Genomic DNA, 288,358 nt, shown 5'->3' with positions numbered 1-288,358 from the left:
TCTCCATATCACTCGATTCCCCTGGAGTCCAGAAATCTATCCACCTCTGCCTTGAATATACTCAAAGACTCAGCATCCACAGCCCTCTGGGGCAGAGAATTCCAAAGATTCACAACCCTCAGTGAAGAAATTCCTCCTCATCTCAGCCTTAAATGGCCGACCCCTTATCCTGAGACTGTGCCCCTAGTTCTAGACACTCCAGCCAGGGGAAAAAACCTCTCAGCATCTACCCTGTCAATCCCCCTCAGAATCTTATATGTTTCAATGAGATCACCTCTCATTCTTCTAAACGCCCGGGAATATAGGCCCAATCTACTCAAGCTCTCCTCATAGGACAACCCGCTCATCCCAGGGGTCAATCAATAGATTTACCGCTATTGTATCTCATCGAGATTAAGGGGACAGAATAAACCTGGGACTCCACTTCGAAAGCCGCCCTAATGTAGTAATTGGAGGGAGCGGCCTTGGGGAGGGGAGGGTGTGTGTTGGGGATTGGCCTTAGATCTTCCAACCACTCAAGCTATTAGACCCCTACCACCAACCCACACCGCCCCCCACCTCGCCTTTGTCTGTACGAGCTTGCAATCAGTGGTAATCCCTCCAGCCCCCCAAAATAAAAATGACTGAGAAGAAAACATAAAAAGCGCGGGGAAGGAATGGTTACAACAGGACGGGATACAATATCGCTTCCTGGCCACAGCTCCGATGAAGAAAGACAGAAATAGTTTCACCGGAAAGTGTCCCAACGCACTAAGGGCACTACGCACAATTTCTCACACCAGCCGCCTTTCTCGGCCGCACACACACACACACACACACACACACTAGACACCACTAGAATGATGCTCTTTCACCTTGCTTTGAATGGCTAGCAAGGTGAAGTTGAACTTTTAAACAATTGGTTACTTATGTACATAAAATTCCACATCGCCTTCTCCACAAGCCTTGTTTCCCGTTGATTTTGTTTTATTGTGTTGGTGTCTGTTATGAATCTTGTGATCCAGGAAGAATGACTCATGAACTAACACTGGACGCCGCCAGCTGGCTGTCCAGTGTTCTTTCATGAGCCATTCTTCCTGGATCATAAGATTCATAACAGTGTCGTTGTGTATGCTTCCCTCCCCCCGCCCACCCCCACCCCCACCACCCGTCCTCGACTCGACGCTCAGGACAAGTCCCTGTCTTGCGCGCTGCCGTACATGTAAGCATCCTTCCCCTGTTCCTGGATGAACTCCTCCTTCTTGTCCCACTCGTTGGCCCACCCTCTGTTGGTGACGTTGGTCGGGTCGGTAGCCCCGTAGCTCCCGTAGCCCTGGACGGCGTCCTCCGCCTCATTGGCCAGCTCGTCCTCGTGGATGAAGCCGCACTTCTCGTCGCTCAGCTCCTCGGGCTCGGCCCAGGGCTGCTTCTCGCCGGAGGCGAAGATGCCGTAGAATATGACGCCCGCGTAGTGAACCAGGGCCGCGATTAGGAAGACGTATTGCCATTCTTCTCGCGACTTTGGGGGAAATGAGAAAAAGTACGTGACGTAAGAAAACCACTAGGCACTTGGTCAGAGTATTAAACAAGGCTTTAATCGACTGTTTCACAACATGGAAGTCTAGTTATCCTTCACTAGTTCCTGTTTACAAAATGTCCCTGAGCAAGCTGGGCCCATGCCCGAGTATTTATACTCTCCCTGGACAGCGCCACCAGCAGGCCGCCCAGTATATTTCATAAGTCATTTCTACATGAATGGCACGATTTATGTCAGTACGATAGCTGTTAGAGAAGCGTCAGAGATAATATGACTACTGTCCACAGAGGCGTAGGCCAAGATATTAACCCCTCAAGCGGCGGATGGGAGATGGTCGCCGGGGGGGTGAGGGGAGGTTAAAGAGATAAATACGGGGAATGTGACCCCAACATAATGCCCACCCGCCCGCTGCCTTTTTTTATGGTGGCAGATGTCGAGGCGTCTGAATGTCCCGCCGTTCAGAGGTGGGGTGTTCAATTAACCTTTTTAAATTGGGCACCCACAGTGCATTTCGCGGCCCGATTTAAAATAACATTATTTAAATTAAAATGCGCGGGTTCAGGTTCCCCTTCAAGTCACACACCACCCCGACTAGGGCATATAATCGGCCGTTCCTTCATCGTCGCTGGGTCAAAATCCTGGAACTCCCTCCCTAACAGCGCTGTGGGAGCACCTTCACCACACGGACTGCAGCGGTTCAAGAAGGCGGCTCACCACCACCTTCTCAAGGGGCGGCTAGGTTGATGGGCAATAAATCGGAACATAGGAACAGGAGGAGGACATTTAGCCCCTGGAGCCTGTTCTGCCAGCCAATGAGATCATGGCTGATCTGCGACCCAACTCCATTTATGCCCCATATCCCTCTATACCTTTGGTTAACAGAAAATTTATCAATCACAGATTTAAAATTAACAATTGATCCAGCATCAACTACCTCTTGCGGAAGAGAGTTCCAAACTTCAGCCACCCTTTGCGTGGAGAAATGTTTCCTAACTTCACTCCTGAAAGGCTTGGCTCTAACTTTTAGGCTATGACCCCTAGTCCTTGGCCAAATCTGGAGTTGGACAATCCCCTCCCTCCCTGAGTTGGCCAAACCAAACTCCGCCGCTGGAACATTACCCTAGTTGGCAGCTTTGCCCACTAGCGTTGGAACGCTGTGGGGGCAGCAGAAAACCTCTCAACTAATCCCTTTGATAAAGGGATTACAAAACATACAAAAAATCAAATCCTCAGCAAAAGTACTGAGCAGTTGAGAAAATATCAATAATTAATGTGTTTAAAATGATGAGGGGCCCAGATAGAGTGGATAGGAAGGACCTATTTCCCTCAGCAGAGAGGTCAATAACCAGGGGACTTAGATTTAAAGTAATTGGTAGATGGATTAGAGGGGAGTTGAGGAGACCCAGAGGGTGGTGGGGGTCTGGAACTCACTGCCCGAAAGGGTGGTAGAGGCAGAAACCCTCATCGCATTTAAAAAGTACTTGGATGTGCACTTGAAGTGCCGTAACCTACAGGGCCACGGACCAAGAGCTGGAAAGTGGGATTAGGCTGGATAGTTCTTTGTCGGCCGGCACGGACACGATGGGCCGGAATGGCCTTCTTCCGTGCTGTAAACTTCTACGACTCTATGAATTAACATGTCCTCGGGAGGATCTTCAAAGGCAATTTGTCATTGTGAAATTCCAATTTTCCACGCTTGTAGCGCATGGAGTTCCAAGGGAACATTGAGTTCCTCAACAAAGGTTCTAAACTATGGCATTTTATTTACGATTCCTCACCTTGTGCTTAGTCATGGCTCCCACAATTATAGGGCACACCATCCCGGATAAAGTCCCGACCCCATTGGATAGTCCCATCAGAATACTGGCGTAACGCGGGGCAATGTCCAGATGGTTGACATTGAAGCCTTTAGTGGAAAAAGAAACAGATAGAAGAGATGAGACGGGACGGATTAAATCGAGTCACGTCCCCATCTGTGCGGTGCTAAATTGTGAACAAATAACACATGCTAACATATGATAATATATGATAATACAATCGCACTTATGCTAATGGCTCGATACAGGCAAATTGGTTTCCTAAAACTACATGATGAAATTACAGGAAGCGGGGATCAAAACGCTAATCACCTGAGATTGCGAATCCACTGAAGCCTACAGCTAGGACGAGGAAGGAGATCGCCACACCTTTAGTGTGAGAGAAACCCACCACTAGCAGAAAGGTTGCTTCCATCCCAAAGCCTTTAGATAAAGAGGAAGAAAGCGTAACAGAGCAGAATGAGGGCATTACATCCAACAGCGAAGAATTAATACGACGGCAACTTGCATTTAGATAGCGCCTTCAGCACGGTCAAACAAAAAAATTTGACACCAAGCCGCAAAACGAGATATTAGGACAGGTGAGCCAAAAGCTTGGTCGAAGAGTTTTAAGGAGTTTTAGGTTTTTAGGAGCGTCTTAAAGGAGGAGATAAAGGCAGAGAGGTTTAGGGAGTGAATTCCACAGTTTAGGGCCCTATGAATCCATTCTCACAGTTACCATTACAAAGCAGTGGCTGTGCCCACCAGGAATCTATCTTACCGACAGAATCCAGAGGCCCCCCCACCATTAGTACCAACAGATTTTGAAGTATCTCTCTTAATCCATTGAAGTGGACAGTGTAAATGGATTTAAGACACAACTATATCAACTTCAAAAAAAAAGAAAGACTTGCATTTATATAGCGTCTTTCACGACCTCAGGTCATCCCAAAGCGCTTTACAGCCAATGAAGTACTTTTTGAAGTGTAGTCACTGTTGTAATGTAGAAAACGCAGCAGCCAATTTGAGCACAGCAAGCTCCCACAAACAGCAATGAGATAAATGACCATCTGTTTTTTTAGTGATGTTGATTGAGGGATAAATATTGGCCCCAGGACACCAGGGAGAACTCCCCATCTCTTGTTTGAAATAGTGCGGTGTGGTATTGTGGTAAACCACTTTTATCGTTCACTATCGTTACACTATGGTTATCACTGTTTATATCGTTACACTATGGTTATCACTGTTTACACTGTTGTATCACTACACAAGGTCACCTCTTGTCACGCTGTTATACCTGGGCTGACCACAGTTGACTCCGCCCATGACTCCGCCTGCTTGCCCAGGTATAAAGGTGGTCGACTGGCTGGTATTCCTCCTTGTTGGATCCGATCACCCACGAGGGTGGGCTCTGTTATTTAGCCAATAAAAACCTACAGTTACTATCTTAACTCGTCGCTTTTCATTGGATGAATTGATAGGTATATCAGATATATTACATCCACCTGAGAGAGCAGACGGCCTCAGTTTAAGCCTAAATTTTGTGGTCAAGTCTCATGGATTTGAACCCACAACCTTCTGCCTCAGAGGCAAGAGTGCTACTCACTGAGCCACAGGGAGAATGAACAGATTGGTGAATATGGGAGGAGGGAAGTGGATGGCCAGATCATCTGAATGCGATTAGAACATTAAAAAAAAATTAGTTCATGGGATGTGGGCGTCCCTGGCAAGGCCGGCATTTATTGCCCATCCCCTAATTGCCCCTTGAGAAGGTGGTGGTGAGCCTCCTTCTTGAACCGCTGCAGTCCGTGTGGTGAAGGTGCTCCCACGGCGCTGTTAGGGAGGGAGTTCCAGGATTTTGACCCAGCGATGATGAAGGATCGGCCGATATATTTCCAAGTCAGGATGGTGTGTGACTTGGAGGGGAACTTGGAGGTGGCGGTGTTCCCATGCGCCTGCTGCCCCTTGTCCTTCTAGGTGGAAGAGTTCGCAGGTTTGGGAGGTGCTGCCGAAGAAGCCTTGGCGAGTTGCTGCAGTGCATCTTGTAGATGGTACACACTGCAGCTACGGTGCGCCGGTGGTGGAGGGAGTGACTGTATAAGGTGGTGGATGGGATGCCAATCAAGCGGGCTGCTTTGTCCTGGATGGCGTCGAGCTTCTTGTGTGTTGTTGGAGCTGCACTCATCCAGGCAAGTGGAGAGTATTCCATCACACTCCTGACTTATGCCTTGTCGATAGTGGAAAGGCTTTGGGGAGTCAGGAGGTGAGACACTCGCCGCAGAATACCCAGCCTCTGACCTGCTCTTGTAGCCACAGTATTTATGTGGCTGGTCCAGTTAAGTTTCTGGTCAATGGTGACCCCCAGGATGTTGATGGTGGGGGATTAAACTTGTTGGGCCAAATGCTCTTTTCCTGTTCCTACTGCAGAGAGTCAGTAGTTTCAGGCTGCTGGGGGTGCCTGGGAGCAGGAGCCGCCCAGTTCTTTTGGCAAGAGTGACTGAAGGCCGGCTGCTAAGGGACAGGAGTCGCTCAGTTTGTTCATACCTGAGGGCAAGTTGACGAATAAGGGAAAGGGGCAAATCCGCACAAATTGGCAGCCATGGCGTAAGCTGACCCAGGAATTTAATTGAGACGTTGAGGCAAAGTAGTAGATGGAAATCAATGTATGAACAACAGCAACTTGCATTTATATAGCGCCTTTAACGTAGTAAAACGTCCCAAGGCGCTTCACAGGAGCGTTATCAAACAAAATGTAGATCAGTGAGCACAGGGGGTGATGGGCGGACGGCCCATGGTGCGAGTTAGGATACTCGCAGCAGTGTTTCGGATAAGCTCAAGTTTACAGATGGTGCGAGGTGGGAGTCCGGGCCTGGGGAGCTGGAATAGTCAAGTCTAGAGGTAGCAAAGGCCCGGGTGAGGACATAGCGGGCCGGATATTCCGATGCCTACAGGTGTGCACACGCTGTGTACACGCCCGTAGGGACATCGGAAATGCCGGTTTCAGGCATGCACAGCGTGCGCGCACTAAACGGCGGTATTTCCGATCTGTCCAGAAAGCTCTGGACAGATCGGACGCCTGCCCTGGAGAAGGGCCTCTGTGGGGGGAGAGTTCCGCTTTCTGCACAACCTCCGCCCGCTGAAAACCCTTAGAAATCTTACGCCTGGTAAAAGCAGGAGTAAGGCCTGCTTTTACCAGCATAAGAGTTGAAAAAAGTAACAAAAAAACATTTTTTTCCACTCATTTATCTTTTAAAAAAGGTAAGTTTATTTTTAGCCCCGTAAAAAACTTTATTTTTTTCAAAAAACTAAATTTTTGTTTAAAATATTTAATTTATTGTAATTTCAACTCATTTTAAAAATGTGATGTTTTAAAAAAAATGTATTTAATGTTTTACAGTGTTTTTGGGGTGATCTCCATTCATATATTTGACAGGTCTATCTGTCAAGTGTATGAAGGGAGATTCCCTCCTTCTATTGGCTCCCCATGGCCCACGTGATCCCAGGGACGCTTGTGAACCGCCTGCGCCTCTGGGATACGTGGGCCCTGCGCACTTCGAGTTTGGAGATGCCCAGGAGCGGAAGTATACACACCTCGGGATCCCTCGGGTAAGTGCGTAGATTTTTTTCCAGATCGGAAGCCTCCGCACACGGGAAGCCTCCGATCGGAAAATACGGGCCAGCATGTTGGCACATAAATGGGCACCATGCGTGACGAGGAATTGGTCTTATTCCCGTTACGGTTCAGGGCAGTAATGTCGGGAAGCTCACTGTCGGCCTGCCCTGCACAAACACACCTCCGCAGTTCATCATTTTCCTGACGTTGGTGGTGGACATGAGGTTCTTGGTTCTGAGGTGGTCCGCTAACTGTCCACCAATGGGCACGATGATCGTCATGACGAGATGGGGGAGAGCAGACAGCAGGCCTACCTGTGTTGAGAGGAAGTTGAACATGGAATTAACAATCTGAAATGCAGTTGGGCCCACGTCATAGAGCCATAGAGTCATAGGCCTAGAAATTGGGTTGGGGCGCCAAAGTGGCGCTAAAGTCGCCTGAGCGCAGGATTTAGCGCAGCGTTCGAGGCTTTAGCGATCGTCAGATATTCAGTTCCATTGCCCCTAGAGGGAGACGGGGCGAGGCTCGAGGCGCTCCGCGTCTCTCTTAGGGCGCTGAAACTGAATATCGCAGCGCAATGTGCCACAGCGCCACACGCTGCGGCACGGCACGCTGCGGTACTGCAGGCCTTCCTCCCATTGTTAAGGGGGAGGGGCCTGCAACAGCGCGATCCCTGATCGCGAGTGCCGGCAAACGAGCCCGGCACCAAGGAGACGTGCCGGGCTCTCGGGAAACAGCCGGCAATGCCGCGGGGGGGGGTGGTCAGGAGGCCGGGGACGGAGGTGCTGGCAGGCGGCCGCCGCACCTCCACCTTAACTTGCGCCGCTGCCGGCACAGTAAGGCCCTGTGAACCGGGCGCGGGTAGCGAGCGGCGCAACTGCGGCGTTCGCTAGCAAATATTGCGAACGGGGCGCGAATGGGGCGCTGCGCACACCGATGACGTCATCGGTGGCGGTGCAGCGCAAATGCCTAACGCCACCATTAGCGCCCCTGCTGAATATCGCGGGAGGCGCAGCCAGTGGCGCTACAGCCACTGACTGCCTCTTTAGGCGCTAACAGGTGGCGCTACTCACCCAATTTTTCCCCCATAGAGTTATACAGCACAGAAAGAGGCCCTTCAGCCCATCATGTCCGCGCTGGCCATCAAGCCCTGTCTATTCTAATCCCATTTTCCAGCACTTGGTCCGTAGCCTTGTATGCTATGGCGTTTCAAGTACTCATCTAAATGCTTCTTGAATGTTGTGAGGGTTCCTGCCTCCACCACCCTTTCAGGCAGTGAGTTCCAGATTCCAGCCACCCTCTGGGTGAAAAAGTTTTTCCTCAAATCCCCTCTAAACCTCCTGCCCCTTACCTTGAAACTATGCCCCCTGGTGATTGACCCCTCTACTAAGGGGAAAAGTTCCTTTCTATCTACCCTATCTATGCCCCTCATAATCTTGTACACCTCAATCACGTATTGTCAACTCTTTCTCCCCGGGTACTGGCAGCTCTCGAATTGACTTCCCAAACATGCTGGGGTGGAAATTACTCTTGATGTACGCCCCGCCCGATATTCAGCTCATTGCCTGCTTTGCGCTACCAACCAGGACGAATTTCTACCCAGCTGAGCTGACTCAGTGGCCTGGCGAGCTTCCATCACATGGAACGTACAGCACAGAAACAGGCCATTCGGCCCGACTGCTCCGTGCCGGTGTTTATGCTCCACACGAGCCTCCTCCCACCCCTCTTCATCTCACCCTATCTGCACATCCTCCTATTCCTTTCTCCCTCATGTGTTTATCTAGCTTCCCCTTTAAGGCACCTGTGCTGTTCGCCTCAACCACTCCAGGTGGTAACGAGTTGCACATTCTCACCCGTCTCTGAATAAAGAAGTTTCTCCTGAGTTCCTTATTGGATTTAAACGTAGAAGATAGGAGCAGGAGTAGGCCATTCGGCCCCTCGAGCCTGCTCCGCCATTCAATGAGATCATGGCTGATCATCCAAATTCAGTACCCTGTCCCTGCTTTCTCCCCATATCCCTTGATCCCTTTAGCCTTAAGAAATATATCGAACTCCTTCTTGAATATATTTAATGAATTGGCCTCTACTGCCTTCTGTGGTAGAGAATTCCACAGGTTCACCACTCTCTGGGTGAAGAAATTCCTCCTCATCTCTGTCCTAAATGGCTTACCCCTTATCCTTAGACTGTGACCCCTGGTTTGGGACACCCCCGCCATCGGGAACATCCTTCCTGCATCTAGTCTGTCTAGTCCTGTTAGAATGTTATAAGTTTCAATGAGATCCCCTCTCATTCTTCTAAACTCCAACGAGTATAAGCCCAATCAACCCAATCTCTCCTCATATGTCATTCCTGCCATCCCAGGTATCAGCCTGGTGAATCTTCGCTGCACTCCCTCCATGGCAAGAACATCCCTCCTCAGATAAGGCGACCAAAACTGCACACAATACTCAAGATGTGGTCTCACATCTATTTTTTTATTAGTGACATTTATTAGTGACTATCTTATATTTATAGCCCCCGAGTTCTGGTCTCTCCCCAAGTGGAAACATCTTCTCTACGCCCACCCTATCGAACCCTTTCATCATCTTAAAGACGATGGTCACCCCCTCAGTCTTCTCTTTTCTAGAGAAAAGAGCCCCAGGCTGGTCAGTCTCTCCTGATAGTTATAACCTCTCAGTTCTGGCGTCATCCCAGTAAACCTCTTTTTTTTTGGCACCTTCTCCAGTGCCTCTATGTCCTTTATGTAATAGGGAGACCAGAGCCGCGCTCGGTATTCTAAGATGGTCGAATCGGAAAGTGAGCGGTGGGGTGGGGGGAGGTGATGCAGGTCAGGCTCCGACGGTGCTATCGGGGGCCCGGCTGCAATTTTAACCCCAGGCCTACGCGGGGGAAAGCAGTGGCTGGTCTCCCACAACCGACGCAGGCTGAGATCAGGTGGTCTTCCAGCCCCTACGCTCCACCGCCTCAACCGGGAGAAAAATTTGCATTTCACAAAAAAGGGAGGGAGAAAACCAAACAAGAAAGATTAAAAATTGCAGAGGAAATATATATTTTTACAAATAAGCATTTGCTTTACATCGAAAGAACACATCCGGTACCTTGCTGATCTCGAACCCAAACACCTCCTCAAAGTAGGCCGGCTGGCTGATCAGTAGCAGGTAGAAAGTCCAACTGCGGCAGAAGTTGGCCACAACGATGGCGTAGACGGGCATCGAGGTGAAAAACTTGCGCCAGGGCGCCTTGAATTTCTGTCAGAGAGAACACAGCAAACCGGAGGATGAGATCAAGGCCACTCATCCCTGAATCCATTCCCCTCCCCAAGCCTGAAACAACAGAAAATGCTGGAAAACACTCAGCAGGCCAGGCAGCATCCGTGGAGAGAGAAACAGAGTTAACGTTTCAGGTCTGGGACCTCTCCGCCTCTCTCTCCCTCCTCCTTTGAGACGCTCCTTAAAACCCACCTCTCTGACCAAGCTTTTGCTCCTCTGTCCTAATATCTCCTTCTGTGGCTTGGAGTCAAATTTTGTTTTATAATCGCTCCTGTGAAGCGCCTTGGGACGTTTTACTACGTTAAAGGTGCTATATAAATGCAAGTTGATGTTGTTGTTGCAGCAAATTTATTCTCAAGTCTTTTTCTCACATATTTTCCTCACGTATTCAGTCAATTGTCACGATGTAATTGCAAGCTTTGGCCACTGCTTGGCACTGTGGAGCAAGTTTCCGAAGCCTCTCTCGCTCTCAACTCCATCGCAATCTTCTATATAATAAGAAATTTACACTCGTCAACTGCCCGTGGGCAATTTACAAGTTTAAAAAACGTTACTATTAGCAACAATTATTTATTTAGTTTGAGGTTTCCTCCACAGTGCGAACCATTCCCCCCCCCCCCCCCATCCCGAGCACGCAACCTGTTTTCAGCCAACTGCCTCTGTCTCTGCCCATCCACGAGGGGCGTGCTCAAGTTGCCCGTGGCGACCCTTTGACCTTTGGCTTCTGCCCCATACAAGAGGGTAAGAGAAAGCACACACTCACCACCAGAGGGTTCATAAGATTGCCGCCTTCTCCAATAGCCTCCTCTATGTAGGTCCTTTCTTCGTCGGAAATGGTAGGGTGTTTGGCTGGGCTCTCATAAGACACCAGCAGCCAGAATATGTACCACACCATGCCAAAGCTTCCTGTCAGAGACGAGGAATAAAACCTCTTAGATATCAGTAGATTTATTTTCTGATTTTCAACCCCCCTCCTCTCCCGCAGGTGCTGACTCGGGCTGGGATAGACAGGCAGCAAGCTGACTATCCTTCAGGCCTGTCGTTAGGTCATTCAACCATGATGGGGGGGGGGGCGAGGATCAAAGCCTCGCCCAATCCTATCCTCACCCAATGTCCACACATCATGAGTCTTTGGAATGACGTATGGGAATCTTAACTGAGTTTTCCCTCTCACCAGCCCTCTCTCCCCCCCATTCTATCATCACCCCCTTAGCCCAGGTGTGCTCAGTAATTTGAGTTATACAAATATCAATGGGAACATGGATTTAAATGTTATACACGGCTCTATTTAAATGGCCTGTGAAGACAAAATGCTTGGACACTCTATAGGCCCAAAGGCCTTACCAGAGGGTGTTCACTACTGCTATGAATGCGGCACAGCAAGAGAGCCCCAGGTGGGCAGAGGAAACGCTTCAAGGACACCCTCAAAGCCTCCTTGAAAAAATGCAACATCCCCACTGACACCTGGGAATCCCTGGCCCAAGACCGCACAAAGTGGAGGAGAGGCATCCGGGAAGGCGCCGAATACCTCGAGTCTCTTCGCCGGGAGCAAGCGGAAGCCAAGCGCAGGCAGCGCAAGGAGCGCACGTCAACCCAAGCACCCCACACCCACCCGCCCCTTCAACCACCGTCTGCCCCACCTGTGACAGAGACTGTAGGTCCCGCATTGGACTCATCAGCCACCTGAGAACTCATTTTTAATGTGGAAGCAAGTCATCCTCGATTCCGAGGGACTGCCTAAGAAGAAGAAAAATGCTGGGATAACTGTCTTTTCTATTTAAAGAGAGGGAAAAAGGAAGAGTAAATCAGGGGAACAGATTAGCAGCAGTTGGTCATCCTCTTCAGGCCATGTGATTGTCACAGCTTGGGTCCTTTAGCATGTTTAAGTTTTTCGACATGAGGTGATGCCTCAGATATTGGGCTTGCGACTGAAAATCTCACAGCGAGAACCTGTCCAGTGTTGACAAGTCTGTGTTTACCTGATGTGCCTGTACAGGAGCTGACACTGAGGCACACACGGGCCGTACGGCACCAAACTGGGAGTGAATCGTTCCCTTTTACGATTTGATTTCGGAGGTTGCTTCCCTGATTGAGAAGATTGGGAGTGCGGATGAGAATGTGACGGTGCCCTGGGTGCCTCGATGTGTTGCTAGCTGTCTCCGCCTTCCAGTGTGTGTCAGTGAGGTGTATGCACTGACTTGATGACCAGCTCTTCTGTCACCAGCACAGCCTACCTCAAAGGTCTTAAATATCAATTGTTGTGCTGGGTCTATAACCTACTATCACATGGTTATACATGAGCCGACACTGAGACACACACAGACACACCGTACAGTACCAGACAGGAGTGAATCGTTCTCTTTTACCCTGTGTGTACTGTACAGGTACAGGAGCCGACACTGAGACACACACGGGCCGTACAGTACCAGACAGGAGTGAATTGTTCCCTTTTACCCTGTGTGTACTGTACAGGTACAGGAGCCGACACTGAGACACACACGGACCGTACAGTACCAGACAGGAGTGAATTGTTCCCTTTTACCCTGTGTGTACTGTACAGGTACAGGAGCCGACACTGAGACACACACGGGCCGTACAGTACCAGACAGGAGTGAATTGTTCCCTTTTACCTGCTGTGTACTGTACATGTACAGGAGCCGACACTGAGACACTCACTGACACACTATACAGTACCAGACAGGAGTGAATCGTTCCCTTTTACCCTGTGTGCACTGTACATGTACAGGAGCCGACACTGAGACACTCACTGACACACCGTACAGTACCAGACAGGAGTGAATCATTCTCTTTTACCCTGTGTGTACTGTACATGTACAGGAGCCGACACTGAGACACTCACTGACACACTGTACAGTACCAGACAGGAGTGAATCGTTCCCTTTTACCCTGTGTGTACTGTACATGTACAGGAGCCGACACTGAGACACTCACTGACACACCGTACAGTACCAGACAGGAGTGAATCATTCTCTTTTACCCTGTGTGTACTGTACATGTACAGGAGCTGACACTGAGACACTCACTGACACACCGTACAGTACCAGACAGGAGTGAATCGTTCTCTTTTACCCTGTGTGTACTGTACAGGTACAGGAGCTGACACTGAGACACACACGGGCCGTACAGTACCAGACAGGAGTGAATTGTTCCCTTTTACCTGCTGTGTACTGTACATGTACAGGAGCCGACACTGAGACACTCACTGACACACCGTACAGTACCAGACAGGAGTGAATCATTCACTTTTACCCTCTGTGTACTGTAGTTCTGTAACCTTTGGACTGTAACACCAGTGTGTGCAATGGTTATACTCATCAAGCTAAACAGAAAGCTGCCCCCTCCCTCCCCCCCAGTACATACCGTAGACATAGAAGACTGAAGACCACCCTGAGTACTGGACGAGGACCCCTGCCAGAGGCATTGCCACCACTGCTCCTGCATAGGAACCTGCAAAGGAAAGGATGCACATCTGAGGTGGGACACTAGTGAGTAGTGGAACAGTAGGAACAGGAGGAGGCCGTTCAGCCCCTCGAGCCTTTACCGTCATTCAATTAGATCATGGCTGATCTATACCTCAACCCCTTTGCTCCATAGCCATTGACCGCATTACCCAACAAAAATCTATAGCTCTTGGTACAGGGTCGCCAACTCTGGTTGGACGTACTCTTGGAGGTTTCATCACATGACCTCCTGCCTCCAACCGCCCCGCCCCCGCGCTCCCGCCATTGGTCGCCCAACACGTCCATCCCCGCGGAGCCCCGCCTTGCCAGCCAATTGGAAAGCGAAAAGACTCTTCGTTAGTCTATCGGAGGAATCCCGACTGTCAGTCAAACAGCCTTTATTTTCCATTTCCAATATTTTTATAACTTAATAAACAGAAACGTTCAAAGAAATTGAAAAACAAAACCCCGCACCATTTTATTTCACGCCCCTACGGTTTTTGTCCCGAGCTGCTCGCGGCAGTGACCTGGCGCTCAATCTTCAATTCCTGGAGACTCCTGGCCAATTCGGGAGAGCTGGCGAGACCCTATCTCAGTATAGGAACGCAGTGAAGGGCTAAAACACAGAGCAGTGCGGGGGGCATTGTATGGTGCAAAGTGCCGTAGTTTGGCCATTGCGTTTCAATCCAGTCCAGATGAATGGGATGGGAATTCCTATACGCTGGCTGTTTTTGATTGAAGCTCCTCCTGTGCCCAGGTGCGCTGAGTCCAATTGCAGCACCGCAAGTGTTCCAACACCTGAGACTAACTCAGCACAACTCAGGAGATTGTACCTGAACTGGGCTGTACGGCTTAATTCCACACTGGGCAGTTTGTGCACCCACAAATACTGTGACTCCTGACATGTGCCTTGTAGATGGTGGAAAGGCTTTGTGGAATTAGGAGGCGAGACACTCGCTGCAGAATACCTAGCCTCTGACCTGCTCTTGTTGCCACAGTATTTGTGTGGCTGGTCCAGTTAAGTTTCTGGTTAATGGTGACCCCCAGGATGTTGATGGTGGGGGATTCGGCGATGGTGATGCCGTTAAATGTCAAGGGGCAATGGTTGGACTCTCGCTTGTTGGAGATAGTCATTGCCTGGCACTTGTGTGGCACCAATGTTACTTGCCACTTATCAGCCCAAACCTGACTGTCATCCAGATCTTGCTGCATTTGGGCATGGACTGCTTCATTATCTGAGGAGTTACGAATGGCACTGAACACTGTGCAGTCATCAGCGAACATCTCCACTTCTGACCTAACGATGGAGGGAAGGTCATTGATGAAGCAGCTGAAGATGGTTGGGCCTAGGACACTGCCCTGAGAAACTCCTGCAGCAATGTTCTGGGGCTGTGATGATTGACCTCCAACCACCACAACCGTCTTCCTTTGTGCTAGTTATGACTCCAGCCAGTGGGGAGTTTTCCCCTGATTCCCATTGACTAGCGTTTTACTAAGGCTCCTTGATGCCACACTTGGTCAAATGCTGCCTTGATGTCAAGGGCAGTCACTCTCACCTCACCTCTGGAATTAAGCTCCTTTGTCCATGTTTGGACCAAGGCTGTAACGAGGTCTGGAGCCGAGTGGTCCTGGCGGAACCCAAACTGGGCACCAGTGAGCAGGTTATTAGCGAGTAAGCGCAGCTTGATAGCACTGTCGACGACACCTTCCATCACTTTGCTGATGATTGAGAGTAGACTGATGGGGCGGTAATTGGCTGGATTGGATTTGTCCTGCTTTTTGTGGACAGGACATACCTGGGCAGTTTTCCACATTGTCGGGTAGATGCCAGTGTTGGAGCTGTACTGGAACAGCTTGGCTAGAGGCGTGGCTATTTCTGGAGCACAAGTCTTCAGCACTGCAGCCGGGATGTTGTCGGGGCCCACAGCCTTTGCTGTATCCAGTGCGCTCAGCCGTTTCCTGATATCACGTGGAGTGAATCGAATTGGCTGTAGACTGGCTTCTAACTCAGAGGCGAGAGTGTTACCCACTGGGCCACGGGGAGAACAAACGGACTGGTGAATATGGCGGGAGGTTAGCGGACTGCCAGGCCACCCAAAAAGGGGGTTAGGCTTGTTGGGCCAAATGGTTTTCTCCTATTCCTACAACAGAGAGCCAGTGGCTTAGGTTCTGTTGGCAAGAGAGAGTGAAGGCAGGCTAAGGGACAGGAGTCTCTCAGTTTGTACATATCTAGAGTTAAATTGATGAATAATGGAGAGAGCAGACGGGGCCTCGGCTTAACAGCTCTTGTGAAGGACGGCATCTCCGACAGTGAAGAGCTCCCTTAGTACCGGCACTGACCCTTGAGGGCGAAAACTGGGACAAAGAGGGAGTCTGGCCTCATCAGAGTATAAAAAATACGCTACTTATAAAGCACAGAGGAAAAAAATAGAGGCGGGAAGAGGATATAATATTTTGGAAAATTGCCCAGGCCACTGGGAAAATACAGGGCGAAGGAAAAATCGAATCACGATAGAAAGCGCGATGTCCTGGCAGTAGCGATGGGCTCCAAGGGTCAATGGTGAACAGGCCTTAATGGCGCCACAAAGAGAACGGAACGCCTGCCCTCTCCCACTATGGCCCATTCCCAAAACACTGGCCAGGCCTCTGCCCGGCCACCCTGTGAAAAGAACAGTCGTGATGGTAACAGAGATCAGCCCAAAGAGATGGATTACCACAGAAAGAGGTAGTCGCGAGCCGGCTTCGCTCTAAGGGAGGTGCCCATTTGCTCCAAATTCCATGGCATGCAGGATACGTCACTCCCTGCAGGCAAAATAAACACAGGAAAGTATCAGGTTCGACCGTTTGCCTTTACCGTTAGGGGCAATTAAAGTTAATTCACTGTTTAACAGGGGATACTGCCACAGAAAGTGCGGTGGGAGGTCAATTTTTTTAATTGATAATCGTCCAAAATATTCCCATTCTGATGAAGGGTCCCAGACCTGAAACGTTAACTTTGTTTCTCTCTCCACGGATGCTGCCTGGCCTGCTGAGTATTTCCAGCATTTTCTGTTGTTATTTCAGATTTCCAGCATCCGCAGTATTTTGCTATTATGTATACGTAATATGTGTGTGTGTGTCTGTGTGTGTCACTCATTTGCATTGGCATACGCACCATAGATGTTACAGCTACTCTCCTGGAGGCACTGGTTCATAGGCACATACTGAATCTTGCAGCACAGAAGGAGGCCATTCCACCCATCGTGCCTGTGCTGGCTCTGTGAAGGAGCTCTCCAATTAGTCCCACTCCCCTACTCTTTCCCCATAGCCCTGCTACTTTTTCCTTTTCAAGTATTTATCCAATTCTCTTTTGAAAGTTACTATTGAATCTGCTCCCACCGCCCTTTCAGGCAGTGAACTGCAGATCATAAGAACTTGCTGTGTAAAAAAATGTCTCCTCATCTCTCCCCGGCTCTCTTGCCAATTATCTTAAACCTGTGTCTTCTGGTTACCGACCCTCTTGCTAGTGGAAACAGCTTCTCCTTATCTACTCGATCAAAGTCCTTCATACTTTTGAACACCTCTATTAAATTTCCCTTTAACCTTCTCTGCTCCGAGGAGAACCATCCCAGCTTCTCTGGTCTCTCTGCATAACTGAAGTCCCTCATCCCTGGCGCCATTCTGGAAAATCTCCTCTGTGCCCTCTCCAAGGTCATTTGGATTAACCGTAGGCAGTAGGTCCTTGAAGGGCATGTAAATGCCACCAACAGGAACAGTCCCGAGATACACAGTGGAGGCTTGAAACAAGGATCCATAGTAATTATAGAAACATAGAAGATAGGAGCAGGAGTAGGCCATTCGGCCCCTCAAGCCTGCTCCGCCATTCAATGAGATCATGGCTGATCATCCAAATTCAGTACCCTGTCCCTGCTTTCTCCCCATATCCCTTGATCCCTTTAGCCTTAAGAAATATATCCAACTCCTTCTTGAATATTTTTAATGAATTGGCCTCAACTGCCTTCTGTGGTAGAGAATTCCACAGGTTCACCACTCTCTGGGTGAAGAAATTCCTCCTCATCTCTGTCCTAAATGGCTTACCCCTTATCCTTAGACTGTGACCTCTGGTTCTGGACTCCCCCGCCATCGGGAACATCCTTCCTGCATCTAGTCTGTCTAGTCCTGTTAGAATTTTATAAGTTTCAATGAGATCCCCTCTCATTCTTCTAAACTCCAGCGAGTATAAGCCCAATCGACCCAATCTCAATTAGCAACCTACGTTGCTGTTTGGGCCATCCAGGAAAGTCCCAACTTGTTGGCCAGAACTGCTGCAGTAACCGTGGTTCCGTTGTTACCAACCCATCTGACCAGCACCAAATGCCGGGTTTTTGGCACCTTTCTCTCTGCCTTGACATCCTTCCTAAAGAGTGGTGCCCAGGTGCCACCAACCCTCTGGCATCCTCACTCAAGTGGCCATCCCTCATGTTGGAGCCTAGACGGTGGATGTTAGCAGCCTGTAGAAGACATCACAGGCCTGATCCTGTCCTCGCAGGCAGGAATCAACCGAAAGAGATGACGTGGGGAAGGAACCCTGAGTGAGTTTTCCTCTCCTTAGCAATGGGGACATTGAAGGCAGTTGCCATGGAATCGGCCAACTCAACTCAGGATAGTGATGAAATGTAGGGCCAGCCTGATCTGGTTCGCTCAGTACCAAATTACATATAATTACTGTTACAAATCTCATCATTCATCAAGAAACTACTCGTGAAATAATGCTGGATGGCCAGCTGGTGGCGCCGTCCAAGGAGTATAAATACTCGGGCGTGGGCCCAGCTTGCCCAGGGACATTTTGTAAGACAAGGTACTAGTGAAGTACAACTAGACCTCCATGTTCTGAAACAAGCTAAAAAAAGGGAAGAGGTCCTACAAGTAGAATTTAGGGAGTTAGGAGCCAAGCTAAAAAGTAGGACCTCGAAGGTAGTAATCTCTGGATTACTACCAGTGCCACGTGCTAGTAAGAGTACAGAGAACAGGATAGTTAGGCTAAATACGTGGCTTGAGCAGTGGTGTAAGAGGGAGGGTTTTAAATTTTTGAGGCATTGGAACCAGTTTTGTGGTAGGTGTGACCTATACAAAAGGGACGGTCTACACCTGTGCAGAGATGGAACTGATGTTCTCGGGGTAATTTTTGATAAAGCAGTTCGGGAGCATTTAAACTAGTATGGCAGGGGGCTAGAAACCTATGTAGTGAAATAGAGGAAAGTGAAAGGCAGACAGAAATAAATGGTAAAAGGGTGAGGAACAAAAAACAAAGGGCCAAACTAATTCATAAAAAATGTGAGCATAAAAAAAGCCTGAGGGTTTTATACCTTAATGCGAGAAGCATCAGGAACAAGGTAGATGAATTAGCTGTGGAAATAGAGGTTAATAATTATGATCTAATTGGGATTACGGAAACATGGTTGCAGGGTGAGCAGGGCTGGGAGCTTAACATACAGGGGTATTCAGTATTTAGGAAGGATCGACAAAAAAGAAAGGGAGGAGGGGTAGCATTGCTAGTAAAAGAGGGGATAAATGCAATTGAAAAGAAGGATATTAACTCAGTTAATACAGAATCTATATGGGTGGAGCTAAGAAATAGCGAGGGGCGAAAAACATTAATAGGAGTGGTATATAGGCCTCCAAATAGTAAAATAGAGGTTAGGGAGGGCATCACGAGGGAAATTAGAGAAGCGTGCAATAAGAGCACAGCTGTCATCATAGGTGACTTTAACTTACATATAGATTGGACTAGCCTAATCAGTAAAAATAATGAGGAGGAGGAATTCCTTGAGTGTTTAAGGGATGGTTATCTGGATCAATATGTCGAGGAACCAACTCGGGAACAGGCTATATTGGACTGGGTACTGTGCAATGAGAAGGGACTAATCAGTAATCTTGTTGTACGGGGACCCTTGGGTCAGAGCGATCATAACATGATCGATTTCTCACTCGAAATGGAGAGCGAAGAAATTGACTCAGAGACTAAGGTCCTGAATTTAAACAAGGGGAATTATGATGCCATGAGACGGGAACTGAGTAGGTCTGATTGGACAACGTTCCTGGGAGGACTGGAGGTAGATAAACAATGGCAAACATTTAAAGATAGAATGACAAAATTGCAAAAATTGTTTATACCAATCTGGCATAAAAGGAAATCTAAAAAGGTGACTCAACCGTGGATAACAGGGGAAATTAGAGACAGCATAAAATCCAAAGATAGGGCGTATAAAATAGCCAAAAAAAGCGCCAGAGCGGAAGATTGGGAACAGTTTAAGATAGAGCAAAGGAGGGCAAAGGGCATGATCAAGAGGGGCAAAATAGCTTACGAAAACAAGCTGGCGGAAAATATAAAAACTAACTCCAAAAGCTTTTATAAATATATCAAAAGGAAAAGACTGGTGAAAACCAAAGTTGGTCCATTGCAGTCAGATACGGGGGAATATATAATGGGAAATAAGGAAATGGCAGATCAACTAAATGCATACTTTGGGTCAGTCTTTACGAAGGAAGACACAAAAAACCTCCCTGGGATATTGGGAAAAATAGGGACATTGGCAAAGGAGGAACTGACGCAAATCAATATCTCTAAGGATATGGTGTTAAGGAAGCTAAAGGGATTGAAGGTGGACAAATCCCCAGGGCCTGATAACATGCATCCTAGGGTACTGAAGGAGGTGGCCCTAGAGATAGCGGATGCACTAAGGATGATTTTTCAGAATTCATTAGACTCGGGAACAGTGCCGATGGATTGGAGGGTAGCTAACGTTACCCCACTATTCAAAAAGGGGGGTAGGGAAAAAGCAGGTAATTACAGACCTGTAAGCCTTACATCAGTTGTGGGCAAAATGCTGGAGTCCATCATTAAGGATGAAATAGCGGAGCACTTAGCAAATGGGGACAGGATAGGACAGAGTCAACATGGATTTACAAAGGGTAAATCGTGCTTGACTAATCTATTGGAATTTTTTGAGGGAGTAACTGGTAGAATAGATGGGGGAGAGCCAGTAGATGTGGTGTACCTGGACTTCCAAAAGGCCTTCGATAAGGTCCCACATAAAAGATTAGCATGGAAAATTGAGGCTCATGGGATAAAGGGGAAAGTTTTGGCGTGGATAGGGAACTGGCTGTCAGATAGAAAACAGAGAGTTGGAATAAACGGCTCATTTTCTGAATGGCAGGCAGTAACAAGTGGGGTACCACAGGGATCTGTCCTGGGCCCCCAGCTGTTCACAATTTACATTAATGACCTGGATCAGGGAGTCGGATGCAGCATTTCCAAATTTGCAGACGACACTAAACTAGGAGGTGGGGTGGGCTCAGAGGAAGAGACCAGGAAGCTCCAGAGCGATTTGGACAGACTGGGCGATTGGGCGGATAAATGGCAGATGCACTATAATGTGGACAAGTGCGAAGTTATCCACCTTGGGTGCAGGAACGGGAGGGCAAATTATTATTTAAATGGCAATAGATTGGGAGAGGGGGAAGTACAGAGAGACCTGGGTGTTCTTGTACACCAGTCACTGAAGGCGAGCATGCAGGTGCAACAGGCGGTCAAGAAGGCAAACGGTATGCTGGCCTTCATAGCAAAAGGGTTAGAATACAGGAACAGGGATACCTTGCTGCAGCTGTACAGGGCACTGGTGAGACCACACCTCGAGTACTGTGTACAGTTTTGGTCGCCTCATCTGAGGAAGGATGTTCTTGCCATGGAGGGGGTGCAGCGGCGATTCACCAGGCTGATACCAGGAATGGCGGGAATGACCTATGAGGAGAGACTATGTAGTTTAGGGATGTACACACTGGAGTTTAGAAGATTGAGAGGGGACCTCATAGAAGTGTATAAAATTCTGACAGGTCTAGACAGACTGGATGCAGAAGGAATGTTTCCCTTGGCGGGTGAGAACAGAACTAGAGGACATAATTTAAGGATAAGGGCTAAACCATTTAGGACAGAGATGAGGGGGAATTTCTTCACTCAGAGAGTGGTGAACCTGTGGAACTCATTGCCACAGAGGGCAGTGTACGCCAGCTCATTAAATATATTTAAGAGGGAATTAGATATATTTCTACGGGCAAAAGGGGTTAAGGGTTACGGAGAGAAGGCGGGGACGGGATACTGAATTAAAGGATCAGCCATGATCTCATCGAATGGCGGAGCAGGCACGAAGGGCCGAATGGCCTACTCCTGCTCCTATCTTCTATGTATCTATGTATCTATGTAAGTTGATTAAAGCCTTGCTTTATACTCAAACCAAGTGAGTAGTGAGTTTTATTACGTCAATTACATAGAATTTACAGCACAGTAACAGGCCTATGCTGGTGTTTATGCTCCTCACGAGCCTCCAACCACTCTACTTTCTTCATCTCGATCCATCAGCATAACCTTCTATTCCTTTTCCTCCCTCATGTGCTTATCTAGCTTCCCCTTAAATGCTTCTATGCTATTTGCCTCAACCACTTCCTTTGGTAGCGAGTTCCACATTCTCACCACTCTCTGGGTGAAGAAGTTTCTCCTGAATTCCTTATTGGATTTATTAGTGACCGTCTTATATTCAGGGCCCCTAGTTTTGAACATCCTCTACGTCTAGCCTGTCGAACGCCTTCATCATTTTAAAGATCCCTATTCTCAAACCTAGAGTAATCCTGCACCCAGGGTATTTGAGATTTTCGAGGATTTCAAAAGGAAGTTGGAGGCTAATTGGGAGAGTGGGGCTAATGGAGGGGAAAATTTCAGAGAAGTGATTGGCTTCTTCTCATCCTTGGCTTTTCCCGACGTCCTGTTGTCGACTCACCTCGACCAGGCCTTGTAGAATCCTGATGAATATAACACAACTAAAATGGGTTTTGGCTGCTGAGGGTATCAACATATTCAGCAAAGATGTGGCCACGATAGCCCAGCCAAATACTCTGTCAAAAAAAAGAAGAAAGTTGAATCAAATAATCTTTAAGAAGAGATTTGCCTTAGAGACGGAACAAACTCACACGTAGCGACCGAGAAAACCCGAAGTTGGCTTCCGCAGGCAACGCAAAGGAAACAATTACACTGAGAGTGCAGCGGGACACAAGCTTCCTCAGTCCTGCACTGGGAACATCAGCTGGGGTGGGACTTGAACCCACAACCTTCTGACATCAAGAGGCGGGAGCGCTGCCCACTGAGCCACGGCTGACATTCTGGCAGCTAGGCTGTCCCGGCATTAGCGAGTCTGGCAGGTTTACTGTGGCAGCTGCCGTCGGTTGGGCGAGACACTCCCCGGTACGAAGCAATTTGCGTTCCCATCGCTGTTCATGGGCGAGGTCGCTGTTATCTGCTACTCATTTAAAAAAATGTTTTAAATTCGTTTATGGGATCTGGGCGTCACTGGCAAGGCCATCATTTATTGCCCATCCCTAATTGCTCTTGAGAAGGTGGTGGTGAGCCGCCTTCTTGAACCGTTGCAGTCCGTGTGGTGAAGGTGCTCCCACAGTGCTGTTAGGGCGGGAGTTCCAGGATTTTGACCCAGCGACAATGAAGGATTGGCGATATACTTCTAAGTCAGGATGGTCTGATGAAAGGGTGGAACTGAAAGAAATCAGTATTTGTGGGGAAATGGTGTTAGGAAAATTGATGGGACTGAAGGCCGATAAATCCCCAGGGCCTGATAATCTACATCTTAGGGTACTTAAGGAAGTGGCCCTAGAGATAGTAGATGCATTGCTGGTCATCTTCCAGAACTCGATAGACTCTGGAACGGTACCCATGGATTGGAGGGTAGCTAATGTTACCTCACTATTCAAAAAAGGTGGTAGAGAAAAAGTGGGGAATTATAGACCGGTAAGCCTGACATCAGTAGTGGGGAAAATGCTAGAGTCCATTATAAAAGATGTAATAGCAGAGCACTTGGAAAACAGTGACAGGATCGGACAAAGTCAACATGGATTTACAAAAGGTAAATTGTGCTTGACTGATCTACTGGAATTTTTTGAGGATGTAACTGGTAAAATAGATAAGGGAGAACCAGTGGATGTGGTGTATTTGGACTTTCAGAAGGCTTTCGATAAGGTCCCGCATAAGAGATTAGCGTGCAAAATTAAGGCACATGGGATTGGGGGCAAGGTATTGACTTGGATAGAGAACTGGTTGGCGGATAGAAAGCAGAGAGTTGGAATAAACGGGTCGTTTTCCGAGTGCAGGCAGTGACTAGTGGGGTACCGCAAGGATCGGTCCTAGGACCCCAGCTGTTCACAATATATATTAATGATCTGGACGAGGGAATTGGATGTAATATCTCCAAATTTGCAGGCAACACAAAGCTGGGTGGGAGGGTATGCTGTGAGGAGGATGTCGTGAAACTCCAGTACGATTTGGACAGGTTGGGTGATTGGGCAGAAACATGGCAAATGCACTATAATGCGGATAAATGTGAGGTTATCCACTTTGGTGGCAAAAACAGGAAGGCAGATTATTATTTGAATGGCAATAGATTGGGAGAAGGGGAAGTGCAAAGAGACATGGGTGTTCTTGTGCACCAGTCGCTGAAGGTAAGCATGCACGTGCAGCAGACGGTTAAGAAGGCAAATGGTGTGCTGGCCTTTGTAGCGAGAGGGTTAGAGTACAGGAACAAGGATGTCTTGCTACAGCTGTACAGGGCCTTGGTGAGACCGCACCTTGAGTATTATGTGCAGTTTTGGTCGCCTTACCTGAGGAAGGGCGTTCTTGCCATGGAAGGAGTGCAGTGAAGATTCACCAGGCTGATACCTGGGATGGCAGGAATGACGTATGAGGATTGTGTCGATTGGGCTTATACTCACTGGAGTTTAGAAGATTGAGAGGGGATCTCATCGAAACCTATAAAATTCTGTCAGGCCTAGACAGACTAGATGCAGGAAGGATGTTTCCGATGGTCGGGGAGTCCAGAACCAGGGGTCATATTCTAAGGATAAGGGGTAAGCCATTTAGGACTGAAATGAGGAGGAATTTCTTCACCCAGAGAGTGGTGAACCTGCGGAATTCAAGAAGGAGTTGGATATATTTCTTAAGGCTAAAGGGATCAAGGGATATGGGGAGAAGGCAGGGACAGGGTACTGAATTTGGATGATCAGCCATGATCTCATTGAATGGTGGAGCAGGCTCGAGGGGCCGAATGGCCTACTCCTGCTCCTATCTTCTGTGTTTCTATGTTTCTATGGTCATAGAGTCATAGAGTTTTACAGCACAGAAAGAGGCCCTTCGGCTCATCGTGTCCGCGCCGGCCATCAAGCCCTGTCTATTCTAATCCCATTTTCCAGCACTTGGTCCGTAGCCTTGTATGCTATGGCGTTTCAAGTGCTCATCTAAATGCTTCTTGAATGTTGTGAGGGTTCCTGCCTCTGCCACCCTTTCAGGCAGTGAGTTCCAGATTCCAACCACCCTCTGGGTGAAAAAGGTTTTCCTCAAATCCCCTCTAAACCTCCTGCCCCTTACCTTGAAACTATGCCCCCTGGTTTTTGATCCCTCTACTAAGGGGAAAAGTTCCTTTCTATCTACCCTATCTATGCCCCCTCATAATTTTGTACACCTCAATCAGGTCCCCCCCTCAGCCTTCTCTGCTCCAAGGAAAACAACCCCAGCCTGTCCAGTCTCTCTTCATAACTGAAGTGCTCCAGCCCAGGTAACATCCTGATGAATCTCCTCTGCACCCTCTCCAATGCAATCACATCCTTCCTATAGTGTGGCAACCAGAACTGCACACAGTATTCCAGCTGTGGCCTAACTAGCGTTTTGTATAGCTCCATCATAACCTCCCTGCTCTTATATTCTATGCCTCGGCTAATGAAGGCAAGTATCCCATATGCCTTTTTAACCACCTTATCTACCTGTCCTGCTGCCTTCAGGGATCTATGTAGGTCCCTCTGATCCTCTGACCTTCCTAGGGTCCTACCATTCATTGTGTATTAGGTTTATCCCTACTACCCTTCTTGAATAATGGTGTGTGACTTGGAGGGGAACTTGGAGGTGGTGGTGTTCCCATGCGCCTGCTGCCCTTGTCCTTCTAGGTGGAAGAGGGCACGGGTTTGGGAGGTGCTGTCGAAGAAGCCTTGGCGAGTTGCTGCAGTGCATCTTGTAGATGGTACACACTGCAGCCACAGTGCGCCGGTGGTGGAGGGAGTGAATGTTTAAGGTGGTGGACGGGGTGCCAATCAAGCGGGCTGCTTTGTCCTGGATGGTGTCGAGCTTCTTGAGTGTTGTTGGAGCTGCACTCATCCAGGCAAGTGGGGAGTATTCCAACACACTCCTTACTTGTGCCTTGTAGATGGTGGAAAGGCTTTGGGGAGTCAGGAGGTGAGACACTCGCCGCAGAATACCCAGCCTCTGACCTGCTCTTGTTGCCACAGTTGCCTTATTATTAATAGATGAATGCAGTGAGAAACACCAAATTAGACAGCGACAGAGGCACTAGAGGAAGCAGCTCGGTGAGTGGGAGCGTGTTGAGCAGATGGGCTGGGGCGGGCGAGTTATCCTTTCTGTGTAAGTTAATGTCACAAATGTGTTAACCATTTCGTGATCCTTTCCGGATAGAAGCTGGAGGTTTTGAGGGAGCAAAGTAGAGAGGTATAGCTTCACTTTACAACTTGTGCTGTACCTGTCGTGGGAGTGTTTGATGGGACAGTGTAGAGGGAGCTTTACTCTGTATCTAACTCCGTGCTGTACCTGCCCTGGGAGTGTTTGATGGGGATAGTGTAGAGGGAGCTTTACTCTGTATCTAACTCCGTGCTGTACCTGCCCTGGGAGTGTTTGATGGGACAGTGTAGAGGGAGCTTTACTCTGTATCTAACCCGTGCTGTACCTGCCCTGGGAGTGTTTGATGGGGCAGTGTAGAGGGAGCTTTACTCTGTATCTAACCCGTGCTGTACCTGCCCCGGGAGTGTTTGATGTGCACAGTGTAGAGGGAGCTTTACTCTGTATCTAACCCGTGCTGTACCTGCCCTGGGAGTGTTTGATGTGGACAGTGTAGAGGGAGCTTTACTCTGTATCTAACCCGTGCTGTATCTGCCCTGGGAGTGTCTGATGGGACAGTGTAGAGGGAGCTTTACTCTGTATCTAACCCATGCTGTACCTGCCCTGGGAGTGTTTGATGGGACAGTGTAAAGGGAGCTTTACTCTGTATCTAACCAGAGCAATGAGATTGATTGGGGTTGGCAGGTATGGATTCTGAGGAGCAATTATGTAAATTGGGCATGTTCTCACTGGAAAGGGGAAGGCTGAGAGGTGATATAATTGCTGCTTTTAGCACTAGATAATGTCAACCATGACAAGTTATTTCTCCTTGTTCAAAACTGTAGAATCAGAGGACACAACCTGCGCTTGATGAGGGTTAGATTAAAAACTAATCTGCTGAAACAATTTTTCAGTGAGCGAGTGGCCAATCTGTGGAACAGGCTCCCTGGGGAGATGGTGGAAGCAGTTAGTATTGATTTAGTCAAACATAAATTGGATTTCTTTCAGAACACAACATTTTAAAATCCAGTGTTTGAGTAATTTGAGACGTGAAGTGTGGGGAGTGTAGCGAGCTCGGGAGGAACAGGTGACTTTGGACCTGTGGTTCCCCAGCTCTCCACCACTGGGGGTTTTCCTCACCTCTTGTCTGGGTCTGTTGTAGACTCACTGATAGAGATCGATCGCTGTGATTAGTCAACAACTCCATTATCATTGTATTGTGCAACTACCAGGATGGTAGAAGGCAAACTAGATGGACCTTGGCTTTTTTTCATCTAGCAATTCCTATGTACCTGCGCTGGGAGTGTTTGATGGGACAGTGTAGAGGGAGCTTTACTCTGTATCTAACCCGTGCTGTACCTGCCCTGGGAGTGTTTGATGGGGCAGTGTAGAGGGAGCTTTACTCTGTATCTAACCCGTGCTGTACCTGCCCTGGGAGTGTTTGATGGGACAGTGTAGAGGGAGCTTTACTCTGTATCTAACTCATGTTGTACCTGCCCTGGGAGTGTTTGATGGGACAGTGTAGAGGGAGTTTTACTCTGTATCTAACCCGTGCTGTACCTGCCCTGGGAGTGTTTGATGGGACAGCGTAGAGGGAGCTTTACTCTGTATCTAACCTGTGCTGTACTTGCCCTGGGAGTGTTTGATGGGACAGTGTAGAGGGAGCTTTACTCTGTATCTAACCTGTGCTGTACCTGCCCTGGGAGTGTTTGATGGGACAGTGTAGAGGGAGCTTTACTCTGTATCTAACCCGTGCTGTACCTGCCCTGGGAGTGTTTGATAGCGCAGTGAAAAGGAGCTTTTTCCGTATCTAATCTGTGCTATACCTGACCTAGGAGCGTTTGAGGGGGTTCACTGAACAGGAAGCTGTAATCTGTGTTGTAGTTGAGCTGGGAGCGCTCGATGAGACAGTGTGCATAGTTTGCGACAGAGAAAGAGAGGGTGAAGTCTAGAATGGACTATCAGATGACAAGCATTTCCTTGCCGATGCTGACCGAGTTAAGAGACTGTCCCCGGTCCCTTGGTACCTTGGTTGCTCTGGTTGACGGCAGTTTTGTGTTTAATAGCTGCAGACTGAAGCCCGCTTAAAGCTGTTAAAGTAACAGAAACAGCTCCTGATTCTGGATTTTAATGAGTTCCCAAGAGTCGGAGAATCAATCGTGAAACCCTCTCTGTAATCCTAGCTCGGCTGCAGGCATTGTAAGGAATACTGCTAATTACCCCTAGAAATAGTCCATCTGCGTCACAGACACCGTGTCACAGGCTCGGGGCAGATTGCAACTCTTCAGCTCTTAGTTCAGAACAAACACAAAAGCTGGGCTGTTTTCACGGGGCACTCGATTCTATTTTGATCTCTTCAGTTTTTCAGCTTATTGAGAGGAGAGAATGAAAGAGATAAGAACATAAGAAATAGGAGCAGGAGTCGGCCATACGGCCCCTCGAGCCTGCTCTGCCATTCAATAAGACCATGGCTGATCATCGACCTCAACTCCACTTTCCCGCCCAATCCCCATATCCCTCGATTCCCCGAGAGTCCAAAAATCTATCGATCTCTGTCGTGAATATACTCAACGACTGAGCATCCACAGCCCTCTGGGGTAGAGAATTCCAAAGATTCACCACCCTCTGAGTGAAGAAATTCCTCCTCATCTCAGTCCTAAATGGCCGACCCCTTATCCTGAGACTGTGACCCCTGGTTCTAGGCTCTCCAGCCAGGGGGAAACATCCTCTCAGCTTCAACCCTGTCAATCCCCTTTGAAGTCGTGGAAGAATTTGCGGGCTGATTAACAGAATGTGAGTGCTCCTACCTTGGTCATAACCATTTGTGCACCCACTGTTGGGGAGTGGCATGCTTAGTCCTGTACGGCGGGAGGGATTTTATGGGCTCCCACGCCCCATACGGTGAGGGGGGAGGCTCATCCACACCCACCGGATGCGAGTGTCCCAGGTTTGAACCCCGGCTCCGGACAGTCCCGGTGAATGTAGACTGGTTTTTGCATCTGTGTTGACATCCACTGCGTGTGGGCGTATTGTACGTGGCGTGAGAGCCCATTACACCCACCCACCATATAGGACTAACCCCGCCTACTTTATCGGCCGCTATAAAGGTAGTTATGGTCATGGGAGGAGCGTGCACGTCAGACGGTTAATCAGCCTGTCAGTCCTCGCACTTACTTCACACTGTTCTCCAAGGGAAGAGTGGGAAGATACGGGAACAACAACAGGCTAATAAAGGCCAAACATCTTTCCTTGGTCACAAAGGCCACACTGTATGGAGTCGTCAAGGGGACAGCGTCAAATAAGAAAAATAAGCTAGCATTTCCTCACCCTCAGAGACGTGTTTTGGACGAATGTTTTCAAAGAGAATTGTTAGAGAAATAAAAGGAAAACGAGGGGAATTGAATACAAAAGTAGGGAGGTTATGCTTCAGTTATACAGGGCATTGGTGAGGCCACATCTGGAGTACTGTGTACAGTATTGGTCTCCTTATTTAAGGAAGGATGTAAATGCGTTGGAAGCAGTTCAGGGAAGGTTTACTAGACTAATACCTGGAATGGGAGGGTTGTCTTATGAGGAAAGGTTGGACAGGCTAGGCTTGTATCCACTGGAGTTTAGAAGAGTAAGAGGTGACTTGATTGAAACATATAAGATCCTGAGGGATCTGGACAGGGTGGATGTGGAGAGGATGTTTCCTCTTGTGGGAGAATCTAGAACTAGGGGTCACTGTTTAAAAATAAGGGGTCGCTCATTTAAGAGAGAGATGAGGAGAAGTTTTTTCTCAGAGGGTCGTGAGTCTTTGGAACTCTCTTCCTCAGAGGGCGGTGGAAGCAGAGTCTTTGAATATTTTTAAGGCAGAGGTAGATAGATTCTTGGTGAGCAAGGGGGGTGAAAGGTTATCGGGGGGTAAGCAGGAATGTGGAGTAATCGGATCAGCCATGATCTTATTGAATGGCGGAGCAGGCTCGAGGGGCCGAGTGGCCTACTCCTGCTCCTAATTCATATGTTCGTAACTTGCATTTCTATAGCGCCTTTCACGGCCTCAGGACGTCCCAAAGTGCTTTACAGCCAATGAAGTACTTTTGAGGCGTAGTCATTGCTGTAATGTAGGAAACGTGGCAACCAATTTGCGCACAGCAAGCTCCCACAACCAACAATGATATGATGACCAGATAATCTGTTTTTAATGATGTTGGTTGAGGGATAAAATATTGGCCCCAGGACACCGGGAATAACTCCCTCTGCTCTTCGAAATAGTGCCAATTGGGATCTTTTATGTCCACCCGAGAGAGCAGACAGGGCCTTGGTTTAACGTCTCATCTGAAAGGCACCACCTCCGACGGTGCGGCACTCCCTCAGTACTGCATTGGGAGTGTCAGCCTAGGTTTATGTGCTCAAGTCTCTGGAGTGGGACTGTGAACCCATGACCTTCTGACCCAGAGGTGGAGGGTGCTACCCACTGTAGTGCTAATGTCTTGCTGGTGCAGTAGGGAGTTGGTGCTGTGTTGAGGACATATCTGACTGGCCCGGACGGGAGGGGGTGCTCGTTGCTGACATTGGGCGCCTGAAACGCAAAGTGTTGCTTTTTACCAGCCCTGGCACCGCTCACCTTTGATGAGCAGGCAATTCATAGCAAAGGAGAAAAGAAAGTTCGGGGGGAGAAAAAATTGAAATCATCAGATGGTGTAAAAGCCTGGCAGCTCGGCGCGCTCCATGCCTGGGCAAGGTGCCAATCCCTTGGCACCACGCTTCAAACACTGTTAATTAATCTTACCGTGAGCCACACTGCAGGGCATCACACCACCAGGAAAAGGAGCATTTAATCATTCGTTCAAAGCGCAATTCTATCTCTCTGAGGGAAACAGAGCTGAAAATTGTCTTGACATTCGGTGGTTTTGCTACCATAGATTTAATCTCTGAGGAAAGGACTTGCATTTTATTGCAAACCTATTTTTGTTGTCCATTTAGCTCTTCCACCTCCCCTCCCCTCTTGATGAGGGCAGGGACTCTTGCTGGGTTCCATGTGCCCTGACAGTTCTTGAGAACCTTGCCCCTTATTCGTGAGCAAGCAGCAAGTGCTGGCACACTATTCAACTGGCTGAGTCCAATCAGATGGTCACCAATATGCTCTTCCCAGGCAGTCATTGCATAGGAATCATTGACAGGAATCCTGGCTGATTTCTCCTCTCTAAAAAAATAGAAAGACTTGCATTTATATAGCGCCTTTCACAACCACCAGACATCCCAAAGCGCTTTAGAGCCAATGAAGTACTCTTTGAAGTGTAGCCACTGTCGCAATGTGGGAAATGCAGCAACCAATTTGCACGCAGCAAGCTCCCACAATCAGCAACGTGATAAATGACCAGATAATTGGTTTTTCTGATGTTGATTGAGGGATAAATATTGGCCTAGGACTCCCAGGCCTAGAAATTCAGTGGGCCTTGCGCCCACTTAGCACCTAAAGAGGTCTTCTGCGCCGGCGGGGTTGGTAGCGCGGAAATTGAGTGCAGCGTTAATGGCGGCGGTAGCCGGTAGCGCTGCGTCGGCACCGATGACGTCATCGGTGTGCGCAGCGCCCCAGTTCCGCCCCGATGCCAGCCCGATGCCCATATTCAGTTGCCGCCGCCTCTTCCACAGCGGCCGCAAACAACGTTCGTGAAACACAGCCTTCATGCAGCGTTAGTGGGGCGCAGAAAGGTGGAGGTGCGGCCGGCCGCTTTTTCGGCGGCCGCCTGCCCGCACCTCCCTCCCCGGCCTCCTACACCCCCCCCCCCGCGGCATTGGTGGCTGATTCCCGCGAGCCCGGCACTTCTCCGTGGTGCCGGGCTCATTTGCCGGCAGAATCCAGCGGCGATCTCACGGCTGCAGGCAGCTCCTCCTTAAGAGAAGGAGGAGGCCTGCAGTACCCCAGCCTGCCGCACCGCATCGGGTGGCGCAGCGGCAGCTGGAGCGCTGAAATTCACTTTCAGCGCCCCAAGCGGAGGCGGGCACACCCTGGAACAGCGCCCGGTTCCGACTTGGGGCGCTAAAAGTGAATTTCTGGCGGGCGCAACGGGCTCCGGGCGCTGCGCAAACTTTTGGGCGCAACTGAGCTGGCGGGGCCATACCTAATTTCTAGGCCCCAATCTGGCAACGCCTCAAATTTAAAATTCTCATTCTTGTTTTCAAATCCCTCCATGGCCTCGCCCCCCTTTCCTATGCCTGCAACCTCCTCCAGCCCTATATCCCTCCGAGATCTCTGCGCTCCTCCAATCTTGCGCATCTCCGACTTCCTTCGCCCCACCATTGGCGGCCGCGCTTTCAGCTGCCTGGGCCCCTAAGCTCTGGAATTCCCTCCTTAAGCCTCTCCGCCTCTCTCTCCTTCTTGACGACGCTCCTTGAAACCTACCTCTTTGGCTCGGTGTCAGTTTTGTTTTCCGATTGTGCTCTTGTGAATCGCCTTGGGATGTTAAAGGCGCTATATAAATGCAAGTTGTTGGCTGTTCTAGGTTTTGAAGACCCACAGAGAGAGGCGTGGAGAAAGAAGAAGGCTGATCTTCAACCTACCCTCCACCAACCCTCCTAGAGCCGATCATGAACCACCCACCTGAGAGAGGCCCGAACAACTGCCCGCTGGATAAGTTCTTACCTGTTGGCTGCAAATTTCTGTGCAATGTAGCCTCCCGGGATTTGTGTAACAATGTACCCCCAGAAGAATGATCCGTGAATCATTCCCACTGTCTCCGGGTCCCAGTTAAATCGAGCTTTCTAGGAAAAAAAACAGAAGAAAATGGATTATTTTTTTTTATACCCCTCCCCTCTTTTCAAAGGGGGCTCAGTGGGCAGCACCCTCACCTTTGAGGTAGCGAGGTCATGGGTTCAAGTCCCACTCGAGGGGACTTGAGCACATGGTCCAGGCTGACAGTCCCAGTGCGGTGCTGAGGGAGTGCCGCACTGCCGGAGGTGCCGTCTTTCGGATGAGACGTTAAACCAAGGCCCCGTCTCTACTCACAGGTGGATGTAAAAATCCCGCGGCCACTATTTCGAAGAAGAGCAGGGGGAGTTCTCCCCGGTGTCCTGGGGCCAATGTTTTATCCCTCAACCAACATCACTCAAAAACTGGTCGTCATCTCATTGCTGATTGTGGGAGCTTGCTGTGCGCAGATTGGCTGCTGCGTTTCCTACATTACAACAGTGACTACACTTCAAAAAGTACTTCATTGGCTGTACAGCGCTTTGGGATGTCCTGAGGTCATGCTAGAACATTTAAGTGGGTATCCGAGGAAACATAGAAACATAGAAGATAGGAGCAGGAGTAGGCCATTCGGCCCCTCGAGCCTGCTCCGCCATTCAATGCGATCATGGCTGATCATCCAAATTCAGTACCCTGTTCCCTGCTTTCTCCCCATATCCCTTTAGCCTTAAGAAATATATCCAACTCCTTCTTGAATATATTTAATGAATTGGCCTCTACTGCCTTCTGTGGTAGAGAATTCCACAGGTTCACCACTCTCTGGGTGAAGAAATTCCTCCTCATTTCTGTCCTAAATGGCTTACCCCTTATCCTTAGACTGTGACCCCTGGTTCTGGACTCCCCGCCATCGGGAACATCCTTCCTGCATCTATTCTGTCCAGTCCTGTCAGAATTTTATAAGTTTCAATGAGATCCCCTCTCATTCTTCTAAACTCCAGCGAGCAGAGGGGACTGGTTGGTTGAGTAGGTTAACACACTGACCACACACCAGTGGGGCCAGGATTAAAGTCCTAGGGGTTATCGATGCCTCCCAACCTCCAATGGTGGAAAGGCTTGGGACAGGAGTGCCGCTGTCTGTCCTCAAGACAGTTTTGGCACCGTGGACATCCTTGTGGCTGCTCCCGCTTTTCCCAGTGCTCCTGTTTAAAGCTTTGATTAAAATGGGACAGCTGAGAGACAGCACCCAGACTGACGGGATCAGTCTCTTGGAATCACACAGCACAGAAGGAGGCCATTCGGCCCATCATGCCTGTGCCGGCTCTTTGAAAGAGCCGCCCAATTAGTCCCGCTCCCCCCTGCTTTTTCCCCGCAGCCCTGCAAATTTTTCTCTTTTCAAGTATTTACCCAATTCCCCTTTAGAAAGTTACTCTTAAATCTTAAATTTTGGTCACCTTACCTGAGGAAGGACGTTCTTGTCATGGAGGGAGTGCAGTGAAGATTCACCAGGCTGATACCTGGGATGGCAGGAATGACGTACGAGGAGAGATTGTGTCAATTGGGCTTATACTCACTGGAGTTTAGAAGATTGAGAGGGGATTGATGTAAGAAAAAGGAGTCTCACATTAAGTAACTTTAAAGTAAGCTTTAAACAACTTATAATCACACTATATACAGGAGAGGTCTTCACCATGCCTCTGGTAGAAGCACCTTACAATACTGAGTAGTGCAGTATTTATACCAGTCCAACAGGAAGTGATGTATGACAGGAAGTGATGTATGTACAAAGTTCACAGTTCACAGGAAGTGACACATAACTTCCCGGAAGTTATTATTATCACATTCTTCCCTCCTGCAGGATTAGAAGGCTGTGGTCTTCCTTTTGTTCCGCAGCCGCCGAACGAGGAAGAGTCGCACCCGTTTGGGTTCCCGTCGTAGAGGGTCGCTGGTCCGCTTACATGCGGTTGGCCATTGGTCAGAGTCTGTGTGGCCTGGATTACCCTGTGAAGGGTCGGGGAGGTCATGGCTTCGCGTACGAGCCCCAATAGGTTCAAAGTCGGTCTGCCTCTGTTCAGAGGGAGGTGCAGAGCTGGTCTGTGGCGGATCAGTACTTTCGTGCGCGGTACTGGGAGGATCGCAACTTTGAGTACGTGGTTCTACCGGCACCAAGCTAGTTGGTGTCCGATCAGGATCCTGGAGAGGGGTACCCGATAGGTTCCAAGAGTTTCCTGGTGAAATACCATCACCCGATGTCCCACTAGGTCCTGGTGGGCAGGGAGCCAGATCCCGTAATGATACGGTAGATTCTCGGCCGTCGGGATATCGTATGTTTGCATAGGTGGGGTTGGCATCGGTTAGTTTGACCTCGTCTACGAGAGGGTCATTTTTAGACGTCCGAACGTATCTTCGGAGTAGAACAGGTCCAGGAGTAGTTAGCCATGACGGGAGTGATGTCCCATGAGATGAGCGATGCTGGAATCCAAAGAACCGCTCATGAGGTGTAGTATTTGTGGCTGTAGAAAGAAGGGACCGTATAGAGTGCAATGCATCCGGAAGCACTGCTTCCCATTGCTGGTCTGGTAGGCCCCGAGATCTTAAAGCAAGACGTACGGAATTCCAGATGATACCGTTATACCTCTCTACCTGCCCATTTCTGATGGGATGGTATGGTGTTGTTTTGCTTGTAGCAACTCCCCGTTCTGAGTGGTAGTCCTTGAGTTCCTTTGACATAAAGGATGGACCCCGATCTGAGTGAATATAAGCCGGCATGCCACAGAGAGAAAATACCTGCTCAAGGCAGCAGATTACTGTGGACGCCAGCATATTGGAGCAGGGGAAGGCAAACGGAAAACGTGAATATTCATCAATCATGGTGAGCAAATATGTGTTCCGAGTGGAAGAGGGCACTGGGCCCTTAAAATCGATGCTAAGTCGTTGCATCGGTTCGGTTGCGTGTATGAGCATACCATCTGAGGGGCGGAAGAACTGAGGTTTTAATTCCGCACAAAGCCGGCATTCTGAGCATATTTTCTTTACATCTCCAGTAGAAAAAGGGAGATTCCGTGATCGTACGAAATGTAGCATGCGCGTAACGCCAGGATGACACAATCCATTATGGACATCTATGAGATTAGAGGACGACATAGCGGAGCAGAATGCCCGTGTGAGGGTGTCCGGGGCCACATTCTCCTTGCCAGGTCGATAGTGAATGGTATAACCAAAAGAGGCCAGTTCCATCCTCCAAAGTTGTATTTTATTATTCTTAATTTTGGTTCGTTTTCGATTATCAAGCATGAAGGCGACTGATCGCTGGTCTGTGATTAATGTAAAGTGCTGGCGAGCTAGAAAATGGTTCCACTTCCGTACTGCCTCTATGATGGCTGTGGCTTCCTTCTCAACCGGAGGATAATGTAGCTCGGCACCTTGTAAGGTCCTGGACATAAATGCTACAGGATGACCTTCCTGATTTAGAGTAGCCGAGATCGCCACCTCCGAGGCATCACATTCAACTATGAAAGGGAGATTCTCATCGATGGAGTGAAGAGCCGCTTTCTCCAACTGTTGTTTGAGAAGGTTAAAGGCTGCAACAGCCGCTGTTCCCAATGGAAATGATCTAGCATGCAGCAAGGGTTGGATTTTGTCCGAAAAATGAGGAATCCATTTAGCGTAGTATGCAAACAGACCGAGAGCCCGACGTAAAGAAGCCGGATTCTTAGGTGATGGGAGTTCTTGGAGCGGGCGAAGTCTTTCTGGGTCTGGCTTAATGATACCATTGCCTACGCAGTAGCCGAGGATGTTGATGGTCGGTTGCGACTCAACAGATTTAGATTCATTCAGGGTTAAGTTACGGCGATGGAGGGCATCCCGAAATTTTTGGAGGTTGGCGTCGTGTTCCTGTTGATCATGACCTGCAATAGTAATGTTATCAAGATAGGGAAAAGTGTCCCTTAGGTTTTCCTGTTTAACCAGGCCATCCATTGCCCGTTGGAAGACAGCCACTCCATTAGTAACCCCGAATGGGAGGCGACGAAATTGGTACAGCCGTCCATTAGCCTCAAAGGCCGTGTACTGCTTATCTGAGACCTTCAAGGGTACCTGATGATAGGCACTTTTTAAATCGTAAGTTGAGAACACTTTGTATTCGGCCAGTTTATTAACCATATCATCAATGCGTGGCAATGGGTAGGCGTCCAAGTCAGTATATTGATTGATGGTTTGCAAATAATCAATGCATAGTCGTTGTTTGTGAGGTTTTAGAGGGTTCTTGACAATGACGACTTGAGCCCGCCAGGGCGACGAACATGGTTCAATGATATCCTCTGCTAGAAGTCGAGAGATTTCAGCCTCAATAAAAGATTGGTCTTCCTGATTAAAGCGCCGCGATTTCGTTATTATTGGTTTGCATCGAGGCGGAATACTGGCAAATAATGAGGGTTCATCAAGTGAAGCTGCTGACAATGCACAAAACGATAATTTAGATGGTATATTAGAAATAGTAAGTCCAGGTTTGGATCCGCTGAACTCAATGGTGAGTTTCTTATGCTGTTTTTGGAAATCCAGCCCTAAGAGGAGATCACTACATAAGTCCTTGAGCACCGAAAGTCGGGTGGAGGGATACAGGCGACCATTAAGTGTCATATCAACAACACAAAAGCCGGAGGTTCTGGTATTAAGTGATGACTGAGCCATCGCAATTGCCTGGTCTGATGGGAAGACATGTAGTTTCAATTTCGCAACAATCTGTTCTTTAATGAAACTATCAGTACTTCCTGAGTCAATTAAGGCATCTAAGGTATGCCCTTTAATTCAAACTTTTGTAGCTGCATGAAACAGGTTCTGTGGGCAAGCAGCTGTAATTGGTGTCGTTGCACAGAGAGTGGCTGAAACTCTCGGTGTGCTTCTTCGGGAGAGAGCTCGAGAGGAAGCCTGATAGGTCCTAGCTGGAGCATCTCAATAGGCCCTAATTGGGGCAGTTCGGTAGGCCTTAGCTGGATAGGCCCTCGTAGAGGCTTTTGATTGGCAAATTTTAGCAAAGTGTCCTTTTTTTTTGCAATAACTGCAGATTGCATTGCGAGCAGGGCAGAATTTCCTAGGGTGAAAAGAATCTCCACAAAAGAAGCATTCCTTCCTAGATTGCCAAGAGGCTGCTAAGGTGGGGTCATCCTCCTCTTCATCAGAATTAGATTCCTCCATGATAGGGTTCACCTGAGACCACTTGAATTGTCTGGTTGCAGTTACAGCAGCAGATCGAGATCTGGGCAGCTGATAGAGGTCTGCATTTTTCTTTGCCAAATCCAGAGAACAAGCTAGGTCAAAAGCTTTTTGTAGCTCAAGTGTTTTACTTTCTAGTAGACGCTGGCGTATAAAGGGAGAGGCAATCCCGCAGATGAAAGCATCACGAATCATTTCTTCGCGGTACAGCTCAGCTGAGGCTGCCTGAAAGTTACAATCTATGCTGAGCCTGCGGAGTTCTTGAAGGAATTCGTTAATCGATTCCCCTGGCCCTTGTCGGGCTGTGGCCAGTAGATGTCTAGCATAGACCTCATTTGGAGTCTTGGCATACAGTTTTTTAAGTGCCCGAATCACCTCATCGTAATTATCCCATTCATCAACATATTCAAACACTGTTGGGGTCACATAGTTGATAAGCATCCTCAGTTTAGTAGGAGCAGTCGCTTTACATTCATCAAGGAAATTCTCAAAAGTACGGTACCAATGCTTCCATACCCTGCCAGCTGCTGGTGTGTTTGGGTCCAAGTCCAGACGAGTAGGTTTAAGGAGGTTTTCCATGATGGGTGGTTCCCTGGATCCTTAACTCCGAGTTTGTCCGAAGGTCTAGTATTTGTGAGTGTAAATACTAAGTTGTTTAAATTGATGTAAGAAAAAGGAGTCTCACACATTAAGTAACTTTAAAGTAAGCTTTAAACAACGTATAATCACACTATATACAGGAGAGGTCTTCACCATGCCTCTGGTAGAAGCACCTTACAATACTGAGTAGTTCAGTATTTATACCAGTCCAACAGGAAGTGATGTATGACAGGAAGTGATGTATGTACAAAGTTCACAGTTCATAGTTTCACAGTTCACAGTTCACAGGAAGTGACACATAACTTCCCAGAAGTTATCATTATTATCACAGGGATCTCATCAAAACCTATAAAATTCTGTCAGGTCTGGACAGACTAGATGCAGGAAGGATGTTCCCGATGGCGGGGGAGTCCAGAACCAGGGGTCATAGTCTAAGGATAAGGGGTAAGCCATTTAGGACTGAAATGAGAAGGAATTTCTTCACCCAGAGAATGGTGAGCCTGTGGAATTCTCTGCCACAGAGGGCGGTGGAGGCCAGTTCATTAAATATATTCAAGAAAGAGTTGGATATATTTCTTGAGGCTAAAGGGATCAAGGGATATGGGGAGAAAGCAGGGACCGGGTACTGAATTTGGATGATCAGCCATGACCGCATTGAATGGCGGAGCAGGCTCGAGGGGCCGAATGGCCTACTCCTGCTCCTATCTTCTATGTTTCTATGTTTCTATCTGCTTCCACCGCCCTTTCAGGCAGTGCGTCGCAGATCACAACAACTCGCCGCGTAAAAAACAAATTGTCCTCATCGCCAATGTTCCCCATAGGTGTGTGGGCGTGTGGCCGCACATCAATCGGGAGGTCCCGCGCAGGCCGCTCACCCGCTGCCACCGACGGACGTTACCGCGCAACAAATTTAAAGGGACAGCGCACGAGAAAAAAACATTGCTCATCTCCCCTCTGGTTCTTTTGTCAATCACCTTAAATCTGTGTCCTCTGGTTACCGACCCCCGCTGCCAATAGAAACAGCTTCTTCTTGTTTACTCTAACAAAACCCTTCATAATTTTGAACACCTCTGTTAAAGCACCCCATAACCTTCCCTGCTCCAAGGAGAATAATCCCAGCTTCTCTAGTTTCCTGTTTCTCTCTTTAACTAATGCCCTGTGCACATCTCTCCTAAGGAAATACAGTTTCAATTTACAGTTTGCACTTTGCTTTTCTAACTTCCTTTTTAATTGCACTCCTGCACTTTCTATACTCCTCTAGAGTTTCTGCAGTATTGAGCCCTCGGTATCTGTCATAAGCCTCCCTTTTTTTCTTACCCTGACGGCCGTGCCTTCTGTTGCCTAGGCCCTAAGCTCTGGAATTCCCTTCCTAAACCTCTCCGCCTCTGTCTCCTCCTTTAAGACGTTCCTTAAAACCTACCTCTTTGACCAAGCTTTTGGTCACCTCTCCTAAATATCTCCTTATGTGGCTGGGTGTCAAATTTTTGTCTGTGAAGAGGCCTTGGGATGTTTTGACTAGGTTAAAGGCCGCTTCTTTAAATGCAAGTTTTTTTTGCTGTGGTCAGCTTCCTCCTACCTCCATGACCAGCTTGCCGTTTCTGTAGACCGTGTTGTTGTTGACCATGCTGACGATGGCCACCCCGAGGTTGCAGCGGATCCCGAACGAGATGCAGAAGCCCAAGCCGCTCATCATGGCGATGATGTAGCGCTTCGGCAGCCCGAAGCAGGTGCACTCCAAGATGGGCTTCCGTTTCTCTGGCACGCCGACCGCTCGGCCCTCCTCGGTCAGCTCGATGGTCTCTCCGACATTCTGCCGCTTCTCTAGGATCCTGTGCAGATCAGTAAAACAAAAACACGGGAATTCATAGAATCATAGAATCACAGCACAGAAGGAGGCCATTTCGGCCCGTCGTGTCCACGCCGGCCGACAAAGAGCGATCCACCCCAATCCCACTTTCCAGCTCTTGGTCCGTGGCCTTGTAGGTTACGGCACTTCAATTGCATATCAAAGTACTTTTTAAATGTGGTGAGGGTTTCTGCCTCTACCACCCTTTCAGGCAGTGAGTTCCAGACCCCCACCACCCTCTGGGTGAAAACATTTCCCCTCAAATCCCCTCTAATCCTTCTACCAATTACTTTAAGTCTCTGCCCCCTGGTTGTTGACCTCTCTGCTAAGGGAAATAGGTCCTTCCTATCCACTCTATCTAGGCCCCTCATAATTTTATACAGCTCAATAAGGACTCACCTGAGCCTCCTCTGTTCCAAAGAAAATAACCCCAGCCTATCCAATCTTTCCTCATAGCTAAAATTCTCCAGCCCAGGCAACATCCTCGTAAAACCACCATCTTAAACATTCACTCCCTCCACCACCAGCGCACCGTGTCTGCAGTGTGTACCATCTACAAGATGCACTGCAGCAACTCGCCAAGGCTTCTTCGGCAGCACCTCCCAAACCCGCGACCTCTTCCACCTAGAAGGACAAGGGCAGCAGGCGCATGGGAACACCACCACCTCCAAGTTCTCCTCCAAGTCACACACCATCCTGACTTAGAAATATATCACCGATCCTTCATCGTCGCTGGGTCAAAATCCTGGAACTCCCTCCCTAACAGCACTGTGGGAGCACCTTCACCACATGGACTGCAGCGGTTCAAGAAGGCGGCTCACCACCACCTTCTCAAGGGGCAATTAGGGATGGGCAATAAATGCTGGCCTTACCAGCGACGCCCACATCCCATAAACAAATAAAAAAAAATCTCCTCTGTACCCTCTCTAATGCAATCACATCTCAATGTTTTAGAAAGAAAGTGGGTGCAGGGACAGAGAGACCTGCAGTCAATGTTTTAGACAGGGATAGAGAGACCTGGGGGTTCACCTGCACAAGTCTTTGAAGATGGCAGGAGAAGTTGATAAAGTTGTTCAAATAAGAAGCATACGGAATCCTTAGCTTTATAAATAGAGGCAGAAAGTACAGAAGCAAGGAAGTTATGCTAAACCTTTATGAGTGGCTGGTTAGGCCTCAGCCACAGTGCTGTGTTTAATTCTGGGCCCCACACTTTAGGAAGGATGTCAAGGCCTTGGTGAGGGTGCAGAGAAGATTTACCAGAACGGTACCGGGGATGAGCGGCTTGAGTTATGCGGAGAGACTGGAGAAGCTGGGATGGTTCTCCTTAGAGCAGAGAAAGTTAAGGTGAGATTTAATAGAGGTGTTCAAAATTATGAAGGGTTTTGATAGAGTAGATAGGAAGAAACTGTTTCCACTGGCAGGAGGGTCGGTAACCAGAGGACACAGATTGAAGGTCATTGGCAAAAGAGCCAGAGGGGAGATGAGGAGATTTTTTTTTTTTACACAGTGAGTTGTGATCTGGAATGCGCTGCCTGACAGGGCGGGGAATAGTAAAAGGGATTTGGATAAATACTTGAAGGAGAAAAACTTGCAGGGCTATGGGGAAAGAGCAGGGGGAGTGGGACTAATTGGAGAGCTCTACCAAAGAGCCGGCACAGGCACGATGGGCAAAGAATTCAGGGGGTGGGCGGGGGGGGGGGTGTGTGGTGGGGTAGGACAGAGGTTCGATGACCTGAACTGTTGCCCAGCTAACTCAGCACAGACCAGAGAATCAAACCGTCTGGTCTATATGGTTCAGTACCACACTAGGGAGTGATTTTTACATAGAATTACAATATTAATTGGGCTAGAAATTCGTTATAGCCAAGGAATGGGCGGTGCCATTAGAAAAGTTGGAGAATTAGCGCCATGCGCAATTACTTTAGACTGCACGCAAAATTCATGCTCACTGCTCAATAAAATGATTAGGCCTAGAAATTCAGTGGGCTGCGCCACCCGTTAGCACCTTAAGAGGGCGCTAAGTGGGTCGGTAGCCACTGGCCACGCCTCCCACTAAATTTAGCGGGACACTAATGGCGGCACTAGCCGTTAGCGCTGCGCTGCTACCGATGACGTCATCGGTGTGCGCAGCGCCCCGCTACCGCTCCGATCGCGATATTTAGTTGCGCCCCCTGCTTTAACGCCGGACGCTATTTGCGAACGGTTCAGGGGGCCTACCTGCGGCGGTAGAGGCGCTAATTAAAGGAGAGGTGCGGGGCGGCCATTTTTTTTGCTGGCTGCCTGCCAGCACCTCTCCGCGCTGCCGCCCCCGGCCTCCTGAGCAGCCCCCCCCCTTGGAGTGCCGACTACGTTCCAAGAGCCCAGCACTTCTCCTCGGTGCCGGGCTCTTTTGCCGGAACTCGCGATCCTCGATCGCGCTGTACAAGGCCCCTCCCCTTTAATAAGGGGAGGAAGGCCTGCAGTACCGCAGCGCGCCGTGCCGCAGCATGTGGCGCTGCGGCACGTTGCGCAGCGATCTTCAGCTGCAGCGCCCCAAGAGGGATGCGGGGCACCTCCAGTAGTGCCGCGCTTCCCTCTGGGGCGCGCAAAGTGAATTTCCGGCGGGCGGCTGCGACTACTTCTGGGGCGCTACTTTTGGCGCCCTGGCGAGGCTGGCGCCCCAAATGGGGCGCTACTGAATTTCTAGGCCTTAGAGTCCTAAATCAAATCTTAAAACCCAAGCTCATTGGCGTTACACTCAAAGGGTAGACCAATATCGGGTGCAGTGTAATCGCAAGTCATCATTGCCACAGGCTTTTTGCACTTCTTAAAGGGGAGGTTCATTGATGCTGGAGCACCTCATTCTCAGCATTGCTGGCTGTGCATCTGCCGCAGCAAGTAGAAGTAGAACAAGGAGAAGGAGCCGGAGGACTGAACCAGGTCTGCTCATGGCAGATCCATGACCCAGGGAGAGAGCCCGCAGATTTTCCGATGAAGCATTGGAGGCGTTGATTTTTGCTCTGGAAAGACGGAGGGCGGTGCTTTGCCCGGCAAGTGGCAGGAGGCCCTCGCCACAAGTCTTCCGCTCCATGTAGAAGGAGGTAGCGCAGCACGTCCCGGGCAGCACTGTGGTCCCCAGGTCACAGACACAGTGCAGGAAGAAATTTAACGACCTCACTCGGGTGGTCAGAGTGAGTGGTACCTCTTACCGGCGGCGCTATGGGGGGGGGGGCAGATTTGGCATGCGGCGCTGGATTCGCATCGCCCCGGCGATAATAGTCTAACGCCCCATTAGCGCCATCTACTGCCGTTAATGGGAAGCGCTAAGGGGACGAATTTTTCCCTCACAGAATTTACAGCACAGAAACTGTCCATTCGGCCCAACTGGTCCATGCTGGTGTTTATGCTCCACACGAGCCTCCTCCCACTCTACTTCATCTCACCCCATCAGCATATCCTTTCTCCCTCATGTGTTTATTGAGCCTCCCCTTAAATGCATCTATACAAGTTGCCTCAACCGCTCCCTGTGGTAGCGAGTTCCACATTCTCACCACTCTCTGGGTAAAGAAGTTTCTCCTGAATTCCCCATTGGATTTATTAGTGACTATCTTATATTTATGACCCCTAGTTCTGGTTCCCCCCACAAGTCGAAACTTATTCTCTATATCTAACCTATCGAACACTTTTATAATTTTAAGGACCTCTCCCGCTTCGTTCCCCACCCCACTCCCAGCCTTCCCTTTTCTAGAGGCCACTGGGGAGTGGGAATCAGTTTTCTTAACAAAAGTTTGCAATCTAGAACATTGGGCGCCAGGATTTGGCAAGAGGTGAAGACAAAATGAAGCACATTTTCAACGTGCCATTAATGTCGGGAGAACGACTCGTTTCAGCTGGATACCCTTCGCCCCTTACCTCAGCTCATCTGCTGCTGAAACCCTCATCCATGCCTTTGTTACCTCTAGACTTGACTATTCCAACACACTCCTGGCTGGCCTCCCACATTCCACCCTACGCAAACTTGAGGCCATCCAAAACTCGGCTGCCCGTGTCCTAACCCACACCAAGTCCCGTTTGCCCATCACCCCCTGTGCTCGCTGACCTACATTGGCTCCAGGTTAAGCAGCGCCTCGATTTCAAAATTCTCATCCTTGGTTTCAAATCCCTCCATGGCCTCGCCCCTCCCTAGCTCTGTAATCTCCTTCAGCCCCACAACCCCCCGAGATATCCGCGCTCCTCTAATTCTGCCCTCTTGAGCATCCCTGATTATAATCGCTCAACCATTGGTGGCCGTGCCTTCTGTTGCCTGGGCCCTAAGCTCTGGAATTCCCTGCCTAAACCTCTCCGCCTCGCTACCTCTCTCTCCTCCTTTAAGACGCTCCTTAAAACCTACCTCTTTGACCAAGCTTTTGGTCACCTGTCCTAATTTATCCTTATGTGGCTTGGTGTCAAATTTTCTGTCTTACAATACTCCTGTGAGGCGCCTTGGGATGTTTTACTATGTTAAAGGCCCTATATAAATACAAGTTGTTGTTGTTGAAACAAGACTAATCTCCGGTAGGTTCTATTCATGGAAAGAATAATCAATCTTGATAAACGCAAGACTGCTTTGCAAAGACATGCCGGGCTTTAATCAGGATTAAGGATGGATCAAGGCTTCTGTGAAACTGCAGATAAAAATAGCTACCTGCTAAATACTTGTAGCACAGCCCATCTAACCGTTGCTTCAGCAACTCCGCCTAAATAAAACCAAGAGAATACACTAGAGCTTGATTTCCGGATGATCGGGCTGCCTCTCAGCACCATTTGGCAATGAATTGTTGACATTGTACGGGCCATAGAATCATAGAAGGGGTACAGCACCGAAGGAGGCCATTCGGCCCGTCAAGCCCGTGCCGGCTGCCTGCAGAATTCTGTGCAGTGAGGTGATCTCATTGAAACATACAAGATTCTGAGGGGGGATTGACAGGGTAGATGCTGAGATGCTGAGAGGTTGTTTCCCCCTGGCTGGAGAGTCTAGAACTAGAGGGCATAGTCTCAGGATAAGAGGGTCGGCCATTTAAGACTGCGATGAGGAGGAATTTCTTCACTCAGAGGGTTGTGAATCTTTGGAATTTTCTACCCCAAAGGGCTGTGAATGCTGAGTCTTTGGCCTAGAAATTGGGTTGGGGCGCCAAAGTGGCGCAAAAGTCGCCTGAGCGCAGGATTTAGCGCAGCGATCGGAGTGATACCGATCGCCAGAAATTCAGTTTCAGTGCCCCTCGAGGGACACAGGGCGAGGCTCGAGGCGCTCCACGTCCCTCTTAGGTCGCTGAAACTGATTATCGCAGCGCAACGTGCCGCAGCGCCACACGCTGTGGCACGGCACGCTGCGGTACTGCAGGCCTTCCTCCCACTGTTAAGGGGGAGGTGCCTGCAACAGCGCGATCCCCGATCGCGAGTGCCGGCAAATGAGCCCGGCACCGAGGAGAGGTGCCGGGCTCTCGGGAAATAGCCGGAAATGCCGCGGGGGGGGGGGGGGGGGGGTGGTTAGGAGGCCGGGGACGGAGGTGCTGGCAGGCGGCCGCCAAAAAAGCGGCCGCCCCGCACCTCCACCTTAACTTGCGCCGCTGCCGGCACAGTAAGGCCCCGTGAACCGGGCGCGGGTAGCGAGCGGCGCAACTGCGGCGTTCGCTACCAAATATCGCGAACGGGGCACGAATGGGGCGCTGCGCACACCGATGACGTCATCGGTGGTGGCGCAGCGCAAAAGCCTAACGCCACCATTAGCGCCCCTACTGAATATCACGGGAGACGCAGCCAGTGGCGCTACAGCCACTGACTGCCTCTTTAGGCGCTAACAGGTGGCGCTACTCACCCAATTTCTCCCGCTTTGAGTTTATTCAAGGCTGAGATCGATAGATTTTTGGGTTCTAGGGGAATCAAGGGATATGGAGATCGGCGGGAAAGTGGAGTTGTGGTCGAAGATCAGCCATGATCTTATTGAATGGCGGAGCAGGCTTGAGGGGCCGTATGGCCGACTCCTGCTCCTATTTCTTATGTTCTTATGTTCTTAAGAGCACTTCAGCTAGTCCCACTCCCCCGCCCTTTCCCCGTAGCCCTGCAATTTTTTTTCCTTCAGGTACTTATCCAATTCCCTTTTGAAAGCCGTGATTGAGTCTGCCTCCACCACCCTTTCAGGCAGTGCATTCCAGATCCTAACCACTCGCTGCGTAAAAAAGATTTCCCTCATGTCGCCTTTGGTTCTTCTGCCAATCACCTTCAATCTGTGTCCTCTGGTTCTCGACCCTTCCACCAATGGGAACAGTTTCTCTCTATCTACTCTGTCTAGACCCCTCATGATTTTGAACACCTCTGTCAAATCTCCTCTTAACCTTCTCTGCTCCAAGGAGAACAATCTCAGATTCTCTAGTCTATCCACGTAACTGAAGTCCCTCATTGCTGGAAGTGAATAGGAATGGGTTTGGTCCATTGGAATACTGTACAGTGGGAGTGAATGGGAATGGGTTTGGTCCATTTGAATGGTACAGTGGGAGTGAATGGGAATGGGTTTGGTCCATTGGAATTCAGTACAGTGGGAGTGAATGGGAATGGGTTTGGTCCATTGGAATACTGTACAGTGGGAGTGAATGGGAAGGGGTTTGGTCCATTGGAATACTGTACAGTGGGAGTGAATGGGAAGGGGTTTGGTCCATTGGAATGGTACAGTGGGAGTGAATGGGAAGGGGTTTGGTCCATTGGAATACAGTACAATGGGAGTGAATGGGAAGGGGTTTGGTCCATTGGAATACAGTACAATGGGAGTGAATGGGAAGGGGTTTGGTCCATTGGAATACAGTACAGTGGGAGTGAATGGGAAGGGGTTTGGTCCATTGGAATACTGTACAATGGGAGTGAATGGGAAGGGGTTTGGTCCATTGGAATACAGTACAATGGGAGTGAATGGGAAGGGGCTTGGTCCATTGGAATACAGTACAATGGGAGTGAATGGGAAGGGGTTTGGTCCATTGGAATATTGTACAGTGGGAATGAATGGGAAGGGGTTTGGCCCATTGGAATGTAGTAGATTCTGAGTCATTGGCAAGAGGTTTGCCAATTAGAATGCGATAAAATATGAGGAGCATCTCCTCAAAAACATATCCCACGTAAAGCATGCTGGGTGGACGTATCTTTGCAGTAGTGGAGTTACCTGCTTGGTACGAACAACACTGTAGTTGCCCTAGCATTCACTCTGCATTTGGCATTACTGCCACAATGTTTAAGGGGAGAATCTTACTAAACAAAGACAGGCAATTACTTGTCACATCAAACACCAATGTAACAAACATGTGCCCATGGGTTACAAGTCCAGCAGGTTTGAACGCCAGTTCTACACGGCAAATCCTCTAGCCATGTTAGTACTAGCCTTGTTTTTGTGTGACCGAAGTATCTGTTTCGGACAGCAATTGCCACAAGACAGCAGAGCTCAGCAGAAGGAGCATGAGACTCTGAGGGACAAGGGATTATCCTTTCCGAAGAAATCACCGGTGAAGAACCAACTATTTTTACCGTAGCAGAGATGCCTATACTTGGATATAGACGGAATTGCCCTCTGTGATTGTCACTGCATCACTTGAAGTTGTGAGCCTATCCTGGACTTCAATGCAACTGGCCTCTCCCAGGGTCATTTCACATATCCATTGTGCCCATGAGATTCAAAGAAACCATAGACGCACTTCATCACTCGATCAAATTACACAAACTAGGACTGTTTTCCCTGGAATTTAGAAGGTTACGCGGTAATTTGATCAAAATTTTCAAGATATTAAGCGGAACTGATGGGGCAGATAGAGAGAAACGATTTCTGCTGGCTGGGGAGTCTAGGATGAGGGGACATAGTCTAAAAATTCGAGCCAGGCCTTTCAGGACGTTCGAACAAGCAAAGGTTTTTTCTTTTTATTCATTGATGGGATGTGGGCGTCGCTGGCTGGCTAGGCCTGCATTTAGTGCCCATCCCTAATTGCCCTTGAGAAGATGGTGGTGAGCCGCCTTCTTGAACCGCTGCAGTCCATATGGTGTAGGTACACCCACAATGCTGTTAGGAAGGGAGTTCCAGGATTTTGGCCCAGTGACAGTGAAGGAACGGCGATACAGGTCCAAGTCAGGATGGTGTGTGGCTTGGAGGGGAACTTGTAGGTGGTGATGTTCCCATGCGTCTGCTGCCCTTGTCCTTCTAAGTGGTAGAGATCGCGGGTTTGGAAGGTGCTGTTGAAGGAGCTTTGGAGAGTTGCTGCAGTGCATCTTGCAGATGGTACACACTGCAGCCACAGTGCACCAGTGGTGGAGGGAGTGAATGTTGAAGGTGGTGGATGGAGTGCCAATCAAGCGAGCTGCTTTATCCTGAATGGTGTTGAGCTTCTTGAGTGTTGTTGGAGCTGCACTCATCCAGGCAAGTGGAGAGTATTCCATCACACTCCTGACTTGTGCCTTGTAGATGGTGGAAAGGCTTTGGGGAGTCAGGAGGTGAGACACTCGCCGCAGAATTCCCAGCCTCTGGCCTGCTCTTGTAGCCACAGTATTTATATGGTTGGTCCAGTTCAGTTTCTGATCAATGGTAACCCCCAGGATGGTAATGCCATTGAATGTCAAGGGGAGATGGTTAGAGTCTCGCTTGTTGGAGATGGTCATTGCCTGGCACTTGTGTGGTGCGAATGGTACTTGCCACTTGTCAGCCCAAGTCTGAATGTTGTCCAGGTCTTGCTGCATATGGACATGGACTGCGTCAGTATCTGACGAGTCTCGAATGGTGCTGAACAGTGTGCAATCATCAGCGAACATCCCCACTTCTGACCTTATGATGGGGGGAAGGTCATTGATGAAACAGCTGAAGATGGTTGGGCCTAGGACACTGCCCTGAGGAACTCCTGCAGTGATGTCATGTGATTGAGATGACCTTCAACAACCACAGCCAACTTCCTTTGTGCTAGGTATGATTCCAACCAATGGAGAGTTTTCCCCTTGATTCCCATTGACTTCAGTTTTGCTCGGGCTCCTTGATGCCACACTCGATCAAATGCTGCCTTGATGTCAAGGGCAGTCACTCTCACCTCACCTCTTGAGTTCAGCTCTTTTGTCCATGTTTGGACCAAGGCTGTAATGAGGTCAGGAGCTGAGTGGCCCTGGCGGAACCCAAACTGGGCGTCAGTTAGCAGGTTATGGCTGAGTAAGTGCCGCTTGATAGGGTGGTAGAAGTTTGGAACTCTCTTCCACAAATGGCAGCTGATGCTCGGTCAATTGTTAATTTTAAATGGGAGACAGATAGATTTTTGTTAACCAAAGGTATTAAGGGATATGGGGCTGAGGCGGGTACATGGAGTTAGGTCACAGATCAGCCATGATCTCATTGAATGGCGGAACAGGCTCAAGGGGCTAAGTGGCCTCCTCCTGTTCCTATGTTCTAATGATGGCTTCCAAATACTTAATTTCCTTAATGCTTCCATTCAGATTCTACGCCGTGGTTGGGCTCTGGATATAGTTGACTGCACACGTGCACTGCCCAGAATCTACTTCCAGAGGAAAGGTTTCCATGCACCAAATATACATAAATGTCAACTATCTTCTGAAGACCTTCGAGAGGGTGCAGAAAGGATTTACAAGAATGGTTCCAGGGATGAGGGACTTCAGTTATGTGGACAGGTTGGAGAAGCTGGGGTTGTTCTCCTTAAGAGCAGAGAAGGTTGAAAGGAGATTTGATAGAGGTGTTCAAAATCATGAGGGGGTCTAGACCGAGTAGAGAGAGAGAAACTGTTTCCATTGGTGGAAGGGTCGAGAGCCAGAGGACACAGATTTAAGGTGATTGGCAGAAGAACCAAAGGCGACATGAGGAAAATCTTTTTTACGCAGCGAGTGGATAGGCTCTGGAATGCACTGCCTGAAAGGGTGGTGGAGGCAGATTCAATCGTGGCTTTCAAAAGACAATTGGATGAGTAACTGAAGGGAAAAAATGTTGCAGGGCTCCGGGGAAAGGGCGGGGGAGTGGGACTAGCTGAAGAGCCCTTGCAGAGAGCCAGCACGGGCTGGACGGGCAGAATGGCCTCCTTCTGTGCTGTAATGATTCTATGATTCTATCTTGGCTGAACACGTGACTCATTCCTACACCTGCCCAGAATATTGAGGACAGATGACATGGATGGCTTCTGAGAGACCTTGGATATGACATTAAGATAAGGTTGATGAATCCCAGTACATTATCCAGAGCACAATACAATTTGGAACATAAAGCAATGACCAATCACAGAATCTTACAGCGCAGAAGGAGGCCATTCGGCCCATCGTTCCTGTGCCGGCTCTTTGAAAGAGCTCTCCAATTTAGTCCCACTCCCCCCCTGCTATATCTTAGGGTGTTGAAAGCACACTTCCGATGCCTGGAACATTTGTAGGTTGTCCTGCAGTCTGTTGCACAAGTGCTGAACAAATTATTCATGATGAGCTGCATTCTGTACGTATTAGCCACACAGTGCGGAATCAGCGCAAAGCTGCCAGAGAAAGGATTTAGAGAAAAGTCTGAGTCACGCAGGGTGCTGAGCTACAGCCTTCTGCTCAAATGCAGGCAATGCAATTTGCAGTAGTCTAGAAATAATAGCAGGTCTTAACCAGGGTCATCTGCCATGAGCGAGGATGCAAAAGTCAAGCCACAGACATAGGGACAGGGGAGGAGGCCATTCAGCCCCTCGAGCCTGTTCCGCCATTCAATGAGATCATGGCTGATCTGTATCTTAACTCCATCTACCCGCCTTGGTTCTGTATCCCTTAATACCCTTGCCTAGCAAAAGTCCATCAATCTTAGTTTTGAAAATTTCAATTGACCCCCAGACTCAACAGCTTTTTGGGGGAGAGAGTTCCAGATTTCCACTTTTTTAAAAATTTGTTCATAGGATGTGGGCGTCGCTGGCAAGGCCAGCATTTATTGCCCATCCCTAATTGCCCCTTGAGAAGGTGGTGGTGAGCCGCCTTCTTGAACCGCTGCAGTCCGTGTGGTGAAGGTGCTCCCACAGTGATGTTAGGGAGGGAGTGCCAGGATTTTGACCCAACGACGATGAAGGAACGGCAAATATTTTTCCAAGTCAGGATGGTGTGTGACTTGGAGGAGAACTTGGAGGTGGTGGTGTTCCCATGCGCCTGCTGCCCTTGTCCTTCTAGGTGGTAGAGGTCGCGGGCTTGGGAGGTGTGAAGAAAAGAGATAACATGGATGGCTTCTGATAGATTTTGGACATGACATTAAACTACGACTGATGAATTCAAAACATCATCCAGAGCAAATTTAAAATTAACAATTGATCTAGCAAATGTAACCCCACTATTTTAGAAAGGAGGGAGACAGAAAACGAGGAACTACAGACTGTGGTGTATGTAACCTGTACCACCTTAAGAGACTACCTTAAGAGATGGACTACTTTCTCTTGGCTACTGTATATTGTAGTACCGGTGGTGACCACACCGGTATATAAACTCTGTGTAGTAATTTGCTAAGCAGTTCAGCCCTGACCTTCGATTAGTAAAGACCTGTTTAAGTTATTCTTGTTGTCTGTGTCCAGTGATTTAGAATAAGCATATCTGGGACACTCAGACTCAACAGTGGCGACGAGTCCGATCTTACCCTGCAGCAGTTTTGCATCCAAGGCAGCTTCGTCCTCAGAACGGGCGTCGAGAAGAGGCATCGCCCTCATCATCCTGCTGAGCACCGCATCGCACGGGAGGCATCGAGAACCCGGGTTGAAATTACTGACCACGAAGTCCTCCATCAGCGACAGGCAGTGATCATCCTTCTACCACGGTGGTGGGTAAGCCGATCTAGCGACACGGGCAGAAAGTCGGCCGCGTTGTCAGTGGAGAAGGGGAGGGAAACCGGAGGAAAAATGGCGGAGAACTCGACCGCAGCCGGTGAAAAGGGCCGGGCTGCAATCGGGGCCGAGAGGCGCAGCGACAAGGGCAGCGTTAATGCCACGAGAACCGCGGAGATCTCGACCGCAGCTGGTGTAAAGGGCCGGCCTGCAATCGGGGCTGAGAGGCGCAGCAACAAGGGAAGCGTTAATGCCCACGAGAACCGCGGGGGAAAAAAAGCAGCGTCGGGGAAATTAAGAACCGCTGGGAGGCGAGAACTGCAACAACGCGGTAATCGCCATTGTAGCCAGCGGGGGAAGAAGACCAGCGCGGGAAGCCGCCATTGTAGTCGGCGGGGGAAGAAGACAAGCGCGGGAAAAGCCGCCAAGCGCGGGAAAAGCCACCAAGCGCGGGAAGCCGCCATTTTAGTAGGCGGGGGAAGAAGACAAGCGCGGGAAGCCGCCATTTTGGAAAAATAAAATATTTAAAGGATGCCTAAACACGGTAACATCACTGCTTTTGATAGCGATGTTGAAGATTGGGCCACGTATGTAGAACGCATGGAAGTTTATTGTACAGCAAATGAGGTACCAGATGATAAGAAAGCACTAACCTTATTAAACTCAATGGGTGCGAAGACGTACGGGTTATTGAGGCACCTTGTAACACCAGATAAACCGGCGGATCAGCCTTTCGCGAATATTGTTACTATCCTGCAAGAACATTTAAACCCCACGCCGCTGCTGATAGCGGAACGATTTAAATTTTACAGAAGAACGCAGCTGAAAGAGGAAAGCAACGCTGAATTCTTAATTGAACTGCGCAAGCTATCAAAGTACTGTCAGTTTGGTACAGGACTAGCAGATGCTCTGAGAGATAAATTCGTGTGTGGATTATTAAAGGAAGGAACACAAAAGCGACTGCTAGAGGAAAAGGACCTTACGCTTGATAAAGCTGTCACCATTGTAGCATCGCACGAGGCCGTGGCACCGCGGAAATGCAGCTAAGGTCATCGGAACTCAGCACCAATCAAATGGCATTGGGTGCAGTAAAGTGTTATCATTGCGGAAGGACAATGCACGATCAGAACCAGTGCTGGTTCAAAAATCAGGAATGCAGAAAATGTGGCAGGCTAGGTCACATAGCTAAAGTATGCCGATCAGGAAAGAAGACCAGCAACAAAAAGTCACCGCAGGAAAAGTGCAAAAAGGCACACAAGGTGACAGAGAACAGTTCAGATGAACAGAAGACGGATTCAGACTCCAGCAGTAAGGAACTGGGTTGTCTAAGAATACATAATGTGGGTAACACAGCAGACCACCAAACTATCTGGGTCACACTTCAGATAGCAGGAGTCCAAGTGAAGATGGAATTGGACACTGGATTGGCATTGACGGTCATGAATAAGCAAGATTACAAAAGGTTATTTCCACACATTCCCCTAAGGGATACGGAGATTGTATTGAAAACATACACGGGGCAAAGAGTATACCCCATCGGAAAGATAAAGGTAAAGGTGGTCCACAAGGGTAAAGAAAGCCGAGGAATGGACTTATATGTGCTACCTGAGGGAGGTCCACCACTACTGGGACGGGAATGGATCAGGAGAATAAATATGGACTGGCATTCCTTAAAAGCACTAACTGTAGATTCCGGTAAAAAGGACGATGTCAAACCTAAACGATTGTCCAGAATATTGGACGATGCTAAAGAGGTGTTCCAGCAGGGACTGGGAACACTGAAAGGAATTACGGCAAACATCAAGGTTGAAGAACATGCAAACCCGAAATTTTTCAAAGCTAGACCGGTACCTTATGCGATACGACCTGCTGTGGAAGCTGAGCTGGAGGGACTAGAACGTTCCGGAGTACTGTCAAAGGTGGACTGGAGTGAATGGGCTACGCCCATTGTTCCCGTCATGAAGCGTTCATCGAGTAACAAGCCGGGGGAACCGGGGAAGGTTCACATCTGTGGCGATTTCAAGATCACTGTTAATCCGGTGCTTCACATGGTGCAATATCCGCTTCCACGGATTGAGGATATCTTCGCTTCGTTGTCTGGCGGGAAACACTTCACCAAGATAGGCCTGGCGCAGGTGTACTTACAGATGGAAGTTGATGAAGCGTCACGTCAATATCTCACGATCAACACGCATAAGGGCTTATATCGGTATAATAGACTGGTTTTTGGAGTGGCGTCGGCTCCAGCGATTTGGCAAAGGGCCATGGAGCAGGTATTACAGGGAATTCCAGGCACACAATGCTACCTGGACGACATTCTGATTACAGGAGATGATGATGAGGAACACCTTACAAATTTGGAACAGGTGCTCACCAGATTGAAAGAATATGGACTTCGAGTTAATCGCCAGAAATGTGAGTTCTTTCAGAAGCAAATCTCGTACTGTGGTCACGTCATTGACCAGGAGGGGCTTCACAAGTCACCTGACAAGATCGAAGCTGTTGTGAAGGTTCCCGCTCCGGAAAATGTATCCCAGTTGAGGTCGTTCCTAGGGTTGATTAACTATTGCCATAAGTTTCTGCCAAATTTATCCACGGTGCTACACCCGCTGAACGCTCTTTTGCAGAAGGGAGTGCCATGGAAGTGGAGCGAGGACTGTAAGCGGGCCTTTCACAAAAGCAAGGCATTGATCACCTCTAAGGAAGTGTTGGCTCACTTTAACCCAACGCTGCCTATTCGTTTAGCTTGTGATGCTTCTCCATATGGTATTGGGGCAGTGCTCTCACATAAGTTGCCAAATGGCTTGGAAAGACCAGTCGCATTCGCATCCAGATCATTGACCTCCGCTGAGCGTAACTATGCTCAGATAGATAGGGAGGCTCTCAGCCTTGTGTGGGGAGTAAAAAAATGTAATCATTACCTGCAAGGGCAAAAGTTTACGCTGCTGACAGACCACCAGCCGTTGGTTTCCATTTTTAACCCTAAGAAGGGTGTTTCGGTGATGACAGCGCAGAGGCTCCAGAGATGGTCCCTTTTCCTAGGGGCACATCAATATCAGATCGAATTCAAAGGTACAAAGCAACATGGTAATGCTGATGGGCTGTCGCGCCTGCCACTACCTACAGCGGAAGAGGCACCGACAGTTGACCCTGTTGAGTTATTTCACTCGACCATCATCGAATGCTTACCAGTCACCAATGCGAGTATTGAGAGAGAAACCAGGAACGACCCGACACTGTCTCGGGTCTACAAATTGACAGTGAAGGGATGGCCAGCTCATGGTGAACCACTGTTACCGGCATTCTCAGCCAGACGAGAACAGCTGTCCGTCTGTCAAGGAACATTGATGTATGGAACAAGGGTGATTATTCCTCCTAAATTAAGGGAGAGAGTTCTAAAGGAACTGCATGAAGGTCATCTGGGGGGAGTCAAGATGAAAAGCCTTGCTAGGGCTTATGTGTGGTGGCCGGGTATCGACCAACAAATAGAGGATCTGACTAAAAGCTGCTCAGGGTGCCAAAAAGTTCAAAATGCACCTCCAATTGCACCGCTGCATCCATGGGAATGGCCTTCAACCCCATGGCAACGTGTACATATTGACTTCGCAGGTCCATTCATGGACTCCATGTTTTTAATTGCGGTAGACGCACATTCTAAATGGCCAGAAGTGATTAAGATGGCGACCACTACCTCGGAAAAGACGATCGCAGTTCTAAGAATGATATTCGCAAGAAATGGATTGCCAGAACAAATATGTTCAGACAACGGACCGCAGTTCGTGTCAGAAGAATTCCAGAAATTCATGAAGAAGAATGGGGTGAAACATTATACCTCTGCCCCATATCATCCGGCTACAAATGGGTTGGCCGAGAGATTTGTACAAACGTTCAAAAAGGCGATAAAGGCCATGAGCGAAGACCAGATTCCACTACAACACAAGGTGGACAATTTCCTAATGGCATATCGAAACGCCACTCATGCAGTGACAAATCAAAGCCCTGCCATGATGTTCTATAACAGGAGGTTGCGGTCCAGGTTGGACTTGTTAAAACCAAATGTGCGGAGGGAAGTCGAAAACAAACAGTTCCAGCATATAAATAACAAGACCACTCGGAGTTTCGAAATAGGACAACCAGTGTTAGCCCGGGACTATAAGAATGAGAAATGGCAATCTGGAACAATTCGTGCCAGACAAGGACCCCTGATGTACACGGTAGATATTGGTGAAAACATAATACGACGTCATGCTGACCAACTTGTAGAATCGAGAACAAGGGTCGAATCCATGACTACGACAGAGACACCAGTGGAAGAAGTTAGTGAACCTGAAGCATCTACCTCAGACGCCAATGTATCTGATGATGTCCAACCCATAAGAGATCAACTAGATGAGTCACCCCAGCAACGAGAATCAGAGACCCCTGAAAGGCGTTATCCAACTCGGATCAGGAGGCCTCCTCAGAGACTGAATCTTTGAACAGTTTTGCATGAAGTTGTATATATGTTATCCATGTTATGTTTAAATTGGGATGTACACTGTTAAGCTAAAAAGGGAGGAATTGTGGTGTATGTAACCTGTACCACCTTAAGAGACTACCTTAAGAGATGGACTACTTTCTCTTGGCTACTGTATATTGTAGTACCGGTGGTGACCACACCGGTATATAAACTCTGCGTAGTAATTTGCTAAGCAGTTCAGCCCTGACCTTCGATTAGTAAAGACCTGTTTAAGTTATTCTTGTTGTCTGTGTCCAGTGATTTAGAATAAGCATATCTGGGACACTCAGACTCAACACAGACCAGTTAGCCTGACATCAGCAGTAGGGAAAATACTGGAATCTATTATTAAGGACGCGGTAACAGGGCACTTAGAAAATAATAATAGGATTGGGCGGAGTCAACACAGATTTATGAAAGGGAAATCGTGTTGGATGAATCTGTTGGAGTTTTTTGAGTTTGTAACGAGCAGAATAGATAAGGGGGAACCAGTGGATGTGGTGTATTTGGATTTTCAGAAGGCATTCGATAAGGTGCCACACAAGAGGTTATTAAACAAAATTAGGGCTCATGGGATTGGGGGTAATATACTAGCATGGATTGAGGATTGGTTAATGAACAGAAAACAGGGAGTAGGAATAAACGGGTCATTTTCGGGTTGGCAAGCTGTAACTAGTGGGGTACCGCAAGGATCAGTGCTTGGGCCTCAGCTATTCACAATCTACATCAATGATTTGGATGAGGGGACCAAATGTAATATTTCCAAGTTTGCTGATGATACAAAGCTGGGTGGGAATGTAAGTTGTGAGGAGGATGCAAAGAGGCTTCAAGGGGATATAGACAGGCTAAGTGAGTGGGCAAGAACATGGTAAATGGAATATAATGTGGAGAAATGTGAAGTTATCCACTTTGGTAGGAAAAATAGAAAAGCAGAGTATTTTTTAAATGGTGAGAGATTGGGAAATGTTGGTGTTCAGAGGGATACTTGCCTTCATTAGCCGAGGCATAGAATATAAGAGCAAGGAGGTTATGATGGAGCTGTATAAAACACTGGTTAGGCCACAGCTGGGATACTGTGTGCAGTTCTGGTCGCCACACTACAGGAAGGATGTGAACGCTTTGGAGAGGGTGCAGAGGAGATTCACCAGGATGTTACCAGGGCTGGAGCGCTTCAGCTATGAAGAGAGACTGGGCAGATTGGGTTTGTTTTCCTTGGAGCAGAGGAGGCTGAGGGGGGACATGATTGAGGTGTACAAAATTATGAGGGGCATAGATAGGATGGATACTGAGGAGCTTTTTCCCTTAGTAGAAGGGTCAATAACTAGGGGGCATAGATTCAAGGTAAAGGGCGGGAGGTTTAGAGGGGATTTGAGAAAGAACTTTTTCACCCAGAGGGTGGTTGGAGTCTGGAACTCACTGCCTGAAAGGGTTGTGGAGGCAGGAACCCTCACAACATTTAAGAAGCATTTGGATGAGCACTTGAAATGCCATAGCATACAAGGCTACGGACCAAATGCTGGAATATGGGATTAGATTAGACAGGGCTTGATGGCCGGCGCGGACACGATGGGCCGAAGGGCCTCTATCCGTGCTGTATAACTCTATGACTCTATGACTCTATGACCTGGGTGTCCTTGTACACGAATCACTGAAAGTTAACACGCAGGTACAACAAGCAATTAGGAAAGCAAATGGTATGTTGGCCTTTATTACAAGAGGATTTAAGTATAAGAGTAATGGGGGGAGAAATTCAGTATCGCCCCATTTGGGGCACAATTGTCGGCCGGGCGCAAAGTTTAGCGCCTGGCGTTAATTATCGCCTCCGACTGCAAACTTGGCTTTTATCGCCCCTGGAGGTGATTGGAGCGCTAAATCAGGCGCTTCACACCTGTCTTAAGGCGCAAAGGCCGAGGAGCGAGGCGCTACCTCAGAGCGCTGGCGAAGCTCATGTGATGTCCGTCAGCAATGGGACACAGACACACTGGCGCCAGCCAGTTCTTAAAGGGGAGGGTCGATCTTGCTCTCCATCCACATCCTGCTCATTGCAGCCTTGAATCTCGGCCTGGAGAGACCTGTACATCAAATCTGCCGGAAAGAACAATGGAGAGGCCCAGGGAAAGAGCTCAGAGTGCAGCCCCCACAGTCTCTTCTAAATCGATACAAGGAAGGGCAAATCAAAATGAACCTGCAAAGTGCTGCTCAGTACCCAAAACTCCTTCACACAGCGTTGAATCTGTCCAGAAGTCTCTCTCTCTCAGAATGCGTGGTGCAAAAATGTCACCGACTAAAAAAGGCAGGAAGCGGCCGCCTTTAAATAGCGCTCCCCCAGTCCCTTCCCGACTGCAAAACGCTCCCCTCAACCTGTCGTTGTTAGCGGCAGGCAGTAAGGCAGGGGGGCGCCACTCAATATCCGGTCTGGTCCGGGGCACTAACGGCGCAGGAGATCGTGGCGGTAGTGTTTAGCGCCGCCGCAAAATGTCTAGTTAATTTCGTGAGCGGCGCAAACATCGCCGCGCCCGGGCGCTAGTTGCTTTGCGCCCCATTAGCGCCCTCTTAAGGTGCTAACGGGAGGCACAAACCAACTGAATTTTTCCCCCAAGGTGTCTTACTGCAATTATATAGGGCCCTGGTGAGACCACACCTGGAGTATTGTGGACAGTTTTGGTCTCCTTCCTTAAGGAAGGATTTACTTACCATAGAGGGAGTGCAACAAAGGATCACCAGACTGGTTCCTGGGATGGGGGGATTGTCCTATGAGGAGAGATTGAGTAGACTAGGCACATATTCTCTAGAGTTTAGAAGAATGAGAGGTGATATCATTGAACCATACAACATTCTTACAGGACTTGACAGGGTAGATGCAGGGAGGATGTTTCCCCTGGCTGGGGAGTCTAGAACCAGGGGTCACAGTCTCAGAATAAGGGGTCGGCCATTTAGTACTGAGATGAGGAGAAATTTCTTCACTCAGAGGGTGGTGAATCTTTGGAATTCTCTACCCCAGAGGGCTGCGGAGTCTCTGTCATTGAGTATATTCATAGATTTTTGAATATTAATATAATCAAGGGATATGGGGGTAGTGCAGGAAAGTGGAGTTGAGGTAACAGACCAGCCATGATCTTATTGAATGGCGGAGCAGGCTCAAAGGGCCAGATCATAGAATCATAGAAATTTACAACACGGAAGGAGGCCATTCGGCCCATCGTGTCTGTGCCGGCCAACAAAGAGCTATCCAGCCTAATCCCACTTCCCCGCTCTTGGTCCGTAGCCCTGTAGGTTACGGCACTTCAAGTGCACATCCAAGTACTTTTTATATGTGGTGAGGGTTTCTGCCTCTACCACCCTTCAGGCAGTGAGTTCCAGACCCCCACAACCCTCAAATCCCCTCTAAACCGCCTCCCAATTAATTTCAATCTATGCCCCCTGGTTATCGACCCCTCTGCTAAGGGAAATAGGTCCTTCCTATCCACTCTATCTAGGCCCCTCATAATTTTATACACCTCAATAAGGTCTCCCCTCAGCCTCCTCTGTTCCAAAGAAAACAGCCCCAGCCTATCCAATCTTTCCTCATAGCTAAAATTCTGCAGTTCAGGCAACATCCTCGTAAATCTCCTCTGTACCCTCTCTAGTGCAATCACATCTTTCCTGTAATGTGGTGACCAGAACTGCACGCAGTATTCTAGCTGAGGCCTAACTAGTGTTTTATACAGTTCAAGCATAACCTCCCTGCTCTTGTATTCTATGCCTCGGCTAATAAAGGCAAGCATTCCGTATGCCTTCTTAACCACCTTATCTACTTGGCCTGCTACCTTCAGGGATCTGTGGACATGCACTCCAAGGTCCCTTTGTTCCTCTACACTTCTCAGTGTCCTACCATTTAATGTGTATTCCCTTTCCTTGTTAGCCCTCCCCACACTTCTCCGGATTGAATTCCATTTGCCACTGTTCTGCCCACCTGACCAGTCCATTGATATCTTCCTGCAGTCTACGGCTTCCTTCTTCATAATCAACCACACAGCTGATTTTAGTATCATCTGCAAATTTCTTAATCATACTTCCTACATTCAAGTCCAAATCATTGATATATACCACAAAAAGCAAGGGACCCAGTACTGAGCCCTGCGGAACCCCACTGGAAACAGCCTTCCAGTCTCAAAAATACCCAGCAACCATTACCCTTTGCTTCCTGCCTCTGAGCCAATTTTGGATTCAACTTGCCACTTTGCCCTGGATCCCATGGGCTTTTACTTTCGTGACCAGTCTGCCATGTGGGACCTTATCAAAAGCCTTGCTAAAATCCATATACACTACATCAGACGCACTACCCTCATCGAGCCTCCTTGTTACTTCCTCAAAAAATTCAATCAAGTTAGTCAGACACGACCTTCCCTTAACAAATCCATGCGGACTGTCCTTGATTAATCTGTGTCTTTCTAAATGAAGAATTATCCTGTCTCTCAGAACTATTTCCAATAATTTTCCTACCATCGAGGTTAGGCTGACTGGCCTATAATTGCTTGGTCTATCCCTTTATCCCTATATAAACAAAGATACAATGTTAGCAGTCCTCCAGTCCTCCGACACCACACCTGTAGCCAGAGAGAATTGGAAAATGATGGTCAGGGCCTCTGCTATTTCCTCTTTTGCTTCTCTTGACATCCTGGGATAAACTTCATCCGGGCCTGGGGATTTATCCACTTTTAAAGCTGCTAAGCCCCTTAATACTTCCTCTCTCACTGTGTTTATTTCATCTAATATTTCACACTCCTCCTCTCTGATTGCAATGTCTGCAACGCCCCTCTTTTTTGTGAAAACAGACCAAAGTATTCATTAAGAACCATACCCACGTCTTCCGCCTCCACACACAGGTTACCTTTATGGTCCCGAATAGGCCCTACTCTTACTTTAGTTATCCTCTTGCTCTTAATATATTTACATAGAAACATAGAAGATAGGAGCAGGAGTAGGCCATTCGGCCCCTCGAGCCTGCTCCGCCATTCAATGAGATCATGGCTGATCATCCAAACTCAGTACCCTGTCCCTGCTTTCTCCCCATATCCCTTGATCCCTTTAGCCTTAAGAAATATACCTAACTCCTCCTTGAATATATTTAATGAATTGGCCCCCACTGCCTTCTGTGGTAGAGAATTCCACAGGTTCACCACTCTCTGGGTGAAGAAATTCCTCCTCACCTCTGTCCTAAATGGCTTACCCCTTATCCTTAGACTGTGACCCCTGGTTCTGGACTCCCCGACCATCGGGAACATCCTTCCTGCATCTAGTCTGTCTAGTCATGTTAGAATTTTATAAGTTTCAATGAGATCCCCTCTCATTCTTCTAAACGCCAGCGAGTATAAGCCCAATCGACCCACTCTCTCCTCATACGTCATTCCTGCCATCCCAGGTATCAGTCTGGTGAATCTTCGCTGCACTCCCTCCATGGCAAGAACATCCTTCCTCAGATAAGGCAACCAAAACTGCACACAATACTCAAGGTGTGGTCTCATCAAGGCCCTGTACAACTGCAGCAAGACATCCTTGTTCCTGTACTCGAATCCTCTCGCTACGAAGGCCAACATACCATTTGCCTTCTTAACCGCCTGCTGCACCTGCATGCTTACCTTCAGTGACTGGTGCACAAGGACACCCAGGTCTCGTTGCACTTCCCCTTCTCCCAATCTATTGCTGTTCAGAAAGTAATCTGCCTTCCTGTTTTTGCCACCAAACTGGATAGCCTCGCATTTATCCACATTATACTGCATCTGCCATACATCTGCCCAATCACCCAACCTGTCCAAATCATACTGGAGTTTCTCGACATCCTCCTCACAGCACACACGCCCACCCAGCTTTGTGTTGTCTGCAAACCTGGAGATATTACATCTAGTTCCCTCGTCTAGATCATTTATATATATTGTGAATAGCTGGGGTCCTAGCACCGATCTCTGTGGTACCCCACTAGTCACTGCCTGCCACTCGGAAAAAGAGACGTTTATTCCAACTCTTTGCTTCCTGTCTGCCAGCCAGTTCTCTATCCAAGTCAGTACTTTGCCCCCAATCCCATGTGCTTTAACTTTACACACTAATCTCTTATGCGGGACCTTATCGAAAGCCTTCTGAAAGTCCAAATACACTATATTCACTGGTTCTCCCTTATCTATTCTACCAGTTACATCCTCAAAAAATTCCAGTAGATTAGTCAAGCACGATTTACATTTTGTAAATCAATGTTGACTTTGTCCGATCCTGTCACTGTTATCCAAGTGCTCTGCTATTATATCTTTTATAATGGACTCTAGCATTTTGCCCACTACCGATGTCAGGCTTACTGGTCTATAATTCCTCGTTTTCTCTCTACGACCTTTTTTGAATAGTGGGGTAACATTAGCTACCCTCCAATCCATGGGAACTGTTCCAGAATCTATAGAGCCTACACTCCAATACAGAACAAGAATAGAGAGTCTACACTCCAATACAGAACAGGAATAGAGAGTCTACACTCCAATACAGAACAGGAATAGAGAGTCTACACTCCAATACAGAACAGGAATCACTCCAATACAGAACAGGAATAGAGAGTCTACACTCCAATACAGAACAGGAATAGAGGCCTAGAAATTCATTGACGCCACTTTTGGGGCGCTAAAGTGGGGCGTCCGCTAAAGTTTGCGGCCGCCGCCAAATCTATGCCACTTCTCCGATATCCATTAGCTTCGCCCTACTAGTTCGGGCGAGCGCTAAAACTGCTGCTGGACGCCTCTCTTTGGGCGCTAAGCCGGAGGTGGTGATCGATAGCGCCGAGGCCGGGCGCAGCGCAGGTGCGGCCATCTCGTGATTGACAGCAGACACCCTGGCGCCGGCCAGCTCTTAAGGGGGAAGGGTCGACTGTATCTGCTGCCACGCCCTGGATAGTGGAGCCCTCCAGCTAGGCCTGAACACTGCTGCTGGACCCAAATAGCGCCTGAAGACATGGAGAAGGCCCGTGAACGTGCGCAGCGCTTCTCAGAGCGTGATCTGAGTGTGCTGCTTGCTGCTGTGGAGAAGAGGCGCCATGTTTTGTACCCGGACAATGGCAAGAAGGCGACGGTCCGCGTCTACAGGAGAGCCTGGAGGCATGTCGCCAGCAAGCTGTCAGCCAACAGCGACGTCCCCAGGACCGGTGCCCAATGCTGCAAAAAGTTAAATGACCTCACACGCATTGTCAGGGTGAGTACCCTTTCCAGTGACCTCTTCATCCTTGCATGTGCACCTCACATTATGGGCAAAGGGACCTGAAAGCTCTAATGGCCAGCCTTCATCCAGCAGCTATGGGACAGGCATGAGCATCAATTGCACATTCTGCACTTAACACACTGGCCAAGCTATTCCACCATGGGAGGCATTGCACACCAGATCATGGCGACACACTGGCCAGGCTATTCCACCATGGGAGGCAGTGCACACCAGATCATGGCGACACACTGGCCAGGCTATTCCACCATGGGAGGCAGTGCACACCAGATCGTGGCGACACACTGGCCAGGCTATTCCACCATGGGAGGCAGTGCACACCAGATCATGGCGACACACTGGCCAGGCTATTCCACCATGGGAGGCAGTGCACACAAGATCATGGCGACACACTGGCCAGGCTATTCCACCATGGGAGGCAGTGCACACAAGATCACGGCGACACACTGTACTTAGAGGCCGTCCTTTCTCTTGCAGGCCAAGCTGGTGAATAATTGCAAGAGCCGGACTGCGACCGGGGGAGGCCGACCCCATATCCAGCCACTCACCGACCTGCAACATCGCGTGGAGCGCCTCATGGGTGGCCGGGTGATTGGGCCCGTTGCATGTGGAGATGCCGACCCTGTTCTGGGCAGCAATGGTAAGGACATCACCTTTTGCACCTCTCTCGTCCCACTTGCGCATCAGATCTACATCCTTTGCCACTGTCCAACCAATGCGCTAAATGCCACCACTCATGCATCCCGCACTGACGCCCTCTCCTCACTCTAAAGCTACTCTTGTGCCTTCCTGCTTTCAGATGGTCAAGAGGAGGTCCCTCAACTTGCCAGTGACAGACCCTCCGAGGAGGAGCAGGAGGAGGAGCAAGAGGAAGGCGGCCCATCAGGGGAACCCTCAGCCGCGGCCACCCAGGCCAATGTAGGGGACACGTCTTCCCTGGAGGGCAGCGTGGCGGAAGTGTCGAAGGGGAGGGGAGCTCCTGGGACCTGCGTGCTGCAGAAAGGCGGGAGGGGGGTGGAAGCTTGGCGGCCTTCTCCCCAGAGGGGGGATGCGTCGGAGGGGAGTCCAATTGCTGGGCCCAGCGGCCTCCAGCAACGCAGGAAGGGTCGGCCAGCTCGGCGGCCTTCTCCCCAGAGGGAGAGTCCGGCCTCCAGTCAGGAGATGCTGTTCGCCGAGGAGATGGAACGCCTCGAAGACTTGTCCGCGGACTCGGAGCGCCGGCACACGGAGCTCATGGCGGCAGTGGCACGGTTGCCTGAGTCCATCGATTCCCTCTCTCGGAGTGTGGCCGAGTTCGGGCCCTTAGAGGCAACCAGTCGGGTGGAATACCGGGCAGATCTGTCAGCGACTGGCCAGGTGATCAGTGGTGCCGTCCAGTCACTGGCTGCTCTGCTGCGGTCAGTGAACAGGTCAACACGGGCACTCACTGCTGCCACACTCGCTGTGTCAGCCAGGCATCGCCAGGGCACCCGGCGCGCTGCAGCAGCACAGCGGTCTGTCCCTCGGCAGATTGGTGCGCATGCTGCAGTGCTGGCCCGTGCGAGTGCCAGTGTCTCAGGCGACCAGCGAGCGCCTGCCATCCGCCAGCTTGCCGCCATTCCTCCAGCCGCCACTGCCACTCCCCCAGTGGAGCTGCCAGGAGCTGCTGCAGTGACTGATGCTGGCCAGCCACAGCTGCAGCAATCAACAGCCGCCCGCTCGACGGCCAGACCTCGACTAGGCCGACCCCCAAGGGCTTCTGCCGTCACGACATGTGCCCCTCAGGAGCCTGCCCCCAGCCTTGCAGCAGCCAATGGCCTTACTTTGAGGCGGAGCAGCAGGGCGGGCAGGGGCCACCCAAAGATGGCCAAGGCATCGCCCTAGCGGGCCAAATAGTCGAATGTGTGGCCATTTGTGTTTGTTTCTTGAGGCCGAGAATTGGATGTTTGTTTTTTGAAGGCCGATGATGTGATGTTTGTTTTTGACGAAGGCCGAGGATGACGGCCATTTTAGTTGCCCTATTTTGTTAATCCTCTCCAGGTTGTGGGAGCGAGTAATGTGTTTGAGTGTTTTTTGGGGGTTTCGTCTGTTTTTGGTTTTCATGTGGGAAGGGCCCAGAGTTTGTACAATAAAGCATTTTATTTATTCACATTGTCCATGTTTGATCTTTGAAGTGTTTGTTGCCTTAACCGGCTGAGGGCTTGCGGAGCGGCTGCAATCATGTTCTTTCATTGGCACAAGCCATTCCCTGACAGGGGGCCTAGAAGTGACGTTCAATAAGCCGCCGACGGGCGGCCCTTGGACCTTGTGCGTCCCTCCTGGGCTGGTACTCCTCGTCCTCGTCATCCTCATGCTCCTCCTGCTCCTCCTCCTGAGGTGGTGGACCAACGTGAGGTGGCAGTGCCTGAGTCCTGCGGATAGCCAGGTTGTACAGCATGCAGCAAACGACGACGAATTGGGAGACTCGATCCTGCGAATACTGGAGGGCTCCCCCGGAGCGATCGAGACAGCGGAACCGTTGCTTGAGCACGCCGATTGTTTGTTCTATGAGGTTCCTCGTCGCTTGATGGCTCTCGTTGTATGCCTCTTCAGCAGGGGTCGTGGGCGCGCGGAGCGGGGTCATGAGCCAGGTACACAAAGGATAGCCTTTGTCCCCGATAAGCCATCCTCTTGGGGGAGGCTGTGCCTGGAACATGTCAGCCACAGTTGTCTGTCGCAGGATAAAGGCATCGTGGCTGCTGCCTGGAAAGCGGGCATTGACAGCTAGGATGCGCTGCCTGTGGTCACACACCAGCTGTACATTGAGGGAATGGTAGCCCTTCCGGTTGCGGTACTCCTCGGCATGCTCAAGAGGTGCCCGCAAAGCCACATGCGTGCAGTCAATGGCGCCCTGCACCATGGGGAAGCCCGCTATTCTTGCAAACCCCACTGCACGCTGCTGCTGCTTGTCCAGGGTCATGGGGAAGGAGATGAATTGATGTCTCCTTGTGAAAAGGGCTTCGGTCACCTGGCGGATGCAGCAATGCACGGCGAACTGGGAGATGTTAGCGATGTCCCCAGTAGCGGATTGGAAGGAGCTGGAGGCATAGAAGTTGAGAGCCACCGTCACCTTCACTGCCACCGACAGAGACGTCCTGCGCATCAGCTGTGGCTGCAGATCTCTCTGAAGCAGCCGGCAGATGTCTGCAACCACCTCCCTTCGGAATCGCAGCCTCCTAACACACATCGCGGCAGACATGGTCAGATAGGAGGTCTGCTGGCGGTATACCCTGCGTGGGTAAGGCCTCAGTTGGCGATGCCTGTTGCCCCCTCTGCGTCTAGCCAGGGCTGCCACTCTCTCACGGCGTCTGTAAGCCCTTCTGGCATAAGGCTGAAATTCAGCGTTGCCACCCAATGCAGCCCCCATTATATGCTGGCAAACACTGAGCTCTGAATGAAGGCAAAGATAATTGGTAAGCTCTGGCCTGAGTGATGTGCCTCAATAATTCCGAGACTCGAAGTTAGCAGAACAAAACAAGGCTTTTATTAACTTAGAACGTAACACGTAAGCGAGAGAGATGTCTTCCTTCTGGAGGCTGAGGCCAGACTGAGCCAGCCTACAAACGGGGCCAGGTATGGGTGGAGCCCTACACACAGCACATTCCAGCACATTCCAGTATACAATACAGCACATTCCAGTACACAATACAATGAGGTCTGGGGGAAGGGAAATGGCACTGAAACCGATCTCAGTCACAGGCAGTGATGATGATGAATATTTCATCACATTCACCCCTTCTATAGATTTAGTCTGTTCGGGGGTTTGATAGTCCTCTGCGACCGATGTGGCTGTTGCGGTGCCGCGGGTGTCGGCTGGGTGTCCCCGGTAGCCTCCTGGGTCTCTGCCGGGGGTGCCGCCAGGGTTGTTGAAGGGGTAGTTGGTGGGGGTGCCGTTGGTCGGTGTTCTTCCGGGGGTGATGAAAGAGTAGTGGGTGGGTAAGAGTTGCTGTGATCGTCGTTGCCGCTATTGCCATGGTTGTTGTCGATGCCGGCTGGGGCGACGTCTTTTATGGACACAGTGTCCTCCCTTCCGTCGGCGTGCCGGACATATGCGTATTGGGGGTTGGCGTGGAGTAGGCGTACTGGCTCCACGAGAGGGTCCGTCTTGTGGCCCCTCACATGCCTTCGCACGAGTACTGGACCTGGGGTGGAGAGCCATGACGGCATGGATACGCCTGAGGTGGATTTCCGGGGAAAGACAAACATTCGTTCATGGGGCGTGGTATTAGTGGCCGTACACAATAGCGACCGTATCGAATGGAGCACATCCGAGAGGACTTCCTGCCAGCGGGAGATAGGGAGGCCCTTGGTCCTTAGAGCTAGAGTGACTGCTTTCCATACTGTCCCGTTCTCTCGCTCCACTTGGCCGTTACCCCGGGGGTTGTAGCTGGTGGTACGGCTCGTGGCGATCCCCCTGGACAGCATGTACTGGCGTAGCTCTTCACTCATGAAGGACGCCCCCCCTATCCGTATGGATGTAGCTCGGCATACCGAGCAGGCAGAACAGGCTGTTGAGGCATTTAATGACCGTGGCGCTGGTCATGTCTGGGCAGGGGAAGGCGAATGGGAACCGGGAGTATTCGTCCACAATGTTCAGGAAGTAAACATTGCGGTCGACGGACGGGAGGGGGCCCTTGAAATCTAAGCTGAGCCGCTCAAAGGGCCGTGTGGCTTTGATTAAGTGGGCTCTATCTGGGCGGTAGAACCGAGGCTTGCACTCAGCGCAAGTGCGGCAGTTCCTGGTCAGGGACCGAACTTCCTCAATCGAGTAGGGTAAGTTACGGGACTTTATGAAGTGGAACAGCCGCGTGACCCCTGGGTGGCAGAGGTCGTTGTGGAGGGTCTGTAGCCGATCCCCGGTGGCGCTGGCACACATCCCTCATGAGAGGGCGTCAGGGGATTCGTTAAGGGCCCCTGGCCGGTAAATGATGTCGTACTCGAAGGTGGAGAGCTCGATCCGCCACCTAAGAATCTTATCATTTTTAATCTTCCCCCTCTGTTTATTATTGAACATAAACGCTACCGACCGCTGGTCGGTAAGTAGGGTGAAGCGTTTGCCGGCTAGGTAGTGGCGCCAGTGGCGCACTGCCTCCACGATGGCTTGGGCCTCCTTTTCCACGGAGGAGTGTCTGATCTCGGGCCCTTGGAGGGTCCTCGAGAAGAAAGCTACGGGCCGCCCCGCCTGGTTGAGGGTGGCCGCCAAGGCGAAGTCAGACGCATCACTTTCCACTTGAAATGGAGTGTTCTCGTCCACTGCCTGTAGCGTGGCCCGCTCAATATCCTGCTTAATGCTTTTGAAGGCGGCGTGGGCCTCAGCAGAGAGCGGGAAAGAAGATGCTTTCAAGAGGGGGCGGGCTTTGTCGGAGTAGCTGGGGACCCATTGGGAATAATAAGAAAATAACCCCAGGCACCTTTTCAGGGCTTTGGGAGTGTTGGGCAGGGGCAGCTCCCGTAGGGGGCGCAATCAGTCGGGGTCTGGTCCGATTTCCCCATTCTCCACCACGCTGCCTAGTATGCAGAGGCGCGTGGTGTTGTAAACGCACTTGTCCTCGTTGTAGGTGAGGTTGAGTTTTTGTGCGGTTTCCAGGAACCTCTCGAGGTTCGAGTCGTGATCCTGCTGATTGTGGCCGCAGATGGTGACGTTGTCGAGGTAGGGGAAGGTTGCCTGCAAGTGGTGGTCGTCGACCATGCGGTCCATCTCCCTCTGGAAGACCGAGACCCCATTCGTCACCCCAAAGGGGACTCTGAGGAATTGGTAGAGGCGTCCGTTCGCCTCGAAGGCGGTGTACGGGCGGTCCTCTGGTCTGATAGGGAGCTGGTGGTACGCTGACTTGAGGTCAATGGTGGAGAACACCCGGTATTGGGCGATTTGGTTCACCATTTCTGATATGCGGGGTAGCGGGTAGGCGTCTAGTAGGGTGTACCTGTTGATCGTTTGACTATAGTCGATCACCATCCATTTCTTCTCGCTACCCCTTACCACTACCACTTGGGCGCGCCACGGGCTGTTGCTGCGTTCAATAATGCGCTCTTTCAGGAGCCTGTCTACCTCGGTCGCGATAAACCGCCTGTCCTCCCAGCTGTACCTCCTGCTTTTGGTCGCTATTGGCCGGCAGTTAGGGGTAAGGTTCGCGAATAGCGAAGGCGGCTTTACCTTCAGGGTAGCCAGACCGCACACTGTGAGGGGCGGCTGGGACCCACCGTACTTGAGCGTGATGCTTTGGTGGTTGCACTGGAAATCCAGGCCCAAGATCACGCTCGCACATAGGTTCTTCATGATTAATACTTTAAAATTATCATATACAGTTCCGTTAACGCACAATTGTACCGTGCAGTAACCCAGAATGGTCGATGTCTGGGTTTTGTCAGCCATAGAGATGGTACCCTGAGTAGGGACCACCTTTAGGGAGAGTTGTTGTGCCAGTTCTGGGTGGATAAAGCTCTCCGTGCTTCCACTGTCAATTAAGCATTTAACCCGGCACCCGTTTACCTCGATGTCCACCATTGATCTGGATAGCGGGTGCGGCCTGGTCTGGTCCACTGTGACCGATGCCACTGTAGGGCCCTGATCGATACAAGATGGCGTCCACGCTGTCTGCTCACAAGATGGCGGACCCCACGAGGTCGGGCAAGATGGCGTCCAAGATGGCCGCTCCCACGGCGCACACGCGGCGGTGGCGGGTTTTCCGGCGGTTGGTTTTCCGGCGGGGTTCCCTCTGCACACCTTCCCGAAGTGCCCCTTCTTACCGCACTTAAAGCAGGTGGTGCCTTTCGCCGGGCACAGATTTCTGGTGTGCTTTGGCTGCCCGCAGAAGTAGCAGTTGGGTCCCTGACACGTCGCGCCTGTCGTAGGGCTTCTGGGGGGAGAGCGGGGCCCAGCCGGTGTCGGGCTGTCGGGCGGGGAAGATGCCTTCCAAGATAGCGGCGCCCTCGGTGCACACGTGGCGGCGTGGATGGCGCGGGCTGAAGAGTAGGCGTCCGAGTTTCTCTGGGCCACATCCAGGGATCGCGCGGTGTCCGCAGCCTGTTTCAGGTCCAACCCCGTTTTTTCCAGCAGTCTTTGCCGGATGTAAGTGGAGCTGAGGCCTGTGATGAAGGCATCGCGAACAAGCTCGTCAGTGTACACTGCGGCTTTTACATCTCGGCACTTGCAGTCTTTGCCAAGCATTTTCAGGGTGCTTAGGAACTCCTCCACCGATTCCCCAGGTCGCTGTGCGCGGGTAGCGAGCAGGTGCCTAGCATACACCTCATTCGTAGGCTGCTGGTAATGCGCCTTTAAGATGTCGCAGGCGGCCAGGTATGTCTCGGCGTCTTGGATGAGGGGGTAAACCCGGTGGCTTACCCAATTCCGCAGAATTCCGAGTCTCATCCTCGCAGCGTCCGTAGCGTCTTTGACGGCCGCGGAATTGTCCAGGAAGAATTCCATACACTCAAACCAGTGTCCGAAGCGTGCTGATGCGTCCGGAGCATGTTGATCCAAATCCAAACGTTCGGGTTTCAGGAGTTGATCCATAGTGTTGAAAAATAGACTGAGCCAGCCTACAAACGGGGCCAGGTATGGGCGGAGCCCTGCACACAGCACATTCCAGTATACAATACAGCACATTCCAGTACACAATACAATGAGGTCTGGGGGAAGGGAAATGGCACTGAAACCGATCTCAGTCACAGGCAGTGATGATGATGAATATTTCATCACACTGAGCCAAAAATACCTGTCCAAGTGTTGGTCCAAACCAGTAAACTCTCCTCCTTGGTCTCTGTCCAAAAAACCATTGCACAAGAGTGAATGCTGCAAAATGGCTGGCCTTTATACTGCTGGGTAAGTGCCCTTTAATTTGCGCTCCCCGCGGCCCGGCTGGCCTGTGTACCGTTCCACTTCACAGTCGCTCGGGCCGCCCGGCGCACAATGGGCCGGCGCGAGTGAAGTTCCGGTTTGGGGCGCACAAAGGGCGTTGCACTATTAAATGACGTCATGATCTGCGCGTGCAGCAGGGCGCGCGCTAAGACTTTGCGCCGGCGCTAAATGTGTCCTGAAGTTGGGGAGAGGCGCAGATCGCGCTGCGCCCGGGCGATAAGCGCCTAGCGCTCGAGATCTACTCCTCCTAAGGCGCTAACGGCTGGCGCGCCCAACTGAATTTCTAGGCCAGATATTCTACACTCCAATACAGAACAGGAATAGAGAGTCTACACTTGAATACAAAGCAGGAAACATAGAAACATAGAAGATAGGAGCAGGAGTAGGCCATTCGGCCCCTCGAGTCTGCTCCGCCATTCAATGAGATCATGGCTGATCATCCAAATTCAGTACCCTGTTCCTGCCTTCTCCCATATCCCTTGATCCCTTTAGCCTTAAGAAATATATCCAACTCCTTCTTGAATATATTTAATGAACTGGCCTCTACTGCCTTCTGTGGTAGAGAATTCCACAGGTTCACCACTCTCTGGGTGAAGAAATTCCTCCTCATCTCAGTCCTAAATGGCTTACCCGTTATCCTTAGACTGTGACCCCTGGTTCTGGACCCCCGGCCATCGGAAACATCCTTCCTGCATCTAGTCTGTCCAGGGCTGACAGAATTTTATAGGTTTCGATGAGATCCCCTCTCAATCTTCTAAACTCCAGTGAGTATAAGCCCAATCGACACAATCTCTCCTCATACGTCATTCCTGCCATCCCAGGTATCAGCCTGGTGAATCTTCGCTGCACTCCTTCCATGGCAAGAACGTCCTTCCTCAGATAAGGCGACCAAAACTGCACACAATACTCAAGGTGCGGTCTCACCAAGGCCCTGTACAACTGCAGCAAGACATCCATTTTCCTGTACTCGAACCCTCTTGCTACGAAGGCCAACATACCATTTGCCTTCTTAACCGCCTGCTGCACCTGCATGCTTACCTTCAGCGACTGGTGCACAAGAACACCCATGTCTCTTTGCACTTCCCCTTCTCCCAATCTATTGCCATTCAAATAATAATCTGCCTTCCTGTTTTTGCCACCAAAGTGGATAACCTCACATTTATCCACATTATAGTGCATTTGCCATGTTTCTGCCCAATCACCCAACCTGTCCAAATCGTACTGGAGTTTCACGACATCCTCCTCACAGCATACCCTCCCACCCAGCTTTGTGTCGTCTGCAAATTTGGAGAGATTACATCCAATTCCCTCGTCCAGATCATTAATATATATTGTGAGCAGCTGGGGTCCTAGGTCCGATTCTTGCGGTACCCCACTAGTCACTGCCTGCCACTCGGAAAATGACCCATTTATTCCAACTCTTTGCTTTCTATCCACCAACCAGTTCTCTATCCAAGTCAATGCCTTGGCCCCAATCCCATGTGCCTTAATTTTGCAAGCTAATCTCTTATGCGGGACCTTATCGAAAGCCTTCTGAAAGTCCAAATACACCACATCCACTGGTTCTCCCTTATCTATTTTACCAGTTACACCCTCAAAAAATTCTAGTAGATTAGTCAAGCACGATTTACTTTTCGTAAATCCATGTTGACTTTGTCCGATCCTGTCACTGCTTTCCAAGTGCTCTGCTATTACATCTTTTATAATGGACTCTAGCATTTTCCCCACTACCGATGTCAAGCTTACTGGTCTATAATTCCCTGCTTTTTCTCTACCCTCTTTTTTGAATAGTGGGGTAACATTAGCTATCCTCCAATCCATGGGAACTGTTCCAGAGTCTATCGAGTTCTGGAAGATGACCAGCAATGCATCTACTATTTCTAGGGCCACTTCCTTAAGTACCCTAGGATGTAGATTATCAGGCCCTGGGGATTTATCGGCCTTCAGTCCCATCAATTTTCCTAACACCATTTCCTTACAAATACTGATTTCTTTCAGTTCCACCCTTTCATCAGATCCTATGTTCCCCGACACCTCTGGGAGGTTATTTGTATCCTCCTTTGTGAAGACAGAACCAAAATGTGTATTTAGTTGGTCTGCCATTTCTTTGTTCCCCATTATAAATTCCCCTGATTCTGACTGCAAGGGACCTACGCTTGACTTCACCAATCTTTTTCTCTTCACATATCTATAAAAGCTTTAACAGTCAGTTTTTATGTTCCCTAAAAGCTTACTCTCATATTCTATTTTCCCCTTCTTAATTAATCCCTTTTTCCTCCTTTGTGAATCCTAAACTGCTCCAAATCCTCAGGATTATTGCTTTTTCTGGCCAATTTATATGTCCTCTCTTGGATCTTATGCTATCCCTAATTTCCCTTGTTAGCCACGGTTGAGTCACCTTTTTGTTTTATTTTTACGCCAAACTGGGATGAACAAATTCTGTAGCTCATCCATTCGGTCTTTGAATGTTTGCCATTGCCTAGCCACCATCAACCCTTTGAGTGCCATTCCCCAATCAATCCTACCCAACTCGCTCCTCAGACCATCGTAGTTTCCTTTATTTAAATTGAGGACCCTAGTCTCTGAGTCAACTACTTCATTCTCCATCTTAATGAAGAATTCGATCATATTACGATCGCTCCGACCCAAGGGGCCTCGTACCACAAGATTGCTAATTAATCCTTTCTCGTTACATAATACCCAGTCTAAGATGGCCTGATCTCTGGTTGGTTCCTCGACATATTGGTCCAGGAAACCATCCCGTAAACACTCCAGGAATTCCTCCTCCACAATATTGTTACTAATTTGGTTGCCCCAATCTATATGTAGATTAAAGTCACCCATGATGACTGCCGTGCCCTTATTGCACGCTTCTTTAATTTCCCTTTTAATGCCATCCCCAACCTCTGCCTTACTGTTGGGAGGTCTATATACCACTCCCACTAATGTTTTTTTCCCCTTAGTATTTCTCAATTCTACCCATACAGATTCTACATCATCAGAGCTAATGTCCTTCATTACAACTGTATTAATCCCTTCTTTAACCAGTAATGCTACCCCACCTCCCTTTCCTTTTTGCCTATCTTTCCTGAATATCGAATACCCCTGGATGTTGAGTTCCCAGTCTTGCCCATCCTTGAGCCATGCTTCCGTAATCCCAACCAAATCATCTCCGTTTAGCTCTATTTGCGCAGCCAATTCGCCCACCTTATTACAAATGCTCCTCGCATTAAGACACAAAACCTTCAGGCTTGTTTTTTTAACACACTTAGACCTATTAGAATTATTATTTACTGTGGCCACGTTTGATTTAAACCGTTGATTTCTCTGACTGCCACTTTTGTTTTTCTCCTTTCCTCTGTCTCCCTGCTCAGGTTCCCAATCCCCTGCTATTTTAGTTTAAACCCCCCCTAACAGTGCTAGCAAACCTCCCGGCAAGGATATTTGTCCCATTCTGGTTCAGGTGCAACCCGTCCGACTTGTACAAGTCCCGCCTTCCCCAGAAGCAGGCCCATGGATCCAGGAAACGAAAGCCCTCCCTCCTGCACCAACTCTTTAGCCACGCATTCATCTGCTCTATCCTCCGATTCCTATACTCACTAGCACGTGGCACTGGAAGTAATCCAGTAATGCTACCCCACCTCCCTTTCCTTTTTGCCTATCTTTCCTGAATATCGAGAATAGAGAGTATACACTCCAATAAAGAATAAGAAGAGAGAGGGTACAGTCCAAATACAGAACAGAATAGAGTCTACACTCCAATAGAGAAAAGGAATAGAGTCTACAGCCGAATACAGAACTGGAATAGAGAGTCTACACTCCAATACAGAACAGGAATAGAGAGTCTACACCCCAATACAGAACACGAATAGAGAGTCTACACTCCAATACGGAACAGGAATAGAGAGTCTGCACTCCAATACAGAACAGGAATAGAGAGTCTACACTCCAATACAGAACAGGAATAGAGAGTCTACACTCCAATACAGAACAGGAATACAGAGTCTACACTCCAATACAGAACAAGAATAGAGTCTACACTCCAATACAGAACAGGAATAGAGAGTCTACACTCCAATAGAGAACAGGAATAGAGAGTCTACACTCCAATACAGAACAGGAATAGAGAGTCTACACTCCAATACAGAACAGGAATAGAGAGTCTACACTCCAATAGAGAACAGGAATAGAGAGTCTACACTCCAATAGAGAACAGGAATAGAGAGTCTACACTCCAATACAGAAGAGGAATAGAGAGTCTACACTCCAATACAGAACAGGAATAGAGAGTCTACACCCCAATACGGAACATGAATAGAGAGTCTACACTCCAATACAGAACAGGAATAGAGAGTCTACACTCCAATACAGAACAGCAATAGAGAGTCTACACTCCAATACAGAACAGGAATAGATTCTGCACTCCAATACAGAACAGGAATAGAGAGTCTACACTCCAATACAGAACAGGAATAGAGGCCTAGAAATTGGATTTTGGCTTAGCCAGGGCTTTAGCGCCGGAAATTAGTGCCGGCGCTAAGTCCCCTGCGCGCGCCAAAAATTCAGTGGCGCCGCGCCCAAACGGCTGCCGGCGCTACTGAAGGGTCTTAGCGCCTGGAAAAGGGCGCTAACTGCCGTTTCGCGCCGCAGTTCCGGCGCTGCGGCACCCGATGCAGTGCGGCAGGCTGAAGAAGTGCAGGCCTCCTCCTTCCGTTAAGGAGGAGCTGCCTGCACCCGGCCGCGGCCCGCGCAAATCTGCTTAAAAATGAGCCCAGCACCTCGGACAAGTGCCGGGCTTGCATCTGTTCCGGGGGGGGCGGGGAGAGAAGTCCGGGGAGGGAGCGGCGGGCAGGCGGCCGGTGGGAAAGCGTCCGGCCGCCGCGGGGCCTTTAATGCGCCGGCGCTAACTGCAGTAAGGCACCTCTGACAAAACGCTGGTTGCGGCTGCCACGGGCGAGGCGGCCGCAACTCAATTTCGGAGTTCGGGCGGGTTACCACGGCAACCGGGACGCTGCGCACACCGATGACGTCATCGGTGCCAGCGCAGCGCTACCGGAGCAACGCCGATTTAGGGCCCCAGGGAATTTCACTACTGGCCATAACTCCGGCGCAAGGCCCTCTAGCGCCTCATTAAGGCTACTGAATTTTCAGCCGAGAGAGTCTACACTTGAATACAAAGCAAGAAACATAGAAACATAGAAGATAGGAGCAGGAGTAGGCCATTCGGCCCCTCGAGCCTGCTCCGCCATTCAATGAGATCATGGCTGATCATCCAAATTCAGTACCCTGTCCCTGCTTTCTCCCCATATCCCTTGATCCCTTTAGCCTTAAGAAATATATCTAACACCTTCTTGAATATATTTAATGAATTGGCCTCTACTGCCCTCTGTGGTAGAGAATTCCACAGGTTCACCACTCTCTGGGTGAAGAAATTCCTCCTCATCTCAGTCCTAAATGGCTTACCCCTTATCCTTAGACTATGACCCCTGGTTCTGGACCCCCGGCCATCGGAAACATCCTTCCAGCATCTAGTCTGTCCAGGCCTGACAGAATTTTATAGGTTTCGATGAGATCCCCTCTCAATCTTCTAAACTCCAGTGAGTATAAGCCCAATCGACACAATCTCTCCTCATACGTCATTCCTGCCATCCCAGGTATCAGCCTGGTGAATCTTCGCTGCACTCCCTCCATGGCAAGAACGTCCTTCCTCAGATAAGGTGACCAAAACTGCACACAATACTCAAGGTGTGGTCTCACCAAGGCCCTGTACAACTGTAGCAAGACATCCATTTTCCTGTACTCGAACCCTCTTGCTACGAAGGCCAACATACCATTTGCCTTCTTAACCGCCTGCTGCACCTGCATGCTTACCTTCAGCGACTGGTGCACAAGACACCCAGGTCTCTTTGCAATTCCCCTTCTCCCAATCTATTGCCATTCAAATAATAATCTGCCTTCCTGTTTATGCCACCAAAGTGGATAACCTCACATTTATCCACATTATAGTGCATTTGCCATGTTTCTGCCCAATCACCCAACCTGTCCAAATTGTACTGGAGTTTCACGACATCCTCCTCACAGCATACCCTCCCACCCAGCTTTGTGTCGTCTGCAAATTTGGAGATATTACATCCAATTCCCTCGTCCAGATCATTAATATATATTGTGAACAGCTGGGGCCCTAGGACCGATTCTTGCGGTACCCCACTAGTCACTGCCTGCCACTCGGAAAATGACCCGTTTATTCCACTCTTTGCTTTCTGTCTGCCAACCAGTTCTCTATCCAAGTCAATGCCTTGGCCCCAATCCCATGTGCCTTAATTTTGCACGCTAATCTCTTATGCGGGACCTTATCGAAAGCCTTCTGAAAGTCCAAATACACCACATCCACTGGTTCTCCCTTATCTATTTTACCAGTTACATCCTCAAAAAATTCCAGTAGATTAGTCAAGCACAATTTACCTTTTGTAAATCCATGTTGACTTTGTCCGATCCTGTCACTGCTTTCCAAGTGCTCTGCTATTACATCTTTTATAATGGACTCTAGCATTTTCCCCACTACCGATGTCAGGCTTACTGGTCTATAATTCCCCGCTTTTTCTCGACCACCTTTTTTGAATAGTGGGGTAACATTAGCTATCCTCCAATCCATGGGAACTGTTCCAGAGTCTATCGAGTTCTGGAAGATGACCAGCAATGCATCTACTATTTCTAGGGCCACTTCCTTAAGTACCCTAGGATGTAGATTATCAGGCCCTGGGGATTTATCGGCCTTCAGTCCCATCAATTTTCCTAACACCATTTCCTTACAAATACTGATTTCTTTCAGTTCCACCCTTTCATCAGATCCTATGTTCCCCGACACCTCTGGGAGGTTATTTGTATCCTCCTTTGTGAAGACAGAACCAAAATGTGTATTTAGTTGGTCTGCCATTTCTTTGTTCCCCATTATAAATCCCCCTGATTCTGACTGCAAGGGACCTACGCTTGACTTCACCAATCTTTTTCTCTTCACATATCTATAAAAGCTTTAACAGTCAGTTTTTATGTTCCCTAAAAGCTTACTCTCATATTCTATTTTCCCCTTCTTAATTAATCCCTTTTTCCTCCTTTGTGAATCCTAAACTGCTCCAAATCCTCAGGATTATTGCTTTTTCTGGCCAATTTATATGTCCTCTCTTGGATCTTATGCTATCCCTAATTTCCCTTGTTAGCCACGGTTGAGTCACCTTTATTGTTTTATTTTTACGCCAAACTGGGATGAACAAATTCTGTAGCTCATCCATTCGGTCTTTGAATGTTTGCCATTGCCTAGCCACCATCAACCCTTTGAGTGCCATTCCCCAATCAATCCTACCCAACTCGCTCCTCAGACCATCGTAGTTTCCTTTATTTAAATTGAGGACCCTAGTCTCTGAGTCAACTACTTCATTCTCCATCTTAATGAAGAATTCGATCATATTATGATCGCTCCGACCCAAGGGGCCTCGTACAACAAGATTGCTAATTAATCCTTTCTCGTTACATAATACCCAGTCTAAGATGGCCTGATCTCTGGTTGGTTCCTCGACATATTGGTCCAGGAAACCATCCCGTAAACACTCCAGGAATTCCTCCTCCACAGTATTGTTACTAATTTGGTTGCCCCAATCTATATGTAGATTAAAGTCACCCATGATGACTGCCGTGCCCTTATTGCACGCTTCTTTAATTTCCCTTTTAATGCCATCCCCAACCTCTGCCTTACTGTTGGGAGGTCTATATACCACTCCCACTAATGCTTTTTTCCCCTTAGTATTTCCCAATTCTACCCATACAGATTCTACATCATCAGAGCTAATATCCTTCATTACAATTGTATTAATCCCTTCTTTAACCAGTAATGCTACCCCACCTCCCTTTCCTTTTTGCCTATCTTTCCTGAATATCGAATACCCTGGATGTTGAGTTCCCAGTCTTGGCCATCCTTGAGCCACGTTTCCGTAATCCCAACCAAATCATCTCCGTTTACCTCTATTTGCGCAGCCAATTCGCCCACCTTATTACAAATGCTCCTCGCATTAAGACACAAAGCCTTCAGGCTTGTTTTTTTAACACTCTTAGACCTATTAGAATTATTATTTACTGTGGCCACGTTTGATTTAAACCGTTGATTTCTCTGACTGCCACTTTTGTTTTTCTCCTTTCCTCTGTCTCCCTGCTCAGGTTCCAAATCCCCTGCCATTTTAGTTTAAACCCCCCCTAACAGTGCTAGCAAACCTCCCCGCAAGGATATTTGTCCCGTTCTGGTTCAGGTGCAACCCGTCCGACTTGTACAAGTCCCAACTTCCCCAGAAGCAGGCCCAGTGATCCAGGAAACTAAAGCCCTCCCTCCTGCACCAACTCATTAGCCACGCATTCATCTGCTCTATCCTCCTAATCCTATACTCACTAGCACGTGGCACCGGGAGTAATCAAGTAATGCTACCCCACCTCCCTTTCCTTTTTGCCTATCTTTCCTGAATATTGAGAATAGAGAGTATACACTCCAATAAAGAATAAGAAGAGAGAGGGTACAGTCCAAATACAGAACAGAATAGAGTCTACACTCCAATAGAGAAAAGGAATAGAGTCTACAGCCAAATACAGAACTGGAATAGAGAGACTACACCCCAATACAGAACAGGAATAGAGAGTCTACCCTCCAATACAGAACAGGAATAGAGAGTCTACACTCCATTACAGAACAGGAATAGAGAGTCTACACTCCAATACAGAACAGGAATAGAGAGTCTACACTCCAATACAGAACAGGAATAGAGAGTCTACACTCCAATACAGAACAGGAATAGAGAGTCTGCACTCCAATACAGAACAGGAATAGAGAGTCTACACTCCATTACAGAACAGGAATAGAGAGTCTACACTCCAATACAGAACAGGAATAGAGAGTCTACACTCCAATACAGAACAGGAATAGAGAGTCTACACTCCAATACAGAACAGGAATAGAGAGTCTACACTGCAATACAGAAGAGGAATAGAGAGTCGACACTCCAATACAGAACAGGAATAGAGAGTCTACACTCCAATACAGAACAGGAACAGAGAGTCTACACTGCAATACAGAACAGGAATAGAGGGGGAAAAATCAGTTGGTTGCGCCACCCGTTAGCGCCTTAAGAGGGCGCTAAGTGGGGCGCAAACCAACTAGCGCCTCGGCGCGGCAGTGCCCACGCCTCCCGCCAAATTCAGCGGGAGGTCAGTGGTGGCGCTGACTGTTAGCACTGCGCCGCTGACGATGACATCATCGGTGTGCGCAGCGCTCCGCTCACGCCCCGGCCGCGATCTTCGGGTGCGCCCCCTGATTTACCGCCGGACGCTATGTCCGACAGGTTCAGGGTGGTTTACCTGCGGCCGGGGCGGCGCAAATTAAAGGCGAGGTGCGGGGCGGCCATTTTTGTTGTTGGCCGCCTGCCTGTACCTGCCTGTGCTCCCGTCCCCGCCATCCGGAACCCCCCCCCCAACCCGCGGAGTGCCGGCTGCGCTCCAAGAGCCCGGCACTTCTCTTGGGTGCCAGGTTCTATTGCCTGCATTCCCGATCCCAGGGGGCCCAGCTGGGCCCCAGATCACGCTGCACAACGCCCCTCCCGTTTAAGAAGGGGAGGAAGGCCTGCAATACCGCAGCGCGATGTGCCGCAGCGTGTGGTGCTGCGGCACGTAGCACCACGATGTTCACTCACAGCGCCCCAAGAGGGAGGCGGAGCGCCTCCAGTAGCACTCCACTTCCATTTGGGGTGCAACCGGCCAATTTCCGGCGCATGGGCGCTAATTTTTAGCGCCCCAAACGGGGCTATACTGAATTTCTCCCCGAGAGTGTCTACACTCCAATCCAGAACAGCAATAGAGAGTCTACACTCCAATACAGAACAAGAATAGAGAGTCTACACTCCAATACAGAACAGGAATAGAGAGTCTACACTCCAATACAGAACAGGAATAGAGAGTCTACACTCCAATACAGAACAGGAATAGAGAGTCTACACTCCAATACAGAACAGGAATAGAGAGTCTACACTCCAATACAGAACAGGAATAGAGAGTCTACACTCCAATACAGAACAGGAATAGAGAGTCTACACTCCAATACAGAACAGGAATAGAGAGTCTACACTCCAATACAGAATAGGAATAGAGAGTCTACACTCCAATACAGAACAGGAATAGAGAGTCTACACTCCAATACAGAACAAGAATAGAGAGTCTACACTCCAATACAGTACAGGAATAGAGAGTCTACACTCCAATACAGAACAGGAATAGAGAGTCTGCACTCCAATGCAGAACAGGAATAGAGAGTCTACACTCCAATACAGAACAGGAATAGAGAGTCTACACTCCAATACAGAACAGGAATAGAGAGTCTACACTCCAATACAGAACAGGAATAGAGAGTCTACACTCCAATACAGAACAGGAATAGAGAGTCTACACTCCAATACGGAACAGGAATAGAGAGTCTACACTCCAATACAGAACAGGAATAGAGAGTCTACACTCCAATACAGAACAGGAATAGAGAGTCCACACTCCAATACAGAACAGGAATAGAGAGTCTACACTCCAATACAGAACAGGAATAGAGAGTCTACACTCCAATACAGAACGGGAATAGAGACTCTACACTCCAATACAGAACGGGAATAGAGAGTCTACACTCCAATACAGAACAGGAATAGAGAGTCTTCACTCCAATACAGAACAGGAATAGAGAGTCTGCACTGCAATACAGAACAGGAATAGAGAGTCTACACGCCAATACAGAACAGCAATAGAGAGTCTACACTCCAATACAGAACAGGAATAGAGAGTCTACACTCCAATACAGAACGGGAATAGAGACTCCACACTCCAATACAGAACGGGAATAGAGAGTCTACACTCCAATACAGAACAGGAATAGAGAGTCTACACTCCAATACAGAACAGGAATAGAGAGTCTACACTCCAATACAGAACAAGAATAGAGAGTCTACACCCCAATACAGAACAGGAATAGAGAGTCTACACTCCAATACAGAACAAGAATAGAGAGTCTACACCCCAATACAGAACAGGAATAGAGAGTCTACACTCCAATACAGAACAGGAATAGAGAGTCCACACTCCAATACAGAACAGGAATAGAGAGTCTACTCTCCAATACAGAACAAGAATAGAGAGTCTACACTCCAATACAGAACCGGAATAGAGAGTCTACACTCCAATACAGAACAGGAATAGAGAGTCTACACTCCAATACAGAACAGGAATAGAGAGTCTACACTCCAATACAGAACAGGAATAGAGAGTCTACACTCCAATACAGAACAGGAATAGAGAGTCTACACTCCAATACAGAACAGGAATAGAGAGTCCACACTCCAATACAGAACAGGAATAGAGAGTCTACACTCCAATACAGAACAGGAATAGAGAGTCTACACTCCAATACAGAACAGGAATAGAGAGTCTACACTCCAATACAGAACAGGAATAGAGAGTCTACACTCCAATACAGAACAGGAATAGAGAGTCTACACTCCAATACAGAACGGGAATAGAGAGTCTACACTCCAATACAGAACAGGAATAGAGAGTCTACACTCCAATACAGAACAGGAATAGAGAGTCTACACTCCAATACAGAACAAGAATAGAGAGTCTACACCCCAATACAGAACAGGAATAGAGAGTCTACACTCCAATACAGAACAAGAATAGAGAGTCTACACCCCAATACAGAACAGGAATAGAGAGTCTACACTCCAATACAGAACAGGAATAGAGAGTCTACACTCCAATACAGAACAGCAATAGAGAGTCTACACTCCAATACAGAACAGGAATAGAGAGTCTACACTCCAATACAGAACAGGAATAGAGAGTCTACACTCCAATACAGAACAGGAATAGAGAGTCTACACCCCAATACAGAACAGCAATAGAGAGTCTACACTCCAATACAGAACAGGAATAGAGAGTCTACTCTCCAATACAGAACAAGAATAGAGAGTCTACACTCCAATACAGAACAGGAATAGAGAGTCTACACTCCAATACAGAACAGGAATAGAGAGTCTACACTCCAATACAGAACAGGAATAGAGAGTCTACACTCCAATACAGAACAGGAATAGAGAGTCTACACTCCAATACAGAACAGGAATAGAGAGTCTACACTCCAATACAGAACAGGAATAGATTCTACACTCCAATACAGAACAGGAATAGAGAGTCCACACTCCAATACAGAACAGGAATAGAGAGTGTACACTCCAATACAGAACAGGAATAGATTCTACACTCCAATACAGAACAGGAATAGAGAGTCTACACTCCAACACAGAACAGGAATAGAGAGTCTACACTCCAATACAGAACAGGAATAGAGAGTCTACACTCCAATACAGAACAGGAATAGAGAGTCTACACTCCAATACAGAACAGGAATAGAGAGTCTACACTACAACACAGAACAGGAATAGAGAGTCTACACTCCAATACAGAACAGGAATAGAGAGTCTACACTCCAATACAGAACAGGAATAGAGAGTCTACACTCCAATACAGAACAAGAATAGAGAGTCTACACTCCAATACAGAACAGGAATAGAGAGTCTACACTCCAATACAGAACAGGAATAGAGAGTCTACACTCCAATACAGAACAAGAATAGAGAGTCTACACTCCAATACAGAACAGGAATAGAGAGTCTACACTCCAATACAGAACAGGAATAGAGAGTCTACACTCCAATACAGAACAGAAATAGAGAGTCTACATTCCAATACAGAACAGGAATAGAGAGTCTACACTCCAATACAGAACAGGAATAGAGAGTCTACACTCCAATACAGAGCAGGAATAGAGAGTCTACACTGCAATACAGAACAGGAATAGAGAGTCTACACTCCAATACAGAACAGGAATAGAGAGTCTACACTCCAATACAGAACAGGAATAGAGAGTCTACACTCCAATAGAGAACAGGAATAGAGAGTCTACACTCCAATACAGAACAGGGTTAGAGGGTCTACATTCCAATACAGAACAGGAATAGAGAGTCTACACTCCAATACAGAACAAGAATAGAGAGTCTACACTCCAATACAGAACAAGAATAGAGAGTCTACACTCCAATACAGAACAGGAATAGAGAGTCTACACTCCAATACAGAACAAGAATAGAGAGTCTATGCTCCAATACAGAACAGCAATAGAGAGTCTACAGTCCAACACAGAACAGGAATAGAGAGTGTACACTCCAATACAGAACGGGAATAGAGAGTCTACACTCCAATACAGAACAGGAGTAGAGAGTCTACTCTCCAATACAGAACAGGAATAGAGAGTCTACACTCCAATACAGAACAAGAATAGAGAGTCTACACTCCAATACAGAACAGGAATAGAGAGTCTACACTCCAATACAGAACAGGATTAGAGAGTCTACACTCCAATAGAGAACAGGAATAGAGAGTCTACACTCCAATACAGAACAGGAATAGAGAGTCTACACTCCAATACAGAACAGGAATAGAGAGTTTACACTCCAATACAGAACAGGAATAGAGAGTCTACACTCCAATACAGAACAGGAATAGAGAGTCTACACTCCAATACAGAACAGGAATAGAGAGTCTACATTCCAATACAGAACAGGAATAGAGAGTCTACACTCCAATACAGAACAGGAATAGAGAGTCTACACTCCAATACAGAACAGTAATAGAGAGTCTACACTCCAATAGAGAACAGAATAGAGAGTCTACACTCCAATACAGAACAGGAATAGAGAGTCTACACTCCAATACAGAACAGGAATAGAGAGTCTACACTCCAATACAGAACAGGAATAGATTCTACACTCCAATACAGAACAGGAATAGAGAGTCTACACTCCAATACAGAGCAGGAATAGAGAGTCTACACTCCAATACAGAGCAGGAATAGAGAGTCTACACTCCAATACAGAACAGGAATGGAGAGTCTACACTCCAATACAGAAGAGGAACAGAGAGCCTACACTCCAATACAGAACAAGAATAGAGAGTCTACACTCCAATACAGAACAGGAATAGAGAGTCTACACTCCAATACAGAACAGGAATAGAGAGTCTACACTCCAATACAGAATAGGAATAGAGAGTCTACACTCCAATACAGAACAGGAATAGAGAGTCTACACTCCAATACAGAACAGGAATAGAGAGTCTGCACTCCAATACAGAACAGGAATAGAGAGTCTACACTCCAATACAGAATAGGAATAGAGAGTCTACACTCCAATACAGAACAAGAATAGAGAGTCTACACTCCAATACAGAACAAGAATAGAGAGTCTACACTCCAATACAGAACAGGAATAGAGAGTCTACACTCCAATACAGAATAGGAATAGAGAGTCTACGCTCCAATAGAGAACAAGAATAGAGAGTCTACACTCCAATACAGAACAGGAATAGAGAGTCTACACTCCAATACAGAATAGGAATAGAGAGTCTACACTCCAATAGAGAACAAGAATAGAGAGTCTACACTCCAATACAGAACAGGAATAGAGAGTCTACACTCCAATACAGAACAGGAATAGAGAGTCTACACTCCAATACAGAATAGGAATAGAGAGTCTACACTCCAATAGAGAACAAGAATAGAGAGTCTACACTCCAATACAGAATAGGAACAGAGAGTCTACACTCCAATACAGAACAGGAATAAAGAGTCTACACTCCAATACAGAACAGGAATAGAGAGTCTACACTCCAATACAGAACAGGAATAGAGAGTCTACACTGCAATACAGAAGAGGAATAGAGAGTCTACACTCCAATACAGAACAGGAATAGAGAGTCTACACTCCAATACAGAACAGGAATAGAGAGTCTACACTCCAATACAGAACAGGAATAGAGAGTCTACACTGCAATACAGAAGAGGAATAGAGAGTCTACACCCCAATACAGAACAGGAATAGAGAGTCTACACTCCAATACATAACAGGAATAGAGAGTCTACACTGCAATGCAGAACAGGAATAGAGAGTCTACACTGCAATACAGAACAGGAATAGAGAGTCTACACTCCAATACAGAACAGGAATAGAGAGTCTACACTCCAATACATAACAGGAATAGAGAGTCTACACTGCAATACAGAACAGGAATAGAGAGTCTACACTGCAATACAGAACAGGAATAGAGAGTCTACACTCCATTACAGAACAGGAATAGAGAGTCTACACTCCAATACAGAACAGGAATAGAGAGTCTACACTCCAATACAGAACAGGAATAGAGAGTCTACACCCCAATACAGAACAAGAATTGAGAGTCTACACTCCAATACAGAACAGCAATAGAGAGTCTACACTCAATATAGAACAGGAATAGAGAGTCTACACTCCAATACAGAACAGGAATAGAGAGTCTACACTCCAATCCAGAACAGCAATAGAGAGTCTACACTCCAATACAGAACAAGAATAGAGAGTCTACACTCCAATACAGAACAAGAATAGAGAGTCTACACTCCAATACAGTACAGGAATAGAGAGTCTACACTCCAATACAGAACAGGAATAGAGAGCCTACACTCCAATACAGTACAGGAATAGAGAGTCTACACTCCAATACAGAACAGGAATAGAGAGTCTACACTCCAATACAGAACAGGATTAGAGAGTCTACACTCCAATAGAGAACAGGAATAGAGAGTCTACACTCCAATACAGAACAGGAATAGAGAGTCTACACTCCAATACAGAACAGGAATAGAGAGTTTAGACTCCAATACAGAACAGGAATAGAGAGTCTACACTCCAATACAGAACAGGAATAGAGAGTCTACACTCCAATACAGAACAGGAATAGAGAGTCTACATTCCAATACAGAACAGGAATAGAGAGTCTACACTCCAATACAGAACAGGAATAGAGAGTCTACACTCCAATACAGAACAGTAATAGAGAGTCTACACTCCAATAGAGAACAGAATATAGAGTCTACACTCCAATACAGAACAGGAATAGAGAGTCTACACTCCAATACAGAACAGGAATAGAGAGTCTACACTCCAATACAGAACAGGAATAGATTCTACACTCCAATACAGAACAGGAATAGAGAGTCTACACTCCAATACAGACCAGGAATAGAGAGTCTACACTCCAATACAGAGCAGGAATAGAGAGTCTACACTCCAATACAGAACAGGAATGGAGAGTCTACACTCCAATACAGAAGAGGAACAGAGAGCCTACACTCCAATACAGAACAAGAATAGTGAGTCTACACTCCAATACAGAACAGGAATAGAGAGTCTACACTCCAATACAGAACAGGAATAGAGAGTCTACACTCCAATACAGAATAGGAATAGAGCGTCTACACTCCAATACAGAACAGGAATAGAGAGTCTACACTCCAATACAGAACAGGAATAGAGAGTCTACACTCCAATACAGAACAGGAATAGAGAGTCTACACTCCAATACAGAATAGGAATAGAGAGTCTACACTCCAATACAGAACAAGAATAGAGAGTCTACACTCCAATACAGAACAAGAATAGAGAGTCTACACTCCAATACAGAACAGGAATAGAGAGTCTACACTCCAATACAGAACAGGAATAGAGAGTCTACACTCCAATACAGAATAGGAATAGAGAGTCTACGCTCCAATAGAGAACAAGAATAGAGAGTCTACACTCCAATACAGAACAGGAATAGAGAGTCTACACTCCAATACAGAATAGGAATAGAGAGTCTACACTCCAATAGAGAACAAGAATAGAGAGTCTACACTCCAATACAGAACAGGAATAGAGAGTCTACACTCCAATACAGAACAGGAATAGAGAGTCTACACTCCAATACAGAATAGGAATAGAGAGTCTACACTCCAATAGAGAACAAGAATAGAGAGTCTACACTCCAATACAGAATAGGAACAGAGAGTCTACACTCCAATACAGAACAGGAATAAAGAGCCTACACTCCAATACAGAACAGGAATAGAGAGTCTACACTCCAATACAGAACAGGAATAGAGAGTCTACACTGCAATACAGAAGAGGAATAGAGAGTCTACACTCCAATACAGAACAGGAATAGAGAGTCTACACTCCAATACAGAACAGGAATAGAGAGTCTACACTCCAATACAGAACAGGAATAGAGAGTCTACACTGCAATACAGAAGAGGAATAGAGAGTCTACACCCCAATACAGAACAGGAATAGAGAGTCTACACTCCAATACATAACAGGAATAGAGAGTCTACACTGCAATACAGAACAGGAATAGAGAGTCTACACTGCAATACAGAACAGGAATAGAGAGTCTACACTCCAATACAGAACAGGAATAGAGAGTCTACACTCCAATACATAACAGGAATAGAGAGTCTACACTGCAATACAGAACAGGAATAGAGAGTCTACACTGCAATACAGAACAGGAATAGAGAGTCTACACTCCATTACAGAACAGGAATAGAGAGTCTACACTCCAATACAGAACAGGAATAGAGAGTCTACACTCCAATACAGAACAGGAATAGAGAGTCTACACCCCAATACAGAACAAGAATAGAGAGTCTACACTCCAATACAGAACAGCAATAGAGAGTCTACACTCAATATAGAACAGGAATAGAGAGTCTACACTCCAATACAGAACAGGAATAGAGAGTCTACACTCCAATCCAGAACAGCAATAGAGAGTCTACACTCCAATACAGAACAAGAATAGAGAGTCGACACTCCAATATAGAACAAGAATAGAGAGTCTACACTCCAATACAGTACAGGAATAGAGAGTCTACACTCCAATACAGAACAGGAATAGAGAGCCTACACTCCAATACAGTACAGGAATAGAGAGTCTACACTCCAATACAGAACAGGAATAGAGAGTCTACACTCCAATACAGAACAGGAATAGAGAGTCTACACTCCAATACAGAACAAGAATAGAGAGTCTACACTCCAATACAGAACAAGAATAGAGAGTCTACACTCCAATACAGAACACGAATAGAGAGTCTACACTCCAATACAGAACAGGAATAGAGAGTCTACACTCCAATACAGAACAAGAATAGAGAGTCTACACTCCAATACAGAACAAGAATAGAGAGTCTACACTCCAATACAGAACAAGAATAGAGAGTCTACGCTCCAATACAGAGCAGCAATAGAGAGTCTACAGTCCAATACAGAACAGGAATAGAGAGTCTACACTCCAATACAGAACGGGAATAGAGACTCTACACTCCAATACAGAACGGGAATAGAGAGTCTACACTCCAATACAGAACAGGAATAGAGAATCTACACTCCAATACAGAACAGGAATAGAGAGTCTACACTCCAATACAGAACAGGAATAGAGAGTCTACTCTCCAATACAGAACAAGAATAGAGAGTCTACACTCCAATACAGAACAGGAATAGAGAGTCTACACTCCAATACAGAACAGGAATAGAGAGTCTACACTCCAATACGGAACAGGAATAGAGAGTCTACACTCCAATACAGAACAAGAATAGAGAGTCTACACTCCAATACAGAACAGGAATAGAGAGTCTACACTCCAATACAGAACAGGAATAGAGAGTCTACACTCCAATACAGAACAGTAATAGAGAGTCTACACTCCAATAGAGAACAGGAATAGCGAGTCTACACTCCAATACAGAACAGTAATAGAGAGTCTACACTCCAATAGAGAACAGGAATAGAGAGTCTACACTCCAATACAGAACAGGAATAGAGAGTCTACACTCCAATACAGAACAGTAATAGAGAGTCTACACTCCAATAGAGAACAGGAATAGAGAGTCTACACTCCAATGCAGAACAGGAATAGAGAGTCTACACTCCAATACAGAACAGTAATAGAGAGTCTACACTCCAATAGAGAACAGGAATAGAGAGTCTACACTCCAATGCAGAACAGGAATAGAGAGTCTACACTCCAATACAGAACAGGATTAGAGAGTCTACATTCCAATACAGAACAGGAATAGAGAGTTTACACTCCAATACAGAACAAATATAAGAAGTCACACAACACCAGGTTATAGTCCAACAGTTTTATTTGAAATCACAAGCTTTCGGAGTGCTGCTCCTTCATCAGGTGAAGTGGAGAGATGCATAAAGACACAGCTTATATAGTCAGAGAATAATGCCAGATGATTACAGGTAATCTTTCTAACTGCCATTTATCACACCTCGGTAGAGAGATAATCACAGCAATCAAAGGTGTCCAAACAGGTCAGTGAGGAAAACATTACATCAAAGAACAATGAGCTGGGGTCACAAGGGGTCAAATGTTGCAGATGCTGGGGTCTGTATGAAAAACAAAAAACAGACAAAAAAACATTTTTTTAGCTGGAAATCACAGCAGGTCCGGCCGCATCTGTGTAGAGAGAACAAGCCAATGACGACTCGAGTCTGGATGACTCTACGTCAGGTGGGGTTACATGTAGCGTGACATGAACCCAAGATCCCGGCTGAGGTCGTCCTCATGAGTGCGGAACTTGGCTATCAGTTTCTGCTCTACGATTTTGCGTTGTCGTGTGTCTCGAAGGCCGCCTTGGAGAATGCTTACCCGAAGATCGGAGGCTGAATGTCCTTGACTGCTGAAGTGTTCCCCGACTGGAAGGGAACACTCCTGCCTGGCGACTGTTGCGCGGTGTCCGTTCATCCATTGTCGCAGTGTCTGCATGGTCTCGCCGATGTACCATGCTCCGGGGCATCCTTTCCTGCAATGTATGAGGTAGACAATGTTGGCTGAGTCACATGAGTGTGTACCATGTACCTGGTGGGTGGTGTCCTCATGTGTGATGATGGTATCTGTGTTGATGATCTGGCATGTCTTGCAGAGGTTGCTGTGGCAGGGTTGTGTGGTGTCGTGGTCACTGTTCTCCTGAAAGCTGGGTAATTTGCTGCGAACGATGGTCTGTTTGAGGATAGGCGGCTGTTTGAAGGCGAGTAGTGGAGGCGTGGGGATGGCCTTAGCGAGGTGCTCGTCGTCATCGATGACATGTTGAAGGCTGCGAAGAGCATGGCGTAGTTTCTCTGCTCCGGGGAAGTACTGGATGACGAAGGGTACTCTGTTGGTTGTGTCCCATGTTTGTCTTCTGAGGAGGTCTATGCAATTTTCTGCTGTGGCTCGTCAGAACTGTCGATCGACGAGTCGAGCGTCATATCCCGTTCTTACGAGGGCGTCGTTCGGCGTCTGTAGGTGTCCATCGTGTTCCTCCTCGTCTGAGCAGATCCTGTGTATTCGCAGGGCTTGTCCATAGGGGATGGCTTCTTTAACGTGGTTAGGGTGGAAGCTGGAGAAGTGGAGCATCCTGAGGTTGTCCGTGGGCTTGCGGTAGAGTGAAGTGCTGAGGTGTCCGTCTTTGATGGAGATTCGTGTGTCCAAGAATGAAACCGATTCTGAGGAGTAGTCCATGGTGAGTTTGATGGTGGGATGGAACTTGTTGATGTTATCGTGTACAGACGCTGAAAGATGCCCTCGTAAGAACGGGATATGACGCTCGACTCGTCAATCGACAGTTCTGACGAGCCACAGCAAAAAATCGCATAGACCTCCTCAGAAGACAAACACGGGACACAACCAACAGAGTACCCTTCGTCGTCCAGTACTTCCCCGGAGCGGAGAAACTACGCCATGTTCTTTGCAGCCTTCAACATGTCATCGATGACAATGAACACCTCGCTAAGGACATCCCCACGCCTCCACTACTCACCTTCAAACAGCCGCCTAACCTCAAACAGACCATCGTTCGCAGCAAATTACCCAGCTTTCAGGAGAACAGCGACCACGACACCACGCAACCCTGCCACGGCAACCACTGCAAGACATGCCAGATCATCAACACAGATACCATCATCACACGTGAGGACACCACCCACCAGGTACATGGTACATACTCATGTGACTCGGCCAACGTTGTCTACCTCACACGTTGCAGGAAAGGACGGAGCATGGTACGTCGGCGAGACCATGCAGACACTGCGACAATGGATGAACGGACACCACGGAGCAATCGCCAGGCAGGAGTGTTCCCTTCCAGTCAGGGAACACTTCAGCAGTCAAGGACATTCAGCCTCCGATCTTCGGGTAAGCATTCTCCAAGGCGGCCTTCGAGACACACGACAACGCAAAATCGTAGAGCAGAACTGATAGCCAAGTTCCGCACTCATGAGGACGGCCTCAACCGGGATCTTGGGTTCATGTCACACTACATGTAACCCCATCTGACGTAGGGTCATCCAGACTCGAGTCGTCATTGGCTTGTTCTCTCTACACAGATGCGGCCGGACCTGCTGTGATTTCCAGCAAAAAAAATGTTTTTTTGTCTGTTTTTTGTTTTTCATACAGACCCCAGCATCTGCAACATTTGACCCCTTGTGACCCCACCTCATTGTTCTTTGATGTAATGTTTTCCTGACTGACCTGTTTGGACACCATTCACACCTTTGACTGCTGTGATTATCTCTCTGCCGAGGTGCGACAAATGGCAGTTAGAAAGATTACCTGTAAACATCTGACATTATTCTCTGACTATATAAGCTGTGTCTATAGGCATCTCTCCACTTCACCTGACGAAGGAGCAGCGCTCCGAAAGCTTGTGATTTCAAATAAAACTGTTGGACTATAACCTGGTTTTGTGTGACTTCTTACATTTGTCCACCCCAGTCCAACTCCGGCATCTCCACACCATCAATACAGAACAGGGATAGAGAGACTGCACTCCAATACAGAACAGGAATAGAGAGTCTACACTCCAATACAGAACAGGAATAGAGAGTCTACACTCCAATACAGAACAGGAATAGAGAGTCTACACTCCAATACAGAACAGTAATAGAGAGTCTACACTCCAATACAGAACAGGAATAGAGAGTCTACACTCCAATACAGAACAGGAATAGAGGGGGAAAAATTCAGTTGGTTTGCGCCTCCCGTTAGTGCCTTAAGAAGGCGCTAATGGGGTGCAAAGCAACTAGCGCCTAGGAGCGGCGATATCTGCGCCTCTCATGAAATTGACCAGACATTTTGCGGCGGCACTAAACAATACCGCCCCGATCGCCTGCGCACGCAGATCCTGACGTCATTTGAGCCTGCAACGCCCGTGTGGCGCCCCGGACCGGATATTGAGTGGCGCCCCCCTCCTTCCCGCCTGGCGCAAGCAACGACAGGTAGACTGGAACGTTTCCCAGTCGTTGTGGAGCTGGGGGGGTGCTATTTAAACGCGGCCTCTTCCTGGCTTTTTCCGAACTAGACATTTTTGCTCCACTCGTTCTGACAGAGAGAGAGATTCGGAGAGAGAGGAGAGACTTCTGCATAGAGTCAACTCTGTGTGAAGTAGTTTTGACTACTGAGCATCATTTTGCAGGTACTTTTGTTTTTGACCTTCATTGCTTTGATTGCCAAGAGACTATGGGGGCTGCACTGATTCGGGGCGTCGTCCTGCGCCTGCAGATTCGGAGGCCACAGAGACGCAGAGCTAGAGTGGCAATCATGGCCAGACGGAGGAGGGCCAACAGGCCTCGGTACAGGAGACCGTACCCTCCCAGGGTATTTTGCCAACAATTCTCCTACATTAATATGTCTGAGGAGCAGTGATTGCGAAGGCTGCGCTTCAGCAAGGAGGTGGTCACTGAGCCCTGCCACCTGCTGCAGCCAGATCTGCAGCCTCTACTGAGAACCAGGTCGTCTCTGTCGGTGGCAGTGAAGATCACAGTGGCTCTGAACTTTTATGCCACCGGCTCCTTTCAAGCAGCTACTGGGGACATCGCCAATATCTCCCAGTTCGCGGTCCATTGCTGCATCCGTCAGGTCACAAATGCCCTCTATAAAAGGAGACGACAGTACATCTCTTTCCCGATGACCCGGGCCAAACAGCATGAATGCGCATTGGGCTTTGTGAGGATAGCGGGTTTCCCCATGGTGAAGGGCACCATTGACTGCACGCATGTGGCATTGCGTGCACCGCATGAGAATGCAGAGGATTTCTGCAACCGAAAGGGGTTCCACTCCTTAAACGTCCAGTTATCCTGGCAGCAGCCATGATGCATTCATCCTGTGCCAGACTGCTGTGGCAGAACTTTTCCAGGCACCGCATTACTCAAGTGGTTGGCTCCTCGGCGACAAGGGTTATCCACTGTGCACCTGGCTGATGACACCGCTCTGTACCCCCAACACCCCTGCTGAGCTGCGGTACAACGAGAGCCATCTCGCCACCAGGAACATCGTTGAGCACACAATCGGCGTGCTCAAGCAATGGTTCTGCTGTCTGGGCCACTCAGGAGGAGCCCTGCAGTACTCACCTAAGCGAGTCTCCCTCTTCATAGTTGTGTGCTACATGCTGCACAACCTGGCAATCCTCAGGACCCAGCCAATGCCACCAGGCCTTGGAGCACCACCGGAGGAGGAGGAGGAAGAGGAGGAGGAAGAGGAGGAGGATGATCATCAGCAGCACCAAGGTGGCAGGGCGGCCCACAATGTTGAAACTGGAAGGGGCATCTGTCAACGGCTGATAGCAAGCCGCTTCTAGGCCCCTGCTGAGGAAATGGCTTCTGCCATTGAGAACAACATGAATGAAACCAACCCGCAACCCCTAAGCCAGCCAAGGCAGCAATGATTCCAAAGACCAAACATGTAAATTTTGAATACAAAAACTTATTTATTTTACAAACTCTGTGTGTGTCATTTCTTCATGACACACTAATAGAAAGAAACACAAAAAAACAGTCATTAACATAACTGGTTCTCACAACCTGGAGATAATGTCCAAAACACTAAACAAAAGTTTGAACACGAACCTTGGCCTTTAATAAAAAATTGACCAACATTTTGTCACACCTCCTACTTTTTGCCCTTCGAGGGTGATCTCCTTCCCTTGTGCACTTCCCCCCTTCCCACCCTACTGCTCCTCCGTAATGGGACCCCAGTGGCTGCAGCAAGGCTGCTGGAAGGCTGCTGATTGTCAGAACCTGAGACTGCAGATGACTTTGAAGGACGGCCTCGACCAGCTCTGGGCCTGGAGGGCCCGGCTGCAGACTGCACCAACTCTGCATGGGCGGCAGCAGTCTGGGCTACAGGCACTGGCAAGTGCAATGGGGAAGTGACAGTGGTGGCAGCAGGAATGCTGTCATCTTGAGAGAGGACAGCAACTCCCTGCTCGACCGACACACTGGCACTCCCACTGGGCAGCACTTCAGCATCCGGAGCAATCTGCTGGAACACAGATTGCTGGCCTGCTGCGGCGCGGTGAGAGCCCCGGGGAAATGTGTCCGAACCAGCGAGGATGGCAGCAGTCAGTGCTTGTGTAGCCTCAATCTGAGTCTGCATGAGAGCAGTCTGAGACGGGGTCATAGCAGCCAGTGACTGAATTGCAGCACTAAGCTTTAGCGTGGCATCCGCCTGTGCTACAGCGAAGTGCTCCACACTCCTTGCCAGTGATTCAATGCATTCGGGCACACTTCCCACTGCACCCATGAGCTCAGTGTGCATGTCCACCGCCTGGGTGTTCATTTCAGCGATGAGCCGCTCCTCCTCTGCGTCCAGTCCAGTAGGACTCGCTGGCCTAGTCTCCCTCCGGGGAGCAGGCCCCAGAGCTTCCCTACCCCCATCGCATTTCTGCAGCCCGCTGGGTCCTTGAGCTTCACCCTCATCAGACCCTTCACCCCTGCTCCCCTCCAGGGAATGCCCCAGTGTGGGCATGGGCTTCCTCGGGAGAGGGTGGCGCTGATGCTCCGGCTTCATCTTCCTCCTCGCCTGCAGCTTCACTCCCACTGGCAGCTTGAGGGCCCATCTCCTCAGCTGGTGAATCACCATCTGAAAGCAGGGAGGTACAAGAGTGGCTTTAGCATGAGGACAGGGGGGCAGTAAGGGAGGAATTAGTGCAGCAATTTAGTAAGTTGGATTGAAAGTGTCAAAGGCTGGTGTTGTGAGGAACAAGTGGAAGGAGAGAGGACAAAAAGGTGATGACCTTACCATTGCTGTCCAGAACGGGGTTGGCCTCTCCAGGGGTGACGGGACCGATCACCTGGCTTGCCACAATCCTGTGGCCGCGCGCCTCAAGATCGCTGAGGGGTTGCAGCGGAGGCCGCCCTCCACCCGTCCGTTGCTGCTGTCTCCTGTTATGAGATAGCTTGGCCTGCAAGAAAAAGGATGGCGTCTGAGTAAATATACAGCCATGGTCTTGCCTGATGTGCCTCCCATAATTGAATAGCCCTTACTGTATGCAGCCATGGTCTTGCCTGATGTGCCTGCCATAGGTGAATAGCCCTTACTGTATGCAAAGTGTGGAATGTGCGTGTGTGTTTCATGAGAGGGCCATAGGTATTGGATGAGTGTTGGGCATTGGGGTTTAAAGACCCTCTGGCCATAGAGTGAGGTTGAGATGGAGGGATGGAGAGGTATTGAAAAAAAGCCACTCACCCTGACGACCCGAGTGAGGTCATTGAACTTTTTTCGACATTGAGTATGGGTCCTGGGCAACAAGCTCCTGGAGGAGGTGCTCTGAGCCACCTCCCTCCATACTCTTCTGTACTTGCGCGGCAAAGGCCTCCTGCCACTCTCAGGGAAGAGTATAGATGTTCTGCGCTCCATCATGCCAACCAGAGCATCCAAGGCCCGCTCGCTGAAGTGCTGATCTCGTTCTCTCACCCTCTCGATAGTCCTTGGCTGGAAGATTTAGGCACAGGTCTCTCCAGGCCGAGATTCAATGCTCCAATGAGCAGGGTGTGGCTGGAGAGCAAGATCGACCCTCCCCTTTAAGAAATGTCCAGCGCCAGTGAGTCTGTGTTCCATCGCTAACTGACATCACCTGCGCTGCACCCGCGCTCTGAGTTAGCGCCTCGCTCCTCGGCCTTTGCGCCTTAAGACAGGTGTGTAGCACTTGATTTAGCGCTCCAATCACCGCCAGGGGCAATGAAAGCCAAGTTTGCAGTCGGAGGCGATAATTAGTGCCAGGCGCTAAACTTTCCGCACGGCCGATAATGGCGACCCAAACGGGGCGATACTGGATTTTTCCCCCAGACAGTCTACACTCCAATACAGAACAGAATAGAGAGTCTACACTCCAATACAGAACAGGAACAGAGAGTCTACACCCCAATACAGAACAAGAATAGAGAGTCTACATTCCAATACAGAACAGAATAGAGAGTCTACACTCCAATACAGAACAGGAATAGAGAGTCTACACTCCAATACAGAACAGAATAGAAAGTCTACACTCCAATACAGAACAGAATAGAGAGTCTACACTCCAATACAGAACAGAATAGAGAGTCTACACTCCAATACAGGACAGGAATAGAGAGTCTACACTCCAATACAGAACAGAATAGAGAGTCTACACTCCAATACAGAACAGGAATAGAGAGTCTACACTCCAATACAGAACAGAATAGAGAGTCTACACTCCAATACAGAACAGGAATAGAGAGTCTACACTCCAATACAGAACAGAATAGAGAGTCTACACTCCAATACAGAACAGGAATAGAGAGTCTACACTCCAATACAGAACAGGAATAGAGAGTCTACACCCCAATACAGAACAGCAATAGAGAGTCTACACTCCAATACAGAACAGGAATAGAGTGTCCACACTCCAATACAGGACAGGAATAGAGAGTCTACACTCCAATACAGAACAGGAATAGAGAGTCTACACTCCAATACAGAACAGGAAGAGAGAGTCTACACCCCAATACAGAACAGCAATAGTGAGTCTACACTCCAATACAGAACAGGAATAGAGAGTCTACACTCCAATACAGAACAGGAATAGAGAGTCTACACTCCAATACAGAACAGGAATAGAGAGTCTACACTCCAATACAGAACAGAATAGAGAGTCTACACTCCAATACAGGACAGGAATAGAGAGTCTACACTCCAATACAGAACAGGAATAGAGAGTCTACACTCCAGTACAGAACAGAATAGAGAGTCTACACTCCAATACAGAACAGGAATAGAGAGTCTACACTCCAATGCAGAACAGGAATAGAGAGTCTACACTCCAATATAGAACAGGAATAGAGAGTCTACACTCCAATACAGAACAGGAATAGAGAGTCTACACTCCAATACAGAACAGGAATAGAGAGTCTACACTCCAATACAGAACAGGAATAGAGAGTCTACACTCCAATACAGAACAGGAATAGAGAGTCTACACTCCAATACAGAACAGGAATAGAGAGTCTACACTCCAATACAGAACAGGAATAGAGAGTCTACACTCCAATACAGAACAGCAATAGAGAGTCTACACTCCAATACAGAACAGGAATAGAGAGTCTACACTCCAATACAGAAAAGGAATAGAGAGTCTACACTCCAATACAGAACAGCAATAGAGAGTCTACACTCCAATACAGAACAGGAATAGAGAGTCTACACTCCAATACAGAACAGGAATAGAGAGTTTACACTCCAATACAGAACAGGAATAGAGAGTCTACACTCCAATACAGAACAGGAATAGAGAGTCTACACTCCAATACAGAACAGGAATAGAGAGTCTACACTCCAATACAGAACAGGAATAGAGAGTCTACACTCCAATACAGAACAGGAATAGAAAGTCTACACTCCAATACAGAACAAGAATAGAGAGTCTACACTCCAATACAGAACAAGAATAGAGAGTCTACACTCCAATACAGAACAGGAATAGAGAGTCTACACTCCAATACAGAACAGGAATAGAGAGTCTACACTCCAATACAGAACAAGAATAGAGAGTCTACACTCCAATACAGAACAGGAATAGAGAGTCTACACTCCAATACAGAACAGGAATAGAGAGTCTACACTCCAATACAGAACAGGAATAGAGAGTCTACACTCCAATACAGAACAGGAATAGAGAGTCTACACTCCAATACATAACAGCAATAGAGAGTCTACACTCCAATACAGAACAGGAATAGAGAGTCTACACTCCAATACAGAACAGGAATAGAGAGTCTACACTCCAATACAGAACAGGAATAGAGAGTTTACACTCCAATACAGAACAGGAATAGAGAGTCTACACTCCAATACAGAACAGGAATAGAGAGTCTACACTCCAATACAGAACAGGAATAGAGAGTCTACACTCCAATACAGAACAGGAATAGAGAGTCTACACTCCAATACAGAACAGGAATCGAGAGTTTACACTCCAATACAGAACAGGAATAGAGAATCTACACTCCAATACAGAACAGGAATAGAGAGTCTACACTCCAATACAGAACAGGAATAGAGAATCTACACTCCAATACAGAACAGGAATAGAGAGTCTACACTCCAGTACTGTGGTAAACCACTGCTAACTCTGTACATGTTTCTGTGGTAAACCACTGTTAACTCTGTACAGGTCCGGGCATGTCTCCGCCCCTGGCTCCACCCCTAAGCCCGGGTATAAAGGTGACTCACCACCCTTCCCCCGGGAGCTCTTCGGATGGATCCACTAGCAGAGGCATGCTCCAGTTCTTAGTCAATAAAAGCCTACTTCGTATAAGTTCAACTCGTAGTCTTTGGTGTTGTTGATAGTGCATCAATTTTATTGACTAAATTTTCGACATGGCGCAAATCTTGAAGCCAGAACGTTTAGACCTGGATCCTCAAGCAGCAGATGCAGCCAATAACTTTGAACACTGGCTGAGCATTTCGAAGCCTTCCTGGAGGCCTCCAGCACTGCCGTCACTACAGATGACGCGAAATGGCTTGTCTTGAACTCACGGGTGAGCCACCGAGTCTACTCGATCATCCGAGATGCCACAACTTATGCGGCCGCCATCGCGACGCTAAAGGAACAATACGTGAGTCCTGTTAACAAGGTCTACGCCAGACACCTCTTGGCTACCCGAAAACAGCGCCCCGGGGAATCGGGCGCCGAATATTTACTGGCACTGAGAGTCCTCGGCCGGGCCTGTAATTGCAAAGCGGTGACGGCCAAGGAATGCACGGAAGACCTGATCCGAGACGCCTACGTAGCTGGCATCAGGTCCAACTATACTCGGCAGAGGCTGCTGGAACAGAGGGGGCTCGACTTGCAGAAGACAGTGGCCCTCGCTAACTCGTTAGATGTGGCCCTCCAGAACATGGACACCTACCCCCCTGACCGGATGGCCACGTGGATGTCACGGGAGCAGCCATCTTGGGACCCGGTAAGGCCACAAGCCGCCAGCAGCCCAACTACAGCTGCAATGACCAGAGGCCAGAAATGCTACTTCTGCGGCCAGGCCAAGCACCCCAGACAGCAATGCCCAGCAAAGGGCGCAACCTGCTCCAAATGCGGCAAGAAAGGCCACTACGCGAGAGTGTGCAGGGCGAAATCGACCCCCAATTCCAGCAGCGCCGTGTGTGAACTGTGCAGGCCGCCATTTTGGACCCCACCAACCACGTGTGAGCCGTGCGGGCCGCCATTTTGGGCACCACCAGCCGCAGGGGAGCCGCCATCTTGGACACCATTTCGGGACCAGGCCCCCGGCGCGGGCGAATACTACAGCGACCCACCGACCTCGACGATGGCCTCCATCACCCTGGACCAATCTAGGCCCCATCAACTAGCCAGGCCCATGATGAATGTAAAGGTAAATGGCCATGCCACAAATTGCCTTTTCAACTGCGGAAGCACGGAGAGCTTCATCCACCCCGACACGGTGCGACGCTACTCCCTATCGATTATGCCCACACGCCACCAGGTCTTTATGGCCTCAAAGTCCCATACGGCGGACGTTGGCGGCTACTGTGTAGCGGCTCTGACAGTGAACGGCGTGGAGTACAGAGATTTTAAATTCCTCGTCCTGCCACAGCTCTGCGCTCCCGTACTGCTAGGATTAGACTTCCAGTGCCATCTGGAGAGCGTCACGATGGCATATGGCGGGCCCCTGCCCCCACTTACAGTCTGCAGCCGGCAGAATTTAAACACGGCGCCGCGCAAAGTATGCAGCCTGTCCACCCTGAAGGTCAACCCCCCCCCGTTGTTCGCTAACCTCGCCAAAGACTGCAAGCCAATTGCTACTAAAAGCAGGCGGTACAGTGCCGGGGATAGGAGCTTTATTAAATCAGAAGTAGAAAGACTCCTGAGGGAAGGGATTATCGAGGGCAACACCAGCCCATGGCGAGCCCAAGTGGTGGTCGTGAAGACCAGCGAAAAACAGCGCCTGGTTATTGATTACAGCCAGACGATCAATCGATACACGCAATTAGACGCATACCCACTTCCCCGCATATCTGACATGGTCAACCAGATAGCACAATACCGGGTATTCTCGACGATTGATCTGAAGTCGGCATACCACCAGCTCCCCATCAGGCCTGAGGACCGCCAGTACATGGCCTTCGAGGCTGACGGTCGCCTCTACCACTTCCTCCGAGTCCCCTTCGGCGTCACCAACGGGGTCTCGGTCTTCCAAAGGGAGATGGACCGGATGGTTGACCAGAACGCGCTGCAGGCCACCTTCCCCTATCTAGACAACGTCACCATCTGCAGCCATGACCGGCATGACCACGACGCCAACCTAGAAAAATTCCTCCGTACGGCCCAACGGCTGAATCTGACATACAACAGAGAAAAATGTATGTTCCGCACCACGCGCCTCGCTATTCTTGGCTGCGTGGTGGAAAACGGAGTCATCGGCCCCGACCCCGACCGAATGTGCCCCCTCCTGGAACTACCCCTCCCCTACTGCCTAAAAGCCCTGAAGAGATGCCTAGGGTTCTTCTCTTACTACGCCCAGTGGGTGCCCAACTATGCGGACAAAGCCCGGCCCCTCATCAAGTCAACCTCCTTCCCCCTGACGGCAGAGGCCCGTGCAGCCTTCACCCTCATAAAAGAGGACATTGCGAAGGCCACAATGCACGCAGTGGATGAGTCCATCCCTTTCCAAGTGGAGAGCGATGCATCCGACTTCGCCCTAGCCGCAACCCTTAACCAGGCGGGGAGACCCGTGGCCTTCTTTTCACGGACCCTCCAGGGCCCCGAAATTCGACACTCCTCAGTCGAGAAGGAGGCCCAGGCGATAGTGGAGGCGGTACGGCACTGGAGGCATTACCTGGCCGGTAAACGTTTCACCCTGCTCACTGACCAACGGTCAGTAGCATTTATGTTTAACAACAGACAAAGGGGGAAAATCAAAAATGATAAGATATTGCGGTGGAGGATCGAGTTATCCACCTACAACTACGATATCTTATACCGGCCCGCGAAACTTAATGAGCCCCCAGACGCCCTATCCCGTGGGACATGTGCCAATGCACAAGTCGATAGGCTACGGACCCTCCACAATGATCTCTGCCACCCGGGGGTCACCAGGTTCTTCCATTTTATTAAAGCTCACAACCTGCCTTACTCAATCGAGGAGGTCAGGACCATGACCAGGAACTGCCAGGTCTGCGCCGAATGCAAACCGCATTTTTATAGGCCAGACAGGGCACACCTGATTAAAGCCACCCGCCCCTTCGAACGTCTCAGCGTCGATTTCAAGGGGCCCCTTCCCTCCTCTGACCGCAACACGTACTTCCTCAATATTATTGACGAGTACTCCCGTTTCCCCTTCGCCATCCCTTGCCCGGACATGACCAGCGCCACAGTCATCAGGTGCCTCAACGACCTGTTCGCCATATTTGGCTTCCCCAATTACATCCACAGCAGCAGGGGCTCATCGTTCATGAGCGACGAGCTGCGCCAGTACCTGCTCGAGAAGGGCATAGCCACGAGCAGGACTACCAGCTACAATCCCCGGGGTAACGGACAGGTAGAGAGGGAGAACGCAACGGTGTGGAAGACCGCCATGCTCGTCTAAAATCCAAGGGCCTCCCAATCTCCCGCTGGCAAGATGTCCTCCCCGATGCGCTCCACTCCATATGATCACTGCTCTGTACTGCCACAAACGCCACCCCACACGAGAAGATGTTCGTCTTCCCCAGGAAATCCACCTCGGGGACATCACTACCGCCATGGCTGACGTCTCCGGGACCCGTCCTGCTCAGGAAACACGTGAGGAGCCATAAGACAGACCCCCTGGTCGAAAAGGTTCACCTCCTCCACGCCAACCCACAGTACGCCTACGTGGCGTATCCTGACGGGCGGGAGGACACAGTCTCAATTCGAGACCTCGCACCCTCAGGTACCACCCGAAACACCATCGATCACCATCCACTACCTCCACCCACCACCACTACCCACGACGCACCACCGGGGTGTCTACCATGAACTGACGACATGCCGGTGCCATCCCTACCCCGAGAGGACGACACACCAGTGCTCCGTCCCACGCGAGAAGCAGCCGCGGGCAAAGAACCGCCGCAACCGGCACCACGAAGATCATTACGGCAGACAAGACCCCCGGAGAGACTTTCGTATACGAACTTTTGAAACACTTCACCCCGCCGGACTCTTTTTTAAACGAGGGGTGAATGTGGTAAACCACTGATAACTCTGTACAGGTCCGGGCATGTCTGCACCCATGGCTCCACCCCTAAGCCCGGGTATAAAGGTGACTCACCACCCTTCCCCCGGGAGCTCTTAGGATGGATCCACTAGCAGAGGCATGCTCCAGTTCTTAGTCAATAAAAGCCTACTTCGTATAAGTTCAACTCGTAGTCTTTGGTGTTGTTGATAGTGCATCAAGTACAGAACAGGAATAGAGAGTCTACACTCCAATACAGAACAGGAATCGAGAGTCTACACTCCAATACAGAACAGCAATAGAGAGTCTACACTCCAATACAGAACAGGAATAGAGAGTCTACTCTCCAATACAGAACAGGAATAGAGAGTCTACACTCCAATACAGAACAGGAATAGAGAGTCTACACTCCAATACAGAACAGGAATAGAGAGTCTACACTCCAATACAGAACAGCAATAGAGAGTCTACACTCCAATACAGAACAGGAATAGAGAGTCTACACTCCAATACAGAACAGGAATAGAGAGTCTACACTCCAATACAGAACAAGAATAGAGAGTCTACACTCCAATACAGAACAAGAATAGAGAGTCTACACTCCAATACAGAACAGGAATAGAGAGTCTACACTCCAATACAGAACAGGAATAGAGAGTCTACACTCCAATACAGAACAGGAATAGAGAGTCTACACTCCAATACAGAACAAGAATAGAGAGTCTACACTCCAATACAGAACAGGAATAGAGAGTCTACACTCCAATACAGAACAGGAATAGAGAGTCTACACTCCAATGCCGAACAGGAATAGAGAGTCTACACTCCAATACAGAACAAGAATAGAGAGTCTACACTCCAATACAGAACAGGAATAGAGAGTCTACACTCCAATACAGAACAGGAATAGAGAGTCTACACTCCAATACAGAACAAGAATAGAGAGTCTACACTCCAATACAGAACAGGAATAGAGAGTCTACACTCCAATACTGAACAGGAATAGAGAGTCTACACTCCAATACAGAACAGGAATAGAGAGTCTACACTGCAATACAGAACAGGAATAGAGAGTCTACACTCCAATACAGAACAGAAATTCAGAGTCTACACTCCAATACAGAACAGAAATAGAGAGTCTACACTCCAATACAGAACAGGATTAGAGAAGAAGGCCCAGCACCACCTTATGGGCCGCTGGGGTTGGGCGATAAATGCTGGCCTTGCCTGCGATAATGACATCTCGTAAAATGATTTAAAAAAATCAATGTCATTGCTGGTGCTATGTGATGATGTAATGAAGAGGGGATTCCACCAGACGTGTCTGCTACCTGCTGACTGGGCGGCTCCTGTTAATGTGCTGCGGTTTAAAATGCCACAGTCACATTGGGTGCTCTGTTCATTGTGCATCAACCTCAGCTGTGTGGCTCAAACATACCCCCTTCTCTGTATTATTTGCTGCCTTACATTAATCTTGTTTTTAATTCTTTCTCGCGATGTAGCTTCCCTCTCAGGTGGACATAAAAGATCTGATGACACTATTTCGAAGAAGAGCAGGTGAGGTCTCCCCGGTGTCCTGGTCAATAGTTATCCCTCAACCATCTTCATTAAAATAGATTACCTGGTCATTATAACATAGCTGTTCGTGGGGCCTTGCTGTGCATTTCCTACAACAGTGACTACCCTTCAAAAGAAGTAATTCATTGGCAGTAAAACACTTTGGGAGGTCCTGAGATCGTGAAAGGTGCTATATAAATGTAAGTTCCTTCTTTACTTCAGAATGACTTCAGTTTCCACCACTGTGAATAACAAACCAATGGAGATACTTGACAATTTCAAGTAGGTCCTTGATACAGCTCAGGTGCCTCCAAAGGGGAGAAACGTTGTTGGTGAATAGACTTCCCCAGAGCTGTTCTGCCATCTCTTGATCAGAACATGTGGAAGTCAAGAATCCAACTTTTTAAAATTATTCATTCTTGGCATATTGACTTCACATTTATTGCCCACTCCCCACTCGCCCTTGAGAAGGTGGCGAGCCTCCTTCTTGAACCGCTGCAGTCCGTGCGGTGAAAGTACTCCCACGGCGCTGTTGGGGAGGGAGTTCCAGGATTTTGACCCAGCCACGATGAAGAAACTGGCAACCAATCGCAGTTTATACAAACACACAATGTTTCTATAATTACTACAAGGTTCAATGCTCTGTCGCTGCATTAATTCAGCCAGCATATGTCAAGCACATAATAAAATATGTCCTAATAAATCATACTAATGAACTGTTTTCATGTTTTCTCCTCACTGGCATAAAAGTACCGCGCATTTAAATAGTTCTAGAGATATGCAGAGAGTGAGTTACAAGCAGGAATCGAATTGTGGGGTTTGGATAGATTATATCTAGAATAGTGGATCCGTGGCGTGGGCCAAAGATGGGAATCTAATTGAGGGGAATTATATATAGACTGACGGATATCTGGGCATGGGTTGCAGGCTGGGATCTAATTGGGGGCACTGGATGGTTGATATATAAACAAGAGATGCTCAGAGGTGGGTTAGAGGCTGTAATTTACCAAAGGGCTGTTACAAGGTTGGCTCTTGTTATTTTGTATATATGTAGGGCTCAATGCCTATTACCTGGTAATCGGTGCTCTCCGCTCCCCCCCCCCCCCCCCCCTCTCCCTCTGGGATTGGATTTCTGCTGCTACTCCTGCCCCAGCACAAGAAATAATTCAGGAATCCAATTCATCAGGTATAATCCTCATCGTACAGAAATGATGAATGTGACGTTGGAATTAAATATGAATCGAACTTTAATTAAATGCTGTTAATTATTACATTCATCTGAAGGCGGCCCGTTTGATAATTTCGCTCTATTTGTCTTTTGAGAATGATTTCCCTGTCTCAATGGTATTTAAAACCGTTTAATTTTTCATTTAGACCTTGATGGAAAACGACAAATTCTACAATGATCGGATAGCAGGTCAGGCGAGGCGCAGAGGGGGAAAAAAATAAAATCCAAGTGTTCGGCTCTGTATTTCAAATCTGAACAGAATATATAGACAAGTCACAGAGGTATTTCGACCTCGGTAAGCCCCACACCTCTCTGAATACAGACACGATAATTAAACTTAGCTATATGCAAACGAAATCTGCCCAGCCCATGGCAAATGGATCACATTAATTATTAACAATTGACGTTAACATTCGCCTACCTAACTTTGTCAAATTTACAATATTTCCTGTTAGATAGATGATTGAATAACAATTTAATTAGATTTTATAATTCAAAGCAGTAATCTATTCAGGTTTAGCATTAATATCTAATCTACCTATCTCTCTATATCTATCTAACCATCTATCTATCTATCTAACCATCTATCTAACCATCTATCTAACCATCTATCTATCTAACTAACCATCTATCTATATATCTATCTATCTATCTATCTAACCATCTATCTAACTATCTCACTAACCATCTATCTATCTAACTAACCATCTATCTATCTATCTATCTATCTATCTATCTATCTATCTATCTATCTATTCTCTATATGAGACCAGGGAATATTGGAGTTCTGAACGAAGGGACATTTCAAGGTTAATTATGTATCAATTTTCAGCTTTTGGTTGAAGTTTCGGACCTGAACCCGGATGTCCCATTCATGCCTTCTCGCAATGAGGATTTTATGGGATTTTATGCGGCGCCACTTCTCAGGGTAATCACCTTTATCGAAGGAAGCAAGTCAATGCTTGCAAGGCACCAACAGGCCAACAAATGGGCAAGAGTGGGACCAGGTGTAAACGAAATCGCAAAGTGCATCTTCACGAACCATGCCAAACAGCACACACCGGGAAAATCTGCCAAAGTGGCACAACACGGTGGTTTTTGTATTTATCGGTGCTTACTCCAGCTGCAATCTAAAAAAATCTCCTGATAATCGCAGAGGGGCAGTAAATTCAATCTTTTACCTCTATTAAGCGCCTCCTAAATGTTTAATAATTTAAGAAGTGGGTAGCAATTCAGCTGGCGAGTGCTCGCAAACAGGCCACTCGACCGCCGCTTCCAAAATTTCCGCCCTGCAGATGAACCTAACGGCATTAGGCAGAGCAACTCCTTCCAACTCGAAATCAAATCTGCTTCGTTATTATTTTTGTTTGTTTTTAAAAGTTTCTCGTGTCCGTTTGCAAGCAATTTGGTTTGACAAAGTACACCTGCTAAATATGTAGCTCGGAGCTTGGCTGCTCGCAAATACCAGCACTCACGATATTCTGTCATATTTATATTTTAAAATTGCATTGATTACTGTCCAGCTAACACCGGCATCGCGTGGGAGTGACAGAGGCAACAGAATCCGCAGCGATACTTTCGGGTTTTAAATGCATATTTATTCAGAGTGCCTTTGTTTTCAAAATTAAAATAAAAAGCTGGATAGATGTTTATACTCTGAGCTGTTTCAAACAATCAAATCGGCCCCCTCCCGCCTCGCCCTCTTTCCAAATCTACTGCTAAAATGACAATTTAAAAAATCACTTAACGCAGTATTTAACCCGCAGTGGGATTAGACCCATAATATGCTTTTAAGGCCATCGCAGTAATCGCCCTTTCGGCCAATAGCTTTGCATCATAAGTATATTACATGTGTGGGTGCGGATTAATCAGGTCGGAGATGGTGTTCTGCACAAATTCTCTTAAAGAGATGCACTAGGTTTGCGGCTGAAATCAAAGGGTGGGAGAGGAAAATACCAGAATGCGTTTCTCTCACTTAAATTATTCATCAGCCAGATGCAATCTTTGCTCTCGGCAAAGTGTGACTTTCGACGGTGCTCGGAGAGAAGGAATATTCGAAAGAGGGCATCGTTTCGGAAAACCCCTTCCTCCAAATGCATTTTGCAGAAATGTCAAGTTGCAGCCAACAGGAGGGAACAATCGATGAAAGATTTTGAAGCTCTCTCTCTCTCTAATTCAGAGGAGTGTCATACTTTAAATTCCAACGCAGCACAAATGGACTAGAAATCTATTGTTAATCTACAGTAAGGCGGGAGAGGCCAATCTGTGGGTGCTGTAGTTTAATTGTTCCACATTCACCTTCTTTTTAATTTATAGACAATCTTGGCCTGTAGTGTGAGACAATGCTAGGAGTAAATGAGACGATTGCAAATCAGGAAGGGGGGCAGTTGCAACATTATCACAAAGTTTGCATCCTAATCTTTGCCCCATTACACACGGCTAGATGACATTGCGAGTTCGTCCTTTGCTACGTTCCCCTTTTCCACTGCGGTTGAAACCTCCCTTTTCCAATAATGCCTGGCCGTGGAGAGAAACATCGGGGGGTGGGTGCCCTTGCTAGGTGGAGAAGGGGACATCCTTCATCTTTTAATCGTTTAATCAAGTGGACTGGACACAATGACGGTAGAAGGCGTATTTGATTTTGGAAATAGTGTTGAGTAATTTGAATGGAAGTGCGGCTGAAAGGAAGGATTACACTAAGAGTCCAGGGCACGGATGAATATAATCCACGGGGAGCCAAGCAGAGTTTGCACCGATGATAATGGAACGTGAATTGCAAAATTAGAAACTTAAAATAAACGCGCGTTAGAATCATTTATAGAAACGAATGGGGGACAGGAAAACAAAAACGAAGTCATGGCTTGCTACTTTAGAGGGAGCGAGTTGCAATCTTCGTTTACAGGCTGTTCTTATTCCGAATTCTAATTCCCAGATCCCCATCGCACCAAACGCACCCCCACCCCCCCTGCGAACAACTCACAATATTCCGCCTTACTGCGGAGCCCACCCGCCTAACGAAGATATCATTAAAAAAAAACACACACAGGTTAAAAAGGACGTTCTGAACCGAACGAGCGCTCAGAATCTTAGTTCTAAAAGCCTTTACGGAAAGGCGTTGGTAGAGGAAGCCGGGGTTCTTGCTCGATGTCTCTCTGGATGTCCTTTACAGAAACATAACGTAATTTTTTTTTTACACAACACCCAAAGATAAAATGCTAGAAATTCGATCCAGAAATATGTTAACGTCTCGTCTGCGGTCAAACCGCGGAAAAAGGAAAGGTCACAGCAGCTTTCAGCCCAGCAATCCACAGGAACGGCAGGCGGAACGAATAATGATGCCTTTGGAAAATAATATTACCGTTCGCCACTTTAATTATTTGCTGTGAGAACAGGGGGCAGACTCACCTGTGCAGGTGCCCCAGAGTATTCCCCGCTAATTTCCTGAATTGATCTTTCCTTATCTCCATAGTTCCGCCACCAACGATACCTGCGATGTGTTATTTATATGTGGGTCGCCTTTAAACAATCCCAGTCCCAATCATCACGGAGCTGAAGGCCGGCCGGAATATCACAGGACTCCCAAGAAGTTTGCTTAAAGTGACCTTATTTTTTTTCTTGCCAGTGTCCTTTGGTGTTTCTATTGATTCAAGGCACCAAAGAAGAAATAGCGCGCCCGGCGGACCGAATCGTAAAATAGAGACATGTTTCCCTTCCTGCAAGGCTGCATGTGATCAAGGCAGCTTCGATTGATCCATAATTTCACGGGCCAGCCTTGTTGAAGGGGGTGGTAGATCCTTTGCACCCAAGTGCTTCACCCGAGTTGAAACACATTAATGTCTCTTGTGCGAAATAGCCCCAAGTCAAGTTGCTGAGCAGGTCCGGGCGAATAGTTCAGAACCTCGGATGGTGGACAGCTCCTACTGCGCATCTCAGCACCATGGCCAGCTCACGTTTCTCTCCCTCCCTCTTCCCCCTCCTCCTCCTCCTGAAACTTTTCAAACACAGGCCAGCCCGCCGCTCTGGCGCAGGGCGTGGGTTCGGCTTTAAACTTCATCGAGCTCGCCGCCGTCTTGTTGCCGTCGCTTATTGCAGCTCTTCATTGGCCGCCCGCCCTGCCAGTCAGTGCAATCTTCGCAGCCTTCAAGCCAATCATTCTTGGCTTCCTAAAAGAGAATGCTATGGTAACCAACTGAGATTTGATCATCTTAACTGCTGGGAGCATATGGTCACACAATGCAAGCTGGTAGTGTAAAACAATGCATCTGTCTAGCTATGTATCTAGAGGTAGAGAGAATGTTTTCGCTTGTGAGGGAATCCAAAACTTGAGGTCATCAATATAAGGTAGTCACTAATAAATCCAATAAGGAATTCAGGGGAAATGTCTTTACCCAGAGAGTGGTGAGAATGTGGAACTCGCTACCACAGGGAGTGGTTGAGGCGAAGAGCACAGATGCATTTAAGAGGAAGCTGGATAAACACATGAGAGAGAAAGGAATAGAAGGATATGCTGACAGGGTGGGATGAAGTAGGGTGGGAGGAGGCTCCTGTGGAGCATAAACACCGGCACTGACCAGTTGGGCTGAATGGCCTGTTTATGTGCTGTAAGTTCTATGTCATTCTTTTTCTTTCTATCTATTTATCTATCCATCTTGGATACTAACGACTGGAGATCTTATCTCCTTGGGTTACCAACCCTCCTGCCAGTGGAAACTAATTTACTCTTCCAAAATCCCCCATCATTTTGAACACCTCTATTAAGTCTCCCCTTAATCTTTGCTGCTCTAAGGAGAACAATCCGAGCTTCTCTAGACTCTCCACATAACCGATGTCCATCATCCCTGCTAACATTGCGGTAAGTCTTCTTTCCAAGGCCTTGATATCTTTCCGAAAGTGTGGTGCCCAGAGATGGACACAATACTCCAGCTGAGACCTAACCAGTGGTTTATAAAGAACATAAGAAATAGGAGCAGGAGTCGGCCATTTGTCCCCTCGAGCCTGCTCCGCCATTCAATAAGATCATGGCTGATCTTCTTCCTCAACACCACTTTCCTGCACTATCCCCATATCCCTTGATTCCCTTAATATCCAAAAATCTATCGACCTCGGTCTTGAATATACTCAACAACTGAGACTCCACTGCCCTCTGGGGTAGAGAATTCCAAAGATACACTACCCTTTGAGTGAAGAAATGTCTTCTCATCTCAGTCCTAAATGGCCAACCCCTTATTCTGAGACTGTGACTCCTGGTTCTAGACTCCCCAGCCAGGGGAAACATCCTCCCTGCACCTACCCTGTCAAGCCCTGTAAGAATTTCTTATGTTTCAATGAGATCACCTCTCATTCTTCTAAACTCCAGAGAACATAGGCCTAGTCTACTCAATCTCTCCTCATAGGACAATCCCCCCATCCCAAGAATCAGTAAACCTTCGTTGCACTCCCTCTATTGCAAGTATATCCTTCCTTAGCTAAGGAGACCAAAACTGTACACAATACTCTAGGTGTGGTCTCACCAGGGCCCTATATAATTGCAGTAAGATGTCTTTACTCTTATACTCAAATCCTCTTGTAATAAAGGCCAACATACCATTTGTTTTCCTAATTGCTTGCTGTACCTGCATGTTAACTTTCAGTGATTCATGTACAAGGACACCCAGGTCCCTCCGAACACCAACATTTCCCAATCTCTCTCCATTTAAAATATATTCTGCTTTTCTATTTTTCCTACCAAAGTGGATAACTTCACATTTCTCCACATTATATTCCATTTGCCATGTTCTTGCCCACTCACTTAGCTTGTCTATATCCCCTTGAAGCCTCTTTGCATCCTCCTCACAACTTACATTTCCACCCAGCTTTGTACTGGTGAGAGATTTAGCATAACTTCCTTGCTTTTGTACTCTCTGTCTATTTATAAAGCTAAGGATCCCGTGTGCTGTTTTTTAACAGGTTTATCAACTTGTCCTGCCACCTTCAAAGATTTGTGTATGTGAACTCCCAGCCAGGACTCTCTGTTCCTTGCAACCCCTTTAAATGGTCCCATTTACCATGTACCATTGTATACTTTTCAACCTCAGTGATCTTCTGCACTGTTGAATCTCGGTCTTTCGCTTTGGTTTCTGAATTTTTTAAAACAAAAAATATGAAAAATCCAGAAAAGAAAATGAAAAAAAAAGAATTTCTGCCACCTGTGTTTTAACGCTCGTTACGGGGCATATTTAATGCCTAACTCCCTGGATATTTTGACAGTGGAAGTAATAAAGGCACCTAATAAATTTGTATTGATAGCAGCATCTGTCTGAGGCAGTAACCATGGGTAACCGCAACACCCTTATCATTGGCTACGTCCAGATTTAAATATATTCATAGTTACACTGGTGGTGAGTACTGCAAATAGAAATTTTACAAATTCCATAAATAAATAATTAAAAAGTAGCATTTTTAATGCATTGACTAAGGTCATTCTGTATTTTATATAGATATATGATTGTGTTGGGATAGATAGAGAGAAAGATAGAGAGAGATAGATAATTGATGATAGATAGATTGATAGATAGATAAATGATAGATATATAGATATAGATAGATAGGTAGAAAGAGAGATAGATAGATAGATAGATAGATAGAGAGAAAGATAAATGATAGATATATAGATATAGATAGATAGATAGAAAGAGAGATAGATAGATAGATGATAGATAGATAGATAGATAGATAGATAGATAGATAGATAGATAGATAGAGATAGATAGAAAGGTAGATAGATAGATAAATGATAGATATATAGATATAGATAGATAGAAAGAGAGATAGATAGATAGATAGAGAGATAGAGAGAAAGATAGAGATAGATAGATAATTGATGATAGATAGATTGATAGATATAGAGAGAAAGATAGACAGAGCGATTGATATAGATAGATAGAAAGGTAGATCGATAGATGATAGATATATAGATATAGATAGATAGAAAGATAGATAGATAGACAGATAGATAGATAGATAGATAGATGCTAGATAGATAAATAGATATAGATAGATAGATATAGATAGACAGGTAGGTAGGTAGATAGATAGATAGAGAGATAGACAGATAAAATAGAAATACAAAGAGTAGCTAGCATATATTTGCAGAGACATATGAAGCTAGAGAAAGAAAAACAGGGTTAAAGAAGATGGGGCTCGAGATAGATGGAGATGGCGAGGGGGATTAATAGATGAATATTTATAGAAAAAAAAAGATATACCAGGATACAGATAGATCAACTGATCTGTTGGGATTTTCTGCATTATTCAGTGGCATCTCCTTTGTGTGATTTCTCCAGGAGTGGGAATAGTTTCCTATTGGCTTACCTCAATGAGTGCTCCAAATATTTTAATAATAGATGGGGGAATAAATGGATGTTATAAAGTGCTTCTAATCAAAAACAAAATGACAGCAGGTCCTGTCCTATGGTGCTGTGAGCATTTAGGCCGTTACTATATTTGATAATAATGCTTCAAACCAACCCCAGCCTGCACACTGCAGCGCTGCCCGCAGGGGTGCTGCTCCATCATAAACAAAGCATTTCTGGAGCCTCAAACAGCGCAGCAATGCAGCTCAAAGGGCAGGCAAAGTGCCAGCTGCAGTAAAGGTAGGCAGACAGACAGCTGCTGACTGTGGGCCGGGCCTCCTCGCTGGTTCCGGGCTGCAGTCTTCGCATCGCTGCCCCAGCACGGCGAAGGTGCAGCAAATTCAAACTGCAGATGTGACAGGAAGCAAGTGAGCGTGTGCAAGATTCAATGTAGCCCGTTACTGTTCCGTGGATGTCCTTACAGATCTGTCACATGAGTAAATACTTTATCCAATATTCTCCCCTTGATCAGCTTTTGCTCACCTCTCCTAATATCTCCTTCTTTGGCTCAGTGTTAATATCCTGTCTGATAACGTTCCTGTGAAACGCCTTGGAACGTTTTACTGCATAAATGCAAGTTACATAGGAAATTACTGCACAGAAACAGGCCATTCGGCCCAACAAATCCATGCTGGTGTTTATGCTCCACACCTTACTCATGCCACCTGACTTCAAATCAACAGATCCTCCTATCCCTTCCTCCCTCATGTGTTTATCTAGCTTTCCCTTAAAGGCGTCTATGCTATTCTCCTCAACCACCCCACGTGGTAGTGGGTTCCACATTCGTACCACGCTCTGGGTAAAGTTCTTACTGAAGCTGCAGACCGTTGCGGTGGATTGGTCCTGGGGGGGGCGGGGGGGGGTAGTGACTCTGTGGAATGTCAACCTAGTGCCATTCGTCATGTGTCAGCCGTGGCTCAGTGGGTAGCCTCTGAGTCAGAAGGTCGTGGGTTCAAGTCCCCACTCCAGACACTTGAGCACAAAAATCTAGGCTGACACTCCCAGTGCAGTGCTGAGGGAGTGCTGCACTGTCAGAGGTGCTGTCTTCCCTTTCAGGTGGAAGTAAAAGATCCCATGGCGTTATTTCAAAGAAAGCAGGGGAGTTATCCCCGGTGTCCTAGCCAATATTTATCTCTCAATCACCGTCTCTAAAAATACAGATGATCCGGTCATTATCACATTGCTGTTTGTGGGAGCTTGCTGTGCGCAAATTGGCTGCCATGTTTCCTACATTACAACAGTGACTACACTTCAAAAAGTACTTCTTTGGCTGCAAAGCGCTTTGGGACGTCCAGTGGTCGTAGAAGACGCTATATAGATGCAAGCCTTTCTTTTTTTTCAGTGTGCCTACATAATGGGTGTCAGCAGGCTAGTGGACTATGGAGGGCATCACGATCAAGCCTGATCCTCTCCCCGCACAACATTTACTTTCCAACAGGAAGTCACTAGATATTGACTGGGATGGGCAGGGGGGTGGCAGGGGGCAGGAACGGATGCTGATTTACGTTTTGCCGCCTTACCCGGGTGGTGGTGAGGTGGGGGGGGGGGGTGGGGGCGGGTGTTAATTGTAGTGAACCCGGCAGAGTTCAGCTGAATGACCACAGACCAGGGATCAAACTAGGAATCCTCCCAGTCTTTATGGCTCGGCACGGCACCTTTACCCATTAAGCCATCAGGATCGCTAACGTGTAAATCTGTTAAGAGAGAGAGGCACGCAGGAGGAGGAAGGGATAAAGCAGACCCGAGGGATGAATATGGAATGAGACAGCAAACACGCTCGATGGAGAGGGGAGTTTCTGCAACAGGCCACAAAGGAGCAAAAATAGTGAAGGGTCAGGGGTCAAGGGGCTGATGAGTTGTCAAGTGGAATATTCTGTACAGAAAATAGATTCCCAAGAGTGATTGCAAACCAGTAATCTAATCAAGATACCCAGATACCATCATAAACAGAGAAAGCAGAGCTCGGGCAGTTTATAACAGGCATCTGAAGCTGAGAGTAGATTATTGTTGCGACATTTTTCCTTTGCTGATTCCTTGCCCTCCCTGCCACCCCCACTCCCCACCCCACCCACCCCGCGACCCCTCATTTGCCTGGAAGGCACTGATCATATCGCACTGTGGTTTCAGGAATGTTTCAATACCTCATCCCAGCGACCTATGTTGAAAACAGACGCCCTTTCCTCTGTTAGGCCTGTTGTTAAATTCTGTTGTGAGCAGGGCGCACAAGGTACATGCAGAGGAGGAAGGCCTTTCGGCTCACCTTAGCTCATTCATCTACCGTTCCCGTCATTATTTTTTTTTAAATTAATTCTCAGGATGTGGGCATCGCTGGCGTTTATTGCCCATCGCTAATTGCCCTTGAGAAGTCAGGAGTGTGATGGAATACTCTCCACTTGCCTGGATGAGTGCAGCTGCAACAACACTCAAGAAGCTCGACACCATCCAGGACAAAGCGGCCCGCTTGATTGGCACCCCGTCCACGACCTTAAACATTCACTCCCTCCACCACCGGCGCACCGTGGCTGCAGTGTGTACCATCTACAAGATGCACTGCAGCAACTCGCCAAGGCTTCTTCGGCAGCACCTCCTAAACCCGCGACCTCTTCCACCTAGAAGGACAAGGGCAGCAGGCGCATGGGAACACCGCCACCTCCAAGTTCCCCTCCAAGTCACACACCATCCTGACTTAGAAGTATATCGGCCGATCCTTCATCGTCGCTGGGTCAAAATCCTGGAACTCCCTCCCTAACAGCACTGTGGGAGCACCTTCACCACACGGACTGCAGCGGTTCAAGAAGGCGGCTCACCACCACCTTCTCAAGGGCAATTGGGGATGGATAATAAATGCTGGCCTTGCCAGCGACGCCCACATCCCGTGAACGAATAAAAAAAAAAGGTGGAGATGGTGGTGAGCCTTCTTCTTGAACCACTGCAGTCCGTGTGGTGAAGGTACTCCCAACAGTGCTGTTAGGGAGGGAGTTCTTTGTAGCGTATTGATACAACTGAGTGGCTTACGAGGCCATTTCAGAGGGAAGTTAAGGTGTGGGACTGGAATCACATATAGACCGGACCGGGTAAGGACAGCAGGTTTTACTTCCCGAAAGGACATTAGTGAACCAGTTGGGTTTTTTCAACAAGCCAACAGCTTCATGGTCACTTTTACTGATATCAGTTTTTTATTTCCACATTCTTTTTCCAGCTGAATTATTATTCTTAAACTGTCATCGTGAGATTTGAGCACACGTTTTCTGGATTTTTAGGCCAGGTCTCTGGATTACTACGAACATATGAAAATGACACACAGGAAGACCTATTGGTCCATTCAGCTTGTCCTACACAGATGTGATGCCTTATGCGTCACGATATATACACTCCCCACCCACCTGGAGCCATGCAATCCCCAGGGAGAAGCAAAAAAAAACCCAGGCCAATTAGGGGGAACAAAATCTGGAAAATTCTTCGCCAACCCTTTTAGACATTGGTCTCGAATTTCCAAGTCCCGTGGAGGCGGGTTTGGAAGCGGGAATGGGGGAAAATTGCAGAATTGGGGGGCACGAACCCTTCCCGCCCCCCAACCCGCCTCCATGCCCGTTTCCCAGGAGGCGGGTACCCGACCTGTGCTGGGAGCCGCCTCCCCGAGGCGGGAAGGGGATTAGTGCCAATTAACTGCCTGTTAACAGGTAGTTAACAGGCAGTTTTTGACCTAATCCCTATTTTTAGCCCTGAAGTGTGGGCTGCCCGACGGCTCCAAACCACGCCAAGTTAGCGAGGCGGACCGTCGGGCTGAAGGGCTTGGAGGGTTTGAGATGTCCGGTGTTCAGGTGAGTGATGGGTGCATGAGTGCAGAGGTAAGTGTGTTTGGTGTGTGTAAAGTGTTTAAATAAGTTTTACTTACCTTTACTTACTAATGCAGGCTTCCTCCCTTCAGGTCTCGGGAGTCCCTCATCTCACCGGCACAGAAAGCAGAATGGCCGCGAGCTGTCAAAAGTTGCAGCATTCAGCTTTCTATTCTGGAGAGATTTCTAACTGAGTCTGTGGAGAAGGACTCAAGTTAGAAGTCAGATTGTCAGTGTTTGACAGCTTCACAGAGCTGTCAAATGCTGATATTTCATCTGTCAAAAGCTCTTGACAGATGAAATGTCAATCCCTGACGTCACCAGTAACCAGGTGTCCCTTAACTGGCCTGCTGAGCCCGCTGGGCGGGCTTAACAAGGTCAATCAAGGGAAAATCGCGTGGGTTGGTCACAAATCGATGGAAGCAGGACTACAACGCAAAAAGTGGGAGTCCCGCCTCCATCACGTCCCCATTGACAAAATCCAGCCCATTGACTCTGATTTATGTTACAGGGCACCTCCCTCCTGTACGAGGTGATCTCCACCTCAGCCAAAGACAGGTCCAGCTCTCGCTTGAAGGAAAACAGTGAGTCAGCGCTCACCGCACGAGCCGGCAACCAGTTTCACAGGTCCACTATTCTCTGGGAAAAGAAGAACCGCCCAACATCTAACCTAGTTCGATAGTAAAATACTGCGGATGCTGGAAATCCGAAATAACAACAGAAAACGCTGGAAAAACTCAGCAGGCCAGGCAGCATCGGTGGAGAGAGAAACAGAGTCAACGTTTCAGGTCGAAACCCTTCGTCAGGACTGAGAGAAAAGGCAGGAAATGAAACAAAAGGCAGTTTGGGGGCTGGGAAATGGGGGAGGGGATGAAAGAAGAGACATTAAGAGATATTCAAGGTGAGACGAGATGGTAATAGGACAGGTAAAGAAACAGACAATGGCTCGAGATGAAGTGTGAAATGCACTGGCAGAGTGAGAGACAGCTGCCATGTGGGAGAGAGAGAGAAAAGGAAAAGGCACAACCTAGTTCTGTCCTTCCATAACTAGCATCGTGACCCCCCCCCCCACCCCCACCGGTCCTCCCTAACCTGCCCAGTTGAAATAACTGGTCGCCACAAGCACAATCTAGTCCAGTAACGTAACCGCCATACTACCGTACCCCAACATCCAACAACAACTTGCATTTATACAGCGTCTTTAACATCGAAAAATATCCCAAGGCGCTTCACAGAGGCGTAATCAGGCAAAATGGATCCCGATCCAAAGAAGGGGGGGGTCACCAAAAGATTGGTCAAAGACATGAGTTTTAAGGAGGGCCTTAAAGGAGAAGAGGGGGATGGCGAGGCGGAGAGGTGTAGAGAAGGAATTCCAGAGCATGGAGCCTAGACAGCTGAAGGCACCTTTGCCAATGGTGGGGCAAAAGGAGTGGAGATGCATAAAAGTCCTGAGTCAGAGGAATAGCGAATTTGGGGAATGGGAGGGTTGTAGGGTTGTAGGAGGTTACCGAGATAGGGAGGAGCGAGGCCATGAAGGGGTTTAAACACAAGATGAGAATTTTAAACTGGTGATGTTGGGAGACCGGAAGCCAATATAGGTCAACGAGGACAAGGGCATTATAAGTGAGCTAGACTTGTGCGGGATAAGATATGGACAGTAGAGTTCTGGAATAGCTGAAGTTTACAGAGGGTAGAGGATGGGAGGCTGTCCAGGAAAGCACTGGAACAGTGGAGTCTGGAGATTACAAAGGTATGGATGAGGGTTTCAAAATAAATGATTTCAGAGTTTTCAACTCCAGTAGACTTCTGGGTGATTTGATTGAAGATTATAAGATGGTGAAGGGAATAGATTGTGTTTCAGTTGACAGTTTGCTAGGGAGGGCCAGGGGTGACAATTTTAAGTTGTGTAAGGCCAGATCTAGGTTCGATGTCAGGACGTGATTCTGTTCCCAGAGAAGATTCACCAGACAGGATGGCAGGAATGACGTACGAGGAGAGATTGGGTCAATTAGGCTTATATTCGCTAGAGTTTAGAAGAATGAGAGGGGATCTCATTGAAACTTATATACCTCTAACAGGACTAGACAGGAAGGATGTTCCCGATGGTCAGGGAGTCCAGAACCAGGGGTCACAGTCTAAGGATAAGGGGTAAGCCATTTAGGACAGAGATGAGGATGAATGTCTTCACCCAGAGAGTGGTGAACCTGTGGAATTCTCTACCACACAAGGCAGTTGAGGCCAATTCATTAAATATATTCAAGAAGGAGTTAGATATATTTCTTAAGGCTAAAGGGATCAAGGGATATGGGGAGAAAGCAGGGACAGGGCACTGAATTTGGATGATCAGCCATGATCTCATTAAATGGTGGAGCAGACTCGAGGGGCCGAATGGCCTACTCCTGCTCCTATCTTCTATGTTTCTATAATAATGGTCCTCTGGAACAGGCTGCTGGCTCGTACGGTGGATGCCGACTCGCTGAATTCCTTCAAGCGAGAGCTGTGCCTGTTTCTAGCTGGGGGCGGAGATCAACTTGTACGAAAGGTAGGTGCTGTACGATCAGGGCCAGGGTGATTTCTTGGACTAGTAAGGGGGTCGGAGAGGAATTTCCCAGATTTCCGCCCCCGCCGCCCGCCCCCCCCCCCACCGCCTTCCCTAAATTGGCCTTGGGCTTTTAGCTGGGTTTTTTTGCCTCTCCCAGGAGATCACATGGTTTTGGGTGAGGTGGGGAGTGTATTTATTGCGATATACACAAGGTATCACAAATTGTGCGGGATAGGCTGGATGGACCAGAGGGTCTTTTCCCGTCCGTCATATGTTCGCGTGTTCACTGCTCTGCTCAAAGCCCATTCCATGGACTGATCATGCTCTCTGTGCTCAGAACTTCCTCAATTTCTCCTTTTATTAATTTGAATCTGCGTCCCCTTGCTTTCGGCACAATTTGGATTGGATTTTAAAGCTCTGGATTCACCCTTTCTGTAACATTTACCAGCTTACACAGTGACAAAGCAGTTTCTGCTCATTCTCAGATAGCTAAAATATATTCCCATCTCACTGTTCTCTTTATTAGACTGCATCTAATTGGTAAAGTGTGAAATGCTTATTTATACTTCACTGTGGGAATGACTTCACCATTCACAGGGGAGCTATGTCAGTGACTCTCACCAGACATGTATAAATAGATTCTTCACACTAGTAATTACACTTTCTATTCATACCAGAATGGTGTAGCAAAGTTAATTAAGCATTACAGCACCAGAGGGGTGTGGAAGTCAAACTCAGGTCTCCCAAAGGCACTGTGGACCAAATGGCTTTGCGTTTCTGCTGGTGTTCTTGGGCTAGCAATAAAAAAAACTGTTAAAATTCTCACTCTGAATCCTCAGTCATAAATCCACTATAGGTTCGAGCATTCAAAAGTGCCCCAGGCAAGCAGCTCGACTTGGTCATTGCAATCCGCTCATTATTTGGCTCCCTTGTGGATATTTCCTCTCAACCTGCCCCACTGTGACCAGGGTCTCCTGCCAACATTAAACAGTTGGAAAAATGACACCTGAGCAGGTTAGGTTGATTGGCTATGATAAATTGACCCTTAGTGTTAGGGGGATTAAATACGTGGGGTTACAGAATAGGGTGGGATATGTGTTGGTGTAGGGGTTACGGGGATCGGGTGGGATATGTGTCGGTGCAGGCTCGATGGGCCGAAATGGCCTCTATCTGCACTGTGGGGTTTCTGTGATTCTGTGATTCTGTGAGTTGGCAAAAAAATGCCCCATCTATCAGTGGGGGAGAAAACCGCCTCACCCGGTCAATTGGTGACCCCCCCCCCCGCCCCCCCGAAAATCCCAGCCTTACCCCCGACATTACAACACGAAAATTGGTGGGGTGGTAAATAGCGAGGCGGGGAGCCTCAGGCTACAGGACGATATAGATGGGTTGGTCAGATGGGCGGAACAGTGGCAAATGGAATTTAACCCTGAAAAGTGTGAGGTGATGCATTTTGGACGGACTAACAAGGCAAGAGAATACACAATGAATGGTAAGACCCTAGGAAAGACAGAGGATCAGAGGGACCTTGGTGTGCATGTACATAGATCCCTGAAGGCAGCAGAACAGGTGGATAAGGTGGTTAAAAAGGCATATGGGATACTTGCCTTCATTAGCTGAGGCATAGAATATAAGAGCAGGGAGGTTATGATGGAGCTGTACAAAACGCTGGTAAGGTCACAGCTGGAGTACTGTGTGCAGTTCTGGTCGCCACACTATAGGAAGGATGTGATTGCTTTGGAGAGGGTGCAGAGGAGATTCACCAGGATGTTACCTGGGCTGGAGCGCTTCAGCTATGAAGAAAGACTGGACAGGCTGGGGTTGTTTTCCTTGGAGCAGAGAAGGCTGAGGGGGAACCTGATTGAGGTGTACAAAATTATGAGGGGCATAGATAGGACAGATAGAAAGGAACCTTTCCCCTTAGTAGAGGGGTCAATAACCAGGGGGCATAGTTTCAAGGTAAGGGGCAGGAGGTTTAGGGGGGATTTGAGGAAAAACTTTTTCACCCAGGGGGTGGTTGGAATCTGGAACTCACTGCCTGAAAGGGCGGTAGAGGCAGGAATCCTCACAGCATTCAAGAAGCATTTGGATGAGCACTTGAAACGCATAGCATACAAGGCTATGGACCAAATGCTGGAAAATGGGATTAGAATAGACCAGGCTTGATGGCCGGCGCGGACGCGATGGGCCGAAGGGCCTCTTTCTGTGCTGTATAACTCTATGACTCTAACTTGTATTTATATAGCGCCTTTAACGTAATAAAACGTCCCATGGCGCTGCGCGGGAGTATATTAAGACAAAAAATTTGACACCGAACCACATAAGGAGAAATTAGGGCAGGTGACCAAAAGCTTGGTCAAAGAGGTAGGTTTTAAGGAGCGTCTTAAAGGAGGAAAGAAAGGTAGAGAGGCGGAGAGGTTTAGGCAGGGAATTCCAGAGCTTAGGGCCGAGCCAACAGAAGGCACGGCCACCAAAGGTTGAGCGATTATAATCGGGGATGCTCAAGAGGGCAGAATTAGAGGAGCGCAGATATCTCGGGGGGGTTGTGGGGCTGGAGGAGGTTACAGAGATAGGAAGGGGCGAGGTCATTTGAAAGCAAGGATGAGAATTTTGAAATCGAGGCGCTGCTTAACTGGGAGCCAATGTAGGTCAGTGAGCACAGGGGGTGATGGGTGAACGGGACTTGGTGCGAGTTAGGACACGGGCAGCCGAGTCTTGGATCACCTCAAGTTTGCGTAGGGTGGAATGTGGGAGGCCAGCCAGGAGTGCAGATCAAGAGATCATCCTGTGGAGATATCTAAAGACACAGCCTCCATTTATTCATGGCCATCTTAACTGGACACAGGAATATGGATCTTTCAATGTAAGACAACTGGATAGAGATATCGATAAATTCCATCAATACATTGGTGAAGGCAGATAGCGAGATAGGTAGATTAGATGGATCAATAGATACATAGAGCCAAATAGATTGACATAGGAGATTCATATATAAATATATAGAGGTGGGTAGTAAGATCGATAGATATAGATAAATAAATAGTGGCAGATAGAAATACAGGAAACTCTTTATTATCCGGCACCGACGGGATCGGCGTGGTGCCGGTTTATCAAAAAGTTCGGATTACAGAGAGTTATAGTTAAAAGGTACAAGAGCCCCGTACACAGCAACAAATCCAGGCTTCCCTGTTGCTTAGCAACAGCTGCAAGAAGCCTGGCCACAGACCAAGTGTCTCTGTTGCTTAGCAACAAGTGCAGGAACCCCCAATTACACAGCCAAGAATCAAGAAATGGCCACGAATATGAAGAAAAACTTAACTGAACCTACTCCTGAATTTTGCCGGTTGACCAAGATTTCCGGTTGTTTGGGTGCCGGTAAATCGAGAGTTTCCTGTATAGGCAGGATAGGTAGATAGCTAGACAGACAGAGAGAGATAGATAGAGATATATAGATAGCTAGATACAGTAGATGGATGGATGAAGGAAGTGAGAGAGATAGGTATATGTTCGCATATGTGTTAAGTCAGCAGGATTTTCGACCATACATAAAAGATTTTATTGATTCCATCCAGATGTGAGTTGACAATAAATGATTAATTTATGCTGAATGGACATACTTTTCCTTTGCGACATTTCCCAGTCGTAGAATCTGTCACCTGGGGCATCTAGTGACCGTCGCCTTCAGGAGAGCTCTGCATTAATGCATGTTAATAAGGCAACATCCGTATTAGATGTGCTGTTAAGGTTAAACCCTTTCAGTTGATGTATGATAAATGTGAACCCAGGGCAGGAATCTGAAAACTTGCGGAACCTAACAGGTTGCGAGAAGGGCCTTTGGGAATCACATAGCCAACACCTCACCAATAAACTCACAAATTTTCTGTTACGTCTTAGTGAAGGGTTAAAGATAGCCAAAGGACTAGAAATTAGTTCAGGCCTGTTATGAACCGACAAAGAGATCCAAGTGCCCGAAGACGGAGGCCCGAATATCACGAGAAACTGGACCTCGGGCCTCATATACATACTCGGGGTGAGCTGCCAGTGTGTCTACAGGCAGCTCGTCTGACTGAGGAGTCCAACTTCTGGCCCACCTGCCTCATTGGATTCGGCCCCTAGGTAAGTCCTGGGGGTGGAGGAGCGGGGAGGACAGCGGGAAGGGGAGGACAGTGGGAAGGGGCCTGAGCAGTGCAGGCCTGGCTTCAGGGGAGCCTGACTTGTAACAGGGGTAAAAAACGAGCACAGCGAGGTCCAATTTCTAACCCAGAGTCTTTATTCAACAACCACCCACACTGTACCTGACCTGGGAGTGCTTGGCTGCGGACACTGGACTTCTGAGCTGGAGAGTACTGGAGTACCCCATTCAGTTTTTTTTTATTCGTTCACAGGATGTGGGCGTTGCTGGCAAGGTCGGCATTTATCGCCCATCCCTAATTGCCCCTTTGAGAAGGTGGTGGTGAGCCGCCTTCTTGAACCGCTGCAGTCCGTGTGGTGAAGGTACTCCCACAGTGCTGTTAGGGAGGGAGTTCCAGGATTTTGACACAGCGACGATGAAGGAGCGGCCGATATATCTCCAAGTCAGGATAGTGTATGACTTGGAGGGGAACTTGCAGGTGGTGGTGCGCCCATGCGCCTGCTGCCCTTGTCCTTCTGGGTGGTCGAGGTCGCGGCACTGGGAGGTGTTGTTGAAGAATCTTGCCACCGTTTCTCAGGAGAGATACATCGACCTTGGAGGGGCTGCAGTGCAGATTCACCAGAACGATACCGGGGCTAAAAGTGTTAACTTATGAGGACAGGTTGCATTGACTAGGCTTGTATTCCCTTGAGTATAAAAGATTAAGGGGTGATCTAATTGAGGTGTTTAAGATGATTAAAGTAGTTGATGGGGTAGATACAGAGAAACTATTTCCTCTGGTGGGGGGGGGTCTAGAACAAGGGGGCGTAACCTTAAAATTAGAGCCAGGCAGTTCAGGGGTGATGTCAGGAAGCACTTCTTCACAAAAAGGGTAGTGGAAATCTGGAACTCGCTCCCCAAAAAGCTGTTGAGGCTGGGGGTCAATTGCAAATCTCAAAACTGAGATTGCTAGATTTTTGTTAGGTAAGGGTATTAAGGGTTGCAGAACCAAGGCGGGTAGATGGAGTCACGATACAGATCAGCCATGATCTAACTGAATGGCAGAACAGGCTCGAGGGGCTGAATGGCCTCCTTCTGTTCCTATAAGTATTCCATTTCACCTTGACAAGCGCAAAGACTCACAAATAAAAGGAACTGTGAGCTCGCAGTTTCACCTCCCAGCAGGTCCTTCGATTATGCCTGCCTCTGAAAAAAGACGCACAAACAATGTCAGGGAGGTTAACCACCCGCCTCCCTCCCGATAGCCTCCACGAACGATGTTTGTATTACGGTTTTACTTTAATGCTCGCGAACAGCAAACACAAACCCAGATGTGACTGTCGGGGGACAGATCCATCGCCTGGCACCTGCCTCAGCATCTCTACGCAGTCAAGGTCACAGCAAGATGTTGGGACGTCTTTCCGGGAGATGGGCAAGCAAATTCTCTCCGCAAAAGCTTAAGTGCTCTTCAGACTCTTCCCCCGAGACTCCAGAATTAGAAACTGGGGCGGATCCAATTTCGCATTGATGCAATAAGGTGTCATGTTTCCTCAGCATCTTTTTTTTTTCATTTCGTAAGAATTGCTTTCTGTTTTTTTTATTCTATAACTGCAGCCAGTCATGTGAGCCTGTACACAAATCCCTAAAAGCTTGCAGGGTTACTGAAACAGGTCTTAATGAGGTCTCCGAGTATTGATAAGTGATAACATTATAGTAATATCAGCCTTAATGGATCTGGCAGTGTTATTAGAAGGGACAGGATTACTGGGAATACATTTTTTTCAAATCACAGGGAGTTGAATTAAGAGGTCAGATTAAGGCTTGGTTGAAACGTACTTTCATCGGAAATCAAATTGTTGTGGTGAAAATAAATTCACATCTAAACCGTGTAAAAGTAAAAAGATGCAGTTTATTATCAGAGCTCTGGGAGAAGCGTCTCGTTCTCTCTTGGTTGGTACAGCTTTTTATTCTATTTTCATCCAATCACATTGTATTACAATAATCACCTGATCACATTGTATTACAATAATCACCTGATCACATATAGATTCTTTTCAGTATTAATAAAGGTTAGTTACATCTTACTATGCCTTTGGTTACAGGTCAAATTCCCATGACCCCTATATTCTGCTGTGTCTACAATTTTTAGCTAAAGCAGCATATTCCTTATTGCTTACGGAAAACGCACATATTCTGTCTGGTCCCACAACTGCGTCTTATCTTGGTTTTTCGAAGCTTCTCACATTGTTCTTTGTTTAGTTTTGCCTTTTTACATAAGTATATTTCTTATCTCAACCTGGTTTCTTTTAGTCACTTTCACATGACCTCACTCCTTTGTTCTGACTTTAATTTTGCTGGCATCACTTAATTAGTGGTCACCTCGGCTGTCCGAATTCTGAGAGGGTTCAATTTAACCCCTTCAATACAATAGCTAATTAATCCTCCCTGCAATGATTCTGGCGGTTAGGCCCTCGTGACCCTTCTTGGTCTGCAATACTGGGCTGCAGGTCATAGGTTACAGTATCAACAACTCGTTTGTAACTGAGCCCATTCTTTCTGTTCTGTTTCTTATCTCTGCCACCTGGATTATGATGTCTGGTTCTACAGGCTGCCAGACCATAGTTGCTAGGCTGAGGCTTCTTTAATAATCTACGCAAGCCATTTTGTTTCTTTATGTTACTACTTTAAGTTTAGCTGATTTTATTAAATCTTTCTCACAGTTCAGCATTAGCTGTGTGTAGCTTGGTGGCTATGCCTTATCTTATTCTTGTAAGGCTCCATTGTATAAAGTCCTTGAGCTGGGCAGACATTTTATCGTCACTTGGCTTCTCCTCAGCTCTTAGTGATTTTGCACATAACCCCCTTTCTCTTTCCTTTGTCTAAAGTAATTTGTTTGCTCTGCATTTTAAACACTGAGAGGATTTGCTTTTAACCCTTTCAAAATATTCCTCTTTACTCTCAAGGTCCATGTATTCAAAGAATATATTGTCATAAAGCACTGCAGCGATGGTGAAATGAGTTACAACATTAAGTTTTGTTAAATCCATGGACACTGGGATTTTAAACAGAAGATTTTTCAGCTGCAGGAGAAAAAGGCATCAGGCCCTTTCCATAGCTCAACCCACCTTCTCGGCTCCTCCCTCAATCCAATCTCTCTTCAGAAACGCCTCCAATTGTTTCTTGAACCCACTTATACCGTCTGCCTCAATGGGGATCCTTGCTAACTTATTCTGTCATTTTTATTACCCCTTCACGTGGAAAGGTTCCACCCAGAGCGTCTCTGCTTACTCCGAGCTTGGTCATTTTTAGCTTCCTACCCTAACATGGTCTACAGAGCAGTAGTGATACCCGCTGACATGAATCAGTCATTCATGAAAGAAAGACTTATGAAATAATACTGAGTGGCCTACGGGTGGCGCTGTCCAGGGAGAGTATAAATACTCGGGCACGGGCCCAGCTTGCGCAGGACATTCTTAACAGGAACTAGTGAAGGACACAACTAGACCTCCATGTTGTAAAACAGTTGATTAAAGCTTTGCTTAACGCTTAGACCAAGTGCCTAGTAGTTTTCTTACGTCACCCGCCCTGCTGTATGCCTCAGAGACATGGACCATGTACAGCAGGCACCTCAAAGCACTGGAGAGGTACCACCAACACTGCCTCTGCAAGATCCTGCAAATTCATTAGCAGGATAGGCGCACCAACGTCAGTGTTCTCGCTCAGGCCAACATCCCCAGCATCGAAGCTTTGACCACGTTCGATCAGCTCCGATGGATGGGCCACATCGTCCGCATGCTCGATACGAGACTCCCAAAGCAAGCGCTCTACTCGGAGCTCCGGCATGGCAAGAGAGCCCCAGGTGGGCAGAGGAAACGCTTCAAAGACACCCTCAAAGCCTCCTTGAAAAAGTGTAACATCCCCACCGACACCTGGGAATCCCTGGCCCAAGACCGCACAAAGTGGAGGAGAAGCATCCGGGAAGGCGGCGAACACCTTGAGTCTCTTCGCCGGGAGCAAGCGGAAGCCAAGCGCAGGCAGCACAAGGAGCGAATGTCAACCCAAGCACCCCACCCACCCGCCCCTTCAACCACCGTCTGCCCCACCTATGACAGAGACTGTAGGTCCCGCATTGGACTCATCGGTCACCTGAGAACTCATTTTTAGTGTGGAAGCAAGTCATCCTCGGTTCCGAGGGACTGCCTAAGAAGGAGCCCAACGCCAATATCACAGCTTTCAGTTTCCCTATACCACCCACCCTAGGGCCTCTCTGAGTGACACTGCCAAGTTTAGTGCCAATTAGTGTTGAATTAGATGCAGTTCTTTTTTTAAACTGTGCCCACTCAGAACTGAGTTGAGATGCCTCCCGAGACTTGAGCACGTAATCTAGGCTGACACTCCCAGTGCCAATACTGAGGGAGTGCTGCACTGTCGGAGGTGCCGTCTTTCGCATGTGACGTTAAACCAAGGCCCCGTCTACTCTCTCGGGTGGACGTAAAAGATCCCATGGCCACTATTCGAAGAAGAGCAGGGGAGTTTTCCTGATATCCCAGCCAATATTTAACCCTCATCACTTAAAAAAACAGATGATTTGGTCATTATCACATTGCTGTTTGTGGGAGCTTGTTGTGCGCAAATTGGCTGCCGCGTTTCCTACATTACGACAGTGACTCCACTTCAAAAGTACTTCATTGGCTGTGAAGCTCTTTGGGCCATCCTGAGGTCGTGAAAGGCGCTATAGAAATGCATGTTCTTTCTTTCTAGATAACCAACTCTTCCATATTTGGTGGGAATCTCTACGGGTGGGTTCAGTGATCTCCCATGCGCTTCACTGCTGACTGTGGTTCCCTATGTGTGTGGACTGTGTTGATAAGGAGGTGGAACTATCCGAGCATTCATATTGGAAGTGAAAGGCCTCTATTAAAATTAGAGGCTCAACAGTTTTAATAGAGGGCTTTCGTGGCTGCTGTGAATGCTGGGATACCCCTGCCTCCATACCCGCCTCATGCTTTCTCTTAGTCTCTAGCAAGAGGGAACGCTCCCAAAAACCACAGTCGGATGAGCTGTGAAGGGAGAAAGTGAAAGAGAGATAAAGGGAGATAGAGAAAGAGAGAAAAAGAAAAACGACAAAAGGAGAAAGGCAGGGAGAAGATATCAATGCTAGTTGGCCATCACCTGGAGTCCAAGCAAAGGCTACTCTTTGCCCCTTTCAGCTACATTTATCTTCTGGTGTATGTGGATGCCTCAGGTACATGTCTTGTCACTAACAATCCTGCACATGGGATTTTGCTTCGTGTTGGGAACTCTGCTGAGGCACACATGAGCCGTACAGTATCAGACAAGACTGAAATGGTCCTTTAACTCGGTGGGTACTGCATATGTGCAGAGGCTAACACATGAGCTGTACACTACCAGACAGGAGTGAATTGTTCCTTTTTAACGGGTGTGTATTGCATATGGTAAAGTACAAAAAGCATCGCCCTTTCTGCTAAAATTCAGTATGCACGCTTACAGTGCCACCCAGTGTAACAAAGCACAAACTGCACCTTTGGAGACAGTCAAAACTGGGTCGACTGGATCTATGAATAGAAGCACACTAGGGGCCGAAACTCTGGAATCCCTCCCTAAACCTCTTTGCCTCTCCACTTCTTTCTCCTTTAGGGAGGGAATTGCAGAGCTTAGGGCCTAGACGGCTGAAGGCACGGCCGCCAATGTTGGGACGAAGGGAGTGAGGGATGCGTAAGAGGCCAGAGTTGGAGGAACGCAGAGATCTTGGAGGGTTTGGATCATGGAATGATGCAGCTCAGAAGGAGGCCATTCAGCCCACCCTGCCTGTGCCGGCTCTTTGAAGGAGCAGTCCAATTAGTCCCACTCCCTCTGCTCTTTCCCCACAGCCCTGCAAATTTTTTCCCTTCAAGTATTTTTCCATTTCTCTTTTGAAAGTTACTATTGAATCTGCTTCCACCGCCCGCATTCCAGATCATAACAACTTGCTGTGTAAGAAAATGTTTCCTCATCTCCCCCTCTGGTACTTTTGCCAATTATCTTAAATCTGTGCCCTCTGGTTACCGACCCTCCTGCCACTGGAAACAGTTTCTCCCTATTTACTCTATCAAAACCCTTCATAATGTTGAACATCTCTATCAAATCTCCCCTATTCCCTTGCCTTGTTAGTCCTCCCAAAATGCATCACCTCACACTTTTCAGGGTTAAATTCCATTTGCCACTGTTCTGCCCATCTGACCAACCTGTCTATATCGTCCTGTAGCCTGAGGCTTCCCTCCTCGCTATTTACCACTCCACCAATTTTCGTGTCATCTGCGAACTTACTGATCATATCTCCTACATTCATATCTAAATCATTAATGTACACTACAAACAGCAAAGGACCCAGCACCGATCCCTGCGGTACCCCACTGGACACAGGCTTCCAGTCACAAAAACAACCTTCGACCATCACCCTCTGCCTCCTGCCACTAAGCCAATTTTGGATTCAATGTGCCAAATTGCCCTGGATCCCATGAGCTCTTACCTTCTTGACCAGTCTCCCATGCAGGGCTTTGTCAAAAGCCTTACTGAAGTCCATGTAGACTACATCAACTGCACTACCCTCATCCACGCACCTAGTCACCCCCTTGAAAAATTCAATCAAATTGGTTAGACATGATCTCCCCTATCCTTGCCTCTCCAAGTGAAGACTAATTCTGTCCCTCAGAATTTTTTCCAATAATTTCCCTACCACTGATGTTAGGCTCACTGGCCTGTAATTCCCTGGTTTATCCCTACTACCCTTCTTTAATAATGGTACTATGTTAGCTGTCCTCCAGTCCTCTGGCATCTCCCCTGTGGCCAAAGAGGATCTGAAAATTTGTGTCAGAGCCCCTGAAATTTCTTCCCTTGCCTCACACAGCAGCCTGGGATACATCTCGTTTGGGCCTGGGGATTTATCCACTTTTAAGCCCGCTAAAACCGGTCCATCTTTGTCCTTTACCATGACTATCTTAAATCTCACCGAATTATGGTCACTGTCACCAAAAGGTTTAGCATGACTTCCTTGTTTTTGTATTCAATGCCCCTATTTACAAAGCCAGGTTTCTTTTTTACCTTTTCCTGACTCACTCATCCTGCACATTACATGAAAGCAGTGTGAGCTCCTCCCTGGCTTTACCGAGACTCCTGCTGGGAAGTGCATGCATTGAAGTTGGATAAGGACAGGCTCAGGACGACACCTTCTACAGTCGTGTAGCCTGCTGACACTCATTACCTCGGCTCACACTTGAAGAGCGACTGTTCGGGCGAGGAATTGGAAGGCACCTGAGGAATTGCCTGGATGAGTGCAGCTCCAACAACACTCAAGAAGCTCGCCACCATCCAGGACAAACCTGCCCATTTGATTGGCACCCCATTCACCACCTTAAACATTCACTCCCTCCACCACCGGCGTACCGTGGCTGCAGTGTGTACCATCTACAAGATGCACTGCAGCAACTCGCCAAGGCTTCTTCGGCAGCACCTCCCAAACCCGTGACCTCTTCCACCTAGAAGGATAAGGGCAGCAGGCGCATGGGAACACCACCACCTCCAGGTTCCCCTCCGAGTCACACACCATCCTGACTTGGAAATATATCGTCGTTCCTTCATCGTCGCTGGGTCAAAATCCTGAAACTCCCTCCCTAACAGCGCTGTGGGAGCACCTTCACCACATGGACTGCAGCGGTTCAAGAAGGTGGCTCACCACCACTTTCTCAAGGGCAATTAGGGATGGGCAATAAATGCCGGCCTTACCAACGACGTCCACATCCCGTGAATGAATAAAAATAAAATTGGAGCTCACAGGAGACATGGGTGGGGGGTGGGGGAGAATGGGGGGCAGGGGGAGTGAAGGGACACATCACCATTATCGTTGTATCGTACGATTACCAGGATGGTAGAAGGCGAACTAGAAGCACCTTAGTCTTTTATCATCTAGCAATTCCTATCTTCCTATGACACACGATCTCTTCCCATGCGCGTAGGCAACTACGTGTAGACTTTGAGACCATATGGACATGTGGAACTCCATGCTAAAAGATTAAGACAAATAATCTTTGTTTTGACATCTCCTAAAGATTTCTTCCACTTCCAGATAAAGACACTCAGACCAATGAATGTCAGGCCGATTGGGGGATTATCTCTGGGTGCACGGGCTCATGAATATTTAAACCTAATTGAGTTCTGCAACTCATCAATAAGCAAATATATGCTTCAAAAGGGCATGAAGTGGAAATGCTGTGCATCTCAAATGTCTCCAAACACACTAGCATAGACTTGGTTGCAGAAGTATACTCGTATGATTGCTTCAGTCGGACCTCTCACCTCCCTGCCATTCCGAAATACCTCAACATTTAGGAACAGCGATCAGGGGTAGGAATTCCCCCGATTTCTACCGTGTGATTCCTGCTGAAAAATAATAATAATAATAATAATAATCAACTTTATTGTCAGTGTTAGTGCACAAGTGCAGTACAACGAAATGTAGGCTTGTGGCTCCCGAGAGTGTACATTTAGATTAAGACATTTAAGACATCACTGCAAAAGGGAAAAAAAGGACTTGCATTCCTATAGCGCCTTTCACAGATTCAGGACATTCCAAAGAGCTTTAAAGCCAGTGAAGTACTTATGAAGTGTAGTCACTGTTGAAATGTAGGAAACGTGGCAGCCAATGCGCCCATAGCAAGGTCCCACAAACATCAATTAGATAATTGACCAGGTGTTGATTGAGGGGTAAATATTGGCCAGGGCACCGAGTAGAACTCCCCTCCTCTTCTTTGAACAGTGCCGTGGGATCTTTTACGTCCACCTGAGAGGGCAGACGGAACCTCAGTTTAACATCTCATCTGAAAGACGGCACCTCCGACAGTGCAGCGCTCCCTCCGTACTGCGCTGAAATGTCAGCCTAGATTATGTACGCAAGTCTCTGGAGTGGGACTTGAACCTACGGCCCTCTGATTCAGAGGCGAGAGTGCTACCCACTGAGGCAAGGGATCAGGCTTGGCTTCCCTCCACGTTTCAGCTTCCTGCTGCCATTCACTGTCTAGCCTCACATATGAAGAATGACCATTTGAGGGAGGTACTGCAGGTAGGCCGAGCCTCCTGTAGCTGTATATGAAACAGCTGAAATACAATAACCTTTACATTACTGTGTCCTTCCCCTGACCTCCAAGATGGTCAATGAAAGAAAAAAAAAAGACTTGCATATCTGTAGCGCCTTTCATGACCTCGGGACGTCCCAAAGCGCTTTACAGCCAATGAAGTACTTTTGATGTTGTAATGTAGGAAACACGGCAGCCAATTTGTGCACAGCAAGTTCCCACAAACAGCAAACTTATAATGACCAGATAATCTTTTTAGTGATGTTGTTTGAGGGATAAATATGGTCCAGGACACCGGGGAAGAACTTTTGTTTGGTACTACAGCACCACCACTGGCAGGAAGGTGTAATCACAACGTGACAAGTTTACATAAGAAATTCCCATTGTAAATGTGGGGACGACGTAGGGATATAGAATGGAAAAAGTTGGCACAAAGGTGTGACAACAGGAAGTAAGATTTTGTAGACATGAAGGGCAGGATTTTCATTGGGCTGTGGAGGCAGGATTGGAGGCGTGTGGGGGGTTAAAATCTCGAAATCGGGGGGCACGAACCCATCCCGCCCCCAACCAACAGGTAGTTAACAGGCAGTTTTTAGCCTAATCCCTATTTTTATTCCTGAAGTGTGGGATTCCCGACGGCTCCAAACCACGCCAAGTTAGCGAGGCGGACCGTCGGGCTGAAGGGCTTGGAGGGTTCGAGATGTCCGGTGTTCAGGTGAGTGATGGGTGCATGAGTGCAGAGGTAAGTGTGTTTGGTGTGTGTAAAGTGTTTTAAGAAGTTTTACTTACATTTACTTACCTTTACAGCCTTCCTTCCTTCAGGTCTCGGGAGTCCCTCATCTCACCGGCACAGAAAGCAGAATGGCCGCGAGCTGTCAAAAGTTGCAGCATTCAGCTTTCTGTTCTGGAGAGATCTCTAAATCAGCCTGAGAGGAAGGAATTAACTTGGAGTACAGATTGTCAGTGTTTGACAGCTTCAAAGAGCTGTGAAACGCTGATATTTCATTTGTCAAAAGCTTTTGACAGATGAAATGTCAATCTGTGACGTCACCTGTTGCTGGGTGGCCCTTAATTGGCCTGCTGAGCCTGCTGGGCGGGCTCAACAAGGTCAATCAAGTGAAAATCACGTGGGTTGGCCACAACTCGATGGAGGTGGGACTACAACCCCGAAAGTTATAGTCCCGCCTCTTACACGCCTCCTCAATGAAAATCCAGCCTGAAGTGCTTGCAGATTTTTATACATATATATATTTTCTTGTATTCATTCATGGGATGTGGGTGTCGCTGGCAAGGCCAGCATTTATTGTCCATCCCTAATTGCCCTTGAGAAGGTGGTGGTGAGCCACCTTCTTGAACCGCTGCAGTCCGTGTGGTGAAGGTGCTCCCACAGTGCTGTTAGGGAGGGAGTTCCAGGATTTTGACCCAGCGACGATGAAGGAACGGCCGATATATTTCCAAGTCGGAATGGTGTGCGACACGGAGAGGAACTTGGAGGTGGTGGTGTTCCCACAAAGAGAGAGAAAAGGGGAGGGAGAAAGAGAGAGTAAAAGAGGTCTTGTGTGCGACACCGTTCTGATGAAGGGTTACGCCAGCAGAGTGTACTCTAGGGGAATCAATGGATATGGGGATCGGGCGGGAAGGTGGAGTTGAGGTCGAAGATCAGCCATGATCTTATTGAATGACGGAGCAGGCGCGAGGGGCCGTATGGCCTACTCCTGCTCCTAATTCTTATGTTCTTAAGTTAACCTATCTTTCTTTTTTCAGGTGCTGACTGACGTGCTACAAATTTCCAACATTTTTGATTTTTATTTCAATTTTCCACCACTCATGTTTCTCTTTCTTATTTGCCCCCCAAAAATGTATGTTCTTGGTTTTAATGTAAAGCCTCATCTAAGGACGTTAGAGATACAGGTTTTGACGCAATTGAGCGGGGGGAAAGAAACTAAATATTAACCGACCAGTCGCAAACAATATCTTTCCAACAAGTGACTAATTGTGTGGTTAAAGGTGTTAACTGAATATTAATTGTTTGAGGGAGCATGTGCAGCAATGTAGTTAATGAATATGATTATAACCAGGTATATAAATCTCTCCGAATCCTTTGGTAAGCAAAAGGACAAGTTGAGGTTTTGGTTCTCACTGTTTAAGCCAATATCAGACAGCAATGGTCATCCTTCAAATCTGTGGCTGCATTTCTCTTAAAGGTACGGACTTCTCTTATCGTTTGTGTTTTTAGAAAGACCTTTTGCACTCATCGAAGTAAAGGATGTTAGTGTTGGGGAATGGAATGCTTTTCATCTGAGGCATCAAGGGCTCCCAGGGGGCAAATAGAGCATGGGTTAGAGGCAGAGCAAAGCTCCCTTAACTCTGCCCCAACCATGCGGCTGAGACCCAAATTCAGAAGAGCGCCTCCTACTGTGTGCCAGTATGGCGATCCTCCATTTCACACACAGTCATCCTATGAGGTCCCGGAGTGAGTAATTAGGGTGCCGTTCGTGTGCTGTGGGATCATGGCCACCAGGAATTGGGTTCAGACTGACCAGTCACTTCACGTAGGATCCTTACAGATGACCATGGGGTGTGGGGTGAAGTAGCTGGTTAACTGATTTCTTTTGTAGCAAGTTTGCTGTTGTGGAGGACACTGGATTGGAGGAGATGATGTGTTTTCACAGTGAGGAGCTTTGAAACCCCTCCCCGCCCCCCTCAACAAAGAGGTGATGATACCTTCTGTATTCCTTCATGATTGCTCTGGTCTTGAACAAAAATAGCGCCTTTCACGGCCTCAGGACGTCCCAAAACATTTCAGCCAATGAAGTACTTTTTTTTTTGGAGTGCAGTCATTGTTGTAATGGTGGAAACACGGCAGCCAATTTGTGCACAGCAAGCTTCCACAAACACCAATGACGAGATAATCATTTTTTTTGCAGTGATATTGGTTGAGGGATAATCATTGACCAGGGCACTGGGGGGGATCTCTCCTGCTCATCTTCGAATAGCGCCATGGGATCTTTGATATTCACCTGAGATGTCTCATCTGAAAGACGGAGGTTGTTGCTGCTGCAGGTTTGTATTGCTCCCCCTGCCCTTGTGAGCAGGGCAGACCAGACTTCAGATGCACCCAGTTCTGTTTCATAGAAACATAGAAGATAGGAGCAGGAGTAGGCCATTCAGCCCTTCGAGCCTGCTCCGCCATTCAATGAGATCATGGCTGATCATCCAAATTCAGTACCCTGTCCCTGACTTCTCCCCATATCCCTTGATCCCTTTAGCCTTAAGAAATATATCCAACTCCTTCTTGAATATATTTAATGAACTGGCCTCCACCGCCCTCTGTGGCAGAGAATTCCACAGGTTCACCACTCTCTGGGTGAAGAAATTCCTCCTCATTTCAGTCCTAAATGGCTTACCCCTTATCCTTAGACTGTGACCCCTGGTTCTAGACTCCCGGGCCATCAGAAACATCCTTCCTGCATCTAGTCTGTCCAGGGCTGACAGAATTTTATAGGTTTCGATGAGATCCCCTCTCAATCTTCTAAACTCCAGTGAGTATAAGCCCAATCGACACAATCTCTCCTCATACGTCATTCCTGCCATCCCAGGTATCAGCCTGGTGAATCTTCGCTGCACTCCCTCCATGGCCAGAACGTCCTTCCTCAGTGTGTTTCTGGCACACACAGCGGCTTCTTCTGCATTGGGTACAGTCAGTGGGTAAGAGAGGCTTCATTCATCTGTTGCAGGTCTTCTAGGTACCATCATTTGCTGTGGCTCCACCTTATTACAACAACAACTTGCATTTATATAGCCCCTGTAACGCAGTAAAACGTCCCAGGGCGCTGCACAGGAGCGTGATCAGACAGAATTTGACACCGAGCCAAAGGAGGAGACATTAGGGCGGGTGACCAAATGCTTTTGTCAAAGGGGTAGGTTGTAAGCTGCGTCTTAAAGGAGGAGAGCGAGGTGGAGCAGCGAAGAGGTTTGGGCCCGAGACGGCTGAAGGCACGGCCACCAAAGGTGGGGCGTAGGGAGTGGGGCAGAGACAAGAGGCCGGGGTTGTTCTCCAAGGATTGCAGGACTGAAGATGGTTACAGAAATAGGCTCCTTCATTATTGTTAGCTGCCCTTTTTAAAGGTTAAGAACACAACTAGTTTGAAACAAAAGTCTTATCGTAACTTGGGTAACATGGGCCAGGAGGAGACAACTGATGGTGGGTTTTAGTATCGCAGGGTTGTTTTACTTCAAGGTGGCTCCTGACTATTATAATGGCTAATTTAAATGAAGGGACACTTCAATTCTTTACTTGTTTTCACCTCCGTTTTTTCCTCTCCTCTCATAAAGGCACTGACTGGCCTTTCAGTACAGTTCCACAGGCAGGCCTCAAAAGTGGCCATTCTTCATGTACGAGGTTGGACAGGCAGTGTGCGCAGGCTGCTCAGGGGGGTTCCTGTCTCTGGGCTCTCTCACAGTAAGCTTTCCTCCCTCCACATGTTGTTTGCAGCCTGGAAACTGTACAGCCTTCCATTTTAACCCAACTCAACGCCCATTTGAAGTCAATGGGGCATAAAATTGGGCGGGGTGTAAAACGGGTGTTCCCCAACACTCCCCCCCCCCCCCCACCCCCTGCCACCGCACCCCCGAACCTGCCCCATTCCCACCGGGTGAATAGGTTAAAATAGTGGTTTAATGGCACAAACTGTGTAACTATAATTCATGCATTCGTACAAAAAGGAATTTTCCTCTTCGTGAAGGACTTTTTTTTGCTTCTCGCCGCTCTCCAATTCTCTCCCCTCTTCTTCCGAAGGGAATGACACATGCTGGGGTACCATTCCACAGAAACCAGCTGAACCACCCTCAGAGTATCTGGCCCAAGTGGCTGCTCTTCATGTGTGAGCCTGAACTGTCAATGTAGGCGTTTGACTGTAGAAGACAATACATGGCGAGCTCAATCACTTAGGTCTACACCTGCACACTATCCAATGGGTTGGGAGAATTGGGGGGGGGGGGTGCGGTCAGGAAAGGGTCAAAGGATAGCAAACAGGAGCAGAAACTCTGGCTGCTTTCCCCAGCTACCCTCTCTTTAGCCCAGCTACTGTGCCAATGTTAGCACCTCAATAGTCCTGGTTGAGATCAGCATGGTCTGGGGATGCAACCTGGAACTTCAAGAGCATAATAGCAGAGCACTTGGAAAACAGTGACATGATCGGACAAAGTCAACATGGATTTACAAAAGGTAAATTGTGCTTGACTAAACTACTGGAATTTTTTGAGGATGTAACTGGTAGAATAGATAAGGGAGAACCAGTGAATGTTGTGTATTTGGACTTTCAGAAGGCTTTCAATAAGGTCCCACATAAGAGATTAGCATGCAAAGTTAAAGCACATGGGATTGGGGGTAAGGTACTGACTTGGATAGAGAACTGGTTGGCAGACAGGAAGCAAAGAGTTGGAATAAATGGGTCTTTTTCCGAGTGGCAGGCAGTGACTAGTGGGGTACCGCAGGGATTGGTGCTAGGACCCCAGCTAGTCACAATATATATAAATGATCTAGACGAGGGAACTAGATGTAATATGTCCAAGTTTGCAGATGACACAAAGCTGGGTGGGTGCGTGTGCTGTGAGGAGGATGCAGAGAAACTCCAGTATGATTTGGACAGGTTGGGTGATTGGGCAGATGCATGGCAGATGCAGTATAATGTGGATAAATGTGAGGTTATCAACTTCGGTGGCAAAACAGGAAGACAGATTATTATCTGAATGGCAATAGATTGGGAAAAGGGGAAGTACAACTGGGTCGCTGAAGGTAAGCATGCAGGTGCAGCAGGCGGTTAAGAAGGCAAATGGTATGTTGGCCTTCAAAGCGAGAGGATTCGAGTACAGGAGCAAGGATGTCTTGCTGCAGTTATACAGGGCCTTGGTGAGACCATACCTTGAGTATTGTGTGCAGTTTTGGTCGCCTTATCTGAGGTAGGATGTTCTTGCCATGGAGAGAGTGCAGCGAAGATTCACCAGACTGATACCTGGGATGGAAGGAATGACGTATGAGGAGAGATTGGGTCGATTAGGCTTATATTTGCTAGAGTTTAGAAGAATGAGAGGGGATCTCATTGAAACTTATAAAATTCTAACAGGACTAGACAGACTAGATGCAGGAAGGATGTTCCCGATGGCGGGGAGTCCAGAACCAGGAGTCACAGTCTAAGGATGAGGGGTAAGCCATTTAGGACTAAGATGAGGAGGAATTTCTTCACCCAGAGAGTGGTGAACCTGTGGAATTCTCTACCACAGAAGGCAGTAGAGGCCAATTCATTAAATATATTCAAGAAGGAGTTGGATATATTTCTTAAGGCTAAAGTGATCAAGGGATATGGGGAGAAAGCAGGGACAGGGTACTGAGTTTGGATGATCAGCCATGATCTCATTAAATGGCGGAACAGGCTCGAGGAGCCGAATGGCCTACTCCTGCTCCTATCTTCTATGTTTCTATAAGAATTAGGAGGAGTAGGCCATATGGACCCTCGAGCCTGCTCCGATATTCAATAAGATCATGGATGATCTTGGACCTCATCTCCACTTCCCTCCCAATTCCCATATCCCTTGATTTCCGAGAGTTCAACAATCTATCGATCTCAGCCTTGAATATATTCAATGAGTCAGCATCCACAGCCCTTTGGGATAGAGAATTCCAAAGATTCACAACCCTCTGAGTGGAGAAATTTTTCCTCATCTCAGTCCTAAATGGCCGACCCCCTTATCCTAAGACTGTGACCCCTGGTTCTAGACTGTCCAGCCAGGGGAAACCACCTCTCAGCATCTACCCTGCCAATCTCCCTCAGAATCTTATCATCTTATATGTTTCATATGTTTCTTATGCTTTACGACTCCGTTCCACGTTAAGCACTGCACCTGCACCAACTCAACAATTGCGGGAGCTTTCTATGCCAACTTTCTTGATGCCAAAGCTGGTCAGGCTCTGAAAGTTTATGCCATCATGGTGCATCGCTTTCAGTGTTTCAAACACCAGATGTCGCAATGGATCCCGTGCCTTTTAACCAAAATTGGGACAATGAAAGTGAGCCGCGGACATTGGGCAAATCCTAGTTGAGATTTTCAGTTGCAAACCGTCCTCAAGTCAAAATTCACGGCTAGGGGCTGTTGAATAGAAGCCTTTCCCTATCACAAGGAATGGCGGGACAGCTCTCCCTCCATCGCAGTCTCTTGGCGTCCAGCATGAAATAGTAAAAAAATAATTCTGGGTATTATCAGCATCCTGAGGTTGGAGTATGGAGAACAAAATATACAACATAAAACCCCTCACCCAATGAAGGGAAAGTGTAAAGATGGGGACTTGATGAAATGGTCCTGAACACAATGGCAAATTTTTCACTTTAATTCTTTCATACAACCTCCAGACCCTCGGCTACTACATTTCTGCCCCAATTTCAAACGCAAACTTTATGTGCAGAACTCATCAGAGTGCAGGATGGTAGTGCTGGGGAATGGAACACTTTGCATTTCAGGTACCCATCAACCGCTTCCAGGTCAGATATAGCACAGGATAGCTACAACAACAACTTGCATTTATAGAGTGCCTTTAACGTAGTAAAACATCCCCAGGCACTTCACAGGAGCGATTTTCAAACACAATTTGATACTGAACCACATAAGGTGACCAAAAGCTTGTTTAAGGGGATAGTTTTGAATGAGCGTCTTAAAGGAGGAGAAAGAGGTGGAGAGTTTTAAGGAGGGAATTCCAGAGCTGAAGGCCTAGGCAGCTGAAGGTATGACTGCCAATGGTGGAGTGATGAAAACTGGGGATGTACAAGAGGCCAGAATTGGAGGAGTGCAGAGTTCTCAAAGGGTTGTAGGGGGTTACAGAGATAGGGAGGGGGGCGAGGGCATAGAGGGATTTGAAGAAGGATGAGAATTTTTAAATCGAGGCATTGCCAGACCAGGAGCCAATGTAGGTCAGCGAGCACGGCGGTGATGGGTGAATGGGACTTGGTGCGAGTTAGGATACGGGCAGCAGAGCTTTAGTTTATGGAGGGTGAAAGGTGGGATTCTGGCCAGAATAAGTATTGCACACTTATACGTGTAATAAGGAGTGTCTTTACGGAGGAGAGGGAGGTAGAGATGTTGAGGGAGGGAATTCCAGAGCTTAGGGCACAGCCACCAATGGTGGAGCGATGAAAATCGGGAATGCACAAGAGGTCTGAATTGGAGCAGCGCAGAGATCTCGGAGGGCTCCCTCTACTTTGCCCCAACAACGTGCCTCAGCTAATACAATGCTACAGGAAACTTTCGTTTAACCGGAGGTTAAATATCCGGAAAGCTCTATCCACCGGCAAAATTCAGGAGTCGGTGCAGATAAGTTTTTTTACTTTTCGTCGCTTTTTTTCTCCAGTCAGGTTCTGTAAGCGTCTAGTTGAAGCTGTTGCTTAGCTACAGAGACGCTTGCAAGCTGCGCCGACTGCAACAGGGTTTGTTGTTTCAGACGGAGCTCAGAAGCTCCGTATGTTTTAACATTGGCGCTGGTTTCTATGGCAGTTTTGATGGGACGGCACCAGCTCGGTCCCGTCAGTGCCGGATACAAGAAAGTATCCTGTATTTCCCACAGCAGCCTTTCTGAGCAAGACTACCAATTAATACTAATTTAGAAGATCTGTTCTGTGGGAATCTGTGCCCACTAAGAACGCCTTGGAGACTGCCCATGCTTATTTCAGATAGGGCTCGTCCAACCGGAGGAGAGTTCCATCGTATCAGTGTGGACTGGATTTGAACCCGGGCCCCAGAGGTGAAAGTTCAGTGTCTGGCCCAGTGCACCACCCTGTTCCCTCGAAAGACTACTTGATCTGTGCTTTGGTACCATTTCATTAAGTTATTTGTATCCTTTTTTCTCTCTCCTAGGTCTACTTTCCATGATAGTGTTGGTGTTTGGTGCTCAGGCCAGGGATAGCGAGATGTCTTTGCCCTCATGCGTCAATGGGCATGGAGAAAACCAACCAATTTCGATATGTGAATTGTTTGATCGTGTCGTTGAGCTCTCCCACCAGATGCATACTCTCTCCACGGATACATACAATGAATTTGTGAGTACATTTATCTCAAACCCAAGCAGCTTTTTCCAAAGAGTCTGCCCGACAACCATGTATCTAGATTGAGTGAGAGACGTGAAGAAAACGAAGGCAATGTTCACGGGAGCAGACAAGATCAAGGGATCGAACAAGAGTCTTCAAAATTCTGAAAGAGTCCGAGAGGGCAAATAGCAAACAATTATTTATTCCAGTTGGTGAATTGGTAACAGATGGGCATTGATTGAAGATTAGTGTTAGTAATATCAAGAGGTTAACATTTCAACAACAACTTGCATTCATATAGCACTTTTAATGCAGTAAAACGTCCTAAGGCGCTCCTGTGAAGCGCAATCAGATACAAAACTGACACTGAGCCAAAGAAGGAGGCATTAGGACATGCGAGTTAAAGCTTGGTCAAAGAGGTAGGATTTAAGGAGAGTCTTAAAGGCAGAGAGAGATAGAGAGGCGGAGAGGTTTAGGAGGGAATTCCAGAGCTTAGGGCCTCGGCAGCTGAAGGCACGGCCGCCAGCGGTGGGGCAAAGTATGTGGGGGATGCACAAGAGGCCAGAATTGCAGGAGCGGAGAGATCTCGGAGGGTTGTAGGGCTGGGAGAGGTTACAGAGATAGGGAGGGGCCATGGCAGGATTTGAACAGAGATTGCTCACAAAGAGGGTTATTAGAATATGAAACACATTACCATCAGTTGAAGTCAAATCCAGCACGACATTTAAGGGAGAATTGGATAAACACTTGAAGCAGAAAGATATTAAAGGATACAGGGCAAGAGCAGGGAAATGGGATGAGATAACTGCAGTGGGGGAGTCAGCACTTGCAAAGGTATAAGGGGGGGTCATATGAACTGTTTCTGCGCTGAATCTATGATTAATTCTTACCCTGCTGAATAAACTCGGCACATTTATACTGGTAATGACCCTTACCCTGCTGAATAAACAGCAACTCTATAAGATTATTAGTTTTCTTGCTGCATCCATGTCCTATTTCACTCACCCCCACATCACTGACCAGATCCTTGTCTGTGCCAAAGGCAGATTTGAGATTCGGCTCGACAATTAAACCTCGTCATTTTTTTTGTGTATAAAAGTTAATTTCAGAAAATTCCCAAGCAAATTTAGGAACATAGGAAGAGGAGGCCATTCAGCCCCTCGCGCCTGTTCTATCATTCAATGAGATCATGGCTGATCTGTGACATAACTCCATATACCCGCCTTTGCCCCATATCCCTTAATACCTTTGGTTAACAGAAAGCTATCAATCTCAGATTTAAATTTAACAATTGACCCAGCATCAATTGCTGTTTGCGGAACAGAGTTCCAAACTTCTACCTCCTTTGTGTATAGAAGTGTTTCCTAACTTCACTCCTGAAAGGTCTGGCTCTAACTTTTAGACTATGTCCCTTAGTCCTAGACTCCCCAACCAGCAGAAATAGTTTCACTCTATCTACCCTATCTGTTCCCCTTAATATCTTGAAAACTTTGTTAAATTCTAGGGAATACAACCCTAATTTGTGTAATCGCTCTTTGTAACTTAACCCTTGGGGTCCGGGTATCATTCTGGTAAACCTACGCTGCACTCCCTCCAAGACCAATATATCCTTCCTAAGGTGTGGTGCCCAGATCTGCTCACAGTGCTCCAGGTGTGGTCTAACCAGGGTTTTGTACAGCTGCAGCATAACTTCTACCCCCTTGTACTCTAGTCCTCTAGATATAAAGGCCAGCATTCCATTAGCCTTTCTGATTATTTTCTGTACCTGTTCATGACATTTTAATGATCTATGTACCTGGACCCCCCAAGTCTCTTTGGACCCCCACTGGTTTTAGCTTTTCACCATTTAGAAAGTACCCTGTCCTACATTTCATAAATTTGATCCCTAAACACAAATAGACCTTTACTTAAAATAAAATGTTAACCAGAGAGATTGTGACTCAAATGTTCAACTACATTTCATTGTACCGTTGAGAAACCGTAATGAAGCAGCAAAGCCTACACTCCAGGACACCACTTGAGCAGGTTTCTGCTGTGGCTCAGTCGGTTGCACTCTCGTCTCTGCGGCAGAAGGTTGTGGGTTCCTAGCTCCACTCTAGAGATTTGATCCCATAATCTAGGCTGACGCTCTAGTGTAATACTGAAGGGAGTGCTGCACTGCCGTCTTTCAGTTGTGACGTTAAACCGAGGCCCCGTCTGCCCTCTCAGGTGGATCCCAGGGCACTATTCCAAGAAGAGAAGTTCTGTCCTAGAATCAAAGAATAGTTACTGCACAGCAGGCGGCCATTTGGCCCGTCGAGCCCGTGCCGGCTCTCTGCAAGAACACTTCAGCTAGTCCCACTCCCCCGCCCTTTCCCTGTAGCCCTGTAATTTTGTTTCCTTCAGGTACTTAGCCAATTCTCTTTCGAAAGCCACAAAGGGCCAAATGGCCTACTCCTGCTCCTATTTCTTATGTTCTTATGATTTGAGTCTGCCTCCACCACCCTTTCAGGCAGTGCATTCCAGATCCTAACCACTCGCTGCGTAAAAAAAGTTTTTCTTCAAGTCGCCTTTGGCTCTTCTACCTTAAATCTGTGTCCTCTGGTTCTCGACTCTTCCGCCAATGGGAAGAGTTTTTTCTCTAGCTGCTCTGTCCCGAGCCCCTCATGATTTGATTCCTGCCCAATGTTTATCCCTCAACCAACATCATTAAAGCCGATTATCTGATCATCATCACATTGCTGCTTGTGGAACCCTGCTGTGTGTGTGTCCTGCATTACAGCAGTGACTGCACTTCGAAAGTACATTGGTTGCAAAACACTTTGGGAGGTCCTGAGGTTGTGAAAGGCACTGCAGAAATGCAAGTCTTTCTTTTTCTTTTAACAGTCGATGAATTACGCTTTCTGTTTTGAAGCACAGACAATTGATGGAATTCTGGAGTGCAGAGCGATAGGGTGAGAAGGCAGGTAGTTAGGGCAGGGACAAGTTTTCTGGTGCTAGAAATTCTTATGCTCTTTCTTTTAACAGAACCAGCATTTTATGCAAGGGCAACAGCTTATTTTCAGGGCTATTAACAGCTGCCACACCTCCTCCATAGTGACACCTCAGAACAAGGAAGAAGCATTAAGCACAAGTGTGAGTATTTCTGCCGAAACGAGTTAAAGAAACATAGGATATAGAGCACAGAAACAGGCCATTCGGCCCAACCAGTCTATGCCGGTGTTTATGCTCCACTCGAGCCTCCTCCCGTCTTTCCTCATCTAACTCTACAGCATCACCCGCTATTCCCTTCTCCCTCATATGCTTGTCTAGCCTCCCCTTAAATGCATCTATACTATTCGCTTCAACCACTCCCTGTGGTAGTGAGTTCCACATTCTCACCACTCTCTGGGTAAAGAAGTTTCTCCTGAATTCCCGATTGGATTTCTTGGTGACTATCTTATATTGATGGCCTCTAGTTATGCTCTTCCCCACAAGTGGAAACATTCTCTCTGTATCCACTCTATCAAAACCTTTCCTAATTTTAAAGCCCTCTATTAGGTCACCCCTCAGCCTTCTCTTTTCAAGAGAAAAGAGACCCAGCCTGTTCATCCTTTCCTGATAGGTATACCCTCGCATTTCTGGTATCATCCTTGTAAATCTTCTCTGCACCCTCTCCAGTGCCTCGGTATCCTTTTTATAATATGGCGACCAGAATTGTATGCAGTGCTCCAAGTGTGGTCTAACCAAGGTTCGATACAGGCTTAGCATAACTTCCCTACTTTTCAATTCTATCCCATAGAAATAAACCCTAGTGCTTGGTTTGCTTTTTTATGACCTTGTTAACTTGTGTTGATACTTTTCCTGATTTGTGTATTTGTACTCTGAGATCCCTTTGCTCTTGCACCCAATTTAGATTCTTATTTTCCAAGTAATATGTGACCTCCCTATTCTTCTTACCAAAATGTAATACCTCACATTTATCTGTGTTGAATATGATTTGCCAATTATATGCCCATTCTGCAAGTTTATAAATATCTTCTTGTAATCTGTTGCAGTCCTCCTCAGTATTGACTATCTCCCCCAATTTGGTGTCGTCCACAAATTCAGAAATTGTGTTTTTGATTCCAAAGTCTAAATCGTTAATATAAATTGTGAACAACAGTGGTCCCAGCAGTGATCCTTGTGGAACACCACTTCCCACCTTCTGCCAGTGTGAATAGCTACCCTTTTGCCTGGTGAATTGGCCAAAGACACTGCACTGACGGCATTCATGGAGGAGCTCATTTGGCCCATCGTATCCATGAATGCTGTCCGTGCAGTTTCTTTGGCCAATTCACCAGGGCACACATTTTTGGTTGGGGTGGGAAGGAAACTAATTTCCCGGCTCCCCCACCTCCCTCCAGACCACTCGCTCCCTATTTTTCCCCTTCCTTCTACTGTGCTGCAAAAGCCTACAAATTACTATTGGGGTTTTCTCCCCCCCCTACTCCTCTCGATGGCGTTGACTGCTGGGCGACAGTTCCAAGGGCATTGCCGGCCTCCGTTGCCTCACTCAAATGGCCATTCTTTCTGTGGGAGCCTAGATAGTGAATGCCAGTGGGCTATTAGACAGTGTAGGACACCAAAAGAGCATACTTGGGTGCAAATTGCCTGCTCCATCTTCAGGGCCAAGAACAGTTACAAAGAGCAGCAGAGGATAAAAACTGATAAAAGATTGAGTAGAATGAGCCTATACTCTCTGGAGAGGTGATCTCATTGAAACATACAAGATTCTGAGGGGGATTGACAGGGTAGATGCTGAGAGGTTGTTTCCCCTGGCTGGAGAGTCTAGAACTAGGGGGCATAGTCTCAGGATAAGGGGTCGGCCGTTCAGAGCTGAAATGGGGAGAAATTTCTTCACTCAGAGGGTTGTGAATCTTTGGAATTCTCTACCCCAAAGGGCTGAGGAAGGACGTTCTGGCCATGGAGGGAGTGCAGCGAAGATTCACCAGGCTGATACCTGGGATGGCAGGAATGACATATGAGGAGAGATTGTGTCGATTGGGCTTATACTCACTGGAGTTTAGAAGATTGAGAGGGGATCTCATCGAAACCTATAAATTTCTGTCAGGCCTGGACAGACTAGATGCAGGAAGGATGTTTCTGATGGCGGGGGAGTCCAGAACCAGGGGTCGTAGCCTAAGGATAAGGGGTAAGCCATTTAGGACTAAAATGAGGATGAATTTCTTCACCCAGAGGGTGGTGAACCTGTGGAATTCTCCACCACAGAAGGCAGTTGAGGCCAATTCATTAAATATATTCAAGAAGGAGTTAGATATATTTCTTAAGGCTAAAGGGATCAAGGGATATGGGGAGAAAGCAGGGACAGGGTACTGAATTTGGATGATCAGCCATGATCTCATTGAATGGCGCAGCAGGCTCGAGGGGCCGAATGGCCTACTCCTGCTCCTATCGTCTATGTTTCTATGAGTCATTGAGTATTCAAGGCTGAGATAGATAAGATTATTGGACTCTAGAGGAATCAAGGGATATGGGGGTCGGGCGGGAAAGTGAGGTCAAAGCTCAGCTATGATTGTACTGAATGGCGGAGCAGGCAATAGGGGCCATATGGCCTACTCCTGCTCTTAATTCTTATGGTCTTATTTTTAAAAAAATTTAAATTAATTTTCAACGTGTTTGACTTTCAGCATGAGCAGCTGCTGAACCTTGCAATTGCTGTTCTACATTCTTGGCGAGACCCTCTGCAGTACGTGATCTCCGAATTCAGCGACACCTATGGGATCACCAGCTCCATGTTGAGTAAATCAGTGAAGATTGCCAAGCAAATGAAGCAGCTTGTGAAAGGATTGAATAAGATAAGCGAGCAGGTAGGTACAGTTACACCGATGTGAAGGTACAAGGAAGAAAAAAAAGAACTATAGTGTCTTTAACGACCTCAGGACGTCCCACAGCGCTTTACAGCCAATGAAGCATTTCTGAAGTGTGGTCACTGCTGTAACGTAGGGAAATGCTGTAGCCAATTTGCGCACAGCAAGCACCCACAAACAGCAATGTGATAATGACCAAATAATCTGAGGGTTTTTTTTTCCCCCACTGTTAGACGAGGGATAAATGTTGGCCAGGACTCCAGGGATAAGTCCTCTGCTCCTCTCCGAGATAGTGCCATGAGATCTTTTACGTCCACCTGAGGGGGCAGAGGGGGCCTCAGGCTTAATGCCTCATCCGACAGTGCAGCGCTCCCTCAGTACTCCACTGGTGTGTCAGCCTAGATTTTTGTGCTCAAGTCCCTTGGAGTGGGACTTGAACCCACAACCTTCTGGTTCAGAGGCGAGAGTGTGACCCAGAGCCACGGCTGACACCTGGTAGAGAGGGCGCAGGGCAACAGGATTAGCACTGACATGATGGGCCGAATGGCCTCCTTCTGTGCCGTAAATTTCTATGTGAACTGTCAGTTAGAGCGGCTCAGATCCCAGTAGACTGGAGGGTTTTGTTGTGCTAGTTTCTCCCTTCCTGTCCTGAAGGGGCTAACACTTGGCAGGGTTCCAGAGGCATCAGGCTAGACAGTGAGCACCAATAGGTTAACTGCAGAGGGAACTGGAGCGCAGCCTGATCCTGTCCTAACTCTAGTGCCGAGAATTTCCTCAAGGCTTCCATAATTTGTATTTATATAGCACCTTTAACGTAGTGAAACGTCCCAAGGTGCTTCACAGGAGCGATATCAAACAAAATTTGACACCGAGCCACATAGAGAAACGAGAAAGGTGACCAAAAGCTTGGTCAAAGAGGTAGGTTTTAAGGAGTGAGTTAAAAGGAGAGGTAGCGAAGTTTAGGAAGGAAATTCCAGAGCTTTGGGCCTAGGCAGCTAAAGGCACGGCCGCCAATGGTGGAGTGATAAAAATCGGCAATGCGCAAGAGGCCAGAATTGGAGGGGCGCAGAGATCTCGAGGGGGTGGGGGAGGTTGTGCGACCGGAGGTCAGAGGGATGGGTGAAGCCCATGAATGGATTTGAACACAAGGAGGAGAATTTTTACATCGAGGCGTTGCCGGACCGGGAGCTAATGTAGGTCAGCGAGCACACGGGCGATTGTTATTACGTATTTACCAGCAAAATGCTTCTCGTTTCCATTTCAGGTGGGACAGCATAGGCGAGTCATTCAGCAGGTGCTGCAATGGGAGCAACCTTTAGCTGAAGACAGAGACTCGATAATGTTCCAGCTCTATAGTCTCCTGCACTGCTTCCGCCGTGACACGCACAAAATCGACAGCTACCTTAAACTGCTGAAATGCAGATTCTCCCAGCAATCGAGCTGCTAAAAAGTCACTTTGTGGTCAGTGTTATAATTCTCCTTCTAGATTTTCACAGCTCAGGAGTGTTGCAAGTTCAACAGCTCTTAAGGATCGGTGGAAAATTGTAGGCCTATTTAGCTTTTTTCCCCAGACATTTTCCTCTACGAAGATCTCAAAGGTACCTTCCGACTCTGACTGAAAAGTTGAGAGAGCTTCCAATGCAGTTTCCTCTTCCCTCTTGTCATTTTGCCTCAGGTTTTCATTCAGGATGCTCTCCACGTTAGCAACAGGCAAAGTTTTTGGTGTTGCACTGATGTGTGGGTGTCACACCCACCGTCTCCAGCTGGGCACGGTGACTATCCCGTCACTGGCTCTAGAGATCGCGACATTTTATCTGCTTCACAGCTTGTCCTCTTGTCCACCTCTAGCTTCAAACCTCGCCTTTCTCTCAATCTCTAATTTTCTGGTCATTAATTCTCTAAACTTTCCTGTTTTTTTAAAAAATAGGATCGTACAGCGCAGGAGGAGGCCATTCGGCCCATCGTGCCTGTGCCGGCTCTTTGAAAGAGCTATCCAATTATTCCCACTCCCCCCGCTCTGTCCCCATTACACTGAATTTTTTTTCCTTCAAGGCTAGATCCAATTAAAGTTAAAAGGGAATTTCTGCACACTTATTAAAAACCCCATTTTTTTACTCCTGTTCCCAGGCTCTCTTGTTTTGCCCCCTAAGATGCAAAGACACTGCCATACATACATGCTGCGCCATAAAATTATTATTTTTAATTATAATTCTCAGAATGTGGGTGTCGCTGGCAAGGCCAGCATTTATTGCCCTTGAGAAGGTGGTGGTGAGCCGCCTTCTTGAACCGCTGCAGTGCGTGTGGCGAAGGTACTCCCAACAGTGCTGCTAGGGAGGGAGTTTTGGAAATCCCTACCCAACAGCACTGTGGGATAACATTTAGGCACGTTGGGAAGAGTGGTAAAAAAAAGAAAAAAGAGACAAAAATAATAAAAGACAGGGAGAGAGGACAGAAGGATAATACATTGTGCCACTTGGCAGTCTACTGCAGCTCATGCGACAAGTGCAATTTCTGTGTTTATCCTTTTCAGGTTTGGTGTACAGCACGTGCCTGAAAAACCACACACCTCAGAAATCTCCACCGTTCAATGCACTGCGTTCTTGGCCATGGAGCGATGACTCATTCCAGAAGCCCGGCACCCCAGCATATTAACTGTATGATGCTAGAACACGGCCATCATCAGAGTTTACCCTTTACGGGTGTCTTATTATTAAATAGCGCTTTCAGTTTTCATACGACATTGTACCTGTGCTGAAAAACCTGCAAATAAAGAGCTATATCTTCACTTGGATCTGTCAAATCCCTTTCTTAACACTCTATCTTTCGAGCTATTTTCCTGCAGATAATGCATGCTACCCCTTAAATGTGTACATGTCGAGCTTTGTTCGCTCGCCTTGTAAGTCAAAGATTGTGGGTTTAAAGCCCACCACAGACCCCAGCACAAAGACTAGGCTGACACTTCAGTGCAATAGTGCAGTGTTGTCGGAGGTGCCATGATTCGATTAGGAGGTTGAAACCGAGGCCCTGCCTGCCTGTGCCGGTGAATGTAAAAAAAGATCCCACGGCACTATTCAAAGAAGAGCAGGGCGTTCCGCTGTCCGGGCCAACATTCCTCCCTCAATCATCAACACCACTAAAACAAGATTCATTCGTCATTTCTTTTATTTCCTTCAATTGGCTGTCAAGTTTTACCTTGGAAACTGTTCCCAACTTTGAAATTCTAGGTCGAAGGTTTTCTTTTGCCCTCCGAAGGAACTTTCGGCCCATTTTATCCCTCCTTTCAGGTTACGCTGAAACATTGCGCGCTGGCTTTCTCCAGTGACAAATCATATCTGCAAATCTCTTCCCACGCCTCAATCGGCAACGTGTTGAAAGGGTAGAATTCGGGACAGCACGCGGCGGGGTTTGGAAGCACTGCTTTCTAGAAGAACATAAGAATTAGGAGCAGGAGTTGGCCATACGGCCCCTCGAGCCTGCTCCGCCATTCAATAAGATCATGGCTGATCGCCGATCTCAACTCCACTTTCCCGCCCGATCCCCATATCCCTGGATTCCCTCAGTGCCCCAAAATCTATCGATCTCAGTCTTGAATATACTAAACGATTCAGCATCCACAGCCCTTTGTGATAGAGAATTCCAAAGATTCACAACCCTGAGTGAAGAAATTCCTCCTCATCTCGGTCTTAAGTGGCCGACCCCTTATCCGGAGATAAGCCAGGGGAAAACAGCCTCTCAGCATCTACCCTGTCAATCCCCCTCAGAATCTTACACATTTCAATGAGATCACCTCTCATTCTTCTAAACTCCAAAGAGTATAGGCCCATTCTACACAATCTCTCATCATAAACCTGACAAATCAGCTGAAGCTGCTGCCTTGGGATTCTCATGCGCCAGTGCAGCTTTTCTCTGTTAATAACTGAATGTCTCACTGAAAACTAGACATTGGGGAGGTATGAGTTCTGCCTAACTGCAAGAAGGCCTGCTTCACAGGTAGCGTAGTGGCAATGTCACTGGGCTAGTAATCCAGAGGCCTGGACTAATGATCTAGAGACGCGAGTTCAAATCCCACCACGGCAGCTGGGGAATTTAAATTCAGTTAATTAAATAAATCTGGAATAATTACTAGTATCAGTAATGAATCTATCAGATTGTGGTAAAAACCCATCTGGTTCACTAATGTCCTTTAGGGAATGAAATCTGCCGTCCTTACCCGGTCTGGCCTATATACGACTCCAGACCAACAGCAATGTGGTTGACTCTTAACTGCCCTCTGAAATGACCTAGCGAGCCACTCAGTTGTAACAAACCACTACGAAAAACAAAACCGACTGCAGCGGTTCAAGGCGGCGGCTCGCCACCACCTTCTCAAGGGCAATTAGGGATGGCCAATAAATGCTGGCATTGCCAGCGGCGCCCACATCCCATAAACAAATAAAAAAAAAACATTCTTTCATTTTGTTCTTCTGTGTTCCAGTCCATGAGCACGTTTGTCATTTCCTGCTCCTTCCACCAACCTCATCCAAAATGACCAAGGCGAGTCCCTTCGCACTGAAGGAATCCATTGCAAACCGTGAACAGCTCAAAGTACAAAAGCAAGAAGCAATAGAAACATAGAAGATAGGAGCAGGAGTAGGCCATTCGGCCCCTCGACCCTGCTCCGCCATTTAATGAGATCATGGCTGATCATCCAAATTCAGTACCCTGTCCCTGCCTTCTCCCCATATCCCTTGATCCCTTTAGCCTTAAGAAATATATCTAACTCCTTCTTGAATATATTTAATGACTCAGCCTCAACTGCCTTGTGTGGTAGAGAATTCCACAGGTTCACCACTCTCTGGGTGAAGAAATTCCTCTTCATCTCTGTCCTAAATGGCTTCCCCCTTATCCTTAGACTGTGACCCCTGGTTCTGGACTCCCCCACCATCAGGAACATCCTTCCTGCATCTAGTCTGTCCAGTCCTGTTAGAATTTTATAAGTTTCAATGAGATCCCCTCTCATTCTTCTAAACTCCAGCGAGTACAAGCCCAATCGACCCAATCTCTCCTCGTACGTCATTCCTGCCATCCCAGGTATCAGCCTGGTGAATCTTCGCTGCGTTCCCTCCATGGCAAGAACATCCTTCCTCAGATAAGGCGACCAAAACTGCACACAATACTCAAGCTGCATCTATTGAAACAGGTGCCCATTGAACTGGCAATGATCCCATGCTTACACGCTGCACCGTTTAGATAATAGAAGATTTTTATTTACATCACACAAGGGTGGTGCAGAAGGAAAGCCTAGTCGAAGGATAGGCACAACCGAGAACTTAGAACTTGCCGCACTCACAAAGACCTTGGCAAACTCGCCCATTAGAAGGATTTGGTTGCACTGGACCTGATTTCAGAACAGGCCCAAGCAGTGAAATATACTTTAATGCCTAAAAGAAAAATGCGAGCGCTATAAATCCAAAATAAAACCCAGAAATGGTTAGAGACACACAGCAGGTCAATCAGCGACTGTAAAGGTAACGTTTTGGATGTGACCGTTCATCAAAGCGCGGGGCTCTGATGAAGGGAGCATCCTGAACCTTTCTTCTTCCATCAAATGCTGGACAGCCTGCTGTGCGTTTGCAGTAATCAGCCAGCATTCCCACTCCTAATCAGTGGGTCAATAACTAGAGGTCACAGATTTAAAATTATTGGCAAAAGATTTGGAGGGGCGGGGGAGCGGGAATGTTTTTCCACTCGGAGAGTTGTCGGGATCTGGAACGCTCGATCAGAAAAGGTGGTGGAAGCTGAATCCATCGGTAATTTTAAAAAGGGAGGTGGACAGGAACTGGAGGATGAGGAACTTGAAGGGTTACGGACAAAAAGCGGGGATGCGAGGCTAAGCACGACTGCTCCTTCAAAGAGCCAACACAGGCACCACCGGCCGAATGGCCTCCTTCCGTGCTGCAAGTTTCTATGATTGATTCTCCAGTGACTGTTGCTGCAAAGACTACAAGAATGTTGGAGGAGGACAGCACTGAGCGTGGCTGTGACGCCCTCTACTGTCGAACAGCTTTCACCATTAATGCTTACGTGCATGAAGCGTGGTAACTTGGGCAAGATGCTAGAGGGTAGTCAGTGGCCACGGGGGGGGGGGAACAAAAAGACAATAGCAATGGGCTTTGTCTCTGAACTTTAAAAAAATTATTTTTAAACATAATTCCCAAGATTGTGACAGTGAAAAACAAATTCAAAGTGGCCTCCATGTCATCGGAGTGGGAAGCGACACAGTAAATGTGCAGCGCTGACGGCGTGCACGCTGGGAGAGAGTGCAAGTCCCTGTTACCCGGTCTTCATGAGTACTGCTGGTCCTGGAAGCGTTCCTGCTCTTACGCTGGCTGCACAGGCATCGTGACGGTCAGAACCTGCCAGGAAACGGTAGAGAAATTGAAGAATTCCGCATTTTGTTTTGAGGCAAATACACTCGCTTCCCTTCTGAGGGGGAGTTTCCCCCTCGTATTCAGTCACCTTTATACAAAACTTTCTTTCGCCCTGCCACAGTGCACACTGACTAAAGGTGCACAGTTCACTCCTGTCGGCTCTTGCACATGTACAGTACACACTGGATAAAGAGGAACAATTCATTCTTGTCTGGTACTCTCTACCATGCCTGTATCTCTGTGCCAGCACCTGTACATGTACAGCAGAAACCAGGTAAAAGGGAACGATTCCCTCCTAACCAATACTGTATGCTCATTTGTGGCAGTGTTGGCTCCTGTAGGTGTACAGTTTAAAAAAAAAAATACACATTTTGACAACAGTTCCAAAGTCTCTTGTGCCTGGTGTCTGTCACAGGGGGGTTGTGGGGCTGCAGGAGATTACAGAGCTAGGGAAGGGGCGAGGCCATGGAGGGATTTGAAAACAAGGATGAGAATTTTAAAGTCGAGGCGTTGTTTAACCGGGAGCATTGGCGATCTTCTAGCCTTCTGGTGACCGGTAACGGTTTCAACAGAAACAAGTCTATACAACCCTCACAAAAACTGTGGTTGGAAATAGCAGCGTGCAACCGTTTCTCTCTGTCACCCTCCACCACCACCAAATTGCAACAACCTAGGCAGGTCTCGGGGAAAGGAGACTCAACTCTGAAGAAAATATTGATTGAATTATGTGCCAGTTGCCTGGGAAGCACCTCACTATGCTCAAGTGCCTGCACCATGGTCAGACCCTGCTACCATTTTCATTATCATTTTGACAACAGTTCTAAAGTCTCTTGTGCCTGGTGTCCATCACAGGTAACTTGACTATCAAGGTGACTGGTGAGAGTCATAGGGCAGGATTTTCATTGGGCCTTGGAGGCGGGATTGGAGGCGTGTGGGGGGGGGTTAAAATCTCGAAATCGGGGGGGGGGGGGGGGCACGAACCCATCCCGTCTTCATGCCAGTTTCAAAGGAGGCAGGTACCCGACCCACACTGGGACCCGCCTCCCCGAGGCGGGAAGGGGATTAGTACCAATTAACTGCCTGTTAACAGGTAGTTAACAGGCAGTTTTTAGCCTAATCCCTATTTTTATTCCTGAAGTGTGGGATTCCCGACGGCTCCAAACCACGCCAAGTTAGCGAGGCGGACCGTCGGGCTTGGAGGGTTCGAGATGTCCGGTGTTCAGGTGAGTGATGGGTGCATGAGTGCAGAGGTAAGTGTGTTTGGTGTGTGTAAAGTGTTTAAATAAGTTTTACTTCCCTTTACAGCCTTCCTTCCTTCAGGTCTCGGGAGTCCCTCATCTCACCGGCACAGAAAGCAGAATGGCCGCGAGCTGTCAAAAGTTCCAGCATTCAGCTTTCTGTTCTGGAGAGATCTCTAAATCAGCCTGAGAGGAAGGAATTAACTTGGAGTACAGGTTTTCAGTGTTTGACGGCTTCAAAGAGCTGTCAAACGCTGATATTTCATCTGTCAAAAGTGAAATGTCAATCTGTGACGTCACCTGTTGCCGGGTGGCCCTTAATTGGCCTGCTGAGCCCGCTGGGCGGGCTCAATAAGGTCAATCAAGTGAAAATCGCGTGGGTTCGCCACAACTCGATGGAAGCGGGACTACAACCCCGAAAGTTGTAGTCCCGCCTCCTACACGCCTCCTCAATCAAAATCCAGCCCATAGAATCATAGAGTTATACAGCACAGAAAGAGGCCCTTCGGCCCATCATGTCTGCGCCGGCCATCAAGCCCTGTCTATTCTAATCCCATTTTCCAGCAATTGGCCCATAGCCTTGTATGCTATGGCGTTTCAAGTGCTCATCTAAATGCTTCTTGAATGTTGTGAGGGTTCCTGCCTCTACCACCCTTTCAGGCAGTGAGTTCCAGATTCCAACCACCCTCTGGGTGAAAATATTTTTCCTCAAATCCCCTCTAAACCTCCTGCCCCTTACCTTGAAACTATGCCCCCTGGTTACTGACCCCTGTACTAAGGGGAAAAGTTCCTATCTATCTACCCTATCTATGCCCCTCATAATTTTGTACACCTCAATCAGGTCCCCCCTCAGCCTTCTCTGCTCTAAGGAAAACAACCCCAGCCTGTCCAGTCTCTCTTCATAGCTGAAGTGCTCCAGCCCAGGTAACATCCTGGTGAATCTCCTCTGCACCCTCTCCAATGCAATCACATCCTTCCTATAGTATGGCGACCAGAACTGCACACACTATTCCAGCTGTGGCCTAACTAGCGTTTTGTACAGCTCCATCATAACCTCCCTGCTCTTATATTCTATGCCTCGGTTAATGAAGGCAAGTATCCCATATGCCTTTTTAACCACCTTATCTACCTGTCCTGCTGCCTTCAGGTATCTATGTACATGCACACCAAGGTCCCTCTGATCCTCTGACCTTACTAGGGTCCTACCATTCATTGTGTATTCCCTTGCCTTGTTAGTCCTCCCAAAATGCATCACCTCACACTTTTCAGGGTTAAATTCCATTTGCCACTGTTCTGCCCATCTGACCAACCCGTCTATATCGTCCTGTCGCCTGAGGCTTCCCTCCTCGCTATTTACCACTCCACCAATTTTCGCGTCACCTGCGAACTTGCTGATCATACCTCCTACATTCATATCTAAATCATTAATGTACACTACAAACAGCAAAGGACCCAGCACCGATCCCTGCGGTACCCCACTGGACACAGGCTTCCAGTCACAAAAACAACCTTCGACCATCACCCTCTGCCTCCTGCCACTAAGTCAATTTTGGATCCAATGTGCCAAATTGCCCTGGATCCCATGGGCTCTTACCTTCTTGACCAGTCTCCCATGCGGGACTTTGTCAAAAGCCTTACTGAAGTCCATGTAGACTACATCAACTGCACTACCCTCATCCACACACCTAGTCACCCCCTCGAAAAATTCAATCAAATTGGTTAGACATGATCTCCCCCTGACAAAGCCATGCTGACTATCCTTGATTAATCCTTGCCTCCCCAAGTGGAGACTAATTCTGTCCCTCAGAATTTTTTCCAATAATTTCCCTACCACTGATGTTAGGCTCACTGGCCTGTAATTTCCTGGTTTATCCCTACTACCCTTCTTGAATAATGGTACTATGTTGGCTGTCCTCCAGTCCTCTGGCACCTCCCCTGTGGCCAGAGAGGTTCTGAAAATTTGTGTCAGAGCCCCTGCAATCTCCTCCCTTGCCTCATACAGCAGCCTGGGATACATCTCGTCTGGGCCTGGGGATTTATCCACTTTTAAGTCCGCTAAAACCGCTAGTACCTCCTCCCTCTCAATACTAATTTGTTCAAGTATATCACAATCCCCCTGCCTGATTTCTATGTCTACATCGTCCTTCTCCATAGTGAACACAGATGCAAAATATTTGTTTAAACCCTCACCTACATGTTCCGGTTCTACACACAGATTGCCACTTTGGTCCCTAATGGGCCCTACTCTTTCCCTGGTTATCCTCTTGCCCTTAATATACTTATAAAACAATCTGCCTGAAAGATTGACTTCTCCTTACCCTGGTATTCCTGTTGAACTGAGAGCCGCTTTCCTCCTGAACGATGTTGTATGGGATGTAAATATCTAGATGATAAAGGTCTGGCCGGGCCCACAACACGATCCGGTCTTCTCCGAGGTCAAGCAGTAATGATCCTGCTGAATCCTGCAGCACATAGAGAGAACTTGTAATCATAAAATCGTACAGCAGATTTTAAACACCTCTACCAAATCTCCGCTAAGGGTGTATACACTAGCAGTGTTGGATTGGCAGGGTGCTTTCATGTTCTCTTTCTCTCCCGACAGCCTCCGATTCTTACTGGAATACTGTTTCATGGGCATCAGCTACTCTCCGGTATCTAAGAGGGCGTTATTCACATCTGAGCCTAAACTGTGAGTACTGGCAAGCGTCCGACAGCGAAGGGCATCATAGCTGAGCCAATCCTGTCCTCACTAGACATTCGCATCCACACCCTCATCAGCAGGGGTAATGGAATCACAAATTGGAGTTGGAAACCTGACTGAACCTGTATAGGCAGATGGAATTGGAGGCCAAGGTTTCATCTGAAGCACGGCACCTCCAACGGCACTGGGGGTTGGCGTACAAGAGTAAGGAAGTCTTGCTGCGATTGTACTGGGCTTTGGGGAGACCACGCCTGGAGTACTGTGCACATTTTTGGTCTCCTTACCTAAGGAAGGATATACTTGCCTTGGAGGCAGTGCAACGAAGGTTCACTAGATTGGGTCCTGTGATAAGAGGGTTGTCCTGTGAGGAGAGAGTGTGTAGAATGGGCCGATACTCTCTGGAGTTTAGAAGAATGAATGAGAGGTAATCTAATTGAAACAGGTAAGATTCTGAGAGGGTTTGACAGGGTAGATGCCGAGAGGCTGTTCCCCCTGGCGGGAGAGTCTAGAACTAGGGATCATAGGATAAGGAGTTGGCCATTTAGGACTGAGATGAGGAGAATTTCTTCACTCAGAGTTGGGAGTCTTTGGAATTCTCTACCCCAGAGGGCTGTGGATGCTCAGTCGTTGAGTATATTCAAGGCCGAGATCAATAGATTTTTGGACTCTAGGGGAATCGAGGGATATGGGGATCGGGTGGGAAAGTGGAGTTGAGGTCGAAGATCGGCCATGACCTTATTGAATGGGGTGGTATGGCCTACTCCTGCTCCTATTTCTTATGTTCTCTGACAATACAGCACTCCCTCAGTACTGTAATGGAGCGTGAGCTTAGATTGATTCAATCCTGAGTACGGGGCTAAAATCCACAACTTTCTGACCCAGAGAGGAGAGTGAGACTCACAAAGACAAGTAAGCACACATTAATAATCAAGTAACAACAGAAAATGCTGGAAAAACTCAGCAGGTCAGGCAACATCCGTGGAGAGAAATTTGAGTTGACGTTTCGGGTCGAAACCCTTCTTCAAAACTGGAAAGAAAAGAAAATGGATCGAAGGCAGGGCTGCGATCGGACAAAAGAAGTAAAAGAGACAATAAAAGGTATTCGAAGCTAGACGAGATGGTAATAGGCTGAGATTAGGTGTGAAGTGTACTGGCAGGGCAAGAGATGGCTGCCAGGTGTGAGAGAGAAACAAAAGGAAAGGGGGGGGGGGGGAAAGAGTGGAAAAATTACAAGAAAAAATGTAATAGGGGCCGAGGTTATGATCTGAAATTGTTAAACTCGATATTGAGTCCGGAAGGCTGCAGAGTGCCTAATTGGAAGATGAGGTGCTGTTCCTCGAGTTTACGTTGAGCTTCCGTGGAACAATACAAGAGGTCAAGGACGGTGAGGTCCGAGTGGGAATGGAGCGGTGAATTAAAATGACAGGCGACCGGAAGCTCGGGGTCACCCTTACGGACTGAACGGAGGTGTTCCGCAAAGGGAGGGGCAGGGGTGAGGGCAGAAGTGCAGGAGATAGAACTGACACGGTCGAGGGCAGTGTCAACCACGATAGGGTTCCCCTTGTCCTCACCTTTCACCCCACCAGCCTCCACATTCAACGGATCATCCTCTGGCATTTCTGCTACCTCCAAAGTGATCCCACCACCAAATGTATCTTCCCCTCCCCTCCCAGCATTCCGTAGGGACCGCTCCCTCCGAGACACCCTAGTCCACTCCTCTATCACCCCAAACAGCCCTTCCCCTTCGCCTGGCACCTTCCCGTGCAAGCAGAGGAGATGTAACACCTGCCCCTATACCTCCCCCCTTCCCACTGTCCAGGGCCCCAAACACCCCTTCCAGGTGAAACAGCGATTTACTTGTACTTCTAGTATACTGTATTCGCTGCTCACGATGTGGTCTCCTCCACACTGGGGAGACCAAACGCAGATTGGGTGACCGCTTTGCGGAACACCTCCGTTCAGTCCGTAAGGGTGACCCTGAGCTTCCGGTCGCCTGTCATTTTAATTCACCGCTCCATTCCACTCAGACCTCACCGTACTCGGGCTCTTGTATTGTTCCACAGGTATTGTTCCCCCCCCCCCCCACCCCCCCATCTCCATTAATGCAGCGGTCTGGGAATTTAATACTAACCACTTTGGGTAAGGAAATTTCCGCGACCAGGAAACTGGGGTGTCCGTCTGCAGGCTCAGCCACAATCGTGTAATCCGGCTCCACGCAGGTACTGCCAGGACAGAGAAAGCAAAGACGTCAACAATCCCCTAACAGCGCACAACCCTCGTATATGGTGTGGCTGCCCCTTTCGCAGAAATAAACCCATTGCCCAGGTCCCAGGTGGGAATGCGGACGGTGGCGCCCACAATCAGCATCTCGATCGCTCAGTATTATATTAGTTATAAATCTCCTGGTAATCAATTACCTTCTCCCACTCTGAAGCAAGATGAAGTAATCTTACCTTTCCACTTCTGATATGAGAGGGTTACTGCAACTTCCCTGGGACGGAGTGCTGTCAAAATAAAATAGGACGGCATGGGTTTAGTGATTGTCAGGGTTCACTAGATTGATCCTTTCAAAAATCTATCTCCGCCTTAAAAATATATTCAATGACCCAGCCTCCACAGCTCTCTGGGGAAGAGAAAAGGGATATGGGGATCGGGCAGGAAAGTGGAGTTGAGGTCCAAGATCAGCCATGATCTCATTGAATGGCGGAGCAGGCTCGAAGGGCCGAATGGCTGACTCCTGCTCCTAGTTCTTATGTTCTTCATGTCACAGGCTGTTTTTTGACCCTACGGTTTCCACTGGTTTGAATCTTTATACATGAAAAATATAGAATGTGCAAAGAGCTCCAGCAGCTGTCTGCCCACGGTGCCACTGTAACAATGCTCCCATCGGAACCTCACCGGTGGCTGTGATTATTTTACCGTGTGCACTGCAGGGCTATGGGGAAAGAGTAGGGGAGTGGGACTAATTGGAGAGCTCTTTCAAAGAGCCGGCACAAGCACGAAGGGCTGAATGGCCTCCTTCTGCGCTGTACGTTGAGGATTGTGTGCCGTTTTGGTCGCCTTATCTGAGGAAGGATGTTCTTGCCATGGAGGGAGTGCAGCGAAGATTCACCAGACTGATACCTGGGATGGCAGGAATGACGTATGAGGAGAGATTGAGTCGATTGGGCTTATACTCGCTGGAGTTTAGAAGAATGAGAGGGGATCTCATTGAAACTTATAAAATTCTAACAGGACTAGACAGACTAGATGCAGGAAGGATGTTCCCGATGGTCGGGGAGTCCAGAACCAGGGGTCACAGTCTAAGGATAAGGGGTAAGCCATTTAGTACTGAGGTGAGGAGGAATTTCTTCACCCAGAGAGTGGTGAACCTGTGGAATTCTCTACCACAGAAGGCAGTAGAGGCCAATTCATTAAATATATTCAAGAAGGAGTTCGATATATTTCTTAAGGCTAAAGGGATCAAGGGATATGGGAGAAAGCAGGGACAGGGTACTGAATTTGGATGATCAGCCATGATCTCATTACAGGAAACTTTGGTTTATCCGGAGGTTGTATGTCCAGAAACCTCGACCTACTGGCAGAAATCAGGAGCCGTTTTGTTAGTTTTTTTTTCTTCTCGTGGCTTTTTTTTTTCCAACAGTCGTGCTCTACAAAGTCTCTGTAGCTTAGCAACAGCTTCAGAGAGACGCTTCTAAGGTACGGCCGACTGTTTAGAAGCTGTTGCTAAGCAACAGTGTTTGTTGTCAGATACGGAGATGAAAACCTCCGTATGCTTCAACATTAACGCTGGTACGTCCGGCAGTTTTGATAGATCAGCAACAGCTCGGTCCCGTCGATGCCGGATATAACAATGTTTCCTGTAAATGGCGGAGCAGGCTCGAGGGGCTATGTTGTACGATTCTGGCCCTATCGTGCTCTTTCGAACACCATGCCATCAATGTGCAGGGAATCAAATACATCCCAAGGTTGTGCAAGGTGCTATAATAATGCGAGTTCTTTCTTCTACCACTTTACCTGGAGTCCAGTTCCTGGATAACCGGTTTCGATTTTGTTCTGATGTTCTGTTCTGCTATGGACCCCAGAAATGTCCTGTTTTTCAGCATTCGCCATTCTGGGAAGGAACCAAATTGTTAACAACTTCAGCAACTCGGTGGGAATACTGACCTTTCACCTCTGGAATCTGGGTTCAGGTACGGACAATGACGGTCTCTATTGTCTGGTGGAGATCAAGTCGGGCACGGCCTTGAGCATCTCGGTTCAGATTGAGCACATAGGTCCTCCTCAACTTATTTTATCTCTGGTTGGCCCACCACCACCATCATGTTTAAGAGTCTCCAGACCAAAAACAGTGGCATGTTCACCAAATATGGAGTGCTGGCTCTCTCCCTGCAGCAATGTACCCCACTTACCCATCCAGAGACACTAGGTGGAGTTTGGAAAGATCCCAAAGTGGGTACAAGGGGTACTGCTGGAGTTAAGCACGCTAAAGCGAGGCAGCTTACCAACACAACAACTTGTATTTATATAGCACCTTTAGCGCAGTAAAACGTTCCAAGGCGCTTCACAGGAGCGTAATAGAACAACATTTGACACCGAGCCACATAAAGAGATACGTATTAGGGCAGATGACCAAAAGCTTGGTCTAGATGCAGGAAGGATGTTCCCGATGGCGGGGGAGTCCAGAACCAGGGGTCACAGTCTAAGAATAAGGGGTAAGCCATTTAGGACTGAGATGAGGAGGAATTTCTTCACCCAGAGAGTGGTGAACCTGTGGAATTCTCTACCACAGAAGGCAGTGGAGGCCAATTCATTAAATATATTCAAGAAAGAGTTAGATATATTTCTTAAGGCTAAAGGCATCAAGGGATATGGGGAGAAGGCAGGGACAGGGTACTAAATTTGGATGATCAGCCATGATCGCATTGAATGGCGGAGCAGGCTCGAGGGGCTGAATGGCCTACTCCTGCTCCTATCTTCTATGTTTCTATGGTCAAAAAAGTAGGTTTCAAGGAGTGTCTTGTAGGAGGAAAGAGAGGTAGAGAGGCGGAGAAGTTTAGGGAGGGAATTCCAGAGCTTAGGGCCCAGGCAGCTGAAGGCACGGCCACCAATAGTGGAGCGATTGAAATCAGCGATGCTCAAGAGGACAGAATTAAAGGAGCACAGAGATCCCAGAGGGTTGTGGGGCTGGAGGAGATTACGGAGATCGGGAGGGGCGAGGCCATGGAGGGATTTGAAAACAAGGATGAGAATTTTAAAAATCGAGGTGTTGCTTGACCGGGAGCACTGGCGATCTTCCAGCCTTCTGGTGACCGGTAATTATCACAGAAACCCCACAGTGCAGATAGAGGCCATTTCGGCCCATCGAGCCTGCACCGACACATATCCCACCCGATCCCCGTAACCCCTACACCAACACATATCCCACCCTATCCCCGTAACCCCACGTATTTAATCCCCCTAACACTAAGGGTCAATTTTATCATAGCCAATCATCCTAACCCGCACATCTTTGGACTGTGGGAGGAAACCGGAGCACCCGGAGGAAACCCACGCAAACACGGGGAGAATGTGCAAACTACACACAGTCACCCGAGGCCGGATTCGAACCCGGGTCCCTGGCGCTGTGAGGCAACAGTGCTAACCACTATGCCACCGTGGTTTCAAAAGAAACATGTCTCTTCCACCCTCACAAAAACTGCGGTCGAAAATAGCAGCGTGCAACCGTTTCTCCCCGTCACCCTCCACCACCACCAAATTAAAACAACCTAGGCAGGTCTCGGGGAAGGAGACTCAACTCTGAAGAAAATGTCGACTGAATTATGTGCCAGTCTCCTGGGAAGCGCCTCACTATGCTCAAGTGTTGGATCCGGCTACCATCAAATGTGGCTCAGCACGTGAAGGATCTGCACCAAGGTTAGAAAGGGGTAGGGTATTAATGAAAAACTAAGTGGCAAGCTTAAACAAACTAACCTAGGTACCTACCTCGGGAGAGTTCAAAGTTATATTTGTTTTCCAGTCCTTCAAAGCCGATCGTCATAAAGAATTCCATGAAGTGTTTGTTTTTCTGTGTCAAAAAAAAAGACAATAAATTACTTTTCCTACATTAAAGAAAGACTTGCATTTGTATCACGCTTTTCACCACCTCAGGACGTCCCAAATTCTTTACATAAGCGCACCCAAAACTCTGCTGCCTGTATCCAAACTCACACCACGTCCTGTTCACCCATCTCCCCTGTGCTTGCTGACCTACATTGGCTCCCGGTTGAGCAACGCCTCGATTTTAAAATTCTCATCCTTGTCTCCGTGGCCTCGCTCCTCCCCGTCTCTGTAACCTCCTCCAGCCCCGAAAGCCTCCGAGATCTCCGCGCTCCTCCAATTCTGGCCTCTTGCGCATCCGCGATTTTAATCGTTCCACCTTTGGCGGCCGTGCCTTCAGCTGCCTGGGCCCTAAGCTCTGGAATTCCCTCCCTAAACCTCTCCGCCTCTCTACCTCCCTCTCTTCCTTTAAGACGCTCCTTAAAACCTCCCTCTTTGACCCAAGCTTTTGCTGCTCTGCCCCAATATCCCCTTGTGTGGCTCAGTGTCAAATTTTGTTTGATAATCGCTCCTGTGACGTGCCTTGGGACGTTTTAGTACATTAAAGGTGCTATATAAATGCAAGCTGCTGTTGTTGTTCACTGTCTCTCATTAAACCACTTCACGAATATTTTTATTTATCAGAATGTAGGCAACACAGGGCCACATTTACTACCCATCCCTAGTAACCCCAAGATGGTCACGCTGGGCCACTTCAGAGGGCTTTAAACATCAGCAGACACAGTGTGGGGCTGGAGTCATAAAGAAAGAAAGGCTTGCATTTATACAACGCCTTTCACGACCACCGGACGTCTCAAAGCGCTTTACAGTCAATGAAGTACTTTTGAAGTGGAGTCACTGTTTTAACGTGGGAAATGCAGCAGCCAATTTGCACACAGCAAGCTCCCACAAACAGCAATGTAATAATGACCAGATAATTTGTTTTAGTGATGTTGGTTGAGGGATAAATATTGGCCCCAGGACACCAGGGAGAACTCTTCTTCGAAATAGTGCCATGGGATCCTTTACGTCCACCTGAGAGAGCAGACGGGACCTCGGTTTAACGTCTCATCCGAAAGACGGCACCTCCGACAGTGCGGCACTCCCTCGGCACCGCACTGGAGTGTCAGCCTAGATTTTTGTGCTCAAGTGCCTAGAGTGGGACTTGAACCCACAACCTTCTGACTCAGAGGCGAGGGTGCTACCAACTGAGCCACGACTGACATACGTAGGCTAGACTGGGTAGTGGTGGCAGGTTCCCTTCCCTGAAGGACACTGGTGAATCAGTTGGGTTTTCATGACAATCTGGCAGCTTCATAGCTATTTTTCGGGTGCCAGTCCTGTCCACAATGACCAGATGTAACAAATTCAATTATTGCCATGAACTCTGGACCCCTGGGTTACTGGTTCGGTGTCATAGCCACTACACAGGGAGGAGGGACTTCAGTTATGTGAAGAGACTGGATTAAGTGGGGTTATTCTCCTTAGCGCAGAGATTTAATAGAGATGAAGGGTTTTGATCGAGTAAATAAGGAGAAACTGTTTCCAGTGGCAGGAGGGTCGGTAACCAGAGGACACAGATTTAACGTAATTGGCAAAAGAACCAGAGGTGACATGAGGAAAAAAATGTTTACGCAGCGAGTTGTGATCTGGAATGCGCTGCCTGAAAGGGCAGTGGAAGCAGATTCAATAGTGACTTTCAAAAGGGAATTGGATAAAGGAAAAATTTGCGGGGCTATGGGGAAAAGAGCAGGGGAGTAGGACGAATGAGATAGCTCTACCAAAGAGCCAGCACAAGAACGATGGGCTGAATGGCCTCATTCTGTGCTGTATCATTCTCTGATTCTATTACCCTACCCACCCACCAGTTACACTGTGAGCAATCACGCGAGAGCCATCAACATAAATCATCGGGCCTTACCTGAATTTTGTTGTAAAATTTTGAATTGATGACTATGTCGTATGCAGTGCATCCATTACCACCTGAAAAAACCCAAACAATTTCAATCATCCCTAATACAACATTTCTTTCTCCTTCCAATTTTTTCCTTTCCCTCCTCTCATGCTGGTGCCCTGCTCCACAGCAATGCCTGCCCTCTGGCACCTTGCCCAAGAGGGCTTACGATGTGAGCTCAGACCAGGGCTCTCCACTGCAAAGTCCAATCCGGTCCTCCCTTGACATTTACACCTAACTCGGCACAGAACAAGAAACGACCCTGGGACCTTCCCGCTCTGTACAGGTCACTGCCACGCTGGATGGTGCGCTGACACCACCCGCCACCCCCCCCCCCCACTTCCCTTGTCCACCTGCCCACCCTGCCTCCCCCACCACTCGCACCACCTCCCCCCCCACCCCCACACACCAGCTAGCAGAGAGGGCAGGGTTTAATTAACTTCCTCCTTTCCCCCCTGACATGAATCTTGTCATTCATGGGAAATGACTTATGAAATAATACTGGGCGGCCTGCTGGTGGCGCTGTCCAGGGAGAGTATAAATACTCGGGCACGGGCCCAGCTTGCTCAGGACATTCTTTAACAGGAACTAGTGAAGGACACAACTAGATCTCCGTGTTGAAAAGCAGTTGATTAAAGCCTTGTTTAATACTCAGACCGAGTGCCTCGTAGTTCTCTTACGTCACACACCCCCCCCCCCCCCGCCATTACACAAACACGCACTGTTGTCAACTTCGGCATGCGGTTCGCCGAGGCTCATGGGAATCCTGTATCCGGAAGGGTCTTCAGATTCCAGCAGGCTCACCAAGCCTTCCTCGGAGAGATCTGGCGGAGGTGGGATTTGCTCAGATTTGCACACGTTGACGAAAACCTTCTCGCTGCTGCTGCTCGTCTTTGTCTTCACGCAGAAGCCTGTGAAAAGGGTGACATTTTTGCCAATTGATTTAGGGTCAGCAGTACAAGGAGCCTTCAAAAACAGTAAAGTACTTTTTGCCCCGATTTCCCTTGCTCCGACGGCCGCCTTAGCCCCAGGCTCTGGAATTCCCTCCCTAAACCTCTCTGCCTCTCTCTCCTCCTTTAAACCTACCTCTTTGACCGAGCTTTTGAACATAAGAAATAGGAGCAGGAGTCGGCCATTTGGCCCTTCGAGCCTGCTCCGCCATTCAATAAGATAATGGCTGATCTTCTACCTCAACTCCACCTTCCCGCACTATCCCCATATCCCTTGGTTCCCTTAATATCCAAAAATCTATCGCTCTCTGTCTTGTATATACTCAACGACTGAGCCTCCACAGCCCTCTGGGGTAAAGAATTCCAAAGATTCACCACCCTCTTAGTGAAGAAATTTCTCATCTCAGTCCTAAATGGCCGACCCCTTATCCTGAGACTGGGAGTGCCAGCCTAGATTTCGTGCTCAAGTCCTTGGTGTGGGACTTAAACTCATGACATTCTGACTCAAGAGGCGAGAGTACAACCCACTGAGCAACGGCTGACGGGGGTCACCTGTCCCAAGTGGCTCGGTGTCAAACTGTGTCCGATAACCTATCCTGTGAAGCACCTTGGGACGTTTTACTACGTTAACGGTGCTATATAAATGCAAGTGTTGTTGTTGTAGCAGTAGGGATACAAAACTGGCCTCAGCACCCTTGGCCTAGAGAAAGATTGGGGGGGGGGGGGGGAATAAACCAGGGACGTCCCCTCCCATTAGTCATTGATGTCCACTGTCAAGTGCACATGCGCAGATGTTGGAGGAGGTCAGAACAGGCCTTGGCTATAATGACCATGGTAAAATAATCTTCTGGCGCTTACAGCATTGGCTTGTGTGTCGAATACCCCCTTGGACAAGGTACCAGCAGGTACCCTCTTGAGTCAGCCGTGGCTCGGTGAGTAGCACCCTCGCCTCTGAGTCAGGTGGTCGTGGGTTCAAGTCCCATTCCAGAGACTTGAGCACAAAAATCTAGGCCGACACTCCCAGTGCGGTGCTGAGGGAGTGCTGCACTGTCGGAGGTGGCGTCCTTCAGATGAGACGTTAAACCGAGGCCCCGTCTGCTCTCTCAGGTGGACGTAAAAGATCCTGTGACGCTATTTTGAAGAGGAGATGGGGAATTATCCCTGATGTCCTGGCTAATAATTATCCATTGACCAATGTCACTAGAAAACAGATTATCTGGTTATTAGCACACTACTGTCTGTGGGAGCTTGCTGTGCACAAATTGGCTGCCGTGTTTCCTGCAACAGACTACAACTCAAAGAGTACTTCACTGGCTGGAAAGTGCTTTGCGATGTCCAGAGGTCATGAAGGGCGCAATATAAATGCAAGTCTTTGTTTTGAAAATAATTATACTCCTTTTAACTCCAGTCCACCAGAAGCCCAGTGTAACTTGCAAGTTAAATAGAGTCACTGTGTAAAGATCGTCTGGAATCTATTTAGTTTTTATCCCCTCATGTCCTCATTCAGACAGATTAACGCTTTGTTATATTTTGATGATGCATTGCTTCGTTTGTTAGTTTTTACCCACACGTCTCAGATTAAACCCCAGACTCGCCACTAATTCCAAGTTGTGGATTAGCTGACTGCTTCTGAAAAGGAGGGTAACTGTACCAACAAGTAGGAAGGGAAGGGAAGGGTTAGGCACAGCGCACTTGTCGCTTCGGTGGAATTCTCCGCAGGGTGGACATGATTGCGTACCTGGCAGTGGTACGATCTGCTTGGATTCCTGCGTTGTTGGAAGCTGGCTTTGCATTTCCCTCGCAGCCTAAGGAGGAAGAGGAAACCAGTGAGAATAACTAAAAACTGCAGTGGCTTAAAAAAACAAACCTCAAGCGGTCTTTAGAACCGAAGAAATAGGAGCAGGAGTCGGCCATTCAGCCCCTCAAGCCTGCTCCGCCATTCAATAAGCTCACGGCTGATCATCGACCTGAACTCCATCTACCTGCCCGATCCCCAAATCCCTCGATTCCCTTAGTGCCCAAAAATCTATGGATCTCAGCCTTGAATATATTAAACAACTGAGCCTCCACAGCCACAGGTTAGAGAATTCCAAAGATCCACAAATTCTTCGAGTGAAGAAATTTCTCCTCATCTCAGTCCTAAATGGCCGACCCCTTATTCTGAGACTGTGACCCCTGGTTCTAGACTCTCCAGCCAGGGGAAACATCCTCCCTTCAGCTACCCTGTCAAGCCCTATAAGAATTGTGTATGTTTCAATGAGATCACCTCTCATTCTTCTAAGCTCTAGGGAATATAGGCCCAATCTACTCAATCTCTCCTCATAGGACAATCCTACCATCCCAGGCATCAGTCTAGTGAATCTTCGTTGCACTCCCTCTAAGACAGGTATATCCTTCCTTAGGTAATTAAATGAGGGGCACAAGGCATTAATACAAGTGTCGGACAAGTATATCAGTGTTTAAGTCTGCATAAAATGCTATCAACAAAGTTTAAGGCACCCTTTCCTCGCTTGGCGCTCCTTCTCGAGTGCAAAATATCCTCATAGAAACAGAAGATAGGAGCAGCAGTAGGCCATTCGGCCCCTCTCCTCTCCTGAAGACACTCTACAGTTTCACTTGCAGCATCTCGTACAAGTGGCCATGCATGTGCGAATCTTGGCAGTGAATACTGGCTCTCAGGTGAGCGTAAAAGATCCCGTGGCACTATTTCGAAGAAGAGCAGGGGATTATCCCCAGTGCCCTGGCCAACATTTATCCTTCAACCAACATCACTAAAAAAAAAATCTGGTCATTACCCGATTGCTCTTTGCTGTGTACAATTTGGCCGCTGCCTTTCCTACATTACAACAGCGACTACACCTCAAAAGTACTTGATTGGCTGTAAAGCACTTTGGATGTACAGATGCTATAGACCTCTTTGAATGATAGCAATCTCCGCACTCATCTATTATTTGTTTAAAAAGTGATAACTAAATCCTATGTCAGAAAGTAATATGTGTACTTTTTTTTAATTTAAGAGTTATATAGATACATATTATGCTGAAGACATAAGATTTTACAACTGGCTGTTCTTTATAAAAAAATCTACAGCTTCTAGAAAATCATTAAGCATAAACCTGGTTTAAGAATTACTTTACTTGGCAGAGTTCGAAGCTTTTTCGTTTTTCTTACAACAACAAGAACTTGTATTTATATAGCACCTTTAACGTAGTAAAACGTCCCAAGGCGCTTCACAGGAGTATTAAAAGACAAATTATTATTGTATAATAATAATGTGTGGAATAAGTGAATTAAAAAAAAAAACAGTAAGTGCATTGGGAGAGAGTAAAGAAAGAAGATTTGCATTTATATAGCAACTTTCACGACCACCAATGCCAATGAAGTACTTTTTTTGAAGTGTAGTCACTGTCGTAATGTAGGAAACGCAGTAGCCAATTTGCACACAGCAAGGTCCCACAAACAGCAATGTGATAACGACCATATAATCTGTTTTTAGTGATGTTGATTGAGTGATAAATATTGGCCGGGACACCGGGGAGAACTCCCCTGCTCTTCTTCAAAACAGCACCATGGGATCTTTTACGTCCACCTGAGAGCGTAGACGGGGCCTCGGTTTAACGTCTCATCCGAAAGACATTATGACGATATGAAAAGAAAAACAGTGGAAATTTGTAACAAAACAGAAAATACTGGAAAGAAACAGCACGTTTAACCATTTCTTCCCCTTTCAAAAGCCTACAGACTGGCTCTTGTATTTCCAACATTTTCACTTGGCTCCATTTAATATGTGGCCCAGAGCTGGCACTCCACCCAAGGTGCTGGGTGGGATGGGGCAGTGATCGTGCCTACCTGCAGCAGCAGCTGCTCGTAGAGTGCATCCTCCTCGTGCGTCTCAGCCGAAAGCAGGCTTCCGTCTGTCATCGTTGCCATGGTCCAACTTGTTGAGTGTGTAAAGCCTGGGGATGCCTCTCAATAGTCGCCAAAGGAGTGAGTGTCAAGGCCGATAGGACTGTCAAACACACACACACAAACAGGACAGTCTGATAATGCAGCAGTTCACCTTTCATGTTAATTTTTCTTTTTGAAGTTACATTTCTGCACAATAGAAAAAATAATGGGGGGGGGGCGGAGGGGGAAGTGCAACTATAACTAGATGATCTGCTGGGGTTGCTAATGGGCCTGGTGTGCTGTATAGCTGCTAATGGGTTATTGTGCTTATTCTGGTCTGTTCCTTTAAGGTCTCTGCTCAACCTCGACCTGCAGGAAAGTGTTACAAAAGAGACACAACATGATGTGCGGGTTAGGTTGATTGGCTATGATAAATTGACCCTTAGTGTTAGGGGGATTAAATACGTGGGGTTACAGGGATAGGGTGGGATATGTGTTGGTGTAGGGGTTACGGGGATCGGGTGGGATATGTGTCGGTGCAGGCTCGATGGGCCGAAATGGCCTCTATCTGCACTGTGGGGTTTCTGTGATTCTGTGAAGTCGCTCTGCTATTACTGAGGCACGTGCCTCTAGAACAGGCAGCAACCACTCCAGCAAACACCCAATGGAGCAAGCAGCACCCACTCAGCAGCAAACACCCAATGGAGCAGCAAACACTCAATGGAGCAAGCAGCACCCACTCAGCAGCAAACACCCACTGGAGCAGGCAGCACCCACTCAACAGCAAACACCCAATGGAGCAAGCAGCACCCACTCAACATCACACACCCAATGGAGCAAGCAGCACCCACTCAACAGCAAACACCCAATGGAGCAAGCAGCACCCACTCAGCAGCAAACACCCACTGGAGGAGCAGGCAGCACCCACCCGCTGCTTCTGTCCCGTTACTATGCGCACCATCCCCCAAATCGCTCCCCGAGCAACACCATCCTGGAACAAAAAGGCCGGACACAGCAAATTTACAACGAAGCAGTCTTTTTCTCTCTCTCCCTGCGACAATGACGTGTGACAATGTAAGAGAAACAATTCTACAAAAGGGGGAAAAACATTAATTATTGGGGGGGTCTTAAATGTCAACCATATGGCGAGGAACGCAACGAACGGGCTTTTTGACCTTCTTGCGGGCGGAAGGAAGTGTGGGCACGGCAGGCGGTCCCGCTGACCTGCTTCCGACGGAAGCGGGTCCGGGTGATTGACAGGACAGGAGAAGCTGGGATACGGGGACGGGGTGATGGCTGCCAACGCTGCTCCAGACAAGCTGAGTGTCAGTGACATCTTCAGCAGTATGAGCTATGGGCCGGCCCCCGAGACCTCCAACATGGCCCAGGTAAGAGCGGAGGGGTGCGGGGGTGCCTTTTACAGAGGGTTTAGAGGGGCTGGTTCTTGTTGAAAGTTCCAGTCGGTGGACTTTGCTTCCCCCCCGGGCCCTGTCCTAGAAACAGGCCATTCAGCCCCTCGAGCCTGTTCCTCCATTCAAGGAGATCATGGCTGATCTGCGACCTAACTCCGCCATTGGCCCACAACCCTTTGGTTTGCCGAAATTTAAATCAGAAAAGGCTGGAAATACTCAGCAGATCAGGCAGCATCTGTGGAGAGAGAGACCGAGTTAACGTTTCAGGTCGATGACATAGAAACATAGAAGATAGGAGCAGGAGTGGGCCATTCGGCCCCTCGAGCCTGTTCCGCCATTCAATGAGATCATGGCTGATCATCCAAATTCAGTACCCTGTCCCTGCCTTCTCCCCATATCCCTTGATCCCTTTAGCCTTAAGAAATATATCTAACTCCTTCTTGAATATATTTAATTAATGAATTGGCCTCCACCGCCCTCTGTGGCAGAGAATTCCACAGGTTCACCACTCTCTGGGTGAAGAAATTCCTCCTCATCTCTGTCCTAAATGGCTTACCCCTTATCCTTAGACTGTGACCCTGGTTCTGGACTCCCCCGCCATCGGGAACATCCTTCCTGCATCTAGTCTGTCTAGTCCTGACAGAATTTTATAAGTTTCAATGAGATCCCCTCTCATTCTTCTAAACTCCAGTGAGTATAAGCCCAATCGACCCAATCTCTCCTCACACGTCATTCCTGCCATCCCAGGTATCAGTCTGGTGAATCTTCGCTGCACTCCCTCCATGGCAAGAACATCCTTCCTCAGATAAGGCGACCAAAACTGCACACAATACTCAAGGTGTGGTCTCACCAAGGCCCTGTACAACTGCAGCAAGACATCCTTGCTCCTGTACTCGAATCCTCTCGCTACGAAGGCCAGCATACCATTTGCCGCCTTAACCACCTGCTGCACCTGCATGCTTACCTTCAGCGACTGGTGCACAAGGACACCCAGGTCTTGTTGCACTTCCCCTTCTCCCAATCTATTGCTATTCAGATAATCTGCCTTCCTGTTTTTGACACCAAAGTGGATAAACTTGCATTTCTCCACGTTATATTACATCTGCCATGCTTTGCTCAATCACCCAACCTGTCCAAATTGTACTGGAGTTTCTTGGCACTTGGCACATTGGGGTAACTCCCCTGCTCCTCTTTAGAATTGTCATGATGCCATGACGCTATTCAAAGGGGGTGATGCATGAACAGAGCAACCTGGGGGTATGTGTGCACAAATCGTTGAAGGTGGCAGGGCAGGTTGCGAAAGCGGTTAAAGAAGCATACGGGATCCTGGGCTTCACAAATAGAGGCATAGAGTACAAAAGCAAGGAAGTTATGATGACCCTTTATCAGAACTGGAAAAAGTTGGCGATGTAGCAGGTTTTTAAGCAAGTGTAGGGGCAGGGAGAGGGGGGCGGAAACTTGCTTTAAAAACCTGTTACATCTCCCAACTTTTTCCAGTCCTGACGAAGGGTCGTCAACCTGAAACATTGACTCTGTTTCTCTCTCTACAGATGCTGCCCGACCTGCTGTGTATTTCCAGCATTTTCTGTTCTTATTTCAGATTTCCAGCGTCTGCAGTATTTTGCTTTTGTATTAGTCCCTTTGGTTTTCCCTGCCTAAACCTCGCTACCTCTCTCCTTTTAACACGCTCCTTAAAACCTACCTATTTGACCAAGCGATTGGTCACCTGCCCTAATTTATCTTTATGTGGCTCAGTGTCAAATTTTTTACCTTTTCATATTCCTGTGCAGCGCCTTGGGATGTTTTACTCCATTAAAGGCGCTATATAAATACAAGTTCTTGTTGTAGCTTAAGATTCTTATCCTTGGATTATTTTTGTTATGGCTTCTGCACCCCCTTGATAGCCTTAACATCCTTTCGAAATTAAGGTGTCCAAAAGTGGATACGGTATTCTATACTACAGCCTTAGCAATGAAAAAAATAATCTTGCATGTATATAGCGCCATTCATGACCTCAGGACGTCCCAGAGCTCTTTCCAGCCAATGAAGTACTATCGAGGTGTAGTTACAGTTGTCGGAAACGTGGCAGGCAAGTTTGCACACAGCAAGGTCCCTCAACAGCAATGTGATAATGAGCAGATGATTTGTTTTAATGATTTTGGTTGAGGGATCAATATTGGCCAGGACACTGGGATAACTCCCCTGCTCCTCTTTGAATAGTGACATGGCATGATGACAATTCTAAAGGGGGTGCAGGAACAGAGAGTCCTGGGGTATATGTGCACAAATCGTTGAAGGTAGCAGGGCAGGTTGAGAAAGCGGTTAAAGAAGCATACGGAATCCTGGGCTTCATAAATAGAGGCATTGAGTACAAAAGCAAGGAAGTTATGATGAACCTGTATAAAGCACTGGTTCGGCCTCAACTGGAGTATCGTGTCCAATTCTGGGCCCCGCACTTTAGGAAGGATGTGAAGGCCTTTGAGATGGTGCAGAAAAGATTTACGAGAATGGTTCCAGGGATGAGGGACTTCAGTTATGTGGATAGACTGGAGAAGCTGGGGTTGTTCTCCTTCGAGCAGAGAAGGTTGAGAGGAGATTACGAACATAAGAATTAGGAGCAGGAGTCGGCCATACGGCCCTTCGAGCCTGCTCCGCCTTTCAGTAAGATCATGGCTGATCTTCGACCTCAAATCCGCCCGATCACCATATCCCTCGATTCTGAAAGTCGGCACCTGATGGAGGTGTTCAAAATCGTGAGGAGGTCTAGACAGAGTAGATAGAGAGAGAACTGTTCCCATTGGCGGGAGGGTCGCGAACCAGAGGACACAGACTGAAGGTGATCGGCAGAAGAACCAGAGGCGACAGGAGGGAAAACTATTTTAAAACGTGGTTAGGATCTGGAATGCGCTGCCTGAGCGGGTGGTGGAGGCAGACTCAATCGTGGCTTTCAAAAGGGAGTTGGATAAGTACCTGAAGGAAAGAAATTTGCAGGGCTACGGGGACAGGGCGGGCGGGGGGGGGGGGGGGGGGGGGGAGTGGGACTAGCTGAAGTGCCCTTGCAGAGAGCCGGCACGGGCTCGATGGGCTGAATGGCCTCCTTCTGTGCTGTAACAATTCTGTGATAATTGCCGTTTGCGGAAGAGAGTTCCAAACTTCTACCACCCTTTGTGTGTAGAAGTGTTTCCTAACTTCACTCCTGAAAGGTCTGGCTCTAATTTTTAGACTCTGCCTGCCATCCCAGGTATCCCCAACCAGCGGAAATAGTTTCTCTCTATCTACCCTATCAGTTCCCCTTAATATCTTGAAAACTTCGATCAGATCACCCCATAAGCTTAAATTCTAGGGAATACAACCCTAAATTGTGTAATTGCAAAATACTGCGGATGCTGGAAATCTGAAATAACAACAGAAAATGCTGGAAATACTCAGCAGGCCAGGCAGCATCCGTGGAGAGAGAAACAGAGTTAACGTTTCAGGTCTGGGACCCTTCATCAGAACTGGAAAAAGCTGGCGATGTAACAGATATTAAGCAGGTGCAGAGACAGGGGGGTGGGGTTAGGAGGGGAGGAAGGAATTGAAAGAACATCCTGTACTTTTGTAAGAGGCAGGAAAGATAAAATGTTGCAAATGGGAATGGCAAAAATCATACTGCATGAAAAATGGGGGCAGGGATTATTACCTGAAATTGTTGAACTCAATGTTGAGTCCAGAAGGCTGTAAAGTGCCTAATCGAAAGATGAGGTGCTGTTCCTCGAGCTTACGCTGAGCTTCATTGGAACAGTGCAAATTGTGTAATCTCTCCTTGTAACTTAATCCTTGGAGCCCGGGTATCATTCTGGTAAACCTACGCTGCACTCCCTCCAAGGCCAATATATCCTTCCTGTCAGAGTTAGAGGGATGGGCAGCTTACAATGAGGCCCTGGGACCCCCTGTGTCAACCATGGCTCAGTGGGTAGCACTCTTGCCTTAGTCAGAAGATCGTGGGTTCAAGTCCCACTCCAGAGACTTGAGCACAAAAATCTAGGCTGACACTCCCAGTGCAGTACTGAGGGAGCGCAGCACTGTCGGAGGTGCCGTCTTTCGGATGAGACGTTAAACCGAGGCCCCGTCTGTTCTCTCAGCTGGACGTAAAAGATCCCACGGCCATTACTTTGTAGAAGAATTCTCCCCGGTGTTTTGGGCCAATATTTATCCCTCAATCAACATCAGATTATCTGGTCATTATCTGGTTTGTGGGAGCTTGTTGTGTGCAAATTGGCTGCTGTGTTTCCTAAATTATAACAGTGACAACACTTCAAAAAGTACTTGCTGTTGGTTGTAAAGCGCTTTGAGACATCCTGAGGTCGTGAAAGGAGGCTATAGAAATGCAAGCCTTTCTTTCTCCCCCCCCCTCCCCCCTCCCCAACCCCGGGGCAGTGCTAGAAGGAAAGCTTTGCAAAATGCGTCTTTCACCCTGTACTTGTGTGTTGAACAAGATAAGTTTGGAAAGGTTGCCAATGACTAGAACTTCATCACGCTCGTTCAGTTTTGTTTTTCAGGATTGTTCGGTCAGCAGCAGTTCAATTAATTTTGGCTCCACATACTTTCCAGTGGTTAGTCGGAAGGGGGCAGAGCACTGAAGGCCCCAGCTCCCCTCCTTCAGTCTTTATAATTGGTTAATAAGTGAACCGGTCACAAGATGATGGGAGAACTGGGGTCACTCATGATACACCCGAGATTGGATTTGCGTGCTCTGTGTAACTTGCATTATGCTGAAGCGAAATTAATACAAGGAAATATTCCACTGGCAATAACTGGTCAGTGGAGCTCTTGTTTCATGAGATTATTTTCCGTGTGTTTCAAGCTGGAATCCTGACCCCACCCCAGGAGATGGGAGGTTGTAGTCACTAGAGATCGATATATTAGCAAAATAAACATTGCTTCCTCTCCCAATTGTAATAATTTTACTTTTTATTTTAATTATTTTTCTGCCTTTGGGAGATTTAGAATGATATATCTGTATATTGTGTGTGTGTGTAAGAGATGGATAGAGAGATGGATAGAGAGATGGATAGAGAGATGGATGGATAGGGAGATGGATGAATTTTAGCTATGAGGACAGATTGGATAGGCTGGGGTTGTTTTCTTTGGAGCAGAGGAGGCTGAGGGGAGATTTAATTGAGGTGTATAAAATTATGAGGGGCTTAGATAGAGTGGATAGGAAGGACCTATTTCCCCTAGCAGAGAGGTCAATAACCAGAGGGCAGAGATTTAAAGTATTTGGTAGAAGGATTAGAGGGGAGTTGAGGAGAACTTTTTTCACCCAGAGGGTGGGTGGGGGTCTGGAGCTCACTGCCTGAAAGGGTGGTAGAGGCAGAAACCCTCATCACATTTAAAAAGTACTTGGATATGCACTTGAAGTGCCGTAACCTACAAGGCCACGGACCAAGAGCTGGAAAGTGGGATTAGGCTGGATAGCTCTTTGTCGGCCGGCACAGACACGATGGGCCGAATGGCCTCCTGTGCTGTAAATTTCTATGATTCTATTTTTATATCTATATATATATATATGCATATATATGTTATTTTAAAATATCTTGAGACTTGCTGTTGCACCTATTTCCTGTTCTGATTTAGTAATGGTTTGCTGACATTAGGAACACCTGGAGGCAACGCTGTTCCTGTTCCTTTTAGTCACACTGCAACGCTTGCTGTTCAGACCTCCCACCATTGGTGGTGCTGTAGCGCAAGTCATCCAGGTCCACCTGCCATTTTGGCTTGTTGCAACAATCACAGCTGAAAGACTCCAACAAACCGTGAGCAAGGCTGTGGGAGATTCACTGGGTAAAAGCCTTGTGTGCTCTCCCTGAAAATGTCACGCTTTCCTCACAACACCCCTATTATAAAACAATGCACTCGCTGCGAGGAACACCACCAGAGATTTGCTAATAAGTATAACAACAACAACTTGTATTTATATAGCGCCTTTAACACAATAAAACATCCCAAGGCCGCTTCACAGGAGCGTTATACGATAAAAAAAATTGACGCCGAGCCACATAAGGAGAAATTAGGGCAGGCGACCAAAAGCTTGGTCAAAGAGGTAGGTTTTAAGGAGCGTCTTAAAGGAGGAGAGAGCGAGAGGTAGAGGTGTTTAGGCGGGGAATTCCAGAGCTTCGGACCCAAGTAACATTGGCCCAGGCCAATGGTGGAGCGATTATAATCAGGGATGCTCAAGAGGGCACAATTAGAGGAGCGCAGAGATATCGGGGTGGGGTGGGGCTGGAGGAGATTACAGAGATAGGGAGGGGCGAGGCCATGGAGGGATTTGAAAACAAGGATGAAAATTTTGAAATCGAGGCGCTGCTGAACCGGAAGCCAATGTAGGTCAGCGAGCACAGGGGGTGATGGGCGAACGGGACTTGGTGCGAGTTAGAACGTGAGTTTTGGATGAGATTGTCAGCATCATCTCAAATTGAATAGAAGGGAATAATTCACTCCTATCCAATTCTGTGAAGCTTAGAATCTGCCAGCACAGAAGGGGGTTATTCTGCCCATTGTGCCTGTGCTAGCTCTGTGAAAGAGCTGTCCAATTTAGTCCCAACCCCAGCATTGTTCCTCCTAACCCTGCAAATTAGTTCTTCAAATACATGTTCAGTTACCTTTTGAAAGTCCCTACGGAATCTGCTTCCACCACCCTTTCAGGCAGTGCATTCCAGATCATCATAACCCTCTGAAGAAATTTCCTCTCTAGTTCTTTTGCCAATTATTTCAAACCTATGGCCTCTGGTTACTGACCCACTTGGCAGTGGGAATAGTTTCTCCCTACTCCCTCTATCAAAATCCCTCCTAATTTTGAATACAGGAAACTTTGGTTTATCCGGAGGTTATATGTCCGGAATACTCGATCTAATGGCAAAAATCAGAAGCCGTTTTCTATATGTTTTTTTTAGTTCTAGTTGCTTTTTTTTTCCAGTCAAGCACTGCAAGGTCTGTAGCTATAGCAACAGCTTCAGCTACAGACGCTTGCAGCTGCAGCCGACTGTTTTGAAGCTGTTGCTAAGCAACAGGGTTTGTTGATTCACACGGAGCTTCTCAGTTTCATTTGTTTAAACATTAACTCTGGTATGTCCGGCACTTTTGATGTTACGGCACCAGCTCGGTCCCGTCAGTGCCGGATATCAGAAAGTTTCCTGTACCTCCTATTAGGTCGCCCCTTAACCTTCTCTGCTTTAAGGAGAACAGTCCCAGCTTCTCCAGTCCCTCCACATAACTGAAGTAAGCTTCTATGAACGTCAGCATTGGTTCCTGTTCTTGTACAGTGTGCATTCTGTAAAATATAATACATTTTTGTGCAGCTCATTTGTCTTTGCATCAGGACATTTGTGAACCAGTCACTTATACAGCTAAAAAGAATTGGACTTGAATAGTCCTCGGACACCTGAGACTCCTTACTAATATAGTCTTTAATTAAAAAATTATTTTAGGCACATCCACGCACCCCTGGCTGGCCTCCCACCTTCCACCCTCCATAAACTTCAGCTCATCCAAAACTCGGCTGCCCCGTATCCTAACTCGCACCAAGTCCCGCTCGCCCATCACACCGGTGCTCGCTGACCTATATTGACTCCCGGTTAAGCAGTGCCTCGATTTTAAAATTCTGATCCTTGTTTTCAAATTGCGCCATGGCCTCGCCCCTTCCCTGTCTCTCTAACCTCCTCCAGCCCCACAACCAATGTTCCCTTTAAGCTGTGCCGCCGCGCAGAGCTCTGCAGCTCCCTCCCGCGCAGCCGGCTCTCACCGGCTTTTAAATAGGAAAAACAGCGCGTGCGAGGTATTTTGAATGCGCCGCGCAGCCTCTTAAAGGGGCCGCACAGCCCCTCACCCAAAAAAATTAAAGGGAACATTGCCTGCAACCGCCCCGCGATCTCTGCGTTCCTCCAATTCTGGCCTCTTGAGAATCCCTGATTTTCATCGCGCCAACATCGGCGGCCGTGCCTTCAGCTGCCGGGGCCCTAAGCTCTGGAAGTCCTTCCCTGAAGCTCACCGTCTCTCCAGCTTTCTTTCCTCCTTTAAGATGCTCCTCTTTGACCGAGCTTTTAGTCATCTGCCCTAATACCTCCTTGCGTGGCTCAGCGTCACATTGTCTTTGATAATCGCTCCTGTGAAGTGCCCTGGGACATTTTACTACATTAAAGGCGCTGTATAAATGCAAGTTGTTGCTGCATATAAATCTAGCCTCTGGCTTCGGCCGGCCTACCTACCCTCTGAGTGCCCTGTGGCTACTTGTAAAGTTTCCAGCTAAAAATTGAAATTTTAAATGTTTGCGCTCAATTTAACTTATTGAACGCTTCGCTGCAGCTTTTAAATACTTATTTCAGCTTAACTCAATTGTCAAGTTCTGGCGTGGAACTGTAAATGTTGTAAATACCAGACTGATTAGGTGTGTTTGAAGCCTCTTGGCCAGCTTTTGCCCTAATACAGTAGTTGTTTGTTGTTCAAAGGGAGATTACTAACTGAAATCTCTTGTTCCTTGAGGTCTATAAACTGATCAGCAACTTATCTTGATTTTTCTCATCCGTTTATGGTGGTTTAGAAGAGCAATCAGTGACGGTGTTTGCTGCAGATAATGCATTTTTAATTGTGTGAAAATCGCTTCCTTTTTACAGTGCCAAGAAAGCCGAATTGACCATTAGACTCGCTCAATGTCAGGGCCGATGTGTTCACATTGGGGCGATACAAACCCCTCTCATCTCTTTTGTTAGACTCTGCAATTCCCAGTTTGTATAAGGCCACAAATGAAGCTCACCGATGCTAAAGCTAGCTGCAGGTTGCATAATATGCACGAGTTAGCAAACCACCTCCAAAATTCGATAGAATCTGGAACAGTACCCATGGATTGGCGGGTAGCTAATGTTACCCCACTGTTCAAAAAAGGTGGTAGAGAGAAAACGGGGAATTACGGACCGGTAAGCCTGACATCGGTAGTGGGGAAAATGCTAGAGTCCATTATAAAAGATGTAATAGCAGAGCACTTGGAAAACAGTGACAGGATCGGACAAAGTCAACATGGATTTACAAAAGGTAAATCGTGCTTGACTAATCTACTGGAATTTTTTGAGGATGTAACCGGTAAAATAGACAAAGGAGAACCAGTGGATGTGGTGTATTTGGACTTTCAAAAGGCTTTCGATAAGGTCCCGCATAAGAGATTAGCGTGTAAAGTTAAGGCACATGGGATTGGGGGCAAGGTATTGACTTGGATAGAGAACTGGTTGGCAGACAGAAAGCAAAGAGTTGGAATAAACGGGTCTTTTTCCGAGTGGCAGGCAGTGACTAGTGGGGTACCACAGGGATCGGTCCTTGGACCCCAGCTATTCACAATATATATTAATGATCTAGACAAGGGAACCAGATGTAATATCTGCAAGTTTGCAGACGACACAAAGCTGGGTGGGCGTGTGTGCTGTGAGGAGGATGCCGAGAAACTCCAGTATGATTTGGACAGGTTGGGTGATTGGGCAGAAGCATGGCAGATGCAATATAACGTGGATAAATGCGAGGTTATCCACTGGTGTCAAAAACAAGAAGGCAGATTATTATCTGAATGGCAATAGTTCGGGAGAAGGGGAAGTGCAACGAGACCTGGGCGTCCTTGTGCACCAGTCGTTGAAGGCAAGCATGCAGGTGCAGCAGGCGGTTAAGAAGGCAAATGGTATGTTGGCCTTCGTAGCGAGAGGGTTTGAGTACAGGAACAAGAATGTCTTGCTGCAGTTGTACAGGGCCTTGGTGAGACCACACCTTGAGTATTGTGTGCAGTTTTGGTCGCCTTATCTGAGGAAGGATGTTCTTGCCATGGAGGGAGTGCAGCAAAGATTCACCAGACTGACACCTGGGATGGCAGGAATGACGTATGAGGAGAGATTGGGTCGATTGGGCTTGTACTCGCTGGAGTTTAGAAGAATGAGAGAGGATCTCATTGAAACTTATAAAATTCTAACAGGACTAGACAGACTAGATGGAGGAAGGATGTTCTCGATGGTTGGGGAGTCCAGAACCAGGGGTCACTGTCTAAGGATAAGGGGTAAGCCATTTAGGACAGAGATGAGGAGGAATTTCTTCACCCAGAGAGTGGTGAACCTGTGGAATTCTCTACCACAGAAGGCAGTAGAGGCCAATTAATTAAATATATTCAAGAAGGAGTTAGATATATTTCTTAAGGTTAAAGGGATCAAGGGATATGGGGAGAAAGCAGGGACAGGGTACTGAGTTTGGATGATCAGCCATGATCGCATTGAATGGCGGAGCAGGCTCGAGGGGCCGAATGGCCTACTCCTATCTTCTATGTTTCTGTGACCAAGGGCCAATCACAAAGCAAATTGAGACCCTATGATTAGAGAGAAAAAACTGAGTCGAAAAGGATATCTGTTCACCTTTTTTCCTCCCCTTTCAGTTCTTTGTTAAAATAGCAATCCTAGATCTTGTTCCAGGTAGCGCATTCCCACGAACTGTAGTTCCCAACTCTACCCCTGTAAATAAGAATATGTTCTTAGTTCTTCCAATGGCCCTGTGTGTAAAGGCAACATCCTGTGTGGGGGAAAAAAGAAAGACTTGCATTTATATAGCGCCTTTCATGGCCTCAGGACGTCCCAAAGCGCTTTACAGCCGATTAAGTACTTTTTGAAATAAAAACGAAAATGCTGGAACTACTCAGCAGGTCAGGCAGTATCTGTGGAGAGAGAAACAGAGTCGACGTTTCAGGTGGATGACCCTTCGTCAGAACTGGAAAAAGTTAGAGATGGACCAGATTTTAAGCAAGTGCGGGGCAGGGAAAGGGGGGAGGGGAGGAAAGAACAAAAGGGATGATGGTGCAAGGTGAAAGGAGATGGGAATGGGACAAGTAAAGAAACAAAAGATGGGTCTAGAGGAGGTGTAAATGGGAATAGCAGAATCAACAGCAACAGCTGCCATCCGAAAAAATGGGGGCCGAGGTTATGGTCTGAAGTTGTTGAACTCAGTGTCGAGCCCAGAAGGCTGTAAAGTGCCTAATCGAAAGATGAGGTGCTGTTCCTTGAACTTACGTTGAGCTTCGTTGGAACAGTGTAAAAGGCCGAGGACAGAGAGATCAGAGTGGGAGTGGGGCGGAGAATTAAAGTGACCGGAAGCTCGGGGTCATCCTTATGGACTGAACGGAGGTGTTCCGCAAAGTGGGTCACCCAATCTGCGTTTGGTCTCCCCAATGTAGAGGAGACCGCATCGTGAGCAGCGAATACAGTATACTAGATTGCAAGAAGTACAAGTAAATCGCTGTTTCACCTGTTCAAAGTACTTTTTGAAGTGTAGTCACTGTTGTAGAAAACGCAGCAGCCAATTTGCGCACAGCAAGCTCCCACAAACAACAATGTGATAATGACCAGATAATCTGTTTTAGTGATGTTGATTGAGGGACACTGGGGAGAACTTCCCTGCGCTGCTTCAAAATAGTGGCCACGGGATCTTTTATGTCCACATGAGAGCGCAGGTTTAACGTCTCGTCCGAAAGAGGGCACCTCCGACAGTGCGGCACTCCCTCAGTACTGCTACTGCAGTGTCAGCCTAGATTTTTGTGCTCAAGTCTCTGGAGTGGGACTTGAACCCACAACCTTCGGACTCAGAGGCGAGAGTGCGGCCCAGTGAGCCACAGCTGGCATTGAGCGATGCAGATCATTAAGACCCGAGTCCTCCTCTCTGGTCAGTGTTGAGTTGGCTGATTTCCCAGTGAGACGAAAGGGTCAATCCAATTAGCCTCCGGACAGGAGGGGGTGGACATCAGCCAGGTTCCCAGTACCCCCCCCCCCGATCATTATTCGGTAATTCTTGCTTGGATTTGCTTGTCAAAATGGCCACTTGGGTGAGGGCAAGCTGACGGCCATGAACTGTACCCCAGCAAGAGTTGGTGTCTAAAGATGAGGAGGGTGGATGATCGCAGGAAAGGAAAATCTCTTCTCAATAAATCCAATTTCTTTCCGCTAGGCTTGGCTGGATTATCACAAGCGGTGTTTCGGTCACTACATTGGAGGCAAGTGGGTGAAGCCCGAAAACCGGAAGTTCTATGTGACAAAAAACCCTGCTACTGGTAAGCGCATGTCTTTTCAATATAGAAGCTAACACTACTTCTCACTTGCTGCTCCTCTGTCACTGAAGACTTTGAAAACATTCAGTATCACTTCTTGTCCTCCCTTTCATCGGCCAGGTTCTGCCACGTCTGAGGGTTGTGAGGAGGTATTGGTACAGTGCACTTCCTCTTTGTGCATGGTGACGGGATTTCTTTGCTTCACAACGCTGACTGTTTTCAGTCCCACAGTTTACTGCCTTCTGGTCTTGTGTACAGCTTATGGGACTCGGACATGCATGGGGTGAAAGGGAACGATTCGCTTCCATCTGGTGTTGTGTAGCTCAAATGTGTGTTTGCATCAGTTCGTATAGATGCACAATACACAGTGGGTAAAAGGGATCTACCTCAGTGGCAGCTCCCTACTTGCACATTGCGTAAAGGGGAACAATGCACTCCTGTCTGGTACTGTTACAGCTAGTTTGTGAGTCTTGGGGCAGGATTTTCATTGGGCCGCGGAGGCGGGATTGGAGGCGTGTGGGGGGGTTAAAATCTCGAAATAGGGGGGCACGAACCCATCCCGCCCCCAACCCCCCTCCATGCCCGTTTCAAAGGAGGCGGATACCCGACCTGTGCTGGGATCCGCCTCCCCGAGGCGGGAAGGGGATTAGTGCCCATTAACTGCCTGTTAACAGGTAGTCAACAGGCAGTTTTTAGCCTAATCCCTATTTTTATTGCTGAAGTGTGGGATTCCCGACGGCTCCAAACCACGCCAAGTTAGCGAGGCAGACCGTCGGGCTGAAGGGCTTGGAGGGTTCGAGATGTCCGGTGTTCAGGTGAGTGATGGGTGCATGAGTGCAGAGGTAAGTGTGTTTGGTGTGTGTAAAGTGTTTAAAGAAGTTTTACTTACCTTTACAGCCTTCCTCCCTTCAGGTCTCGGGAGTTCCTCATCTCACCGGCACAGAAAGCAGAATGGCCGCGAGCTGTCAAAAGTTCCAGCATTCAGCTTCCTGTTCTGGAGAGATCTCTAAATCGGCCTGAGAAGAAGGAATTAACTTGGAGTACAGATTGTCAGTATTTGACAGCTTCAAACAGCTGTGAAACGCTGATATTTCATCTGTCAAAAGGTCTTGACAGATGAAATATCAATCTGTGACATCACCTTTGCCTGGTGGCCCTTAATTGGCCTGCTGAGCCCGCTGGGCGGGCTCAACAAGGTCAATCAACAAGGTCAATCAAGTGAAAATCGCATGGGTTGGCCACAACTTGATGGAGGCGGGACTACAACCCCGAAAGTTGTCGTCCCGCCTCCTACACGCCGCCTCAATGAAAATCCAGCAAGTGTCAGCTTGCGTACATCCGCAGAGCAGCATATGGTTGCTCCTCGTGATGTGACAGTAGGCAGTGAGGAATGTAGTAATCATCTGTTCTACTCTCTGGGCAAGCGAAGGAAATGGCTCATTTATGAGTCAGAAGGTTGTGAGTTCAAGCCCTACTTGGGGACTTGAGCTTATAATCTAGACCGACACATCAGCGCAGTATTGAGGGAGTGCTGCGTTGTCACAGATGCTGTCTTTCGATCATACAGGAAACTCTTTTTTTTATCCGGCACCGACGGGACCGGCGTAGTGCTGGTTGATCAAAAAGTCGGGATTACAGAGAGGTATACTTACCAAGGTACGAGAGCCCCGTACACGGCCACAGATCCAGGAGTCCCGGTTACACGGCACTTGTGCAGTAGCCCCGGTTACACGGCCACAGATCCAGGAACCCTGGTTACACGGCCACAGATCCAGGAACCCCGGTTACACGGCCACAGATCCAGGAGTCCCTGTTACACGGCCACAGGTGCAGGAGCCCTGGTTACACGGCCACAGATCCAGGAACCCCGGTTACACGGGCACAGATCCAGGAACCCCGGTTACACGGGCACAGATCCAGGAACCCCGGTTACACGGCCACAGATCCAGGAACCCCGGTTACACGGCCACAGATCCAGGAACCCCGGTTACACGGCCACAGATCCAGGAACCCCGGTTACACGGCCACAGATCCAGGAACCCCGGTTACACGGCCACAGATCCAGGAACCCCAGTTACACGGCCACAGATCCAGGAAGCCCGGTTACACGGCCACAGTAAAACTTACCTGAACCTACTCCTGAATTTTGCCGGTTAAGAGAGCGTTTCCTGTAATAGGTGCTATATAAATGTCGGTCTGCGAGTGTGGCTGATGGGTGAATGGGACAGTGCAAGTTAAGATATGGGCAGCAGAGCTTTGGATGGACTCAAATTTATGGAGGGTGGAAGATGAGAGGCCGGCCAGGATAGAATTAGAATAGTCGAGTCGGGAGGTAACTAAACCATGGATGAGGGTTTCAGCAGCAGATGGGCTGAGGCTTGGGAACAGACATCAAATCCTGTTCTTTCTGTGTGTCTTATTAACAGCGATTAAGTAAGGATTTTGAACGGAAGTGGTAGGGTAGATGGAGAGAAACCTTTTCTGCTCACGGTGGAGTTTAGGACGAAGTCCCAAAACCTTAAAATCAAAGCCAGGCCTTTCAGGAGAGATGTTAGGTAACACTTCTTCGCACAAAGGGTGATAGAAATGTAGCACACTCTCCCATGAAAAGCAGTAGATGCTAGCTCAATTCATACTTTTAAATCGGAGATTGATAGATTTTTGCTAGCCAAGGGTATTGAGGGATATGGGCCAAAGGCGGGTATATGGAGTTAGGTCGCAGATCAGCCATGATCTCGTTGAATGGCAGAACAGGCTCGAGGGGCTGAATGGCCTCCTCCTGTTCCTATGTGTTTGTGCTAATCTTGCCTGACGGTTTCAATGAAGCTCATTTCTGGGGCTTAACAGCTCTGCATCGAGTGCGCGTTTCCAGCTTGCTCTCTATTCAAACACTTTCAGTCTGCTGCCTCCACCTGGTGGCAGAATGGAATTATAAAATTCTAACAGGACTGGACAGACTAGATGCAGGAAGGATGTTCCCGATGGCAGGGGAGTCCAGAACCAGGGGTCACAGTCTAAGGATAAGGGATAAGCCATTTAGGACTGAGATGAGGAGGAATTTCTTCACCCAGAGAGTGGTGAACCTGTGGAATTCTCTACCACACAAGGCAGTTGAGGCCAATTCATTAAATATATTCAAGAAGGAGTTAGATATATTTCTTAAGGCTAAAGGGATCAAGGGATATGGAGAGAAAGCAGGGACAGGGTACTGAATTTGGATGATCAGCCATGATCTCATTAAATGGCGGAGCAGGCTCGAGGGGCCGAATGGCCTACTCCTGCTCCTATCTTCTAGGTTTCTATAAGGGATGACACTAACTTGTAAATGCAGTCTTAACACAGAAGTCGACCTCCTCCCAGTGCCAAATTATCCTAGAGCATTTGAAGGAGGTTCCTTGGGAACATAGCCATCTGAGTATTATAAAGTCCTTCACTTTTCTCCTCACTGAGATGGTAGCTCCTTGATGATCAAACAGCTAATTGGAATGAATGATGCCTTTTAGAAAGAAAGAACAAGAACTTACATTTATATAGCGCCACAGATAAGCCATGATCTCATTGAATGGCGGAACAGGCTCGAGGGGCTGAATGGCCGCCTCCTGTTGCTATGTTCCTACCCAACTGAAGCGTCAGCTTTTATTGAAAAATGTTTTATTTCCCCCAGGGGCAACTCTGGCCACCACCATCGAGGGCGAGGAAGAGGATGTAGAACTGGCGGTAAAAGCCGCAAAGAAGGCTTTTGAGACTTGGAGCAAGCTGCCGTGTCATGTGAGAGCGAGGCACCTGTACAGGTACTGTATGATGCTCTACGCCTTGTTTCAGTAGATAATTCAATCGCAGTGTGGGATGTGGATTTGAATTTAGTCCAGACTGGTGGATTACAAATTCCCCAGTCTTGCAGTGGGCTTGTGACCATAGCACACAATTGGCACTAAATTTTGCCGCATTTGGAAATTCTGATCTGTGCAGCAGCAGTGACTCCGTTCAATCTATTTATTAGCAAAGTGTTTATCCAGCTCCTTTTGGAAGGAGTTGATCAGCATTCTGGGAATTGGTTCTGCTTTCTTTGCAAGGGATTTTTCTAACTTTCAGCCTTATTTGAACATTGTCTTAAGTCACTTTCTCAGCTTAATTTGTGTTTCCGCCGTATTTTCATGAGCATGCCTTTTGCCTTTGTTTTTTTAAATTTATTCATGGGATGTGGGCGTTGCTGGCAAGGCCAGCATTTATTGCCCATTCCTAGTTGCCCTTGAGAAGGTGGTGGTGAGCCGCCGCCTTGAACCGCTTTAGTCCGTGTGGTGAAGGTGCTCCCACAGCGGTCGGAGGGAGTTTCAGGAATTTGACCCAGCGATGATGAAGGATCGGCCAATATACTTCTAAGTCAGGATGGTGTGCAACTTGGAGGGGAACTTGGAGGTGGTGGTGTTCCCATGTGCCTGCTGCCCTTGTCCTTCCAGGTGGAAGAGGTCGCGGGTTTGGGAGGTGCTGCCGAAGAAGCCTTGGCGAGTTGCTGCACTGCATCTTGTAGATGGTGCACACTGCAGCCACACTGGGCGGGTTGGAAGAGAAGTTGAATTATTTAAAACATGTCTGTGCTCAGCCATTTTACAAAGTCCCAGTCGTACAATTGGCTTTCGATCCTGGATGGATAGTGAGCCTTAATCGAGCTAATCAGTCAAATAGATACCAACTGACCGATGAAGATGATGTAGGCTTTGTACTGTAGCCTTGTCATAATCAGCTGTTGGGGAGAGTAGAGTTTGGATGTTGGAGCCACATGTACATTGTGCTAAATCACTGACTGAACTTGTGATCCCATGGCTGTGTACCACCATCGCAGGTGCAGTCAACAGTTACAGTAAGCTTGTACCCAGCATTGCAAGTACATTTGGCAGATACTGTACCGGAGATGCTGTGGTCGATCACAGAGTTCCAGCCGCCACCCCAACATTCAATCCCAAATACACTCCCCAGCAGTGCAAATGTAGGATGTGTGTTGAAAATATAATGCAAATACTTTAGGGGACATAACCTGTTACATCCATTCATTTGCGATATTGATGCGTAGAATGAGGCTGCAGCGTCCATAATAGCGCTGAAGTACTTGACTTCTACCATTTGAGATCCTTGCTGATAAATGCATAGTTCATAATGGGTACAGCAACATTTCAATTTACTCTACGGGTGCTACAGTATTTACACTTTTAAAAAATAAGTTTGGCTGGAACCATTGATAGAATCATAAAAATTTACGACACATAAGGAGGCCACCTGTGTCTGCCAGATGAAGAAAAAGTGCCGGCCAAAAAAAAACAGCCAGCCTAAGCCCACTTTCCAGCTCTTGGTCTGTAGCCCTGTAGGTTACGGCACTTCAAGTGCATATCCAAATACTTCCTAAATGTGATGAGGGTTTCTTCCTCTACCACCCTTTCAGGCAGTGAGTTCCAGACCCCCACCACCCTCTGGGTGAAGAAAGTTCTCCTCAACTCCCCTCTAAACCTCCGACCAGTTACTTTAAATCTATGCCCCCTGGTTACTGACCTCCTCTGCTAAGGGAAATAGGTCCTTCCTATCCACTCTATCTAGGCCCCTCATAATTTCCTGTACCTTCCCAGTAGAATTGCAAAATATCCAACGCCTCTCATCACATTGTGAGTATCAGACTTGCAGAGACTTTATTGCATGGGGCTGTTTGAGATCAATATTTGGGAAGGATGGAGATGTGCCTGCTGTACTGGTCACTGTGGTGTTTTGTTTGCGCAGTATTGCCAGAAACGTTCAGAAGCATCAGAGACTGTTGAGTGTGCTGGAGACCTTAGACAATGGGAAGCCAATCCGTGAGTCACGAGACTGCGACATCCCGCTGGTAGTGCGACACTTCTATCACCATGCCGGCTGGGCACAGCTAATGGATGTCGAAATGAAGGACTGGAAGCCAGTAGGTCAGTATGAGCTCAGCTATGGAGACAGAAACCACTTCGAAAAGAAAATTTTCAAGGGGTGGCATCCTCGCCTCTGAGTCAGAAGGTTGTGGGTTCAAGTCCCCACTCCAGAGACTTGGGCACATAATCTGGGCTGACACTCCCAGCGCGGTGCTGAGGGAGTGCTGCACTGTCGGAGGTGGCGTCTTTCGGATGAGACGTTAAACCGAGGCCCCGTCTGCTCTCTCAGGCGGACGTAAAAGATCCAATGGCACTATTTCGATAAAAGAGCAGGAGAGTTCTCCCCGGTGTCCTGGCCAATATTTATCCCTCAATCAACATCATTAAAACAGATGATCTGGTCATTATCACATTGCTGTTTGTGGGAGCTTGCTGTGCACGAATTGGCTGCTGCGTTTCCTACATTACAACAGTGACTACACTTCAAAAAGTACTTCATTGGCTGTAAAGCTCTTTGCGACGTCTGGAGGCCGTGAAAGGCGCTGTATAAATGTAAGTTCATTGTTCTTTCTAAAATGCATCATTCATTCCAATTAGCTGTTTGATCATCAAGGAGCTACCATCTCAGTGAGGAGAAACGTGCAGGGCTTTATAATACTCAGATGGCTATGTTCCCAAGGAACTTCCTTCAAATGCTCTAGGATAATTTATACAAATTGACTCCTGGCACTGGGAGGAGGTCGACTTCTGTGTTAAGACTGCATTTACAAGTTAGTGTCGTCCCTTATTATTCCATTCTGCCACCAGGCGGAGGCAGCAGACTGAAAGTGTTTGAATAGAGAGCAAGCTGGAAACGCGCACTCGATGCAGAGCTGTTAAGCCCCAGAAATGAGCTTCATTGAAACTGTCAGGCAAGATTAGCACAAACACATAGGAACAGGAGGAGGGCATTTAGCCCCTCGAGCCTGTTCCGCCATTCAATGAGATCATGGCTGATCTGCGACCTAACTCCATCTAACCGCCTTTGGCCCATATCCCTGAATACCCTTGGTTAACAATAACCTATCAATCTCAGATTTAAAACTAACAATTGATCCAGCACCAATTGCCGTTTGCGGAAGGGAGTTCCAGACACCTACCACCCTTTGTGTGTAGAAGTGTTTCCTAACTTCACTCCTGAAAGGTCTGGCTCTAATTTTTTGACTCTGTCCACTAGTCCTAGACTCCTCAACCAGCGGAAATGGTTTCTCTCTCTCTCTCCCCTATCTGTTCTCTTTAATATCTTGAAAACTTCGATCAAATCAGCCAAAACCCTCATCCGTTCCTCACCCCACACACACGAAATGGGTGAAACCATTTTTATTCTTTGTCTACTGCAGTCTGCGGTTAACTGGTGCAGAAAATTAAGCTGTGAAAAGCGCTGAATGCTGGAACACAGATGAAGGTAAAGTTTTCAATGTAATGGTGCGAGCAGAACAGGAACGGAATTGACATTTGTGATTTGGTTGGTTCAGGAGAGGCTGAAGCAGAGGCACAGCCTAACGGGCGAGCAACTACCAACGGTGGTTTTATTGGTTTATTTGCTAAATTTCTCCTCCCCCCCCCCCCCCCCCCCCCCCCGCCCCGAAAATCAGAAGGCACTGACTTTTGTTCCGGTGCAGTGCCATTACCAGCGGCCCTACACTACCTCATCCAGGTGGCCATTCTTCATGCATGTGCCTAGGCAGTAGTTGTCGTCAGGCAGTTTCATTACGAGGGGAAAGGGGCACCACAGCCAAGCTGGATTGTGGGCCGCCCCCCACCCCGCCCCTAAATTTTCACTTTCCACATAAGCACCCAGCGTCTGCACCAAACACTCCCAGGGCAGGTACAGCACGGGTTAGATACAGAGTAAAGCTCCCTCTACACTGTCCCATCAAACACTCCCAGGGCAGGTACTGCACAGGTTAGATACAGAGTAAAGCTCCCTCTACACTGTCCCATCAAACACTCCCAGGGCAAGTACAGCACGGGTTAGATACAGAGTAAAGCTCCCTCTACACTGTCCCATCAAACACTCCCAGGGCAGGTACAGCACGGGGTTAGATACAGAGTAAAGCTCCCTCTACACTGTCCCATCAAACACTCCCAGGGCAGGTACAGCACGGGGTTAGATACAGAGTAAAGCTCCCTCTACACTGTCCCATCAAACACTGCCAGGGCAGGTACAGCACGGGTTAGATACAGAGTAAAGCTCCCTCTACACTGTCCCATCAAACACTCCCAGGGCAGGTACAGCACGGGGTTAGATACAGAGTAAAGCTCCCTCTACACTGTCCCATCAACCACTCCCAGGGCAGGTACAGCACGGGTTAGATACAGAGTAAAGCTCCCTCTACACTGTCCCATCAAACACTGCCAGGGCAGGTACAGCACGGGTTAGATACAGAGTAAAGCTCCCTCTACACTGTCCCATCAAACACTCCCAGGACAGGTACAGCACGGGTTAGATACAGAGTAAAGCTCCCTCTACACTGTCCCATCAAACACTGCCAGGGCAGGTACAGCACGGGTTAGATACAGAGTAAAGCTCCCTCTACACTGTCCCATCAAACACTCCCAGGGCAGGTACAGCACGGGTTAGATACAGAGTAAAGCTCCCTCTACACTGTCCCATCAAACACTCCCAGCGCAGGTACAGCACGGGTTAGATACAGAGTAAAGCTCCCTCTACACTGTCCCATCAAACACTCCCAGGGCAGGTACAGCACCGGTTAGATACAGAGTAAAACTCCGTCTACACTGTCCCATTAAACGCTCCCAGGGCAGGTACAGCACGGGTTAGATACAGAGTAAAGCTCCCTCTACACTGTCCCATCAAACACTCCCAGGGCAGGTACAGCACGGGTTAGATACAGAGTAAAGCTCCCTCTACACTGTCCCATCAAACACTCCCAGGGCAGGCACAGCACGGGTTAGATACAGAGTAAAACTCCGTCTACATTGCCTCATCAAGCACACTTGGATCACATAGCATAGCTAGTTTTCTGCAGTCAGCCCAACTTCAGAAGAGCATGCCTACTGTACCAGTGCGATCTTTTCCATTTCCCACACTAAACCTCCCTCGTGGCACCTCTGAGTGATGCTGAAAACCTAGTGCCAGATTTAGCTGAACATGGGACATTTTTGTGCCATGTACGAGGAGTTGGGACTGCTCCAAACTCATTGCCCATTTAACAACCGAGGTAGCCTTCATCATGTAAAAACGTCTTGCGTTCTAGATGAGGGGACTCTTGCAGCCAGCAGAGAGACCAGATTCTCCTCTTGTGCTTGATTCTAATCCACTGTGCCATTTTAAATCAATCGTCTGTACACACTAAGGTTCATTAAACATGTCCGAAAATGCGAGCTATAGGTAAAATGTCACGATTCTGAATAGAGGGATGTTCATATTTTTTTTTGCTGCATCCTGATTATGTTTTGCCATTAAATGCATTTCCCCTCCTCTCTATCCAGGTGTTGTCGCAGCAATCGTTCCCTGGAACTTCCCTTTGATGTTGCTGACCTGGAAAATTTGTCCAGCTCTAGCTATGGGTAAGGCATTGGCATTTTCACAGTAAAACTAAATCTGAAGAATGAAATGAGAATGGACCAGTCTATGGTGCTCATGAATTGTCAGCTTCACCTGGCATAAAATATTCAGCAGCTATGTCAAGCTAAAACTGAACATAAGAAATAGGAGTAGGTCATACGGCCCCTTGAGCCTGCTCCGCCATTCTGTAAGATCATGGCTGATCTTCGACCTCAACTCCACTTTCTCGTCTTATCCTCCCTTACTGCCTATCGATCTCAGTCCTGAAGATACTCGACGACTGAGCATCTACAATCCTCTGGGGCAGAGAATCCTAAAGATTCAGAACCCTCTGAGTGAAGAAATTTCCCCTCATCTCAGTCCTAAATGGCCAAGCCCCTTGCAGCTTTGAGCACCATTGGTCATCGATGTACAAGAGAGACAGTCAAGCCTTGGCGGCGGTGTAGAGAGGAGCTGGCAGACTGATCCCTAATGCCAGAGGGCTGAATTATGAGGAAAGACTGAAGAAACTTGGTCTATTTATCCCTGAAAGGTGGTGACTAAGAGGGGAAGTCGTAGAGGTATTTAAGATAATAAATGGGCTAGAAAAAATAAATCTGCAGCACTACTTCAAGCTTTGCTACCTCTAGACTTGACTATTCCAACGCACTCCTGGCCGGTCTCCCACGTTCTACCCTATGTAAACTTGAGGTCACCTAAAACTCTGCTGCCCGTGTTCTAACTCGCAGCAAGTCCCGTTCGCCCGTCTCCCCCTGTGCTCGCTGACCTACATTGGCTCCCGGTTCAGCAACGCCTCGATTTTAAAAGTTCTCATCCTCGTTTTCAAATCCCTCCATGGCCTCGCCCCTCCCTATCCCTGTAACCTCCTCCATCCCCACAACCCCTCCGAGATCTCTGCGCTCTAATTCTGGCCTCTTGCGCATCCCCGATTTTAATCGCTCCTCCATCGGCGGCTGTGCCTTCAGCTGCCTGGGCCCCTAAGCTCTAGAATTCCCTCCCTAAACCTCTCCGCCTCTCTACATCTCTTTCCTCCTTTTAAGACGCTCCTTAAAACCTACCTCTTTGACCAAGCTTTTGGTCACCTGCCCTAATATCTCCTTATGTGGCTTGGTGTCAAATTTTATTTTATAATGCAAGCTGTTGAATCAAGACAGTAGGACAAGTGAGCAAATCACTCAGCAACAAGACAAACAGGGACCTACTGTATATTATTCAGGAAAAGCCACTGATTTCATTCAGACCAGAGCTGTTTTCTTGCCTGTAGAGTACAATCTGATACAAAACTAGGTGGGAATGTAAATTGTGAGGAGGATGCAAGGAGGCAAGGAGATATAGATAGGCTAAGTGAGTGGGCAAGAACATGGCAAATGGAATATAATGTGGAGAAATGTGAAGTTATCCACTTTGGTAGGAAAAATAGAAAAGCAGAGTATTTTTTAAATGGTGAGAGATTGGGAAATGTTGGTGTTCAGAGGGACGTGGGTGTCCTTGTACACGAATCACTGAAAGTTAACATGCAGGTACAGCAAGCAATTAGGAAAGCAAATGGTATGTTGGCCTCTATTACAAGAGGATTTGAGTATAAGAGTAAAGACGTCTTACTGCAATTATATAGGGCCCTGGTGAGACCACACCTGGAGTATTGTGTACAGTTTTGGTCTCCTTACCTAAGGAAGGATATACTTGCCATAGAGGGAGTGCAGCGAAGGTTCACCAGACTGATTCCTGGGATGGGGGGATTGTCCTATGAGGAGAGATTGAGTAGACTAGGCCTATATTCTCTAGAGTTTAGAAGAATAAAAGGTGATCTCATTGAAACATACAAAATTCTTACAGGGCTTGACAGGGTAGATGTAAGGAGGATGTTTCCCCTGGCTGGGGAGTCTAGAACCAGGGGTCACAGTCTCAGAATAAGGGGTCGGCCATTTAGGACTGAGATGAGGAGAAATTTCTTCACTCAGAGGGTGGTGAATCTTTGGAATTCTGTACCCCAGAGGGCTGTGGAGACTCAGTTGTTAAGTATATTCAAGACAGACCGATAGATTTTTTAATATTAAGGAAATTAAGGGATATGGGGATAGTGCAGGAAAGTGGAGATGAGGTAGAAGATCTGCCATGATCTCATTGAATGGCGGAGCAGGCTCAAAGAACCAAATGGCCGACTCCAGCTCCTATTTCTTTTATGTTCTTAATCTACAATTGTAAATTCCAGACTGATTAGGTGTGTTTGAAGCCTTTTGACCAACTCTTGCCCTAATAGTTGTTTGTAGTTCAAAGGGAGATTACTATCTGAAATCTTTTGTTCGGTGAGGTCTATAAACTGATCAACTTACCTTGATTTTTCTCATCAGTTTACGATGTTTGGAAGAACAATCAGTGACGGTGTTTACTCCAGATAATGTATTTTTAATTGGAAAATCGCTTCCTTTTTACAGTGCCAAGGAAGCCGAATTGTCCATTAGACTCGCTCAATGTCAGGGCCGATGTGTTCACACTGGGGCGATACAAACCCCTCTCATCTCCTTTGTTAGACTCTGCAATCCCCAGTTTGTATAAGGCCACAAATGAAGCTCACCGATGCTAAAGGTTAGAGGAGGCCTAAAGCTAGCTGCAGGCTGCATAATATGCACGAGTTAGCAAACCACCTTGTATCTCGGAGTAAATCTTGCAGCAGCTGCCTTTTGAGTTGAGCCCACTGACAGCATTTCTGCAATGCCATCTGTTCATGAGGCTCTCGGGCCACTCTTCTAATTGCTTTGAAGAAAACCTTGCACCTTTTGAAAATTCAGACTGTTACAAACAAAAACTTACATTTATATAGCGCCCCAAGGTGCTTCACTTGAGCATTATCGAGCCAGGTGTGATATTGAGCCGCATAAGGAAATATTAAGATGGGCGACCAAAAGCTTGGTCAGAGGAAGATTTTAAGTAGCTTCTTAATGGAGGAGAGAGAGGCAGAGAGGTTTAGGGAGGGAATTCCAGGGCTTAGGACCTAGACAGCAGAAGGCACAGCCACCAATGGTGGGACGAAGGAAATCGGAGATGCACAAGAGAGCAGAATTGAAGGACCGCAGAGGGTTTGTAGGGCTGGAGGAGGTTACTGAGGTTGGGAGGGGCACCTATGGAGGGATTCGAACACGATATGATGCAAATTTTCAATTTGAGGCATTGCTGGACCGGGACCCAGTGTAGGCCAGCGAGTGGTTCAGTGAGCGGTGAGCGGTTTTGGTGCGAGTTAGGATACGGGCAGCAGAGCTTTGGATGAGCTGATGTTGATGGAAGGTGGGAGGCCACGCAGGAGCGCGCTGGAATAGTCTCGTCTGGAGGTAACAAAAGCATGGATGATCAGCTGGAGAGAGTTAACTCTTAGACTACCGGCTAGTCCAGGCAACTATCAGTCTTGCTGGGCTATATAAATACAAGTTCTTTCTTTCAATCAAAAGCCTGAAGACTGACATGGTTGCATCATTAATGTGTCTGACTAACTTGATGGAATTTTTTGAGGAGCTAACAAGGAGGATTGATGAGTGTAGCGTGTTTGATGTAGTCTGCATGGATTTTAGCGAGGCTTTTGACAAGGTCCCACGTGGCAGAGTGCTCAGAAAAGTAAAAGCCCGTGGGATCCAAGGGAAAGTGGCAAGTTGGATCCAATATTGGCTCAGTGGCAGGAAGCAAAAAAAAAAAGCACTTGTGCCTTAACCTACAAAGCTGGAAAGTGGGATGAGGCTGGATCGCTCTTTTTCGGCCGGCACAGACACAATGGGCTGAATGGCCGCCTCCTGTGCTGTAAATGTCTATGATTCAGTCCAACAGGAAGAACAGCAACAGATGAATACATAGGACTCGATTTTCATCAGGCCGTTGAGGCGTGTGGGGGGTTAAAATCGCGAAATCGGGGGGGCACGAACCCAACCCGCCTCCATGCCCGTTTCCCAGGAGGCGGGTACCCGACCTGTGCTGGGAGCCGCCTAATCCCTATTTTTATCCCTGAAGTGTGGGATTCCCGACGGCTCCAAACCACGCCAAGTTAGCGAGGCGGACCGTCGGGCTGAAGGGCTTGGCGGGTTCGAGATGTCTGGTGTTCAGGTGAGTGATGGGTGCATGAGTGCAGAGGTAAGTGTGTATGGTGTGTGTAAAGTGTTTAGAGAAGTTTTACTTACATTTACAGCCTTCCTTCAGGCCTCGGGAGTCCCTCATCTCACCGGCACAGAAAGCAGAATGGCCGCCACCTGTCAAAATCTGCAGCATTCAGCTTTCTGTTCTGGAGAGATCTCTAAATCAGCCTGAGAGGAAGGAATTAACTTGGAGTACAGATTGTCAGTATTTGACAGCTTCAAGGAGCTGTCAAACGCTGATATTTCATCTGTCAAAAGCTCTTGACAGATGAAATGTCAATCTGTGACGTCACCTGTTGCCGGGTGGCCCTTAATTGGCCTGCTGAGCCTGCTGGGCGGGCTCAACAAGGTCAATCAAATGAAAATCGAGTGGGTTGGCCACAACTCGATGGAGGCAGGACTACAACCCCAAAAGTTGTAGTCCCGCCTCTTACATGCCTCCATTGATAAAATCCAGCCCATAATGTCCATGGTGTGGTAAAGGTTGAGAGTTGAGATAACTTCTAACCATGCAGTGGCCCATGAATGATAGGCTTGCCGGTGCATTAGCGAAGTCCATAGAGAAAGATTGCACTGCTTCTTTGAATGCCCATCTCGAGTCTGAACGGTCCCCTCTTCTTATGAACCTCCAGGTAACACAGTGGTGTTGAAGCCAGCCACATACACTCGACTCACCGCCTTGCTGTTGGCTGAAATCTGCGCGGAGGCCGGCCTCCCACCCGGAGTGTTCAACGTGGTGACAGGGAATGGAGCATTTGGCAGCAAGCTGGCAACTCACCAAGATGTGGACAAGGTCGCCTTCACCGGCTCCACTGCGGTACTGCATCAGATGAATTCTCTGAGACATTGCTCTTAAATCTGTTTATATCTTTTCCCCCTTTTAAGTTCCCGTGCTCTGCAAGAGGATTTGAGTGCAGGAGCAAGGATGTCTTGCTACAGTTATACAGGGCCTTGGTGAGACCACACCTGGAGTACTGTGTGCAGTTTTGGTCTCCTTACCTAAGAAAGAATATACTTGCCATAGAGGGAGTGCAGCGAAGGTTCACCAGACTGATTCCTGGGATATGAGGGGAGATTGGGTCGACTAGGCCTGTATTCACTAGAGTTTAGAAGAACGAGAGGGGATCTGATTGAAATGTATAAAATTCTGACAGGGCTAGACAGACTGGATGCAGGGCGGATGTTTCCCCTGGCTGGGGGGGATCTAGAACGAGGGGTCACAGTCTCAGGATACGGGGTAGGACATTTAGGACTGAGATGAGGAGAAATTTCTTCACTCGGAGGGTGGTGAACCTGTGGAATTCTCTACCACAGAAGGCTGTGGAGGCCAAGTCACTGAATATATTTAAGAAGGAGATAAATAGATTTCTGGACACACAAGGCATCAAGGGGTATGGGGAGAGAGCGGGAATATGGTATTGAGATAGAGGATCAGCCGTGATCTTATTGAATGGCGGAGCAGGCTCGAAGGGCCGAGTGGCCGACTCCTGCTCCTATTTTTCTATGTTTAAATCACCCCCACACCCATCCCTCTTTTACCCGGAGAGCAGGCAATATCAACCTGCTATCTGCGTTACTTTGTGCTCGTCTGCTGACCTTGACCTCCTGACAGACGGTGCGTTGTGCCGCCTGACCAAGAATTGCTGCTATTCATGGCAGATGGACTTGGTGCACTGACAGCTCTGGGAGAAGGAGACCAACACTCAATTATTTGAGCAACAGGGGTGGTGGGGGGGCATCTGGTTGTTTTCTGTAGCTTTCCAGTTGATGAGCTGCCCCAGTTGCCTTCTGGTGACGGCACTGCTGATGTAGCACCAAGGTCAAGCAGACGAGAAGGCCCGAGGTGCGATCTCTGGTTTCGCCTGGGGTAGCAGGAGGGGTGCTGGAAGTGGCCTTCGCACTTCCTTTTGGCTGGGGCTGGTAATCGGGGAGGGTTCCCCTCTGCTGAATTTGCAAAGTGAAATGAATCTTTAAATTTTCTGCTTCTCAACCCTTTGACGTGTTTCTCAACAACTATCTCCCTAATGATGAGAGTGAGCCAAACCCTGTGACTAGGCTGCGCAATCAGCCGAAATGCAAGTCCTATATGTTGGGCAGAAAGCCAATTTATTTACAGTTCGCAGTGTGATGTTTACTGAAGTGAATGGGCTGGATTTTGCTGTCAACCATGCATTACACTTGTCCATTCACTCTTTATTGGGCTGAAGTTCCTGTCAGCCCGCCCCCCCCCCCGTAAACATTAACTGCAGATCACTTGCCTGGATGAGTGCAGCTCCAACAACACTCGAGAAGCTCGACACCATTCAGGATAAAGCAGCCTGTTTAACTGGCACTCCATCCACCTTCAACATTCACTCCCTCCACCACCGGCACACTGTGGCTGCAGTGTGTACCATCTACAAGATGCACTGCAGCAACTCGCCAAAGCTCCTTCAACAGCACCTTCCAAACCCGCGACCTCTACCGCTTAGAAGGACAAGGGCAGCAGACGCATGGGAACATCACCACCTACAAGTTCCCCTCCAAGCCACACACCATCCTGACTTGGACCTGTATCGCCGTTCCTTCACTGTCACTGGGCCAAAATCCTGGAACTCCCTTCCTAACAGCATTGTGGGTGTACCTACACCATATGGACTGCAGCGGTTCAAGAAGGCGGCTCACCACCATCTTCTCAAGGGCAATTAGGGATGGGCACTAAATGCAGGCCTAGCCAGCGACGTCCACATCCCATCAATGAATTAAAAAAAAAAAAAAAATTCTGTGCTGTACATGATCTGGAAGTGTTTGATTAAAAGGTATAGAGGGAGCTTTATTCTTGTATTCGTACTGTGCCCGGCCTGGGAGTGAATGACGTGAGAGTGTAGAGAGTGTTTTGCTCTGAATCTAACCTGCGCTGGCCTTGGGAATGCTCGCTGGGACGACGTAGAGGAACAGCTGACATCTGTTGCCTGAAATGAGAAGCGCTAACATAGCTTGCCTTAAGCACGAAAAAAAATCAACAGAAAATCAAAATGTGCTGGGTTTTGGTTACTGGTGTTTTTTTTGGCATAAAGCATACTATTCTTCCTGTGAATTGTTAGTTTTATATTGGCTATTTGACATTGTGTCCATTGTCAGCTGCCTTAACTGTGTAGAATCCGACATTTTGGAAGCTGGGCCGTACAGTTGCTGTGGCAATAACAGACAACAAAACAGGGGGGAAAACTCTTAATAACTGGGTGTTTATAGCCTGACAGAGCATGTGTCTGGCACATATTTTCAGCATCTTGACCAGTCAGGTTCAATGACGAAGTGATTTCATCTGACCCTATTCCTCTTAGCTCGTTGTGTCTCAGTGTTGCAGAACTACAGGGCCTGCAGTTAACCAGCGTAATGCATTCCCTTTGGACACCCCAATTTCCCTCCAGCTCCTTCTGGCAGGTGGCTACAGAATTCCATGAACTGGTAGCCGTATGGCATCAGGCTAATCTCCCTGTCCTCTTAGTTGCGACGTGATTCCCCAGGCCAGAAAATGAGTTGCATGTTGAGAGCCGTGCAGCTGATTTCGGGCTGCAAGGAATGCTTTGCAGTGACTCGCCAAGTGGGGAAAGGGTACTACCCAGTGTGGTCTTAAGCCATGCAGACCAGCCGTAAGAGTGTAAAATAACAACAGGAAACACTGGAAAATCTCAGCAGGCCAGGCAATATCCGTGGAGAGAGAAAGAGAGTCAACGTTTCTGGTCACAGACCCTTCGTCAGGACTGAGAAAAAAGCAGTCCTGACGAAGGGTCTTCAACCTGAAACGTTGACTGTTTCTCTCCACGGATGTTGCCCGGGCCTGCTGAGTTTTTCCAGTGTTTTCTGTTGTTATTTCGGATGTCCAGCATCCGCAGTATTTTGCTATCGTAGCCGTAAGAGTGTGACTGATCTGTGCTGGATTGTCTGATCTTAGTCGGACAGCACTTGTTGCACTTCAATTGGCCTCAGTGCCCCTGCATTAGGGAGGCGTTTGTGAAGCAAAGTTCCTGCCCCGGACTCCTATCCAGTGATTCCTATTGGAAAGCGGGCGTTGGATGAGCACGGGATGGGCTTGCCTTCCATGGTTGAATGGCCTGCTGATCGCACTGCCTAGTCTCCCGCATGAGGAATGTGCTGGAGGACTGCCAGCGCTCACGGGTCTGGAGCCCAGCCAAGAAATCATCCAACGCCTTCAGAAAAGGCGGGGGATAAAATTGTGAGCGAGAAATTACTCCCAAGAGAGTGAGCCCTCAAAAGGAACAGAGAAGAAGCTGGTCGGTGTGAGAAGGAGCTGCCACCAGACATGGACAAGCAGGAGATGGATATTGAAGGGCAGAGGTGGACAAACTTGTACAGGAAACTATCTTTTAACCGGCACCCAAATAACCGGAAACCTCTGTTAACCGGCAAAATTCAGGAGTAGGTTCAGGTAAGTTTTACTTCATATTAGTGGCCGTTCCTGGATCTGTGGCCGTGTAACCGGGGTTCCTGCACCTGTTGCTAAGCAACAGAGACGCTTGGTCTGTGGCTGGAGTTCCTGCACATGTTGCTAAGCAACAGGGAAGCCTGGATTTGTTGCTGTGTACGGAGCTCTCGTACCTTTTAAACTATACCTCTCTGTAACCCGGACTTTTTGATTAACCGGCACCACGCCGGTCCCGTTGGTGCCGGATAATAAAGAGTTTCCTGTAGCTGTTTTGTCGAACTAACCAGGGGGGATTTTTCCAGCCCTATGCTCACTGCTTCTGTGGGATGTTGGGGTTTTGTTTCCTTTGGGATACGAGCAGATTTTGAGCGGATCTAAGTTTTGGAGATTGTGAAGGGAATAGAGAAGGTTGGTCCAGACAAATTGTCCCACTAATGCGAAGGGTTAAGGATGAGGAAGTTGGGAGTCAGAAGGGAAGTTGGGGGAACATTTTCATCCAAAGGCTGATTGATTCGGGGAATGTTACCAGGAAAGGCTGTGAGACATGGTATCAAGAGCAAGCATTTTGAGAGACGTGGTGAGGAGGAGGGTAGACCTGGCCTGTAACCTGGAGTAATCGGGTCAAATGCTGATGCGACTTTTAGCCAGCACTTGGAAGCGAGTTGTTCTCTCGAAAGGTGAAGCTGTCCTTGTCCTGATTTAAGAATTCCTGTATAATTGAGATTTCAGTAGCTCAGCTGCTGATGTAACCTGACACTTCTGTGCCGGACAGGTTGGGCAGCTCCTCCGCCGCTGTACAGCAGGCACCGGCAAGAAGCTATCGCTGGAACTTGGCGGGAAATCTCCTTTCATCGTGTTCGACACCGCAGATCTGGACAGCGTGGTGGAAGGCCTGGTGGATGCAATTTGGTTCAACCAAGGACAGGTGAGGACAGCGGTGGGAGTTCGGACTGTACGGAGCTAATGTGCGCCGCTTGCGAAAGGCGAACTCCAGATGCCAAACAGCGCGCGCACACACAGCTGTGCCGTCGGAGCCCAGTTCAAACATTCGGTGTTCTTGGGGGTATTTCATTACATTTGGTAATACTGGACTCCAAAGGGAGGGATTTCCAGCAAGGCTGTAACAGACTATGGTGATAATGTTTCAAGGAACCTTAACCAAGTATTACACTCCTCAGTACCTCGGGCTAGGTTGGTGGAGAAACCAGCTCCTGACCCCCGTCCAGTGACTTTTGCTGAAAAGTGCAATCGTGTGATTATGTTTGATTAGGACAGGGTTGGGCTGAGCTGTGATGCTCACTCCCCATGGTTAAATAGCCTTCACACACGCACACACACACACTCTCTCTCTCTGCCTAGGTTCACATATAAAGAATGACCAGTTGGGCAAGGTACGGGAGGGCTGCCATTTCCTTTTGGAGCAAATGTCAGCCCACAAGATGGTGCCCTGGCTGAGAACAGCTAACTCAACATAGACTAGGAATCAAATCAGGAGCTTTTTGGTCTGTGTGGCTTTGTACTACACTGGGTGGAGGCATTAGTCTCTCGGTGATTGGAGTTACACTCTATGAAAGGAAATGGGGGGAGAAAAAAGAAAGGCTTGTATTTATATAGCACCTTTCACGACCTCGGGACATCCCAAGGCTCATTATGTCCAATAAAGTACTTTTTGAAGCTGTTGTAATGAAGGAAATGCAGCAGCCAATTTGCGCACAGCAAGCTCCCACAAACAGCAATGTGATAATGACCAGATAATCTGTTTTAATGATGTTGATTGAGGGATAAATATTGGCCCCAGGACACCGGCTCCCCTGCTCCTCTTCAAAATAGTGCGGTGGGATCTTTTACATCCACCCGAGAAAGCAGACGTCTCGGTTTAACGTCTCATCCGTAAGACGGCACATCCGACAATGCAGCACTCCCTCAGCACTGCCCTGGAGTGTCAGCCTAGATTTTTGTGCTCAAGTCTCTGAAGTGGGGACCTGAACCCACAACCTTCTGACTCAGAGGTGAGAGCGCTACCCACCGAGCCACAGCTGCCACTTTTATAATCATGTGTGTTTATAATCACAGTTGCTGTCTCCACACCTCATTGGCAGGAATCTGACAGTACAAATTCCTCCTACTTTGACACAAATGATGGTCAGTTTCACAAGGATGGCTGCTGTTCCAAATGGAAGTGTCACGGTGGTACAGGAGCGGGTTCTTTCTCCTGAGGTTTGGGAGAGTGGGGGTTAAGGCACATGGTTGGGAGTTGAGCAAAGGGAGCTTTATTCTGCATCTAACAATCCCATACCTGACCAGGAAATGCCTGCTACTGACACTGAGTGCTCAAAATGGGAAGTGTTCCAACCCTCAGGGTTGGCATCCCTCACCTTAAGCACTGAACAGTCCACAGCTGGAAAATAAGGAAAGATATTCTGGGTCTCCCGGGATTGATGGTTGTTCCTCTGTCGTAGGTGTGCAGCGCGGGCTCCAGGCTCCTGATGCAGGAGTCGATTGCTCACAACCTGATTGGCCGGCTGAAGCAGCGGATGCAGTGCCTACGGGTGGGTGACAGCCTGGACAAGAGCATTGACATGGGCGCGTTGGTGGACGAAGCGCAGAAGAAGACGATCACAGAGTACGTAGAGCAGGCCAGGGACGAAGGGGCAGAGGTAAGAGGTCAAAAGCCATATTTGCCTTAGGCACTGTTCAGTTAGTGAAGCTTCCCTTCCTGTAAGCTGGCACTTTGTGAGCAAGTTTCCTATGTTTGCATGAAGGTGTAATTTATGCACAAGTCTTGATGCTAACTAGTAACTTAAGGGCGCGTATCTATTTAAAATGTATACATCAAGAAATGTGATAAATGTACTCCATTGGCTGATGTAGATTTGCCATTTTAGATCTCATTCCATTCTCCGTCATTCCGATGACCTCATTTATAGGGGCGGGGTGCATGTCCCAGAGTGCCTCCGTTCATTCCAGTCAGAGCTGCCATTTCGAACTGGCCAGTCCAAAACTGGATGGCGGACAAGAAGTCAACCTTATGGCCCAGAAATTCGGGTCGGGGGCTTCCCGCGGGTGCAAGCCCCCGACCTGCACTTACCTAGCGCGCCGGCCATTGAGCTGTGGGCCCGCGTGGGATTCCAATCCGGGGGCCTGGTCCAGCTGCCGGCGCGCAGTGCTTGCGTATCCCAGGGGCGCAGTTAGTTCGATGTGTCCCCTGGGATCACGTGGGCCGTGGGGAGCCAATCGGAGCAGGGAAAGCTCCATTCATAAGTTTGACAGGAAGGGCTGTCAAACTTATAAATACTATAAAATAGCACTAAATCTTCAAATACATTTTTTTAAAGATCACATTTTTAAAATAAACTACAAATTAAATGAAATAACTATTTTAAACAATAATTTAAATTTTTGAAAAAGATAATGTTATTTTCTAACGGGGCTAAAAATAAACTTACCTTGCTTTAAAGTATTTAAAAATAATAAACCTGTGGGGAAAATGTTTTAATTTTAATTAATTCACCACTTACCACTAAATTCTGCAGGCTTACGTTCCCGGGAAAACCTGTTTTTAAAAAAAAAACGAAGTTCGATGCGCGCGCGCAGCCCCTCCTGCGCACGCGTTCGACCTCTGAACCCCTTCGTTCAGAGGAACGGAAGTGCCGGTTTCCCGCGCACGCGCAGTGCATGCAGGAAACCGGCACTTCCATCGGGCCTACGGGTGAGTACCCCGTGCGTACTCACCCGTGGAGACCCGAAGTTCTGGGCCTATATCTCTCTCCTAGAGATTCCTCTTAGATGACCTCTAGTGACAATTTATGATTAGTGACAGACAATCCTAACGCACTTCCTCCTCCCTGCTCCTGACTGTATTGGAGTCGAGGCTCACCGCACCATCTCCTGAATGAGTTCATCCATCTCCTGCTTGAAGCCATTCTTTCAGTGGCCTCAGATGTGGAACCCCTTACCTCCCTCAGTCATTCCCTGCACCAATAATCTTCAAACTTTTAAAAGTTGGTGTTATCGATTTCTCTTGGTGGTCTGTGCTGTGGACGTTGACTTCTGAATTTTGAATAATTGCCATTCAGTAACTGGAACTTGACGAGTTAGCCCATCCCAGCAGTCGCTGTTATGTTTCACTGTCGACTGATTGTATTGATTGATGTCATCTATCCCTAGCTAGTTTTCCTCCCTGCCTCTCCTGAATGCCTTGACCGCCCTCCTCGGGTGTAGTTCAACTGGTGTCCTCCAGTACCTCATCCAATTGGCTATTATGCATGCGTGGCCTTGACGGTGAATGTTAGCAGGCAATTTGATTTGTGTGGCCCATTGCGGCCGCGCCTGATCCTGTCCTCGGGCTCAGCTGCAATGGTCCCCACAAGTCAAATTGGCTTGTAGATGTGCCTCCAGTCGGGCGTCACCATCAATGTTCCTGCTAATTTTTTGGGGGCGCGCGGCCCATTCAAATTATCGCACATGCGCGTTTTTTATCCATTTAAAAAGCCGGCAAGCGGGCCTGCGTGGGATTTCCACACCGCCATGCAGCCGCACAGCTTAAAGGGATCATTGATATAAAGAAAGACTTGCATTTCTATAGCGCCTTTCATGACCACCGGACGGCTCAAAGCGTTTGCAGCCAATGAAGTACTTTTGGAGTGTAGTCACTGTTGTAATGTGGGAAACACAGCAGACAAGGTCCCACAAACAGCAATGTGACAATGACCAGATAATGTGTTTTTGTTATGTTGATTGAGGGATAACTATTGGCCCCAGGACACCAGGGATAACCCTGGAGGTGGGGACTTGAACCCACAACCTTCTGACTCCGAGGCGAGAGTGCTACCCACTGAGCCACTGGCTGACACTTCATATAGTGATCGGGTGTGCTTTTTTTTTTCCCCACTGTCCCCTAGCCCAGGGAGTGCTTAGGCCAATTGTGATGGTCCTACTGTGATGGATGAGATCACCTAATTCAGCACAGACCAGGGATGGCAGATGCAATATAACGTGGATAAATGTGAGGTTGTCCACTTTGGTGGCAAAAACAGGAAGGCAGATTATTATCTGAATGGCAATAGATTGGGAGAAGGGGAAGTGCAACAAGACCTGGGTGTCCTTGTGCACCAGTCGCTGAAGGTAAGCATGCAGGTGCAGCAGGCGGTTAAGAAGGCAAATGGTATGTTGGCCTTCGTAACGAGAGGGTTTGAGTACAGGAACAAGGATGTCTCGCTGCAGTTGTACAGGGCCTTGGTGAGACCGAGTATTGTGTGCAGTTTTGGTCGCCTTATCTGAGGAAGGATGTTCTTGCCATGGAAGGAGTTCAGCGAAGATTCACCAGACTGATACCTGGGATGGCAGGAATGACGTATGAGGAGAGATTGGGACGATTGGGCTTATACTCGCTGGAGTTTAGAAGAATGAGAGGGGATCTTATTGAAACTTATAAAATTCTGACAGGACTGAACAGACTAGATGCAGGAAGGATGTTCCTGATGGTCGGGGAGTCCAGAACCAGGGGTCACAGTCTAAGGATAAGGGGTAAGCCATTTAGGACAGAAACGAGGAGGAATTTCTTCACCCAGAGAGTGGTGAACCTGTGGAATTCTCTACCACAGAAGGCAGTAGCGGCCAATTCATTAAATATATTCAAGAAGGAGTTAGATATATTTCTTAAGGCTAAAGGGATCAAGGGATATGGTGAGAAGGCAGGAACAGGGTACTGAATTTGGATGATCAGCCATGATCTCATTGAATGACGGAGCAGGCTCGAGGGGCCGAATGGCCTACTCCTGCTCCTATCTTCTATGTTTCTATATTGCAGCAGATACTTTGGTCTGTTCGGCTCAACTACTCATTGCCTAGATCAGAGTCATCAGGGGAAGCTATTACTTGTAAAAAAAAAAATAATAATAATTCTAATGAACTTTTTGTTGCTGACTAAAGAGGGGGGTCTTCCTTCTCCACGACCACCACCTTCGATCCAGGACAGCTGAGTTATCAAATCAAAAATCACATCAACTTTTATTGTCATTGTTAGTGCACAAGTGCAGTACAACGAAATGTAGGCTTGAGGCTCCCGAGAGTGTACATTTAGATTAAGACATTTAAACATTCCACATACATTTGGCTTGTAATACATTAACATAAACATAACCATAATAAAGTGCATTGGCAGATGTGCAGGCTTTAGAGTTTATTTGTGGAGTTCAGTAGGATGACAGTCCTGGGAAAGAAGCTGTTCCTAAATCTGGTCGTACGGGTGCGAATGCATCTGTAGCGTCTCCCAGATGGCAGGAGGGCGAACAGACTGTGGCTGGGGTGGGTAGGGTCTTTGATGATGGACCGTGACCTCCGTAAACAGCGTTTCTGGTATATGTGCTCTATGGTCGGTAGCCAGGTGCCGGTAATGCGTTGGGCAGTTTTGACTTTGCTGAATTTTTGGGGAGCTTTGAAGATGAGTGTGATCACCTCTTTTTTTTTCTCTCTCTCTCTCTCGTTGCAGGTCTACCAAGTGACTGAAGGGATGCCACAGAAAGGTCTCTTCTACCCACCCACCCTCATCACCCACGTGAGCACAGTCTCCCGTGTTGTCCACGAAGAGGTAACTGGAACTAACAACAGAAAACGCTGGAAAAACTCAGCAGGCCAGGGCAGCATCCGTGGAGAGAGAGAAACAGAGTTAACGTTCCAGGTCGAAGACCTTTCGTCAGAACTGGAAAAAAAGCAGGAAATGGAAAGCAAGTTTAGGGGCTGGGAAAAGGGGGAGGGGATGAAAGAACAAAAGGGAAGGTCAGTGATAGGATAGAAAGCAGGAGAGATTAAGAGACATTAAGAGATATTCAAGGCGAGAGGAGGTGGTAATGGGACAGGTTAAGGAACAAAGGCTGGCTCTAGATGGGGTGTGAATTGCGCTGGCAGAATGAAGGACAGCTGCCCTATGGGGGGGGAAGAAAAAAAGGCCAATCAAAAAAGTGTGGGTAACTGGAACCTTCCTCAAAAGAACGGATTTTATTTCCTTGTGCAGCAAATAAGTTAATGGTTGTAACCGATGTGTCCTGTTTTTAAAAAAAATAAAAAATAAAAATAAATAAATAAATAAATGTGGGGGCGGGGTCTGCACGGCCCATTCAAAATATCGTTCGCGTGTGGTTGGTCCATTGAAAAGCCGGCTGCGCGGGACCCCTGGAGCACGGCCGTGCAGCTTAAAGGGAACATCAGCGTTCCTGCTAAGCTGCGCGGCGGCCTGGAGGTCCCACGCAGGCTGCTCTCCGGCTTTTCAGTTGAAATAACCGCCCATGCGCGAAAAATTGAATGGGCCGCACAGCTAGTTAAAGGTCCCGCGCACCTTTTTAAAAAAAAAAAAAAAAAAAAAAAATTGACAGGGAACGTTGGTTGTGTAGCCCTTCCCTTTAGCACCTCTTACTTTGCAAAATTATAAAACAACACCCGAGAATGTACCGTATTTGCCATAACTGGGCACTGCTCTTCTCTCCCTCTTTTCCCCCCCACCCCCACCCCCCCCCCCCCCCCCCAAATGAGCTGGCACATTTACTTTACTGATGGTGATTCGGTCGTACTTTTGAAGTGAACTACTGCTCATTTCAAAGGGTGGTAGAGGCAGGAACCCTCACAACATTCAAGAAGCATTTAGATGAACACTTGAAACGCCATAGCATACAAGGCTACGGACCAAGTGCTGGAAAATGGGATTAGAATAGACGGGGCTTGATGGCCGGCGGGGACACGAAGGGCCTCTTTCTGTGCTGTATAACTCTGACTTTTTATGGGCAGGTGACATCCGCCATTTGCACATTCACAATTGCTTTAGCCACTTACTGCAGGCAGCAGCTGACTGTGTAACGGGGAATGGAACTCATTCCCAGGTATAATTTTCTGCAAAACTAACTCTCGTATCCTGGCTGGAGACGGGTTATGACCAAGTTCAGAGTGTGCCTAAAGCAAGCTGTGCTGTATAAACCTACCGTCCTCCCCTGTTTCACGGGCACACACCAGCACCTCCCCAAAGTAGCAAATCTCCATGTATGGGACTAGATCGTTAATACCGGCAGGCTGTTTGACCGTAAAAGGCATCCAGCCAATCTTACCCCCTCCTTTCGGATGAGACGTTATACCAAGTCCTCGTCTGCCCCTCAGGTGGATGTAAAAGACTTTGAAGAAGAGCAGGTGATTTATCCCCAGTGTCCTGGGACCAATATTTATCCCTCAATCAACATCACCTAAAACAGATTATCTGGCCATACCACATTGCTGTTTGTGGGAGCTTGCTGTGTACAAATTGGCTGCCGCGTTTCCCACATTACAACGGTGACGACACTTCAAAAAAAAAGTACTTCATTGGCTGTAAAGCGCTTTGGGACGTCCTGAGGTCGTGATAGGCGCGATATAAATGTGCGTCTTTAAGTCTTTTCTTAAGCTAACATGTCACAAATGAGGAATCGCACTCTGGGATCCCTGTGGCTTGTGGTTGAGTTCCACACAGATTATAAATATCTTGATAAACCAAATAAACACCAGAAGTTAATGATGAATCCAGGAGGAGTGTGGAGTAACAAGGAGAGAGGGTGAGAGGAGTCGGTCTATTAGCAGAGTGATGGAAATGTGTTACAAGTTCAGAATGTAATGGGTTCAAATAACCTCAAAACACAGGGAAACTTGAGCCATTTCTTTGCTTTGAACCGAGAAGTTATTTCTGCTTTTAGCCCTCGACAGGAATAAACCTTGTTTCAGGGCAGTGGGTAGTGTCAGTGTTGTGGATCTCTGCTGCTACTGCATTTAACGAACGACTGTCTCTTAATTCTTCAGATTTTTGGACCAGTTTTGGTAGCCATGACGTTCCGCACTGCGAAGGAGGCTATAGCTCTGGCAAATAACTCACCATATGGACTCGCAGGCAGCGTCTGGACTGAAAACTTGCCGCTGGCACTGGAGGTGGCAATGAGGTGATATAATCTGTGTTCTTGTGAATGGTGGTGGGGCGTGCAGCAGCTTCCCTGCCTCCTCCCCCTTCCTTTCCCTTTCTCTCTTCACTTTTCCTTTTATATCTCTCTCTCTTCTTCCTTCCTTTGTCTTCTTCCTTTCTCTCCCCTCCTTCCTCCTCCCCCTCCCCTCCTCCCTCCCCCTCCCCTCCTCCCTCCCCCTCCCCTCCTCCCTCCCCCTCCCCTCCTCCCTCCCTCCTCCCCTCCTCCCTCCCCCTCCCTCCTCCCTCCCCCTCCTCCCTCCTCCCCTCCCCTCCCTCCTCCCTCCCTCCCCCTCCCTCCTCCCTCCCCCTCCCCTCCTCTCTCCCCCTCACCTCCTCCCTCCCCCTCCCCTCCTCTCCCCCTTCCTCCTCTCCCCCTTCCTCCTCTCCCCCTCCCCTCCTCCTCCTCCACTCCCCCTCTCCTCCATTTCCTCCTCTCTCCCCATCTCTTCCTCTCTCGCCTTAGAAACATAGAAGATAGGAGCAGGAGTAGGCCATTCGGCCCCTCGAGCCTGTTCCGCCATTTAATGAGATCATGGCTGATCATCCAAATTCAGTACCCTATCCCTGCTTTCTCCCCATACCCCTTGATCCTTTTAGCCTTAAGAAATATATCTAACTCCTTGAATATATTTAATGAATTGGCCTCAACTGCCTTCTGTGGTAGAGAATTCCACAGGTTCACCACTCTGGGTGATGAAATTCCTCCTCATCTCAGTCCTAAATGGCTTACCCCTTATCCTTAGACTGTGACCCCTGGTTCTGGACTCCCCGCCATCGGGAACATCCTTCCTGCATCTAGTCTGTCTAGTCCTGTTAGAATTTTATAAGTTTCAATGAGATCCCCTCTCATTCTTCTAAACTCTAGCGAATATAAGCCTAATTGACCCAATCTCTCCTCATACGTCATTTCTGCCATCCCAGGTATCAGCCTGGTGAATCTTCGCTGCACTCTCTCGATGGCAAGTGTCCCAGGAATTTGAATCCCTCCCCCTTGCACCATTCCTCTAGCCACGTATTCATCTGAAATATCCTTCTATTTCTACTCTGACTAGCACGTGGCACTGGTAGCAATCCTGAGATTACTATCTTTGAGTTCCTGTTTTTTAATTTACCTCCTAACTCCCTATATTCAGCTTTTAGGACCTCATCCCGTTTTTTACCTATATCGTTGGTACCTATATGCACCACGACAACTGGCTGTTCACCCTCCCCCCTCCAGAATGTCCTGCAGCCGCCCCGAGACATCCTTGACCCTTGCACCAGGGAGGCAACATACCATCCTGGAGTCTCGTTTGCGGCTGCAGAAACGCCTATCTATTCCCCTTACAATAGAATCCCCTATCACTATAGCTCTACCACTTTTTTTCCTCCCGTCTTGTGCAGCAGGACCACCCCTGGTGCCAGGAAGTTGGCTGCTGCTGCCTTCCCCGGATAAGCCATCTCCCTCAACAATATCCAAAGTGGTATATCTGTTTGAAAGGGAGATGGCCTCAGGGGACCCCTGCACTACCTGCCTGTGCCTACTACTCTGCCTGGTGGTCACCCATTCCCTTCCTGCCTGTGCAGCCTTTACCTGCGGTGTGACCAACTCCCTAAACGTGCTATCCACGATGTCCTCAACATCGCGAATGCTCCAGTATGTATCCATTCCCTTTGCTTCCCTTCCCTTTTATTCCTTTCCTTCTGTTCTGTCTCCTCTCCCCCCTGTCGGTCTCGCCTCGCCTCTCCTCTACCCTTGCCTCTCTTCACTCTCCTCGCCTCTTCACTCTCCTCGCCTCCCCTCCTTTTCCCTTTCCTCTCCTTCCTTTCCTTCTCTCTCCTCCCCTCTCCTCTCCACATCCCTTCATGCTTCTGCTCCACGCCGATACTCCTGATTTACTAATGGACACAATCTTTAGTTTGAAGGCTGGTGCCGTCTGGGTGAACGGGCACAACATTTTTGATGCTGCGGCTGGCTTTGGTGGCTACAAAGAAAGTGGCTTCGGACGGGACGGTGGAAAGGAGGTCAGTGCCGGAGCATCGTTGAAAGTGGCGTAGAGGCCAAGAGTCACAGTTCCATGCACAATTGAATTGTTCTGAAGATGAATTTTGTATTCCTATTCATAGAAATTTACAGCACAGAAGGAGGCCATTCAGCCCATCGTGTCCGTGCCGGCCGACAAAGAGCTCTCCAACCTAATCCCACTTTCCAGCTCTTGGTCCGTAGCCCTGTAGGTTACGGCACTTCAAGTGCACATCCAAGTACTTTTTAAATGTGATGAGGGTTTCTGCCTCTCCCACCCTTTCAGGCAGTGAGCTCCAGACCCCCACCACCCTCTGAGTGAAAAAAGTTGTCCTCAAATCCCCTCTAATCCTCCGACCAATTACTTTAAATCTATGCCCCCTGGTTATTGACCTCTCTGCTGAGGGAAATAGGTCCTTCCTATCCACTCTATCTAGGCCCCTCATAATTTTATACCTCAATTCAGTCTCCCCGCCCCCCCCCCCCCCCCCCGCCTCCTCTGTACCAAAGAAAACAACCCCAGCCTATCCAATCTTTCCTCACGGCTAAAATTCCCCAGCCCAGGCAACATCCTCGTAAATCTCCTCTGCACCCTCTCTAGTGCAATCACATCCTTCCTGTAATGTGGTGACCAGAACTGCACGCAGTTTTCTAGCTAGTGACCACATGTAAAGCAACTTTTTAATAGACCTTTTGTGCATGCAGTCAAATTTTAAATGTTGCGTAGTGGAAATCGCTGGGTCAGTACCCTGGAACTCCCTCCCTAACCGCAGTGCTTGAGTACCTTCACCACACGGACTGCAGCAGTTCAAGAAGGCGTCTCACCGCCAAGGGCAATTAGGGATGCGCAATAAATACTGGCCTTGCCAGCGACGCCCACATCCCTTGATCAAATTTTTAAAAATTGAGAATTTGCCTGTTGCTGGGGGGGGGGTGGTGATGGAATGGGGAAAAGAATATCATAAGGTGAAAAAGTAGTCAGTCAAGAGTCAAAACGAAGTCAGGAGAAGTAAGGGAAATATACAGCCCTCCTCCTGCTTTGATAACATTATGTATGCATCTTTGTGCGTACTTGGATATGCAGCCAGCAGTGTGTCTTTTACTAAGGTGGGCTAGCTCCGTATTGCTCGTGGGGCTGTTTGAATGCAGTAGGGACGTGACTTCGATCAAGGAACACCAGAAGATTGACATCTTAAAGCATCACCTAGGAGGAGCCCTGAACTGGTGGTGGGTCTCTGGTCAGATAAAGATTTGACGTCTTTTTTTAAAAAAAAAAAAACACGTCAAAAGATTTGAAAATTGTGTGGAGGAATGTTGTGAATGAAAAGGAACCATTTTAGACTTTCTCCTTTACTCCACAGAGGGGGTTTATTTTGCAGGTGTGGAGTCTGTACAACTAATAAGGCGAGGCTGCTCTTCAGTCTGGGCTTAGCTTTCCAGTTGGTCGGGATTCAGTATGTTCAGTGTGGGTGGCACCCTCGCCTCTGAGTCAGAAGGTTGTGGGTTCAAGCCCCCCTCCAGAGACTCGAAGGAAAATCTAGGCTGACACTCCCAGTGCAGTACTGAGGGAGTGCTACACTGTTGGATGAGATGTTAAACCGAGGCCCCGTCTGTCCCTCTCGGGTGGACATAAAAGATCTCGTAGCACTATTTCGAAGAAGAGCAGGGGGAGTTCTCCCTGGTGTCCTGGGCCAATATTTATCCCTCAATCAACATAACCAAAAAACAGATGATTTGGTCATTATCACATTGCTGTTTGTGGGAGCTTGCTGTGTGCAAATTGGCTGCCGCGTTTCCTACATTACAACAGTGACCACACTTCAAAAAGCACTTCATTGGCTGTAAAGGGCTTTGGGACATCCTGAGGTCATGAAAGGCGCTATAGAAATGCAAGTCTTTTTTCCCTTGACATTATTCACCTCTGCCCTTGCATCCTCCCGCACCCCATTTAGGGCTTGTATGAGTATGTGAGGCCTGCCTGGGAGGAACGACCCTATCCAAACCCAGGAGAGATCAAGTACAAGACATTTGCAGCCGTGCACGGAGCAGACCTTCCCCCAATCCCAGGACAAATGGCACAGTCCAAGCTACTCCAGACTGATGCCATTCCGAGGTGGGAAATTGCGGAATTTCTTTTTTGTCACCAAGCTCTATGAACATGACTGCCTTCGCATAACTCAGTTGACTCGCTGGTGTTTTATTTACCTGCAGCGTTGACCGTACGTATAAAGTGTACTACGGAGGTGCTCAGAAGAGGCCTTACAGCATGTACTCTCGCCCCATTTTCGACCACTGCGGCAGGGCCCTGGCCTACGTCGGTGATTGTAACCGCAAAGATGTTCGGAACGCGGTCGAGGCCGCTCACGCAGCAGCACCGGGGTGAGTATTGGTAGAAGGTTATGCTTCGAAATTAAATCCGCACGTCAGCGTGAATCTCCCTTTTCAGTTTCATGGGGTTAGAAAGTGGGAATTGTACCGCCGCCCCCAATTCTTTTCAAGGGGTAGGTACTCCATAGGCGATTTAAGAAAACTACTAGGCACTTGGTCTAAGCATTAAACAAAGCTTTAATCAACTGTTTTACAACATGGAGGTCTAGTTGTGTCCTTCACTAGTTCCTGTTAAGAATGTCCTGCGCAAGCTGGGCCCGTGCCCGAGTATTTATACTCTCCCTGGACAGCGCCACCCGCAGGCCGCTCAGTATTATTTCATAAGTCTTTCTTTCATGAATGACTGACTGATTCATGTCAATAGGTAAGGCCAATCTCCAGTACGTCTGGATACTAGGCAAGAGTTGCAGGTAGGGCAGGTCCCAAACCGAGTGCAGCAGGCACTGGGGTGCTGGTCTGAGTTTTGAGGCCTGCCTTGCGACTGTACGAGAATTCATTGAAGACTTTAATAGGAGCCACCCGAAGTCCAGAATAGGCTCCCCTAGAGGAAGAGAGACCCAATTCACGTTAATTAGGATTAGGCTGTTACTGCTGATTCCCCAAAGTTGTAGACCGGCATAGAGACGGGGTGGGGGTGGAGAATCTAAAGAAAGCAGGATGGGATAGTGAAAGTGTAGATTGGGCCTACACTCTTGGAGTTTAGAAGAATGAGATATGATCCCATTGAAACATATGTTTCTGAGGGGAATTGACAGGGACTGAGAGGTTGTTTCCCCCTGGCTGGCGGGTCTAGAACTAGGGGCACAGTCTCAGGATAAGGGGTCGGCCATTTCGGACTGAGATGAGGAGGAATTTCTTTATTCAGAGGATTGTGAATCTTTGGAATTCTCTGCCCCAGAGGGCTGTGAATGCTGAGTCGTTGAGTATATTCAAGGCTGAGATCGATAGATTTTTGGACTCTAGGGGAATCGAGGGATATGGAGATCGGGCGGGAAAGTAGAGTTGAGGTCGATGATCAGCCATGATCTTATTGAATGGCGGAGCAGGCTCGAGGGGCCGTATGGCTGACTCCCGCTCCTAATTCTTATGTTCTTATTTCTGATTTGCCCCTGCAGCTGGGGAAAGCGAGCTGCCCACAACCGGGCTCAGGTTATCTACTACATGGCCGAGAACCTGGAGGTGCGCCGGGAGGAGATGGCGCAGAGGCTGAGCGCTCTGACTGGTGTCGACTGCGAGGAGGCCGAAAGAGAAGTGGACTCGTGCATCGAGAGACTTTTCTACTGGGGCGCCTATTGTGACAAGTACGGGGGCACCGTCCAGGTGAGTAGTCCGACAGGCTGTGTTGGGGAGAAGCAAAATAGTTGCTGCATGGGGTTCACCAATGGCCTACTGGGTAAATGTTCAAGCCAGTCTGGAACTGGGCTATCCAAGCCAAGAATATCTCTGGCTCCATGCCTCATTTGGGGTGGTTAGATAAGCATGTGAGGGAGAAGGGAATAGAGGGTTATGCTGATCGAGTTAGATGAGGAAAGACTGGAGGAGGCTCGAGTGGAGCATAAACGCCGGCATGGACTGGTTGGGCCGAATGGCCTGTTTGTGCTGTAATTCGTTTATGGGATGTGGGCGTAGCTGGTAAGGCCAGCATTTATTGCCCATCCCTAATTGCCCTTGAGATGGTGGTGGTGCGCCACCTTCTTGAACCACTGCAGTCCGTGTGGTGAAGGTACTCCCACAGTGCTATTAGGGAGTTAGTTCCAGGATTTTGACCCAGTGACGATGAAGGAATGGCCAATATACTTCCAAGTCAGGATGGTGTGTGACTTGGAGGGGAACTTGGAGGTGGTGGTGTTCCCATGCGCCTGCTGCCCCTTGTCCTTCTAGATGGTAGAGGTCGGGGGTTTGGGAGGTGCTGTTGAAGAAGCCTTGGTAAGTATATCCTATGAATTAAATGTTCAAAGGAGTCAGTGCTATACTTGCCCTCAATGCCCCCGTGCAAGTGAGGAGCAAACTCGAGCAGTGCGCCTCCTGCTGAAGGCCGTCCAGTGACTCCTGCGAGATGGTACCTGTGCATGGATTTGGAGCAAGGACAGAGTCAGTCGCGCCCCCTTCAGTCAGACAGACATTCACTGTCTAGACACGCACTTAATAAATGGCCACCTGGCTGAAATGTCAGTGGAATCAAGTTCTAGCTTGAAACCATATCTGCAGGAGAAGAGGGTAGAAAACGGTCATGGGCAGCCAGGAGACAGGAATCACAGCGGTTATCTGCCGGTTACGCACACGATGCATTCTGCTAATGGACAGTAAATCGGTGGTGTAGCATGGATGAATGCCTGTATGCTGTGACACACAACAGTAGCTCGCAGGTTTCCATTAGTAAGTTTCCCACTTGATGGGTTCCTGATCTTCCCTGTTGAGGGGAGGCACTGAGCGGAGATTGGGTGTCTCTGCCCCAAACCCAGGGGAAAGGAATCGTTGTAACGAAGACATCTCACTCAACGGGTGGCCAGCTCAAGAGCAGCCTTGGCCGTGACCAAGGAATAAGTCACCTGCCAGCACTCGCCAGCGAGTAATTCTATATACATTTTGACATAAAACTACCAGGCACTTGGTCTAAGCGTTAAACAAAGCTTTAATCAACCGTTTTACAAGATGGAGGTCTAGTTGTGTCCTTCACTCGTTCCTGTTAAGAATGTCCTGCGCAAGCTGGGCCCGTGCCCGAGTATTTATACTCTCCCTGGACAGCGCCACCCGCAGGCCGCTCAGTATTATTTCATAAGTCTTTCTTTCATGAATGACTGACTCATGTCACATTTCATAATTTACTGTATAAATTTCATAAATCTCAGGAAAAAAAGTGTTTCTGTTCACAGTGCCTTGTCAACATCACATCGCCCATTATAAGACTGTTGTGGTGAAAATAAATTCACATCTAAACCATGTAAAAGTAAAAAGATGCAGTTTATTATCAGAGCTCTGGGAGAAGCGCCTTAGACCCCGCGGTCTGTGCGAGCACCTTCTCGTTCTCTCTTGGTTGGTACAGCTTTTTATTCTATTTTCATCCAATCACATTGTATTACAATAATCACCTGATCACATTGTATTACAGTAATCACCTGATCACATATGGATTCTTTTCAGTATTAGTAAAGGTTAGTTACATCTTACTATGCCTTTGGTCACAGGTCAAATTCCCATGACCCCTATATTCTGCTGTGTCTACAATTTTTAGCTAAAGCAGCATATTCCTTATCGCTTAGCAAAACGCACATATTCTGTCTGGTCCCACAACTGCGTCCTATCTTGGTTTTTCGAAGCTTCTCACATTGTTCTTTGTTTTGGTTTTGCCTTTTTACGTAAGTCAATTTTTATTGTGATATTTCTTATCTTATTCACTTTCACATGGCCCCACTCCTTTGTTCTGAGTTTAATTTTGCTAGCATCACTCGTGGTCACCTCGGCTGTCCGAATTCTGAGAGGGTTCAATTTAACCCCTTCAATACAATAGCTAATTAATCCTCCCCTGCAATGATTCTGGCGGTTAGGCCCTCGTGACCCTTCTTGGTCTGCAATACTGGGCTGCAGGTCATAGGTTACAGTATCAACAACTCGTTTGTAACTGAGCCCATTCTTTCTGTTCTGTTTCTTATCTCTGCCACCTGGATTATGACGTCTGGTTCTACAGGCTGCCAGACCATAGTTGCTAGGCTGAGGCTTCTTTAGTAATCTACGCAAGCCATTTTGTTTCTTTATGTTACTAGTTTAAGTTTATTAAATCTCACATTTCAGCATTAGCTGTGTGTAGCTTGGTGGCTATGCCTTATCTTATTCTTGTAAGTCTCCATTGTATAAAGTCCTTGAGCTGGGCAGACATTTTATCGTCCCTTGGCTTCTCCTCAGCTCTTAGTGATTTCGCACATAACCCCTTTCTCTTTCCTTTGTTTTGCTCTGCATTTTAAACACTGAGAGGATTTGCTTTTAACCCTTTCAAGGCAGATACCGCGGGGTTGAAATTGGACGTTGCTGTGCCCATTTTCCCGATGTAAAATGGGCACTACGCGGCCCACCTTTGGGGACCAGTGTCCTGCTCCCCAAAGACGTCTGGAAAAACATCCGACCCAAAATTGGGTCAGGCCATTTTCCAGCCATCCCTGGCGGCCACCTACAAACAGGCGTGTGGTCCCTTATATATGTAAATGAAGCCTGTTTTAAGTCCCTCCACAGAAACTGGGCAGCAATAAGCAGGGCAGATGACCAGCCTGCCCCCTGCTCGGGTTCTTTACCAGCCGTCAACTAAAAGTACATTTTTTTTTATTCTGCAATTTTCCAAAAATCTTCCTGTGCAGCCAGGAGTTCTCCCCCTCCCCCCCCCCCCCCCCAACTCCACAGTCGTTTGTGATTGACCCCTCCCACCCCCACACCCCATTGCCAGCTCCAACCACCCCCTCTCGGGATTCACCTTTGGGCTCCTGCCGGTGAGGCAAGCGGCCGGACATTCGGGCTCTTCAACTGCGCAAGTTTGGACTGTGGAAGTGTGACGGGCAGCTCGCGCGTAAAAAGAGTTAACAAGGCCCCATTTCGGACTGGCCTCTCGCTTGGGGCGCCGCGCAGCTGCAAAGGGGGCCCAGATGAATTTCTACCCTTATGTGCTAAACTTAAGCCAGGTTGGGGTTGTGCTTTGGTCCCAAAATGCACCCGTAAGCCTGGCTGACTTCAGCAAAAGAAGGCCAACTTCAGAACGTCTCCATTGCATTTGTCTTCTCTCTCTTCCCCTCCCACAGCAAGTGAGTCTCCCTCTTTATATCATCCAGCATGTTAGCTCAAAGGCAGCCAGACCTGCTCACACCTCACCCACTTGCTGAAAATGTACAGCACTTCCATAATTCAAGGTGCCTTGTACAGGAAACTTTGGTTTATCCGGAGGTTAACTGTCCGGAATGCTCGAGCCACCGGCAAAAATCAGGAGCCGTTTCGTTAGTTTTTTTTTCTTTTCGTTGCTTTTTTTTCACCAGTCAGGCTCTGCAAGGTCTCGCTGAAGCTGTCGCTAAGCTACAGAGACACTTGCAAGGTACGGCCGACTGTTTAGAAGCTGTTGCTAAGCAACAGGGTTTGTTGCCAGATACGGAGCTCAAAATCTCCGTATGTTTCAACATTAGCGCTGGTTTGTCCGGCAGTTTTGATGGGACGGCAACAGCTCGGTCCCGTCGGTGCCGGATAGCACAAAGTTTCCTGTATATCCAGTGACCCTCATTATGTTTAGCAGCACATTAAATGCTGCAAGATAAACTGTTGTGCAAAGTGCCAAGTATTCCAAACCTTATCTTTATTGGTGCTGCTGTTCCAATTTCGTTCAGGACTGGTTCTAAAAAGTGGGTTTTTTTTTAAATCTTCTGCCACTGGTCTTTGTACTAATGGTTAATTGTCACTTGGAAAAATCACGAGTTAATAAATGACAGCCAGCAAGGATTTGTTAAAGGCAGATCGTGTTTGACTAACTTGATTGAAGTAATGGAGAGGGTTTATGAAGTTAGTGCAGTTGTTGTTGTGGTGTATCTGGACTTCCAAAAGGCGTTTGCTCAAGTACCACATAATAGTCTTGTTAGCAAAATTAAAGCCCATGGGATTAAAGGGTCAGTGGCAGCGTGGATACAAAATTGGCTAAGGGACAGAAAGTAGAGAGTTGTGGTGAACGGTTGCTTTTCAGACTGAAGGGAAGTATACAGTGGTGTTCCCCAGGGTCAGTTTTAGGACCAATGCTCTTTTCGATATATATATTAATGACCTAGACTTGAGTATACAGGGCATAATTTTAAAGTTTGCAGATGACACGAAACTTGGAAATGTAGTAAACAGTGAGGAATATAGTAACAGACTTCAGGAAGACATAAACAGACTGGTGAAATGGGCAGAGAAGTGTGAAGTGATGCATTTTGATAGGAAGAATGCAGAGAGGCAATATAAACTAAATGGTACCATTTTAAAGGGGGGTGCAGGAACACAGAGACCTGGGGGTGTATGTACACAAATCTTTGAAGGTGGCAGGACAAGTTGAAAAGGCTGTTTTTAAAAAAAAAAGCACATGGGAGCCTTGGTTTTCTAAACAGAGGCTTAGAGTACAAAAGCAAGGTAGTTATGCTAAGTTTTTATAAATCACTGGTTAGGCCCCAGCTGGAAACATAGAAACATAGAAGATAGGAGCAGGAGTAGGCCATTCGGCCCCTCGAGCCTGCTCCGCCATTCAATGCAATCATGGCTGATCATCCAAATTCAGTACCCTGTCCCTGCCTTCTCCCCATATCCCTTGATCCCTTTAGCCTTAAGAAATATATCCAACTCCTTCTTGAATATATTTAATGAATTGGCCTCTACTGCCGTCTGTGGTAGAGAATTCCACAGGTTCACCACTCTCTGGGTGAAGAAATTCCTCCTCATTTCTGTCCTAAATGGCCAACCCCTTATCCTTAGACTGTGACCCCTGGTTCTGGACTCCCCCGCCATCGGGAACATCCTTCCTGCATCTAGTCTGTCTAGTCCTGTTAGAATTTTATAAGTTTCGATGAGATCCTCTCTCATTCTTCTAAACTCCAGCGAGTACAAGCCCAATCGATCCAATCTCTCCTCATACGTCATTCCTGCCATCCCAGGTATCAGTCTGGTGAATCTTCGCTGAACTCCCTCCATGGCAAGAACATCCTTCCTCAGATAAGGCAACCAAAACTGCACACAATACTCAAGGTGTGGTCTCACCAAGGCCCTGTACAACTGCAGCAAGACATCCTTGCTCCTGTACTCAAACCCTCTCGCTACGAAGGCCAACATACCATTTGCCTTCTTCACCGCCTGTATTGTGTCCAATTCTGGGCACCGCACTTTAAGAAGGATGTCAAGGCCTTCGAGAGGGTGTAGAGGAGATTTGCTAGAATGATACCATGATGGACTTCAGTTATCTGGAGAGACTGGAGAATCTTGGATTGTTCTCCTTTAGAGCAGAGAAGGTTAAGGGAAGATTTAATAGAGGCGCTCAAAATCATGAAGGGTTTTGATAGTGTAAATAAGGAGAAACTGTTTCCAGTGGCAGGAGAGATGGTAACCAGAGGGCACAGATTGAAGGTGATTGGCAAAAGTACCAGCCGGGAGACGAGGAGACTTTTTTTTAATGCAGCGAGTTGTTGTTATCTGGAATGTGCTGCCTGAAAGGGCGGTGGAAGCAGATTCAATAGTAACTTTCAAAAGGCAATTGGATAAATGCTTGAAGGAGAAAAACTTTCAGGGCTATGGGGAAAGGGCAGGAGAAGTGAGACTAATTGGAGAGCTCTTTCAAAGAGCCGGCACGATGGGCGGAACCATTCTGTGATTCAATGATAATGTGAGATTTATCATCACCTTGTTGGGCAAGTGTTACTCCTTGTATCATTATTGAGCTATTCATTCAGAAGATAAAGGCTTCTGTGTAAGCATTATGAATTTCCTGTTCATTCAACAAGGTGAGGGTTACCATGTAATTATACATAGTTCCTCTATTCATTACGGTTAGTGTTGCTGCCTATGTAATTGTCTGGAGTCATTGTTCATTCAGTAAGGTAAGGGTTGCTCACTGTATAATTATAGAGTATCTCTTCATTCAGCACAGGTGGTGTGGTATTTGCAGTTGTAACACTGACCCATCTCTTCCCCCTTCCCTTCTCTCTCTCTTGAAGGAAACCCTGCTTTATGGTGCCACGGTCATGGTTCGCGAGCCGGTTGGTGTGATAGCCATTGCGTGCCCGGATGAGAGCCCCCTGCTCAGCTTTGTGAGTCTCTTTGCTCCGGCTATCGTTCGAGGGAATGCTGTCGTCATTGTCCCCAGTGAGAGGTATCCTCTGCCAGCCTTGGAACTCTATCAGGTACAGGCGAGTGTTTGAAGATATCTGTGCAGCAACGAGGATAATCTTGATTGTCCTTTGAGCAGGCTGCCCACCTTTCCTCCATTCTTAGTAGGTTGCGCTGTAACGATTGTATTGCTGTGCGGCCGGCAACATGAATTTAGAATTTCTGAAAGTCTCAACCCAGCTAATGCATATATACAGACCAGCAATGTAATAGGTTCCATCCCTTGCGTATGCTGAGCTAGCTGATCTCAGATGGACCATTGTTGGCCCTGCAACCCTTGATTAGGGAGAGTTCCTGCTGCCCCAGGACCCTGTGCTGAAAAGTGCAGGGAGGAATTTTTAGTGAGGGCAGGATTGCGCTCCGCTGTGATGCCTTCATGCTCAAATAGCATGCTGTCTAGGTTCACACATGAAGACTGCGTATTTGAGCGAGGCTCACCAGAGGTGTCCTGGCACCCATGGGGCAGTTAAGTCAGTGCCTTCAGTAGGCGAGAACCGTGGAGAGAGAAAAATGATCAATCCGCCCAGATATTGGGGTTTGGTGATAGATGTCTTTACAGTAAAAATCTCATGTAAACCTAGCTCAAGTAAGTTTTGGGATCTCTTGCACTATGGCGTCAGGGACGCCAAGCTACAGGTGCCTGTTGGTCTGACGGCTCTCCTCTATTCCCTGTAGCAGTGCACTACTTCCACTCGGGCTCAAGTGGTAGAGCTGCCCGCTGCCCTACTCTGGACGTGAACCTTTAGCGGGTTGTCTGTAGCACGTTGACTGTTCCTCCTCAGAGCTGCCGTCAGTAATCACCTATCTACGGACGTGGATTGATAAGCATCTTAGAGCAGCCCAACTAGCTGGAGGAAGTAAAGGGTTGAACAACGCTGTTGCTACATGTTGTTAAATGCGTGGCTTGGATTCTGCACATAGCCGAGCTTCATTTCACGCACTGTTTGTTTGATCTGTGGGCTGCCATGGATCCCAGAACCACGCCCCAAAATACAAATAGATTCCTGTTCTCTCTTCTCCCCATGTCTTGCATCACGGCGGATGGGAGTGCTATGCAGTGTCCTGAGCCAACACTTGCCCCTCAACCAACACCACCAAACAGACACCAACAGGTCATTCATTCCATTGCTGTCTGTGGGACCTGGCGACGTGCAAACTGGCTGCTGTGTTTGCCTGTGCAGCAGTGACTACACGTCAAAAGCAGGGGAATTCTCCAGCTGACCCTCAATCAAAGCAGATTATCTGGTCATTTCCTCAGTGACACTCTGAACTGGTTACCAGAATGACCCCCAAAAAATAACTTACCGTGCTCATTACGGCGAGGAATACCAGTGCTGGTGTTTGTCAGTGTTGGCACCAAGCACACTCAGTCAGGCATGACATGTGTTGGATACAGAATGAAGCTTCTGCTACCCTGTTCTATAAAATTCACCTCGATCCTAAGAGCTGTCTCCACATGCCCAGTTTTGTGCTCCAGACTTGTCCAACTAATTTGTGGATTCAACGCTGGCCAACAACGACTTACTTGCATTCCTCCTGCAAAAACAAACTGATTATGCACTGGACAGACAGTTTGGCTAGAGCTAACCTAATGTTCAGAGGTAAAAGGCTGATGTGCTATTATTCTGTGCTGTCCAGAGGTAACTTTAAAAATCCTATCTGTTTTATGCTAGATTCAAACCTACAAACTGACATATACGATTTTTTTTTTTTTATCGTTTTCTAATTTAGCTTTATACCTTCATGACATTTTTTCTTCATTCACGGGATGTGGGCGTCGCTGGCAAGGCCGGCATTTATTGCCCATTCCTAGTCGCCCTTGAGAAGGTGGTGGTGAGCCGCCTTCTTGAACCGCTGCAGTCCGTGTGGTGAAGGTGCTCCCACAGTGCTGTTAGGGAGGGAGTTCCAGGATTTTGACCCAGCCACGATGAAGGAATGGTCGATATATTTCCAAGTCAGGATGGTGTGTGACTTGGAGGTGGTGGTGTTCCCATGCGCCTGCTGCCCTTGTCCTTCTAGGTGGAAGAGGTCGTGGGTTTGGGAGGTGCTGTCGAAGAAGCCTTGGCGAGTTGCTGCAGTGCATCTTGTAGATAGTACGCACTGCAGCCACGGTGCGCCGGTGGTGGAGGGAGTGAATGTTTATGGTGGTGGAACCATCCTTCCAAATCCAGAACTGCAGTGGTGACTTTTTAGTAATTGGAAATAGTCTTAATCATTATCAGAAAATTACCCATATTTTAAAATTATCTTGGAAACAAGCCTGTGGTTTAAAGCCAGGCTAATTCACATGAGCATTCCACATTTCAACCGAAGAACTCCTATCTTTTCTTATGCAGGTCTTTGAAACGTCCAATCTTCCTGCCGGTGTTGTGAATATTCTGACTGGATCTCGAGACCACCTGAGTAAATTCCTGGTTGAGCATCAAGATGTCCAAGCCATGTGGTACTTCGGTTCCGAAAAGGTAACTGCTGCTGTGCGACTGCTTCCCATGGGGACACGTGCGGCACTCCGAATTGGGAATGTCTGTTCTGCTGGGTCATAGAGAGGGGAGGCTGGGAAAGGAGGGCGAAAGCAGTTTTAATGGTCAAGAATTGAGGGCATGTCCGTCTTCACAAGCTGCTTGTTGCAGTTTTATTGAAGGAAAAGCACACAGGACAAATCAGAAAGTGAGTTACAAGCAGGAGTCTAGTCGGGTTTCTGGTGGTTTCTACAACAACAACTTGCATTTATATAGCACCTTTAACATAGTAAAACATCCCAAGGCACTTCACAGGAGCGTAATCAAACTAAATTTTGACATCAAGCCACATAAGGAGATATGAGGACAGATGACCAAAAGCTTGATCAAAGAGGTAGGTTTTAAGGAGGGGAGAGAGAGAGGCGGAGAGGTTTAGGGAGGGAATTCCAGAGCTTAGGTCCTCGGCAACTGAAGGCACGGCTGCCGATTATAATTGAGGCCAGAATTGGAAGAGCGCAGAGATCTCAGAGGGTTGTAGGGCCAGAAGAGATGACAGAGACAGGGAGGGGGCGAGGCCATGGAGGGATTTGAAAACAAGGATGAGAATTTTAAAATCGAGGCGTTGCTTAACTGGGAGCCAATGTAGGTCGGCGAGCACAGGGGGTGATGGGCGAACGGGACTTGGTGCGAGTTAGGACACGAGCAGTCAAGTTTTGGATGAGCTGAAGTTTATGGAGGGTGGAAGATGAGAGGCCAGCCAGGGGTGCGTTGGAATAGTCGAGCCTAGAGGTAACAAAGGGTTTCAGCAGCAGATGAGCTGAGGCAGGGGCAGAGTCGGGCGATGTTACGGAGGTGGAAGTAGGCGGTCTTAGTGAAGGCGCGGTTATGTGGTTGGAAGCTCATCACGGGGTCAAATATGATACGAAGGTTGCGAACAGTCTGGTTCAGCCTCAGGTAGTTGCCAGGGAATAACAGATACCAGGAAGCGAGCTAAAGGCTGGAATCTAATCCAGGGTTTCTGATGGTTTCTATATAGAATAACAAATGCCAGGAAGTAAGCTAATGGCTGGAATCTAATAGGGCTTGGGATGGTTTCTATGTAGAACAACCGATACCTGGGGCAGGTTTCAGGGTGGAGTCTAATTGAGGGGTTCAGATTGCATTATAAACCACGAGCAAACTTTCAATGTTTTTAAGCCTGATCTACATCATTGAGTTCGATGAGGTGTAGAGTCAGTCCCTGTCGTGTTACATTATGTGTTGATAATATATAGTTTCATATTTTACGTAGTGGTTTTAAAATGTAGTTGAATAAATTTAATTAAAATTGAAAACTGCAACAGGAACTTGGGAAGATGATGATAAGGCCGTTGCCCCTCAGTTGAAACTCTGCTGTTTCACAGACATGTTAGCTACGGTGATCAAACTAGTGCTTGAGACACAGGTTCTGAATATACCTAGCACGAGCTGCTGTGAGGTTGGACGAAAAGACAGTGTGCAGAGTGAATAGTTTCTGTGCAGTAAACCGAACAGTTCCAGTTCACCTTTACTGGTTGCTGTGGTGCATATTTAAATGTTCCTTTTTAAAACCGTGCGACTGCAGGTAGGTAATGGCCTTGTAGCTCATTCAAGATTATATGATGAATAAAAAGAAATACTTGTATTTCTATAGCGCCTGTCACAACCGCCGGATGTCCCAAAGCCCTTTACAGCCAATGAAGTACTTTTGAAGTGTAGTCACTGTTGTAATGTAGGAAACGCAGCAGCCAATTTGCGCACAGCAAGCTGCCACCAACAGCAATGTGATAATGGCCAGATAATCTGCATTTGTTATTGTTGATTGAGGGATAAATATTGGCCCCAGGACACTGGGGAGAACTCCCCCGCACCTCTTCAAAATAGTGCCATGGGATCTTTTGCGTCCACCTGAGAGAACAGGCAGGGCCTCGGTTTAACGCCTCGTCCGAAAGACGGCACCTCCGACAGTGCAGCGCTCCCTCAGTACTGCACTGGGAGTGTCAGCCTGGATTTTTGTGCTCAAGTCTCTGGAGCGAGACCTGAACCCATGACCAACCGAGCCACGGTTTGACACTCCTAATGGTAATGAGGGGGTTTAACCGTACACAGAGGATGTGTGAATTGGGTGGTTTTGGCAAGGTGATTTGATTTCATAATGCATTTTGTGACAGTAAACATTCTTTTGATCCTTACACATTGGTTGTGATCACACAATCACAGAATCACAGAAACCCCACAGTGCAGATAGAGGCCATTTCGGCCCATCGAGCCTGCACCGACACATATCCCACCCGATCCCTGTAACCCCCTACACCAACACATATCCCACCCTATCCCCGTAACCCCACGTATTTAATCCCCCTAACACTAAGGGTCAATTTATCATCGCCATTTAAGCTGGTTATTTTGAAGGTTTCGACGACAGTGTTTTATCAGTGCTTGCAGGTGTCTCTTAGTTTTAAAATCTGGGCATCTTACAGTGTAAGAAATGGATCCTTACAGTTAGTACCACATGGGGAAGGTGCTGGAAACCAGTTGACCTATTAACCCAGGCAGAATATAGTCAGGAGCTGGAGTTTGGGGAAGTTGGGTATCTCCGTGTGGTTTAGTAAAGGCTTGTGTGGGTTGGCGAGAAGCCTGTAGATTGTAATAGGGCTTTAAATTTGGCATTTTCTTGGTATTACCGAAATAAATGCTGACCTCAATTTATTTCAGGCCAGTGGTTGTGCTGTGAGATTGATTTAAACCTGAATATTTGGAAACTCGTGATATTTCCCCGCTACAGGCAGGGAGTACTGACCTGCAGCAGCAGTCACTGTTTCCGTACAGAGGAGGTTGTGGGGATTAAGCGCATCACTTCTAAAGCACACCAAAATCTCATCTGAACCTTGCTGCTGAGTGTGGAGTGTATGCAGCCAACGCCCTCTCACTTTCCATATAGGGTAGATAGCTAGAGGGTGACACTGTGTGTTCATGACAATGTTTCCGCTCTGGTGAATAAAAATAGCAGCAATGTATGCACACCCCCTCTTTAGGTTCTTAATGTTACTGCTAAATATCAGTCCCTGTACTTTTGGATCTGAGGAATAGTTAGGGCAGTCGGATCATTGACCTGTATTCAATAACGGTAACTCTTTCCGTAGTGGAAAGATCTGTACTGTATGTCATTTCAAAGAGCGCGGCTGTTCAAATGGTAACAAAACAAGCCTTGTACCTTATGGGTCTATGAAGAGAGTCTGCCCATCAGAAAACCTTTCAATTGTTTAAAAGAATTATCAGATTTACTATTTGATCGCTCTTGTTCAAGCCTTTGCCAGCGATTAAGAACTAGGAGCAGGGTAAGTCATACAGCCCCTCGAGCCTGCTCCTCCATTCAATAAGATCATGGCTGATCTTCGACCTCAACTCCACTTTCCCGCCCGATCCCCATATCCCTCGATTCCCTTAGAGTCCAAAAATCTATCGATCTCAGCCTTGAATATACTCAATGACTGAGCCTCCACAGCCCTCTGAGGTAGAGAATCCAAAGATTCACCACCCTCTGAGTGAAGAAATTTCTCCTCATCTCAGTCCTAAATGGCCGAGCCCTTATTCTGAGACTGTGACCCCTGGTTCTAGACTCCCCAGCCAGGGGGAACATCCTCCCTGCATCTACCCTGTCAAGCCCTGTAAGAATGTTGTATGTTTCAATGAGATCACCTCTCATTCTTCTAAACTCCAGAGAATATAGGCCTAGTCTACTCAATCTCTCCTCATAGGACAAACCCCCGATCCCAGGAACCAGTCTGGTGAACCTTCGTTGCACTCCCTCTATGGCAAGTATATCCTTCCTTAGGTAAGGCGACCAAAACTGTACACAGTACTCCAGGCGTGGTCTCACCAGGGCCCTATATAATTGCAGTAAGAGTCTTGACTCTTATACTCAAATCCTCTTGTAATAAAGGCCAACATACCATTTGCTTTCCTAATTGCTCGCTGTACCTGCATGTTAACTTTCAGTGATTCGTGTACAAGGACACCCAGGTCCCTCTGAACACCAACATTTCCCAATCTCTCACCATAGAAAAAATTGAAAAGCAGAGTATTTTTTAAATCAAAGTGGATAACTTCACATTTCTCCACATTATATTCCATTTGCCATGTTCTTGCCCACTCACTTAGCCTGTCTATATCCCCTTGAAGCCTCCTTGCATCCTCCTCACAACTTATATTCCCACCTAGTTTTGTATCATCAGCAAACTTGGATATATTACATTTGGTCCCCTCATCTAAATCATTGATATAGATTGTGAATAGCTGAGGCCCAAGCACTGACCCTTGCGGTACCCCACTAGTTGCAGCCTGCCAACCCGAAAATGATTCGTTTATTCCTACTCTCTGTTTTCTGTCCGTTAACCAATCCTCAATCCCTGCTAGTATATTACCCCCAATCCCATGAGCCCTAATTTTGTTTAATAACCTCTTGTGTGGCACCTTATCGAATGCCTTCTGAAAATCCAAATACACCACATCCACTGGTTCCCCCTCATCTATTCTGCTAGTTACATCCTCAAAAAACTCTAACAGATTCGTCCAACGCGATTTCCCTTTCATAAATCCGTGTTGACTTTGCCCAATCCTATTATTATTTTCTAAGGGCCCTGTTACCGCGTCCTTAATAATAGATTCTAGCATTTTCCCTTTTTTTCCCTCCCTCCACTGAAAGGGTCAACCAAGAATGACTCATGCGGGAACATGAGGTGGATGCTTACATTGTATGACCTAGCTTTTAACTGTTGGATTCAGTTGATCGATTCGCTTCTGAACTTTGCTATTACTTCAGTTCTTCTGTGGTATTTTTATAATTGACCTCACAAGGTCCCATCTGCTCCTGTGTCCTGTTTGCGTGTAGTTTGTGTAATTCCCCTAATTCGTGTTGGCACAGTGCCCGAATTCATTTTCCTGTCACAATATAGGTCAGTAACTGAGGCTTGTAACCGCTAATATTTAACCTCTGAGTGCGAAGCAACAGCAAGTTGAAAATCAATTTGAGCAGCTGCCCGGGAGGGTTAAATTGGTAAAGGCATCGCCAGGCAGGTCAGAAGAACTCAATTCCTGACTCTGATTTTGTTAATGCAGGAGGGCCATTGTTTGGTTGCTATAATTAGCCTCCTACATTACACTTCTAAAGTACATCACTGGTTGTAAAGCACTTTGGGATGTCCTGAGGTCGTGAAAGGCGCTATAGAAATGCTCGTTCTTTCTTCCCGTGACCCTGGGCTAAGAAGGGAAAACCAGCCAGGAATTCCCTATCCTGTGACCCTTGTTCAAAAGTGTGTGTGCGGTAGGTGGTTGTGATTCCTTCACTTCTTGTCCAGGCATACAGCTGGGGAATGGCCATTTGGACAAGGCATGAGAGCGCTGCGGGCACCAGTGAACCGTACCGCAGCAGGAATGGGCACCTTCCGACGAGGAGGGGAGAAAACCAACTTGTTGATTTCAGGCTGTGCCAGCAGGATCAAGGCTAAAGTCTTTAGTGTTGAACTGAATTAACGATGGATAGTTCGATAAACATCTGGATAGTGCATGTGCAGTCTGAGTATGTAGACTCTCCTCAACGTGAGAAGTGGTAACGGTGCAGCACTCCCTCAGTATGCCTTTCGGATGAGACGTTAAACTGAGGCCCACGTCTGTCCTCTTGGGTGGACATAAAAGATCCCACGGCACTATTTCAGAGAAGAGCAGGGAGTTCCCCCTGGTGTCCTGGCCATCATTTATCCCTCGACCAGCATCTGGTCATTTATCTCGTTGCTGTGTGTGGGAGCTTGCTGTGCGCAAAGTGGCTGCTGCATTTCCTACATTACAACAGTGACTCCACTTCAAACGTAATTAATTGGCTGCAAGGCATTTTTGAATGTTCTATGGTTCTGCAAGATACTAAATAAATGCAAGTTTGTTCGTTCTGTTCTGTGTCCCAGAGGTTTAACGGTCAGCGTCTAATCCACGGCCTTGGTGAAATCCTACATCGTGGGCTGTGGCCCATCATTTGGCTCCTTCACTTTTATATATAAAAAAAAATTCTCTTTTTTGTTGTCTTCTGTAGGGGTCAAAGTTTGTTGAGTGGTCATCGGCTGAAAACGTGAAGCGGACCTGGGTGAACTATGGGATCCAGCGTGACTGGTGGAACCCTCGGCAGGGGGCAGGAGAAGAGTTCCTATACCATGCTACGCAGTGCAAGAACATCTGGATTCCCATGGGGGAAATCTTTGCCAACTAGAGACAGGCTGTCTCGGGCTTACAGACTGGAACCCCCGCCCGCCCACCCCCGCATCTCCACCCTTTCCAGAACGTAACTCTTCTTTCAGGAGGGCAGTCAATCAATGATGGGAGGAGGGAGTTCTGTCTCGCTAAATTTACATGCCCTTCCCGTTATAATATGAATGTTTGGGTTCGATAACAAACAGCAAGGTTTCCAATCCCACTGGCCACAGATCTGGCCTGTACTTTGACATCTTTCTGTGTTGTGACTTGGCAGGGCATCTGATGAGCAGGGAACGCCAAGAGTCCTACCAATAGCTATCAGCCATAGCGAAGACAGAACGGCTGTAAAGTTTGTCGACTTCAGAACCGCACAAATTGGGTCTCGGAAATGGGACATGACACAAATGTCAAAGCGCAGGTTTATTTTTTGGAACCTTTTGCAGTTCCGGCCTTCTAAAGTTGGAGTGTGTGGCCAATGTTGTTTCCCTTGCGTTGAGTCGCTCATTCTCTAAAGAGCTGAGCACCAGTGCATCTGCCAGTCTTTTTCATCTTTCTTCCATTCCTCTTTTTCCCCCCCCCCCCCCCCAAAAGCTAGTTTCTTCAACCGTGAAATCACATCCTTACCGATTCACTATCGTAAGGATAAGCCACATGCATAATCAGCATCCCTTTCCATTTCACAATAGTCAGTCAGTTAGTGTTTTTGCCAACTCTGAGTAGGGAGCGTGGGTGATAATTTCACGGAACAAACTTGTTCCGCAAGTGTTAGCTATCAATCTCGAGCATTGTTGGAAAAAAAAGCTTCCTGTTAATTCAAGCTCCAGCGGCCATTATTGGGTGGAAACCTGCAGTTATTAACCGAGATCTTTTGAGAATGGAAAGTCTCACCCAAGATCACTGAATATGCTTGCCACAGATTTGCATAGCTCCAGAAGTGCGACACAGCAATGCCGCCGCCCTCATTGGAGGAGTCATCACATTGTGACCCTGGAGTGACCTGGGCACCACCTCCCGGGACCATTATTCATTGCTCAGGGCAGATGTTCTCTTTGAGAATCTAAAATGATCTTTTACAACAAATTGCTTGTTTAATTTTTTTGATCAAACTTCAGGCAGGGAAAAGCATCTTGCGCGAATACGTTGGAAATGAAGTCCGCCATGGTTTTACTGTGCAGTGGGATGGTGAATCCAGCATTTTTACCTGTTGGAACCTGGGTTCGAATCCAGCCCAGATTGATGGGGACCAAACTCTGCTCTCTCTGCTGCCTTTAAGCATTTAATGTGAAGTAATTTTAGGGCAATTCCTAGTACGGCAAGTCCTCAGCGCAAAACTGCCCACAGTTTTAGCACCACCTTTGGCCTTTCGTGGAAAGGTCTGAAGGGTGGCCGAGGTGGAAAGGTCTGAAGGGTGGCCGAGGTGCGAAATGGAAACGTCACCAATTGCTTTCTAATTGCAGCAAGTAACCGTCCTTTCCTGCCGATTTCTGATGAACAGTTGAGTTTAAGTTATTCTCGTCAGTACCAGGAGATGTGACTAAAGTTCCTTTTAAAATGAATAGCCTTGTTGATGCGATGTGATACAAAACAATGGCGATCAATGATAAACTTAATGAAACCTTTATGTATGAAAACCTTGCGTCTTGGTGCATGCTTAGTGCGTCACACGTCAAGAGTCGGTCTGCTCTGTAGATTTCTGCGACACACTTGCACCCGCTCGGCTCAAATGTTGTACAGTATTTATAAACCAACAACAAATTGCGACTGGAAATATAGCGAGCCAGTCCCCCCCCCCCCCCCCCCATCCACCCCCCCCGCCCCGTCCCCTCCTGCTCCTATCTTCTATGTTTCTATGTAAAAAAAAAAGACAGGCGTGCGTTTGTACAGATTCTTATCAGGTCTGAGAAACACTTAAAAGTGCATCACACAAATTACTTTTACTGCCCTGTAATAAATGCAGGCGTAAAACTTTCCATTGAGGAACTGCTGAACCCGGTGTAAAAACTTATCAATCAGCGGCGAGCAGTCTGCAAACGCTGTCAATCGAAAAAGGGGAACCAGTTCAATCGTTCAAAATATGCCATCATCTTTCATCACTAATGCATCCTGTAATAATAAAGGTATTGTAATAAGCATAATAAAGCATTACATAGCTTGCTGTAAAATCATTAATCCTCCCCATAAACCTATCTATCCCATCTTGTACTCGCTGCAAAAACTTGCTGCCGCCCTTTGGGCCTCACAAACCTTCCTGGCCCCTTGCCCATACCAGGTTATGCCTATAATATTTCAAAGGCCCATGCCAGGCCTTGAGAATTATGCTAAAGAATTGGACTACAATTTCCAGGAGCTACCAGTGAGCACCACGCTCCAGCACAATCCGTGCGCACAATTGGGGGGGGGGGGGAAAAGCTATTCACGGAATTATATTGAATTTACAGCAAAGAAACAGGCCATTCGGCCCAATCAGCCCATGCCGGCGTTTATGCTCCACTTGAGTCTCCTCCCATCCTTCCTCATCTAGCTCCATCAGCACATAACCCTCTATTCTCTCCTCCCTCGTGCTTATCTAGCCTCCCCTTAAATGCATCTATACTATTCGCTTCAACCTGGGTAAAGAAGTTTCTCCTGAATTCCCAATTGGATTTCTTGGTGACTATCTTATATTGATGGCCTCTAGTTACGCTCTTCCCCACAAGTGGAAACACTCTCTCTGTGCGTCTACTCTTATCAAAACCTTTCAGAATTTTAAAGACCTCTATTAGGTCACCCCTCAACCTTCTCTTTTTCAAGAGAAAAGAGACCCAGCCTGTTCATCCTTTCCTGATAGGTATAACCTCGCAGTTATTCCTCCTGTGCAACCTAGGCACTGAATGTTACCAAGCTACTAAACAGTGACAGGCACCATAGATTGGTGAAATCCTGTACACACGCAGCCTTAACAGAAGAAGCACGGAGGCCATCTGCAGCACCAAACTGCTACCATCTCTTAGCGCTCAACAGAGTAAGGCTCAAAACCTTTCATAATTTTAAAGACATTTATTTTATTCCTACTGCCCGGAGTTCTGCTTCCTCACCCACTCGCACACTTGCGGTATTTCCTCGCCCATCTGCCTGGAGCTCAGTGTTCTTTGCTATGGGACACAAGCCCCTTTTGTTTATAAAACATAAGTGGAACTTTCTGGGAGTGGAGCTTGGGCCGCTGAAACATTTTACACAACGTTGCCTCTCTACATTCACTGACCTGACCTCTGGTTGAGTAATGCAAAAAATGCCTTACTAGGATCCCAAGGCTTATTGGAATTTCCATCACTGATATGGCTGCGGAGTTTGGCCACTACCTTTATGTTACAGTCAGTAGCTTTTTTTTTTTTTCCATTGGTACCTCTACAGAAAGAGAGGACTCGCATTTCACAGTCTAAGGATAAGGGGTAAGCCATTTAGGACTGAGATGAGGAATTTCTTCACCCAGAGAGTGGTGAACCTGTGGAATTCTCTACCACACAAGGCAGTTGAGGCCAATTCATTAAATATATTCAAGAAGGAGTTAGATATATTTCTTAAGGCTCAAGGGATATGGGGAGAAGGCAGGGATAGGGTACTGAATTTGGATGATCAGCCATGTTCTCATTGAATGGCGGAGCGGGCTTCTATGTTTACAGCGCCTTTCACCACCTCCGGACGTCCCAAAGCGCTGTACACCCAATGAAGTACTTTTGAAGTGTAGTCACTGTTGTAATGTAGGAAACTGCAGTTTTGCCTTCAATTGGCCGACCTTTCTTTGGCAGGCCTTCTTCCCGTTCACTAATCAGCTCAGGGCGTCACTTTCTCCAGTCCTGTCTGTCCCTGTGATTGTCCAAGACATTAAATTTTCGAGTTGCCTCGGCCAAGGCGTTTCATTGCCAATCTGGCTATTCACAACTTGTTTTTGGAGCCACTTATTCTCTCCGTCCATTTTTATAAATTCCATTTTCCATTATTTGGTCTGCACAAATGCTTGCTTTAGGGTCGTGTTCACTGTTTTACAGCCAAAACACTAAAACTCGAGCACATTATCAAAGGTTGTATGCGTCATTTCTCGTGAAGGTGATGGAAGTAAGTAACTCTGCAACGCAGTAAACAAGCATGTTCCTTCAACCAAACATAATGGCCAAGAAATTGTGGTCGGCGGCATAGCTATGGAGTACGCCAGCGACCTCCAAAAGGAATTCGCACTTGCCTGGTGCAAGGCCCCACGTGTGAACTTTCTGTCAGACACTGCAGAGTTGAGCGCAGCATAGTGGGTACTACTGGCATTCTGGTTGTCTTCCCTAGAATTTAGAAGGTTAAGGGGTGATCTGATCGAAGTTTTCAGGATATTAAGGGGAAACAGATAGGGTAGAGAGAGAGAAAGCATTCTCCACTGGTTGGGGAGTCTAGGACTAGGGGGCCGAGTCTAGAAATTAGAGTCAGACCTTTTCAGGAGTGAAATTAGGAAACGCATCTACACACAAAGGATGGTAGATGTTTGGAACTGTCTTCTGCAAACGGCAGTTGATGCTAGATCAGTTGTTAATTTTAAATCAGAGATTGATAGCTTTTGGTTAACCAAAGGTACTAAGGGATATGGGCCGGATATGGGCCAAAGACGGGCATATGGAGTTAGGTCACAGATCAGCCATGATCTCATTGAATGGCGGAACAGGCTCGAGGGGCTGAATGGCCTCCTTCTGCTCCTATGGCCCATGGATCCCAGGGGCGCACCGTGTGCATAAGCGTACCTGGGATCATATGGGGCGGTGCTTCAATCAGGAAGTAGAAGGTCGCTCATTCACCCCCACTAGATACTGTGCTATTTTCTAGGGGGAATATTGGAGTTGGCAGCTAATGACATGCGGTTGATAAAAGCTTTTATGCATTTTGTACCATGAAAGGTTACCTCCTGCAACATGGTCTTTCTCAGATTGTTGATTTAGCAGATGATAAGCAGGAACTTGGCAAATAATGAAATGGCAGCAAAGATGAGACTCTGACAGTTCGAATTAAGTGGTGATTAATGAATGACTTGAATTTTCAGCCACATGAAGGATGCAAATCTAGCATTTCAATACCGAACACACAATTGAAAATCTGTTAAGTTATTGATAGACAAACACTATTCCGCACAATTTATTGAAGGACCAATTTCTGTACCCTTTCACTTTTACTCATGGGACTGAGAACAAGGATTTTCTGCTGTAAAATAATGCAGTAGTCAACTTTCAAGGGGAGGAAAATCTATTTTCACCATGGATGTCCCCCACACTGCGCAAGCAGGCTCCTGCGCCTGTTTGCACTAGCTGTAAAATTTTCACGCGTAATTGCTGGGCAATTAGCCCAACTCTGCGCCAGCAATGAGGATAATGCAGTCGGAGCGGATGATCTGTCAAGTCGGAACTTGACCGATCGCAAGTTTGGCATTCAGCACATGCACATACGCAAACGCACGCGGAAGTCCCGAACTTGCTGTCTATTTCAAAGGCGGTATGACGACGTACATCTGAACCCACTGCTCACCCTCCATTTGATCAGAACCTCGGCGGTGGCAGTCTTGTACTATAGAAACATAGAAGATAGGAGTAGGCCATTTGGCCCCTCGAGCCTGCTCTGCCATTCAATGCGATCATGGCTGATCATCCAAATTCAGTACACTGGCCCTGCTTTCTCCCCATACCCCTTGATCCCTTTAGCCTTAAGAAATATATCTAACTCCTTGAATATATTTAATGAATTGGCCTCTACTGCCTTCTGTGGTAGAGAATTCCACAGGTTCACCACTCTCTGGGTGAAGAAATTCCTCCTCATTTCTGTCCTAAATGGCTTACCCCTTATCCTTAGATTGTGATCCCTGGTTCTGGACTCCCCGACCATCGGGAACATCCTTCCTGCATCTAGTCTGTCCAGTCCTGTCCGAATTTTATAAGTTTCAATGAGATCCCCTCTCATTCTTCTAAACTCCAGCGAGTATAAGCCCAATTGACCCAATCTCTCCTCATACGTCATTCCTGCCATTCCAGGTATCAGCCTGGTGAATCTTCGCTGAACTCCTTCCATGGCAAGAACATCCTTCCTCAGATAAGGTGACCAAGACTGCACACAATACTCAAGATGTGGTCTCACCAAGGCCCTGTACAACTGCAGCAAGACATCCTTGTTCCTGTACTCAAACCCTCTCACTACGAAGGCCAACATACCATTTGCCTTCTTAACCACCTGCTGCACCTGCATGCTTACCTTCAGCAACTGGTGCACAAGGACACCCAGGTCTCGTTGCACTTCCCCTTCTCCCAATCTATTGCCGTTCAGATAATAATCTGCCTTCCTGTTTTTGCCACCAAAGTGGATAACCTCACATTTATTCACGTTATATTGCATCTGCCATGCTTCTGCCCAATCACCCAACCTGTCCAAATCATCCTGGAGTTTCTCGGCATCCTCCTCACAGCACACACGTCCAGCCAGTTTTGTGTCATCTGCAAACTTGGAGATATTACATCTAGTTCCCTTGCCTAGATCATTAATATATATTGTGAATAGCTGGGGTCCAAGGACCGATCCCTGCGGTACTCCACTCGTCACTGCCTGCCACTCGGAAAAAGACCCGTTTATTCCAACTCTTTGCTTTCTGTCTGCCAACCAGTTCTCTATCCAAGTCAGTACCTTGCCCCCAATCCCATGTGCCTTAACTTTACACGCTAATCTCTTATGCGGGACCTTATCGAAAGCCTTCTGAAAGTCCAAATATGAGAAAGAACTGAAGACGAGTATTGCTTCCAACTTCTCCACAACTGTCAGGAAAATCTGCATCTCCACCCTTGGGATAGCCAGGCCGCTGTCCAGAACAGCCATTTATAAAGTACCATTGAGACTCACTGAGGAAGGTGTTACAAATTTCTCCCACCTTCCAGATCTCCCTGTCCAGGACCTACAAGGACCAGCCAGGAGAAAGTGAGAGTATATCGTATATGTATCTAAGACACATACTTCCAGAGTCAATCTTGGGTCTTTAGTGTAAATGACCTCAACCACCTGTTCTAGACCCACCTCTGCTGGTTCTACATTACCAATATCCACCTCTGCTGGTTCTACATTACCAATATCCACCTCTGCTGGTTCTACATTACCAATATCCACCTCTGCTGGTTCTACATTACCAATATCCACCTCTGCTGGTTCTACATTACCAATATCCACCTCTGCTGGTTCTACATTACCAATATCCACCTCTGCTGGTTCTACATTACCAATATCCACCCCCTGAACTCTTAAGACAATCTATTTATTTAGTATCTGCACCATTCTCTTCTCCACTACAACTTGCCTCTTTCATGTCTTGGCAACCTGATCCTACCTTGACTATCCTACTACTAAGGTGACCACAGAAAGCCTTTTTCTTGCCATTTTTTGGCTAATATTCTCACCTACTCTTGGCGTTTGCAGTCTCTTATATCTTTCCTATACTTTTATTAATTGCCGTGGCTTTTTATTATATGCTCTAAGTGCTAATTGCCTTTATTCGATTCAAATATGATCTAATCTGGTTATCCATTCCCTTTATACTTTTTTCTGATTATACTTGTTTCTAACCTTTCCATTTCCTGTTTAAATACTTCCCATTGCTGATCTACAGTTCAGTTTGCCATTTTTCCCCTTTAATTTGGGCAGTGTCTCTTTATAATGAGCTATAATCAGATTTTTTTTAACCATTCAAGTACACTTGACTTTTCTCTTTTCCCTTTTCTCTACTTACACTGAAGTTGATTGTGTTAAATGTTCCCTTCTCGTTAGGCTGCCTATCTGCTCTATTTCATAACTTAAAACTAGGTCAAGTAGTGCTTCCTTCCTTTTGGAGTAGAATTGTACTTACTGAGAAAACACACTGCAAAAGATCCTCCCCTTTCTAACCGCAAATCATTTTCCTATCAGTCTATTTTTGGGTGGTTAAAATCTCCTGTGATTATGACTCCATTGTTAATACATGCCTCTCTAATTTGTACCTTGCTGTGCACAAATTGCCCGACGCATTACCGGCACCCGGCTACCGACCATAGAGAACATATACCAGAAACGCTGTTTACGGAGGTCACTAACCATCATCACAGACCCTACCCACCCCAGCCACAGTCTGTTCGCCCTCCTGCCATCTGGGAGACGCTACAGATGCATTCGCACCCGAACGACCAGATTTAGGAACAGCTTCTTTCCCAGGGCTGTCATCCTACTGAACTCCACAAATAAACTCTAAAGCCTGCACATCTGCCAATGCATTTTATTATGTTTATGTATTACAAGCCAAATGAATGTTAAATGTCTTAATCTAAATGTATACTCTCGGGAGCCGCAAGCCTACATTTCGTTGTACTGCACTTGTGCACTAACAATGACAATAAAGTTTATTATGATTATGATTATTATTACATTACAATGGTGACTGCACTTCAACAGTGCTTCATTGGCTGTAAAGCACTTTGGGATGTCCTGAGGTCGTGAAAGGCGCTGCATGAATGCAAGTCCTTTCCTTTATGTAATATCCTCCCAGTATTGTAACCAATTCCAAATAAATTCTTTTTTGGACCATTTTTCCAATGAAGTCCTTAGGCTGTAATGCCAAAATATTTCCTGTAATTGATAACGCTACCACTCCACCATTTCTTCCTGCTTCCTACTGTTGTGGGATTTCTCTCTGCCCCAAAGCAGACGGAGACGAGCGTGTACTGGTTCCAAGTGATCTTTATTCAAACATGTGCAGGGAGAGGCCCCCTCAGTCTGAGCTGAGACGGGAGTCTAATTTTTACATTCGAGCAGTTGGCTTATATACAATCTTGCATCTTGTTTCCTTCACATCTTCGAGACTTGGCCAGTTAATTGTCCAAGCCACGTACACTTAAATCACATCTCCACAAAACACATCTTGTTTATCTCATTTGCCCTGTTTCCACATCTGCTCTTTAGCTCTTATCCAATTTCGCACACTTAACCACATCTTCACAAATCACATTGGCAGCCCATTGTTCAATGGCCTCCTCGCCGCCTTTCACTCCCCCAATCATCCTGTAATATGCTTTTTCCAACTGTCTTTGTTCCACCAGACTTCTCCTTTATTACATCAGCCAGCGAGTCAGTTAAGCCTCTAATCGAACCTTTAACCCCTTCACTACTGACTGAAAATCTTAAAACCTGGGAATTTTTATTACCAATCCTGACCAGGTGACAGCAAGTTTTAGTTACAGTTATTATGAGACGATTTTCTATTTAATCAATAACCCAATTTTTCATCTCTGGCCATTAACGTACACACCTTTTAGTTTGCATTCCTTTAGTTTGACAATTTTTTCTTTTTGTTTCCTACCCATATACTTTTTGTGAGAAGTCACACAACACCAGGTTATAGTCCAACAGCTTTATTTGAAATCACAAGCTTTCGGAGCGCTGCTCCTTCGTCAGGTGAAGTGGAGAAATGCATAAAGACACAGCTTATATAGTCAGAGAATCATGTCAGATGTTTACAGGTAATGTTTTTATGCATTTCTCCACTTCACCTGACGAAGGAGCAGCGCTCCGAAAGCTTGTGATTTCAAATAAAGCTGTTGGGACTATAACCTGGTGTTGTGTGACTTCTTACATTTGTCCACCCCAGTCCAACTCCGGCATCTCCACACCACATATACTTTTTATTTACTATATTGTCCTATTTAACCTCTTTCAACCTTTTAACTCCTTATTACCTACAAATCCAGAGATTACTACCCCCTTTCCAAGCCGCTGATTCCACTCTCTCGTTTTTCCCCACCTCCCCGCCATATTCATTTAAACCCTCTGTCAGCCGTGGCTCAGTGGGCAGCGCCCTCGCCTCTGAGTCAGAAGGTCGTGGGTTCAAGTCCCACTCCAGAGACTTGAGCACAAAATCTAGACTGACACTCCCAGTGCGGTACTGAGGGAGTGCCGCACTGTTGGAGGTGCCGTCTTTCGGATGAGACGTTAAACCAAGGCCCCGTCTGCCCTCTCTGGTGGATGTAAAAGATCCCATGGCACTATTTTGTAGAAGAGTTCTCCCTGGTGTCCTGGGGCCAATATTTATCCCTCAACCAACATCACTAAAGCAGATGATCTGGCCATTATTGCATTGCTGTTTGTGGGAGCTTGCTGTGCGCAAATTGGCTGCTACATTTCCTACATTACAACAGTGACTACACTTCAAAAGTACTTCATTGGCTGTAAAGTGCTTTGGGACGTCCGGTGGTCGTGAAAGGCGCTATAGAAATGCAAGTCTTCTCTCCTTGTTCTCCAGCCAATGATGTAGAGGTGGGTAAGATCTCAGATTGTGCATTGGCAGAAAGATTGGAATGGGGCCTGACTTTACTGAGTGGTGCTCTTGCAATGGTTCCAAATAGTTGAAAGAATTTGCTGTCCCAAAAATGATAGGTGGCCCAGCAGGTGAACAACCCATGGTCTGTTGCCGTTGCTATTTAAGGGAGTCATTATGATGGCTTGTAGCAACAGTCTCCCTTGTCAATGTTTATTCTCTCCCACTGCCATGCAGGAGAGGAAATGTCTTGCAGCCAGGACCTGCCTCTCCAATCTGACTCACCTCTGTTGTGCCTGCACATGTAAATTGAGAAGTGCTGATCTGTGTACAGCCTTGTTGAATGATACTGTACATGGGCCAACTCAGTGTATCAATTATTTCCTACATTACAACAGTGACTACATTCCAAAAATACTTCATTGGCTGTAAAGTGCTTTGAGACATCCGGTGGTTGTGAAAGGCGCGATAGAAATTTAGAAATATAGAAGCCTTTCTTTCTATGGACAGTTACGAATAATGGAGGAAAAATTGAGTCGCGCCCCCTTTGGGGCGCTAACTTCGCCGGGGCGCTACTTTTAGCGCCCTGAAACAATTAGCGCTCCCCGCGGCCGAAATTCATCGGTAGCACCCCAAGAGGGGCACGACTCAATCGGTTGCATTGCACCTCCCATTACCGCCGCCTCTAACCTCCCGCTGAATTTCGTGGGAGGCGTTGGCGGTAACGGGAGGTGCAAAGCAACCGAATTTCTCCCCCCAATGTCTTTTGTATGAAATTTGGTTTTCCCTTACTTAATTAACTTTAAAAAAAAAAATTTAACTTTGACAGTTAACACCTGTAATGTGCTGACTCAAAAATGTGAAGGTAATTGATTGCGTATTTCTCGCCAATGTACAGTGAAAATCGGGACTTAAAGGGCATCTCTGAGGAGCGGTAATTCCTGAGGGTCAAGTGGTTAGGTGTCAAACACCACCAGCAAAGGCAGGGCAAGGACTCCCTGCACAGAGTGTGTGCTGCAGGGTGTTATGTAAATGAAGGGGTATTCCTTTTCAGCGTAATGAATGAAATCAGAAGCCAGCAAGAAAAACCTGGGATGGCAGGAATGACGTATGAAGAGAGAGTGGGTCGATTAGGCTTGTATTCGCTAGAGTTTTAGAAGAATGAGAGGGGATCTCAATGAAACTTATAAAATTCTAACAGGACTAGACAGACTAGATGCAGGAAGGATGTTCCCGATGGCGGGGGAGTCCAGAACCAGGGGTCACAGTCTAAGGATAAGGGGTAAACCATTTAGGACAGAGATGAGGAGGAATTTCTTCACCCAGAGAGTGGTGAACCTGTGGAATTCTCTACCACAGAAGGCAGTAGAGGCCAATTCATTAAATATATTCAAAAAGGAGTTGGATATATTTCTTAAGGCTAAAGGGATCAAGGGATAGGGGGAGAAGGCAGGGACAGGGTACTGAATTTGGATGATCAGCCATGATCTCGTTAAATGGCGGAGCAGGCTCGAGGGGCCGAATGGCCTACTCCTGCTCCTATCTTCTATGTTTCTAACTCTCCGGGTGCGCGGTGACCCATGGGCAAGCCTTTTGTTTTCCAGCGAAATATGATAACAGCAGGCAGCTGGAGGCAAGTGCATGAGCATCTCGGGCGCTTCACTGACGATTACCAGGAAATCGTGGCAATTAGATGGTCGTGGGGTACCAGCCAGTATCCCATAGTCCAAATGAATGCTCCGGCCTTCCTGGTTTATCCATCAGTGGTTAAACGATTTGAAGACCTAGACCTTCGATGTCTATACCACTCTCCTTCTCGTACCACCTTCCTCAGCAGCTGCCTATAAACTCAGTCTTACCTGACTGCTGTAGTTTCAGCCGGCTGTTTTTGATAACCTTTCTGCTCAATACAGTTGTATACTTTGTAACAGCGCCTTGCACCTATTTCAGAAATGTGCCGGATCCCGCTTTGATGTATGTTTTGTGTCATCATAATCTTGCCGTTAAACCGAGGCCCCGTCTGCCCTCTCGGCTGGATGTAAAAGATCCCATGGCCACTATTTCAAAGAAGAGTTCTCCCCGGTGTCCTGGGGGCCAATGTTTATCCCTCAACTAACATCACTGAAACAGATTATCTGGCCATTTATCGCATTGCTGTTTGTGGGAGCTTGCTGTGCGCAAATCGGCTGCCGCGTTTGCTACATTGCAACAGTGGCTACACTTCAAAAAGTACTTCATTGGCTGTAAAGCACTTTGGAATGTCCTGAGGTCATGAAAGGCGCTATAGAAAGCCAAGTCCTTTTTGGGTGGTATTAGCAGTTTGGCTTCTGCACCTTGGGTGAGTAATCAGGGAGGAATGACTGCTCATTCTGATCGCTATCCTGATCACTATCCTGCTGGGAAGTCCGCTTTTGTGGGGATGTGAGGTGAGTCGAGGATCAGACTGAGCCAAGACAACCATCATGGTTGAATCACACACCAACATTCCCTGTCTAGGCTCACTCGTGAGGACTTGCCCACTTGTGCAAGATAGAAAAAGAACAACTGAAGCCCATGGAGCAACCATGCCAGGGTGCCTGAACGCCTTCAAGATGGGAGAAGAAAAAGGGGAGGGAATTGGAAGAAAGATAATGTGAGTATGTGGGAGGCCTGGGAACTGAAATATTTTAATGCTTTTTCAAGTAAAGTTTTGACATTTCAACAGTCATGGGGAAAGACAAGGGTGGAAATTAGGTTTCGAAATTCACTTTGGCAATTTGTCAAAGGAGAAAGTTAATGTCCAGCTCTTGTGAGGAGCTTATGATGAACCAACTTTCCTGTTACTGAGTAACTTCAGTGTGTATAAAACCCTACTCCCCTGCTGTGTCTGATCCTTTGTGTTGTGTTGCAACTCTCCCTGCCAGACTCTGATCGCCTCGTCATCTGCGTCAAGGGTAGGCCTTTTGTTTCTTAATAAATATTTTGAAAAATTTTAAGTCGAAAAATGAATCATCAGCTGGAACCACTTTTTTGGTTTGAATCTTGTCTCGTGTTTTTTTTTTAGTTATCTTAAGCCCCGATGTTAAACCAGCCAGCCCCGTGAGAGAACGGTGCGGGCAGGGAGTTAAAATGGCAGCCGGGCAGAAGCGCCACTGAGTTCCCGCAGTGCTCTGTTCGCCTGCCCCCACCACCCCGGCTAATTTAACTCCCGTCTTTCCTGGAGCACAGAGGTTGCCCGCTGCAGGTGGGGGGATCTGGTAAATATTGAAATGTCCGGGTCTGATGACGTAATTCGGAACCAATGTTCCCGCCAAGGAGCGCGCGCGCGGCCGCGCAGGACTCTGAAAGGCCCCACGCAGGCCGCTCACCAGCTTTTATGTTGTAAACACCGCGCGGGCGCGGAAATTTAAAGGGAACGCGCGTCAAAAGAAACCGGGCCGCCCAGAACAAAACCACAGCTCACAGGGAAGCTTGTTCAGAACCCGGCCTACCTATAACTAGTGTGTGAATCGCACAGGGTGTCCAGGCCATCAGCATCGCTCCAGACAAGGCCCAGGTACGACTTACGAAGTACGAGGTCATCCACTTTATGATCAAGTCCTGTGGTTTGCAGTTTTCAGGGAAAAATAGGCGAAAGGAATGACCCTTGATCCCCAACATAAGGCCAAAACTCTGGAAAGCCCCATTGTCCCATGTAATACAAATGGAATTTGACCGATTCACTGTTTCCAATTACAAATGGGCAGAATTATGGAACATGGTCCCAAAAGCATTAGAATCCCATGTCATAAAGTGGGTATTTATCTTGATTCCAATTAAATATTGTTTTCAGTCCCTGCCGCAAACTCTGTTCCCTAGCCACTGACTCCATCCCTCTCCCTAACATCTGTCTGAGGCTGAACCGCATTGTTCGCAACCATGGTGTCATATTTGACCCTGAAATGAGCTTCTGACCACATATCCGCAGCATAACAAAGACCACCTACTTCCACTTCCGTAACAACGCCCGTCTCCACCCTTGCCTCAGCTCATCCGCTGCTGAAACCCTCATCCATGCCTTTGTTACCTCTAGACTTGACTATTCCAACGCACTCCTGGCTGGCCTCCCACATTCCACCCTACCTAAACTTGAGGTCATCCAAAACTCGGCTGCCCGTGTCCTAACTCGCACCAAGTCCCGTTCGCCCATCTCCCCCTGTGCTCACTGACCTACATTGGCTCCCGGTTAAGCAACGCCTCGATTTCAAAATTCTCATCCTTGTTTTCAAATCCCTCCATGGCCTCGCCCCTCCCTATCTCTGTAACCTCCTTCAGCCTCACAACTGCCCCGAGATATCTGCGCTCCTCTAATTCTGCCCTCTTGAGCATCCCTGATTATAATCGCTCAACCATTGACTGGGCCCTAAGCTCTGGAATTCCCTGCCTAAACCTCTCTGCCTCGCTACCTCTCTTTCCTCCTTTAAGACGCTCTTTAAAACCTACCTCTTTGACCAAGCTTTTGGTCACCTGCCCTAATTTCTCCTTATGTGGCTCGGTGTCAAATTTTTTCTTAAAATACACCCGTGCAGCGCCTTGGGACATTTTACTACGTTAAAGGCGCTATATAAATACAAGTTATTGTTGTTGTTGTTGAGCCAAACCAGAGGCCCTGTAAATGGTCACTTGACCTTAACAGCAGTAGATGGTGTAACTGAAACCTCACTGCAGTTTGCAGGATGTTTCTGTGGCATTCAAGCAGCGTATTACATTCTAATACTTCCTGTTCCATGAAGCTCTCTTTTCAGAATTCGCAAGTTTGGTCTTGTCGTCGCCACCAGCCACTTAATTCTGTTTTGTCTCAGCAACTCCCTCTGGATGTCAAAGGTAGAACAGTAACATTTCATGCTTTGTAAAGGGAGTCAAAACCTTAAAATTACTTTACACCGGATATATGGCACAGAAACGGCCATTCGGTCCAACCAGTCCATGCCGGCGTTTATGCTCCACTCGAGCCTCCTCCTGTCTTTCCTCATCTAAATCTATCAGCGTAACCCTCTATTCCCTTCTCCCTCATATGCTTGTCTAGCCTCCCATTAAATGCATCTATACTATTCGCTTCAACCACTCCCTGTGGTAGCGAGTTCCACATTCTCACCACTCTCTGGGTAAAGAAGTTTCTTTTGAATTCCCTATTTGATTTCTTGGTGACTATCTTATACTGAGGGCCTCTAGTTATGCTCTTCCCCACAAGTGGAAACATTGGCCCAGAAATTCGGGTCGGGGGCTTCCCACGGGTGCAAGCCCCCGACCTGCACTTACCTCGCGCGCCGGCCGTTGAGCTGTGGGCCCGCGTGGGATTCCGATCCTGGGCCTCCTCCAACTGCCGGCGCGCAGTGCTTGCGTATCCCAGGGGCGCAGTTAGTTCGCAGCGTCCCCTGGGATCACGTGGGCCATGGAGAGCCAATCGGAGCAGGGAATGCTTCATTCATAAGATTGACAGGAAGAGCTGTCAAAACTTATAAATACTGCGGCCCCAAAATAGCACTAAATCTTCAAATAAAATTTTTTTAAATCACATTTTTAAAATAAACTATAAATTACATGAAATAACTATTTTAAACAATAATTTAAATTTTTGAAAAAAGAATTTTATTTTCTAATGGGGCTAAAAATAAACTTACCTTTCTTTAAAGTATTTAAAAATAATAAACCTGTGGAAAAAAATGTTTTAATTTTAATGAATTCACCACTTACCTTGTAAAAAGCAGTCCTTACGCCTGCTTTTTACATGTCTAACTTCTGCAGACTTACCCTCCCGGGAAAACCTGCAAAAAAAACCTAAGTTTGATGCGCACGCGCAGCCTCTCCTGCGCACGCGTTCGACCTCTGAACCCCTTCGTTCAGGGGAATGGAAGTGCCGGTTTCCCGCGCATGCGCAGTGCATGCAGGAAACCGGCACTTCCATTGGACTTACGGGTGAGTACCCCGTGCGTACTCACCCGTGGAGACCCGAATTTCTGGGCCATTGCCTCTGTGTCCACCCTTTCAAAACCTTTCATAATTTTAAAGACCTTTATTAGGTCACCCCTCAGCCTTCTTTCAAGAGAAAAGAGACCCAGCCTGTTCATCCTTTCCTGATATGTATACCCTCGCATTTCTGATATCATCCTTGTAAATCTTCTCTGCACCCTCTCCAGTGCCTCTATATCCTTTTTATAATATGGTGACCAGAACTGTACGCAGTACTCCAAGTGTGGTCTAACCAAGGTTCGATACAGGTTTAGCATAACTTCCCTACTTTTCAATTCTATCCCTCTAGAAATAAACCCTAGTGCTTGGTTTGCTTTTTTTATGGCCTTGCTAACCTGGCACAACTTTTTAGTGATTTGTGTATTTGTACTCCGAGATCCCTTTGTTCCTCTACCCCACCTAGACTCGCACCCTCCAAGTGATAAGTGACCTCCCTATTCTTTGGAGACTTTGGAGAAGGTGGACATCATTCTTAATTGTAAGTTATGTGTCTGGTTTTGTGCTTTGACCTATCTGCTATGTAGACATCACCCAACCCAAATTCGCTTATTTGCTGTACAACGTGATAAACTGTTGCTTGGCTTAAAGTCCACGATCATAAGAACATAAGAAATAGGAGGAAGAGTCGGCCATTCGGCCCTTCGAGCCTGCTCTGCCATTCAATGAGATCATGGCTGATCTTCTGCCTCAATTCCATTCACCGGCCCTATCGCCATATCCCTTGATGCCCTTACTAGTCAGAAATCTATCGACTTCTGTTTTGAATATACCCAATAACTGAGCCTCCACAGCCCTCTGGGGTAGAGAATTCCAAAGGTTCACCACCCTCTGTGTGAAGAAATGTCTTCTCATCTCAGTCCTGAATGGCCTACCCTTTATCCTGAGGCTGTGGCCCCTGGTTCTAGACTCCCCAGCCAAGGGAAACATTCTCCCAGCATCCACCCTATCAAGCCCTGTAATAATTTTGTATGCTTCAATGAGATCCCCTCTCATTCTTCTGAATTCAAGAGAATACAGGCCTAGTTTACTCAATCTCTTCTCATACGACAGTCCCGCCATCCCAGGAATCAATCTCGTGAACCTTCGTTGCACTCCCTCTATGGCAAGTATATCCTTCCTTAGGTAAGGAGACCAAAATTGTACATAGTACTCCAGGTGTGGTCTCACCAAGGCCCTATATAATTGGAGTAAGACTTCTTTACTCCTGTACTCAAATCCTCTTGTAATGAAGGCCAGCATACCATTTGCCTTCCTAATGGCTTGCTGCACCTGCACATTTACTTTCAGTGACTCATGTACAAGGACACCCAGGTCCCTTTGAACATCTGCATTCCCCAATCTTTCACCATTTAGGAAATACTCTGCCTTTCTGTTTTTTCTAACGAAGTGGATAACTTCACATTTATCCACATTATATTCCATCTGCCATGTTCTCGCCCACTCACTGAGCCTGTCGAGATCCCCTTGAAGCCTCTTCACATCCTCTTCACAACTGACACTGCCACCTAGCTTTGTATCATCAGCAAATTTGGAAATGTTACATTTAGCCCCCTCGTCCAAATCATTGATATAGATTGTGAATAGCTGGGGCCCAAGCACCGATCCTTGAGGTACCCCACTAGTCACAGCCTGCCATCCTGAAAAAGACCCGTTTATCCCTACTCTTTGTTTTCTGTCTGTTAACCAATTCTCAATCCATGCTAGTATATTATTCCCAATTCCATGTGCCCTAATTTTGTTCACCAACCTCTTGTGTGGGTCCTTATCGAAGGCCTTCTGAAAATCCAAATACACCACATCTACCAGTTCCCCTTTGTCTACTCCACTAGTTACACCCGCAAAGAACTCCAATAGGTTTGTTAAACAGGATTTCCCTTTCATAAATCCATGTTGACTCTGCCCAATCTTACTGTTAGTTTCTAAGTACCCAGTTATTGCATCCTTTATAATAGATTCCAGCATTTTCTCAACTACTGATGTGAGGCTAACAGGTCTGTAGTTCCCCGTTTTCTCTCTCCCTCCTTTCTTAAATAGCGGGGATCATTTTTCATTCTATTATTGTTCGGTGTCAGCTGTGGCTCAGTTGGTAGCACTCTGAGTCAAGACGTCATGGGTTCAAGTCCCACTGCAGAGACCTGAGCACATAACCTCCTTCAGTACTGAGGGAGTGCTGCACTGTCGGAGGTGCCGTCTTTCAGATGAGACGTTAAACCGAGGCCGCGTCTGACACCTCAGGTGGATGTAAAAGATCCCACGGCCACTAATTCAAAGAAGAGCAGGGGACTACACTTCAAAAAGTACTTAATTGGCTGTAAAGCGCTTTTGGAACATCCTGAGGTTGTGAAAGGCGCTATATAAATACACGTTCTTATTGGATACGTGGTCAAGGTGAGAGTTCTCAGTACTGGGAATGGGAACGCCCTTCCCCCTCCTCCTTCCCCCTCTCCACCCAACACTACCATCGAATCTCAGCACTAAGCACCTCCACATCAGGTACAACATGAGTTAGATGTAGCATACGGCTAACTCTACACTGTCCAATCAAGCGCTCAAGTCAGATACAGCACACAGATTAGATAAAAAGTAAGGCACTCTCTCTTATGTGTGACGAATTGGAAGTAAATGGGGTAGCCTTACCCAAAGGAACCCCTGCTCTTCTAAAATTGGTGCTAAGGCACGTTGTTGGGACAGAGCAGAGGTAGTTGTGCCCTGCATTAACCCCGTGCTGCATCTGGCCTTGGAGTGCTTGATGGGGAAGTATATAGGGAGCTTTAATTTGCATCCAACCTGTGCTTGATTTGGCTTGTTAGAGATTGCAATCCCCCGTACTGCTGGAGCAGAGAAGGTTGAGAGGAGATTTGATGGAGGTGTTCAAAATCATGAGAGGCTTAGACAGAGTAGAGAGAGAGAAACTGTTCCCATTGGCGGAAGGGTCGAGGACCAGAGGACGCAGCTCTAAGGTGATTGGCAAAAGAACCAAAGGCGACATGAGCAAAAACTTTTTAACGCAGCGAGTGGTTGGGATCTGGAATGCACTGCCTGAAAGGGTGGTGGAGGCAGACTCAATTGTGGCTTTCAAAAGGGAATTGGATAAGTACCTGAAGGAAAATATTTGTGCAGGGCTCCGGGGAAAGGGCTGGGGAGTGGGACTAGCTGAAGTGCTCTTGCAGTGAACCGGCACGGGCTCGACGGGCCGAATGGCCTCCTTCTGTGCTGTAACCATTCTATGATTCTAAATGTCTTTTTGATGAGCATATATATATATATGAAAAAAAACTTCCTTTAGGAAAAGTTGAAAGTTTTAGCAGCAGCAGGCGGATGCTTCATGTAGCATTCGCATATTGAATTATCATTGGCCCGCAGGCATCTGTAAGGAATACCTATTATATTCACATGTGATCACATGCTGAGTTGTCATTGGCCTGCAGGCATCTGTAAGGACTACTATTGTTTTGAAGACCCAGGCTAGGGGTCCTAACGCCAGGCTTTTTCCAATGGTGCTGTTATGAGTAAGACCACAGACCTAATGCTTAATAAAAGAGTTAAACTGTAATACTCCGTTGTCCTGCAATTTATTATTTTTATACAAAGTGTGTAAAACAAGCCACTCCACATGTTTGTTTGACACTTCTCTGCCCGCTATTTCAAAGGGGGAGCGAACCGATTTAATATAAACAGGTTAGCACCTGTGTTAAAATAGTGGACGGAGTAATGTTATATTGAATGCACCGACTGTTCTCTGCAAACATCGCCAACAATCATTTTTAGGCCAAAACGTTTTTTTGCAGATGCACGGTTGACATTTTTGCTAAACTGTGCCCTGTGAGAGCGGGATACTATCTCTTCCTGGTGATGTTGTGGTCCATGAGCAGAGCCTCTCTCAAGCGATTGCATCAGCATCTCAACCAGCCTGTATCTCCACAATCACACACACACAACCGGTCGCAACGTTCTACATCTTCAGTCCAAAGTGCTGACTAAGTTTTGAGTGACTCTTGAGGAAAGCAGACTTGTTCATTTAGATGCGGTTTACAAATTTGATTTTTAAGACTGTAGAAAGATGGGTTAGAAAGATACCGCAGCAAGCAATCTTGCTTCGCTTCGTTTGAAATTATGCCACAGGCTGCTCGCTGAGGAAATGGCAGTCGACCTCTTTTCACCTTCTCAAATGTGTTCCATGCGACCTGACACCTAACCCCTGTTATAGCTGATACCAAAAGCAAAAACACTGGATGCTGGAAATCTGAAATAAAAACAGAAAATGCTGGAACTACTCGGCAGGTCAGGCAGCATCTGTAGAGAGAGAAACAAGAGTTAATGTTTCAGGTCGGTGACCTTTCATCGGAACTGGAAAAAGTTGGAGATGTAACAGGTTTTAAACAGGACCAGGGGCGGGGAAAGAGGGGAGGGGAGGAAAGAACAAAAGGGACGGTCTGTGATGGGATGGAAGGCAGGAGAGATTAAATGACAAAAGGGATGATGGTGCAAGGAAAAAGGAGATGGTAAAGAAGTAAAGAAACAAAAGATGACTCTAGATGAGGTGTAAATGGGAATGGCAGAAACATCAACAGCTACTGTGTGAAAAAAATAGGGGCCGAGGTTATGGTCTGAAATTGTTGAATCGATGTTGAGTCCCGAAGGCTGTAAAGTGCCTAATCGAGAGATGAGGTGCTGTTCCTCGAGCTTATGTTGAGCTTCATTGGAACAGTGTAAGGGGCCGAGGACAGAGAGGTCAGAGTGGGAGTGGAGCGGGGAATTAAAGTGACAGGCGACCGGAAGCTCGGGGTCACACCCATTTACACCTCTCCTAGACCCATCTTTTGTTTCTTAACCTGTCCCATTACCACCCCTTTTTGCCTCGCGCCATCATCCCTTTTGTCTTTTAATCTCTCCTACCTTCCACCCGATCACAGACCTCCCCTTATGTTATTTCCTTCCCTCCCCCCCTTTCCCTGCCCCTACACTTGATTAAAACCTGTTACATCTCTAACTTATTCCCGTTCTGATGAAAGGCCATCGACCTGAAACGTTAACACTGGTTCTCTCGCCACAGATGCTGCCTGACCTCCTGAGTGTTCCCAGCATTTTCTGTTTCTATCCCTGTTCTAGCTGGCCTGAGAGTGTCTGGTTGAGCTATACATGGCATCTAACCTGTGCTGTGCTTGATCGGGACGTGCTTGATAGGGCAGGGTCCAGGGAGCTTTGCCTCGAATCTAACTTGGGATTGTTTGGTAATGCCACTGGTCATCCTTTCCCTAGGACTATGATCATTCTATAGCTTGGTATTTCTCTGTAACATGGCCAGTTTTCAAGGGTTATAAAAGACAATGGGGGGCGGGGGGTAATTTTAGCTTAACTCACCTGGCGGGAAACCCTCTGGATCGGGTGGACCGGCGGTTTTACACCCTGCCCCGATATTACTGGTGTCAGCTGTGGCTCAGTGGGCCGCACCCTCGCCTCTGAGTCAGAAGGTCGTGGGTTCAAGTCCCCACTCCAGGGACTTGAGCACAAAAATCTAGGCTGACGCTCCCAGTGCCAGTGCTGAGGGAGCGCGGCACTGTCGGAGGTGACGTCTTTCGGATGAGACGTCAGACCGAGGCCACGTCTGCTCTCTCAGGTGGACGTTAATAATCCCGCGGCCGCTATTTTGAAGAAGAGCAGGGGAGTTATCCTCGTGTGTCCTGGGGCCAATATTTATCCCTCAATCAACATCACTAAAAACAGATGTGGGCAAAGATCTGGCAAATGGAGTATAATGTGGGAAAATGTGAAGTTGTCCATTTTGGCAGGAAGAATAAAAAAGAAGCATGTTACCTAAATGGTGAGAGATTGCAGAGCTCTGAGATGCAGAGGGATCTGGGTGTCCTAGTGCATGAATCGCAAAAGGTTACTATGCAGGTACAGCAAGTAATTAGGAGAGCTAATAGAATGTTATCGTTTATTGCGAGGGGAATTGAATACAAAAGTAGGGAGGTTATGCTTCAGTTATACAGGGCATTGGTGAGACCACATCTGGAGCACTGTGTACAGTATTGGTCTCCTTATTTAAGGAAGGATGTAAATGCGTTGGAAGCAGTTCAGAGAAGGTTTACTAGACTAATACTTGGAATGGGCGAGTTGTCTTATGAGGAAAGGTTGGACAGGCTGGGCTTGTATCCGCTGGAGTTTAGAAGAGTAAGAGGTGACTTGATTGAAACATATAAGATCCTGAGGGGTCTGGACAGGGGGGATGTGGAGAGGATGTTTCCTCTTGTGGGAGAATCTAGAACTAGGGGTCACTGTTTAAAAATAAGGGGTCGCCCATTTAAGACAGAGATGAGGAGAAATTTTTCTCACAGAGGGTCGTGAGTCTTTGGAACTCTCTTCCTCAGAGGGCGGTGGAAGCAGAGTCTTTGAATATTTTTAAGGCAGAGGTAGATAGATTCTTGGTGAGCAAGGGGGGTGAAAGGTTATCGGGGGGTAGGCGGGAATGTGGAGTAATCGGATCAGCCATGATCTTATTGAATGGCGGAGCAGGCTCGAGGGGCCGAGTGGCCTGCTCCTAATTCGTATGTTCGTATGGTCATTTATCTCATTGCTGTTTGTGGGAGCTTGCTGTGCGCAAATTGGCTGCTGCGTTTCCTGCATTCCGACATTGACTAGACTTCAAAACAAGTACTTCATTGGCTGCAAAGCGCTTTGGGGCATCCTGAGGTGGTGAAAAGCGCTATAGAAATGCAAGTCCTCCTTTAGTTCTTTACTCTCCATTGCCTTCAGTGAGATTCCCGACGGGTGGATGAGGTTTAAATTGGGCCCAATGTTTTTTTTTGACACAAACGGGAATTCATGCATTGGCTTGAATCGCTGAGAAATTTAAGGTATATATATATATTTTTTTTTTTAAATCACAACTTTACAAAATGCCTTTTAAATGAGCCTCCAGCTGTGTATACAGATGTATGTATATCAGCGCATATTTTAATTTTTTTAAAATCCTGTTGGTGCGGTTCAGGATGAATATGTAGAGACCTGCATTAAACATGTGTGTATTGGAAACTAGATTTGAAGCCCTGAAGCATGATACTAACTGTGTGCTTTGAGCGACAGGTAAATTGTGGCACTCCACCTTGATTCTATATCGAGCAACGCCAGTTGATGCGATTGCAAAATGCTGTGGTACAAAGGGATCTGGGACTCCTTGTACTTGATACACAAAAGGTTAGCATGCAGGTACAGCAAGTAATTAGGAAGGCAAATGGAATGTTGGCTTTTATTGCAAGGGGGATAAAGTATAAAGGTAGGGAAGTCTTGCTACAACTGTACAGGGCGCGGGTGAGACCACACCTGGAGTACTGCGTACAGTTTTGGTCTCCTTATTTAAGGAGGGATATACTTGCATTGGAGGCAGTTCAGAGACGATTCACTAGGTTAATTCCAGAGATGAGGGGGTTGACTTATGAAGAAAGGTTGAGCAGGTTGGGCCTATACTCATTGGAGTTTAGAAGAATGAGAGGTGATCTTATTGAAATATATAAGATTCTGAGGGGGCTCGACGGGGTAGATGCAGAGAGGATGTTTCCCCTCGTGGGGAAATCTAGAACTAGGGGGTATAGTTTCAGAATAAAGGGTCGCCCTTTTAAATCAGAAATGGGGAGGAATTTCTTCCCTGAGGGTCGTGAATCTTTGGAATTCTCTACCCCAGAGAGCTGTGGAGGCGAAGTCATTGAATATATTCAAGATGGAGACAGACTAATATTTGAGCTACAGGGGAGTCCAGGGTTATGGGGAACAGGAGGGAAAGTGGAGTTGTGACCAAGATCAGATCAGCCATGATCTTATTGAATGGCGGAGCAGGCTCGAGGGGCCAAATGGCCGACTCCTGCTCCTGTTTCTTATGTTCTGTTGCATCATTGACCTGAAAGTAAGAGCCTGAAGGATGTGAGAATCAGTTTCTGCGGCAGGTGTGGAATCTGCGGCTGCACAAGGGTTCCTTCTTGATGACCAGTATAGCAGTAACATGTGTTGAGGCCAGTCCTAGTACACGTCCTTGCCCAAAACACCCCATCGAAACACTCGGTGCACTGTCAATGTCAAAGATAGATTCAAGGCCAATTGTCCTTTACACTGCCCCATCAAGCGCACTCGGGTTTGGTACAGCGTGGGTTAGGTGCCGTGAAATGCTTCCTTTTACCTGTAAGAAGTCACACAACACCAGGTCATAGTCCAACAGCTTTATTTGAAATCACAAGCTTTCGGAGCGCTGCTCCTTCGTCAGGTGAAGTGGAGAGATGCATAAAGACACAGCTTATATAGTCAGAGAATAATGTCAGATGTTTACAGGTAATCTTTCCAACTGCCATTTATCACACCTGGTGTACACAGGCATTGATGATGTGATGAAGCACTACAGAACATGTAAGTATTAGTATTTTTAATACACAGTTCGTGTTGGACAAATTCAATCTTTTGTCATAAAGGTGATTTTGGCCTAGAAAAAGGAGAGGAAGTGAGTGGTCTTTGTCTTCAGATAGTTGGTTTTTTTTTTGGCCTGGGCCATCTTGAGCTTTGAACCAGGCTCCAAAAGCCTAGTTTTTAAAGTCGAAGTCCTTGTCAACTAATGATGTGGAATCATGAGGGGAGCTTCCGGTCACCTGTCGCTTTAATTCTCTGCTCCACTCCCACTCTGACCTCTCTGTCCATGGCCTCTTACACTGCTCCAATGAAGCTCAATGTAAGCTCAAGGAACAGTGCCTCATAAGAAACATAAGAAATAGGAGCAGGAGTAGGCCATTCGGCCCTTCGAGTCTGCTCCGCCATTCAATGAGATCATGGCTGATCTTCTGCCTCAACTCCATTCACCGGCCCTATCGCCATATCCCTCGATGCCCTTACTAGTCAGAAATCTATCGACTTCTGTTTTGAATATACCCAATGACTGAGCCTCCACAGCCCTCTGGGGTAGAGAATTCCAAAGATTCACCACCCTCTGTGTGAAGAAATTTCTTCTCATCTCAGTCCTGAATGGCCGACCCTTTATCCTGAGGCTGTGGCCCCTGGTTCTAGACTCCCCAGCCAAGGGAAACATTCTCCCAGCATCCATCCTATCAAGCCCTGTAATAATTTTGTATGCTTCAATGAGATCCCCTCTCATTCTTCTGAATTCAAGAGAATACAGGCCTAGTTTACTCAATCTCCTCATACGACAGTCCCGCCATCCCAGGAATCAATCTCATGAACCTTCGTCACACTCCCTCTATGGCAAGTATATCCTTCCTTAGGTATCCATCTTTCGATTAGGCACTTTACAGCCTTCTGGGCTCAACATCGAGTTCAAAAATTTCAGACCATAACCTCTGCCCCCATTTTTTTCACATGTCAGCTGTTGATGTTTCTGCCATTCCCATTTACACCTCATCTAGACTCATCTTTTGTTTCTTTACTTCTTTCCCATCTCCTTTTGCCTCGCACCATCATCCCTTTTGTCGTTTAATCTCTCCTGCCTTCCATCCAATCACAGACCTTCCCTTTTGTTCTTTCCTCCCCTCCCCCCTCTCCCTCTCCCGGCCCCCACACCTGCTTAAAAACCTGTTCCATCTCCAACTTTTTCCAGTTCTGACCAAGGGTCACCGGCCTGAAACGTTAACTCTGTTTCTCTCTCCGCAGATGCTGCCTGACCTGCTGAGTGTTTCCAGCATTTTCTGTTTTTATTCAGACTTCCAGCATCTGCAGTGTTTTGCTTTTCTAATGATGTGGGATCATAGAAACATGGAAACATAGAAGATAGGAGCAGGAGTAGGCCATTCGGCCCCTCGAGCCTGTTCCGCCATTTAATGAGATCATGGCTGATCATCCAAATTCAGTACCCTGTCCCTGCCTTCTCCCCATATCCCTTGATCCCTTTAGCCTCAAGAAATATATCTAACTCCTTCTTGAATATATTTAATGAACTGGCCTCCACCACCCTCTGTGGCAGAGAATTCCACAGGTTCACCACTCTCTGGGTGAAGAAGTTCCTCCTCATTTCAGTCCTAAATGGCTTACCCCTTATCCTTAGACTGTGACCCCTGGTTCTGGACTCCCCGACCATCAGGAACATCCTTACTGCATCTAGTCTGTCCAGACCTGACAGAATTTTATAGGTTTCGATGAGATCCCCTCTCAATCTTCTAAACTCCAGTGAGTATAAGCCCAATCGACACAATCTCTCCTCATACGTCATTCCTGCCATCCCAGGTATCAGCCTGGTGAATCTTCGCTGCACTCCCTCCATGGCAAGAACGTCCTTCCTCAGGTAAGGTGACCAAAACTGCACACAATACTCAAGGTGCGGTCTCACCAAGGCCCTGTACAGCTGTAGCAAGACATCCTTGTTCCTGTACTCGAACCCTCTTGCTATGAAGGCCAGCATTCCATTTGCCTTCTTAACCGCCTGCTGCACCTGCATGCTTACCTTCAGCGACTGGTGCACAATAACACCCAGGTCTCTTTGCACTCCCCCTTCTCCCAATCTATTGCCATTCAAATAATAATCTGCCTTCCTGTTTTTGCCACCAAAGTGGATAACCTCACATTTATCCACATTATAGTGCATTTGCCATGTTTCTGCCCAATCACCCAACTTGTCCAAATCGTACTGGAGTTTCACGACATCCTCCTCACAGCTTACCCTCCCACCCAGCTTTGTGTCGTCTGCAAATTTGGAGATACTACATCCAATTCCCTCGTCCAGATCATTAATATATATTGTGAACAGCTGGGGTCCTAGGACCGATCCTTGCGGTACCCCACTAGTCTTTGCCTGCTACTCGGAAAACGACCCGTTTATTCCAACTCTTTGCTTTCTGTCCGCCAACCAGTTCTCTATCCAAGTCAATACCTTGCCCCCAATCCCATGTGCCTTAATTTTGCACGCTAATCTCTTATGCGGGACCTTATCGAAAGCCTTCTGAAAGTCCAAATACACCACATCCACTGGTTCTCCCTTATCTATTTTACCAGTTACATCCTTCTTTGAATGATCGTTAGTTAAGCTTTTCAGTGTTAGTGAAGAACTCATTGGAACTTGAGCCAAGGTCCCACTAAAATCACACGACTCTGTGATGTTGCATCAGAGTTCTGGAATTCCCCTTTACTTCCCTTTTGATGAGCTTGGGGAGGCGACACAACCGACCCAGAGGCAAGAGAGTTGGGGAGTCATTCTGTGTCTTTGAAGTTTGAGTAGTGTGATAGCAAAGTGGCTGACTGTTTTTAAGATATGAGGTAAGTATATTCAAAGAAAAGAAAGCATTTATACAGCACCTTTCATGGCCTCAGGACGTCCCAAAGCGCTTTACAGCCAATAAAGTACTTTTTGAAGGGTAGTCACTGTTGTAATGAAGGAAATGTGGCAGACAATTTGTGCACAGCAAGCTCCCACAAACAGCAATGTGATAATGACCAGATAATCTGTTTTAGTGATGTTGGTTGAGGGATAAATATTGGCCCCAGGACACCAGGGAGAACTCCCCTGCTCTTTTTCGAAATGGAAGGAATCCTTTGCTCCCTCCCTAACAGCACTGTGGGAGCACCTTCACCTGCAGCGGTTCAAGAAGGCGGCTCACCACATACGTCTCGAGGGCAATTCCGGATGGGCAATAATTGCCGGCCTTGCCAGCGACGCCCACTTCCTGTGAATACATTTCAAACAAACCAGGCGCCTCCGTTTTATAACCTTGGTCAAACATCTCATTAAACTCTCTCCAACTACACCGCACTGTTGCTTAGCATTGTTTAAGAAGTGTGGGAGGAGGCTGGTGTGGAGCATAAACACCAGCGTGGGCCCTAATGGGCCGAATGGCCTGTTTCTGGGCTGTAAATACTATGTAATACTTTGTAGTCCTGTTCTGCTGGAATGAACAATGATGTTCAGGCTTTAATTTTCAGCACCAGTACAGGATGTGGGCATCGCTGGCAAGGCTCAGCATTTATTGCCCATCTCTAATTGCCCCTCGAGAAGGTGGTGGTGAGCCGCCTTCTTGAACCGCTGCAGTCCGTGTGGTGAAGGTACTCCCACAGTGCTGTTAGGGAGGATGTTCCAGGGTTTTGACCCAGCGACGATGAAGGAACGGCCGATATACTTCTAAGTCAGGATGGTGTGTGACTTGGAGGGGAACTTGGAGGTGGTGGTGTTCCCATGCGCCTGCTGCCCTTGACCTTCTAGGTGGAAGAGGTCGTGGGTTTGGGAGGTGCTGCCGAAGAAGCCTTGGCGAGTTGCTGCAGTGCATCTTGTAGATGGTGCACACTGCAGCCACGGTACACCGGTGGTGGAGGGAGTGAGTGTTTAAGGTGGCTGCTTTGTCCTGGATGGTGTTGAGCTTCTTGAGTGTTGTTGGAGCTGCACTCATCCAGGCAATTGGAGAGTATTCCATCACACTCCTTACTTGTGCCTTGTAGATAATGGAAAGGCTTTGGGGAGTCAGGAGGTGAGACACTCGCCGCAGAATACCCAGCCTCTGACCTGCTCTTGTTACCACAGTATTTATGTGGCTGGTCCAGTTAAGTTTCTGGTCAATGGTGACCCCCCAGGATGTTGATGGTGGGGGATTCGGCGATGGTAATGCCGTTGATTGTCAAGGGGCGGTGGTTAGACACTCGCTTGTTGGAGATAGTCATTGCCTGGCACTTGTGTGGTGCGAATGTTACCTGCCATTTATCAGCCCAAGCCTGAACATCATCCAGGTCATGTTGCATGCGGGCATGGATTGCTTCATTACCTGAGGAGTTGTGAATGGCGCTGAACACTGTGCAGTCATCAGCGAACATCCCTGACCTTATGTTGGAGGGAAGGTCATTGATGAAGCAGCTGAAGATGGTTGGGCCTGGGAAACTTCCCTGAGGAACTCCTACAGCGATGTTCTGGGGCTGTGATGATTGACCGCCAACCACCACAACCATCTTCCTTTGTGCTAAGTATGACTCCAGCCAGTGGAGCATTTCCCCCCCCCCCCCCCATTACCATTGACTTCAGTTTTACTAGAGCTCCTTGATGCCACACTCGGTCAAATACCAGGGATAACTCCCCTGCTCTTCTTTTAAATAGTGCCTTTTACAAAGGATAGAATGGTTACAGCACAGAAGGAGGCCATTCGGCCAGTCGAGCCCGTGCTGGCTCACTGCAAGAGCACTTCAGCTAGTCCCTCTCCTCCGCCCTTATATAGAATCATAGAACATCCACCTTAGAGAGCAGACGGGGCCTCAGTTTAACGTCTTATCTGAAAGATGGCACCTCCGACAGTGCGGCACTCCCTCAGCACTGCACTGGGAGCGTCAACCTCGATTTTTTTTTGTGCTGGAGTGGGGACTTGGAGCCCTGACCTTCTGATTCAGAGGCGAGAGGGTGCTACCAACTGAGCCTCGGCTGACACATCAAATGATACGGATGTGCTTCCCCACCCAATCTATTGGGAGCGACCGGCAGCATTTTGCGAGCACGCCCTAAAATCCTGAAGTTGCGGTCAGTTTCAAAGGCGATATGACGGCCGAATGCTGACAGTTCACCGTCATCAAGACTGCCAGTTCCGGCCCATTACTTTTGAGAGAGCCTCCCAACTCAAGGACTTATTTTCCAGATTCCCGGAGGAATTCCATTCTGGTCCTGGTGGAATTAATGATGGTCATTCCAAGACTTCCATCTTCCTCCACTTGTGTGGACCTGCTCCAGTGGGGCATAACCATTTTGCATCAGAGCTTAAAGGAACATAAACAGGAGGAGGCCATTCAGCCCCTCGAGCCTGTTCCGCCATTCAATGAGATCACGGCTGATCTGTATCTCAACTCCAACTACCCGCCTTGGTTCCGTAACCCTTAATACCCTTGCCCAACAAAAATCTATCAATCTCAGTCTCAAAATTTTCCATTGACCCCCCTCGGCCTCGACAAGTTTCTGAGGGACAGAGTTTGAGATTTCCACTACCCTTTGTATGAAGAAGTGCTTCCTGACATCACCCCTGAATGGAGCTCAAATTTTTAAGGTTATGCCCTCTTGTTCTAGACGTCCCTCACCAGAGGAAATAGGGTAGAGAGAGAGAAACTATCAAATCCATTAATCACCTTAAACACCTCAATTCGACCACTCCTTAATCTTCTGTAATAGAAGCCTGGTCTCTGCAACATGTCCTCACAATTTCTACTCAATGAATGAAAAACATTTGTTCTTTGCACCACCTGTGCCAGATCCTTGTGTGCTTCCCACGTACAAAAATAAATGCAGGAAATCCCCCAGAACAAGGCAAAGCTCTGTTCTTCCTGAAAATGAATCTACGGCTTGATAACTATAAAAGAACTATGACTGAATCATTATCAGAAAGCAAATAGCCCAGATAATTCCCGGGGCTCTGCTCTGATTAGAATGGGCAATGTTATCTAAAGAATGTAGCTTTTAGCAAGGAAGCCTGAACACAGCCTTGGCCGTCTGAATGCCAGGTGCATGTTGATGTCTTCCGAGATGAGCATTTTTCCTGCCAAAAGGATGTATTGTTACAAGATTCAGAAGATCCAGATGTAAGGAATAGGGGGGGAACAGCCCTCACTGCCCTCAGTCTCCTATATAACCCAGCATTGATAGGAGGTGGACACTCCTAGAGGGAAAAAGCGGGGAATTATAGATCGGTAAGCCTGACATCGGTAGTGGGGAAAATGCTAGAGTCTTTTATAAAAGATGTAATAGCAGAGCACTTGGAAAGCAGTGACAGGATCAGACAAAGTCAACATGGATTTACAAAAGGTAAATCATGCTTGACTAATCTACTGGAATTTTTTGAGGATGTAACTGGTAAAATAGATAAGGGAGAACCAGTGGATGTGGTGTATTTGGACTTTCAGAAGGCTTTCGATAAGGTCCCGCATAAGAGATTAGCGTGCAAAATTAAGGCACATGGGATTGGGGGCAAGGTATTGACTTGGATAGAGAACTGGTTGGCGGACAGAAAGCAAAGAGTTGGAATAAACGGGTCGTTTTCCGAGTGGCAGGCAGTGACTAGTGGGGTACCGCAGGAATCGGTCCTTGGACCCCAGCTGTTCGCAATATATATTAATGATCTGGACGAGGGAATTGGATGTAGTATCTCCAAATTTGCAGACGACACAAAGCTGGGTGGGAGGGTAAGCTGTGAGGAGGATGTCGTGAAACTCCAGTATGATTTGGACAAGTTGGGTGATTGGGCAGAAACATGGCAAATGCACTATAATGTGGATAAATGTGAGGTTATCCACTTTGGTGGCAAAAACAGGAAGGCAGATTATTATTTGAATGGCAATAGATTGGGAGAAGGGGAAGTGCAAAGAGACCTGGGTGTTATTGTGCACCAGTCGCTGAAGGTAAGCATGCAGGTGCAGCAGGCGGTTAAGAAGGCAAATGGTATGTTGGCCTTCGTAGCAAGAGGGTTCGAGTACAAGAACAAGGATGTCTTGCTGCAGTTGTACAGGGCCTTGGTGAGACCGCACCTTGAGTATTGTGTGCAGTTTTGGTCACCTTACCTGAGGAAGGATGTTCTTGCCATGGAGGGAGTGCAGCGAAGATTCACCAGGCTGATACCTGGGATGGCAGGAATGACGTATGAGGAGAGATTGTGTAGATTGGGCTTATACTCACTGGAGTTTAGAAGATTGAGAGGGGATCTCATCGAAACCTATAAAATTCTGTCAGGTCTGGACAGACTAGATGCAGAAAGGATGTTTCTGATGGCCGGGGAGTCCAGAACCAGGGGTCATAGTCTAAGGATAAGGGGTAAGCCATTTAGGACTGAAATGAGGAGGAATTTCTTCACCCAGAGAGTGGTGAACCTGTGGAATTCTCTGCCACAGAGGGCGGTGGAGGCCAGTTCATTAAATATATTCAAGAAAGAGTTAGATATATTTCTTAAGGCTAAAGGGATCAAGGGATATGGGGAGAAGGCAGGGACAGGGTACTGAATTTGGATGATCAGCCATGATCTCATTGAATGGCGGAGCAGGCTCGAGGGGCCGAATGGCCTACTCCTGCTCCTATCTTCTATGTTTCTATGTTTCTATCCAACATTTCTTGGATTTATGGGACCTCCTTTCATCAATTGCCAGGGGATGCTGCACCTTGACTATATGGTGGCACCAATGGCTCAGTGGGAAGCACTCTTGCCTAGGAGTCAGAAGGTTGTGTGTTCAGAGTCCCACTCCAGAGACCTGAGCACAAAAACCCAGGTTGAGGAAGTGCTGCACTGTCAGACTTGGACTTGGGTGTACAGGACACAGTTTCAACATTTGCAGATGACACAATACTTGGAAGTATAGTGAACAGTGAGGAGGAGAGTGATAGACTTCAAGAGGACACAGACAGGCTGGTGGAATGGGTGGACGCGTGGCAGATGAAATTTAACGCAGAAAAGTGCAAAGTGATACATTTTGGTAGGAAGAACGAGGAGGGGAAATATAAACTAAAGGGTACAATCCTAAAGGGGGTGTTTGAACAGAGAGACCTGGGGGTATCTGTGCACAAATCATTGAAGGTGGCAGGGCAGGCTGAGAAAGCGGTTAATAAAGCATACGGGATCCTGGGCTTCATAAATAGAGACAGAGTACAAAAGCAAGGAAGTTATGATGAACCTGTATAAAACACTGGTCCGACCTCAACTGGAGTATTGTGTCCAATTCCGGGCATCGCGCTTTAGGAAGGATGTGAAGACCTTAGAGAGGGTGCAGAAAAGATTTACGAGAATGATTCCAGGGATGAGGGACTTCTGTTACGTGGAGAGACTGGAGAAGCTGGGGTTGTTCTCCTTAAAGCAGAGAAGGTTGAGAGGAGATTTGATAGAGGTGTTCAAAATCATGAGGGGGTCTAGACAGAGTAGAGAGAGAGAAACTGTTCCCATTGGCGGAAGGGCCGAGAACCAGAGGACACAGATTGAAGGTGATTGTCAGAAGAACCAAAGGCGACATGAGGGAAAACTTTTTTGCGCAGCGAGTGGTTAGGATCTGGAATGCACTGCCTGAGAGGGTGGTGGAGGCAGACTCAATCACGGCTTTCAAAAGGGAGTCGGATAAGCACCTGAAGGAAAGAAATTTGCAAGGCTACAGGGAAAGGGCGGGGGAGTGGGACTAGCTGAAGTGCTCTTGCAGAGAGCTGGCATGGGCTCGATGGGCCAAATGGCCTCCTTCTGTGCTGTAACCATTCTATGATTCTATATTAGGTGCTGTCGTTCAGATGAGACGTTAAGCCGAAGCCCCGCCTGCTCTCTCAGGATGGATGTAAAAGATCACATGGCACCAATCTTCCCTCTAATTTTTTTCCCATTACGCGGTCCTTTTAAATATGCTGCCCGGCCGTGGGTGCGCGGTAACTCTTGCAGCGGCTGGCGAGCGGCATGCATGGGACCTCGCGGTTGATGGGCAGCCGCGCACCTTAGGGGGAGCATTGCCTGGCACTATATCGAAGAAGAGCAGGGGGAGTTATCCGCGGTGTCCTGGCCAATATTTATCCCTCAACCAACATCACTAAAACAGATGATCTGGTCATTATCACATTGCTGTTTGTGGGAGCTTGCTGTGCGCAAATTGGCTGCTGCGTTTCCTACATTACAACAGCGACTACACTTCAAAGGCACTTCATTGGATGTAAAGCCCTTTGGGACGTCCTGAGGCAGTGAAAGGCGCTATAGAAATGCAAGTCTTTTTTTTTCTTTTACATGTAGGGTCTGCCTTGAAATACAGGCTTTCTCGATGGTCGGGGAGTGGTTAGGCCAGAGAGTATTTGACCCTGGAAGTAATGAAGCAACCTCTTTACTTTGGCAGAGAAAGTACTTCCCTTGGGCCAGGATAGCTCAGTGTTCCAGTCTTGATACTTTGTTGTCCCCATAAATCTAGGCTGACTCTCCAGTGCAGTGCTGCAGTGTTGGAGGAGCCGTCTTTCAGATGAGACGCTAAACCGAGGCCCCGTCTGCTCTCTCAGGTGGGTGTAAAAGATCCCGCGGGCACTATTTCGAAGAAGAGCGGGGGGGGAGTTCTCCCCGGTGTCCTGGGGCCAATATTTATCCCTCAACCAACATTAAAAAAAACCCAGATGATCTGGTCATTATCACATTGCTGTTTGTGGGAGCTTGCTGTACACAAATTGGCTGCCGCGTGTCCTACATTGCAATAATGACTACACTTCAAAAAGTACTTAATTGGCTGTAAAGCGCTTTAAGACGTCCGGTGGTTGTGAAAGGCGCTTTGATATGCAAGTCTTTCTTTCTTTCTTTCAAAAGCTGATTGGATTCCACTCCATGCCATCCTTGAATTCTGCCACATGGATATGGTCAGACCAGGCACAGAAACATAGGAAAGCTCAAGTCTGGGAAAGGCCATTGAGTGCTACTGTCCTCACACTTGTAACCAATGGTACTTGTCTAATTTTGCCTTGAAGAGATCTAAGCTTCTTACTCATAGAATCATAATGGCACAGAAGGAGGCCATTCGGCCCATCGAGTCCGTGCCGGCTCTCTGTAGAGCAATCCAGTCAGTCCCATTCCCCCGCTCTATCCCCGTAGCCCTGTAAGTTTATTTCCCTCAAGTGCCTGTCCAGCCTCCCCTTGAAAACACTGAGTGTCTCCGCTTCCACCACTTCCGTCGGCAGCGAGTTCCAGGTCCTCACCACTCGCTGCGTAAAAAAGTTTTTCCTCACGTCCCCCCTGTATCTCTTGCCTGAAACCTTAAATCTGTGTCCCCTAGTCCTTGTACCATCAACTAGTGGGAACAGCCTTTCCCCGTCTAGCCTATCCAAACCCGTCATCATCTTGTCCACCTCTATCAAATCACCCCTCAACCTCCTTTGCTCTAATGAAAACAAATCCAACTTCTCCAACCAGCTTGTACTCCTACAAACACCTATTGGCAAATGAGTCCAGAACTTGTATTGATTTCTTTGTGGGTTCAATGACGAGACATTTATGAAAGAGAATGTCTTTTAATCTAAAGTCTGTTCAACTCTTTATACAGCATTTACAGGAGACATCATGCTAGTGATGCATCTAGAACAAAACTGAAACTAAACTAAACTGCCTTGCTTGTCTCGGTCACATGCCCTCTGCTGGTCAGGCACAAGCAATCAATACATGCTGGTAAGGCATCATAATCAAACAGGCAAATACCATCTCTATTTGCTGATATCATTACATCTCCTTTTCTTAAAACAAAAGTATTTTACTTTTAACTAACAACATGTTTTCTTTGTATTAATCTGCATTTTAACTGTAACACTTAATGAACTTACATTATCATTATCATGATCAAGGTTTTTTAACCTTGCTTTGTGCGTTCACATGAAATATGTCAATACACTAGAACTTGAAGAAAGAATAAGATAACATTACTTCCTTCTATAACAATAGTCCTTAAATTTGCTCAATGAGTCTCTCAGGAGGCGTCACGTGTCTTGAGGATTTTCTGATTGATTGTCCTTGAATCTGAGTTGTTGCCTCAGATGATTGGTTCTCAGCTGTGTGATCAGGTTGTTCAACAGTATCAGTCTCTTGACCTGCTGTGGCTGGTCCCATGAGAAGATCTCGACGATTTCTTCTCAGAACAGCACCCTCATCTGTTTGAATGGTGTATGATCTTGGTTGAACTTCACTCAGGACAGTTCCCTTCTGAGTCCATGTGTTTGTTTTGTCTTTCAACCTTACTTGGTCACCAGTGTGGAGTTCAGGTAGGTTTTGTGTTCCTCTGTCATAGTAGTACTTTTGCTTTTCTTTCTGTTGTTCTTTGAACTTCCTCACTTTCTCCCCCTCTTTTGTTTCCAGGAGGTTCTCCGGGATGGGTAGGTTTGACCTTAGCCGACGTCCCATCAGGAGTTGGGCTGGTGACGTACCACACTCGAGCGGCGTTGTGCGGTATACAAGTATGCTTTGGTAGAAGTCAGTTCCACTGTCTTTTGCCTTGTACATCAGTCTTTTCACTGTGTTTGCGGGCTCTCCTGGGTCAACAGCTCTGGACAACGTGTCTACTGTATACATCAGCTTACCCGGTGTGTACGCAACATTCAGTTCATCATAGACTGTCTCTCCTTCGCTTTCCACAACGAGGACTCTCTTTACCAGGTTCAGTCTCTCACAGGCTTTTAAACCTAATATGGCTTGCACATCCTTTGGCACCACGATTAATGCTAGCGTGTGCTCTCTGTCCTTGTGTGTTACTTTGACAATGCATCTTCCTTTCACTGGTATATCAGTACCTGAGTATCCTGTCACTTTCACTTTTATTCCATGTATCTTTGGTCTGGGTCTAATTTTCTTAAAATCAGTCTCTGATATCACATTAACTTGTGCTCCAGTATCCAATTTAAATGGAATGTGTATGTCATTCACTTTTAGTGTCAACATCCAGTCTCTTTCTTCTTTTTTGTTTTCAGACACAACATCTACATAGAACTCCTCTATCTCGCTTTCATCTACTGTATGGACCTTGCTTTGTTGCGCTTGGTTCTTACAGCAATGGGCATAATGGTTGTTCTTGTTGCAACTATTGCATGTTTTACCATATGCTGGACACTTTTTTGGTGGATGCTGTGTACCGCATCGACTACATGACTTTCGATTGTCCCTTTCATTTTCGTTCGCTGGCCACGCCTCTTTTTTCACATTGGCGCTCTTTTTGTTAAACAGTTTGTATCCGTTCATTCTTACTGCATCCACGTTGCAGCTACTGTCACTGAACAGCTCCTTTGCCTGCAACTTCACAGTCTCTGTAGCCCTACACAGTGCTATGGCTTTTCCCAGGTCTAGATCTTGCTCTCTTAGCAGTCTTTCCCTTAGACCATTATCTGGAATACCACACACCAGTCTGTCTTTTATCAGCGAGTCTGTCAATCCCCCAAATTCACACGATTTGCTTCTGTTTCTCAGTTCAGTCACATACTGATCAATAGTCTCTCCCGTTTTCTGTACACATGTGAAAAATCTGTGCCTCTCAAACGTCACGTTACGTTTAGGTATGCAGTAGGCCTCAAACTGTTCCATTATTTTATCTAGCTTCATTTTGTCTCCATTAGCAGCGAATGTGAAGTTATTATACACCTCCAGCGCTTCATCACCCACGACATGTAAGAACAGTGACGATTTCCTTTTATTACTTTTCTCGTCAGCTCCGATTGCTGATAAATACAACCCCACACGTTGTTTGAACCTTCTCCAATTTTCAGCCACATTACCTGTCAACTGAAGCGTCGCCGGTGGGAGTAAACCTTCCATTTTTCACTTCATTAGCTATTCTCTAATGGTAAGTAACGATGTTCTCTTTTGGCTTGCTAATCTGTGGAGAGCTGATTTAACTTCAGATTTTTCCTCTTCATCTCTTTCAATCACTTCTGACACCATGTATTGATTTCTTTGTGGGTTCAATGACGAGACATTTATGAAAGAGAGTGGCCTAGAAATTCAGTGCCCTTAGCGCCGATTTTGCGGCGCTAGAGGGCCTAGCGCTGCAATTGGCGCTGGCGCCGAAATTGCCTGGGGCCCTTCCGCCGCGGTAGACTGGTAGCGCTGCGCCGGCACCGATGACGTCATCGGTGTGCGCAGCGTCCCGGTTGCCATGCCGACGGGCCCCAGCGCCGAAATTCAGTTGCGGCCGCCTCGCCCGTGGCAGCCGCAACTAAGACTCTGGCAACAGAGTCTTACATGACTTTGCGCCGGCGCATTAAAGGCCCCGCGGCGGCCGGCCGCTTTCCCGCCGGCCGCCTGGCCGCAGCTCCCTCCCCGGACTTCCCCCCCCCCCCCCCCCCCCCGGAACAGAAGCAAGCCCGGCACTTGTCCAAGGTGCCGGGCTCATTTTTAAAAAGATTTTCGCGGGCCGCGGCCGGGTGCAGGCAGCTCCTCCTTAAGGGAAGGAGGAGGCCTGCACTTCCCGAACCTGCCGCACCGCAGCGGGCGCCGCAGCGCCGGAATAGCGCCGAAATTCAGCGCGTTGCGCCAGTTTTCAGGCGCAAACAGCTCTCAGCAGCGCCGGCAGCCGTTTGGGCGCAGAACTATTGAATTTTGGGCCCGACCAGCGCGACTTAGCTCCGGCACTAACTTCCGGCGCTAAAGCCCTGGCTGCGCCAAAACTCAATTTCTAGGCCAATGTCTTTTAATCTAAAGTCTGTTCAACTCTTTATACAGCATTTACAGGAGACATCATGCTAGTGATGCATCTAGAATGAAACTGAAACTAAACTAAACTGCCTTGCTTGTCTCGGTCACATGCCCTCTGCTGGTCAGGCACAAGCAATCACTACATGCTGGTAAGGCATCATAATCAAACAGGCAAATACCATCTCTATTTGCTGATATCATTACAGAACTCTTCCACCCTCTCAGTGAAGTAATCGTTTTACATCCCATCTGAATCTACCCCTTTGCAGTTTATACGTGTGTCCCTTTGTTCTATCATCAAATATCCTTGACTAATCCTCTACATTCCTAAGCCTTACTAATTTCAATGCCTATACCCATATCATCTCCCAGTCCTGAGAAGGATTTCACTTCTTCATGAGCTTTATTCTTTAAGTCCCTAATGACAAACCAGGAAGTAATGGATGGGAACACAAATGGAAAAGGGGGTCGTCTCTGCTGCGAGGGCTGCACGGCCAGGGTTTGGGGCCTGCATGTGCCCCCCCCCCCCTCCAAGGCAGCAGTTTGGATACCCCTTGCCCTCTGAGAATCAGGTTCATGAAAGGCACTTGGCAAAAAAACAAAAAAACCTGTTCGTTCATCCAGACTTGGCTCCAGTCTGAGATCTAAATATGAGATCTGAGCAAACATGTCAGAATCTTGCGAACCCATCTTCTAGCCATAAGTTTTTTGTGCAAGACTATCAATCAGAATTAGTGGACTTTACGCTTGACAGGTAAGTCTGCTTTTTCTGAAAAATCCTATCTCACTTAGGGTACTTAATGGTGTTGAAATGTTATTGGCCCAGCGAGTGTTGCATCCTTTGAAAGGAAGCTCGCCACTTTGTTTGTGTGTACAGAGTTTAGATTTTCCACTATCGATAGAATTAAGAGTGTTCACTACCTGGCACTAAAACAGGCTTGAGTTCCCCAAAGCTTTTCCTTATCTGAGGAAGGATGTTCTTGCCATGGAGGGAGTGCAGCGAAGATTCACCAGACTGATACCTGGGATGGCAGGAATGACGTATGAGGAGAGATTGGGTCGATTGGGCTTATACTCGTTGGAGTTTAGAAGAATGAGAGGGGATCTCATTGAAACTTATAAAATTCTAACAGGACTAGACAGACTAGATGCAGGAAGGATGTTCCCGATGGCCGGGGAGTCCAGAACCAGGGGTCACAGTCTAAGGATAAGGGGTAAGCCATTTAGGACAGAGATGAGGAGGAATTTCTTCACCCAGAGAGTGGTGAACCTGTGGAATTCTCTACCACAGAAGGCAGTTGAGGCCAATTCATTAAATATCTTCAAGAAGGAGTTAGATATATTTCTTAGGGCTAAAGGGATCAAGGGATCTGGGGAGAAAGCAGGGAGAGGGTACTGAACTTGGATGATCAGCCATGATCGCATTGAATGACGGAGCAGGCTCGAGGGGCCGAATGGCCTACTCCTGCTCCTATCTCCTATGTTTCTATGTCTATGTTTTCTTCATCCTACTGTCTGTGAAAGGTGGTGTACAACAGAGGCACAGAGGCCTAGATCAAGGTCTGCAGTTACGACGTGCAGAAGCAAACTGCAAAGAGCTCGTTCCTGCCTTCGCCATCATTCTCCCAGTGCAGTGCTGAGGGAGTGCCGTGCTGCCGGAGGTGCCATCGTTCGGCTGAGATGTTAAACCGAGGCCCGTCTGCTCTCTGAGGTGGATGTAAAATATCCCATGGCCACTATTTCGAAGTGTCACACTATGTCCTGGCCAATATTTATCCCTCAATCACAAAAACGGATTATCTGGTCATTATCACATTGCTGTTTGTGGGAGCTTGCTGTGCGCAAATTGGCTGCCGCGTTTCCTACATTACAACAGTGACTACACTTCAAAAAAAGTACTTCATTGGCTGTAAAGCGCTTTGGGATGTCCTGAGGTCATGAAAGGCACTATATGAATGCAAGTCTTTCTGTCTTTAATGGTACGCAGATATGACAACTGTGCTGTCAAAACTAAACAACTGTATTTGGCCAGCCTGCGGGACGTCATTTGGAGGTTGAGGTCCAACCTCCACTATGGATGCTGAGATTCTGTTGCAGGAGTCAAAACCGTTGTGGCATAGCCATTGACAGCCTCCCGATCTACTGGGAGGTTTATCTTCCCTTCATTTCCTGTTCCGTCCAAAGACCTAGGAAGAGTCATTCTGCTGGCCAAGCAAAATGGTTCTCGGACTTTCTGACGCTGAGCATCAATGAGCCCTCCCAGATCTTGTAGAAACAGAATCTGCGAACACGGGCGTAATTTGGCTGCGCTTCAGGAACATCAGAAGTCTACCCATTCTTGACTCCAATCCTTCGTTCTATATCTGGTTCGCTTGTGTACTGTTGCAGTCCCTCCCTTTAATGAGCAGCTCCTTATCAGTAGTGTAATGATCAATAACATGTCATTCTATAGTGGACACTAGGTGGAGCCGTAGAGCTGTGTAGAGCTGTATATAGCTGTATGTATATAAGACTACACTACCCAGCTGTATGTATATTAAGACTACATTACCCATGAGGCACTAGGCCACCCACAAGGCAGCAGTCGAGATGGATGCCTCTACAGATACTGTACCTAGTCCACATGTGCTCAATAAAAGTGTTTAGCAAAAGCTAGCTGTGTTCATAATAAGAATGTCTTTATTAATGAACATAAGAAGTAGGTGGTTTTATTACAACTTTGTCTGAGAAAGGCAATTTTGGCGAATAAATAAAACAGCAAAAGAAGCCATCTTTACTCTGGTTGCCAACTTTTTACATTAACCAGAAATGGTTTACAATTACAAGTTTACCAAGGACTCCACACTCTGTTAATACCATTTACACAGACGATGTATGTAAAATATATGTTAAGAAGATCTTGTACCAGACTCTGCCACCCTCCAAATGGAGAAGGATGCGTGATGATCCTTCTTTGTTGAAGATAGTCTGGAAGAGTGCACTTGTGTCTCCTCTTCACCCCACAAGATCTTCCTCCCCCTTACATCCTCAATGTGTTGTCACCGAGACTCATCACACTGTTTCCTACACCATCTTCTTCCTTAAGACCAACAACACTCGAGAAGCTCGACAACATCCAGGACAAAGCAGCCCGCTTGATTGGCACCTCATCCACCACCTTAAACATTCACTCCCTCCACCACCGGCGCACCGTGGCTGCAGTGTGGACCATCTACAAGATGCACTGCAGCAGCTCGCCAAGGCTTCTTCGGCAGCACCTCCCAAACCCGCGACCTCTTCCACCTAGAAGGACAAGGGCAGCAGGCGCATGGGAACACCACCACCTCCAAGTTCCCCTCCAAGTCACACACACCATCTGGACTTGGAAATATATCGGCCATTCCTTCATCGTCGCTGGGTCAAAATCCTGGAACTCCCTCCCTAACAGCGCTGTGGGAGTACCTTCACCACACAGACTGCAGCAGTTCAAGAAGGTGGCTCACCACCACCTTCTCACGGGCAATTAGGGATGGGCAATAAATGCTGGCCTCGCCAGCGACGCCCACATCCCATGAGCGATTTAAAAAAAAGATGGTGGAACTCCTCATCTCCGTCCTCTCTCCTGCAGCCTGCAAGCTTTTGAGACACATGCATTGAGTCATCTAATCAATCTTTCTGGATTCTCTCCCACTCTTCATCTCCCACTACTATCTGCATTATGGGTGGCGCCCTTCACCTACATTGTAAATTGCAGATTGGAAGTTGGAAACAGAACGTTCAGTGGGCTGAATGGCTTGTCTTTCTCCTTTATTTGCTCATGTCTCTGGTTCCTCGCTAGCTTGCATGTGTAGGAGACTGGAATCTGGGGTCAACCTGGCATCAGTCTTTTACTTTTATTTATCTAGGCCAAAAATACTGGTCACATTGCAGGGAACTATTGCCTTGAAACTATTGATTGCATCTGAATGCTTAAGAACATAAGAAATAGGAGCGGGAGTCGGCCATTCGGCCCCTCGAGCCTGCTCCGCCATTCAATAAGATCATGGCTGATCTTCTGCCTCATCTCCACCAATACTCCCTCTAATTTTTTTCGTGCGTGGTCCCTTACATTTGCTGCACGCATGTGTGCTATCTTCCAGCTTGTGAGCGGCCTGTGCGGGACCTCCTGATTGATGCGCGCCCACGCGCCCACATATCAATCGGGGGAACATTGAACTCCACCTTCCCACCCTATCCCCATATCCCTTGATTCCCTTAATATCCAAAAATCTATCGATCTCTGTCTTGAATACACTCAACGACTGAGCCTCCACAGCCCTCTGGGGGAGAGAATTCCAACGATTCACCACCCTCTGAGTGAAGAAATTTCTCCTCATCTCAGTCCTAAATGGCCGACCCCTTATTCTGAGACTGTGACCCCTGGTTCTAGACTCTCCAGCCAGGGGAAACAGCCTCTCAGCATCTACCCTGTCAAGCCCCTTAAGAATCTTAGGGGAAAAAATTCGGTTGGTTAGCGCCTCCCTCTTGTGCCTCCAGGGGGCGCTAGCAACTTAACGCCCGAGCGCGGCGATTTCAGCGCTGCTCTCGAAATTGACCTGGCGTTTTACAGTGGCGCTAAACACTACCGCCACGATCTCCTGCACCCGCAGATCGTGATGCCATGCAAGCGTGCAATGCCCCGGTAGCGCCCCGGACTGGAAATTGATTCTTGCCCCCTGCCTTAGCGCTTGCCGCTAGGAACGACAGGTAGAGGGGGATGTTTTGAAGGCGGGAAGGGACTGGGGGAGCGCTGTTTAATGGCGTGCGCTTCCTTCTTTCTCTTGTCGGCAAACTTTTTGGCATACGCAGGTTGAGAGGGAGAAAGACGTCCAGAGAGATTTAACGCTGTCCTAAGGAGTTTTGGTCCTGAGCACCACTTTTCAGGTTCCTATTTATCTGAGCTCCATATTTACAGGAAACTTTGGTTTATCCGGAGGTTGTATGTCCGGAATACTCGATCTAACGGCAAAAATCAGGAGCCGTTTTCTATAAGTTTTTTTAGTTCTCGTTCTTTTTTTTCCCCAGTCAGGCACTGCAAGGTCTGTAGCTATAGCAACAGCTTCAGCTAGAGACGCTTGCAGCTGCAGCCGACTCTTTAGAAGCTGTTGCTAAGCAACAGTGTTTGTTGTCAGATACGGAGATGAAAACCTCCGTATGCTTCAACATTAACTTTGTATGTCCGGCAGTTTTCATAGATCGGCAACACGCCGGTCCCGTCGGTGCCGGATATCACAAAGTTTCCTGTACCACATTTAGAAGATTTTAAATGGGGGCTGTACTAACTCGGGGCGTCGTCCTCCAGCTTCACCTTCGGAGGCAGCAGAGGCAAAGAGAGAGAGTGGCAAATGTGGCCAGAGGGAGGAGGGCCAACAGGCCTCTGCACAGGAGACCTTACCCTCCCAGGGTATTCCGGGAGCAATTCTCCGACATTCATTTGTCTGAGGAGCAGTGTTTCCGCAGGCTGCGCTTCAGCAAGGAGGTGGTTACCGAGCTCTGCCACCTCCTGCAACCAGATCTGCAGCCTCAGCTCAGGACCAGGACATCTCTGTCGGTGGCAGTGAAGGTGATGGTGGCTCTGAATTTCTATGCCGGCGGCTCCTTCCAGGCTTCAGCTGGGCACGTAGCGAATATCTCCCAGTTCGCTGTCCATTGCTGCATCCGGGAGGACACAACTGCTCTTTACAAAAGGAGAAGGCAGTACATCTCTTTCCCCATGACCTGGGACAAACAGCGTGAACGGGCATGTGGCTTCGCTAGGATAGCGGGCTTCCCCATGGTTCAGGGCGCCATTGTCTGCACGCACGTGGCATTGCGGGCACCTCATGAAAATGCAGAGGTGTCCCGAAACCGCAAGGGCTTCCACTCTCTGAATGTCCAGTTGGTGTGCGACCAGGGATTGGTGCACCACCTCAGGAGGAGGAAGAGGGAGAGGAGGAGGGGGCGGCGGCGGAGGATGAAGAGGAGGATCAGCAGCACCAACGTGGGAGGGAGGCGCTCAATGTTTCCTCTGCAAGGGCGGTGAATGCCTGATAAGACACCACTTCTAACGAATGACAGAGAAGATGACCTTCTTGGATGAAGAAGCACATCATCGCAAGCATCCCGCAACCCCCATTGCCGGGCAAAGCTCCAATGAGTCAAATCAGCAAAGTTGTAAAGTTCCAATAAATTTTTTTATTTATATTACAAACTGTGTCTTATTTATTCAGGACAAACAATTAGAAACAAACACAACAATTCATAAACAAACAAAACTCGTTCTTACTACATCGAGATAAGTGTCAACACAGTAAACAAATATGTTAAGATGAACATCAAACTTTCCCACAAACATTCCCCCCATTTATTACATAATTTACTTTATGGCCTTCGAGGGTGATCTCCATCCCCTGCGCACTTCCCCCCCTTCCCACCCTACTGCTCCTCCGTCATGTGGCCCCAGTGGCTGCAGCAAGAACATAAGAACATAAGAAGTAGGAGCAGGAATAGGCCACTCGGCCCCTCGAGCCTGCTCCGCCATTCAATAAGATCATGGCTGATCTTGGGCTCAAAGCCACTTCCTAGCCCGCTCCCCATAACCCTTCACTCCCTTATCTTGCAAAAATCTGTCTATCTCCACCTTAAATGTATTTAATGACCCAGCCTCCACGGCTCTCTGGGGCAGAGAACTCCACAGATTTACGACCCTCTGAGAGAAGAAATTCCTCCTCATCTCAGTTCTAAAAGGGCGACCCTTTATTCTGAAACTATGCCCCCTAGTCCTAGATTTCCCCACGAGGGGAAACATCCTCTCTGCATCTACCCTGTCGAGCCCCCTCAGTATCTTATATGTTTCAATAAGATCACCTCTCATTCTTCTAAATTCCAATGAGTATAGGCCCAACCTGCTCAACCTTTCTTCATAAGTCAACCCCCTCATCTCTGGAATTAACCGAGTGAATTGTCTCTGAACTGCCTCCAATGCAAGTATATCCTTCCTTAAATAAGGAGACCAAAACTGTACGCAGTACTCAAGGTGTGGTCTCACCAGTACCCTGTACAGTTGTAGCAGGACTTCCCTGCTTTTATACTCCAACCCCTTTGAAATAAAGGCCAACATTCCATTTGCCTTTTTGATTACTTGCTGCACCTGCATGCTAACTTTTTGTGTTTCATGCACAAGGACCCCCAGGTCCCTCTGAACTGTAGCATTTTGTAATCTCTCTCCATTTAAATAATAATTTGCTTTTTTATTTTTCCTGCCAAAGTAGATAACCTCGCACTTTCCCACATTATACTCCATCTGCCAAATGTTTGCCCACTCGCTTAGCCTGTCTATTTCACTTTGCAGGTTCTTTGAGTCCTCTGCACAACTTGCTTTCCCACCCATCTTTGTGTCATCCGCAAACTTGGCTACATTACACTCGGTCCCTTCATCCAAGTCATTAATGTAGATTGTAAATAGTTGAGGCCCCAGCACCGATCCGTGTGGCACCCCACTAGTTACCATTTGCCAACCAGAAAATGACCCCTTTATCCCGACTCTCTGCTTTCTGTTAGTTAGCCAATTCTCTGTCCATGCTAATATATTACCCCCAACTCTGTGAGCTCTTATCTTATGCAGTAACCTTTTATGTGGCACCTTAGCAAATGCCTTCTGGAAATCCAAATACACCACATCCACTGGTTCACCTTTGTCCACACTGCTCGTTACATCTTCAAAGAACTCCAGCAAATTTGTTAAACAGGATTTCCCTTTCATAAAACCATGCTGACTCTGCTTGACTGCATTATGATTTTCCAAATGCCCTGCTACTGCTTCCTTAATGAAGGACTCCAGCATTTTCCCAACGACAGATGTTAGGCTAACTGGTCTATAGTTTCCTGCTTTCTGTCTCCCTCCTTTCTTAAATAGGGGTGTTACATTTGTGGTTTTCCAATCTACTGGGACTGCTCCAGAATCCAGGGAATTTTGGTATATTGCAACCAATGCATCCACTATCTCTGCAGCCACTTCTTTTAAGACCCTGGGACGCAGGCCATCTGGTCATGGGGACTTGTCGTCTTTTAGTCCCATTATTTTACCAAGTACTTTTTCCTTAGTGATAGTGATTCTCTTTAGTTCCTCCCTCCCTGTGGCCCCTTGATTATCCATTATTGGGATGTTGTTAGTGTCTTCTATCGTGAAGACAGATACAAAATATTTGTTCAGATTCTCTGCCATTTCCCCGTTCCCCATTATTAATTCCCCAGTCTCATCCTCTAAGGGACCAACATTTACTTTAGCTACCCTCTTCCTTTTTATATACCTGTAGAAGCTCTTACTATCTGTTTTAATGTTTCTTGCCAGTTTACTCTCATAATTCATCTTCTCTCTATTATTCTTATGATCACTCTTTCCTAGAGGATCCTTTACTATGAGATCATTTATTAATTCTGTCTCATTATACAACACCAGATCCAAGATAGCCTGCTCCCTGGTTGGTTCCATTACACATTGTTCTAGGAAACCATCCCGGATGCACTCTATGAACTCCTCCTCAAGGCTACCATGGCCAATTTGATTTGTCCAATCAATATGGAGATTAAGATCACCCATGATTATTACCGTACCTTTTTTACAGGCCTCCATTATTTGTTGATTTATACTCTGTCCAACAGTATTGCTACTGTTCGGGGGCCTGTAGACTACGCCCACCAGAGAATTTTTCCTCATATTATTTTTTATCTCCACCCAAACCGATTCTACATCTTGATCTTCTGAGCCAATCTCACTTCTCACCACTGCACTGATCCCATCCTTTACCAACAAAGCCACCCCACCTCCCTTTCCTTTCTGTCTATCCTTCTGAATTGTCAAATACCCTGGAATATTCAGTTCCCAGCCCTGGTCACCTTGCAACCACGTCTCTCTAATGGCGATCAGATCATACCCATTTGTATCTATTTGTGCCATCAACTCATCTACCTTGTTACGAATGCTGCGTGCATTCAGATATAGAGCTTTTAACTTTGTCTTTTTACCATTTCTCCTTGTTTTGGCCCCATTTTCCGTTGCACTCTTATTTTTAAACATTCTGTCCCTTCCTGTCACACTCTGGTTATTATTTCCCCCCTCTCTATCCTGCTGTATTGTTTCCTCATTTCTCATTGTCTTTTTAAATTCCCGCTCACCCTCTCCCTCTCCCTCACTACTGGGAACCCTCCCCCCCATGACAGAAGGCTGGCGGGAGGCTACTGAATGTTGGATTCAGAGCCTTGAAGGACGCCCTCGACCAGCTCTGGGCCTGGAGGGCCCGGCTGCAGACTGCACCAACTCTGCATGGGCGGCAGCAGTCTGGGCTGGCTGGGCTACAGGCTGTTGCAAGTGCAATGGGGAAGTGGCAGTGGTGGGAGCAGGAATACTGTCATCCCTGAGAGAGGACAGCACCTCCCTGCTCGACCGACACACTGCCACTCCCCCGGGGCAGCACCTCAGCATCCGGAGCACAGATTGCTGGCCTGCTGTGGCACCGTGAGATCCCCGGTGGACTGTGGGCGATCCAGCCAGGATAGCAGCAGTCAGCGCTTGTGTGGCATCAATCTGAGACTGCATGAGAGCAGCCTGAGACTGGAAGGCACCAGCCAATGACTCGATTGCAGCATTAAGCCATTGCGTTGCGTCGGCCTTTGCTGCAATGGATCCTGCCACCTCACCCATTACACGCAGCATGGGCTCTGGTTCACCACGGTCTCCCTGCAATTCCACCATCCTCTGCAACGAGGCAAGGATGGGTTTGAGGGTTTGCGCACAGATGACGGCTGTGCTAGCACCGGACTCCTCCATGCTCCTAGCCAGTCCATCCATGCTGTCGGGCGCCCTTGCCAATGCACCCATGAGCTCCGTATACATGCCCTGATGTAAGAAAACTACTAGGCACTTGGTCTAAGCGTTAAACAAAGCTTTAATCAACTGTTTTTCAACATGGAGATCTAGTTGTGTCCTTCACTAGTTCCTGTTAAAGAATGTCCTGCACAAGCTGGGCCCATGCCTGAGTATTTATACTCTCCCTGGACAGCGCCACCAGCAGGCCACCCAGTATTATTACATAAGTCATTTTCACATTAATGACAAGATTCATGTCATTCCCATTGCCTGCATATTCATGGCCGCAATGTCGAGGTCATCATCTGAGTGCTGTGCAACAGAGCGCGTGCGTGTACTCACCCTCCAGGGAGATGGCCCCCAAGCTTCCCTTCCCCCATGGCATTGCTGCAGCCCGCTGGGTCCCGGAGCTTCACCCACATCAGATGCAAACCCTCTGCTCCCCTCCAGTGAACGCGTGGCCCCAGTATCGGAACCGTCACCCTTGGGAGACGCAGGCGGTGAGGCTCCGGCTTCCTCCTCCTCTGGTGCGTCGCTGCCACTGGCAAGCTGAGTTACAGGCTGGTCAGCTGGTGTTTCACTATCTGAAACAGGAAGATACAAGAGTGGCTTTAGCATGATGACAGGGGGCCAGTAAGGGAGCAAGGACTGGAGACAGTTAGTTAGATTGAAAGTGTAAAAGGCTGGTGTTGTGAGGGGGAAGTGGTATGAGAGAGGAGAGAAAGCTGATAAACAAACCATTGTTGTCCCCAAGAGAGTCGACCTCTCCAACTGCCACGACGCCTACTACCTGGCTCGCAATGAGTCTGTGGACCCTCTCCTCCAATTCAGTGAGGGGTTGTAACTCCACCTGTCCTCCTCCCGTTCACTGGGTCTCTTGCCGGTTATGTGAAAGCTTGGCCTACAAGAAAAAAGACAGCGTGTGAGTAAGTGTACAGCCATGTGTTTGGCAGATGTGCCTACCATAGTTGAATAGCGAGGTGTGGGATGTGCATGTGAGTTTTATGAGATGGCCATAGGTCTTGGATAAGTGTTGGGCATTTGGGTATTTACACCGTCTGGGCACAGTGTGAGGTTGAGATGGTGGGATGTAGAGGGATTGAAAAGCAGGTACTCACTGACGTAAGACAACTACTAGGCACTTGGTCTGAGTATTAAACAAAGCTTTAATCAACTGTTTTTCAACATGGAGATCTAGTTGTGTCCTTCACTAGTTCCTGTTAAAGAATGTCCTGAGCAAGCTGGGCCCATGCCCGAGTATTTATACTCTCCCTGGACAGCGCCACCAGCAGGCCGCCCAGTATTATTTCATAAGTCATTTCCACATGAATGACAAGATTCATGTCACTCACCCTAACCACCCGAGTGAGGCCGTTGAACTTTTTACGACATTGTATGTGTCCTCTGCACCAGGCTCTGCGATGACACACGCTGGCCCCACCTCCCTCCAGTCTCTTCTAAACTTGCGGGGCAATGGCCTCCTGCCACTCTCTGGAAAGAGCACTGCCTGTCGCCGATCAACAGCGCCAACCAGAGCCACCGATGTCTGGTCGTTAAAGTGCCGGGCTCCCTCCCTGGGCCTCTGAGTATCCATCACTAGTATTAGGTGAGGAGGTGTTTGCAGGCCGAGATTGAAGGCTGCAATGAGTAGGGTGTGGCCAGCAAGAGGTGCCCTTTAAGTCTGTCTGGCTTCCATGGTTGCGGACATCGCCTGAGCTTCGGTAGTGTTCTGAGGTAGCGCCTCACTCCCCGATGTTAGCGCCTTAAGAGAGGTGTGCAGAGCCTGATTTAGCGCTCAAATCATCTCCAGGGGCAATGGAGACGAATTTCGCGGTCGGCGGCGATAATTAGCGCCGGGTGCTAAACTTTGCGCCCGGCCGACATTAGCACCCCGAAATGGGCGATACACGATTTTTCCCCCTTATCATCTTCTTCTTCTTAGTCAGTCCCTCGGAACCGAGGATGACTTGCTTCCACATTAAAAATGAGTTCACAGGTGACTGATGAGTCCAATGCGGGACCTACAGTCTCTGTCACAGGTGGGGCAGACGGTGGTTGAAGGGGCGGGTGGGTGGGGTGCTTGGGTTGACGTGCGCTCCTTGCGCGGTTTGCGCTTGGCTTCCGCTTGCTCCCGGCGAAGAGACTCGAGGTGTTCGGCTGCCTTCCCGGATGCTTCTCCTCCACTTTGTGCGGTCTTGGGCCAGGGATTCCCAGGTGACGGTGGGGATGTTATACTTTTTCAAGGAGGCTTTGAGGGTGTCCTTGAAGCACTTCCTTATGCATTTCAATGAAATCACTTCTCATTCTTACTCCCTATTCTACTTAACATGCTCGTCTGACATTCCACTGTCCGATATTTTTACAGAGGCATTTAAAATAAACAGGTTTAATGTCTCGAATGAAAGAGCAGGAAGGAGGAACCTCACACAAACATGTTAAGTGTTCATCTACTAATATTGGCAACTGTAGTCTCGTTCCTTTACAGGTTTCATTCTAAAACCAAAGTCTAAGTAGGTTATCGGGGGCCGTTTGAAGTGTTTGTTCCTTTCCAGGGACCCAGGGTGCTGCACCTCCGACGGTCAGACAGAAATTTGAGGGGGCGAGGAGAAAAGCGAAATGTTTAAAATATTCCACACTGATCATAGTCGGAGACCTAAGCGCCTTTGGTGGACTGCGGTAGGTAATGAGGACACGAGATAGTAATTCCCCTTCACAACGCTGAAAACCCCTCTTTGCTCCCCTCTGCACTAAAGCTTCTGCAAAGCGGGTGGGCTGACTGCGATGGCAAAAGTAGAGCATTTAACTTGCAAGGGCGTTTTGCATTTCCTATTTGTTGATATTTCTGATTGACCCAGTAGTGTGTGTTTGTGCGTGTGCTTAGGTGTTTGTGAGCTTGTGTGTTGTGCACAGTCTTGGCTGCATGTGTTTAGGTACATGTGTTTGTGTGTGTGTGTGTGTAACATCGCCCGTCTCCGCCCTTGCCGCAGCTCACCCGCTGCTGAGACCCTCATCTGTGCCTTGTTACCTCTAGACTTGACTATTCCAACGCACTCCTGGCCGGCCTCCCACATTCCATCCTACGGAAACTTGAGGTCATCCAAAACTCGGCTGCCCGTGTCCTAACTTGCACCAAGTCCCGTTTGCCCTTTGCCCCATTGCTGAAAACATTGAATACGATGGGTGCGAATGGACAACCTCATCTCCTCTTTCGAGAGAGGTAGGCTCAGCAAGTCTCTCCTCTCCCCTGCCTGACGTCTGATCTTGAAGTTGGAGAGCATACCCCGGATAAAATCCAAGATTTGGCCACTTACTGCCCAAGCTAATTATATTGCACACTTCTGCCCTACAAGAGATGGAACATTAAAGCTACTTCTGCAACCCCACACTCTGAGCAAGGAAGCTGCGCACAAAGGGATCGCAGGCCGGAGGTAGGACTACAAGAGTCCCCAACGGCCAGATCCGGCAGTGTTAAAGTCAGAGTCTGTATTCAGGTGTGCGACACGAGGCCGCGTCATTTTTAAAAAATTAGACGTCGGCACCTCTCCTGCCAGGGTTGCCAACTCTGGTTGGCCCTAATTCCTGGAGATTTTGTCACGTGATGCCCCCCCCCGCCTCCAACTGCCCCGCCCCCCTACGCCCCCCTCATTGGCCACCCGGCATGTCAATCCTCATGGGCACCGCCTTCCCGCGCTAATTAGCAAGCGAAACCGACTCTTCGTTTTATCTGATTGGATGATTCTTGACTGTCAGTCAAGCAGCCATCTTCAATATTTTTATAACTAATCGACAAAAGTATTTGAAGAGAATGAAAAAAAACCCATAATTTTTTTAAACGCCCCTATGATATTTTTTTCCCGGGTGTTGCTAGTAGCAGTGTGGTGGGAGATTAATCTTCAATTCCTGGAGACACCAGGAGGGTTGGCAATCCTATCCACCACCACCACCACCAACAACAATGACTTGCATTTATATAGCACCTTTAACATAATAAAACATCCCAAGGTGCTTGTCACCTTGCCAACCTATCCTTTCACTAACAGGAACTCTCATGGGGATCTGGTGTCCCTGACTCCATTAACAGGTTATATATTGATGTTGTGGTTTAAATGAAACTGATAGTTTATCCAGTGTCAAATATCACCTTTGCAAACTTTTACTTCTCCGGGCTTGTATTCGGCTGTTTTGAATAGGGTCCAGCAATCTGTGAACTTTCTCTTCCTGTCTGCAACTGTGCTCTGGTGTCTGTGGTTCGAATACCCTGGGGATCATGTATACAAACACTTTGTACCATTTTTGTACTTTTACATAATGGGTGTTTATCTGCCTTTGTTCTTTGAAGTACATTCTCACCTCCCGGCAAGTCCTGTAAATTAGGTTTAAGTGAGTCGTCAACCACTGAGAAAAACCTTTATTAAATGTCCGCCACATCACCAAGCTGGGACACAAATTTTTTATGAAGTTCTTGGCCAAGAAATTCGATTTGATTCTTGGGTGAGAGGCGGGTGGTGAAAGACTTGAATTTTTTTTAGGGCCTTTGAAGACCTCAGGACATTTCCAAAGCGCTTTACAGCAAATTAAGTAATTTTTTGAAGTGCAGTCACTGTTTTTTTCATTCGTTCCTGGGATGTAGACATCGCTGGCAAGGCCCAGCATTTATTGCCCACCCCAAGTTGCCCTCGAGAAGGTGGTGGTGAGCCGTCTTCTTGAACCGCTGCAGTCCGTGTGGTGAAGGTGCTCCCACAGGGCTGTTCGGGAGGGAGTTCCAGGATTTTGACCCAGCGACGCTGAAGGATCAGTGATATATTTCCAAGTCAGGATGGTGTGTGACTGGGAGGGGAACTTGGAGGTGGTGGTGTTCCCATGCGCCTGCTGCCCTTGTCCTTCTAGGTGGAAGAGGTCGCGGGTTTGGGAGGTGCTGCCGAAGAAGCCTTGGCGAGTTGCTGCAGTGCATCTTGTAGATGGTACACACTGCAGCCACGGTGCGCCGATGGTGGAGGGAGTGAATGTTTAAGGTGGTGGATGAGGTGCCAATCAAGCGGGCTGCTTTGTCCTGGATGGTGTCGAGCTTCTTGAGTGTTGTTGGAGCTGCACTCATCCAGGCAAGTGGAGAGTATTCCATCACTGTTGTAATATAGGAAACGCGGCAGCCAATTTGTGCACAGCAAGCTCCCACGTTAATTTTTTTTTAACTAAGTTTAGGGTTTGCTGTGTTACAGTGTTAGTTGCCCATTTTCTCTAAACCCATTTCAACATTGTAACGCCGTTTCTCTTACCCTTTACAACACTAAAGCCTCTATTTCCAACCTGCGCCCCCTGCTGGAGGAACCAGATGGCTGAATTGCCCCAAAGGTGTGTTTTTTCACGGCACTTATTAAACCTGTTTAACTAACGTGAGCAACCTGGCCAAGTCCATGTACAATCAACATGATCAATATCAAAGTACTGTCAGTGGTTACACCACTGCATTTTTTTGTCACATTATAAATCAGGACATGACTAACAATTTAACGGCTGAAAATTTTCCACATGCCCACTAACCTAACGGTGAAAGTCTGCCCTAATTAGACCATGGTGTAAAAGCCGAGATCAATTACAAAGCCGCATCAATCTCTGAGAAAATGTCAAGGGTGGGCGTGGGGGGGGGGGGGGGGGGCGGAGTCTGTTCGGGTCACTGTCTCAGAGCTCCTGAAAGCCCCGGGAGAAGTATCTCGTGGGTCATCGGAATTACAGCACAGAAGCAGGCCTTTTCAGCCCATCGTGCTTGTTCTTCAACCATGAGCTATTTACTCTAATATCATCTCCCGACTCTTGTCTGCACTCTTGCCCCTCCTCCATGCTTTCGGCGTGTGTGGAAGAAAATTATGTGGGAAAGAGAGGGACCAGCTTGTAACATTTGCATATCGAATTATCATTGGCCCACAGGCATCTGTAAGGAATACCTATTGTATTCACATGTGATCACATGCTGAGTTGTCATTAGCCTGCAGGCATCTGTAAGGACTGCTATTGTTTAGAAGACCCAGGGGTCCTGACTCCATCTTGTCCACACGGTGCTGTACTGTTGTGAGTCAGAACAAACCTAATGCTTCATTAAAAGAGTTTAAACTGTAATACTCCGTTGTCCTGCAATTTATTAGTTTTGTACAAAGTGTGCAAAACAAGACACGGCTGACCAACTTTTATGAGACCGACACACCCAGACATACCAGGGGAGGTATGATAGCATAGTGGTTATGTTACTGGACTAGTAAGCCAGAGGCCTGGACTAATAGTGCGGGAACGTAGTGTTGAGGTAGAAGATCAGCCATGATCTTATTGAATGGCAGAGCAGGCTCGAAGGGCTGAATGGCCGACTCCTGCTCCTATTTATTATGTTCTCATGCTCTTAATAATCCAGAGACGTGAGTTCAAATCCCACCAC

The 288,358-nt window shown here is 47.6% G+C and overlaps 4 protein-coding genes across 4 annotated transcripts; 2 read left to right on the top strand and 2 right to left on the bottom strand.

Moving 5' to 3' along the window:
• Positions 1-1,153: 1,153 nt before the first annotated feature.
• LOC147099535 (vesicular glutamate transporter 1) lies at positions 1,154-111,091 on the bottom strand. The gene is made up of 12 exons (XM_085969769.1): positions 110,517-111,091; positions 40,183-40,435; positions 32,754-32,872; positions 22,467-22,581; positions 16,371-16,458; positions 13,577-13,663; positions 10,959-11,101; positions 10,025-10,174; positions 7,107-7,239; positions 3,646-3,756; positions 3,295-3,422; positions 1,154-1,498 (listed from the first exon to the last, which is right to left on the bottom strand). The coding sequence occupies exons 1-12, from the start codon at positions 110,576-110,578 to the stop codon at positions 1,166-1,168; spliced, it is 1,722 nt and encodes a 573-aa protein (XP_085825895.1). The 5' UTR covers positions 110,579-111,091; the 3' UTR covers positions 1,154-1,165.
• Positions 111,092-120,766: 9,675 nt separating this feature from the next.
• LOC147099534 (prolactin-like) lies at positions 120,767-149,042 on the top strand. The gene is made up of 3 exons (XM_085969204.1): positions 120,767-120,880; positions 146,197-146,304; positions 148,839-149,042. The coding sequence occupies exons 1-3, from the start codon at positions 120,767-120,769 to the stop codon at positions 149,040-149,042; spliced, it is 426 nt and encodes a 141-aa protein (XP_085825330.1).
• A 5,196-nt stretch (positions 149,043-154,238) lies between these two features.
• On the bottom strand, positions 154,239-173,430 carry pih1d1 (PIH1 domain containing 1). Its single transcript, XM_085969768.1, has 11 exons — positions 173,166-173,430; positions 172,199-172,358; positions 170,088-170,154; positions 168,122-168,310; positions 167,367-167,428; positions 165,353-165,434; positions 163,385-163,481; positions 161,821-161,871; positions 161,499-161,589; positions 158,985-159,128; positions 154,239-155,413 (listed from the first exon to the last, which is right to left on the bottom strand). Exons 2-11 carry the CDS (start codon positions 172,277-172,279, stop codon positions 155,378-155,380), a joined length of 900 nt encoding a protein of 299 aa, XP_085825894.1. The 5' UTR covers positions 172,280-172,358; positions 173,166-173,430; the 3' UTR covers positions 154,239-155,377.
• On the top strand, positions 173,422-242,101 carry aldh16a1 (aldehyde dehydrogenase 16 family, member A1). The gene is made up of 17 exons (XM_085969767.1): positions 173,422-173,625; positions 185,641-185,743; positions 189,405-189,531; positions 191,504-191,682; positions 195,118-195,195; positions 199,941-200,125; positions 204,507-204,659; positions 206,194-206,391; positions 210,225-210,323; positions 212,546-212,682; positions 214,601-214,706; positions 216,657-216,817; positions 216,916-217,083; positions 218,208-218,412; positions 224,790-224,975; positions 227,298-227,423; positions 233,521-242,101. Exons 1-17 carry the CDS (start codon positions 173,530-173,532, stop codon positions 233,692-233,694), a joined length of 2,481 nt encoding a protein of 826 aa, XP_085825893.1. The 5' UTR covers positions 173,422-173,529; the 3' UTR covers positions 233,695-242,101.
• The last annotated feature ends 46,257 nt before the right edge of the window (positions 242,102-288,358 follow it).

The sequence above is a fragment of the Somniosus microcephalus genome, chromosome 28 (genome assembly GCF_052327205.1).
Source record: "Somniosus microcephalus isolate GS21.2 chromosome 28, FLI_Smic_1.0, whole genome shotgun sequence".
NCBI classification, from domain to species: Eukaryota; Metazoa; Chordata; class Chondrichthyes; order Squaliformes; family Somniosidae; genus Somniosus; species Somniosus microcephalus.
This window is presented reverse-complemented; position numbering and strand designations above follow the sequence as displayed.

What these genes read in the sequence shown, in the direction of transcription:
- LOC147099535 (XM_085969769.1), bottom strand. Translation starts at nt 110,578, where the DNA reads ATGGAGATAAGGAAAGATCAATTCAGGAAATTAGCGGGGAATACTCTG. An exon ending in ACGGCAAGCTGGTCATGGAG is followed by an intron (nt 32,873 to 40,182) that starts GTAGGAGGAAGC and finishes TTTTTTTCCTAG; the next exon opens with AAAGCTCGATTTAACTGGGA. An exon ending in CAGAAATTTGCAGCCAACAG is followed by an intron (nt 22,582 to 32,753) that starts GTAAGAACTTAT and finishes TTTTTTTGACAG; the next exon opens with AGTATTTGGCTGGGCTATCG.
- LOC147099534 (XM_085969204.1), top strand. Translation starts at nt 120,767, where the DNA reads ATGGTCCTCTGGAACAGGCTGCTGGCTCGTACGGTGGATGCCGACTCG. An exon ending in GAGATCAACTTGTACGAAAG is followed by an intron (nt 120,881 to 146,196) that starts GTAGGTGCTGTA and finishes TTCTTTTAACAG; the next exon opens with AACCAGCATTTTATGCAAGG. An exon ending in AAGAAGCATTAAGCACAAGT is followed by an intron (nt 146,305 to 148,838) that starts GTGAGTATTTCT and finishes TTTGACTTTCAG; the next exon opens with CATGAGCAGCTGCTGAACCT.
- pih1d1 (XM_085969768.1), bottom strand. Translation starts at nt 172,279, where the DNA reads ATGGCAACGATGACAGACGGAAGCCTGCTTTCGGCTGAGACGCACGAG. An exon ending in ACGAGCAGCTGCTGCTGCAG is followed by an intron (nt 170,155 to 172,198) that starts GTAGGCACGATC and finishes CTTCCTCCTTAG; the next exon opens with GCTGCGAGGGAAATGCAAAG. An exon ending in AAATTTCCTTACCCAAAGTG is followed by an intron (nt 159,129 to 161,498) that starts GTTAGTATTAAA and finishes TATGTGCTGCAG; the next exon opens with GATTCAGCAGGATCATTACT.
- aldh16a1 (XM_085969767.1), top strand. Translation starts at nt 173,530, where the DNA reads ATGGCTGCCAACGCTGCTCCAGACAAGCTGAGTGTCAGTGACATCTTC. An exon ending in AGACCTCCAACATGGCCCAG is followed by an intron (nt 173,626 to 185,640) that starts GTAAGAGCGGAG and finishes TCTTTCCGCTAG; the next exon opens with GCTTGGCTGGATTATCACAA. An exon ending in TTTGGTTCAACCAAGGACAG is followed by an intron (nt 204,660 to 206,193) that starts GTGAGGACAGCG and finishes CCTCTGTCGTAG; the next exon opens with GTGTGCAGCGCGGGCTCCAG.